This window comes from Ornithodoros turicata, chromosome 1 (genome assembly GCF_037126465.1).
Source record: "Ornithodoros turicata isolate Travis chromosome 1, ASM3712646v1, whole genome shotgun sequence".
NCBI classification, from domain to species: domain Eukaryota; kingdom Metazoa; phylum Arthropoda; class Arachnida; order Ixodida; family Argasidae; genus Ornithodoros; species Ornithodoros turicata.
In genome coordinates this window covers 44557611-44845968 of record NC_088201.1, presented here as the reverse complement: position 1 = coordinate 44845968, position 288358 = coordinate 44557611, and the positions used below count along the sequence as shown (strand labels likewise).

The 288358-nt window shown below is 44.6% G+C and overlaps 11 protein-coding genes across 26 annotated transcripts; 6 read left to right on the top strand and 5 right to left on the bottom strand.

Annotated features, from left to right (window-relative positions):
• The first annotated feature begins 57912 nt into the window (after positions 1 to 57912).
• On the top strand, positions 57913 to 73676 carry LOC135378132 (protein NDRG3-like). Of its 3 annotated transcripts, none has more exons than XM_064611032.1 (14): positions 57913 to 58047; positions 61270 to 61369; positions 62774 to 62873; positions 65313 to 65433; positions 65497 to 65559; positions 65640 to 65700; positions 66220 to 66384; positions 66731 to 66834; positions 66930 to 66995; positions 67081 to 67180; positions 67258 to 67342; positions 68566 to 68613; positions 70332 to 70376; positions 72519 to 73676. In XM_064611032.1, the coding sequence occupies exons 2-14, from the start codon at positions 61274 to 61276 to the stop codon at positions 72638 to 72640; spliced, it is 1176 nt and encodes a 391-aa protein (XP_064467102.1). In that variant the 5' UTR covers positions 57913 to 58047; positions 61270 to 61273; the 3' UTR covers positions 72641 to 73676. The 3 variants fall into 3 exon arrangements, with proteins under 3 accessions (XP_064467102.1, XP_064467101.1, XP_064467100.1); XM_064611031.1 differs by lacking the exon at positions 57913 to 58047 and adding an exon at positions 58464 to 58600 and having other exon boundaries at positions 72522 to 73676; XM_064611030.1 differs by lacking the exon at positions 57913 to 58047 and adding an exon at positions 58465 to 58600.
• A 2790-nt stretch (positions 73677 to 76466) lies between these two features.
• LOC135378131 (ileal sodium/bile acid cotransporter-like) lies at positions 76467 to 82139 on the bottom strand. Its single transcript, XM_064611029.1, has 3 exons — positions 81472 to 82139; positions 78773 to 78944; positions 76467 to 78313 (listed from the first exon to the last, which is right to left on the bottom strand). Exons 1-3 carry the CDS (start codon positions 82006 to 82008, stop codon positions 77724 to 77726), a joined length of 1299 nt encoding a protein of 432 aa, XP_064467099.1. The 5' UTR covers positions 82009 to 82139; the 3' UTR covers positions 76467 to 77723.
• Positions 82140 to 87500: 5361 nt separating this feature from the next.
• LOC135378129 (probable phosphorylase b kinase regulatory subunit beta) lies at positions 87501 to 130333 on the bottom strand. Of its 8 annotated transcripts, none has more exons than XM_064611021.1 (32): positions 130143 to 130333; positions 128428 to 128485; positions 126457 to 126587; positions 126217 to 126352; positions 126029 to 126131; positions 123339 to 123446; positions 120987 to 121046; positions 120779 to 120915; positions 120474 to 120633; positions 119669 to 119869; positions 118584 to 118641; positions 118211 to 118291; positions 117942 to 117977; positions 116846 to 117001; positions 115934 to 116031; positions 109426 to 109437; positions 107094 to 107240; positions 106442 to 106525; positions 106230 to 106334; positions 103767 to 103849; positions 100881 to 100971; positions 97483 to 97656; positions 96109 to 96235; positions 95973 to 96030; positions 95282 to 95372; positions 94827 to 95026; positions 93797 to 93851; positions 93595 to 93674; positions 93386 to 93518; positions 90776 to 90883; positions 90627 to 90701; positions 87501 to 87727 (listed from the first exon to the last, which is right to left on the bottom strand). In XM_064611021.1, exons 2-32 carry the CDS (start codon positions 128445 to 128447, stop codon positions 87539 to 87541), a joined length of 3297 nt encoding a protein of 1098 aa, XP_064467091.1. In that variant the 5' UTR covers positions 128448 to 128485; positions 130143 to 130333; the 3' UTR covers positions 87501 to 87538. The 8 variants fall into 8 exon arrangements, with proteins under 8 accessions (XP_064467091.1, XP_064467092.1, XP_064467093.1 ...); XM_064611022.1 differs by having other exon boundaries at positions 130263 to 130312; XM_064611023.1 differs by lacking the exon at positions 109426 to 109437.
• A 1208-nt stretch (positions 130334 to 131541) lies between these two features.
• On the top strand, positions 131542 to 145692 carry LOC135378125 (differentially expressed in FDCP 8-like). Of its 2 annotated transcripts, none has more exons than XM_064611013.1 (11): positions 131542 to 131953; positions 132022 to 132080; positions 132152 to 132301; positions 134224 to 134365; positions 135659 to 135723; positions 137033 to 137132; positions 137569 to 137690; positions 138301 to 138414; positions 138471 to 138692; positions 143617 to 143726; positions 144270 to 145692. In XM_064611013.1, the coding sequence occupies exons 1-11, from the start codon at positions 131722 to 131724 to the stop codon at positions 144343 to 144345; spliced, it is 1392 nt and encodes a 463-aa protein (XP_064467083.1). In that variant the 5' UTR covers positions 131542 to 131721; the 3' UTR covers positions 144346 to 145692. The 2 variants fall into 2 exon arrangements, with proteins under 2 accessions (XP_064467083.1, XP_064467082.1); XM_064611012.1 differs by having other exon boundaries at positions 137506 to 137690.
• On the bottom strand, positions 144148 to 152285 carry LOC135378127 (flap endonuclease 1-like). Its single transcript, XM_064611019.1, has 12 exons — positions 152179 to 152285; positions 151997 to 152090; positions 151814 to 151916; positions 151643 to 151745; positions 150777 to 150840; positions 150573 to 150682; positions 148428 to 148564; positions 148270 to 148336; positions 147975 to 148193; positions 147246 to 147310; positions 147051 to 147168; positions 144148 to 144589 (listed from the first exon to the last, which is right to left on the bottom strand). The coding sequence occupies exons 2-12, from the start codon at positions 152076 to 152078 to the stop codon at positions 144515 to 144517; spliced, it is 1143 nt and encodes a 380-aa protein (XP_064467089.1). The 5' UTR covers positions 152079 to 152090; positions 152179 to 152285; the 3' UTR covers positions 144148 to 144514.
• Positions 152286 to 152299: 14 nt separating this feature from the next.
• LOC135378126 (dihydroorotate dehydrogenase (quinone), mitochondrial-like) lies at positions 152300 to 157335 on the top strand. 4 transcript variants are annotated; one of them, XM_064611017.1, is made up of 8 exons: positions 152300 to 152419; positions 152602 to 152826; positions 153235 to 153434; positions 153610 to 153859; positions 153944 to 154057; positions 154349 to 154502; positions 154568 to 154727; positions 157122 to 157335. In XM_064611017.1, exons 1-8 carry the CDS (start codon positions 152399 to 152401, stop codon positions 157174 to 157176), a joined length of 1179 nt encoding a protein of 392 aa, XP_064467087.1. In that variant the 5' UTR covers positions 152300 to 152398; the 3' UTR covers positions 157177 to 157335. The 4 variants fall into 4 exon arrangements, with proteins under 4 accessions (XP_064467087.1, XP_064467088.1, XP_064467086.1 ...); XM_064611018.1 differs by having other exon boundaries at positions 152300 to 152524; XM_064611016.1 differs by having other exon boundaries at positions 152300 to 152826; positions 154586 to 154727.
• A 665-nt stretch (positions 157336 to 158000) lies between these two features.
• On the bottom strand, positions 158001 to 164691 carry LOC135378128 (selenoprotein K-like). The gene is made up of 6 exons (XM_064611020.1): positions 164524 to 164691; positions 164360 to 164447; positions 164264 to 164282; positions 164139 to 164197; positions 162443 to 162510; positions 158001 to 158230 (listed from the first exon to the last, which is right to left on the bottom strand). The coding sequence occupies exons 1-6, from the start codon at positions 164540 to 164542 to the stop codon at positions 158202 to 158204; spliced, it is 282 nt and encodes a 93-aa protein (XP_064467090.1). The 5' UTR covers positions 164543 to 164691; the 3' UTR covers positions 158001 to 158201.
• Positions 164692 to 164806: 115 nt separating this feature from the next.
• On the top strand, positions 164807 to 169257 carry LOC135388922 (large ribosomal subunit protein eL14-like). Its single transcript, XM_064618834.1, has 4 exons — positions 164807 to 164818; positions 165453 to 165563; positions 167510 to 167704; positions 169027 to 169257. Exons 1-4 carry the CDS (start codon positions 164807 to 164809, stop codon positions 169213 to 169215), a joined length of 507 nt encoding a protein of 168 aa, XP_064474904.1. The 3' UTR covers positions 169216 to 169257.
• A 30176-nt stretch (positions 169258 to 199433) lies between these two features.
• Positions 199434 to 265657, top strand: LOC135378122 (CD109 antigen-like). 3 transcript variants are annotated; one of them, XM_064611008.1, is made up of 35 exons: positions 199434 to 199656; positions 212508 to 212563; positions 225970 to 226041; positions 226406 to 226575; positions 228650 to 228675; positions 228766 to 228916; positions 232672 to 232745; positions 236155 to 236206; positions 236461 to 236534; positions 236617 to 236656; positions 236748 to 236832; positions 236923 to 237034; positions 237512 to 237733; positions 238835 to 239182; positions 239281 to 239472; positions 239566 to 239715; positions 240424 to 240546; positions 240822 to 240876; positions 249769 to 249928; positions 250603 to 250720; positions 252798 to 252911; positions 253111 to 253215; positions 253294 to 253422; positions 253539 to 253683; positions 253804 to 253980; positions 254381 to 254619; positions 256544 to 256606; positions 256718 to 256892; positions 256984 to 257195; positions 257937 to 258089; positions 258169 to 258231; positions 258316 to 258428; positions 260213 to 260378; positions 263855 to 263957; positions 264192 to 265657. In XM_064611008.1, exons 2-35 carry the CDS (start codon positions 212544 to 212546, stop codon positions 264395 to 264397), a joined length of 4407 nt encoding a protein of 1468 aa, XP_064467078.1. In that variant the 5' UTR covers positions 199434 to 199656; positions 212508 to 212543; the 3' UTR covers positions 264398 to 265657. The 3 variants fall into 3 exon arrangements, with proteins under 3 accessions (XP_064467078.1, XP_064467079.1, XP_064467080.1); XM_064611009.1 differs by lacking the exon at positions 249769 to 249928 and adding an exon at positions 241028 to 241175; XM_064611010.1 differs by lacking the exon at positions 212508 to 212563 and having other exon boundaries at positions 199436 to 199656.
• LOC135378124 (cyclin-D1-binding protein 1 homolog) lies at positions 264972 to 273523 on the bottom strand. The gene is made up of 10 exons (XM_064611011.1): positions 273412 to 273523; positions 273054 to 273116; positions 272802 to 272963; positions 271842 to 271929; positions 271121 to 271188; positions 270924 to 271000; positions 270547 to 270664; positions 269903 to 270102; positions 269720 to 269766; positions 264972 to 268440 (listed from the first exon to the last, which is right to left on the bottom strand). Exons 1-10 carry the CDS (start codon positions 273500 to 273502, stop codon positions 268338 to 268340), a joined length of 1017 nt encoding a protein of 338 aa, XP_064467081.1. The 5' UTR covers positions 273503 to 273523; the 3' UTR covers positions 264972 to 268337.
• A 175-nt stretch (positions 273524 to 273698) lies between these two features.
• On the top strand, positions 273699 to 287905 carry LOC135378121 (neuroguidin-like). Its single transcript, XM_064611007.1, has 13 exons — positions 273699 to 273797; positions 278865 to 279008; positions 279136 to 279273; positions 279335 to 279419; positions 279501 to 279553; positions 279641 to 279740; positions 281438 to 281556; positions 283810 to 283865; positions 283999 to 284047; positions 284116 to 284205; positions 285391 to 285423; positions 286880 to 286907; positions 287836 to 287905. Exons 1-13 carry the CDS (start codon positions 273750 to 273752, stop codon positions 287859 to 287861), a joined length of 969 nt encoding a protein of 322 aa, XP_064467077.1. The 5' UTR covers positions 273699 to 273749; the 3' UTR covers positions 287862 to 287905.
• Positions 287906 to 288358: the final 453 nt, after the last annotated feature.

Here is a 288358-nt window from a genome sequence, read left to right as displayed (position 1 = left end):
TGGGTCCCGAAACGTCATGTGTTTTTGGACTGTTTCTAAATTGTTTTATTTGTTGTGCTGCCGGCGTGTCTCTTATTTTCGGAATAAAGAATATTCGCAATGCATAAAACAATCCAGGCCCGGCCCGGCCAGGCCCGAAGTCGAACAGGTATGGGTGGCCCGCACCCGGCCCCCGGGCCGGGTTGGGCCGGCGGGCCTCGAGCTGCCCTGGACCGTGTCAATATCTGAGTAATGTAGCCTTCACCATAAACACACACGAAGTTACCAGTGGCACAACGCCGGCCCCCATCTACCTGTTGCCATATCTAATCTACTAACATTACAGCAGAGTCAGTAGAGGACCTCAACGACGGACGTCAGCGACAACCTGCCGATATTTTTGACTTGCCGTACACGAAGTAGAAGGCAGAAAGTGCTGGATAAACATCAGGACATCAATCCCACTACTTTGCTAATAATCAGAGAAAAAGAAAATCAAAATACGGACTCGACCAGTAAGACACGGAAGCCGCACACAATCATTTTTTCTCCATTATAGCACAATTGTATGATAAATGCTTTCCATTCATTTAAGTCCATTCAAGTCCAAACCAACAACTACTACTACATGAATGACGATGAGATGAGGTGTTTCACCGCAACAACTGCGGTACCATACCAAGAAATGCGCATAAACCATGGATTACGCATGATATGATAAGGCAAGTGAGAAAACGCGATAGATTGTTTCGAAGATTCTTTTTTTTTTTTAAATCAATCAATCAATCATTCCTGGGAAACAGAGACCCCAAGTAAATCAGATACTTACTCAAGAAGGCAAAGCAGAACTACTACGTGAACGCCTCTTTTCTTTTTTCCTTTTTTTTTCAGCCGGAAGCGATGCATCCGCCCTATGGCGCAACATAAATAAGCTTCGCAGTGTTGGTAAATGATGGGATTCTGTTCAACAAATAGTAGTGGAGGGCACTACCTACCGTGGAAATAACATTGCGCAGCTGTTCAACAATTACCTAGTAAACCTATTTCCTTCCAGTTCACTCAGTAACAGTGACATTAACAGTACGTGTAAATACGTAACACCAACAGATGAGTCAGAAGTGTATGATAGCTTTCTGAACATGAAAAACGGCAAGGCGTTAGATGTTTATGGCATGCAAATAGCTCCCATTAAAACAGTACTTGACATAATGTACCTTACCTGGTGCACATTTTTAATCTGTGCATGAGCATGGGACATTTTCCTAAAGGTCTCCAAAATTACCAAGGTTGTGATGGTACGCAAAAGTGGAGATACTAACTGTCTCTCAACCTACCGTCCAATTTCAATCCTACTAATTTTTTCAAAGGACCTTGAGCGCATTACATATAATCGTCTTTCAGCATACTTTGAGAAAACAGTCTCATGTCAGAGCCACAATTCGGTTTCCGTAAAAACAGCTCAACTGAGCTTGCCGTTTCGTTAGCAGTCTTTCTTGATTTGAGTAAAGCTTTCGACTCGTTATCACATCAGGTCCTGCTTCATAACCTATTTCTCTGTGGCATCTGGGGTTCTGCAGTTGCTTTGCTTACATCATACTTCTCCAGCCGTTATCAGAAAGCTGTTATCGAGTGTTATTCGTCTTCCCTGCGCACGATGTGAAATGCGGCGTTCCACAGGGAGTCTGGTTGGTCCCTTGCTTTTTTTGCATAAATGAGATCACACAGATAACAAATCGATTTTATTATCTACGCCGGTGATACAAGCCTGTTTCTTGCTGGCTGGCTCAGGTCCTGACACAATAGTTACGAAAGCAAACGAAACACTGCAAACAAACAAACCACCTACACATCAATGCAAGCAAAACAAAAGCAGTGTTTTTACGGGGAAAACCAAACAAGTGAAGGTCACAGAGAACCTTAATGTTTCAATTGTTAGCACGGTTGAGTGTGTGAAAACTTTAGATGTTATCTTTACTTCCACTCTCACGTGGACATGACATATAAATAATAATAATAATTGGGGGTTTACGTCGCGAGACAACTGAGATCATGAGCGACGCCACATTGGTCGGTCTGTGGATTGCTTTTGCCCACCTGAGGGTTCTTTAACGCGCGATGAAAGTTCACCAGACGGCACCCCGTATTTAACGTCCCTCACGGTAGACGGCGTGTTGACATATAAATGAACAAGAGAGGTACAAGAGAGGCACAAGGTAATCCAGAAGATGTGGGTTCGATCCCTACAGCTGGCTAACCTTTTCAGTGACTTTCATCCTTCATCATATAAATAAAGTTCATTATAAGGAACAACGCGCCTTTCGTTTTCAGTACAGACACCGGGCATATATGACAAAGCTCGTTGGTATCTTAATACACTATATGCACCAGCTTACTCTCATTCCAGTTATTTTCATCTCGCATGGGGCACCTCAGTAAACTCAAACCTAGATATGATGTTCATAGTACAAAAGAAATTCATTCGCATTTTTAATGCCTTTCCTTATAACAGAACAACAGCAGGATCTTTTTTAATGACGTAATGCATATCTATGATTTATACAGGTATTAGCTGCTCTGCTTATACCAAACATCATCCCGAAACTCACTGACAAATGTTTTAGGAACGTTTGATCTAAAAATTCTGGTATATCATTATGAATGTCGAACTCAGCGACCGTGGCAGTTACCTCGCTGTAGAACCTCATATGGAACACTAAGTGGGATTTACCAATTACCATGTTCTCTTAATAACTTAAATTGTGATCCGTTATCTATCTAGCGCAAGTATTCTTCTTTTTTTTTTTTCTTTTTGGTTGGTTTGGTTTGGTGTAATGAAAATAAAATGGAGAACGTGGCTTGAAGAGAGCCGGCTAATCCAGTTCAATGAAATATCCAGTAAAGTAAATAAAATTATAGCTCAGAAGTAAACAATGAAAAGAAAATAGCAGTCAGTGTCACATACGTCACATGATTGTCACAGTGAAATGACAGTCACAGCACATCCACCAGCTTACTGTCTATAAAGAACTCCACGAAGGCCTTCAGGGCTTGGAATTGTTTTATCGGGGACCAAGGACCCAGGACCTTCACTGCATCAAAAGGGCGGCTGTCCAGTCGGGCTACTGCTGCCGCTGCTGCTGATGTCGTCGACAGAACTTTATGTATAATATGCACAGTGTCCTCGTTTGAGCTTAGTTGAGTTTCTTCTATTATTATGCTGCTATATATGCACCATGACTGTACTTGGTTTGGTTACTCTTGTGTCTGTATACTTGTAGATTTCTTTGAAATGGTCGTAAAACTGTAGTCTGAAGCGCTCACGGAAGCTGTTGATTGATTTTTGTTCCACTCCCGTTTCTTTCACATGATACATGCCTTGTCTGTATGGGAGCCGCGAGCTAACCCGGGGGTGACCAAGGTTGCATGTTCAAATCAAGTTCGGGTCACCAAAATGAAGGAGGGAACGAGGAGACAAACTTCATTTGCAAAGATCAGAAGAGAACTGATGCACGTTTATTCGTGCCAGCTCGTGGTTGGCGCCAGCCGTGCGGCGGTGGTACTAGGGCCGCCACAACCTTCATTGGCAAAGATCAGAAGAGAACTGATGCAGGTTTATTCGTGCCAGCTCGTGGTTGGCGCCAGCCGTGCGGCGGTGGTACTAGGGCCGCCACAACCTTCATTGGCAAAGATCAGAAGAGAACTGATGCAGGTTTATTCGTGCCAGCTCGTGGTTGGCGCCAGCCGTGCGGCGGTGGTACTAGAGCCGCCACAACCTTCATTGGCAAAGATCAGAAGAGAACTGATGCACGTTTATTCGTGCCAGCTCGTGGTTGGCGCCAGCCATGCGGCGGTGGTACTAGGGCCGCCACAACCTTCATTGGCAAAGATCAGAAGAGAACTGATGCAGGTTTATTCGTGCCAGCTCGTGGTTGGCGCCAGCCGTGCGGCGGTGGTACTAGGGCCGCCACAACCTTCATTGGCAAAGATCAGAAGAGAACTGATGCAGGTTTATTCGTGCCAGCTCGTGGTTGGCGCCAGCCGTGCGGCGGTGGTACTAGGGCCGCCACAACCTTTATTGGCAAAGATCAGAAGAGAACTGATGCAGGTTTATTCGTGCCAGCTCGTGGTTGGCGCCAGCCGTGCGGCGGTGGTACTAGGGCCGCCACAACCTTCATTGGCAAAGATCAGAACAGAACTGATGCAGGTTTATTCGTGCCAGCTCGTGGTTGGCGCCAGCCGTGCGGCGGTGGTACTAGGGCCGCCACAACCTTCATTGGCAAAGATCAGAAGAGAACTGATGCAGGTTTATTCGTGCCAGCTCGTGGTTGGCGCCAGCCGTGCGGCGGTGGTACTAGGGCCGCCACAACCTTCAATGGCAAAGATCAGAAGAGAACTGATGCAGGTTTATTCGTGCCAGCTCGTGGTTGGCACCAGCCGTGTGGCGGTGGCACTAGGGTGGCAAAGATCAGAAGAGAACTGATGCAGGTTTATTCATGCCAGCTCGTGGTTGGCGCCAGCCATGTGGCGATGGCACTAGGGTGGCAAAGATCAGAAGAGAACTGATGCAAGTTTATTCGTGCCAGCTCGTGGTTGGCGCCAGCCGTGTGGCGATGGCACTAGGGTGGCAAAGATCAGAAGAGAATTGATGCAGGTTTATTCGTGCCAGCTCGTGGTTGGCGCCAGCCGTGTGGCGATGGCACTAGGGTGGCAAAGATCAGAAGAGAACTGATGCAGGTTTATTCGTGCCAGCTCGTGGTTGGCGCCAGCCATGTGGCGATGGCACTAGGGTGACAAAGATCAGAAGCGAACTGATGCAGGTTTATTCGTGCCAGCTCGTGGTTGGCGCCAGCCGTGCGGCGGTGGTACTAGGGCCGCCACAACCTTCATTGGCAAAGATCAGAAGAGAACTGATGCAGGTTTATTCGTGCCAGCTCGTGGTTGGCGCCAGCCGTGCGGCGGTGGTACTAGGGCCGCCACAACCTTCATTGGCAAAGATCAGAAGAGAACTGATGCAGGTTTATTCGTGCCAGCTCGTGGTTGGCGCCAGCCGTGTGGCGGTGGCACTAGGGTGGCAAAGATCAGAAGAGAACTGATGCAGGTTTATTCATGCCAGCTCGTGGTTGGCGCCAGCCATGTGGCGATGGCACTAGGGTGGCAAAGATCAGAAGAGAACTGATGCAGGTTTATTCGTGCCAGCTCGTGGTTGGCGCCAGCCATGTGGCGATGGCACTAGGGTGGCAAAGATCAGAAGAGAACTGATGCAGGTTTATTCGTGCCAGCTCGTGGTTGGCGCCACCCGTGTGGCGATGGCACTAGGGTGGCAAAGATCAGAAGAGAACTGATGCAGGTTTATTCGTGCCAGCTCGTGGTTGGCGCCAGCCGTGTGGCGATGGCACTAGGGTCGCAAAGATCAGAAGAGAACTGATGCAGGTTTATTCGCACCAGCTCGTGGTTGGCGCCAGCCATGCGGCGGTGGCACTAGGGCCGCCACAATCTTCACTGGTAAAGATCAGAAGAGAAGTGATGCAGGTTTATTCGTGCCAGCTCGTGGTTGGCGCCAGCCGTGCAGCGGTGGCACTAGGGTGGCAAAGATCAGAAGAGAACTGATGCAGGTTTATTCGAGCCAGCTCGTGGTTGGCGCCAGTCGTGCGGCGATGACACTAGGGCCGCCACAAACTTCATTGGCAAAGATAAGAAGAGAACTGATGTAGGTTTATTCTTGCCAGCTCGTGGTTGGCGCCAGCCGTGTGGCGATGGCACTAGGGTGGCAAAAATCAGAAGAGAACTGATGCAGGTTTATTCGTGCCAGCTCGTGGTTGGCGCCAGCCGTGTGGCGATTGCACTAGGGTGGCAAAGATCAGAAGAGAACTGATGCAGGTTTATTCGTGCCAGCTCGTGGTTGGCGCCAGCCGTGTGGCGATGGCACTAGGGTGGCAAAGATCAGAAGAGAACTGATGCAGGTTTATTCGTGCCAGCTCGTGGTTGGCGCCAGCCGTGTGGCGATAGCACGAGGGTGGCAAAGATCAGAAGAGAACTGATGCAGGTTTATTCGTGCCAGCTCGTGGTTGGCGCCAGCCGTGTGGCGATGGCACTAGGGTGGCAAAGATCAGAAGATAACTGATGCAGGTTTACTCGTGCTAGCTCGTGGTTGGCGCCAGCCGTGTGGCGATGGCACTAGGGTGGCAAAGATCAGAAGAGAACTGATGCAGGTTTATTCGTGGCAGCTCGTGGTTGGCACCAGCCATGTGGCGATGGCACTAGCGTGGCAAAGATCAGAAGAGAACTGATGCAGGTTTATTCGTGCCAGCTCGTGGTTGGCGCCACCCGTGTGGAGATGGCACTAGGGCCGCCACAACCTTCATTGGCAAAGATCAGAAGAGAAGTGATGCAGGTTTATTCGTGCCAGCTCGTGATTGGCGCCAGCCGTGCGGTGGCGGCACTAGGGTGGCAAAGATCAGAAGAGAACTGATGTAGGTTTATTCTTGCCAGCTCGTGGTTGGCGCCAGCCGTGTGGCGATGGCACTAGGGTGGCAAAGATCAGAAGAGAACTGATGCAGGTTTATTCGTGCAAGCCCGTGGTTGGCGCCAGCCATGTGGCGGTGGCACTAGGGTGGCAAAGATCAGAAGAGAACTGATGCAGGTTTATCCGTGCCAGTTCGTGATTGGCGCCAGCCGTGTGGCGATGGCACTAGGGTGGCAAAGATCAGAAGAGAACTGATGCAGGTTTATTCGAGCCAGCTCGTGGTTGGCGCCAGTCCTGCGGCGATGGCACTAGGGCCGCCACAACCTTCATTGGCAAAGATCAGAAGAGAACTGATGCAGGTTTATTCGTGCCAGCTCGTGGTTGGCGCCAGCCGTGCGGCGGTGGTACTAGGGCCGCCACAACCTTCATTGGCAAAGATCAGAAGAGAACTGATGCAGGTTTATTCGTGCCAGCTCGTCGTTGGCGCCAGCCGTGCGGCGGTGGTACTAGGGCCGCCACAACCTTCATTGGCAAAGATCAGCAGAGAACTGATGCAGGTTTATTCGTGCCAGCTCGTGGTTGGCGCCAGCCGTGCGGCGATGGCACTACGGCCGCCACAACCTTCATTGACAAAGATCAGAAGAGAACCGATGCAGGTTTATTCGTGCCAGCTCGTGGTTGGCGCCAGTCGTGTGGCGGTGGCACTAGGGTGGCAAAGATCAGAAGAGAACTGATGCAGGTTTATTCATGCCAGCTCGTGGTTGGCGCCAGCCATGTGGCGATGGCACTAGGGTGGCAAAGATCAGAAGAGAACTGATGCAAGTTTATTCGTGCCAGCTCGCGGTTGGCGCCAGCCGTGTGGCGATGGCACTAGGGTGGCAAAGATCAGAAGAGGACTGATGCAGGTTTATTCGTGCCAGCTCGTGGTTGGCGCCAGCCGTGTGGCGATGGCACTAGGGTGGCAAAGATCAGAAGAGAACTGATGCAGGTTTATTCGTGCCAGCTCGTGGTTGGCACCAGCCGTGTGGCGATGGCACTAGGGTGGCAAAGATCAGAAGATAACTGATGCAGGTTTATTCGTGCCAGCTCGTGGTTGGCGCCAGCCGTGTGGCGATGGCACGAGGGTGGCAAAGATCAGAAGAGAACTGATGCAGGTTTATTCGTGCCAGCTCGTGGTTGGCGCCAGCCGTGTGGCGATGGCACTAGGGTGGCAAAGATCAGAAGATAACTGATGCAGGTTTACTCGTGCTAGCTCGTGGTTGGCGCCAGCCGTGTGGCGATGGCACTAGGGTGGCAAAGATCAGAAGAGAACTGATGCAGGTTTATTCGTGGCAGCTCGTGGTTGGCACCAGCCATGTGGCGATGGCACTAGCGTGGCAAAGATCAGAAGAGAGCTGATGCAGGTTTATTCGTGCCAGCTCGTGGTTGGCGCCACCCGTGTGGAGATGGCACTAGGGTGGCAAAGAACAGAAGAGAACTGCAGCAGGTTTATTCGTGCCAGCTCGTGGTTGTCGCCAGCCGTGTGGCGATTGCACTAGGGTGGCAAAGATCAGAAGAGAACTGATGCAGGTTTATTCATGCCAGCTCGTGGTTGGCGCCATCCGTGTGGCGATGGCACTAGGGTGGCAAAGATCAGAAGAGAACTGATGCAGGTTTATTCGTGCCAGCTCGTACTTGGCACCAGCCGTGTGGCGATGGCACTAGGGTGGCAAAGATCAGAAGAGAACCGATGCAGGTTTATTCGTGCCAGCTCGTGGTTGGCGCCAGCCGTGTGGCGATGGCACGAGGGTGGCAAAGATCAGAAGATAACTGATGCAGGTTTACTCGTGCTAGCTCGTGGTTGGCGCCAGCCGTGTGGCGATGGCACTAGGGTGGCAAAGATCAGAAGAGAACTGATGCAGGTTTATTCGTGGCAGCTCGTGGTTGGCACCAGCCATGTGGCGATGGCACTAGCGTGGCAAAGATCAGAAGAGAACTGATGCAGGTTTATTCGTGCCAGCTCGTGGTTGGCGCCACCCGTGTGGAGATGGCACTAGGGTGGCAAAGATCAGAAGAGAACTGCAGCAGGTTTATTCGTGCCAGCTCGTGGTTGTCGCCAGCCGTGCGGCGATGGCACTAGGGCCGCCACAACCTTCATTGGCAAAGATCAGAAGAGAAGTGATGCAGGTTTATTCGTGCCAGCTCGTGATTGGCGCCAGCCGTGCGGCGGCGGCACTAGGGTGGCAAAGATCAGAAGAGAACTAATGTAGGTTTATTCTTGCCAGCTCGTGGTTGGCGCCAGCCGTGTGGCGATGGCACTAGGGTGGCAAAGATCAGAAGAGAACTGATGCAGGTTTATTCGTGCCAGCTCATGATTGGCGCCAGTCGTGTGGCGATGGCACTAGGGTGGCAAAGATCAGAAGAGAACTGATGCAGGTTTATTCGTGCAAGCCCGTGGTTGGCGCCAGCCATGTGGCGATGACACTAGGGTGGCAAAGATCAGAAGAGAACTGATGCAGGTTTATCCGTGCCAGCTCGTGATTGGCGCCAGCCGTGTGGCGATGGCACTAGGGTGGCACAGATCAGAAGAGAACTGATGCAGGTTTATTCGTGCCACCTCGTGGTTGGCGCCAGCCGTGTAGCGATGGCACTAGGGTGGCAAAGATCAGAAGAGAACTGATGCAGGTTTACTCGTGCTAGCTCGTGGTTGGCGCCAGCCGTGTGGTGATGGCACTAGGGTGGCAAAGATCAGAAGAGAACTGATGCAGGTTTATTCGTGGCAGCTCGTGGTTGGCACCAGCCATGTGGCGATGGCACTAGCGTGGCAAAGATCAGAAGAGAACTCATGCAGGTTTATTCGTGCCAGCTCGTGGTTGGCGCCACCCATGTGGCGACGGCACTAGCGTGGCAAAGATCAGAAGAGACCTGCAGCAGGTTTGTTCGTGCCAGCTCGTGGTTGGCGCCAGCCGTGCGGCGATGGCACTAGGGCCGCCACAACCTTCACTGGCAAAGATCAGAAGAGAAGTGATGCAGGTTTATTCGTGCCAGCTCGTGGCTGGCGCCAGCCGTGCGGCGGCGGCACTAGGGTGGCTAAGATCAGAGGAGAACTGATGTAGGTTTATTCTTGCCAGCTCGTGGTTGGCGCCAGCCGTGTGGCGATGGCACTAGGGTGGCAAAGATCAGAAGAGAACTGATGCAGGTTTATTCGAGCCAGCTCGTGGTTGGCGCCAGTCCTGCGGCGATGGCACTAGGGCCGCCACAACCTTCATTGGCAAAGATCAGAAGAGAACTGATGCAGGTTTATTCGTGACAGCTCGTGGTTGGCGCCAGCCGTGTGGCGATGGCACTAGGGTGGCAAAGATAGAAGAGAACTGATGCAGGTTTATTCGTGCCAGCTCGTGGTTGGCACCAGCCGTGTGGCGATGGCACTAGGGTGGCAAAGATCAGAAGAGAACTGATGCAGGTTTATTCGTGCCAGCTCGTGGTTGGCGCCCGCCGTGTGGCGATGGCACTAGGGTGGCAAAGATCAGAAGAGAACTGATGCAGGTTTATTCGTGCCAGCTCGTGGTTGGCGCCAGCCGTGTAGCGATGGCACTAGGGTGGCAAAGATCAGAAGATAACTGATGTAGGTTTACTCGTGCTAGCTCGTGGTTGGCGCCAGCCGTGTGGCGATGGCACTAGGGTGGCAAAGATCAGAAGAACTGATGCAGGTTTATTCGTGGCAGCTCGTGGTTGGCACCAGCCATGTGGCGATGGCACTAGCGTGGCAAAGATCAGAAGAGAACTCATGCAGGTTTATTCGTGCCAGCTCGTGGTTGGCGCCACCCGTCTGGCGATGGCACTAGCGTGGCAAAGATCAGAAGAGACCTGCAGCAGGTTTGTTCGTGCCAGATCGTGGTTGGCGCCAGCCGTGCGGCGATGGCACTAGGGCCGCCACAACCTTCACTGGCAAAGATCAGAAGAGAAGTGATGCAGGTTTATTCGTGCCAGCTCGTGGTTGGCGCCAGCCGTGTGGCGATGGCACTAGGGTGGCAAAGATCAGAAGAGAACTGATGCAGGTTTATTCGTGCTAGCTCGTGGTTGGCGCCAGCCGTGTGGCGATGGCTCTAGGGTGGCAAAGATCAGAAGAGAACTGGTGCAGGTTTATTCGTGCCAGCTCGTGGTCGGCGCCGACCATGTGGCGATGGCACTAGGGTGGCAAAGATCAGAAGAGAACTGATGCAGGTTTATTCGAGCCAGCTCGTGGTTGGCGCCAGTCCTGCGGCGATGGCACTAGGGCCGCCACAACCTTCATTGGCAAAGATCAGAAGAGAACTGATGCAGGTTTATTCCTGCCAGCTCGTGGTTGGCGCCAGCCGTGTGGCGATGGCACTAGGGTGGCAAAGATCAGAAGAGAACTGATGCAGGTTTACTCGTGCTAGCTCGTGGTTGGCGCCAGCCGTGTGGCGATGGCACTAGGGTGGCAAAGATCAGAAGAGAACTGATGCAGGTTTATTCGTGGCAGCTCGTGGTTGGCACCAGCCATGTGGCGATGGCACTAGCGTGGCAAAGATCAGAAGAGAACTCATGCAGGTTTATTCGTGCCAGCTCGTGGTTGGCGCCACCCGTGTGGCGATGGCACTAGCGTGGCAAAGATCAGAAGAGACCTGCAGCAGGTTTGTTCGTGCCAGATCGTGGTTGGCGCCAGCCGTGCGGCGATGGCACTAGGGCCGCCACAACCTTCACTGGCAAAGATCAGAAGAGAAGTGATGCAGGTTTATTCGTGCCAGCTCGTGGCTGGCGCCAGCCGTGCGGCGGCGGCACTAGGGTGGCAAAGATCAGAGGAGAAGTGATGTAGGTTTATTCTTGCCAGGTCGTGGTTGGCGCCAGCCGTGTGGCGATGGCACTAGGGTGGCAAAGATAAGAAGAGAACTGATGCAGGTTTATTCGTGCCAGCTCGTGGTTGGCGCCAGCCGTGTGGCAATGGCACTAGGGTGGCAAAGATCAGAAGAGAACTGATGCTGGTTTATTCGTGCCAGCTCGTGGTTGGCGCCAGCCGTGTGGCGATGGCACTAGGGTGGCAAAGATCAGAAGAGAACTGATGCAGGTTTGTTCGAGCCAGCTCGTGGTTGGCGCCAGTCCTGCGGCGATGGCACTAGGGCCGCCACAACCTTCATTGGCAAAGACCAGAAGAGAACTGATGCAGGTTTATTCGTGCCAGCTCGTGGTTGGCGCCAGCCGTGCGGCGGTGGCACTAGGGCCCCCACAACCTTCATTGGCAAAGATCAGAAGAAAACTGATGCAGGTTTATTCGTGCTAGCTCGTGGTTGGCGCCAGCCGTGTGGCGATGGCTCTAGGGTGGCAAAGATCAGAAGAGAAGTGATGCAGGTTTATTCGTGCCAGCTCGTGGTTGACGCCAGCCGTGCGGCGATGGCACTAGGGCCGCCACAACCTTCATTGGCAGAGATCAGAAGAGAACTGGTGCAGGTTTATTCGTGCCAGCTCGTGGTCGGCGCCGACCATGTGGCGATGGCACTAGAGTGGCAAAGATCAGAAGAGAACTGATGCAGGTTTATTCGTGCCAGCTCGTGGGTGGCGCCAGCCGTGTGGCGATGGCACTAGGGTGGCAAAGATCAGAAGAGAACTGCTACAAGTTTATTCGTCCCAGCTCGTGGTTGGCGCCGACCGTGCGACGATGGCACTAGGGCCGCCACAACCTTCATTGGCAAAGATCACAAGAGAAGTGATGCAGGTTTATTCGTGCCAACTCGTGGTTGGCGCCAGCCGTGCGACGGTGGCACTAGGGTGGCAAAGATCAGAAGAGAACTGATGTAGGTTTATTCTTGACAGCTCGTGGTTGGCGCCAGCCGTGTGGCGATGGCACTAGGGTGGCAAAGATCAGAAGAGAGCTGATGTAGGTTTATTCTTGCCAGCTCGTGGTTGGCGCCAGCCGTGTGGCGATGGCACTAGGGTGGCAAAGATCAGAAGAGAACTGATGCAGGTTTATTCGTGCCAGCTCGTGGTTGGCGCCAGCCGTGCGGCGGTGGTACTAGGGCCGCCACAACCTTCATTGCCAAAGATCAGAAGAGAACTGATGCAGGTTTATTCGTGCCAGCTCGTGGTTGGCGCCAGCCGTGCGGCGGTGGTACTAGGGCCGCCACAACCTTCATTGGCAAAGATCAGAAGAGAAGTGATGCAGGTTTATTCGTGCCAGCTCATGGTTGGCGCCAGCCGTGCGGCGGTGGCACTAGGGTGGCAAAGATCAGAAGAGAACTGATGCAGGTTTATTCGAGCCAGCTCGTGGTTGGCGCCAGTCGTGCGGCGATGGCACTAGGGCCGCCACAACCTTCATTGGCAAAGATCAGAAGAGAACTGATGCAGGTTTATTCGTGCCAGCTCGTGGTTCGCGCCAGCCGTGTGGCGGTGGCACTAGGGTGGCAAAGATCAGAAGAGAACTGATGTAGATTTATTCTCGCCAGCTCGTGGTTGGCGCCAGCCGTGTGGCGATGGCACTAGGGTGGCAAAGATCACAAGAGAACTGATGCAGGTTTATTCGTGCCAGCTCGTGGTTGGCGGCAGCCATGTGGCGATGGCACAAGGGTGGCAAAGATCAGAAGAGAACTGATGCAGGTTTATTCGTGCCAGCTCGTGGTTGGCGCCAGCCGTGTGGCGATGGCACTAGGGTGGCAAAGATCAGAAGAGAACTGATGCAGGTTTATTCGTGCAAGCTCGTGGTTGGCGCCAGCCGTGTGGCGATGGCACTAGGGTGGCAAAGATCAGAAGAGAACTGATGCAGGTTTATTCGTGCCAGCTCGTGGTTGGCGCCAGCCGTGCGGCGGTGGCACTAGGGCCGCCACAACCTTCATTGGCAAAGATCAGAAGAGAAGTGATGCAGGTTTATTCGTGCCAGCTCATGGTTGGCGCCAGCCGTGCGGCGGTGGCACTAGGGTGGCAAAGATCAGAAGAGAACTGATGCAGGTTTATTCGAGCCAGCTCGTGGTTGGCGCCAGTCGTGCGGCGATGGCACTAGGGCCGCCACAACCTTCATTGGCAAAGATCAGAAGAGAACTGATGCAGGTTTATTCGTGCCAGCTCGTGGTTCGCGCCAGCCGTGTGGCGGTGGCACTAGGGTGGCAAAGATCAGAAGAGAACTGATGTAGATTTATTCTTGCCAGCTCGTGGTTGGCGCCAGCCGTGTGGCGATGGCACTAGGGTGGCAAAGATCACAAGAGAACTGATGCAGGTTTATTCGTGCCAGCTCGTGGTTGGCGGCAGCCATGTGGCGATGGCACTAGGGTGGCAAAGATCAGAAGAGAACTGATGCAGGTTTATTCGTGCCAGCTCGTGGTTGGCGCCAGCCGTGTGGCGATGGCACTAGGGTGGGAAAGATCAGAAGAGAACTGATGCAGGTTTATTCGTGCCAGCTCGTGGTTGGCGCCAGCCGTGTGGCGGTGGCACTAGGGTGGCAAAGATCAGAAGAGAACTGATGTAGGTTTATTCTTGCCAGCTCGTGGTTGGCGCAGCCGTGTGGCGATGGCACTAGGGTGGCAAAGATCAGAAGAGAACTGATGCAGGTTTATTCGTGCCAGCTCGTGGTTGGCGCCAGCCGTGTGGCGATGGCACTAGGGTGGCAAAGATCAGAAGAGAACTGATGCAGGTTTATTCGTGCCAGCTCGTGGTTGGCGCCAGCCGTGCGGCGATGGCACTAGGGCCGCCACAAGCTTCATTGGCAAAGATCAGAAGAGAACTGGTGCAGGTTTATTCGTGCCAGCTCGCGGTTGGCGCCACCCGTGTGGCGGTGGCACTAGGGTGACAAAGATCAGAAGATAACTGATGCAGGTTTATTCGTGCCAGCTCGTGGTTGGCGCCACCCGTGTGGCGGTGGCACTAGGGTGACAAAGATCAGAAGAGAACTGATGCAGGTTTATTCGTGCTAGCTCGTGGTTGGCGCCAGCCGTGTGGCGATGGCATCAGGGTGGCAAAGATCAGAAGAGAACTGATGCAGGTTTATTCGTGCCAGCTCGTGGTTGGCGCCAGCCGTGTGGCGATGGCACTAGGGTGGCAAAGATCAGAAGAGAACTGATGCAGGTTTATTCGTGCCAGCTCGTGGTTGGCGCCAGCCGTGTGGCGATGGCACTAGGGTGGCAAAGATCAGAAGAGAACTGATGCAGGTTTATTCGTGCCAGCTCGTGGTTGGCGCCAGCCGTGTGGCGATGGCACTAGGGTGGCAAAAATCAGAAGATAACTGATGCAGGTTTACTCGTGCTAGCTCGTGGTTGGCGCCAGCCGTGTGGCGATGGCACTAGGGTGGCAAAGATCAGAAGAGAAGTGATGCAGGTTTATTCGTGCCAGCTCGTGGTTGGCGCCAGCCGTGCGGCGGTGGCACTAGGGTGGCAAAGATCAGAAGAGAACTGATGCAGGTTTATTCGAGCCAGCTCGTGGTTGGCGCCAGTCGTGCGCCGATGGCAATAGGGCCGCCACAACCTTCATTGGCAAAGATCAGAAGAGAACTGATGCAGGTTTATTCGTGCCAGCTCGTGGTACGCGCCAGCCGTGTGGCGGTGGCACTAGGGTGGCAAAGATCAGAAGAGAACTGATGTAGGTTTATTCTTGCCAGCTCGTGGTTGGCGCCAGCCGTGTGGCGATGGCACTAGGATGGCAAAGATCACAAGAGAACTGATGCAGGTTTATTCGTGCCAGCTCGTGGTTGGCGGCAGCCGTGTGGCGATGGCACAAGGGTGGCAAAGATCAGAAGAGAACTGATGCAGGTTTATTCGTGCCAGCTCGTGGTTGGCGCCAGCCGTGTGGCGATGGCACTAGGGTGGCAAAGATAGAGAACTGATGCAGGTTTATTCGTGCCAGCTCGTGGTTGGCGCCAGCCGTGTGGCGATGGCACTAGGGTGGCAAAGATCAGAAGAGAACTGATGCAGGTTTATTCCTGCCAGCTCGTGGTTGGCGCCAGCCGTGTGGCGATGACACTAGGGTGGGAAAGATCAGAAGAGAACTGATGCAGGTTTATTCGTGCCAGCTCGTGGTTGGCGCCAGACGTGTGGCGGTGGCACTAGGGTGGCAAAGATCAGAAGAGAACTGATGTAGGTTTACTCGTTCTAGCTCGTGGTTGGCGCCAGCCGTGTGGCGATGGCACTAGGGTGGCAAAGATCAGAAGAGAACTGATGCAGGTTTATTCGTGGCAGCTCGTGGTTGGCACCAGCCATGTGGCGATGGCACTAGCGTGGCAAAGATCAGAAGAGAACTCATGCAGGTTTATTCGTGCCAGCTCGTGGTTGGCGCCACCCGCGTGGCGATGGCACTAGCGTGGCAAAGATCAGAAGAGAACTGCAGCAGGTTTCTTCGTGCCAGCTCGTGGTTGGCGCGAGCCGTGCGGCGATGGCACTAGGGCCGCCACAACCTTCACTGGCAAAGATCAGAAGAGAACTGATGCAGGTTTATTCGTGCCAGCTCGTGGTTGGCGCCAGCCGTGTGGCGATGGCACTAGGGTGGCAAAGACAGAAGAGAACTGATGCAGGTTTATTTGTGCAAGCCCGTGTTTGGCGACAGCCGTGTGGCGATGGCACTAGGGTGGCAAAGATCAGAAGAGAACTGATGCAGGTTTATTCGTGCCAGCTCGTGGTTGGCGCCAGCCGTGTGGCGACGGCACTAGGGCCGCCACAACCTTCATTGGCAAAGATCAGAAGAGAACTGATGCAGGTTTATTCGTGCCAGCTCGTGGTTGGCGCCAGCCGTGTGGCGATGGCACTAGGGTGGCAAAGATCAGAAGAGAACTGATGCAGGTTTATTCGAGCCAGCTCGTGGTTGGCGCCAGGCGGGCGGCGATGGCACTAGGGCCGCCACAACCTTCATTGGCAAAGATCAGAAGAGAACTGACGCAGGTTTATTCGTACCAGCTCGCGGTTTGCGCCAGCCGTGCGGCGGTGGCACTAGGGCCGCCACAATCTTCATTGGCAAAGATCAGAAGAGAAGTGATGCAGGTTTATTCGTGCCAGCTCGTGGTTGGCGCCAGCCGTGCGGCGGTGGCACTAGGGTGGCAAAGATCAGAAGAGAACTGATGTAGGTTTATTCTTGCCAGCTCGTGGTTGGCGCCAGCCGTGTGGCGATGGCACTAGGATGGCAAAGATCACAAGAGAACTGATGCAGGTTTATTCGTGCCAGCTCGTGGTTGGCGGCAGCCGTGTGGCGATGGCTCTAGGGTGGCAAAGATCAGAAGAGAAGTGATGCAGGTTTATTCGTACCAGCTCGTGGTTGACGCCAGCCGTGCGGCGATGACACTAGGGCCGCCACAACCTTCATTGGCAGAGATCAGAAGAGAACTGGTGCAGGTTTATTCGTGCCAGCTCGTGGTCGGCGCCGACCATGTGGCGATGGCACTAGGGTGGCAAAGATCAGAAGAGAACTGATGCAGGTTTATTCGTGCCAGCTCGTGGTTGGCGCCAGCCGTGTGGCGATGGCACTAGGGTGGCAAAGATCAGAAGAGAACTGCTACAAGTTTATTCGTCCCAGCTCGTGGTTGGCGCCGACCGTGCGACGATGGCACTAGGGCCGCCACAACCTTCATTGGCAAAGATCACAAGAGAAGTGATGCAGGTTTATTCGTGCCAACTCGTGGTTGGCGCCAGCCGTGCGACGGTGGCACTAGGGTGGCAAAGATCAGAAGAGAACTGATGTAGGTTTATTCTTGACAGCTCGTGGTTGGCGCTAGCCGTGTGGTGATGGCACTAGGGTGGCAAAGATCAGAAGAGAGCTGATGTAGGTTTATTCTTGCCAGCCGTGTGGCGATGGCACTAGGGTGGCAAAGATCAGAAGAGAACTGATGCAGGTTTATTCGTGCCAGCTCGTGGTTGGCGCCAGCCGTGCGGCGGTGGTACTAGGGCCGCCACAACCTTCATTGGCAAAGATCAGAAGAGAACTGATGCAGGTTTATTCGTGCCAGCTCGTGGTTGGCGCCAGCCGTGCGGCGGTGGTACTAGGGCCGCCACAACCTTCATTGGCAAAGATCAGAAGAGAAGTGATGCAGGTTTATTCGTGCCAGCTCATGGTTGGCGCCAGCCGTGCGGCGGTGGCACTAGGGTGGCAAAGATCAGAAGAGAACTGATGCAGGTTTATTCGAGCCAGCTCGTGGTTGGCGCCAGTCGTGCGGCTATGGCACTAGGGCCGCCACAACCTTCATTGGCAAAGATGAGAAGAGAACTGATGCAGGTTTATTCGTGCCAGCTCGTGGTTCGCGCCAGCCGTGTGGCGGTGGCACTAGGGTGGCAAAGATCAGAAGAGAACTGATGTAGATTTATTCTTGCCAGCTCGTGGTTGGCGCCAGCCGTGTGGCGATGGCACTAGGGTGGCAAAGATCACAAGAGAACTGATGCAGGTTTATTCGTGCCAGCTCGTGGTTGGCGGCAGCCATGTGGCGATGGCACAAGGGTGGCAAAGATCAGAAGAGAACTGATGCAGGTTTATTCGTGGCAGCTCGTGGTTGGCGCCAGCCGTGTGGCGATGGCACTAGGGTGGCAAAGATCAGAAGAGAACTGATGCAGGTTTATTCGTGCCAGCTCGTGGTTGGCGCCAGCCGTGTGTCGATGGCACTAGGGTGGCAAAGATCAGAAGAGAACTGATGCAGGTTTATTCGTGCCAGCTCGTGGTTGGCGCCAGCCGTGCGGCGGTGGTACTAGGGCCGCCACAACCTTCATTGGCAAAGATCAGAAGAGAACTGATGCAGGTTTATTCGTGCCAGCTCGTGGTTGGCGCCAGCCGTGCGGCGGTGGTACTAGGGCCGCCACAACCTTCATTGGCAAAGATCAGAAGAGAAGTGATGCAGGTTTATTCGTGCCAGCTCATGGTTGGCGCCAGCCGTGCGGCGGTGGCACTAGGGTGGCAAAGATCAGAAGAGATCTGATGCAGGTTTATTCGAGCCAGCTCGTGGTTGGCGCCAGTCGTGCGGCGATGGCACTAGGGCCGCCACAACCTTCATTGGCAAAGATCAGAAGAGAACTGATGCAGGTTTATTCGTGCCAGCTCGTGGTTCGCGCCAGCCGTGTGGCGGTGGCACTAGGGTGGCAAAGATCAGAAGAGAACTGATGTAGATTTATTCTTGCCAGCTCGTGGTTGGCGCCAGCCGTGTGGCGATGGCACTAGGGTGGCAAAGATCACAAGAGAACTGATGCAGGTTTATTCGTGCCAGCTCGTGGTTGGCGGGAGCCATGTGGCGATGGCACAAGGGTGGCAAAGATCAGAAGAGAACTGATGCAGGTTTATTCGTGCCAGCTCGTGGTTGGCGCCAGCCGTGTGGCGATGGCACTAGGGTGGCAAAGATCAGAAGAGAACTGATGCAGGTTTATTCGTGCCAGCTCGTGGTTGGCGCCAGCCGTGTGGCGATGGCACTAGGGTGGGAAAGATCAGAAGAGAACTGATGCAGGTTTATTCGTGCCAGCTCGTGGTTGGCGCCAGCCGTGTGGCGATGGCACTAGGGTGGCAAAGATCAGAAGAGAACTGATGCAGGTTTATTCTTGCCAGCTCGTGGTTGGCGCGAGCCGTGCGGCGATGGCACTAGGGCCGCCACAACCTTCACTGGCAAAGATCAGAAGAGAACTGATGCAGGTTTATTCGTGCCAGCTCGTGGTTGGCGCCAGCCGTGTGGCGATGGCACTAGGGTGGCAAAGACAGAAGAGAACTGATGCAGGTTTATTTGTGCAAGCCCGTGTTTGGCGACAGCCGTGTGGCGATGGCACTAGGGTGGCAAAGATCAGAAGAGAACTGATGCAGGTTTATTCGTGCCAGCTCGTGGTTGGCGCCAGCCGTGTGGCGACGGCACTAGGGCCGCCACAACCTTCATTGGCAAAGATCAGAAGAGAACTGATGCAGGTTTATTCGTGCCAGCTCGTGGTTGGCGCCAGCCGTGTGGCGATGGCACTAGGGTGGCAAAGATCAGAAGAGAACTGATGCAGGTTTATTCGAGCCAGCTCGTGGTTGGCGCCAGGCGGGCGGCGATGGCACTAGGGCCGCCACAACCTTCATTGGCAAAGATCAGAAGAGAACTGACGCAGGTTTATTCGTACCAGCTCGCGGTTTGCGCCAGCCGTGCGGCGGTGGCACTAGGGCCGCCACAATCTTCATTGGCAAAGATCAGAAGAGAAGTGATGCAGGTTTATTCGTGCCAGCTCGTGGTTGGCGCCAGCCGTGCGGCGGTGGCACTAGGGTGGCAAAGATCAGAAGAGAACTGATGTAGGTTTATTCTTGCCAGCTCGTGGTTGGCGCCAGCCGTGTGGCGATGGCACTAGGATGGCAAAGATCACAAGAGAACTGATGCAGGTTTATTCGTGCCAGCTCGTGGTTGGCGGCAGCCGTGTGGCGATGGCTCTAGGGTGGCAAAGATCAGAAGAGAAGTGATGCAGGTTTATTCGTACCAGCTCGTGGTTGACGCCAGCCGTGCGGCGATGACACTAGGGCCGCCACAACCTTCATTGGCAGAGATCAGAAGAGAACTGGTGCAGGTTTATTCGTGCCAGCTCGTGGTCGGCGCCGACCATGTGGCGATGGCACTAGGGTGGCAAAGATCAGAAGAGAACTGATGCAGGTTTATTCGTGCCAGCTCGTGGTTGGCGCCAGCCGTGTGGCGATGGCACTAGGGTGGCAAAGATCAGAAGAGAACTGCTACAAGTTTATTCGTCCCAGCTCGTGGTTGGCGCCGACCGTGCGACGATGGCACTAGGGCCGCCACAACCTTCATTGGCAAAGATCACAAGAGAAGTGATGCAGGTTTATTCGTGCCAGCTCGTGGTTCGCGCCAGCCGTGTGGTGATGGCACTAGGGTGGCAAAGATCAGAAGAGAGCTGATGTAGGTTTATTCTTGCCAGCCGTGTGGCGATGGCACTAGGGTGGCAAAGATCAGAAGAGAACTGATGCAGGTTTATTCGTGCCAGCTCGTGGTTGGCGCCAGCCGTGCGGCGGTGGTACTAGGGCCGCCACAACCTTCATTGGCAAAGATCAGAAGAGAACTGATGCAGGTTTATTCGTGCCAGCTCGTGGTTGGCGCCAGCCGTGCGGCGGTGGTACTAGGGCCGCCACAACCTTCATTGGCAAAGATCAGAAGAGAAGTGATGCAGGTTTATTCGTGCCAGCTCATGGTTGGCGCCAGCCGTGCGGCGGTGGCACTAGGGTGGCAAAGATCAGAAGAGAACTGATGCAGGTTTATTCGAGCCAGCTCGTGGTTGGCGCCAGTCGTGCGGCTATGGCACTAGGGCCGCCACAACCTTCATTGGCAAAGATGAGAAGAGAACTGATGCAGGTTTATTCGTGCCAGCTCGTGGTTCGCGCCAGCCGTGTGGCGGTGGCACTAGGGTGGCAAAGATCAGAAGAGAACTGATGTAGATTTATTCTTGCCAGCTCGTGGTTGGCGCCAGCCGTGTGGCGATGGCACTAGGGTGGCAAAGATCACAAGAGAACTGATGCAGGTTTATTCGTGGCAGCTCGTGGTTGGCACCAGCCATGTGGCGATGGCACTAGCGTGGCAAAGATCAGAAGAGAACTCATGCAGGTTTATTCGTGCCAGCTCGTGGTTGGCGCCACCCGTGTGGCGATGGCACTAGCGTGGCAAAGATCAGAAGAGAACTGCAGCAGGTTTCTTCGTGCCAGCTCGTGGTTGGCGCGAGCCGTGCGGCGATGGCACTAGGGCCGCCACAACCTTCACTGGCAAAGATCAGAAGAGAACTGATGCAGGTTTATTCGTGCCAGCTCGTGGTTGGCGCCAGCCGTGTGGCGATGGCACTAGGGTGGCAAAGACAGAAGAGAACTGATGCAGGTTTATTTGTGCAAGCCCGTGTTTGGCGACAGCCGTGTGGCGATGGCACTAGGGTGGCAAAGATCAGAAGAGAACTGACGCAGGTTTATTCGTACCAGCTCGCGGTTTGCGCCAGCCGTGCGGCGGTGGCACTAGGGCCGCCACAATCTTCATTGGCAAAGATCAGAAGAGAAGTGATGCAGGTTTATTCGTGCCAGCTCGTGGTTGGCGCCAGCCGTGCGGCGGTGGCACTAGGGTGGCAAAGATCAGAAGAGAACTGATGCAGGTTTATTCGAGCCAGCTCGTGGTTGGCGCCAGTCGTGCGGCGATGGCACTAGGGCCGCCACAACCTTCATTGGCAAAGATCAGAAGAGAGCTGATGCAGGTTTATTCGTGCCAGCTCGTGGTTCGCGCCAGCCGTGTGGCGGTGGCACTAGGGTGGCAAAGATCAGAAGAGAACTGATGTAGGTTTATTCTTGCCAGGTCGTGGTTGGCGCCAGCCGTGTGGCGATGGCACTAGGGTGGCAAAGATCACAAGAGAACTGATGCAGGTTTATTCGTGCCAGCTCGTGGTTGGCGGCAGCCGTGTGGCGATGGCACAAGGGTGGCAAAGATCAGAAGAGAACTGATGCAGGTTTATTCGTGCCAGCTCGTGGTTGGCGCCAGCCGTGTGGCGGTGGCACTAGGGTGGCAAAGATCAGAAGAGAACTGATGTGGGTTTATTCTTGCCAGCTCGTGGTTGGCGCCAGCCGTGTGGCGATGGCACTAGGGTGGCAAAGATCAGAAGAGAACTGATGCAGGTTTATTCGTGCCAGCTCGTGGTTGGCGCCAGCCGTGCGGCGATGGCACTAGGGCCGCCACAAGCTTCATTGGCAAAGATTAGAAGAGAACTGGTGCAGGTTTATTCGTGCCAGCTCGTGGTTGGCGCCAGCCGTGCGGCGATGGCACTAGGGCCGCCACAACCTTCATTGGCAAAGATCAGAAGAGAACTGATGCAGATTTATTCGTGCCAGCACGTGGTAGGCGCCAGCCGTGTGGCGGTGGCACTAGGGTGGCAAAGATCAGAAGAGAACTGATGCAGGTTTATTCGTGCCAGCTCGTGGTTGGCGCCAGCCGTGTGGCGATGGCACTAGAGTGGCAAAGATCAGAAGAGAACTGATGCAGGTTTATTCGAGCCAGCTCGTGGTTAGCGCCAGTCGTGCGGCGATGGCACTAGGGCCGCCACAACCTTCATTGGCAAAGATCAGAAGAGAACTGATGCAGGTTTATTCGTACCAGCTCGTGGTTGGCGCCAGCCGTGCGGCGGTGGCACTAGGGCCGCCACAACCTTCATTGGCAAATATCAGAAGAGAAGTGATGCAGGTTTATTCGTGCCAGCTCGTGGTTGGCGCCAGCCGTGCGGCGGTGGCACTAGGGTGGCAAAGATCAGAAGAGAACTGATGCAGGTTTATTCGAGCCAGCTCGTGGTTGGCGCCAGTCGTGCGGCGATGGCACTAGGGCCGCCACAACCTTCATTGGCAAAGATCAGAAGAGAACTGATGCAGGTTTATTCGTGCCAGCTCGTGGTTCGCGCCAGCCGTGTGGCGGTGGCACTAGGGTGGCAAAGATCAGAAGAGAACTGATGTAGGTTTATTCTTGCCAGGTCGTGGTTGGCGCCAGCCGTGTGGCGATGGCACTAGGGTGGCAAAGATCACAAGAGAACTGATGCAGGTTTATTCGTGCCAGCTCGTGGTTGGCGGCAGCCGTGTGGCGATGGCACAAGGGTGGCAAAGATCAGAAGAGAACTGATGCAGGTTTATTCGTGCCAGCTCGTGGTTGGCGCCAGCCGTGTGGCGATGGCACTAGTGTGGCAAAGATAAGAAGAGAACTGATGCAGGTTTATTCGTGCCAGCTCGTGGTTGGCGCCAGCCGTGTGGCGATGGCACTAGGGTGGCAAAGATAAGAAGAGAACTGATGCAGGTTAATTCGTGCCAGCTCGTGGTTGGCGCCAGCCGTGTGGCGATGGCACTAGAGTGGCAAAGATCAGAAGAGAACTGATGCAGGTTTATTCGTGCCAGCTCGTGGTTGGCGCCAGCCGTGTGGCGATGACACTAGGGTGGGAAAGATCAGAAGAGAACTGATGCAGGTTTATTCGTGCCAGCTCGTGGTTGGCGCCAGCCGTGTGGCGGTGGCACTAGGGTGGCAAAGATCAGAAGTGAACTGATGTGGGTTTATTCTTGCCAGCTCGTGGTTGGCGCCAGCCGTGTGGCGATGGCACTAGGGTGGCAAAGATCAGAAGAGAACTGATGCAGGTTTATTCGTGCCAGCTCGTGGTTGGCGCCAGCCGTGTGGCGATGACACTAGGGTGGGAAAGATCAGAAGAGAACTGATGCAGGTTTATTCGTGCCAGCTCGTGGTTGGCGCCAGCCGTGCGGCGATGGCACTAGGGCCGCCACAAGCTTCATTGGCAAAGATTAGAAGAGAACTGGTGCAGGTTTATTCGTGCCAGCTCGTGGTTGGCGCCAGCCGTGTGGCGATGGCACTAGGGCCGCCACAACCTTCATTGGCAAAGATCAGAAGAGAACTGATGCAGATTTATTCGTGCCAGCACGTGGTAGGCGCCAGCCGTGTGGCGGTGGCACTAGGGTGGCAAAGATCAGAAGAGAACTGATGCAGGTTTATTCGTGCCAGCTCGTGGTTGGCGCCAGCCGTGTGGCGATGGCACTAGAGTGGCAAAGATCAGAAGAGAACTGATGCAGGTTTATTCGAGCCAGCTCGTGGTTAGCGCCAGTCGTGCGGCGATGGCACTAGGGCCGCCACAACCTTCATTGGCAAAGATCAGAAGAGAACTGATGCAGGTTTATTCGTACCAGCTCGTGGTTGGCGCCAGCCGTGCGGCGGTGGCACTAGGGCCGCCACAACCTTCATTGGCAAATATCAGAAGAGAAGTGATGCAGGTTTATTCGTGCCAGCTCGTGGTTGGCGCCAGCCGTGCGGCGGTGGCACTAGGGTGGCAAAGATCAGAAGAGAACTGATGCAGGTTTATTCGAGCCAGCTCGTGGTTGGCGCCAGTCGTGCGGCGATGGCACTAGGGCCGCCACAACCTTCATTGGCAAAGATCAGAAGAGAACTGATGCAGGTTTATTCGTGCCAGCTCGTGGTTCGCCCCAGCCGTGTGGCGGTGGCACTAGGGTGGCAAAGACCAGAAGAGAACTGATGTAGGTTTATTCTTGCCAGGTCGTGGTTGGCGCCAGCCGTGTGGCGATGGCACTAGGGTGGCAAAGATCACAAGAGAACTGATGCAGGTTTATTCGTGCCAGCTCGTGGTTGGCGGCAGCCGTGTGGCGATGGCACAAGGGTGCCAAAGATCAGAAGAGAACTGATGCAGGTTTATTCGTGCCAGCTCGTGGTTGGCGCCAGCTGTGTGGCGATGGCACTAGTGTGGCAAAGATAAGAAGAGAACTGATGCAGGTTTATTCGTGCCAGCTCGTGGTTGGCGCCAGCCGTGTGGCGATGGCACTAGGGTGGCAAAGATAAGAAGAGAACTGATGCAGGTTAATTCGTGCCAGCTCGTGGTTGGCGCCAGCCGTGTGGCGATGGCACTAGGGTGGCAAAGATCAGAAGAGAACTGATGCAGGTTTATTCGTGCCAGCTCGTGGTTGGCGCCAGCCGTGTGGCGGTGGCACTAGGGTGGCAAAGATCAGAAGAGAACTGATGTAGGTTTATTCTTGCCAGCTCGTGGTTGGCGCCAGCCGTGTGGCGATGGCACTAGGGTGGCAAAGATCAGAAGAGAACTGATGGAGGTTTATTCGTGCCAGCTCGTGGTTGGCGGCAGCCGTGTGGCGATGGGACTAGGGTGGCAAAGATCAGAAGAGAACTGATGCAGGTTTATTCGTGCCAGCTCGTGGTTGGCGCCAGCCGTGCGGCGATGGCACTAGGGCCGCCACAAGCTTCATTGGCAAAGATCAGAAGAGAACTGGTGCAGGTTTATTCGTGCCAGCTCGTGGTTGGCGCCAGCCGTGCGGCGATGGCACTAGGGCCGCCACAACCTTCATTGGCAAAGATCAGAAGAGAACTGATGCAGATTTATTCGTGCCAGCACGTGGTTGGCGCCAGCCGTGTGGCGATGGCACTAGGGTGGCAAAGATAAGAAGAGAACTGATGCAGGTTTATTCGTGCCAGCTCGTGGTTGGCGCCAGCCGTGTGGCGGTGGCACTAGGGTGGCAAAGATCAGAAGAGAACTGATGCAGGTTTATTCGTGCCAGCTCGTGGTTGGCGCCAGCCGTGTGGCGATGGCACTAGAGTGGCAAAGATCAGAAGAGAACTGATGCAGGTTTATTCGAGCCAGCTCGTGGTTAGCGCCAGTCGTGCGGCGATGGCACTAGGGCCGCCACAACCTTCATTGGCAAAGATCAGAAGAGAACTGATGCAGGTTTATTCGTACCAGCTCGTGGTTGGCGCCAGCCGTGCGGCGGTGGCACTAAGGCCGCCACAACGTTCATTGGCAAAGATCAGAAGAGAAGTGATGCAGGTTTATTCGTACCAGCTCGTGGTTGGCGCCAGCCGTGCGGCGGTGGCACTAGGGTGGCAAAGATCAGAAGAGAACTGATGCAGGTTTATTCGAGCCAGCTCGTGGTTGGCGCCAGTCGTGCGGCGATGGCACTAGGGCCGCCACAACCTTCATTGGCAAAGATCAGAAGAGAACTGATGCAGGTTTATTCGTGCCAGCTCGTGGTTCGCGCCCGCCGTGTGGCGGTGGCACTAGGGTGGCAAAGATCAGAAGAGAACTGATGTAGGTTTATTCTTGCCAGCTCGTGGTTGGCGCCAGCTGTGTGACGATGGCACTAGGGTGGCAAAGATCACAAGAGAACTGATGCAGGTTTATTTGTGGCAGCTCGTGGTTGGCGCCAGCCGTGCGGCGGTTGTACTAGGGCCGCCACAACCTTCATTGGCAAAGATCAGAAGAGAACTGATGCAGGTTTATTCGTGCCAGCTCGTGGTTGGCGCCAGCAGTGTGGCGATGGCACTAGGGTGGCAAAGATCAGAAGAGAACTGATGCAGGTTTATTCGTGCTAGCTCGTGGTTGGCGCAGGCCGTGTGGCGATGGCTCTAGGGTGGCAAAGATCAGAAGAGAACTGATGCAGGTTTATTCGTGCCAGCTCGTGGTTGGCGCCAGCCGTGTGGCGATGGCACTAGGGTGACAAAGATCAGAAGAGAACTGATGCAGGTTTATTCGTGCCAGCTCGTGGTTGGCGCCGGCCATGTGGCGATGGCACTAGGGTGGCAAAGATCAGAAGAGAACTGATGCAGGTTTATTCGTGCCAGCTCGTGGTTGGCGCCAGCCGTGTGGCGATGGCACTAGGGTGGCAAAGATCAGAAGAGAACTGATGCCGATTTATTCGTGCCAGCTCGTGGTTGGCGCCAGCCGTGTGGCGATGGCACTAGGGTGGCAAAGATCAGAAGAGAACTGATACAGGTTTATTCGTGCCAGCTCGTGGTTGGCGCCAACCGTGCGACGATGGCACTAGGGCCGCCACAAGCTGCTTCTGCGCCCTTGGTTGATAACTCCTGCACAAAATTGGAAGAGCTGACTCACCAAATTGTTCTGTGTGCACACCCGTCGTAAACGTGGAACATTCCCTGGTACACTATAAAAAGTACGCATTCCAAAAATATACATTAGACGCTGCTCTCGGCTGTCCGGATGATGAAAACAAATTTCGGTAGTGTGTCGAGATCGAATTTGGGAACCCGCGGAAAGGAATACGGCTTTTGTATCACAAGCAAATCTTATATCGTGAGGGGGAAAGCCTCAGGACGAGAACCGCCGATATTTCGAACAGAGACTGTTCTTCTGGGCTCAGGAAGAACAGTCTCTGTTCGAAATATCGGCTACTCTCACCCTGAGGTTCTTCCCTTAACATTGCCCCACCAGTTCGCTGGATTTTCTACCTGTGTACGAATATCGTAAGGTGCGGAATAGACAAAGCCCGTTAATGCCGCATTATCAGTTTTTTTTTTCCTGCGAATTTTCCATTTGGTAACTTTACAAAGTTCATTTCTTCTTTTCCTTTTCTTTTCTTTTTTTTTTCGTTTGAGAGTGGGGTTGAATTTGTTACCTCACCGGTGATCTGATCAGTGTGTAATAGTTTCACGTCATAACGAAATTCACGTGCCCAAATGCCAATACGTGAGCGTTGTGAACAAGACGTCCTGAGACAAGTATGATGCGCACTGGAGTGACGACGTGGCACCTAGCCTGTTCGACTACAGAAAACAACAAACGTTTTCTTGAAGCGATTAGCAACGCGACCGACGTCAAACCGAATGAAACGACGTCAAAGCGCTTGGCAAAGGAGCGCTGTCGACGGCTACAGCACACACAGAAAAAGCGAGACGCGGTTGTTCTGCTGGGAGAGGTCGTGGAGTCGCACATGGAAACAATGGGTAGAGGTAGCTCTATACGAGTCGCTGACATGCTGCCGTTTCGTTTTGCACACACACATCTTCCATTCTGATGTGCCACAAACGTAGCAATGGACGAAGTGGGCTACGCTGCGTCATAAGAACGAAGAGCGCTGTAGAACATAGGGAGACGATAAACACAAGGCGCTCGCTATCAAATGTTTGTCGTCTCTGTCCTTCTTCGTGTTTTCTACCGCCATCTTCGTTCTTACGATGATGGCGAACCAACTAGCCCAACTCCATGCTTTTTACGATGCGTCTCCTACACTGCACAACTGACACATCCAAATGCGCAACTTTCGTGTTCACATTCAACACACGAGCTCCCACCAGGACCAGGATAAACGTAAATCCCCCCAACAGCGACGTAAAAAATTAAAAGAAGACAGAACTTACCTATACACATTCGACTCTTACGAAAAATTATCTTGACTCAAGCTTGGGGCGGCTGCCCCTCTCGTCCCCCGCCGGAGCGGTTCTGGTACCCTGGGGAAAACACCACATCGGAGCCTATATGAGCGCATCGGATGCCATTTTGTTGATAAAATGAACCTATAACCAAACCATCAAACCTTCCACGAGCACTTTTTTCAGGAAATGCACGACCGGGTGCAGCCGAAGGAACCCTGGCATCTTATTCCACTCCTGTTTATGCAAGGAGCCAGTAACTGGTCATTGTAGACGCTTTCACCAGAAGTCGAGCAATTTGACGCAATTTCATTTGCTAATTCTTGCTCGTCCTTTCTATCTAGACATAGTGCGTGCTATAGAGGGTTTGAGATATCAGTGCTCTGGGCAACGAAAACCACTGAACATGTGTTTAAGTTGTATAGTATCCCACGGAGACGCTAGTCTTCCTGCTTACAGGTACATTTGCAACCTTCCAAAATAACAAGTTTGAAACCACGAACAAAAATCGTGTCGCTCTTTTGACGTGTGGCTTCTGACGGGGAATGAGGGCAACTCTCACGGTGTAGCAAAGACAGCCCGGGAGATTTCGGAAGAGGGCGACGCATCAGAAAGAGGACAAGAGTTTATGTTTGAGACTCCCTTCGTGGATCACGGTCACTGAGCGTAAGGATGAAGAAGAGACCCACGAGACCTGCGAAAGCAAGAAACACAACACAGACGAAGAAGCAAGAGAGACCCGCACCACGGCGCCAATATCAAGTGAGCGACATTGAGACCCTTCTACCCTCTTTTGAGTCGTACGACGCGGCACCCAGGCACATCGACACTGGCACAGCGATGAGTGTCGTGGCACACCCGCTTCGTCACAGAGCCGCTCCCAAGCGCGCCATGCTCCTCCATTGCACCGGTAAAGAGGTCTGCGATTTCAAATGTTCCTGGTTACAGAATCAGAGTACGATGTCAGGAAGAACCCTATAGGCAAAGAATGTCATGTACAAACATCCGTTACGACGACAAGATGCAGAAGAAACGCTGTATCAAGATTCAGGTCAGTATGAGAAGACTCGGTACCACGGGTACGTTTCCGGACATCGATAAGGAAGTCGTTCATCGAGGGAGGTACGAACGACAGCTCCACTAGCTTTCGGGACTGAGAAGCCACTTGCCAACTTCGCGAGGTCGTGCAGAAGGCGACCAAACAAGCTGTACAGTCCCTGGTTGTGTCAGCTGCTCTTTGAGACTGGAAGTGCTGAAGGCACCAGCTCAGATGAATCTGACTTCCATTTACGGTGCCCTAGGAAGAAACTTCCCGTTGCGAGAGTGAATATATCAACGAAAAAAGCCTATATTCCTTCTGGAAACCGGCGCAGGGGGAACAAACTTGGCGTGAAGACCTCCGAACTCCCTTGGAAACAACGACGAGATGACTGGTCCCATATGGCATCTCCGATGGGAGAACGTTCGCTCTTTCGTTCAACACCCAAGGGAAAAGTGTTCTAGCGTTGGTTTTCGTCGTGAGAGGGCCATGGGTGTCGCTGCTAGAGCTATAGAACAGCTACAGAGCTAAAGTTCATCAACATTGTTCAAACGGCAGCCGAAGAAACCTTTGTGGATGCTAAAAAAGAATCTCCAAAGCTGTTGGGGTACTCGGACGATTAAAGGGAACTGGCAGCTGAAGCTAAAGATCACAAAAGTGTACTAAAACGTGTATCTCGACAACATCGCCATTTCCATTCCCTCCTTTTTTGTGTGAGAAAAGCATTGTAGTCCGAATTAGCGCGCCTACAACATTTCGACAGCGAACTCCATAGACTTCAAGGGTTGTCGTAGTCTAAAACATTCGCACCGACGGAGCAGTGAGAATGACGCAGACATGTTACAAGCATTGTCCGAATGCGACATGCGGTGTCATACTCAAGGTGGAAGACATTATTAGTATTTGAAATGGTGTTTCAGCGTGTTTCTTTTGTTTAGTGTTGACTTTTACAGGTGTGAAGAGGTGGATAGACGACAATGGGAAGAACGTTAGCATGCGTATCCGACTTTAGGGGGGCACTGTTCTGACGTCCTTCTGCTCTCGAACCCCATCGAAACCCTCGAACAGCACAACCAGCGGTAGCATTCGAATCCACTACCTCCCAGTCTCTAGCATGACCGTGGAGGTACCACCGACGAGATAATGTTGCATGCACTCGGCAGCTGGTACAGAGCATTTCTTAAAGTTGGATCTCAAAGAGGGGTACCGTCAGCTGGAGCTAGATCAGGAGTCACGAGTCATAACGGCTTCCTCCACTCACTGTGACCTGAGAAGACACATGAAAGAACTCTCAGTCAGAAGAATGGAAGTCAACGCTGCAGTCAATCTTCCGGTATGCTACAGACAAGTCCTAGCAGGTGATTGTTTGTTTGACCTCATTATCATCATTAGCGACGACATTCTTGTCTCAGGGCGCACGATCGACGGCAGACCGCACTTGCTACTGAAGCATCTCCAAGGTCAGTGAACACCCTGAATGAGAAGTGTGTGACAGACACAAAGACATGGAAGCTCTTTTGGCACGTGTTCTCAGTTAGTAGAGTCAGTATGACCCAGAAAAAGTTGAAGCAGCACCGGAAATAACGCCACCAAGAACCCAATAGAAGGCATGTGCTTACTAAGGATGGTGACTGCCATTCGTTCACTATGCCTATACCCCCAACTGGTTGATCCGATGAGTAGCCCGACACACACTGACGATGGATGCTCTTGGACCATGCAACACCAGAAAGACCTTGAGAGTAGAGCAAGAGGTGCCTCAGGCATGCCCTCTTGGCACTTACTGATAGCAGAGAGGCGTGCATCATGAGTCATGACTGACGCTGGCGTGACACAATAGATGGAGTGAGTGTTGGATCGGGAAACACAAAACAAAAAAAGTCCCAGTGTCTTAGCGTATCAGAGAAAAACAAGAAGCAGCTCGCTCTTCTAGCAGACTGGCGAGTATCGCAGTGCTGAGAGGTTACCGTCGTTCCATTCTTAGTCGTGGAACCCATGGCCCACGCCAATGGGCAAGTGACATTCCCTCCCCATCTATGATTGCGAGGCTTGATCATACGGTCGCTATCCAGATGCCACGAACTATATTTGCTGTATGTCTCGGGGCAAAGCAATGCTGGAGACGACTGAACGTTTCTATGTACATCTTGTTGGAGGTAACTTCACTGTGAAGGCAGACCACCTGCCGCTACTGTCCAGGCTCAGGAACCCAAGCGAACCTTTCAGCGAGATTAGAACGCCTGAGCCTTAGACTACAGCACTACTTTCTTGGCATTCCTACCAACGAAAAGGAAGATCCTGCATATTGTTTGTCCAAGCGTCCACCACCACAAGATGATGGCCCAACTCGGGAAACGGTTGGGATGGAAGAATACGTTTCCTTTGTTTCGAATATTGGCTATATACCCAACTGACGGTGCAACAAGTCGAGTAAGCGTGTAAAGATGACGTGCAGATGGCCTTGTTCTGGCACTGTCCTACGGTAAAGTGATAGAAAGTCTCGTGAGGTTAGGTTACTGCCAACAACATCGTGTTAAGAGGGACAAAAAAGGCCCAAACGGAGGTCATAAACCTGACGCATCGGCGGCACCAAGGCATGGTGAAGACATGTGATAAGGTAGAAGGTCTGGTTACCAGGAATGGACAATATCCTGGTCCCAGGAGTGAAAGACTGAGAAGCGTGCCAAAGAACCGTCGTGGAGAAGTAGTCCACACCACTATTGATGACACCGCACCCCGCAGGACTCTGTCAAACCTTCGCAGCGGACTTAGCAGGATCATCGTCTCTGGCTGCTAGTTCGGGTTGCCATCTTTTTCTTCAGAAATTACTGATCTTTTCCATACGCAACTATAATCCGCCTCTTGAACTGTGCGAACTCATAAGCAGGACCAACGTCATACAGAGAGATAAGAAAAGTTGTTTGTGACCTATTTTGCAGCACATGGCAGTCGTGTTTTCTACTCCTGCGATAAGACGACGTTTGTTCCTTCTGTGGTTTTATAGAGAAATCTGTCTTAGAAGGTAGCCACTGCGAAATACGACCAAATTCATTCTGCTTTCACCCTTTTGATTGCAGTTTCCTACACTCGCGTTGGAACTAGACCTGCTCGAAATGGCACCAGATAGCCGCATGGGGAATACTCCGTTAGTACATCTAAGAGTAGGTATACGAGTGCATCCATTGGTCACATGGTATACGAATACACATACAACTATTGGTCCAGTATCTTAGTGGCTAAGATGATCACCTTCGACGCCGAGACCTGGGACGTGACCAGGGTTCGAATCCCGACACCGGCAGTGCCATCGGGATGTTTTTCTTCCCTGGGTGTTAATACCTCAAACTCCCTAAGACAAATGTTGGTACAGTTCCACTGCGTCATTTATCGCACAATGCAGTCATCTTCTAAGCAATCAATTAATCTGCACGGCCTCCATTTAGTCGATGAATGGTGTAAGATCTCGTTGATGGAGCAAAGCTTTTCTGTATTCATTCATTTCGCGTAATCTTTACCTCCACTACTGAGTATCTCTAAACTTCCTCGCCTGTTCGCAGATTTAGATACCTCTTGTTAATCTACATATCTAGCTTAAAAGACCACAACTCTGTTATCTACAAAAAGGTCAATAGTTCACTTGTATTCCTTTGCCCCAGCACCAGTCTAGCACGTACAGACGTCAAGCTTCTAACCTACACTACCCTAATAGACCTCTACCCGAGAAACGTCATCATGACGGATGAAAGTCACTGAAAAGGTTAGCCAGCTGTAGGACTCGAACCCACATCTTCTGGATTACCGGATACCTTCTGGATTGCTGGCTAACCTTTTCAGTGACTTTCATCCTTCACCCTTAATTTCTTAGGCAATTTGAGGCTTTGTATGTGTTTGTCCTTCTATGTTGTTCCGGCCTCAGAACATCAGTTCTCTCATGGTCATCATGACGTTCGTAGACAGACTGAAACAAAATACAGAAGCCGACACTGAAGATTTTTGTTTAAGTTTAATTTGTACAAGCTTTCGCGTGGAGGTCCACGCTTCCTCAGGTACCTGAGGAAGCGTGGACCTCCACGCGAAAGCTTGTACAAATTAAACTTAAACAAAAATCTTCAGTGTCGGCTTCTGTATTTTGTTTATGTGATCTACAGGACTTGACTCCCCTCTTCGTATACGCATCAGACAGACTGAAACCGAAACAAACCGGAAGGGGAGGGCTGGGTTCCTAGAATGGGCACTTGTTCGCTGCCCCCTCTTGAAAGAAAATTAGGACCGAAGGTCGCGTCCCTTTCAGGGACCATCGTAATCCCCTCAAGACCGTGGCTTTCGGGCGCGACCTTGTTCGCCTCCTGGCTTCCAGCGTAGTTCGACTCTACCAAATTGATGGCGCTGTCGAACACTACGATGTCATTTAGTTACAAACAGGGAGAGGTCTATTTGAACTCGGTTAGCATATGCGTATCAGCATGGGACCCGTCCATATCAGACATTTAGACCAGTATGTTGCAACAACTATGCACGAGGCCGAAGATCCCTCCTCAGGCATTCGTCTAATACCTGGTCTACCCTACAGTGGCAACGCGACATGCCAACCAGGTCATCTTTGCGAAGTGTAGACCCAACGCTGTCATATCGGCTGCCTGCAAAGCTTCCTCGTCCCCTGAAGTCGCTCATCTACAGGCTACGTCTGAACGTGGCCTTAACTCCGTTCTATCGCTACCAGCTAGGCTGTGAGGCTCGTCGTATTTGCAACGAGTATGGTGTACTTGCCAACGTAGAGCACATACTCCTCCGCTGTCGGATATATACCAACGAGAGGCGTACAATGCAACCATAGCTTGCCACCATTGGCAGCCGCACCTTCAACTTGTCGTGCGTACTCGGCCCTTGGGACACCGCGGCCCACTCCAGACCGACCTTACTTCACGTAGTTGTTTTTTTTTTTGTTTTTTTTTTTGTTTTTTGGCGAATGGCCTAAGGACTCATTGCGACACCGACAGCGCCCTGGGACATTCCCACCATCATGATCAGGATCGCCATCTCCACTCCGATCATCACCGTCATCTCCAATCATCGTCATCACCCATATTAGACGCCCTAGCTATGGGGTAGCGTTCCACTCCTAGAGTGGAAAACCTCCCCACTACTTCATCGTCGGAATATAATTGTTGTTGTTGTTAGGCGTCTCTCGGGCTCGCCATATACCTCAGCGCACCGATCGCAGTCCGAAGGTGTGCTTGAAGGTGTACTTATCATTTTGAGCACTACCATTTCCTATTTTTAGTCGAATGAATTTGGTCCTTGCCCTCCATACAGTTGTTGGCGTCGGCCTGCCACATGGGACTGTGCAATGTATCACCGATTACCACCTCTTATGGAGGACACTACAACCGTGACAGCTGCTCCCGGAGTGCCACAAGGAAGTATACTCAGCCCAATTAGCGTGGTCTGAAGAGATACTGGGAAGAAGATCTTCTGTCTATGCTAACGCCATCTGTCTATGACAGTCCAGATCTGCAATTCAATGCACCTATATAGTATGCCGTCAACGCCGCCCAGGATTAAATCACCCAGGTAGATTTGAACAGTCCATGTGAGAAGACGTTAGTTCTCCCTTTTTACGAGGACGGATACACTCTTTGCAGCTGGAGATCTCCCTTTTACGCAATCTCGTCGCAGCTGGACAGCAGTTACAATATGTCTCATCCCGTCAATTTCTGTATCTGATTTACGGCTTTCGTGACGGCAGCAAGCTGCAGGTGTGAAAGCTGAGCAACTGACACATTGGGGGCTCGTACGCAGTCACTGGTGTATAGTCCACATGTGTTGCATGCAAGCTCCGCTTCATATAGGAGCAGACTCTTCAGTATCTATTGGCACGTAGACTTGGAGTGTGCCTGGGCTCCGCTAGAGATTTTGCTAGGTGTTTACAGAAGATGGGGAGTCTCCGCTATATACCCTCCCTTTCGGTAAGACGTGTCGGCACTATCTCTGTTTGTCGGCCCATCGTACGTACTGCAACGTACGACCAATTCAGTAACCGCAGAGTAGTGTGCCGAAGTTCGTGATCAAATGAGCAAGCGCTAACACTCCACCTTGGGCTTTCTGTAAATCCTCGCTACCAGTCCCCGGGCTAAAAAGAATATATGTCAGGGCAGTATGTGTGTCCAAAGAGCCCACCGGCTGCTATGCAGCCAAGAACAGCTCCTCAAGTGCCTTCGTCAGTAACGTGCTGTTTCCGATCACCGCATAAGACGTCCTCAACATGTGCCTAGTTAAACCCATACAATTGGCCGTGCGAAAGATCGAGGTCAGAACGATTTGGTCCTTGAACGAAGACTCTAAGTGTGCGCTACAGTGTTTGACTAACATGGGTTTGCGAGTATCCCTTGGCCCATTGTTTATTGACATAGAGGGGCTTCAGAAGTTGCGCAACAAAGGACACTGCTGTGTGTACTAGTGGGTGCCAGGCCATGTGGGCATTCCTGACAACGAGGAAGGAGACCACGACGTTTCGCCATCCCACTTCGTCATATTGTTCAAAGGGGATGCCAGCAGGATGATATACCAGTGGAAGCACGACATCGCTTCACATTTTTTGTTGCATGCTGTGAATCCGTTGCTCTCCCTGACGCATCGGTTGCTACCACCATTTGCGGCCACGTTTGACGGCACGCGGTCAATTGCCGCATATGGGCAGCGTCTTGGCTTTGCAACGTTGGCCCTCTCTCCAACATGCGTTCGGTGCGACTCACAACATATATTCTCATGGCGGCCCCAGGGCGGGAGCAGAGCCGGCTCTCTCGGCCCTGAGTTTTTTGTTTCAATACGGCGTTTCAGCACATCCTCATAGTTCGTCTTCGTCATCTACAAGAGCGTCAGGTTGACAGTTTTGTACAGCTCACGTCAACCTTAATAATAACACTGGAAAAAAATATGGTCTCGTTCCCGAGCGCGATTACAGCAACCCTTGGGGCGACGAGGAAATCTTAACTGAACAAATTTATTTATTTTTGTTAAAGAAAGACAAAAAATATGTTTTATGTAAAAAGAATGAGGGTTTATATACATCTGGAAACTTTGCGTTAGCTGTATGACCTCTAAGACTCATGAGCCTTGTACAGTGCTGGACAAAAGTTTACGGAACACGCTCCGGCGCATTCCTTCCTCAGAGTGACACGCTAGCAGCGAATGACACCGTATGGACTTGTAAACAGGTGACTGGTTTAGCTAGGCCCATGTCTTGAAGTGCGCACGGTCCCATTGGCTGCTAGTGTATCACTCTGAGGAAGGAATGCGCCGGAGCGTGTTCCGTAAACTTTTGTCCAGCACTGTACCAGAAAAAATCAATACAAAGAAGTTGAATCGGCAAGCATGTGTACGCGTTTACAAATGCTGCGGAGTGTATAGAGAATGAACAAGTCTGATCCCTTGTACTGTGAAGGTCGATGTGAATGAAACGAAGTGCGTTTTCATTGTTGCGTACCTACTTCTAAAGACGGTAGTTGTGGTGAAGTGAGCGCCCCAACTCTTTTATGACAACTAGTTTGAGTCACTTGAGAAGAGTCATGTACATGTTTACAAGTGCAACACAGTTTGTAATCATTATTGTGTGTTGTAAAAAACTACCCCCGTACTACCTGGCAATATAAATGGAAAAGCATATCAAAGGATACCACCTCGAGCCACATACACTCACTCAATCAATCTGGTTTTTCGCGCAGGGAACTGTCTTCACCCGTTCAAATTGTTTTCACATATAAATTTCCGAGACTGCGATAGGAATGCCCAAACAGCAAGCAAGCGAGGGGGTATCTTAGATCCATGACGTAAAAAAAAAGATCCTTCTCGGAGTTGACGTTTCCCCAATACAGATTGAGGGACATACCTCCAAGAAATTTTAGGGAACAGAATATTCCCCATATTTTGGAATTTATGCCCAAGGCACTATGCGCCATTTTGTTGTACTAAGACTGCATTCTAATTAGGGGTAATAAAAAGTAATAATATCATGGCGGGCAATGTATATCCTCGCACATCTCTCTTTTTCTTATTCGTGTATACGTGCATGCCCCCCCAGTGCGATTTCTTCACTATCTCACAGCAAAACTCAAGGAAAGACGCAAACCGAAAATTATCAATGCCTGCAAATAAATTGTTATTTCGTAGCGTACGAACACTAAACTACTATATGAAAAATAGTGCATGTAAAAGAGAGAGAGAAAAAACGCTTGAGGGAACGCAGTGAGGCGCTTCGCTCCAGCGACTTTTGACTGTTGAGCTGCGTGCGATACACCTGACGGAAGGTTTTCAAGTGGCTATGACGGCCATCGTGTATTTCCGATATGGACGCCCGCCAGCTCGAAAGTGGCTGCCACGCGGCGCCCCGGCTCTGTGCTGTATATGCTCATCTTACTCCCTCTTCACCCTCCAACATGCCATGATAACTGCAACTATTGTTGAGTATTATACGCAGCGACTAAAATCAATAATCGAAAAGGGGGCGAAATTTTTTCATCGCCCAGCTTTCTTTCGTTTCGCTTCATTTCAAGGTTCGTTTTCGTGGAAGAAGCTTGTGATAATGGTAGCAGAAAATAGACGTCGTAGCGTATTTATAACGTGCGTCAGGAGTGTGGAAGTAGCAAAACACGTCTGGTGGCGAGATTGGACGCTCCTACAATTTCAAAACTACTCTTCGGAATAATCATTATTAATACGGTACCGTGCCTCTCTGAGAACAATTTTGATTCGTCATGAACAGCTTTTTTTTTTCTTTTTTTCGGAAACCACTCTACTGCCGGCAGTAGAAGAAACCTGTTCCGTTTCCAGACTTGGTTCTCGAGTTCAGAAACTGTGTCAACGTTGTCATCTTCGTGGTTTTCTGTTGGGAGTCCTTACGATCGTTTCGGTCCCAACCCAAGCAGCGCAATGTACCGAAAGTCGACTGCAATGGGGATGGACGGGTAGGTGGAAGGCCTTGAACAGACCCGTGAAACTAAAGAACATTAATAAGACACATACCGTCCACCCCCCACTGCATTCGACTTTCAGTACATTGTGCCGCTTGGGAAGGTCCTTAGCCACCTTGCGACAAACGAAGCATGGAAAGAATTCGTCACACGACAAATTCGGCTACTCCCATAAACAAAATATGTCAGAAGAAGTAGAAATTAGGACTACAAGCCCTGGGACACATATTCATGCAATCTTGGTGTGCAAGAGAGCTTTCGATCTCGCGGGCCAGAACCGCTCCTTCCCTCGGCTGCCAGTGTGTGACGTCACGTCACCCGCCCAATAGTGAGGCGTGCGCCTTTTTTTTTTCTCGCTTGTTGTATTTGGCGCCGCCAGTCCCGCGTCCGAAGCAGAGCAGTCGACTGGTCGCCTTGCTCCCGCGCCGTAGCAGACGATTCTCGGCAGCCGGTAAAGCATGGTTCACACTAGTGCGTTCTGCTGCGTGCGGATGCGTGCGGGCGCTGGGTACCGTGGCAACAGATACGTGCGCGACCTCCCGCAGCAGAACGCAAGGAGTTCGCCCGAGCTCAACTTTTTCCGACGGACGCAGCAGCCCGCAAGCGGAGAACGAATCGCGAGGCCGCCTTCCGAGCGTGCGCAGTAGGTTTCTCTCTGCGAGACTGCCTTCAACATGGCGGCCACAGGGGCGGAATCCCGCTCGGCGCTCATTGGCTTACGGTTTGGTGACGCACGCATTCGGACGCAGGTATGTGAACAGCGGAACGGATTGCTTACAACGCACGCATATGCACGCACGCAGGCGCCCGCACGCAGCAAAACGCACTATAGTGTGAACCATGCTTAGAGTGTTAAGATGGTCTGACGTCACAACACGCTTGAACGAGATGGGAGAGACCACCGCTGCTGCGCGCACTCTTGTGCACCAATTTTCTCGGGAAATTGTTGAGGGAATTTAGGCAATACCAACTAGCCCAGACCAAAGCACTGTCAGCAGTGATTTTGAGTACTGTTCCTAACAGGCTGCGTTTTTCTGTCCTTGTTTTGTATCTTTTTCCGTCCCTTTTGCTTAGCGCGAAAATTCCTTCAACAAGTATGCAACACCAACTAGTATCTCCGACCTAAGATATGTTCTCAGGAAATGCGCGCATCCGAAAGGAAATATTGACAGTAACCCAATCATCGTCACAAATTAAAGTTGTTGTTCTTGTTATCAACAGCGACAGTTTCTGACGGTATAGTAGGTTCACAACATGCGGTAAAAAACACACATTCGAGATGTGTTTTTTTTTTTAAAGCAGCCATCGTACACCATTCTGCCACCAAGCCTGTCTCCCCGGGCTACGCGGCGATAGGATTATGAAAATAAAATCTATGCCAAAGAGAGCTCTGGTGCAAAAACTACATCGCTGAAGTCTTTGGAGCAGATCGCTGACCAGGTGCACTCTGTTCACTTAGCCGAGTCATTTAATAAATCTTCTTACCCCACCCCCACCCACCACCCCAGTCCTCCCTGTCCCCCACTCCTTTCTGCTGTCCTCTCTCCGTCTGTGCACCTCTCATAGCCACAGTTGCTTCGCGGCGCAAGCACGGGATTAAAAAACTCGAGCCCAGTACTCGTTCCCAGTTGCCAATGATGGCTTGCGAGAGTGCCGGAGTCCATCAGGGCTCTGGTTTCCAAATTTCAGCACCTTCGCAGGAAACGCAGCACGTGAGAAGTGGCCGGTGCGGAATGAAGAGCGCCGGGGAGTTTATTTTGGCAGCGAATATAGAAGCAAGGATACACGCTCACATGGAGCACGGTCTCGCTTTTCAGGGACGCGTATATCTTGTTGCATGCATGCATTTCGATTTGTTTGCATGGCCATCCACCAGATCTGTGTGCATGACACGATAAGCTGGCCAGGAGGGAAAAAAACCAAACGACCCCGTAAATATTCCTAATCATGACGAAAAGGATGCGTTATAATAATAAAGCAATTATTTTCGATAGAGAAATACACACTCTCCTTAAATGCCAACGCAGCAGATAACGCAACAAATACGAGCACCGGGCGCCCGTGGTACCGCTCATTGCAGTATTTTGCATCTTGCACGAAGTCTGCAGTACAATGAGTATCTCGATGCTTCACAACAACATCAGACTTCGCGATGCAGATTCACCCTGCAACGACGAGAGAACGACAATCTGAATGGTCTTTTACTGAACTTATCAGATGGACAACGTGTCATTTTTTAAAATTTTCTTTAAAATAAATTTAATTTATTGAATCGAACTCGGAAACTTGCGAAGTTAAAGTATCGCTTTCTTGCCAGAATCAGGAAGCGTATAGGGCAACCTCCATGGAGCGAATGTACAGCGAAAAAGCTGCGAACTTCGCTCAGCGTCAGACGCCCTGGGCGACGCGTCAAAAATGTGAGCGTCCGCCGCCGATCTGCCCATGCCAGATATTTTCGCCCAGCGTCCGCGATTCCGGAAGCGTCAACTGCAGATGAACCAATCAAAGTGCTCTTCCGCTACGAATCTACGCCAGATCGCCTGCATGTGGTCGTCTGCTCTCGTGAATCATCGTCATCGTCCTCTTCTTGCAATTGGATGCTGTCGTCTGCTCGCTGTTTCGCCAACTGCATCGTTAGAACGTGAGGCATTCTCTGCCAAGAAACATGTTTTCCTTTCGCAGTAGTGAATATGCCTTTCGGTACGTTACTGGGCGCATCTTTTCAGACAGTTGTTGGATTTAGTTGCAAAATTTGTGACATTAAATGCACTTTTTCGAGCAACTGATTTCACTAAGCTTTCACCTTATACCATGGCAACAGTGACATCACAGCATGACTTCCCGACGCCGTCCGCTGGTTTTTCGCTCCATGGAGCTGGTGCGAACAACTGGCGGCGGAACGCGCGTGGCAGTCTGCCGCGCGAACTTCGTTGCAAAAATTCGCTCCATGGAGGTTGCCCTTATAACGGATTTACCCGAATTCACCACAAAATGCGCCACCTAGTGCAATATGAAGTGTAATGCAAAAAAAAAAAAAAAATGAAGAAGAAGAAGCTGCGAAAATTGTTGTTTGGGAGTCCCGAGTGCTGGGCCGCGCTTGACGACACACAAATGAATGAAGTCACAAACACCTTGGAAATACTAGAGCAAATAAAGTTGCACATCCGCGAGACAATAGTCCTCTAAGCAATGCCTCACAAAGACGAATGAGCTGCCCGTAATCAAGAAGACTCAAGAAGCATCAACACATCGCACCAGGGACACAGACCATCATCCAATTCACAGCCCCAAAGCTTGCTTTATTTTTGTGGTATTCACACCTTACGATTTTTTCGTTATAAAGTTTGGCTGGCTTACATGCATGCTATTTTTGTCGTAATTGTCCTTATTTCATAAGCATCGCTGGCATTGGGGCATTTTTTTATTCAGCACCACACGAACCAAACTATATGCTGCTATACAGAAAGAAAGGAGGGCGACTTCTCGAAATTTGTGGATGACCGTATTCATTATTTTGCACTTTCATTTCCTTTTAAGCTTTTGAGGGTAAGTTAACCCGTGTCATATTTATTTTTCCCATATGAGCCAGTCATTCACAACTCCACGTCTTAGGGGGAACTTATGCAGCGACGGTTGAAGCGAACAGCATAGGAAGTAAAAAATGAGCAGTAAATTGCAGGCCATTGAACGGAGCGGGCAAAGCTCCACTCGAAATAACGCATGCCCTTCGACAAAGTTCGTTTCTCTCTCCTATTTAAAAAAAAAAATCTCTACAACGTTTTTCTGGGCAATAGATCGATTCCGTTCGAAATCCTTCTCGGCCATCACTGGGCTGCATTTCCCCGGTCACGTGACATACTAAAAAACCGTTTGCGACGCGACAAGTGACCCAGGAATTTCTTTCCTGAGAGCCCATCGTAGCAAAACGCTCCCGTGAAACGTGACCGCTCCCAGGCTCGTGACAACGTGATAAGATAAGCTGAAACCAGGTAAGAGATGCTTACGTGGACTCTGTATCGCGTGAAATAGCTCGCTGTCCACGATAAGACGACACGGACTTACCGGCACTAACGAGAGCCGTGAAGGTCCTACGCCCGCGATAAAGACGCTCTTTTATGGCGGTTTCCAGAAACAGCAACGGACAGCTCATCTTGAAGTAGTGCAGACACGTGAGCTCAAAGACAACCAAGGAGACCCCCGTCATGGAGGATGCATTTAGTCTGCAAATGAAAAAGAAAATGTGACAATTATTAACTCCCGATTTTACGTCTCGAGTCAACCATGTCGAGGTGCTGCGTTGTGAAGGGGCACCAGAAAAAAACGCTGCGATGGAGCACCGCCTGCCCATCAAAAGCGTTCAAAAACATGCGTCGACAATGCATTGGAGGTCGCACTCGGCAAACATTCCTTTGGAGAACGAATGTCAAACTGGTGCGACCCATCCATGCTATGGTCTAGTTGGCCCGTGTCACTTCTTTTCTTTGCACTGCAGTTGAAAGACGACTGCTCGGGAAAACATTTTCGAACCCCGAATAAGTCATTTTCAGCCTACGAACTTGACATTGAACTGGTTTTTGTTCGTTTTTTTTTCTCTCGGCGTCGGAAAAATTTGCTAAAGTTTCGAATCCCAATCAATGAGACAAAAAATGAGAATTCAATAAACGTATAATGCGTGAATGAAACCAAAATACCAACGAAACATATATGCCACATCGACATATGACATATGACATATGACAAGCTAGCCAATCGTCGTCGGGATCGTTAAATCTTAGCGTTCATCGTGCATGGAATGGTTGAGCTGCAGTGAGCGTTCATTAGAATTTCGTCCTTCGCAGCTGTTTTTCATGCGAAAACCGCTTCCTTTCTCCTAAACAAATAATAATATGTATTCATAATTTATATTACACTGTGATTGCTTCTCTAATGCTCGCTGCTCAATCCAAGTAGTACAAGAGTGAAAATTTTGTTTGTCTTTTTATTTTTCGAAGAAAACGTGAAAGAAACCTTGTATTTATTTCTCCTTTTTTTTTTTTTTTGCAGCAGCAGCAGCAGTTCAAAATTTCCAGAAATTTTGCATTTCTAACTACATGCCAGAATATCGATAGAAAGAGAGAGACGAAAACTACTGTTCTACGCGTCGTTGGCTGACGAGATAGAAACCCTTGGGGAAAAAAAAAAAACTTCCAGGGTCAAGCTCTGACGTCAGAGGAAGCAGCGGGAGCCTAGACCATTCCCATTGGTCCTCGAAAGCACGTGACCTCGCCCGCTGTTGCCTCACTTGCAGGGATGCCTGCCGTGACGTGCTGTGCCGTGGGACATAATAATAAAGTTGTTGTTGTTTTGGGATGCAGGTTCGCACGGATGAAAATATGAAACCGTCTTTTGCATTTGTCTGGCATAACGTGGGGTGATGTGTGACAAGACAACCTCTGAAACAGTGACAACCCTGTGTGCGCAGTTCAATACAAATAGACAATCTGTTGTTCTCTGACAAACACGAAAAATGTCTACCTACAGTTGATGGAAGTGCAAAACGGGACTGCGCAACTAAGCTCCTGGTTATTATACCGGCCGTTTCAACATCCTGAATTGCATGCCTGTCTGTGTTATTGCGAACCGGTATTATGAAAACCAGTATGAAGTCGATGTGTTGCGATGCGCACACTGAACAGGTAATTCTGTCCTGAAGGCGCTTATATCAGGTTACGCCTTGTCGGCGACGCCAGCCGTGACATCAAAAAATAACAAAATTAAAAAAACGTATGTCACGATATGTACGTCGTAATTAGCGTCTCAAATGTTAAAAAGGACGCTGCACGAATGCTCCGCGGTTTCGAATTGCTTTAGGACGGCTACTGTAAAACTGTCGTACTATCAAAGAAGTCCCGAACAAATGGGAATTTTCCTCTGGCCTGTGTGGAGGGACATGAAAAACGACGGGCCTTGCGCGTTACAAAGACACCGCACAGACCTCGAATAGGGAGAGGGAAGGGGATATATTTATACAAAGACGAACAAAAGGACAAAAAAAAGAGAGAGACGGAAAGGTCAGCCAAACGGAGTGTCGACTCGCTATTGCGCAAGTGAAACAAAATAAGTGAACAGGGAGTGCATATCGGATAGGGACTGTGTTCAAGGCTCTGTATCTTGTTAACTACGGCACACGGGAGAATAGTTATTCTTTTTTGTCAATTATCTGGCACGCAGTACAATGGATGCGTGATATGTACTGTTGGGGACACGGTTAGCTAAAATCGCCTGTCAGTACTTCGCGGTCCCATATTACCTCGCTTGCGCTTGAAACTGTTGCGCCAATATTGTATTTGAAGGGGGACCATGTGCTGCACCTGTTTATTACTCGAAAGAAATAGTCTTGCAGCATCTGGAGATTTGAGATGAGATAAACCACGGAGTGCTGATTTTAGACAACCGTGTCCCCTGCAGCACCTATATTGAACCACAAACATCAAAGTGTCGGAACCCCTTTTACCTGAGCTAGTGTGGGAGGGTTCATAACTGTGATAAGCACGTGCAGACATTCGAAAACAGCGTCGGACAACGACAGGGTCAGGGGACGACAAATTGAGGAAACGTAATGGGACTCTGTCTTCCATACCTCGGGGGCTTTTACTCAAATGCAGGTGTGATTTGTGATTGAAGCCTATTACAGTAAGAAAAACAACCACGAACAAAAGAAAAATTGGCATCAGATAGGTTTCTCAAGCCATTCTTCACTGGCATCCAATTCCTCTTTTGGCTATCAGTGAAGCATATGTGCAACCTGACTTCCGCCCAACCTCAACCCAACCCAGTCCAGCACATCAGCTACGAGCTCTTCAAGCCCTCATCACCTTTTTTGCAGCAACGGGGCTCCTGCGTGAACTCTGAACATTCATCATCATTCACCATCTTCTTCCCCTCAATCTCAAGCAATGGGACAGGGTGCCGCCTCAGCGGCGAAACATCCCACTACATCGTCATCACTTATTTGTTGTTGTTGTTGTTGTTGTTGTTGGCAATATCTTGCCCGCTGCCTAAATTCGGCTATCAAAATTTTACGCGCTGATCGATAATAAACGTCTTTCCGTTTCTTCTTCTTCTTCTTCTTTTTTTTTTTTTCTGTATTTAACCAAACGAATGTCCGCGGTCGAACGCCAATACCGAGGAGTGCAAAGGGTACGGGCAATGTAAAGGGTTGAAGTCTGCACCAAACGTTATACCATGAACTGATCATATGCATCATTAATACCATACCATTCGTCAGGTAATGAATTCAATTTCTTCTCTCTTTTTTTTTGCATTCAAACTCAAACTCAACCATACTTAACCAATAAAATATTTTATTTCATATCATCGCACTGTCGTTTACCGAGCCCTAAGTGTAACTATTATTCGGCCACCTAGCTACCAGCTCGTTTTCTACGCCGAGACTGGGAGGTGACGCAGGATCGAATCCCCGTACGGGCTGTAGCTGTCTGAGGTTTTCCCTTGGTTTTCCGACAGACCTTCGAGGCGTATGCCGACACAGTTCTCCTGAAGTCGGCCCAGGATGCATTCGAACCGCCCTCTCCCCCACTCCTTCCTGCTGTCCACTCCCCATCTGTCCACGTCTGTACGCCGCTCATAGCTACAGTTGCTTCGCGGCGCTAACACAGAATAAAAGAAGACTTTTTGAAAGCTACCGCAAATCTGTGTGTATGTGTGTGTGTGTGTGTGCATTTTCAGTGTGGATGGTGACGTGACGAGACAAAACATGCATAAAGATGTAGAATCCCCCTTGATATCACCATACCAACATGTAGACCGCCACATGCAGCATCCAACACCAATGAAGGAGTAGTCTCCTCTCCCCTGTCTCTTGTCATCAACCTTTAGCTCGAAATGGGAAAGAGTAGAATACAGCGGTCGTAGCAACATCCCTGTGTGGATAAACACGCATAAGGAGGAAGCATGGATTGGACATAAGAACAGCATATTGTCGGTGCATCCCTTTCTCAACGTCTGCTTGATGCCCCTCTCCCTCTGCTGCAATGGCAATTTTGCTTTTGCTGGTTTCATGCTGGGCATATCTGGAAAACCGCATTTTTCAAATTTACCACCGCATTCTGGCTCCGCCCTGAGGGTTCGAGGGATCCCTGAGGGCGGAGCAAGAACACGGCGGTTTGTGGATGCTCACTCAAGGGGATACTTTGTCATGTGCGAAAATATAGCTAACCTCAATATACGGCAGGCATCGAAACTTAATTATTAACCCGCACAACAAACCATATTGAAAAGGATCACCAAATGATGATTCAATGGCGTGAAGATAACGTCACCATTCAAGCTCCCCAAGTCGCAACCGTTCCTACTATTCAACTACTACAGTTGAACATGGTTAATAACGCACAGAAGCAAGGACGGACACGACACTCCGTGTGGCTACTTGCAACCACTACAGTTGTAATTATCTTGGATACATTGAAAGGCACCCCCGTTCGCAATGTAGCTTCTCGACTGAGGAAATCGTTTGACTTGGCAGTTACAAATTTATTAACGTCAACGTTCAACGCAGCTATACAGGGTGTTTCACCTAAAGTGATAAAATATTCTAACTGGCGACGTACTCGCCGGGGGATTGTGAGACTTTCGGCAATACCTTCTGGAAACTTTTGCCTCCATTTAGGAAAGGCTTTGGACAATTTTTAATTGGGGGAAATTTGTTTTTCAATCGAACTTTGAAAATTGCCAAGCGAACCTTACTTTTTTAAAGAAATATGGAGTCCTCCACGAATAACCGCGGACCCAACAAAAACTATGCACAGTATAGCAAGGGAAATAGTAAAAAAAAAGATAGTAAAAGTGCTGCTTTAGCCCCGCCTGCTTGATTGTCGCAAAAAAGCGCGCGCGGAAAAAGCGGCGAGAGGAGGAAGGGTTCCCGCCTCTTGTTTTACCTTTCTTTCCCCCAGTTTCACCTTGATGCTGCACAAGCAGCACAATGTACTGAAATAGGGGTGGTCGGGTAGATGGAAGGCCTTGAACAGACCCGTCAAACTAAAGAACATTGATAAGACACATACCGTCCACCCCCATTGCACTCGACTTTCAGTACATTGTGCTGCTTGGGTGGTGACGACCGTCTTATCACAAAGAAAGCAAAACAAATCAAGGCGTGGACACTTCCTCCTTGGGAAGTAATTAGTTATTCTTGGGAAGTAATTTAGTTACAAGTAATCACCTACTTAGCAATTAACCAATGAAACGAAATGAAATTTGGCGATTGCAAGAAAAGGACCTGACAAGGTGTAAACTTTACGTAGAATTATGGTGCCAACAGTATTTTGTGAGTACGGTGTACGAATGGGCATATTTTTGACGATTACGAGCACGCAGGACACGATCGTCCGCGGAGCGCGCCCGCTCTCGCAAAGCATCTCGGGAGCAGCTGAGGAGCGCGTGACGTCATGTATTACTTGAGCTCCAGTGGGCAGCTGCTATAGGTAAACAATGTTATACGCTAATTCCGAACAACGCATCAATATACCAGATTCTGAGTTCTCGTGGAAGTCTAAAGGCAACGTCTCCGATGATTCAGGGGTTCGTACCTCGTGTCCGCAGCGGGAATCAGACTGACCAGATGCCGAAACGCCAAGTGAAGGTGAAGATTTCTACCTTCCGTTTGCGTGAGAATACAGAATGCTAATGAGCACCTCCGGATTTGTTACGAAGTCTTCGACAACAAAATGTGCCGCGCACTCAGGCCTAGACGGATTCGCAGCCAGGATAAGTTCGGAAACAACGACAGACTAGTAGAGCGTGTCGGATTTGATGAAACATGGGCTGGGCGAACACAAGAGGAGACAACAACAATGTCAACAGCAAGTCTCTCGCCCTTGGAGAGAATCAGGTCACCTTTCTTGGGAAGGATTTGGAGGACAACATCGGTGTGATTGTCTTGAACGCAGTTGGTTGAACGCAATTTGGTTGAACGCAGTTGAAGTTTGACGCCGTGCCTGTGCTGTCTGTCTGTGTGTCATTTGCCCCAGAAATATCCTGACCTCCCGTTGTCGAAGGGGAGTCGGCAACACGCTGTAGAGCAGACAGGAGACATTTCACCAGCATGCATAAATGTATTGTTGCGGAAATAAACCTCCGTTCGCAAAACAACAGCGAAATGAACGGCGGGTACTCCAACCGGAGGAACAATGTACGTCACTCCCGTGGTCTGCTACGGCGGCGCGGCGACGCTCACCAGGGGCTCAGAGCGCTCCGCAGCCGGATTTTATATCACGATTACGGCGGCATTTCACCGAATATGCGTAAATCTATGTCGAATTCTGCATGTTTTTGGTACGCACTGCAATATGAGGCAAACAGATTTGCAACATATTTTGGCTGCAGTTGTCCTCCCGTGAAAGTTGCTATCTGAGAAAGAGTTATTAATTGCTGTTATTGGTTAATTGCTAAGTAAGAGACTATTTGTAAGTAAGTTACTTTCCAAGTCAGCACTTTTTATTCTGCCGGCAGTTTCACGGTCCAAATTACGCGACAGTCGTTGAGATTACCTTTCATGACACAAGGCGGAAACGGCAGGTGATTAAAATGCTACCTAAATTTTGACCTCAGCCAAATGATTTCAGCGCTAATGGAACTGACACCAAAGTCACCGACGTCGCGACAACGTTCATTTCTGATTCATAAGTGAAATCATAAAATGACTTCACCGGAGCGTTTTGCGCCTCCCAGGTGGTTTGCGGCTGCGGCGTATTGTGCGCGCTTCCGGAAGTGCGTCTTTGGTTAGAAAATACTTCGCGCGTTTGTCACGCTTACTGGACGAACACAGCATCCCGTATACGAAATGCGCACACAGACCACGTGCACACGCTTTCCATACGCCGGCATCCACTGGCAGTCTGAGCAATGCAGCGCTGGGAAGGCGCAAATGTTTCGCATTACAAAACGACGACCCATTTAGACAGGAATGTAGAGATTCGAAAAAGATTAAGCGTTCCGCAATACGTTTGCCCTCTAAATCCTTACAAAACGCTTCGGAGGTCGGTAAACATACGGCTTACGGAAAGTGGTTTGAGAGCTAAGTACCGGTGGCGCGAAATAATTGTTTTATAGCGTACAGCTCCGTTACCGTCACCCACAACCAAAGCCTAGAAAATTGCGGTCGCGGTATACCTGGGACGGCACTTTCGTTATATCCCGACCATCGACGCCTACCTTATCTCTCGTAAATTAGTCTTCGTTTTGGGCCCATTTCACACATACGTTTTTGTCGTTCGTTTGCTTCAAAAATAGAACCTAAGGGCAATCGAGCCCCGTAGATTCCAGTGGGTCCGTTTTGGCCCCGTGAAAAACACGGACGAGAAAAACGTAAACTCTTCAAATGCCTCAGGACGGAATTTCGAACAGAGACTGTACTTCTACCAGTCTCTGTTCGAAATTCCGTCCTGAGGATTTTGCTTTAATCCATCCTCACCGGATAGCTTGATTTTCCACTTCTCGACCTCTAAACGGATATTTCTTTCGTACGATATTTCGTCTTTAGAATTCTCAGGTGGTCCCACTGCTATGACCGGGTGGGAAGCTGCCGAAGACAATATACAAACACCGCTTCCCCTGTGCTTCTTTCAAGCTGACAACGCACCGTATTTGACGCAGCGAGTACATTGTTTCGAGAGACATACACTTGAAGAGTGTCACTGGTCCTGTCGAACAATAAACACGCAAGGTATTGTTGCTCGTGCCCGACTCTCACACTGTTGCCTCTATCATGGCGTTGTGCCAGATGATGCATACGCTAACACCCTATCACTTCCCAATGCGACGCCAGACCAAATACGAATCGAGCCAAATTCCGTCCGGATGCTGCTCGACTCGACGAAAACCAAAACACAGGCGAAATGATATTCTGTTTTCGCGGTTGTTTATGATACGGCTGACAGCGTAAGTGCTGTTACCAAGAACCATCTCGACTGTTCATGTTCTGTTTACAGCGGGCATTTTGAAGTTGGTGTAACATCGAACTTCGGGATGCTGTCATCCTGAAGAAACGTTGTCGTGGAGAAAATGTGCGTTTATTTCGTCCTGCTTCGAGAGTGTACAGGGCAAAATTATCCCATCGTGAGGCACAGATTTGGAAGCGCAATAGTTGCGCACAATCTTGGGAGTACGAAAGTATAGTACGTACTCAGTATCCCGTTCTCCCGACGGAAACATCCAAATATTCCAGCGAGAGAACATCTTGATCAATCGCCATAGATATCGAGGATCTGGGTCAAGTTCAGGGGCGTGAGAAGGTGGGGGCAAGGGGCAGTCCCCCCCCCCCCAACACACACACACACGTCCCTGATCTCAGGCTGTGGGAGCCTCGCTCCCCTTTTCATGGGCGAAGATTAGGCAGGGTGTCTGGTATTTTAACTAGCAGGTTTTTACAGGATTGGCACGTTCACTTGTACGAAGTTTGCTTACCGTAGGTAAGGTTTTCTTTTTAGTAGCTAGGGAAATATGTTTCTTCGCGTAAACATATTCACTGGTATACCGTCACTGCCCTTCTGAGAAAAAAAATGAAAGAAAACATCTTTACCTACCGTATGTTATTCACATAAAGAAAGACCAGCCATTTCATAATCAACCAAATACCGTAAGTGGAAGGTCTTTAGCATTATCGGTGCCATTTTCCCCTTTGTGTGGCATGTGTCGCGCAGTCTTTCTCTACACAGAAAGTTATTAGTGTAACAACCCTCCAAACATCAGTTCCCTCCCCTCGTGTTGCAATGGACCTTCGACGCCCCTGGGATCGACATATACGAGCAGTGCGCTTCGTACAGTATGCGGGGTCAAGAACATGCACTATTCGCGTAGGGTGCAGGTATAGATAGCAACTCCCGCGGAGGTTGCTCTTTTCGCAACGACGGCTTATTTTCAGTCTGTGTGGCCTCACAACGGCATATTGTGCGCCAGTGACTGTGGCCTCCGTTGCAGCGGAGCAAACCCCGGCTTAAAAATAATAGCGCTCGTGATCAGTTACGGCCTCAGCGAATGCCTTTGAGCAACCACACAAAAGTCGCATGGTCTGTTCGACGGAGCACATGCTGGTCGTTCGCCTCGGACGGTGTTCTTTCTTTGTTTCTTTTTTTTTTTTTTTGCGATTTCATGCATAAGCAATAGTTGCTGATGCATGTCTCACAAAATATAATCTTGATGATCATTTCTATTATTTTTTGTTGTGTGTTTTAGTGTTGTCTACAGTAAACGCAGAAATTCAGTGATGGTGGCTTAATCGCTTGTACGTCTAGCGAGCTAACGATTGGCGGGAAATTCAAAAAGAGGGGCACATGACACATTGCGCGTGACGTATCTACGTCCTTCATGTATCGCGCGAAGAGCCAGAAGAGCGCCGTGCACGTGTTTCATGGTCTTTTCGACGAGTGCCCCGCCAGCCGTTAGCTAGTTACGCACTGCCCAACTGACCTGTACCTGCATTAGACCCACTGCGTATGTTGTTAAAGCCACGACAACGTTTAGTCACTCAACGTGCATTTTTTAATGGCGTATTAACACTACACAAGCGTTCTCCAGTACGGTGCCTCGTTGACTTTACATACTAGAGAGAGAAAGTACAATCGTGTTCAACCTAAAAATAGCATTGTAGGGATGTTTGCCTCGACTTTGAACATCTGGAAGGTTAAATATTGAAGGCAATGTGCCACATGATACATGTTCGTGTTCCTGTGTTTATAAGTACTCCAACGTCACCATATCAGCACTGGACAGCTGTTTCAGCCTTATTTGGGCCAAATGAGGCCGAAACAGCTGCTCAGAGCTGATATAGCGACGTCTGAGTACTTATAAAGACATACACTACGTGCAGGCAAAGAACTTGGGCTTCTCTCTTCTTTGTTTCTTTTTTTTTTTTTTCTGTGTTCGTGTTCATGTTACTCATACACTTTACGTGGGAGGACCTCGATATTCCCGGTTGCGAAATCCCCGAACTCGAAATTCACGTTCACGAAACAAGGAGAAGCAATGAGAATGCTCGATTGCTTCGCAAGATGTTATGCAGTGTTTAAAAACACGACATCGCTATTTCACCACCCAAATTCACGGGTCTTCGATGTCTGTCCAAGCCGTTCTAGCGAACGAAGGCCACATTTTAGCGGCCGTTAGGCTTAGCAGGATGGACAGGACGGAACAGCACGTTGGATAGTTTATGATTAGGTTACTCCAAGTTCGGTGTTTGCATTCCCATGCCCAAGTTAGTTTAAGTTCGCTGTTGGCAGTTTCCAGCGCGCGACTATGCATTGTATAGTCGGATAACATTTATTTACGGTAGTTTATTTTACAACGGGGATTTCGATCACTTTATTTCGAGGTACAGGCCTTTACGTGACCTAATTTTATAGGGAAACGCTTTGCTTTTAGAAAGTTCAGCATCCAGCCCACAAGGTGCATTCACTAGTTTGACATTATGATATGATTTAAATGAGTTCACATTCCGGCGCAGTCAAAATGGCTACCAGATTACGCGCATAACAAGATGGCCTTTGCCGACCGAAATGGCTCGAGTGGATCACCTTGTAATCTCCTTGTGTTCACACTTCCGACACATCCCGTTTTGGAAAGAACTTCCTTTCTTTGTTTTTCAATTGCTAATCGGCGTCCGAAACCCCTCGTTTGGTTCCGAACGAAGGGGGAAGCAATAATGTAGGAAACGCTGGGCTCTCTTGGGAGAACGCTCAAATAGTAGTAAAGGTGGAAATAGAATGCTCGTCCAAACACGTTCAGGAGGACTCTGAGCGCGCGTTCACTTGGAAGCATCCAAGGTTGTTGCGTCTCTCTCACGATAAGGGGAGATCCCTTTGTGGAGCAACTCCGCTTTATGGAGAGGTTGGGCTCCCGTCCAACGACAATCCTCTCAGACAACATATACAACTGTGTACCTAGTTATCTGGACAGAATAAATTTGCATCGTGCCAAATGTGAGGGTGCTTTAAAAGTAATTTGCACCGATGCTGAGACGAATGGTGGAAAATAACGACTCAGCAGGACTGCCTACAAGTTTTTCGCCTTCTGATGATGTCAGTGTAGTGTTTATTCACTGACGTCACCTCGCCGCCACACTGTAGGTCCCCTCGATGTGATGTTCCCGCATTCTTTCGCCGCCATATGCTTTTTGGATTACTATTAACGTCGAAAACATGGAAATTGCTTGGATATGCTACAAATCGCACGGCACAATAACTTTGAAACACCAAATATACGGTGAGTGCGATATGGGTGACGGCTTGGATGGGACCTGCAATATGGCGGCCGATGGCAGCACATCTGCCTGCTAGCGACAGTGGCGGTCTCCTACGGATGCTGTCATGTCAATAAACTCTATACTATTCTACGTAGTTTTATAAGCAGTGTGGACAGACCAATAGGGTTTATCAACATGACGTCATGACGTCAGTGAATAAACCCTACAGTACGTATGTACGTGCGACAATCTTTCGGGTAAATATATCTCGCGAGCCCAGTGCACGAGAGGGACGAATACAGAATACACACTGAGAATGGGTGACAGACCAATCGATATCGTAAAGGTACGCCTGCTCCGCACGCCTACCTTTCTTTTACGTGCGTTTTTGGAACCGAAAATCTTTTCGTGCCGCTAACGTGTATCTCATATTATCTCTTTCGTCTGCCTCGACAATTAACTCGATCCTATACAGCAACTGCTCCCGTGTTCGAACAGTCTTGCTGTACACAGTACGAAATTTCATCCGCCATTTTAATGAAAAATGCCGAAGGAAAAAAAAAAAAAAATGAAACGAATGTTATGGACCAAAACAACTTTCCTGTCTTCCGGAGGCTAAATATTAGCTCGCTTGCTTCCTAGCCATTTTTTCATTGGGACACCTCCCGACGCTGCCAGGTTGGACATATATGTGGCTCTGCCTCAGCTATATCGTAACCGACAAGAGTAAAGCTTCTCTGGTACCCGTTCTTTGATGATTTCTCGGTTTCATGGATATGTTTCCACGGAAGTTAGTGGTGTGACCTTTGAGGGGACCTTTGGTTATGGTCTCGGATAACTGCTGCGGATCCTATAAGTCATCATGCCATCCCCCCTCAGGAATCAAATTGCGTAAGTTCTCTGCTAATTAGCAACTTTAATAAGTGGCGTCATCATTTGATTCCAACGAGGCAAAAAGGTCGCGTGCTCACAGAGCCTAGATTACTTTCTAGATTGAATGTTGACCGGAACACAATGGAGATGCACTGACTAATTAGTTTAAACTCGCTAATCATGACTGCCTGCACAGGGATGTGATGAATGAGGTTTTAAGATCGCATACTGAAATGGATTCCTCGATATATGCATAATTAATACGCTACGACGTAGTTAATCAGTGGACTTAACGTAATTAATAGTCGCTAAAATTAAACGCATGTACTATTGTCACTATCGTTTCCATAGTTTATCTCGTTTTTGACGCTCACAGAAATGCGTTAAAATTTTTGCGCTTTCCAGAACTAATTGTCCGTTTTGGAAACTAGATTATTAACGGAGGAACAAATCGAAATAGCCAGTAAGTGGCGCAGGAATGAAGAAAACAAGAGCAAAAAATCGAAGTTGATTAAAGTTTTTCGCTAAATTTGCAGCCGTATCACGAAAAATTCGCGTATCGAACTTAGCGTACTACGCTCGACAACGAAGAATGAAGGAGTTTCTGTGCATTTTGCAAAAAAAAAGAAAAAGAACAATCTGCTGTTTGGGGGAGCTTTTGCGGTCATTGAAAAGCGTGCTCTGCAAATGATCCACGCTTTTCAAATGCAACTTTTGCCGCACATTCCGCGCAATGCGCCAAACAGGCCGAAATACATGCAACGGACGTAACATAAAAACGTTGCAAGAACTCCGGCCTGGAATGAGGCTCTTTATGTAACGGAAACACAACCGTTCTTTGCCGTGTTACGTACACTCGGCGGTGTCACCTTGAATGGTAGGGAGTCTACACTACGCGGAGGCCTTGAGACCGCCGCTTTGTGTCACTGTCGTGAAAAACGTCGCCGAAGTGACGCCACTATCGTGTACCTCGTCACCTTGTACAACTTCGCGGGCACTCTCTGAGGGCTGAGGGCTCTCCAACGCAGCATAATGCGGGAGGTTGACCGTATTTTTAGATCGCTTGGGGGACACACGTCGCCCAACGAGAAACGTGACTGATATGGACGCAAATGAAGCGTGGCTTCATCGTGGATTCCGACGCTATGTAGTGAGCGATATGTCCGGAAAATTTCCGCACACACGAGAAAGATTATGTTGGATCCTACTTGCCCCTGCGCACTGTTTCCGACCGTAGCGAGCACGTTTTCTCTCACCGCGCCTCTCACAAGTTTCAACCTTCTCCTCCTCGATGTATGTCCGGGAGCATTCGACCCTAGAATCAGTCGGTTGAGGCACGTTTCAATGTCGTCCGTTGATGCAAGATGTAAGGGATCGCTAAAATACTGTCTTCACTTTCTTCCACCTCTGCGAGCTTGACCCTGGGGTGTACCTCGAAACAAAGTGATCGAAATCCCCTTTGCAAAATAAACTACGGTAAATAAATGTTATCTGACTATAAAATGCACAGTCGCGCGCGGGAAACTGCCAACAGCGAACACTTGGACTAACCTGGACATGGAAATCACCGAAATCATGGAACACCGAACTTGGACTAACCTAATAATAAACTAACCAGTGTGTTGTTCCGTCGTGTCCGCCCTGCTATGCCTAACGGCCACTAAAATTTGGCTTTCGTTCGCGAAAAAGACCTGACAGACATCGAAAGCACGTGAATTTGAGCGGTTAAATAGTGATGTCGTATTTGCAAACACTGCACGTCATCGTACGAAGCAATCGAGCATTTTCCTTGATTCTGAATTGTTTTTGAATGCGCGGCCCATAAAACGGTCGTCGGGGCAGTATCGCTTGCGGTGCTGTTCCCGGGAAGATATTTCCTAAAATATTTGGACAACGTCAATTCAGGGATCAGGATTTCGTAACCGGGAATACGGAGGTCCTCCTTCCCCCTGTGGTCACAGAGCGTTGTTCCGGTAATGCCTCACTGAAATCGCGTACTACAAATATGCTGCATAAACCGACGTTTTTCTTTTTTCTTTTTTTTTCGCAACGTTTATCTTGTCCTTTACGTTGACCTACTAGGGTCGTGACTGCTATTTCTGTCCGCTTCATGGAGCTCCAATCGATGGTGGAACAAAGGTTACCTTTGTGAAATCGCTGCTTACCTATTCGGCACTGACGTCATCCAACCAACGCGAAAGCAGTTCGGGCGGCCGCAGAATGTTTTCCATCAACCCGATCTCATAAGCGAGCTAAACTTGATGAGTAAACTTTCCACTCAATGTCAGTCCATTCAGACTTCAGAGTATCGTAACATGCGCCGTTACGACCTCGGAATTTCCGTCAGTGCATATATTACGAACATCCGCGTGTTCGTGTAAAGGACATTTTTAAAGAAAAACCGTGCCAAAGAAAAGCACAGATGTATATCCGTTCAAGTGGAGCATACGTCCCATTCTGGCAAATTCTCCCGTTATCTGTTTTTTTTTTTTTTTTTTTTCCTCGCAGAAAGCACACTGCGAAGGTCCTGCGCATACTCAACGTACAGAAAATTTAATCGTCGCTACAATATCCTGTTGGGATATAAGTTTCATTAAAGATTATAATCTGAGCCACTACGTGATGTAACACTATGTAGCAGAGTACGCCCAAATCTTTGAACTTCGAAGTCAAGACGGTTATGACGATGACTTGCCGCAAGAACTGACCATAATCTCTTTTCCGGAGATCTAAGGAAGTCTAAGGACTTTTCTTTCCGACGACTCACTTTACGTGTAAATCTATCTAGATAGTCCCAATTATTATTATTTTCTTTCCGTGTTCGGAACCGTCGTCAAGTGCTGTGGAGGGAACTTTCCGACTGCCCCAACAAATGCGTAGCCTAATGAATGTAACATTCCCGCATTCTGATGTTGTGATGTTGCCACTTTCTAACGCGTCGTCCTAAAAGAGAAATATAAGAAGCACGTCTGAGATTAAAGATGGGCCCTAGATGAAATCAACTGGAACCATTTATGGTATGTTTATAACCCTTAATGTTATTAAAAGCAAGTACTATCATTTATTGCCGCTATGAGAAATGTAGACCTCTACACTTTCGTGTTTCTCTTCCTTTGTTCAGATATCAAAATGTTAAAATAAACCCAATTTGCTCAGAAATTTGTGTGTATAATTATCTTGATTTCGAAAGTTGGGTCAATGTGTATGCGCTTCTCTACTATAGTCAAGCCCCCCCCCCCCCCCCCCCTTGTATATCGAAACAACTTCTTAAACGTGCACAAACGTTAAGATTATGGTAAAAGTGAAAACGTTAACCGTGAGGCACGGGTAGTGCAGTTACCATGCAGACACATCGTGCATGCAATATAAATATTCATCAAATTGAAATCATCTTCCACTTGTCGTTCTTCTTGCAAATAGTGCGTATTGTGTTTTATGCCATTCAATATGTTCATTAGCGTTGTACTTCTGTTAGAGCGCACGCCGAAACCTGCACCGTGTGCTTTCGCTTGGTTCGATTCGGAGTCATGCACGGCCAATCTGATCGATGAGAAACCGGCGGCAATGCACAGGACACGCAGGTTCCGCGCAGAAAGAGGGAAGACATTTATATTTTCTCTATGCGTCTTTCCTCGCAATACGTGTTGTCGATGTACAGGGTAGAGGCGTAGAGAGGCGCAACGGCGAAGCACGTGGTGCGGATGTTTGTTGTGCCACGTGACCTATACTGACGAATCCGGAGTAAGGAGCAACCCCGCCTTTCAGGCGTCCCCCTCGAGAGGAACACCGAACAACGGCTACCGCGGCAGAACAGTAGGCAAGGTTCCTTGCTTGCGGATAAATTCCGTCGAGAGAAGCCGAGGAGAATCCACTTGAGCGACATACCGTACCCCTGAGGTAAGCTCAGAGCACATGTTCCGCTTTCTTTTGCACCACATGCGCTTTTCGTCCCTTTCGTACCAGTGTGTACTTCAGGCCTAATTCACCTGTCTCCCTGGGGCTGACGCTTTGAAAACCGGATTTGCAGGAAGTTACGCTGATTGCGAAGTTGCTCTGTATTTCTTTTACAAACTTACTCACCCACATAGGTTTATGCGCGCAAATAGGGAGCGGCTGCTGGCACGTGAACGTGATAATTTGTCGCTCGTGCGGACGAAGCTAGTTTCGTGACTGTATTATGTTAGAGGAGATCGCTTCTTCGCCTTACTGAAGGCGTTTCTAGCATTCTGAACGAAAAAAAAAAAAAAAACGAAGAGAAAGGTACGCTCGTGAGCTCTACGAAAAGACATTGCGTTGTGCGTGTTGAGAGGTGTTCTGGATCGCTTGTGTTCTGCTCAACCATGGATGCGCCATTGTTGAAACTGGCGAAAAGAGAGGTCCCTTACTCCAAGATGGTTCCGGTCCAGAAGGATAGCGACCGGAGCGAATTCGTTGAAACCAAGGACGAGAGGTAGGTGAGCCCTCAAAGCAGAAAGTCCGCCTCCGGCTGCTGTATCGCGACATAGCAGCATGGAATTGCCAAGCGGTGCGCTCTTGACGATAACGAGATCATACCCACGAAATTTAAATTACTCTGTGGAGGTTAGTGTAGAACGCGCTGACACTACGAGGTGCAAAAGTGGACGTGCGTAGCGGAGTAGCGATAATGCGACGCCACTTTTTGCTCGACGTCAACATCATCGAATGCGGGGCACTTGAATGCGAAATGAGGGCGATTGCGCAGTTCAGGCGTTGTGTGTGTACGATTCTTAGTTGACTTTGTTTGTGTTTCTGGCGGGTTTTAACGACGACCTACTCGAAAGGTAGATCGTGGTTTTAACTCTGCATGACCTTGGTTTTGTTTCAATTTTTGGAAGAACCGTTTTACATTTCCATAAGGAGTGGCTATTGTGGCTGTCTGTGTTCAAGAGCATTTTCGCTAAACTACACTTTTCCAGATAATACTAACCAATGAATGCAAGCCATTTCTTGAAAGATTTCTTTGGAGGTGGCCTTGAATACGGACTAGTTGGTGTCGTCATATTTCCTGCCTTGCACAATAAATATTGCGTGTTTTTATTTTTGTCTTCCGCCAAGGAGACTGCTCTTTATCTGATTTTAATGCTCGGGAATAGTGCACGGCTTGTCGTCCTGCTATATAGTGACTCATTTTGTGTTGTCCAGCGATTGGTGACCCCTTTCGTGTTGCAACGTTAGAATCTGCATATATTTCCTACATAGACAAGACGAGCTAGTTAATTCATTTGTTTTCACAGTGCGGTATGGCAGGCCTGTGTTGTGCTGTGGCATAGCCAGTGTATCTGCAGCTTTGCTCCGTGTGAATATACGGGCACATCTCCTAGTCTGTTGCCTACAGTCGTCTGATCACCATGGACATTGTTCGGAAGGTTGATGTCATTGGCGTTTATACGATTTTTATTTGCTAGGTGCCTTCTACTTTGACGGGCAATTTCTTTTCCATTATCTTGTCCACATAAAGTTCACAGAGTTCGCAGGTTCTTCCATTCTTTCTTCAGCAGTACACTGCTATCTTTGTGTTTTTAGTTTGTCTTGCTATGGAATTTGTTCCTCACTGCTTACTTCATATTGCTGGAGAAAGACTTTTGACCATCTGCATTAATAGGAAGCTGCCCAGTGCGCTTCTGTTTAATGTCAGATAGCTACAAACTCGGCGACAGCAGTGCCACATGTTATCATCTCGATCATCATGTTGTTTGGCTGCGATTTGTTAGGTTTGTGGATAATTTTTGTACCTAACTTTCACGTCTCTGCCCAGTAACATACTAATATGGTGTGCCCTTACTTATCAAAAGTTGAGCACATTTTTTTGTTGAGCACATACTGTAAATTACTCTACAGGTTGTTTTCATAGGCATTAGCAGAATTTGTGCAACATCAGTGCACATGAGCACAAAAGTTTAGGTCGTGGTTGTTCTCGTATGATTTGTGCACTAATTTGGCTAGTTTTGTTAATTGAATTATTAATTAGCCATGTAAAGGTAGCTTTCTTTTCTCGTGAAATTGAGTAGTACAAAGTCAGGTTACTACTAACATTTCACGAGTCTCCTGTATGCAAAAATCCATTGCTTGCCAAATGACATCAACCTCCAAGGCCTCCTGTGTAACATTTATTGCTTCTACAGCACTTAGCCATTAACAAGCTCTGTACATTGTATTGTGGACTATACAAGTGAAACAGTTGGTAAATAAAAGGCATCTTCCAGCGCTATGCTGCCCTCTGCTTTTTCTGGGTTATGCTGTTCAGGCAGGGGAAACTAGATAAGGATACTAAGAGCTGGGAAAATGAGCTAGTTGCTTTGCAGCTTGTGAGTTCAGGTGGGGACACTGATAAAGCGGAAACATGCACCATCCTCATGGTACTGTCCAATCTGACAATATATAGTTCTGTTCTGCATGTGACGTAGTATAATGGTTCAATGGGGAAGCCAAATAGCACAAAAGAAGTATAAAGTGTAGGCTTCCTGGATCCTCTTCCTTTCTTCATCCTTTATGTTGTAAGGAGGGTGGCTGCATAGGGCTGTGTACAGGGCTGTGTCTGGCCTCCCATTTCTCTTATCATGGTACACTGGTGGCACGTGATTCGGCATGGCATCAATTGTACCAATCAGCCCTGCACAATTTTATGCTTGCCTCATAGATGTGGGGTGGATGGAATGGGGAAGTAACTGAGGCCAGTAAAACAGACACACAACACTTGAGCCTGTCCAACACGGTGCCCACTTAAAAATTCCCAAATATGCAATTGTAAGGCTTGGGTGTTGTGTTCATTCCTGTGTTTCGTTGGCCTGGGCTACTTCCTCAATCTGTGTATGGAGGGTGAGTACGTGTCCTTCTGGTGTCAGAGCCAGCATGGTAAAATCGTTGGTCAGAAACCGGAACATATGAGTTTAGCACCCTCTGCTGGTGCCTTTTCACAAACTTCCTATCTTTGAATGCATTGAAACTAAAGAGTATGTGCCAAAAAAAATCCCATCCCTACAAAGCACGCCATAAATATGGTATGCCAGGAGCTGCACTATGCTGCGAATAAGCTGCTGTTGGCAGTGCATTAGTGTTTTTTGGTTTCACGGTTTTCACTTTTACCCTATCTCTCTCCAGTGGTATGCCGACTGACACCATGGACGACATTGAGCTTAGGAACGTGGAACTCCAGTACCCTCTGATGAGGTCATTGGCAAGAAGTGATTCTTACACTCAGGTACAAACGTTGTATTTCCCACAGTGCTGGATGATTGTAGGAGCTATAAGCCTGTGTTGTTTTGCTTTCTCTCTTCATTGACCTGTACCAACTAGCCCGTCTTGATACGCTTAGTAAGATTTTCACTGTTGTGCTCACTGAGGTGTGCCTGTTCAGGAAATGCCTATGTGCAGTCTGTGCTTGTAACGTTATAATAGCATTAAAAATCAGTACTAGCATTGGTTGTTAAAATACAGTACTATAACGTATACCCCTAAGAGCCAGAAAATGTGTGTTCCTGTCTTGGAAGCTCTGGTTTCAACTGATTTGGATGCCTCAGGCATCTCAAATGTGACATAAAACTCCCACAGGAACTGTATAGAAATAATTGGCGAACATCTAGTTTGTTGTTTCATGAGGCTTCCTGCTGTGGGACTCCAAACCCTCTCATTGATTTCTTAGTGTTACATTGTGCTGCGTAATCTATGGCCAGAACGTATTTTGCGGCTGCTGCTAACTGTATTCTTAAATAACTGTTCCCGTCCTAGACTGCACATTTCCAGTGCTGGTGCTGTTTACATAACATATGTGGAAGGGCAGTGGCAGTATGAATGTACAGTATGTATCTCGATTTGCCATCAGCCTCCATTCAATAAGTGTGCAAGGTGATTTCAAAATGCCTTGTCAGAGAACCTCAGGAAGTGATCTTTTTGATGTTTTCATTGCAAAAAAACAGTTGGCACATGTACAACGAAGCCGCAGGTGTTTGATCGTAAAGGTATAGCAGCAAATAGCATAGAACGCAGTTACCCGATCCCTGCGTCGCAGGCTTTCTAGTTTCGCATAGATTGATTCTGGAGGTAAACCTGCAAATAGCATAGGGCATAGTTTTCTGGATTTGTGTGTGGCAGACTTTGTGGCAACATTGAATAACATGGCTCAGAGGGTAGAGATTGCAGTGATACGTGATATGGTATGTATTCCTCTACTAAATTTTAGTGCCTTCCAGTCTACCACAGTGAGTGCTACACATGCGTGCTACAAGAATGAGGTTTTGCTAGTGGCTCTCAATTATGCTCTCGTGTGGGTGTGCCCTAGTGCAGCTTGCGATGCTTGTACACTTCTGATTTATTGAGCAGATGTTAATTTGTGTATCAGAAAAATAAGAATGATCTTTTTTGCTACTGTCCTTTTCTCTTGTGCGTATCAGTCCATACTTGACAGGGGCCCACATGAGTGCAAAAAAAGTCTTTTGGATCTTGCTAGTTGCTCTTTAGACACCCTTCACTTTCTCGTTCTTATTTCTCCTTTTGAAGACGAGAACCCATGCTAAGGCTAGGGAGCATTGCCAAATTAGCTTACTTCATGAGTGTGCAGCATCATAGAAAGTGGCATCCAGACGGCAATGTGAACCATGTGTTGCAGGAGGATCGCATAGACACAGACTTCGGAAGTATGGTAGTTGCTGTGCAAGGTGACAAGAACAAGCCTGCCATGTTCACTTACCATGACATCGGCCTGAATCGTGAGTCTGGCTCCTACTCTATATTTCTATTTGCTGTATAATCCTTCTATTCTTCTCTGAAGTTCATTTAGCATTGCATTGCAACATCAATCTTTGATTAAATTTCTTGCATGGAGAGGGGGGAGTGGGGGGGGGGGGGGGGGTCTGTAAATGAACTCATAGTTAGAAATACTGACTAGTATCAAAGCTCAAAAGAAATGAGCAGCATGATAGGCAGCATGCTGCATATTTCAGTATTGGCTCAGAGCCAGTGAAATATACTAAAAACATTGCTGGTAGAAATAACATGGAGCAAATGTGGTAAAGTTAAATAGGTGACAGAAAGGAAATAAACTGTGACCCATTCACAAATTTCATCAACTGATATGCCTTGCATGCCAGTCCAAGTGTTTCTACACTTTGTCGTGCTAAGGGTGTTCAAGGCCAGAGACTTTGCACACAGCTATTGCACAAAGGTGTTCTGCCCAAGGCCGCCTCACTCTGAAGAGGATTGATAAGCCTCTACTAGTTTGGGAGACGCACTGTCTAGAAGTGAAAACAATGAAGAGAGCCTGATACCAAGGCACACATGTGAAGAGCTAAGCCTATGTAGTGAACAAGAATAGCTCTCTTAGGTAATGCAGAAGAAAAGTAAACTGCTGCTGTGCAAGAGGACAGCTGTGTGAGCTATTGAAAGTATTTGTAAGCACTAGCAGTGCAAAATTTGTGTATGAAAGGGTTTGAGGTCACAGTGGATTACTTAATATGCGATCATAAGACTGCCAAATTTTCAAATTTTTGCGATCTCAACATGTGTAACATCAAGTATGTTAGTTTTTTTTTTAGTTCACCTGCGAAGAGCATGAAACAGAAGAGATAAAAAGGAAATAAAAGGTTTTGTTTCGTATTTATATACAGGGTGTTCCAACTAACATGTAAAAAATACTGCTCTATGCAAATGAAACCAAGTGACTGTTGCTAGCTGCCGTGCATCCTAGTTGCCAGTATTTTTCATAGTGCCTACTTGATTAGATAAGACTAATTAGATATCTTTTGAAACTGTAGGCCCATAAAATATCACATAATAAGTAGAGCCCGGATTTATAGGCACGAAAAACCTTGTTTTAGGCGCCTCTAAAGGGCACTATAACTTGTCGATTTTTTTCATCTCCAGTACTGAAAGTGCAAGAACAAAGTGAATAAATCAGTTCCATCTGCAAGAACAATACCGTAAATGGGAGTTGTGACTGTTTGTCTAATCTTTTTGCTGCATGAAATGGAAAACTTGTCCATCCTACTACGGTCAAAAGGCTTCCAGCCATTGCCTCCATTCCATGGCACTTCAGAAGGACTTGTTACGGCCAGCATACGGACGATATACGAGATGGGCTTCGAGCATCGAAAGCTTTAGTCGCAAATTTCTTCATTCAAATTTTTTAAGCCCCACCTTCTAGATTTCGTTTTAGGCATTACCACATGGCTCGCAACCACTAGCAAATATGGGTGATCAAGTCTCCTCACACTGGACGGAATGTTATTTTCGCTCGTGTGCCTTGCTGGCACTGAATGCAGGAGAGGGGGGCAACATTCCCAAAGGTTGCCAAACTGCAGGGATTGTACCTATATACCTTTGCACGTCACATCCCCTCCCCAGCATTTTACCGTGCATCAAGTTAGTTGTAAAAAAGGGGGAACATGGAAACTAAAAAGCTCTTAGATGTAAGCACTCAACAGCGCTGAGAGTTCTAGATTTCGACAAAACCGTTAGGAAACGTGCCTATGTTTTATAATAGCGACCCAAGGAACAAAAACGCAATTCTGGAAGAGAGAAAAAGAACGAGTAAGCGATTTTCAATTCCCAGCTTACATTCCAGTACCTTTGAGATAATCGCTTCTTTGAAGCGATATCGATGGTTCCAAAATGTTGTGCAAGGTGACCGATGTCAATTTCGCCTGCAAAACTGACTGTTGCCACTTCTTAAACGCCATTATAGGCATTTTTCGATGTTTAATCGGAGTTTTAGGCATCTACAACAAAATATGCAGCAAGGTCGAAATAGGCATTTATATGCACTATCAAATCCCCATGGGAGGTTCCCCAACACCCAATTCGTGCTCCTGTATTGAAAGGCACTATTAGGATCACACGAAAAAAATAGGCATTTGCCTAGGAATCCGGGCTCTAATAATAAGATATGAGATATATCAAATGAAAAAAATAGTGTAAGAGTTGCCCTTCACGTGTTAGTCAGGAATAGAAATCTCAGAATCCTAGAAATCATCTCCCCCCCCCCCCATCCATTAACAACAGTATGGTATACCGCAATGTCAGAAAATAAGTAGAAACTACTGGAAGAAACTGGGAAAACACACTAAATCTCTGACAGTTATTTTGATCGTATTCTCCAATTTCAGAGTTCAGTACATGGTGACATCAAACAACATTCCTCCTCTTTGCAGATGTGTCGAACTTCCAGGCTTTTTTCAACTACACAGATGTGCGTGACATGATGAAGAACTTCTGCATCTACCACATCAATGCCCCGGGTCAAGAGGAAGGGGCTGCTCCTCTGCCTGATGGGTATTGAAATCTATTTATGCAATGGGAGATTCTGAAAATAAATTTCCTTAATTTCCATTGCAGCTATGCCTACCCCTCAATGGAAACATTGGCTGACATGCTGCTTCTGGTTATGAAATTCTACAAGTGAGTGTAGTGTATTTCTTTTTTTATTCCAATGGTCTTCTGCAGATGCTTATGGACACTGTATATTTCTCTCTTCCTAGAATTAAGCACTTCATTGGCTTTGGTGTTGGTGCTGGTGCGTACATCTTGGCCAAGTTTGCTGTAAGTGTATAAAGATTTGCTTCAGTGTGTGTAAAAATGAATCTGCCTCTGGGACATTTCCAGTTGAGCAACATTTGGAAGCATTTAAAATGCTTGAACACACATTTTAGTGACAAGCATTTTTTAGTTTGTTTTCCCAGTGGTGTTATGGCATGACAACTATTTCTCTACCTTTGTATGCCTTGTCACAGTACCATGTGTTAATACTGTGTGCTTCCAACTGTTTTATCTTTTACTCATCTCCTGTCTTGGTCCCACTGGGGATTGACAGTATGGTAAATAAATGACCTTTTGTTGCGTGTTTCCTGTCACTGTGATGGCTGTGTGTGACATCATTGTTCTCGCACGGTGAGACATTGATTTCTGGGTAATAATTGGTTTCAACATGAAAATGTGGGCTGCAATTTCTAACATTGTTGCGCTACGTCAGATTGCTTCCGACTAGCTATCATCATGAGGCTAGTTTACACTGTCTGCGCAAGAGGGATCATCTACAGTAATTTGTCTTGTTGTTTGCAGTTGGACAGGCCAGAATTGGTCGATGGCCTGTTCCTGATCAACTGTACCGCAACTAAGTCAAGCTGGGTGGAATGGGGATACCAGAAGCTGAATGCAATGCACCTACGCAGCTCGGGAATGACTGCTTCTACCATTGACTACCTTATGTGGCACCACTTTGGCAAGGTGAGGGAGTTTAGTCTGTTTGGCCGGTGTTTTAGTTCTCGTATGTAATGAAACACTTGATATGGTAAACTTCTTCACAATTCAGAATAATCACTATTCACACATATCTTACGAATGGGAATGGCCAAAACCCTGATGACACAGCTTGATGAGTACATGTGTTCAAGGGTTTATATCTTACCAAGAAAACACACACAGAAAAATAATTCTTTTCTCCTCAATAGCCTAGTGTGCAGTACCATGTGTCGATGATGTAATGAACCACATCTATCAAAAGTGTCACAACCCCTTCAACTATTACTGTTTGTGATGAACTCATTCATACTATTACGCATGTTTTCTGTAGGACGCTGAGGAACGCAACCATGACTTGGTTATGGTATTCCGACAGTACTTCAACAAAACCATCAACGCCCACAACTTGGGGTTTTTCATTGACAGCTTCATCAGGTAAGTTATTTCTGCAATCTTCAGTAGTTTGGTTATCATTGTCTCACTTTAAAATGTGTTGTGTTCCTTATTTGTGCGTGCTCCATGTCTTTTAGGCGATCAGATCTGAATGTCACCCGAGAGACTGATCCTATCAAGAAGAAGATGGTGAAGAACTTTAAGTATGTGGAATATGTGCTATTTCAGCAGCACAAGTCCATGCCACTCTGAATGCATCCATTATACTTGTGATTATGGTGCCTTCAGGTGCAGTGTGATGTTGGTAGCAGGAGCCCTCTCTCCACACTTGGAAGATACTGTCAACATGAACAGTCGCCTCGATCCTGCCACTTGCTCCTGGATGAAGGTACTGTTTGTTTGAAGCTTCATACTTGAACTTGTCTCACTGTTTTTCTTGTTTTTTTTTTACATATGCATTCTTAGGTGTCTGACTGTGGTATGGTTCTCGAAGAGCAGCCAGGGAAGGTCAGCGAATCTTTCAGGCTTTACCTACAAGGACTTGGATATGGTGAGCCCTTTGTCAGTGTATTAAGAGAGAACACAGATACGTGTTTGTCCTCACCATATTTTGTTCTCCATCGCATTGATCACTGTTTCAAGTATGCATAAGCAACTTGCCCGAAATCCCACTGTTGCACCTAGTCTCCCTGCCATCTAACCACAGTGTCAACTGAAGCTAGATCGCTGCACAGCACAGCCACTAGAGGGTTATACAACTATGAATGTTCTTAGCAGTAACAAAGGCATGCAGAATTTTCAGGTCGCTTGTGGCACTAAAATGCATAAGTGCTTCGAAGCTTTGCTAACTGTACTGAAAAGTTGTGTTTTCCTCATTCAGAGCAACTAGGCACCACATTTTTGGTGTGTAAAAGTGACTGACTTAAATGACTTTTTCCGCACAATCTATATGTGCCACAAGTACGACAGAGTTCTATCTAGCCACACGCTGAGTATCAGGTTCAGTCAGTTTTCCTAGCCTCTACGATTTTCATGACATCAGACTACTCGAATTGCCATGCCCTGAATATACATTGAGCTGTTATATGCATTAGACAATAGCTTACAGTGGAATTGAACTTGTCTGTCTAAGGTACTGTCCTGCACCCATGTATCATGTTTCGGCCTCCGAGAGAGTAGTTAATCTGAATTAGAAAATAGTGGGTACATCAGTCTTCTTGTGAGCATGGTCACATGGTATTGAATTCAGTGTATTTCTAAAGTGCATGTTGTCACTTCACCACTTATAGAGTGGATATAATCAACTTTGAAGCAAGTCTGACCTCTCTGAACCTTTCCTTCTGACATACTGCTGTACCTGTTTTTGTAGCAACACTCCGGAGAGTACAGCATTTTCCCATGACTAATACTGCACTCATAACGAAACAAAAATGTAGAATGGCAGTATTAGATGCATAAAGATAATAACTCCATTTGGTCCAGTTCTTTTTGAATAAACCATCAAAATGAGGCCTCGACGTTGACTTTTAATGGCCTATACCTGCATCTCAATACCACCTCTATCATCCATTCATCGTCTCAAAATAAAGTTGTTGTTTCAGTACCATCTATGAGATGGCACTGGAGTCAGACACAATGCTGCAGACAATATTGAAACCTTGTAGAGGGTGCAAGAGACATCAGTTTCATTTTTAATTTTTGGTTTGGGAAGACTATTAGCATTTGTGTAAAACAGAGTATGCTGTAAACATTAACTTTGTTTCTCTCGCACAGCCTTGAACTCATCCCAGCGTAGAACATCCGCTGCGTCTTTGAATGAAGGTGAGTTTTTCTTTCCTAGTCATGTTGCTGTTCGTCATGTAACAGTGTAACGCTGTATACGCCATGTTGTAAACTCCATGAATGAACACCATGAATGTAAAATCTAACTTAGAATGAGGTGATGCTTCAACACCCAGTTAGCCTTTGTTAATTTTTACAAAATTAACTAAATCTTTGTGAGGTTGACATGTTAGTTGGAGCAGAAACATCATGGTTTAGGATACATAAAAGAAGTTGTCAACCCACGATTGTTCGGGGCTGTACGCATCTGCAGTGCTAACCTGAAACAGCATCACAAGTGGCACATCTGACTTAGAATGAACCACAACTGATACAAGAGACATAAAAAATGAAGCATGTGCAGCTGTAGGCAAGTCTTAGCATTTGGAAATGGCAGCGATGAACAGCTTTGGTAGTAAGTATAGCTGTTTCGTAAGCTAATTTTATTTACTTCATTGGTTTCAAAGGTGAGGTGTTAATATTTTCCCCAGCATATCACACTTCCTGTCGTTCTCCACAGCCACATGTTGCAGAAATTCATACGAAACGAAGCAGGTGGCAACGTGTGGTTGTTTTGAATTACAACTTTAGGTGCATGAACATGTCACCATAGGAAACCTTCAAATTCGTAGGTAACTTGAATTAACGGGAAAACAGCTGTGCAGTTTTCATTTAGTGAATTTATTGTGCATCATATTTGTCTTTTGTGCTTTCATCATGAGGAATGTATGAATAAACATGTAAACTTGGCAGAAAATTGTGGAGTATAGAGAGCAGTACTTCAGTTGACTACCTCATCTTGGCACTCTGTTCAGTGCTGTTCATTTTTTTCTTTATTGAAATGGCTCGTATAAACTGTCGTGTTGTCTCTTGCTCCCCTTCCCCATCACACATTAATTTTGTCATCTTCCCATATTGCATGCACTAAGAGCTACAGTTAGACGTGTCTTTTTGTTAGCACTGCTGTGCACTCAAAGCATGATCATTTTATGATCGATGCCCACATTCTTCACATTGAATTTACACCCTGCTGTTTTACATTTTAGTTCCTATTCTTTTCGTTTCTACTTTTCATGGTGTTTCTTTATTTACTTCGAAAGATAAATGAAACCTCACTTCACTGATAACGTGCTGGGTGTACAATGTTGGCAAAACAAAAGTAAACAAGTGGGCATAATTCATGCAAACTACAAAGGTAGTGTTTCAAAAAGCTCAGTTAACTGCAGCAGTATTACAGTCAAGCCAATTTATAATCATAAGGTGAGCTCAAAATACATGAGTATATCCTGAGACATGGGCAGTACATGGATGCCTGCAAAGAGTCTGCAGTTGGGGATTCAGGTCACAAGATCCTTGCGGGTTGGGAGGATGATGCACTTCTGCGGGTTAGGCAATGTGTGAGCCCCACATTAAGTGCAGATAAAGCTTTTGCAAAGTGGTCTCTGAGAGAGAAATTAGCTTTGGACGTTTAGACTCAAAGAAACAGTGTGGAACTTTCAGTGAGCATCACATTGGGAACAATAAGGACCCATAGACCTCAAGAGCATCATCCTAATGCGACAGAGAATAACTGATCAGAAGGGGTTCCCAACAAGTTTAGCCTCTTCAGCTTGTGAAAGTGAGGTTTCACCAGGATCACAATGCAGACGTCTTCTGCACTTGAATCTTACTGATTTGGTTTATTTTGGTTCTTTTCTTTTGCACCCTCCCTCACCCAGCCTTGGAGATGCGTCGTCGATCCTCGCTTACTGCTCAACATGCAGGTTAGAAATTGTTTTGACCTTGTTTTCTTCAGCGCTTCATGCTAAGTAATGTCGAGGTCTGCTGAGGAAGAATGCTGTTGCCAGAAGTGCACTTTTGAACGTGCACGCGTGAGGACACCATGCTTCTGCTGCGCCTCTCTTTACGCACATAGTGCTCCAGGGATTGCCAAATGCAGTGTCCTTGCCTCAGAAACACTTGGCCATCCAGCTATGGCTTGGTGAATTTGTCATTGTGGGTTTGTTTTAGTGAGCATGGTGCTCGCGGGCTTCTGTGTCACCTGTAGTTCAATGCATAGGGGGAGTGTATGTAGGAAATGCGTCCCATAATGCGTAATTGCAAAGGTCCATTAAGACGAGACAATATGCTTCTGTTACTGTTGCTTACCTGAAGAGCAGTAATTTGACTTTGTGCATGCTTCAGTTTGTTGAAAAGTGGTGCCTCCTAATCTGGGAAATGTTTAGTACATTTGGGTGTGCGCATTTTACTGAAAGCTGTGGCCGATGCAATGGGTAAAAAAAGTGTGAAAGACATTGCATTGTTAAAATGCAAATTGGTCCTGTATGTTAGTATGCACAACATTACATTTCTTACCATATGGCAAGCAGTATTTTGATGCTAGTGAAATGAATTTGAATGTATACCTGTTAAGTATGTAACTCTCATTCCTGGTACAAAAATTACTGTGCATACTGTGCAATTTAGTGCATAATGAATTAAATTGGATGTCTGTTATTAGTTCTCTGCACAGTTACACATTGTCTAAGAACGAACAGCACATCAGGGGTGGCACTTTTAGTCAGTGGTAGGGTATAATACAGAGCAACTTTGTGATACCGGTGATGCTCACTATTGCATCGTTCACAAAGATCACAAATGGTGCAACATGCCCAAGTTGCGCTTACATGCAGTGTCTGTTTTACACACGTCCATCTAATACGAAGCCATCCCTAAAGTACTAAGTCACAACTGCAATGCGTAGTGAGCCATCGTGAAAAAGAGGTGCTATTTTCTGACCTGTCCAGGATTCTTGTGAAGGGAAGTTTATACAACAGGCTAATTGTGCTCTTTAGCTCTACTGAGCAAATAATTCTAGCTTCAGAATGTTCCTTTTCAGCTTACCATGCTAAACACCCAGTGTTGCAAAGTTTAAAGCTATATTGTGTTCAGTTTTGTGCAGCAACTCTTCCAGCGCTTCTCAGTCTTTTGTGGCGCTTTATTGCCTTTTGTTTGGTGGTCCTGCAAGCAGGGCTTAATGCATACAACTGTAGCTGACAGCTTGTAGTCAGTAGTCTAGTGGAGTTTTCAATGTGCATGATCTCAGCAGTTTGCTTTGAAAACTAGCCCATTGGTAAACTGCTCTGTCCAAAAGTACAGAAAAAAAAGTGATTTGAGTAAGGATGTAGCTTACATTTAGTTATTCATTTCGTACTCATCAGCATTTAGAATATTTTGCTTTATGCGTTCCTCACGAAGCTACCTTCTTCGTTTTTCTTAAGTGAATACGAGTCGTGCGAGATAGTGTCTTATACACTGTCTCTGTGTATGTGTGTACAACGAGGCATCCTCACTTGTGTGTTTCCGTTCGTATTTCAGCAAGAAAGTGTAAGTTTGTAATAGTGCTAATAGTGTGGAGGTAGGTTTAGCTTGTGTCTGTGTATTCACGAAAGTAGTTAATTGTGACATACCACTCCAGTGTATGTCTTGCACATCAAGCTAGTTTTGATATAATAGTAGCATCGATTGTACCATGTCTTTGTACAAGTCACATGTAGTGCATTTTCTTTTGTGTGGACTTTCTGTGCTCATTCTTTTGCATCACCACACTGGCTAACGCTGTTGTTTCCTTTCCGTTTCTGGTTTTGTACACTAGCGTTACACACTTCTCTTATTCTGGCCAATGCTGTTTTCCTGCCTGCTCTTTTGTTGCTGCCGTTGCATCATGTGTGTTGCACACAATCACATGACCAAAGTAGTGAAAGGGCGCGGTTACAAACCTAGTAGACCTCTGTGTGAAAACTGGTCCTTGTTTCTAAACCCTGTGCAGTTCCACCCCAGTTTCTGAATTGTTTTGCACACTGATTGTTTGATTGATTTTTCTTTTCCCCTTCTTTTTCTTTCTTCCCTCTCCTCCTCTTCCATAGTAGCTATTCAAAAGCTGAACGTAGTGCGTCAGTCTTCGCTTGAAGAGGAAACCAACACGGCCAGCAAACAGGAGGTTCACATTGTTGAAAACCCCATTAACCAGCATCAGGTGAACTGTTAAATATGCTTGTCTTGTGGACATGCAGTTCCCTCTGTTCTTTTCTGTCCAGTGAGAAAATTGCCTAGGAAAAGAAATGCGAAACACGCGGTACAAGTCTATTGCATGATTCTCACTTGCACACCGAACATGTTGTGTACACGCACACACAGGCACATGGGAACATGGAGCATGGAGATGCACATTGGCAGTTTGATGTTTTTATCTCAAATTTGACAAGTCAAGAGATGCTTCTCTTTTAATACAGGTACATTATTACATTATGCTTATTTGACTAAAGAAGAGACTTGGATAAGATTGAAAACTTGCAGTAATGTACAGATTGTTGCTAATTACGCAGCATGACTGGTAGCAACAAAGCGCATGCCGTTAAGTTGTCTGTGTGTGCATGTAAGTGTGCATTTCAGTTCTGCTTGAAGGTCTTTAAATGTATTTCTCTACAAGTTAATTATTGTATACTGCTAAAGTACAATGCAAGATGCCATGCTAGGTTTCTAGGCTTAGCCTTGCTGCCGCACATTGAATGTTCCTGCAGCAACGGACGGAGGACCAACACACTTGATGCGAGCTTTGTTCCTTCTTTGTGTATAGTTTCTTCACAAGTGTATATCATGCTAGTACAATTATGTAAGGTTAATATAAAGAGCAAGTGTCTTCATTATTTTTTAAGCCTGGTGGTGTAGTCTCTAACAACTTTGTTAGAGGCATGCTTTGTATTTTCGCACAACGAAGACAGTTTTTGCTGGCCTTTTCTCGAAGGTGTGTGAAGGGTAGACATTTAGGGGAATATGTTTTTAAGCTGGTTGTAGATGGTGGTTGATGATGTATTATGTGTACACAACTTCGACACACAGGTTATGTGTATAAATATTTTTACTTGAGCGCTGTGTACATTTATGTTATTCTTGTAAGAGAGTTCTCAGAGGAAGAAACTGTTGTATTTTTATTAGTTTTGCCTATGCCTGTGCAAATTTGAAGTGCATTGTTTTTAGATCTATGCAGGTACTTGCACATGGTACAAATAAAAATGCAATCACTAGGATGTCTCATTTCATTCAAGTATGCTTTGGAAGGATCACAGTTATAGTCCGATAGATGCCCTTATCTTTCAGAGACGTCTGATTTATATGTGAAACTGCCCTACATGCCAGTGTCCAACCTAATGTGAACACACATTTTGTAGTGGCCAAACAAGCTTAGAGCTATTCTGTTGGTATGAGTGTTGTTGCTCATATAGGCTTGCTGCTTGGTTTTTGTTCCCATGTAGCGTAGAGCAATTCTTATTTCTACCACATTAAAATCTTATACACTATAAATTATATATATAGTCATGTCTCGCTATCCGGACTACGTTACCGGGAACGAACCGGGACATCAAGTACGGGGACCAATCTTCCACGACCTAGGTTATTCTGATTCACTTATCCGGAAACGTGTCAACGTCCTCTGTCCCTGGCATGTGCTTTGTTCGCATTGTTCCCAAAAAGGGTCCCATCTCACCGGGGCATTCTGTACTGTTTGACTCCCCTTTCTTCAGAGGTCACTCCCTTTTGGTGTGTGCAGGCACACTGTAGAGATGGTTGACGATAAGCGGAAGAGGTGCCCTGTATCCACCGGGCGCAATAAATCCACATGTGAACGTCAATGTCCAGGCCGTCCGAAGGCATCTCCTGTCTTTTGGCCTGTTCCAAATACACTTGCCAAAAAGATAAAAATATATGTGTGGGATCAACTTTCAGAGACATTACCCTTCTTTGAACAGCAGGGTGATGCAGCGGGTGCAGAGGCTGTGACCAAAATTCTGTCACACGCGTGCTTAAATGTTTTCAAGCAGCTCACTTCGCATGAATGTTTGCAGATCCGATCTTCTCCTTGTTTCCTTTTCTGGAACTATAAAGAGTTCTCACAAATTTGGGGGGTTTCCCCGGAAATTTGCTTGGTTCGGTTATCCGGAAATTTGTTATCCGGACGAAAAGTGATGACTCCAGAGGTGTTCGGATAATCGAGACATGACTGTATATAAAAGAGCAATCAGAAATTGATACTTTCTGATACAAGGAATTAAAATCTGCCATGCAGCATATACAAAGATCCCTGTTTCTCACTTAGGGCAAACCATGCAGGTTAATGTTCAAAAGGAAGTATTATGGTACTTAAACTTTATGCTGACAATAGCTTGTACAAATTATAATTAATAAATCAAGCTCTAAGCTACTGTTTCATTGGCGCGTCAAGATCACAACAGTGTGCTACAAGGAAGCCTTGGCTCACATGGCTATCTAGGTGATAACAGAACAGCTCCTCTCTTTGGAACTCTCACTTTCCTCATGTTGCTGATTCCCAAAATATCCAATAATTTTCCTGAATGAAGAGTCAGTACATTAAATGTCCTCCTTGGAGGGGGGAAAGGAGGTTTGGTTACCATTTCAACGTGCACGAAGTAATTGGTAGAATTCGGCATATAACTGAAGCAAAAGCCTTAGTTGGGAGCTGATATTTCGAACACTAAAATGTTATGCTACTGGGCACAGTCGTCATAATATTTGAACGGTCTGGGAATATAACCTGATAAAGAAGCATGGATTACTGAGAGTTGAGCTTGTGTTTGTGGGAAGATCCAACCACAGACCCTGGTGATGTAAGGTGCACAACATTTGACCCTGGTTCTTGTTGGGTAGGAATAGTGGGTTACTGTGTAATGTATCGTATATCAAAGCAGGTTTGAGAGAATTAAGGGATATAATTAGTATATGCACTTTGTTATTACTATTTATGGAAGACATTTAACTAGTGAGGGTTTGCAATCCAAGATATGGTGAAGTACTGTATGTGTGATTAATATCGCGTCCTGAATGATTCACTAACCGTTTGGGGACATTTTCATGGTATGATACATTTGTTGCGCATCTTCTGTGCTGTTTTAACAAAATGCTGGAAAAGTAAGGCTTCGCCAGGATATCCCCTTTGCTTCTGAACTCGACATTCCTGTTCATGCTTAGATTTGCCAATTGCGAGCAAGCGGTGAACGATGACATGGTGTTGGAATGATGATGTGGCAAACTGTGCTTGGACTTTGTGAAACCCATTTGTTGCAGATTCCAATGCCCATACTTAATAATTGCCCATGCTATCATAATTACCAATATCTTGCAGGAATTTTAATTACGTGGAAAACTGTATCGCAGAATTTGTTTGTGGCAGTAAGGCTCTCGTAAAGATTATTACTTTTACTGTTGTGAACATGCAGTAGCAGTTACAAGAAAAACTACTTGCAAAGTGCTTCTACAGCTCCTTGTGATTTATTAATGCCAAATTAGTGTATGGTATTAGTTACCTATGAAAAATGATTCCCTGTTGCATTGGTAATTGTGTGGGCCTGAACCTATAGTTTCTAGTATCAAGATGTAATGTAACCAAACATACTGGGAATGTAAGGAATGATTATAGAGAATAATCTTAAATCAGACCAAGCTGAGGGGCCTTATCCTATTCCCTGCTGAACATTTATTTCAAGCAATCCACGACTGCATATATCTAAATTTTCTATCTGCCACAACAACTGAAAAGAATTTAAGGGAATTATTTTGAGCATTAGTTCTAGCAGTGCACATTATTTCAGGCGTTACTGTCTAGGTGGGTGATGCCTGTGTGCTCCATTTGGTGCAACTAGCGTGACTGATAAAAGTGATATGGAAGTGCATTACAGGTTTATATTCGTTATCTAAAGGGCACAGATATGCATTCCCAATACGCTCGTCTAATACTTATATTGAAGTAGCAGTGAAGTTGCGTGGCGTACAATCCTAAAAATTAGGCAAGACAACATCCATGTGTTCGTAAAATAGTATATTACAACAAATATAGTACAATTATATGTGAAAAGATCAACACATTTATTGTGCACGATGAGCAAATGTCTTTCAATCAACAAGTCCACATAGGTCAAACAGGTCAATCTCTAAGACTGACGTGAACGATACAATTCATTGGTTGTTTTGGATGTTGCAATTAGACGGATAAAATGCGTCACAAGTAAGCTACACAGTCGTACGATAAATACATGTAGGAATTCCCTGGGTATAAAAATCACAGTTGTTTCAAGGGATATATTTCCGGCAATCTACTTCTGTAAGTACAGAAAGGCACTATCCCCTGTGTGCCTCCACTGAGTCACGGAGCCCAGGACAATACAAAGGAGATATTCCAAAGCTTTGGGTAATCATCGTGTCAATGCTGAACACCTGATATAGTGCATAATTGCAGGTTCCAAAATTGAAGAAAAAAACTTGGAAATTAGATTAATAATGCATAATATTGTAGCTAAATAGTGCAATCAAATCTAGGAAATATAACTTTCGAAGCAGTTTTCCTAGCCCTAGCAAGCCACGGATACTGCCAATATAGGCCCCATGCTCCCATGTCTTGAGCCGCTGTCCTGAGTGTCAGCCACCAGACAATGTATGGTGTTTATCAAAACCTGATTAAATAATCACTTCACCTCTCTGCCAGAATATAAGGGGGCAAGGAATACAAGCGTGGATTCAACATCGCATTTCCACTCTTGCATTTTTGGTACGACCCATTAAAGGAGCGTGGGAGGGCTCAACAAAATAGTGAAGCCCTCGCCTTTTTATTTCGTTCTTTTTGTGGTTGTATCTGGTACCGGCCCGTCGCAGACGATTCTTGGCAGCCAATAAAAGTGCTCAGATGATCTGATGTGACAATGTGTCAGAAGGACCTGGAAGAGTTAGCCGATGCTGCACGCATTCTTGTGAAATTATTTTAGTAATATATTGCGCGATAGTTACGGAAGGTAGTATGCTTGTATCACTCGGTAAAAAGTACGTGTTGGAGGTGCCTTCCATGCTCCTCTTCATCGTATACTATTGTGGCTATGTATCACGACAGTTGTGTGACTTATATACTTGTGAAATATGCAAGCTGCCTTGAGTTTCTGCAAATACTACATTGGCACCCTTGTGTTGGACAGTTTCAGAAACTGCTATTGCAGCTATTATTCTGCGTTAATCATCATTAGACCGGCAGCAGACAGCATGTGTGCAAGTTACAAGGTGCAGTAGAAAGATTATGAATTCTCATCCTTAAGTTCCATCTCTTGTGGTAAGTCATGGAATGGTCTCTTTCGAATTTTCTTGTAAACAGTGAGTACAAAAAAGGAAGTAAGCAGCACTATCCCCGTAATCGACACGAGCATTATAACAGGAACAATAGCAATGTCTCCATTTGGTTGGGGAAGGGATAGCGTCAAGATGACAAGAGCTAAAGGAGTATTTTGGATGGCAGTCTCCAGAGAAACTGCAATTATTTGACTTTTATTGAGTCTGGCTATCCACGCTATACCAGCTCCAAACAAGAATCCTAGTATGGCTACACCTGAGGCTGCTAAGAGTTCAGCACCGCGCAATAAAGACAGCAGGTGCCAGTAACTGTATGTGCCGACTACGAATGCTACCAAAAGAATGCTCACGGAGAAAGGTCTGACGATTCTCTGTGATGTTTTAGCCCAATTGGGTCTCCTGTATTGGATGAGCAAGCCAATAGCAAGTGGCAGGGTGAGTGCAACCAGAGCAACGATGATGTTCGTATAGGGCACAGCAGGCACAGCACTGCCAGTCACTGCCTTCCCCAGTGTGTACATCCATAGGGGCATCATCCCTGAAAATGGTTTGGCATGGTAGTATATGAGGAATGCTGCCAGCACAGAGGACAAGCATATACACTGCATGGAACACTGTGAACTGAGTGTTATATAGCCCTGCGAATGTGTCATCCGACACACACAGTATGCAAGCCAAATGGGGGAACTTGGCCGTAATTTGAGGAAGTTGGAAGCGGTACAGAAAGCCACCCCTGTGAAGCTATGATGACACAGCTTTGAGAAGGCCTAATGTTTTATGGCTACAAAAGATGAAACCAAGGTCTATGCTCTAGGATCGACAACACAAGGAACCATATTGAGACTCGTTGTGGTAACATAATTCAGCAATTGGCATCCATTTTTTTGTCTATCTCCTCTCTAAATCAGCCTTCTCTTTCCGACATCTGCCCCAAAAGTGGTCTGTCAAATAAACATCTGGCAGGGTTTCTACAGAACTTCAACATGTGGAGGCTTACCAAGTGCTCCTAGTGTGCTGAGGAAAGTCATGGTAACACTGAGATGCAGGTCTCCCTGAAAGAGGAGCGTGTAGAAGTTGCTGTAGATACCTCCAGGACAACAACCGATGGTGAAAAGGCCCAGCCGCGACACCACGTCACTCAATAGGAGCATGCCCATCCCGTACGAAACCTACAACAGCAAAAAGACAGCTTGCTCTGCATTAATGGACTTCTCAACCCCCACTAGAGAATGCTGCCACTCTCCGTATAGTTGCTACACAGGGTCAAAGTGCAAATGCTAAAAGGAATAATGAAAATGCCAGTAGGGCACGGGCACAGGTGAGCTGGTACATGATGTCAGAGAAGCTAAAAACCAGAGGCAAGAAGAACTAAAGACGAAAGAACACCATAACTGATTCATACTAGATGAACAATCGCAGTGCAAACTTTACAGTATGAGCAGTTTGCCACATTAAAGAACGAACAGTTACTATTTGAACCGCAAATCGCAAACCGGATTTGATAACCAGTCATTTTTCTTTTCCCTTTGAGAAAATGTGGGAAACAATTTTTACGATTTCTGGTTCAAGTGGAAAACATGCAAAGTGAGAAGCAGTGTAATGTTCCTCTAGTGCACATCAAGAGGCTGTTTTAGAGGCTCATACCAAATGGGCCATTGCCACTCGCCACATGCATGAAACACGATTCTTAGAATGTCCCTCCAAACATTCATCTTGAGTGTCAGCTGTGTACACATATCGGAGGGGGCCTGATCCCCCAGGGAAAGTTCGGAAGGGGGGCTCAGGCCTCCAAGCCCCCACGCAGTCAGCACCTACGATTTTTTTTTTTAATTCCGTGTTAGCACTGCGAAGCAACTGTGGCTATGAGCGGTGTACAGATGTGGACAGATGGAAAGAGGACAGCAGGAAGGAGTGGGGGACAGGGAGTTTAGTATGCGTTCTGGGCCGACTTCAGGGGAAATTGTGCCAACATTCGTCTGGAAAGTTTGCCGGAAAAACCCAGACAGCACAGCCGTTGCAGGGATTCGAACCCGCGTCACCTCCCAATCTCGGCGTGGAAAGCGGAATCCACTATATATATATACAGTCAACCCTCGATTTATGAACACCCTCGGTTCCCCGAAAAATCGTTAATAAATCGAGGGATTCATAAATCGAAAATTCTGTTAACTGAGTACTATCGAGCAAATGGAACAGTATTTCCCCGAGTTGGGATTGTGTTTATAATGCCATATATTGTGTAATTTTGCTTTTGACCATGCCTTCTGCTGTATCAATCTCAGATAGAACAGACGTTAGCACATTCACACTCCGTTTATTATGCAATACTAAATTGTTTAATTTTGCTTTGGACCATGCCTCCGCTGTGTCAATCTTGGAAAGAAGAGATGTCACCACATTCGCACTGGACTGGTCTCGGATTTCCTCCGGGATTTTTAACCCCCGTTTATTAATCTCTGGGTGACAGCGACCACCTTATTCATCAACTGAGGTCAGGAACACTTGGTCGCACCTTCTGCGACCCCGGAAAACCCGTTTGGTGTTCGGATTTCGAGGGGTTAAGAACCGAGGGTGCAATACCTGGAAAACGTTTTGTCCGTTCAGGCGTCATTCATAAGACCACGGAATAATCCCTTTGAAGGTTTCTGTTGACCTCGGAACGATCCGTTCATAAATTGAGGGCAAAAACGCTGGGCAACTCCTAGTTGGTTCCCAGAAATTCCGTTCATTATTCGAATATCGAGGTTCATAAAACGAGGGAAAAATGAATGGAAAAAGTTTGGTTCCCCATGCTCGTGTTCATAAAACGAGGGAATTCATAAATCGAAGGTTCATAAATCGAGGGTTGACTGTATATCCTATCCACTATATCACGGGAGCTGGTCAGCGCCTATAAAATGGGCACTTTAACGCTACTGCTTACAAATTTGCGCCTCTTACCCATTCTTTAGGAACGAACACCATAGGTCAGTGGCATATTTGAACGTACTGTTGGTCTTGTGGTGTGTTGGAACGTCTGTTGCTGTTGGTGTACTGTTGGTCCTATATTTGAGGACCATTGCAGGTGTGGGGGTTGTACAAGAAACGTCCTAGGTTGCAGTAAAATTCGGGTGGGTTTTGTGCTGGAAACACTACAATCGGCAGGCTGTTTCGATCGTGTACCGTTTTGGGGTAGAAGAGCATATAGGTGGCGTGCATATGACGTCACACCATAGCTTTACCCGTGCTTTTTCCCTCTTTCTGGTGAACCAGCGCACGTCAATGCACCCCACCTAAAAAGATATCAGTTCTGTGGTGGAATTCCTCAAGGGCAAAATTATGCTTATGCTCGAAGGTCAATATGCACAGTACCTGCCCAATACGATATGAGATGAAATAAAACTGAATATAGCTAGACTAATTTTGTATGAATGTTATATTTCTAGCAAATGCAGCCGCGCCCTAAAATTTGATGCCCCTGGACTCACTTATGGGGACTGCGGCCACTGGAGCAATACCAAGCATTTGCGCAGGATTTTCATCCCAGCGGATGTTAGAATTCCACGGCAAGCGAGAAGGGACGATACCTGTGTCTGTTGGCTTTGGTAGGGAAGGGCTGGAAGACCTCTGGGGGTGGCATGTGTGTGTGTGTGTGTTGGGAGGGGAGGGGCGAGAGAGAGAGAGATCTGGGAAGACCCCTGACAATACATTGCTTACCAGAGGCATAAATAGGAACTGACATAGCATGCCAATAGCCGGTGCTACGGGTTTCTTCACCTGTGCCACCACAACTGCCATATCCAGCTGGCAGCCAACATTGATATTATTTAACGCCACAAGAATACCGATAAGTATTCCGAGCCCGATGGTAAATGTGTCCTGACCGCGGACAACGCGTACTTCGTGATTGCCGCTGTGGCATACGACACTTCCAGGATTACCCGCAGTTGCATTGCCACATTCTCCCACTGCCTCCCACATCAAAGTAGCGAAGCCAATTCGCAATGCTGTCAGGCTCACCGACCCATAGAAACCAAAGTCTTCTGTTTGTGAGGTGAAATGCTCATTCACTCGAACGACATTTGGATCACTCGAAGTGAAATGAAAGACTGCTAAGCGGCCTGTCTCGTTGACGTAGAATGACACGTTGCTAGTCGTCCGCAACATGAGTGCCGTTTCCGGCTCGTAAAAGTACAACAACGCGCATTTCGCCGAAAGCGCCTGCAAAACGACACCCGCGAGAGCAAGCAGCATACCAACGGCCAACGCCTCCCTATGTCAGGAGATACGAAGTTCGGTGCGATGCCACAAGTGGAGATCGTGGAGATGATGATATCAATGACATCGTGATGCGGAGGAGCAGGCGTCCTGCGCACGCGCGGGCTTCAAAGGTGAGAGGTGAGAGCAAACGCTGGTGCAATGCTTTTTTTTTTTTTTCTTGGGGGGGAGGGGGGATGATGATGGATGCAAGAGCCTCAAGAGCAAGATTTATGGGTGGGGGCGGGATTACGGGTTACGGGGATAGTCCCTGGTTGCACGCCGTCCATGTTTGTCGCCCGCCTCGGTAACTATTCTCTCCCAACGTTCGTGCCACGTGCTGTCGTCTGCTACGGCAGTGTACCCCCCCCCCCCCCCTTTTCCGCTGCTTGTGATTCTCGCCGTACTGGGGCGAAAAGCCCCTGAAACTGAATCCCACATAGGAGCTGCCGATGCCCGGACCAAACCTTGACCGAAGGATTGGATTAGAAAATCTATGCAAAACTGGTTAAAAAGAGAAATAAACAAAATTAATAAAAGTCCAAGAGGTCTTTACTAGAGTCACTAAATAGCTATTTAGTGACTCTAGTCTTTACCAAACCTGCGTATGCAGAATGCAATCTACCGTACTGTTGTGCATGCGATTCGCGTGTGGCGACTTCTTTGTCTGTGTGGTTCGGATAGCGAAGTACGCGTGCGTTCGGTAAGCTGCAACTGAACATCGTGGCAGAGCCGTAGCGAGCAGTGATTTCCCCAGAAATTCGCTGCTGAGGGGGTGCTGAGCTTTCAGGGGGGGGGGGGGGGGGGGGGTATGCTTGGTGAATGTTCCACTTACGAAATTTTTCTTAGAAACGGAAAGAATCGTGGCACAATGGTGACATATCTGCGGAGCTTTCCTGTTTTATGTTACGTTACAACAATAGAATACAGATTCATTGTGAGCAGCATTTCAACATTAAAATGCATAATCGCACGACCGACAAAGAAAAAAGACTTTCACCTTGGCTCACGAAACTCAATGAATACCTAGCAACCAACGGTGAAGGCCTCAGACGAAAAAAGCAGAATACCTCGCTTGATTGAGTTGGGCTGCTTGTGATCCACATTGAGTTTGCATGCCCGAACACATTTTTCTCGTATGCGCGTACTATATGAATGGAACAGTGATTTTCAGATGAATTTGGACAAATGCATGGTAGGATCATCTGCATCACTGTGGTCATACAGCCCAAGTTTGATAGTACAGGATGTAATTCGCTGCGCCGGACTCGCTACTAGAATGTGTTGGTGGCCGAGTTGGGTGGTGTCACCTGAGAAATTTCAGGGGGGGGGGGGGTGTTCCAAAAATGCAGGGAGGGTGTACACCCCCCTGAGGGGGGTGTAGGGAAATCCCTGGTAGGGAGGCAAGTTTGCGCCCAGGGCAGGCTAAATCTAAATCCCCCCCCCCTCCCACTGCCGCCAGGAGCCCTATAAACAAAGAAATGAAACGCTTGTTTTCGCTGTCGAGATAGTACATTCAAATTTTCTTCGTTCCCGCTTTATCTTGTCCAACCAAACTGCCAGGGCCTGCCGTTCAGCGCCCTCTCAGGCGAGGGCGCCCGCACCTCTGGCAGTACCTACCAAACTGCCAGGGCCTGCCGTTCGGCGCCCTGTCAGGCGAGGGCGCCCGGGGCGGCTGCACCTCTGGCAGTGCCTACTGCCTTGTCACAACTGCGCTTCAATGTACATGATCATGCAGAGGCAAGGGCGGATCCAGAATTTTTCTGAGAGGGGCGTCCAGCCTTGTAGGTATCTAAGACGATCTAGGTCAATTAAACGCTATGTGTAGAAAGAAATTGAGGTGGGGGTCAGGACATCCTAACCGTCCCTCTAGATCCGCCCATGTGCAGAGGATGGACTTGCGATGGTTAGAAGTAAGCAATTGGCACTGGGCAGATGCTCCGGACTCAGCCTCTTTATTTAGTCGCTGCCACTTTGCTCCGGATTTATTTATTCAGTTTAAAAGCAACACAGTCTTCTCGATGTGAGTATCTAAAGAAACCCGAAGGGCACGCTTCGCTGCAATCACACTCGATTAAAACAGAGCACCGATGTTATGGTTACTCGCTAAGAGAGCCGTGGAAATACATGTGTATTGATTGGTTGTTTTTCCTGCGTGCACTGCACAGATGCAGTGAAAGCACGCTTCACAGGAGACCGCCACGGACGGACGGACACACGCTTTGTCTGACCTCACTCCCCATTTGTACAATGTATCAAAAAAAAAAAAAAAAAGAAAGAAAAACCGCCTTCTGTGCTGTTTCAATGCCTGTAGTTTCCTTGGTGCGTGTAAATCGTTACCATCTCCCTGTCTTCTAGCTCAGTAGGAGACTGATGTATGCTGTCCTAAAACGTGCCCGTTGGTGGGGAATGACCCTTTTGAAAGCAATAAATCGCGTTTTTCTGAGGGTTTAACTGATCAGCTCTTGGATAACACCAGGTTGCAAAAAATGTAACGACATATGCATCAAAAGTTTCTTTGGTTCGGATCTAAATTTTGACGAACTGGTGCACTAAGAAAAATCGCCCTATATGAACTCTTTCAAAACGAAGCTACCACCTTCGGCCAACATTACCCAAGGGAAATACTGCATATTACAGAAGGTAGGCTGTATGCCAATTATAATACAATGCAATTAAACGACCAAGTGACATTTAGCATTGCTCGAAACCAGGCTTCGCTCATCAAGCAGTCTATCGGGAGTCACCATTCATAATATTTTCGCTACACGCTGTCTTGTCACATGGGCATTTAAATTTACAAAAACGCCCTGAAAAAGCAACACGAGGAGCAGTCACGAGCAGAGAGCCGTTCCAAGGGGGAGGGAGAGGCTATAGCAGGATAACACCGGCAAAGAGAAAGAAGTTGGGGAGTTCTTCGTCCTCATCCACACGGATGGTGGTGGTGGTGAAAGGGCTCGCCGTTGTCGACCTCACATAGGTGGGGGTAGGAGAATGTGCGTCCTGGGCCGACTTCTAACGGAACTGTGCCGACATATGTCTGAAAGCGTCTGTGGAAAAACCCGGGATTCGAACACGGGTACCTCCCAGTCTCGATGGGACATGACCAGCACGCTAACCACTGAGCTACGCGAACCACACGGAACCATCTTCTTACATTCGCGCAACCGGCGCGAATCCTAAGCGCCCGCTTCGGTGATGCTGTGCCGGTGGGAAGCGGAAGAATCGTACACCGACATTTATGCCTCGAATGTTTCGGCGGTCGACGACACAACACATTATAAGGCATTGCGAGAAAAAGCTTCACCAAGTCGCATCACGGCCTACAACATGTTTTCATGTCAACAAACATGGCGGCGGAATTTCCCTACACCCCCCCAGGGGGGGGGGGGGTGTACACCCTTCCCGCATTTTTGCAACACCCCCCCTGAAATTTATCAGGTGACCCCACCACCAACCACCAGCTCGGCCACCAACACGTTCTGGTAGTGAGTCCGGCGCAGCGAATTACATCCTGTACTGTCAAACTTGGGCTGTAGGACCACAGTCATGCAGATGATCGTACCATGCATTTGTCCAAAATCATTTGAAAGTGACTGTTCAATGCATATATTCCGCGCATGTACGAGCAAAAATGCGTGCGGGCACGCAAACTCAATGTGGATCATCAAGAACCATTTGCGCCCAACTGAATCAAGCGAGTATTCTGTTTTTTTCGTCACCGTTGGTTGCTAGGTATTCATTGAGCTTCGTGAGACAAGGTGCTAGTCTTTTTTGTTTGTCACTCGTGTGATTATGCATCTTAATGTTGAAATGCCGTTCATAATGAATCTGTATTCCAATGTACTGTGTTCTAACGTAATAACATGTGCAAATAAAACGGGAAAGCTATGCAGATATGTCACCATTGTGCCACCATTCTTTCCATGTCTAAGAAAAATTCCGTAAGTGGAACCTCACCAAGCATACCCCCCCCCCCCCCCCCCTTCAAAGCTCGGCACCCCCCCAGCGATGAATTTCTGGGGAAATCACTGACCATAAGTGGCTGGGCATGCGCATACGCGAACCCAGAAATGGTCCATTGTCACCCCCCCCCCCTTTTCCGCGAAAAAAAAAAAAAGGAAAAGAAAAGGGTTCAGTGTTGCTCCTAAAGCGGCACATGTATTCTCATCGTAGCACACTATAATTGTGCGATCAACTACTGTAATTCACACGGATAATTTTTTTTTTCGTTTCGGAGAATCGGAGTTCGTTGCTTCTGGCTGCTACGTTCTTTCTTTTGGCACGCCAAGCGCGCGACTGCAACGCACGAGACACCCGGGACGGTAACTTTCGGTCAACTGCCTCCTCACCAGTCTTCACCTCGGAAGAGAATTTTGTCTGAAGTAGAAAGGCGGGGAGTAGGAGGCTGGGGAGACGCTAGTTGCGGACAGAGCGACGTCAGGCTGAAGAAGGGTTTCTAGAGGACGCACATTTCTATGCTAGATGGCTAGATGTTGTGCACATCAATGACCTCGCGTGCGCTACATTTCAGCTAGGGTCATCGTTCTGCACAAGAGAACGCTATTTGTTGCGCAGTATGCCACAGTCAAAAACGATAATTTATGGAGGGGGCTTTGCACTACTCCTTTAAAATGAAACTGATATACAACAAAAAACACAGACCACCATAAAAAGCCAGAGTGTACTAAGTATAGTAGTATATGCTATACTGTATATCGACTGTGGTATGCAGAGTAGCTACATATATAAAAGTTTACCCAACATGGCTTCCATCTTGATTGTTTTCCCATAGGGATTTGGAGGTTTTTGGTTGTAACTTTGGATTACGATGTTGAATCGGCTTGAAATTTACCACAATGAAACACGAGTTCTACGCAGAAAGAGGAATTTTCCACCTGAATTGAGTAATGGACCTTTTTCACATACGCATCCTATCGTAGCGGTTCTCCAGCGAACCAGGCTCGAAGCGCGTCAAAACAAATCCACGTGTGTAGCACAAAGGACCAAAACTGGTGCGGAGTGGGGCCGACGAGCATGCGCCGTTCGTGCGGTCTCCCCACTGGTCCCCACTTCTGTCTTCCCCATACTGCGCCATCTAATGAAGACGGGGATAACCCTCTCCGGCGCCTCGAGGTCATGCGCATAAGCCGTTGCGAAACAGGTCCATTGGTGGAGTATGGCGTGGTAAACAGTATGGTAAACTTTTATATGTAGCTACCCTGTACTACTAGAAGGAGCTAACACATCCACTGGAAGTGCAAAACATCTCAAAAGGAGAGGCACACCAGGACCCAAATGAACAGAAAATTTAACTGTTGGCCCCCCCCAGGTCAGCTGGTATGTACATCACAAACATCTGTGTTATTTTATATTTTTACTGTGTACCTGTTTGATCTGTTAAATATACGAAGTACAAGCATTGACCATCATTACACTGTATTTTAAATAAAAAATGCCTGCAGAACAGACACATAATTAACATCAACTAAAAATTGTTCCTAAGACCTTTAATGTCCAATGGGGATTAGGAGATGTTGCACTCATCGATATCAACATTTTCAGTGCCCGATACCAGCAGTCGTGTCATGATTGCTCGAGAGAGGTAACATGAAGTTACAGAAGAAGGAGCACTAAAAAATGCTGTCATGTCCTTTGAATCAGACTTTGGAAGTTCTCGTTCTGCCTTGAAAACTTGTATGGCATCTTGTATTACCTGGAAGGGAGAATTGTTAAAAGAGGTCAAGAGGTTCTTGTCAATTACTGCTAAGATTGAATTGTGGCAGGAAGCTGATGTTATATCAATATCTCCTCATTTGTTCTCCAATTTACAAACACTCAGGGCAGTTTGTTACCACCAAACAAACAACAATTTGTCCATAACACAGTGCCACTCAATACAGAGTCCACTGTTTAAAAGTTTGTACAATTGCTACCTCCTTCATTAACATAAAACCTGTCATAACCAGTAAAACAGAATTCTCTTAATGTGAATCGCTCTTCAAAATGACACCAATTTACCTAATGCAAGGTACTACGCTGGTCACTTCTAACCAATCTCCCTCGCTCTGATAAGTGCTCAACTGACGGGCAACGCGGAAAGCAGGACTGGACTCGTCGAGGGGTGGTGAAGTGTTTGCTTCTATTGCTTGTTGTCTACACATGTACAAACAGAGCCTCACACAGACAAAAAGAAAAGTGCTTATCTGGAACTTTCCTGAATGATAGCATCCTGCCTCCCCTATATCAGTGCTTATCTTAGAAAAGAGTAGTGGCACTTACTAGGGGACTGGACACCCTAATGCTCTCGTTCTTGAAATACATTGCACGATGAAGGAAATCCGTTGCTAAAGCTCATAGAGGCTAGACAAAATAGTATTCATACAGGCTAGCCAAAGAAATAATAAAATAAAAGCTCAATGGCGCTCTTAAGCATTGTGTGTGACTGTCAAACTTAGGATGCCTGTAGAAACAAGCCCCTGTGTGGTTTAACTTCAACGGCTGAAAAAATAAAAAATAAAAATAAAAATAAAAATTGGCTAGGAAGCAAGCGAGCTGGTGATGATGATGCATAATGTAAAACCCCGAGACTAGGGAACACGAAGGGACAGACACAACACAAAGTCTCAAACACAGCTGAAAGTTTTACTTCACATACAAGAAATATATACACAACCAGAGGGAAGAGAAACAACCAGTTGAGGACAAAATAAAAGGTCAGTTCGGGAGAACGAGCGGTCTGCTCAAGGCCAGACCCAGGATTACGGATGGGTTGCTGACACAGTTCCCACAAGAGGTTATGCAAATGGTCTCTTTCAAAAGCCTTCTGTGAGGGTCCATTTCAGAAGCCTTTACAATTGTTTCATCCCATAGAGGGAAGCAATCTGAGCATTCTTCCAAATGCTTAACAATTTCGGAGTTTGGAGCTTTATTTTTTACTTTTAATGAATGCTCTCTCAAGCAATCATTTAAGCAACGTTTTGTCTGGCCAATATAACAGAAACCACAAGCTAGGGGGATCTGATAAACAACGTTTGAAGAAGAGGGGACGAATTTGTTCCGGTGATTCTTGCAGGTAACTTCAGGTTTGGCGAAAGGCGTGAGGCGGTCAAGACGGAAGTTGTTCTTGAAAACAAGGGTGACTTGAAATTTCTTTGCAACGGCCAACAAGTTGTGAGACACTTTGTGGAAGTAAGGTAACACCACACGTTTGGAGACAGAGGGCTTAGTTTCAGGCGAACCAGGAAGCAAGATGTTTAACAAAACATTTAAAGCACCAAGTAACATGTGATGGGGGTAACCAGCATCACTCAAACGGAGAAGCTGACTCTCTGCAGAGGGAAGGATATGATGACAACTTCGTGTTGTGTCTGTCCCTTCGTGTTCCCTAGTCTCGGGGTTTTACATTATGCAAAAATTGCCAGTCAAAACGAAAAAAAGAGGAACCATTTGGTTAGTTTGCATGTCGCTGTGTAATGTTAGTTGATAGCATGCTCCTTTTCCAGGTCCACTCAACAACCCCTCGCAGTCACAAAGCCAAATCAAAGTTCTCGAGTGACCTGAAGCAACAAATTATTTAATCATCTTGACAGAGTACAGTACAGCAGAGTACAGTAAGTTCAGTATCATTCATGAAAGTCCCAGATTAGCAGTTTTCATGTGTCTGTGCGTGTGTGTCTGCAGGGTGTTCCACGAGAGGATGTCACTCAATTCCTAAAAATAGGTTTTACTTCAAAAAATGATAAAACTACTTGGAATACACTCATGCAGACTCTTGCCACAGAGTGAGGCCATTTGCATTTGTGTCACACATTAATTAAGCTAATTTGCGTAATTAAACTAAATTTTTAAAACAAATTAATTAATTAATTAATTAAAATCGAAAAAATCCAGCATTTTTCTTCCTGAATTCGGAAGCCTATGGCTATAACATACTATTCCAATCTAGCTCTAGCTTAGCTCAGCTTAGCTCTATAATGGACCCCCTCAACATGCCAGATGGTACGTGATACATAACAACATCATATCCCAGGCAGAAAAAAAAAATCATGTGGTCACCGCAGAGAAAGAGATGCTGAGATGCAGAGAAAGAGATGAGAGAAGAGAGAACTGATGTGGCGTGTCACCCCCCCTTCCGTAGGATCACCCGGTGTGGACCGCACCCCCGAGTGACGCCATTGGCAGAAGCACTTAACATTTTTCTGTTATAAGCATGAGTGAAAATAACACTTACCAAACATTATTATATTACATAAACGAGTATTATTTACCATACTATTTTCTTTCATTTTGATGTCATTTAGTGGTTAACTATAGGGCAGAATGATATATTGGCAATGCCACGTTGACTGTAGAAATGGCTATAAACGTATACCTTGAGTGTAACCTCTCCACCCACCGAGGAGCTCAGACGCGGCATGACACCGTGACACCATGAGTATGAGGTGTAAAGAAGTTTACAGCATAGTGGGATCATGTGATCGGTGCATCATGTTATGTACAAAGGGTATTTACGGGTACATAAATTTACGGGTACGTTGGTCACTACTATGTGTGTGATGCCATTTCCTATTGCAACTGAGTCTCAGGTACACCATAAAAGACAAAAGACTTACAGAATCCAGGTCCACCTTATCAAGAAATGAGAATTCTGGATTCCGCCTTAGTATGACATCGATGACCATAAGGAGCTAAATGAGAAAATTAACAAGTTGTAATAGGCAAAACCATATAAATACAGTAGCAAAAGAGATGTGGAGCATACTTCAACCATGACATGTCTGTATTCTGGAAGGACAATGTGACTGAGCAGCTTTTCCACTTGTAATGCAAAGTTGAGGTCATAGATTGTCAGGTCACTCAGAGTAGGTTGCTGCAGTTAAAAGCAGAAATGCCTTTAGTGCACTTGGGAAAACTACATGGAACTACATACATGAAACTAAAAATAGAATATAAATATACGACATAAATAAAAATAAAATATTTTTACACATATGTACCAATTCCTGAAGTGATGATACACCATTGCCCAAAGTGCAACATATAAGAATTAACATGAAAACAAAATGCCTGTATGTATCAATTACTTACTCTAAAGTAAACTTTGTCAAAGAAGCTTTGTCCCAAAGAAGTGTATCTCCATTCTGTCATTATAGTTTTACAATAGGATTAGTGAAGTCAGTGAAGGTTACTCCGGCTGAAAATCCGGCATCTCTTTGCGTTTGACAAGAAGTGACTTTTGCCCTATGTGAAGTGTGTAGAAAATAGCTGCATTCTACATAAATTTTGCCACTGACTGACTTTATGTGAACGCTGTCATGTTCTGGCCACCTCTACTAGTCTAGCTCCCTCAGTCATGTATTTGGGACCTTGTGGTCAGCTGACAGCTCCGCATCGATTCTTACCTAGTTCATGGGCAAGAAATGTAGAGGCCTCTGATATAGTGGAAGAACAGCGGAATCAGAGGATAGCAAAAGAGGGGAGGCATACCACACAGTGCTACAAAAATACACAAAAAATAACTGAGAAAAGAATCAAATATCACCTTTATAAACACAACCGAAAGTGAGGTCATTATTCACAAATTTTTGTTGCCCTTCTGTGTTGAAGTTTTGTGTCATTAATGTAGACAAAAATACTTGTGGGAATTTTGTAAATTCCCTTCAAATGGACTCACAAGCAGAGAGTCGAACCGAACCCCAACCTGAACTGAAAACTGTTATTAACCATTATTTTTAGCCCAACCGGAACTGAACCGAATTGAAACTTGTGGCACCATCTTGTAGCTGAACCAGAACTAAACAGTTAAAAAAATTTTGGTAACTGGTTTAAAAAACGGTTCACACCTACCCAGATTACCGACTGTGGGAGAAATTTAAAATGCTACGTAGAGTGTGACTGATGAATGCCAACGACTTTCATATGCCACACGTTGAAATTTGCCACAGAAGAACCACGATTTAATTCTTACTCTGTGGGCAAAAAATTGCATAATTATGTAGCCTTATTTCATCAAATACACAAAGAGCACACAATCACGTAGACTGTTGTATTCAGAGCCTTCCGGAGCTGAACTGGAACTGAACCCTTATGGTCGAACCCAAACAGAACTGATAACATTTTCGGTTTGACTCTCTGCTCACAAGATGCACTACACATGGTATGTATATGATACCCTATTCATGGTCATTATTAGGGCGCAGGGCTTAATGCATAAAAACCTTCCAAAATATGCATGCAAATATGCGGCACAAATGTCTAAATATGCACAAAATATGCAGAAATATAATGCCGGGAATGTTGCTTCAGAAGCTTTTGCATTGCTTGGAAATGTATAAACACGTAATTTGTCTAAAAACCATTCTACAATTGAAAACTCACATTCCTTATTGGACGTTGGGATAGCATGTTCACGCATGCACACTCAGGTATTCCTCATTGGCCATCGCAGTATGCTACCATATCCATGCTCAGGTTTTCCAAAGTGCACATACACATTTTTGCGTGTGATGATTAAGAACTTTCTAGTATGCCAGTTAAGAAAGGCATGTACTATGAAAATGTGTGTCCTATGTTGCTGGATGCGCATATGCTATGTGTAGAAAGCCCTTCTTTGTGCTGTTCATTGCATTCGAGAACTGCAATACTTTGAGTACCCCATTTTGATCAAGCACAACTGCAAGCATCTCCAAGAGAGAGTTTCCAGACTCCAGCTTTTTATGCAAGTAGGAGGAAATGAGCACGACTGTGCGCTAAGTCATTTTTTACGCCAATGTCATTAAAAAGGTGTAACTGAAACACGGGTGTCGGGCATATGACCTCCGTTTCAAAATGATAGAGCAGTGGCAAAAAACAAAAACAAACGTTAGAAAAATGATTCAAATGATGCCGAAATATGACATAATATGCAACCAAATGGTGCCGAAATATGACAGTCATATTATGTGATGCTCAGGAAGAAATATGCCAAAATATGTAATTATATGATGCACAACACATTGTGGATTTATGTCCTTGTTATTGGTAATGTGTGGAGAAATGTTAAGATCTGTTGGGACGCATAAAAATAATATGCATTGTATGCATCTAAAAATATGCATTTTGCATGAACTCCCATTCCGTGTTTATTATGTATTTACAATTTTGAGTAATCTTCTTTGGTACACTGACTGACACACAAAAAAGTCATATTTTCCAGAGCTTAAACATGGCATTATAGAGAGGAATACAGAGGAAAGAGAACATATCGGGAAGCACTAAAGTTTTAACCACCTTTTAAAGTTTACCATGTCCCTTCTCAGCATGACTCACGAGCTCAGGTACATCATGCACTATTATAAGGCAGACATTACATAAATAAATGTCAGAGACAGACCTGTGGCAAATGATGTCCCATGACAACAATGCCACCAGGCATGCGTGTCATGACGTCCCACACCCGGTCAAAGAAATCTTTTGGCACCCGACACAATGCTCCTTCAATCTGCCTACGGCGGTACTGGGACATGCTACAATAAACCAAAAGTAACATTAACATTCTGACACTGAAATAGCAATCTTAATAGCTAATGAACACATATTTACACAATGTGAGGGTCATCTCGCAGCGTAAATACACTATGAACCACCTTTCGAAGTTCATTTGGTGAGAGGCTTTCAAGAGGCTGCACAAGGAAACAAAAGGAAAACATGAAAAGGTACCATAGCATAGTGAACCAGACATACATGCAGGTTCATATTTTTCTGTAAACAAGCAAACAACTTTAAGGTTATAAGAGAACCTTACTGGTGGGTTGTTATCTGTGAACTTCAAGTACAAGTTCATTGCATGAATAATTGACCTGTAAAATATGAAATGTTATGAAGATATAAAACCTACATTTGTGTTGCTCTTTGTACTAGTGTCTAACTTAGGACTGCATCAGGCTTCACAAAAATTTCCCAGCTGAATAATTCGTAAACGGCTAAAACTATTGAAGAACCTTTTTTTTTTTTTAGCATCCTTACGCACATTGGCCATGGCCATTAATTAAATGAAGGTCAGAACTTTTAAATTTTACTTCGGATGCTTTCGGCACCTGTGCCGTGGCTATCGGGACCTTTAGCAAAAAATATTTAAAAAACAAAACAAAACATGTCAACACTTAGTGATTTTATCCAGTAATTAATTGGTTTCGGTTTGCATATTTCTAGTGTGGAGCTGTGCAGCAATGCACTCTTTTGTCCATCTCTCCAGCACCCAACTGCATGTTCATTTGCCTGGTTCACACACGAGGGTGACAAGCAATGATACAGTGCATGGTACTAACTCGTAGATCATACTGATGACGGAAGGGGCAATGAAGGGAAGGGGCAATGGGGAGAAGAGAAAAAGGTAAAGAGAAGCAAACCCCTAGAAGTGGGGCACATTTGTTGTACTCGATACTCAAGACTTTCTTCTCTTCAATGTACATAATCCCTCAGGAATCCAAGAAGTCTACAAGATATTGTAAGCTCTGCATATTGCTGCAACTGTTGTTACTATCATGTTACTTATTTTTTTTTTTGCAGGTGATTTCAAAGTATATTACTACCAGCATTAGCTTCTGGTACTATAACTTCTCAGTATCTATTCGCTCATTAATCTTTCCACTGCCTCAGTGATTCCCACTAACTATGATGAAGTTGCAATTAATTGCACTTAACTGATGTAGACCCCTTCACAAAGATGTAGCAATATTCTCATTAACTACCACCATTTGACATCATAGTCACATATAGCTTCCATGTGAGGGAGTCTATGAGGCCTGTCAAACATAAATCCAAAGCTCCCTTACCCGGTGCGTATCTTTAGGATACCGTTAAACAGCTTGGGAGTGGTGGAGATCAAGCGTCCAATGTAGACAATCACCTCCTGAAGCAGCACCGCGTCGTAAACATGGTCTTTGCACTGGTTATATATAATACTTTTTATCTCCTTTGGTGTCAGTGGCTTATCTAGGACCGCTTCTTCTTTGCCAAACACACCCACTGTGATCTAGAAAATATTCTTGTGGCATTAGTACAGTCTGACATTACAGTTTAGTTTACAAAGGCACACTTCTGTCTATCATAACCTTGTTGCAATAAAAACCAAATGCATATTTGGGAATTCCATTATGGTTCGTGGCATTTGAAAAATTACAGAACCATTCATCAAATATCAACCATTCAAACAATAAAGCAGCATAAAAAGAAGCAAGTCAGTGGATGAGCAAACGCTTATTACAGTTATTACTGTACTTGTTATTACCTGTTTGCCATTGACCAAGATTGCTGTAATATATGGGCTCAGGCTGTCCACCACTTTTCCCAAAATACTTGAGCAGTAACGAACAACAGACCTACACAAATGCAAGAACAAAACAAGAGTACACATACTAGTCTCATATGCAACTATTACTGATCCCCTCAAAAACTCTATGCAATTATTGCTTCGAAATAATAGCTTCTAACAAGTTAGGTTACTAGCGTTGCATAAAAGTGGGATTGTAATGGGTAATGTAATAGAGAAATGATGTGGTGCAGTTGCCAACACTCAAGCAAGGTTACAGCCCCTGGCAGCACAGGTGCACAGCACCTGCCCAAGTTAAAAATTCTGATCGAGTCAAATTGGACACTCAATGGGATTCAATGGGACTCAATAGGCTTTCTGTGTGTTCCCAACTGGACCCAATTGTAACCAAAAGGTTCTGTGTTGTCCAATTGGCCATCCAACACCACTGTGCTTCTTTTCACAAATGGGAGAAGTTTACGTTCCAAACAAACAAGCAGAGAAAACAGGTGCCTAGGCGTTCTTAAATGTGCATAAACCACGTAACTAGCAATCCATATGCAGCACGCTACTGAAGTGTTGGCATCAATTAATGTGAATTGTTAATGTATCAATTATTTATCTGATTAAAGAGGTATCTCAAAGAAGGCAAAGCCAAAGTAGCACCTACCAGTGACGCAGTGCTCCGGCCTGTCTTGTCAATTTTTCTAACCTATCTTTCAGCATGACTAGAGGAGAGTACAGAGTAATATTAGATCTCACATTTCTCCTGCAAACATGATGCTTCTAGCTTCTATATGACTTGCCTCCTTCTATCAACATGTTTGGGTTCACCCTTGACCACAATATACCAAGGAGTTGACTTTGACCATGCAAGGTGTCTACATGCTTCAGTGTCTCGATGATCTCATTGTTTGACTTTGCCTGAAAGGGCTGTACATACACACCAAGGAAAATGAAACATATATAATATACATGGACAACATGGACACATCTTAAGGAGCATGATATTGTATGTAGAAAAAGAAACGTACTGAAGTACGACACTGTAAACACGAAAGAAAAAAAGAAAAATTCAAAATTTCAAGCATAGTGTATTTTACGTAGAGATATGTAATCATCAGGATGTAGTATGCAGGATGCTTCACCAGAACAATGAACTTTGATAGATACACTGAATAATAAAAAAAGATGAGAATCTTGTCAATAACATTCAGCAGTCCTGCGTAACACTTTGGTGCAGTGTCCACCTTCAGTACGACAAACTGATCAAATTTAGCACGTAAGGGAGCATTGCCAGGCTATCTGAATGTGATGCCAAGGTGGGTGCATGTGGGGGAGGAGGAAGCAGATGATGACTGGCAGCAATGGTGGTTTCGGGGGTGTGGTGCGAAATGCATTCAGCAGCAGTTTTGAATGAGATTGGAAATCTATCAATACACATTCACACCAATGATGTCGCCACATGCCACCACACATGATTTAGCAGACTGGCAACCGAGGGAAGCAGCTTCATCGGCCCGCAAGGTTTAACATCTCTCTTGCACGATGGGATTGCATGCTGCACTCATGCTTTTTATGGAGCATTTTTGTTAGTGTGAAAGGAAGCTAGGCGACAGGTTCACTGCTCTGCTTCAGATGCGGGATGAGCAGTGCCAAATACAACCATAAAAAGAAACTAAGAAAAACGAAAACGCGCGCTTCACTACTGGGTGACTGACATGATGTCGCAGACTGGAAGCCAAGGGAACTGGCTTCTCTGACCTACGACATTGAAAGCTCCCTTGTGCACCAGGATTGCGTGCTGCACTTGTACATTTTGTGCAAATGTGTATCCCAGGGCATGTATTTCTAATGTCTACTCCACCCAGACTCTTTTTCTTCCCCTCTTTTCAGAGCCCTTCCATGGCTCCATGGAACATTTTAGCACTATGTTTCTACCATGTTAAAAATAAGTAGTAATGAAACATACTTGGGCTAGCAATTTGAAACTCCAATTAAGAAAATCATAGGCAGATTTACGTTCAATTCAGATTTAAGTCCTAGTGGAAAGAGGCAGAAACACTCCTGAATGGAATGTAAGTATATTAATAATGATATTAATTTTTTTACAGTTCAGTCCATTTATTAAAATTCAATATGAAGTTAACTTAAACACCCAACATGTAACAGGTACTCACAGAGTAGTCATAGGATGGTTCACTGTATGCAATAGCTTTAGGCACTTCTGTCAGGCTCTGGTAACCTGTTGTTGGGTGTTCCAGCTGCTGGAGAGCTTCAAACCTAGGCAAGGCCTCATGAGGAAGCAAGTGGAGGAAATCCAGGTGCTCAATGCATGATGAAGAGATCAGATTCTGTTTCATTAAGAGAACACAATCACCTTACAAAAAATTCTTTTCTACGGCAGGAATGCAAATGCTCTAGAGTTTGAGTACTAGATGAGCCTGAATACCAAGTCACTCCAATCAAGCAGCTTACCAGATACATTGTTCTCATTCAATTGGCTTACTAGATTTATGCATTCTTGTTCTATATGGTATTGGTGGCAGCATGGCATACTGCAAATTTTGCAGCCCCAATTTTTTACAAACTGGGCAGGCAATTATCAATGGCCACTAAATTTCACGAATTCTGGATGCCACTATATTTGGCTTGATTGGTTTGCTTCATGAGGCCCATGACTGCACGCACTGCATTGTGCGTGCTTGTGCTGCAAAGTAGTTCAACTGCTTAATAGTAACCTGTGCGACCAGCTGTTTGAAGCTGTTTAAAAATAAGTTTGCAATTGTACATATTTTTTTAAGTGTCAATGCTTGATTGAAGATTTTTGTGCACCCTTAAGATTAGCGAATTTTTCAATTTTCAAAACTGATGAAAATTAGGGCTTTGCAAACATTAATGGTTTACAGTATTGCTCTGCAACAGTAACTGTCATAGGTAGAGCAAGGCAATTTAATGTGTGCTACTTATTGTTAGGCATACATCATCTGCATTTTTAGAGGTATGAAACAACGAGGCAGGTTTGTTCAGAAGACGAATGAGATAGAGAAGGGATCAGTGAGTTCACATTACTGAATCTTCTCCAGTGGGGTAGAGCAAAATGTGCACTACCTAGAGACTACTCATGGTTACACTCATATTGACAAAGCAGGTTGTTGCACTGCTTGCAGATGTCGATGGTTCTGTTGCATGTGGCCTTACAGACCATGTCATACAATGGCATCTTGTGATGTGATCTTACATCGGCACATGCTCTGCAAAAACCAGTTGCAAATTGTTTCGTTTCAACTGCGGAATCACTCCAATACCAGAGATTCCTGACAGTTTTGACACATATGTGTCTCCCATCTTACCCCCCCCCCCCCCCCTTTTTTTGTGCACATACTATGGTAATTTGTGCCCATCCAATTAGAACTGAAGAACACAAGAGACCTTTGAAATATAAGTATATATGTATGTATATATACACACGCACTGTTGTGCCGCACTGTTGTGCCCTGTTATACGCACTGTTGTGCCGACCCAAGATCGTGTCACTTCCCTACGCCAGGCTGACGAGCTCCAAGTAGAGCGAAACAGCTGTCCTTGGCTGGGAGTGCACGATCAAATTGTAAACATATGCTCAGCGTGCAGCTACAGAGCTTCGGCTATTTTTTTACTTTTTATATGTACTTGCTGGCTTGCACTGCGGCCTCCACAGGTGGCGTCGTCACCGTGGAACATTGACGTCTCGCCGAGACGCACTGTTGTGCCGACCCAAGATCGTGTCACTTCCCTACGCCAGGCTGACGAGCTCCAAGTAGAGCGAAACAGCTGTCCTTGGCTGGGAGTGCACGATCAAATTGTAAACATATGCTCAGCGTGCAGCTACAGAGCTTCGGCTATTTTTTTACTTTTTATATGTACTTGCTGGCTTGCACTGCGGCCTCCACAGGTGGCGTCGTCACCGTGGAACATTGACGTCTCGCCGAGACGCACTGTTGTGCCGACCCAAGATCGTGTCACTTCCCTACGCCAGGCTGACGAGCTCCAAGTAGAGCGAAACAGCTGTCCTTGGCTGGGAGTGCACGATCAAATTGTAAACATATGCTCAGCGTGCAGCTACAGAGCTTCGGCTATTTTTTTACTTTTTATATGTACTTGCTGGCTTGCACTGCGGCCTCCACAGGTGGCGTCGTCACCGTGGAACATTGACGTCTCGCCGAGACGCACTGTTGTGCCGACCCAAGATCGTGTCACTTCCCTACGCCAGGCTGACGAGCTCCAAGTAGAGCGAAACAGCTGTCCTTGGCTGGGAGTGCACGATCAAATTGTAAATGTATGTATATATATATATATATATAAGTATATAGGTAATATATATTGATTTCAAATTCCCATATAGGCATACGCATGAATGTCATGCACTTGAAATAGCATTGCCACTGAGGTGCGAGTCCTCTACGTCATAAGTAGCCACTATCGGATGGGGCTGCGACACACTACCGTTGCTTCTGTCAACCACAATTGCGAAGACGCATCGTCTCAGGCTCTCCAACATTGCATTTTGCATGACCGCAGCCATTTCGCCCATGATGGCAGTGGTCTTCGTCCGTCCACAGCGGTGGCGCATCACTTGGTCACATTTTGGGAATTTTCCCGAACAACAGTCATACGTGGTCTCTTACGTTCCACGGCTGGTTGTACTCAACTAGAAAACTTGTGAAAAGGCACTTGGCACGTAAGACGAACACGTGCAAGTATTTCTTTTGTTTGGAGAGCCCCACCAGAGGAGACAAACCTACCGTACGAGAATGGACTGACGACATATAGGTAGCACGTTTTCACAAGAAACACGGACACAATGAAACGCGCGACCTGCCACGACCTCCAGCCATGGATGGTCATGCCGCGAAACACGTGTTACGGGCTGCCTAATTCTTCAGGAATACGTTTGCGCAGCTTTTAAAAGAAAATGAGAGAAGAAAAGACCAAGGCCCCAATTTTCCGGGAGATTGGAGGGCATGACCATACAATCGGGAGACTGAATGAAATTTGGCAGTCTCCCGGATAATCCGGGAGAGTTGGCAGGTATGCATGTGTTTAGAAATAATGCGCTCTAAAAACTCAATGTTAAGGGCACCGTATGATAATTCAATACCAAGGACAGATCTTCGTTGTACGAAGAGACAGACCATTGAGAAAAACAGAATTATTGTTCTATATGTCGTAGTTGCACAAACCACGGAACAAACTTTAGCACCCTGTTCTGACGTCAGAGAAGAAAGTGTTTTGGCCATTTCTATTGCTTCTCATAAGCATGTGACCTCCGCTGCGGCCATGTCACTACACTAAAAGCTTCCGGAGGAAATGAAATGAGTTCCGGTATTGCCAGCACCAATTTTCTATTACCCTTTCGTCTGCCAAACTTGAACTGTTGCATCACATTGCTGCAAATAACCGTATTTTACATTTGCCTGCATTTACTTGGGACGAAGTGTCACAATGCCTTTAAGTATAATTTTAATGGTATACAGCAATGGGATTCTTACTGGGTCATGAAACATCACTGCGTAAATAAGAACTGCTATTGCATTACCTGAAGCCTGCCCATTCTCACTTTCAGTCCGTCACAGTGCCCCTTTTTCAGCATGGCTAGAAGATCTAGCAATTCCTTGAAATGAGCGTCCCTGTAAAATAATTTGATCAAGCTGTACCAATAAAAAACAGGCTTCCTTAGGTGTCGCAGCTGACACTTTTAGCATGTCTTAGCATAGCAACATTAGCATAGGAAGTGAAGCAGTGTCAGGTTTTCACATGCTAGGAAATGTGTCACAATATTATAAATATCACATTCGCGTGACATAATAACATATTACGCCTAGAAGGGTGCACAAGCTGTGCATGTCATCACCTGTGTCACTGTACGCATGTCTTGCTTGCAGAGAACACTGCATACAGAGTGTCTTTCTAGCTTATTTCAATTCAATCCAATTCAATATTTTATTTTCCTTTCGGTTGGAAGGGGAAGCAAAAAGCCGAGGAGGCTTGACTAAGGTTCCCCTCTCAATGTACACCGTACAGCAGCAGTACAAAATGACAAAGTAACAAAATACAAAGTAACGAACTGAAATGCATAATGAGGTAAAGTGATTAGTCCATGTTTAGAATGAAGCTAGTGAGGTTCTTTTTGGTCATTAATAAAGTATCTGGTGTAATTCTAACATATTGATTAAAGATGAAAGCGGTAAAGTTTGCCATTACAGTGCAAACCACTTATAACGTAACCTCTTATAGTGCGGCACCGCATATAACATGCTTTTTGTGACCCCCAGGTTGCGCCCCATAGAACAGTGGTACCCAAAGTGTGGTCCGTGTACCCCGAGAGTCCCCGAGTGTGCTTGTGGGTGTCCACGATGATTGAAGACAGCCCGAAGACTGTCTTGGCGACGCACGAATCTGAACCGAAATATCGAATACACTATCAAATCGAAATATACTACCTTCTCATTTCCTGCATAAAGGTGCCTTGTTTGTTTGTTGTTTTTCCTTTTCTTTGTTCACATCCCTTATTTATGTCAACATGAATCGTACTTAACGGGTGTCCTTGAATGGATTCTCAGTGGTTTTGGGGGTCCGACACAACAAGAAGTTTGAGAAACGCTGCCATAAAACGTAATGCATATGCATACCAGTTATGGTGCGGTCAGTGTAAGAAGTGAGGAATCCACAGAGCAGCTTGGGTGGAAAGCGCGTCTGCACATGGCACACAGTGCCACGACCTGCGCAGGTACGGGCGGACAGAGCAAAGAAAGGACTGGAAGTGGTTCGCACCAGAGAACAGTAACGACAGCATTTTCGTTTCTGGAACATTTTTGTTTCCGTTATTCAATTTCGGTACTGACCACTCAATTTCATTTCCGTTACATTTCTGTTACTGTTTCCGGTAATGAGATGCTTGGTGGGGAGCTATGAACGTATATCACGTTCAACCCTGTAGGCACTGGGCTAACGCAGTTTTAATTTTTAAAGCTCTGAATGAGATCACACTCTGTTACTCTTTCTACTACTTTCCTTGTATGTATACACTTGCCCAAAACGCAAAAGCATGACAGTCCGAGCACTGCCCGAGCACATTATCAAGGCAGGTGTGCATTTCCATCGCCCTTTCTGAAACCATGTCTTGTATTGTCCATTCATCAACATGGTATGTATTTGAAGGCCGGCATTATCGCAGCGCACCTACAATTGGAACCCAGAGTCAGAGAAGATCGAGAATGGTCTGCTGTTCCTTCTGACCAGCCGTAGGCAGGCGTTCTTCAAAGTATTAGCATCCATGGGAATTGTAATTAACTGCTTGTTGAATGTCAGTTTTGCTTGTTTCGGGCAACTACCAGGTGCTAATGCTGAGTCACTCTGAAAGTGCCGCTTGCTTTCGCAACTTCCTCCTATTCTTTCAGCTGCTGATTAATATTGGTATGCGTACATTTTATACGCTTTCTAAGGTTCCCAGCATGCTGGCCCTGTCAACAAGACAAATTATACGATATTCGTGATATTGTGAGACTATGCTTAATTGGCACTATCAGTTGTGCCATGTCATGTGTGTGACCCCCGCTTACCTTCAGTTTCGCTTGGCAGTCCCCAACATTGCACTCACTTACGTTATCAGTGATTTGGTATGTAAAGTCCTTGAGCACATTGGACTCTTCCTTCCTTCCTCGTCCCGCACTCATCTTTCCTTGCGCCAACCAGCATTCTCTGGGGTTTCCCACTACAGCCTTTAGCTTGGAGTGTTCCGTGGTTTTATGGTTGTGTCCACCCTGTGTTGTGATTTTGAGGTTTGCGTGCCTGAGGACGACTTGGATGGCGATGGGGGCACGATGCCAATGGAAGTGTGTCCTCCAAGGAAGTGATGGACTGTATAAACAACTTAAGGGACTACTGTGCTCAGAATCGCCTGAACGATGGCGTTCAAGTGCCTCGCTCGCCACTGTTGAGGATGCAATCGTACAGGAATCCGTCAAAAGGTTGCAGCTGACCAAAATCACAGTGTTCTTTCAGGCGCCTTAACAAGGAAAATAAATGGCCTTCTTGGGGATCAATCTCCACATTATTTTGTCCGGTGTTCAGTATGGCGTACTTGAAAGGTAGGCTTTCAATCTCACATCTATATTGGGCTACACAAATGATGCTTTGCTTATAGTGCGGCACCGCTTATAGTGCAGATTTTTGGTGATCCGACAGCATGCGTTACAAGCGGTCTACATGTAGTAGCAACTACAATCTAAATCTGGCAGTTGGATCAGTCGAAATGTTCCTTACAGCAATTAAAAAAGAGCACACTTTTTGACTTCTGATGCCATTCCTTTTGTGCAATAATTAATAGTATGAATTCTGTTACTTTTGACAGCCTTCACAACATCGAAGAAACAAATACAGTGGTGCTTGAAAAAAAAAAAAGAATTACAAATAACACACATACCTCATATTGTCTTCTCGAATGAGAATGGCCATTGTAGGGCGTCCAGACATTCTCCAGTACTTGCCGACAAACATTAGCTCATTCTGAAAAAAAGAAAAAGAAATGAAAAAGGAAGAAGGGATCGTCTCGTACAGCCAGGGCAATTCCGAAACTTAGCCAAAACTATCTTCACAAGTACTGTACACATACAACCGTCAAAGTTTCATTCAGAATAATCAAGTCGTTTTCAAGGAATTTGTCGAAACGTGCCGTAATAGCAGACAACGAAACCTGCGCTTCAGTCGCGTGCAACGTCACGCATGACGTCAACCTGTGGGTGCATCGCCGTTGTCATGGCAATTGGAACCTGCAGAAGGACCTTGGGTTGAGTCATCCCCTTTGCTCTTGAAATGGGGACACCCAGACATATATCCCCGCGAGTGGAGAATGTAGTCCGTGCATTCACTGTGCTGTCTCCGATAATGTGGCGCATAATCGGATACGTGGAAGCTAACTCACGTGTTTTCATTCCGTGAGTATTTAATGCAGTTTTTAAATAAACATGCACTCCTTCTCCATGTATGTCGTCGGCGACACCTAATTTCGAAACATGATCAGTGTGCAACGGGGAGTGTAATGGAAGCGCGCGTAATATATTTTTGGTCGGAGCTGTAATGCGACCGCGCGTGCTGCTGGCCGGTGGCTTCAGATTTGTGATTGTGGGTAGGGTTGTCCTGCGACTTTTAACTTGTCTCTGAGCATTAACATAGTTGTTCTAAACCACCATGTGGGCCACTTCTTAGAATGTGCGTTTTTCGCCTGAGAACTGAAAGAAAATGTACAAGAGTTGCCGCGGTTACCAGTCACTTCTGAAAGTCGTATGCTCACGCCGGTGCACTAGCGTGCGCAAAAGCAGACGATTTCTGTATCCTAGCACGGACTTTCCCGCAGGGCGACGTAGCCGTTCTCAATGTTGCCAACACAGATTGCGGCATGCTCTGCAATCTTTATCAATTTAATTTGGTTATTTAATCACCATGACGTACTTTGTTGGGTAAATTTGCAGTATTCCATTTTCAACAAAGGGCAATCGAATCCCTAGTAGCACAAAACGTCGCAGAAACGTCTTTATTTGGTCAAATTAGGATAGAAGACGTTCAGGACGTCAACGCGACGTGTAGAAGCCGTAATTTATAGTATGTTTATAAGACGCGCCGATTTAACGTTTATAATACGTCTTCGGCATCTCTGTTGAAGAGATATCCTAAAGGAAGACCTCCCGTAAACGTCTTCCGTTCACGTTTGCAAGAAGTACCGAGTTTCCGTTTATAATACGTCTTCGACATCTCTGTTGAAGAGATATCCTAAAGGAAGACCTCCCGTAAACTTCTTCCGTTCACGTTTGCAAGAAGTACCGAGTTTCCGTTTATAATACGTCTTCGACATCTCTGTTGAAGAGGTATCCTTAAGGAAGACATCCTGTAAATATATTCCGTTCACGTTTGCAAGACGTACCAACTTTCCATTTATAATACATCTTCGCCAACTGTGTTCAAGACGTATCTTACGCGAGAACGATTTGTGTGCACTGAATAAGTTTACTTTCGGTGGACCTACTGACTGTCTCAAACCAAAAGCAGTAGGTAACACAGGCGTTGAGTTGACGGTGAGTTAATACTCCCAGAAATTTCCCACTTCAGTGTTGTTTATGTGTGTAATTGAAATAAACTTAGACACCTCACCCTCCATTTTGACTCAGAGGCGAGCACGGCTATCGAGTTTACGGGAGTTTCTAAGACGAGCAATGTATAGTATCTGTTTTCCCTTTGCAAGGGAATAGACCACCTCTACGCTCTGGTTCCCCTACGTGTAACGCTGTGGAGGGAGCCTGCTGTTCTTACGGTGGGAGGACCTCTGCTAACGCGGTCCACCTTGGTGAACCGCATCTTCGATTTTGGCCAAAACGCCATGTGGCAGTGTTGCTTGCAGTTCTGCTTGGAGAAACAGAAAATGGAACGTGTGGTGACGGTGACTGAGGTTGAAAAATGAAAAAAGAGGCAGATCTCCGGAAAACTGTATGCGGTGGATATCCACAGGGCTGAATTTTCTCACATTCAAATTAGTGTTTTAAACATTTTTTGAACGTCTTCAAGACGGCCACAAACACGTCTTCAAGACTCGGGAAAGTGTCAACTTATCCTGGGATAGAAGACGTTATGTAGATCAGATTGAAGACGTCTCCTAGATGAAAATATGGTTGTGGCTAGACCTTTCCTGGACGTTTACAAAACGTTTTGTGCTACTAGGGATGGTACACTTTATGAGAGTGGCAGGGGGTATGAGACCATCACTGTAACAATATCTTAAAAAGATGCACGCTGTATGAGACGACTGTGCTGTGCATAGTGCATCCATCAAGAATGAATGGAAGTTGCTAGTGTTAAGCAAACAATGTAGGGTTAGAAATGGTATTCAAGTTCCTACCTTGATATCATCAATGAGGAGTGCCATATCATGGGACAAGTAGAAGTCACTCACTTCAAATAAGAGTGGATAGCACATAACAGTTTGTCCACAAATTCTGTACAACTGTAACACCGTAAAAAGGCCCAGTATGTATGACACACTCCACATTCCAGTTCTATGACATTAAGGACACCTGAGTTACCAGCATACGGAAACAGATGTACGTATACCTTGCTTGTTCCTAAAGCGCCAATAGGGCGCTGGGGTCTACCTCGCAGACCAAGTTTTCGGTTTACACCTAGGAACTCGTACACCTAGGATTATAGCACCACACATTCACCAGTCAGTAAAGACAAAATACACGGTGAATATAATGGCTTCAAAACTGCCACAAAATAACTCTACTGTTGTATTTGCACGAGTAGCCCAGAGAGCTGGCAAGAACCTCACAATTAAAACAGATTATAAATCTAGTACTTTGTAGATGACAAATTAACAGAAGTTGCACTGCACCATAACCAATCCATAACTCTTACAACTAGCAACACAGAAATTTTAATCATCATGTATGCAGATGATTTGCAAACTATGCCGAATACCCGAAGGGAGAAAAGAAAACAAAGCAATCACAAGCTTTAATATTCAACAGAGCTCGCCTTGACTAATTTTCGTTGTTTCATTCAACATCCGTACAGAACAATTCAAGCTTTCGTGCCAGACCTCAATAAAAAATTTGCAATATATGGTATGTGTAATTTGTTGAAAACATAAGGAGTAGGATTTTTGTCCTGCACACAAACAACTTTGCACTTAGTATTATGCAAAATAACTTGTAAGGTACTTCTACATCGCATCATCAAACAAATATCTGAAATATCTTACCTTCATGAGCTGCTTCGGAGACCAAATTTGTACGGGCTCAACTTCGTGTGGTGTCTGAGTCTGGATTCCGTAGGTAGCCAGCATAGCTTGCAGTCGCATACTCTCAGCGATCAAGACCACTTGGACAACAAGATCAGTTGCAGCACACTGCAGAGAACATGGCCGAAAGAGCCACGCTAATAAAGGCATGCTCCAAGAACATTCAGAACATACGTGTAAACCAGATAGGCAAACCAGCCGAGGCGAGCTCCACCTAGTGACAAACCCAACACACAGAGCCTCCAAGTGCCTATGGGTGATGTAAACCATTTGACCACAACTAGGCTAAGTGGTTCAGCTAGGTCAGGGCCGGAAGCAATTCAATATAAAATTAATGCTCAAGGTAGGTTTGGTAGATGTGATTCTTGAAATAGCTAGAAGCTGCTCATGAATTAATCGCCCATGGTCAAGCGCATAGATGTAACTGGTTGTAAATGAAGTAGCTCATTAAAACAAAACTTGTGAATATACTAAGAAGTCCCTACCTACAGCACAACATACAATGCTGCTTAGTAGTTACACATGCACTCACGTTTAAGGTTGCAGTACTGCATTGTTTCAAGTGCATACGTGTGGCATAACAAAAAGAAAAAGAAGAAAATGCAGCAGTATGAGCTGACACTGTCATACTCCTATACTTCATCATGGAACTAAGTTCGAGCTTAGTACCTCAGCTATATCATTAGAAGTATCATTTCAGAATAAAATCGAAGCATGCTTCCAATCCCCACGAATCTAGTTCACTCTAATGAAGACATGCAAGTTGTAGATAAAAGACAACACATCGGGCAAGGTTGCACAGGTACCCTCAGAGTCTCGAAATTCCCCTTGTCCCATGCACTAAGTAAAATCACTGTGAGCACTCAATACAGCTGCCTACTTAGAAGGCCATCAGTTAGAACAAACAAGACAAGTTTTGAAATCGAGAGTGAATGCCTCATTGTCAAAATTAAGTTAATCAAGGAAGGATTTGGTTCCACGAAGGTGTCCCTGAAATGTCGACAATTCCTGATATTATGGCAAAGCTTCAGATTTCCAGCATACTGACCAGATGAGCTGCATAGTACAACCGCACAGCACATGTGTCGCAAAATTAAGGTCCCCTGAAATGTTCTTCAAACATCCCGCCATATGGATTTGCGAATGATTAAGACCACAAAATTAAGCACCTATGCAGTACCTTACGCAAATTTTGTAAAATGTCACATTTGTTTTATGAATTTAAAAACCAAGGTCTCCACTAGAGCCATTACATTAGTTATACATTGGTTAGAATATGCTTCTTCGATACCCCAACGGATGATGCGTGTTGTATGTGCTAGGCAAAAGGACATGCCATTTTTGTGAGATTAACCAACTGCACTTTACGGAGTACTCACAGTCCCAGTCCTGTACGATCAAGGTCACTCAGACAAGGCTGATGATAAATTTGCATTTTTTTGGAGAACAAACCATTGCAGCGTGCTCCCTAAAAATGGCACATCTGCCTATACCAGATATTTGTTGTAAAAATTGCTAGCTAGGGCAAACGGGCAAGCAGTGTATGCGGTAACAGTAGGTATACATACAGAGTGTAGGTAATTACAACACCATATTACCAAGCTTCCTTTCATCTAATCCTGCGATTACAAGTACTACACTGTTAATAGAGACGCACACTATGCTACATCATGTTTTGCTATGACACATCAGAGATCCAGTAGAAGTGACTTCATGTCATACCACGCAAAACCTTCTGTAAGATTTAACTAATCGAGATTATCTGGATCATAACAAGGCAAAACCAACATGTGAACCAGTTACGTTGATAGTACAATGCAGTCATGTTGGGTTACAAGAAGGAAGGTTACAAGACCACCAATAAATGCTAACAGCATCCCACTGACACGGTTGAAACAAACTTTGACTATGTGAAATTCCTATCTGGAGAAGAAACTAGAAGGACATGTATACTACGAAAATGAGTTAAAACTTGGGCTGGTTGGAGATTCATAGTTAAAAAAGTCCCTGCACTGAGGGGTTTGTCCTTTTTAACTATGTATACTACATTCAGTTATATGACCTTTCTCTGTCCCTCCAAACCCACAAAATGGCAAGCTACATCGCCTCCAAAAATCATAAGCAGGCCAAGCTGTATTATAAAATAGACACAAACACCACCATTAATTCTGTAACATAGGGAACTACATACATCGAATGTTAACCCATGCTCCTTACAAGCAGAAATCTACACCGGTGCAAACTAATGTATACAAAGAAGCATATGTGCACATGCATGGAGATCAGTACTCACAACTGCTTTGCCCTGAGAAGAGACGTCCAGGATCAGGTTTAATTTTACAGTGGCAAAGGTAAAGGGTGCGAGGGGAAAAAAATGGAAGTGGACAGGCATTCATGAGATGAAAGCTCCAGTGGCAAAAAGCAAAGGTCACTGATATATTTGGTCAATGGCATTAGCACAAACCCTGAGCTACAAACAGCAACATTCAGTAACATTTTAGTTTTGCGCATAATAGACTGCGGACTAACGACAACAAAGCAGAAGTCATCTCAATGCGCTGAAATTTCTAATGTGTGTCATTTCCCCATATGAACTGGAATGATATTCATGTGGCCTTGCTTCAGAGGGCGCTATATTGGTATAATTGCCTCAATTATAAACAGATCCCCCAAAACCAGTTATTATGGGTAGGAGGGTAAACGTTGTACCTTGTAAGGGATAATGTGTGAGTGTCACTACTTGTCAGATAACAACCTTCACAGATGACGTTTTCTTCTTTCCAAAGAATGATATTACATAGGGCTGTGCGAAACAGTTATGTATGTGAAGCAAATATGAAATACAGTCATGTCTCGCTTATCCGGAGTTCAGATATCCGGATACCTCGTTATCCGGGCTACATTACCGGGAACGAACCTGCTACCATTGGATTTTGTCTCGGTTATCCGGAATTCATTATCCGTATCCAGACAGCAAGTACGAGGAACAATCTTCCAGGACCCATGTTACGGTACTCTGATTCGCTTATCCGGAAAAGTGTCAACGTCCTCTGTCCCTGGTATGTGCTGTGTTCGAATTGTTCCGGAAAAGGGTCACATCTCACGGGGCCATTCTGTAGTGTTTGACCTTCTTTTCTTCTGAGGTCACTCCTTTTTGGTGTGTGCGGGCACACGGAGATAGTAGACGATAAGCGAAAGAGGTGCACTGCACCCACGGAGCGCAAGAAATCCACACGCCAATGTGAACCTCAAAGTCCAGGCCGTCTGAAAGCATCGCCTGTCTTTTTGCCTCTGCCAAGGGCATTTGCAAGAAGACAAAAACATATGCGCTGGACCAACTTTCTCAGTCATCGCCCTTTATTGAACAGCGGGGTGACGCAGCTGGTGCTGTGGCTGTGATGAAAATACTGTCACACGCGTGCCTGCTAATTTCAAGAAGCTCACTACGCACGAATTTTTCAAGTAGTGATCTTTTCCTTGTTTTCTTTTCTGGAGCTATAAAGAGCTGTCCCAAATTTTTCGGGTTTCCCCGGAAGTATGCTTGGTCCGGTTATCCGGAAATTCGTTATCCGGACGAAAAGGGACGACTCCCGAGGTGTCCGGATAATCGAGACATGACTGCAAATAGTTATATACCCACAGCAAATACGAAGCGAATACTTACGTAACCTAATAAAGCACGTATACAGGTCGTTTTTTTATCCTTTACAGAATTTTTATAGTAAAGCTATGAGAGCACAGGTGGGTTATGCGGCCAGGCGGACATTCTGTGGGAAAGAGCATGTATCTACTGGACGACTAATTACCTAAAATTAATTAATTAGATGTTTTCGGGGAAATGCAAGATAATAGTACTGGAGCCGGCAATCATTTAAATCCATCCCCTTTTTTAAATATCCTGAAACGAGTACATACTTTGAGATATAAACCTCCAAATTTTGCTATGCAAACGAGGCGAAACACTTCTCGAGCGCAAAAGGAGAAAAAGGGCGCTCACGTAGGAGAGCCACGTGTTTTGTAATGACTGAGCTGATTGGAACAAACACTGATCTGTTGGCCAGATAGACCGCTTTACGGCCCAGATAAGCCGAAGCGATGTCATTTTTGCACTCGAGGAATGCATACTTCTGGTTTTGCCTCATTTGCATACGTACCAAAGTTTTGGCGATTTATGTATCAAAGTATGTGCTCCTTTCAGGTATTTTAAGAAAGGGGGTGCAATCAAATAATGATTGCCACTAATTCTGCTGTCTCGCAAAAGCATCTAACTAAAAAGGTAATGAATTTTAGGTAATTCAGTAATTTAATTTGTCGTCCAGTAGTTACATGGTCTTTCCCACAGGAAGTCTGCCTGGCCCCGTAACCCGTCCGCAAAGATGGCATCAGTGCTGCTCTCACAGTTAAAAAAAACTGTAAGGGACAAAAAAAAAAAAAAAAAACACTCTGTATATTTAGGGTTCTTCATTTTCAGGTTTTATGAGTTTCCAAATCCGGGAGGGAAAAATCGGGTGCTATTTACACACGAGAATTCGGGGAGAAATGTCGCAGGGAATTTTCGGGTGAAACAAAAGGCATATGAAACAAGCCACTGCTGTGACACTGGGACGAGAAACAAGAATCTTTATATTTCTGCTCGGAATTGGGGCAGTGAATGACCACGATCTTCAAACACTTGCCCGAGCTCCACAAAAGCTGGTCTGACTCCTGGAGGGGGGGATCATAAAAGGAGGACAAATAGGTTGTCACAAATAGCTCTCTTTGCTGATATTATGATTCACTTTTCCAACGGTTTACCAAGAACGACAAGTTGAAGGCCCGCTAGGATTTCGGGTTGATATCGGGTTTTACCCGAATTTTTGAAAAGTTGTTTGGGGGAGAACTATCATGAAAAATCGGGTTTAACCCGAAAACGAAGAACCCTATACATATTCAACATATTCAGATATACATCACAGCACGTAATATATCTGTATGAATCTTCGTATGAAGCAGCACTCCCTTTGTATTATACCCTCTTTTTTGCATCTTTTGTGCAGCAACAGACTTACAAGTGCAGCTTCAAAACTATTCGAATATACAGGGTGTTTTTATTTTTAATCCTTTACAGATTTCTAATAAAAAAATCTACAAGAGCAGCATCGATGCCGTTTTTGCTGTTGAGTTATATGGCCAGGCGGACATCCTCTCGAAGAGAGTATGTGACTACGAATTGACTAATTACGTAGAATTCATTAATTAACTCTTTAATTAGGGGATCTCAGGCAAACGCGAGATAGCAGAATGGGAGACAACCCTTGTTGAAAGCCACTCTATCTTACAAAAAGCCTGAAACGAGCATGTGTCATTAAATATCCATAAACAAATTTCGCTATGTAAATGGGCTGAAACCAAAGTCGTGCGCCTCAGAAGCACATGACCTTTGCCTACAGAGGCTTATCTCGGCTGCAAAGTGGTTGATCTGGCCAAAAGATCAGCACCTACTCCAATCACCTTCCTCGCTACAAAGCATGTGGCCCTCTGTCATGGAGCGAGCGCCGTCCATCCCTGCATTCCTGATTGGCGCGGTTTCGGTTCCGGTCCATTTGCATAGCAAAATTATGTGATGGATATTTCAATGCACATGCTCATTTCAGGACTTTTTAAAAATGAAGTGGCTTTCAACGACGACTGTCTCTTATTCTGTTATCTCGCTTTTGCGTGAAGTCCCCAACTTAAAGAGTTAATTCACGAATTTTGGGTAATTAGTCATCTTCTACATACTCTCTCCTAGAGGAAGTCTGCCTGGCCAGATAATTCAACTGTAAAAACGAGATCTATGCTGCTCTCATAGCCTTTTCATAAACAATATGTACAGAACAAAAAAAAAAACACCCTGTATATATGGTTCGAAATATAAATTGCTTCGATTTAAAATTCAAATTAATTTATATTGAATGCACAATCATTCCCTATGAAAAATTTGAATATTCGCACAGCCTTAATATTCCCACGCTGTTGTCAAGATTGGGATACCGTGGGTGAAAAACACAACAACAAGGTGCCTTTTGGAAAGACTGTGTACTGCACTTTTGAAAACCAGATGATGTAGCATGTAAGTGAACAAGAGGCCAATATTGTTTATAATATTGGGAAAAGGAAAGAGACTTCCCCCAGAATTAAAGTGGAAGTTAGAATTTCTGCCATCAGTCTGTCACTTACAGTAGCCACGCCACATGAAAACTGTTTCAGTTCATATCAGAGCACATGGTACAATGCACCCTCTCTGCCGAAGTCCACTATTACAGACGTGTTATGTGCCAACGTTGTCCCTAAGTGGCCACCATTTTGGTCAGCTGATAAAAGTGTTCTAGTGTGGGGTGCTCAAATATTTGAATTGAAAACTAAATGACTGTATATTGTACGGATAGTACGGTATCGCTTGCAAATGTAACCAATTACATTGCCAAATTTATGAAAATATGCAGCAGTTCGAGCCAAATTTATGAAAATATGCTGCAGTACTGGATAACATTCATATCAGGTTATGCTGCACACTGATATAGTTTTCATACCTTTCGTGCAACAACCTAATTTTCCCAACTGGACTCAAAAATTTGTCAGGAAACATTGGCTTTTAAAGGGAAAGTCTGCTTCACAACATAACAGAAATGCAGACAATAATGAGTTGGATTTTTCTGGCACAAAAAAGCATCTATGGATAAACATACAGGTGACTGGCAGAAGAATCTGACTCTACACAACTCTTCTGCGAGTCTTTCTGCTTGAAATCCACATATTTCAATGTATTTTGTCACGTGAGCCAGCAATGGGCCCGCATCCACGAGGATCAGCTCATTTGGCATTGCTTTGACATGTGCCAGAACAGTCACCTGTGAGTACAGCTCCGGTCAACCTTAATAACAACACTGGAAAAAATTCTGTCTCATTTCCCAGCACGATAACAGTCACCCCAGGGGCACTGGGGGAATGTTAAGAGAACAAAATCCTTGCGTTAAGCTAACAGAATAATTTTGTTCAATTAAGATTTGCTCGTGTACCCCAAGGGTTGCTGTAATCGCACTCGGGAACGAGACCACATTTTTTCCAGCGTTATTGTTAAGGTTGACCGGAGCTGTACCACCTCCCACACCTGCTCCTCATCTATTCTCCACGGCAGGAAGGGAATAATACCGTGGCAGGAGCGACCAAAGCAAGTAATTGTTCAGATGAAAAGGCGCAAAGCGAAAACCGTCATGACGTCACAATGTCATCACATAGACAGCATGCATGCATATGTCTCTCGGTATGAGAATTTCAAACTGTGTGTGTATTCCAATGATTTATATGCCAATGATAATAAATTATGTCACTCAAGTCAGCGACATGTAAAGCAGGGATTCAGTAAATTAGGGAATGCAGTACCTGCGAAAACAAAAATCAATGCATTGATGTTTGGAGAGTGAATTATCCCTTTTGCTGAGAGAGCGAGATGGCCACTACTAGACTGTTTGCGAGTGGATCATTCTGGAGAGGGGTACGATATCATCCAGTATTGTGAAAAACGTCATGATAACCGAAATTTCTTCAGAGCGTGACAGAAAAAAAAAAAAAAAAAAGAAATACGACTTATGCGCTATATGGAATTATTGTAATTCGAGCAATGAATAGAAAATGCCTGTTGATTCTGGGGACAATGATTCGGGTGTTCAATACAAAACAATAGTTGAGTGTGCCTTGAGTGTAGAGTTCCAATTTTTTCCTCACGTAATTAATGCACTCCCTTTATGCTGCTGTACTTCTTGGTATACAAATTTTATTAATTATGCAAGTCAAAACTATACAATGGTTTCTAAAGATGTCAAGTTTTTATGAAGTGATACACATACCGGAATTTCACGCGTATAAGCCGCACCGCAGATAAGCCACAGGACCCGTTGTTAGGAACGTTTTGAAAATTTTCGTGCAGATAAGCCGCGGACAATATGAGGCGACTGATTTGTGTGACAAAGAAGACCATAGACAAGGCCATAAACCCTGTGCTCCATACTCCGGGGTCAGCATGGTGTACAACAAAGGAGGTCAGTTCTAGTGTTCTACCGAGATCAGATTGTGCCCTTGTTGTGTGTTTTACATGGATCGACGGGTCAGTGGCCTTCCAGAAGACATGAATCACTGTCACCACTTTCGTTAAAGCTGCTTGGGGGAAGGCACCAGGAAGGTCAGTCTACTCGAAGTTGGACGCACCCCCGTTACGCATTGTTCAATGTGCAATGGCAGGGCGGTGCTGTTCCAGAGATACTGTCGGCCCTTTCGTTACAACTGGGGTATGGAGAAAATACCAGGGCAAAATAGTCATCAGATAAGCCGCACCGGTGGATAAGCCGCAGAGCGCCCTTGAGAAAAAAAAATCGTGCACAAGCCACGGCAAATACATGTGAAATTACGGTACACTCTGACCGGCCCCGGTGGATCAGTCAGTAATGTGTTCGCATACTGATCCCAAGGTTGTGGGTTAGATCCCTACCGAGAACGCCAGCAACTTGGTGGCAGGGTACAAGTTGCTTAGACACACCGCCATCGGTGGAGGACGTTAAATACGGTGTGTTGTGTACAGCTGCAAGATTTTGGCACACACTAAAGAACCCCCAGGTGGACAAAATTAATCCACAGACTGACCACTGTGATGTTGCTCCTGATCATAGTTGTCTCACAACATAATAACACGAATTATCAACGAATTATCACAAACACTCTGACAGTGAGCGAATGTTTGTATAGATATTTCCTCTCACAAAAACAACATATCAAGCTGTAATGCTTACCTGAAATGCTGAATATCTATCAGTCCTTCGTGGACGGTTATAGGAAGGCAGGTAACGACGTATTGGGTCAAGCTCAGATATATGCAGCAACCCTTGCACTAAAAAAAATAAAGAATGAACCGTCATTTTTTTAAACAGCTGTTCAAAAGAAGCTGTGCTCAGAAACACTGAAGATTTAGTTAAATATTATCGGTTTGGCTCTGGATTTTCATTTCCAAGACATAGAAAAGTCATTAATATACTACAAATAACCGCAATGCTATGCATTAGTACCAAGTACCTGTCTTTGTTATGCTGGTTGAAGTCAGCGATAACGTGTAACGTGGATACTTTTGTTTGTTTTCCATTATAGTAGATGTAAAAATGCTCCAGTCACATAAAGCCACACTTCTAGACTGACTAGAATGAACTGGACATTTTCGAATGCAACACGTTCTAAATTTGCATATGTTATGTTCACAGCTAGGTCAGGGGCTAACCATACAGACCTAAAGCCAACACCATCCAGAGCAAATTCAAAGTTTGGCAGTCAGCCTTTACTTGCGCAGTAAGCAAGGCGCAGTAAGCAGTTTACAGTGCACTTTATACATATTGCAACTTATGCACATTATATTTCCAACTAAATGTGGCCAAAATATTTGCAATTTACATAGAAAAAAGAATAAATTATTGTATGAATGAAAATTTTGTAGCATGATCTGAAATTGTTAGAGTACATCCCTTAAAATCCTTTTCTGTCACTTATTCTTCATGCAATACCTTAGCTATCGCTCCCTTTTAGTTGGGCTAAGGTTTCAAACCTTTTATGTTTTTGTTGTCACCTTTTGTTTTACATCGCATGCGAAGCACTGTATTAAAACAACCAAATATTATGAAGATAAGTTTTCACTGCAAGTAGAAAATGCAACATACGCAAAAGCTGTGAAATGATGTAAAAGGCTTGCCCCATCATAAATATGTTGTCAACATCTCCTTCTATGCTTGGAATACGTGGCTGTGATCCTAGATTCACTCGCTCAGCATCAAGACACTCCCTTGGTATGTAGTAGTACTTTGGTAGTATATAATCTGACAAAAAGATCAACAGACATGTAAATAAAGCAACACAAGGCCAGTGAGCAATTTATGCTAATTCGGTCACAATGTACTTGCTTGGATGAAATGTACCACCTATTCTAATCAATTTCTTAATCTGGAGAAACACAACACAAAAAATACTGCAATACCAAGATCTTCTCCTTCAGAGCAGAAACCAGCCACTTTTAAGCTGTTCATACTTAGGTATACATGGAACAATGCACACAGTAATGACCTGGCCTTGTCCTCTTTGAACATAAATTGTACGAAGGCATGTTCATTCTTTCACGGACCATTCTTTTACAGCTAGTCTCAGCATCGGACGGGAAGTATCATGCCTTCAAGAGTGATACTTGTACTATATTTTTAAAAATATGTCTCTAATATCCAAGAAATTCTGTTGTCATTTTGTCTGCTCATGGTTGTCTACACAAAAAAATTTGGCATCAATGCATTTGGTACATACAAACTTTCCAAGATAACAGACAACTACAAGCCTCACTAGACTACATGTTCACCGGAACACAGAAATAAACCTGCCACTCTCTAGTACAATGAAGCTTGGACAATTCTGCTATTATGCCAGTTTCCAAATGCCCAAATGACTGCACTGTGATGACAGCAAAATTTTGTAACACCCTGCTGTTGATGCATTATTTGCCGAGTGTCACTGTGCCGAGTAATGCAAGGTTCACCAGTTTGCAGAATGGAGGACTTCCAACGTGACTTTGTACGAAAAGTACTCCAGGGAAAGTAAATAGTGCGCCTTTGCTTTACAAAACCATTTTCAATAACCACGCCTACAATCTTCAACGAAAGTGATAATACGAACACTTGCTGCAATCGTTATAATTGGTTTCCATTGTACTAAAAGGAATGAGCGTTAAACACAAGGTAGAAAATATGCAGAAGTGTCCTTAAGCACGGTTACCTCCCGAATCCTTGTCTTTTGATGAGTCACTATGATCTGAAAATGCCACAGAAGTGTATGGAGAATACGTAGTGAGAATTCAGAAACAGACACGCCTAGAGCAGTATTACACAGGTGTTCCTATGTAAAGTAGTGACACCTTAACAAAACGACACGCTACTTCTCGTGTGTAATAATGTCAATTCAGTCAGTGAAAAAACAGAATGTCATGCGATATGGTTCAGCACAAAAGGAAATCAAAGCAAAGAAGAACAAAGTGAGCCACCTACCCCCATGTTTGTCTCTCTTCAGTCGATGTGAAAGGAGCTCCTTATATTTATTCACTTGCGCATCCAAGCCTTTGAAAATGCCTAGAAGAAGTGGCCACTGTAGCCTTTATGAAGGTGACTTAGTTGTTCATGCACATTTTACTTTCACTTCTTTACCAACTTTCCTTTCATTAGTCACTAGTATGATTTTTGTGACTGCCTCCAAGTGCATTCACTTGAGGATATCAATTCAACGTGAAAATGATCACCATTCAATTGGCACAAAACTGCAATTGCTATTGAATAGGATATGCCTATATTGCAACAGCTATTTATTTCAAAATGTCCAAGGAAAGAAAGGATTACAAAGTGAGATACAAGCAAGCTCACTTACCATCAAGGATCATTATAACAAAAAACATAGGCCACTCTGATTCAACATTTTCAAAAACCTAAAAATGGAGAGGTTGCTTGAGTACAGGACAGTCTTCTACCACTCACCCAGAAAGAAATACACAGGGTGCCCTTTCTTATAACTTAGATTTTTTTTAAAAGCTGCGGGAGCAGCACTGATGCCATTTTTGCTACGGGGGGGTTGCGTGGCCTGGTGGACCTCCTGTGGGTAAGAGCACGTAACTACTGGACGACGAATTACCTAAAATTCATTAATTAACTTTTTAATTAGATGTTCTCGCAAAAATGCGAGACAGCAGAATTGGAGGTGACCATTATTTAAATCCACCCTCTTTCTCAACAATCCTGAAACGAGCACGTACTTTGAGATATAAGTCACCAAACTTTGGTATGCAAATGAGGCGAAACCAGAACTACGCACTTCCCGAGCGCAGAAACGACATCACTTTGGCTTATCCGGGCTGGAAAGCGGTCTATCTGGCCAACAGATCAGCGTTTATTCCAATCAGCTCGATCACTCCAAACACGTGGCCCTCCCACGCTAATGCCCTTTCCCTCTTTTTGTGCTCGAGAAGTGTGTGGTTTTGGTTTATACCAAAGTTTGACGATTTATATCCCAAAGTACATGTTCGTCTCAGCATTGTTGAGAAAGAGGGTGGATTCAAATAATGGTCACCTCCAATTCTGCTGTGTCGCATTTTTGCGAAAATAGCTATATCAGCTATCAGCTAACAGCTATATGAATATTAGGTAATTAGTCGTCCAGTAGTTACACGCTCTTTCCCACAGAACATCCTCCTAGCTCCATAACCTGCCTGCAAAAATGGCATCAGTGCTGCTCTCACAGCTTTTTTTTTCCTTTTAATCTGTAGCAGATTTTAAAAAAAACTATATTGCTTTACTGCATGCTAAAAACTTTTAAAAGCAGTAGAATGTGAGGTTTGCATAGAAAAATAGGTCACTCTAAGATCATTACATTTATTAAGTATATTAGATATTCAGTGTTTACTATTATGTGTACATTATTTCCAGTAAACGTTTAATATCTATCATCCAGACACTAACCTTTGTTTCACCAGGATTGTAGTGTTTACGACTTCGATCTTCAAGCACAGTGCCATAACCATCCCTCATAAAGCGTTTGATTCCATAGGTGCTATGCTCAAGTTTACGTATTATTTTATCCTTAGTACGCTCATACAAATACTCATCATGTGTTGCAAAGCAGGGGAAGCTGACTGCAAGCAAGAGGCCTGTGTCAACATTCTGCAAAAAAATATAAGAACTGCTTTTATAAATACACTTGAACCTCAATATAACAAAACTCATGGGGATAAGATTTATTTTGTTGTACTGAATATTTTGCTGCACCACGAATATCATTCTATAGCGTTTTGTTAAGTTTGACTGCAGTGAGAAATTATTAAAAATGTGTGACATTCAAAAAAAGCTTCAAAAGCAGAATTTGAGAACTGTGAGAAACTGCGTCTCTCAACAATCTCCATTACAAACAACAGGCCCACCTCCAACGAAGTCTACTGAAAAGTTGTGCTACCAAGTTGTGCTTTGTATAGGAACCATTTTACAAATAGTCATGTTGGGAAGTTTTTTTTTTTTTTAGCACCCAACATAAATGCATTCAGAGCAGCTGGATATGCCAAGATTAGAGGCACAGCATACTCATGATAACTCAGGCTTCAGAAAAATCTTTTGTTTCATAGAAGGTAGTTGCAACAGCAGGCTGCAAGTCTCGTCACTTCTGTTTTAGATTTGAATACAGCAATAGCTCCAAGGCATAGTACACATTTACTTGCACCTCAACATGATATGTGACAGCACTTCGTACAATAGATAAGGTAACATTGCTGACCTTGGAGCTGGACTCCCTGGGAAGAAGCGTCTCAAAAATGCTGCGGTTACGATTATGAGCATCAACATCTACGTAGATAACAGACCAGGATGCTCCTTTGTCTCCAAAGAGGTTGCATCCATTGATGGCTTCCAAGGCAGACTTTGCCATGCCAATGGAGCTGCCATGAAACATTATTAGTAGATCAGTTGAATGTTTACCACCACCACCACCTTTTATGCAGGAATTAATGTGTTCAGTACTTCACAGATTTAAAAACGCAAGCAGTCACAATAAAGAGGAAAAGGAAATTGCTACACGCTTACCTAGCATGAATTTCAGGTGTTCCATTATTATACTTGCTTCCCCGTTCCCATATCCCGAAGTCTGGAGTTCGATACGCACGTTCAACATAGTACACAAGATTTTGGATGAAGTTCACCTCATCCATTGTATAAATGATCTGCATGGAAATGAATTCAACTGCATGAAAACAATTTCATTGTTTTATATCTAGCAGAGTAGCCTCCTGACCTGCAGTCCTGACGTGATCATTTGCACGAGATACAGTAGATAAAGTGAAACAACATCAATCTAGAAAGAAATATGGATCTTTGCATACATAATACACGTCTACAATGCAACAGAAAAAATTAGTTTTGAGATAAAACCACAATACATGTGTGTACTCTGTTTAACATAACAAATCTGTGCAGAGCCAGGACCATTCCTACTAGATAACTGTAGCGAGTGGCATAGCCAGAGGGGGTTTGGGGGGTTCAAACCCCTCCCAAAACCATACCTTTTATACTGCATTTGGGAGAGGGAAACGTGAGTGAATCCTCCTCTCCATTTAAAGTTCCCATAGAGCTCCTCCCGAAATATTTTTTCTGGCTATGCTACTGACTGTAGCTCTTTGCCACTTAAAATGCACCCCGATCTGGATGCAGATGCATGCAGTATCCTTCACTGCAAACAACAACCCCATGTGGCATGCAACTGTGGCATGACTATTTCCAGGGATTTCCTTTTCATCCGTGATGTTCTTTGGAAGGAAAGAAAGACACACTAATGGTCATGACTGGCTTCTAATTCCTTCAATTATCATTATTATTTTGTTTATTATTATTCCTTCTAATTCCTGCATCGTTCATAGAGCTGAGACACATTTGTGATTAAAGCTTACACAGTGCAAGTAGATTTTGAACACTTATGCCAGATAACAAATTTGTTGGATACCATGGACAAAAGTACAGTAGAGAAGGTGCAGTGCCACGGGATGGAAAGTAACTGTTCTGAGGCAGCGAAGCACACAAATAGAAATCATCTCAGGTTTGAAAATTTAGGGTTGATTGATAAACACAGCATGATTGCACCAAGCGAATGATCAAGTGGGAAAAGCTCTGGGTTATCCTTTCGGAGACTGCCCTCACTCACAGTATGATGATAGTGATGGTACCATAGGCGCCGACTGCGGGGGGGCTTGGGGGCCTGAGCCCCCCCGGAACTTTCCCGGGGGGGCCAGGCCCCCTCCGGGAAGTCTACCCGGCTAACACTCAAGATGAAAGTTTCGAGGTATATCCTAATAATCGCGTGTTTCATGCGAGTAATTATGAAAATCCTGTAAAAATTTGCTTCAGAACGTCCCAACACGGAATTCCAGACACCCTGCCCAACCTCTGTGCATGAAAGGGTAGGGGTGGGGGTGGGACGATGTGCCCCGGCTCAACCGGCAGATTGAAAACTCTCCGCCTATAGATGGTACGATGGAGACATACGAAGTATAACATAAGCATGACATTTGCCTGGAAGGGAAGTCCTCCCTTGCATGCAACCCATCCGCTGTCATGGGAGGATTGAAGCCGGAATGAAGTACAATTAGTGAGTGGGGGAGCACGTTGTTGTGCTACACGTTCATGTTACGAGTTTGTGAGCTCACTGTCAGCAGGAGCAGTAGATGAAGCACTGCACATAGCAGTGGGGTAGCTGCTTTACGGTGGAGTAGTACTCAGAAAGAAAAACGTAATATACTCAGCAAAATATCTGAACATGAATGGAGATCATGGTTGCCAGCCTCTCCCAAGCAGCATCCACAGCCGCTTCTACAAGTGCCTCAGCATGGTCGGATTTGTGCATTTATTCTGCGGGGAAAATTACCCAGGAGTGTCACGAAGCTTCGCTGCCTGTGACATTTGACACCATCCTTTCGTGATAGAGAAGTGATCTTCTGAACAGTTTCTATGAGCAGAGTACCTTTCACCAATGGTCTTATTGAAGTACTGTTCTGTACTGTACCACAAAGACATGCCTATAGATGGCACGGTTGTTGGCAAAAAGGACAAATGACAAAGAGTATCTGGTTGAAAGTCATTATGTAGATTAGGAAGTTCCTATGTTTCCATACTGCCACCTACTGGTGTCCTAACAGGAGAGCAGTAAACATGGAGGACGTTCCAACTCCCAGACCTTCTCTTTGGTCATGCTATCTGACACCACCACATATAAGACAGACACCCTGCACCTTGGAATTAACTTTTAGGAACACGTTTCAGAGACAAGAGCAAGAGCCAAAGAACAAAACTGAATGTTCGTCATTATGCATCATTGTCCGAAACCAAGCAATCCTTTTTTTTTTTTAATCTTCCTTTCTTTTTGCCCATACCTTCCTAAGTTCAGCTCATGACAATTTAAGTGGAGCTCCTGAACATGCGTTCACAATCCATTATGCCCATGGGTATCACTAGCTAACCTACACAGTATTTACTGGACAATGACTTCGTGCTCAACAGTAAGGACGTGGACATCTTCAGATGCAAAAATGGGGCTGGGGGTTTGGCCACACTGCTCTAGAAGTACATAATAAGTTTTATAACGGAGAAAACTTACCTGCAGGTGCCCGTACTCACTCTCTGGAACAACGGTCATCCCGGTCTTTAAGTTAAAAATTGAGTGAAGAGCATGCTGCGGACCCTGTTCCATCTTGAATTTCTCCATCTTATGGGAGAAAATGTTGATATCACAACACAAGGGGTGATGAAGATTACGGTGGAGACTGTTTATAGTCATACCGTACATATTTACCACCCTAGCACTTGTTATGTCACCTTGGTGATTTTCGTGAGCAAACGTGATTGCTAGAAACTTCCCCATATATATGCTTTACCTCTTTTCAACCACTACACATGGCCAGGGGCGGCAGAAGGGGAGGGTGGGGGTTACAGGCGTTACTATAGACCCCCTGAATTTGTGAAGGGGGTGCAAAATTCCCATGGAGGTGAGGTGCCAAAGCGTTATCTCAGGTGCCGCATGCGAATAAAATGCCATAAACCATTTTCCCGAATCGATCGAAATGCCAGCATAATCAAGGCTTTGTTGGTTGGTTGGTGTGTTGTATCCGTGTCTTGTTAGTTGTACCAGCCACTTCAGCAACGGCCGAGAGATCATTCTCGTTACTGTGGAGAGTGAAGACGTTCCTAAGATTGTCCATGGGGCAGAGACAGCTAAACCATCTGTGCATCTTGCACGCCTACCCAGAGTAACTGGACACGCTCGACGACAATGCTATAATAAAGGAATTCGTCTTGCGGAAGAGTTTTAGAGTGGGAGTCTCTGGGATGCCGTGATACAGACAGAGATCGGGCTTGCGTGGTGTGTTTTTCTTATTATTCTGTATACTGAAACATTCATATGCAAATAATGCAATATACATTCAATCCATACAAGATGAAAACAATAAAGCATATGACACTTTTTGTCATCCAGACTGCTTCGAATTTTTGGGACCCGGGCATGAATTGGTAGTGGCAGTGGGGGACGGAAGGGGGCGCCGGTTGGGATTTGGGATCCCGCCCCTGCCCATGGCCAAGGTATGCTGTCCATTCGTATCGACATCCTTGGGCTCACAAAGTTTGGAAACCCCTGTTCTATAGAATATCTGCAGATACTGCATTATTTAATTACTTATAACATTATGATGCAATAGGAACAACAATGAGGACTATGCCAACTCAGGTAATGTTTCTTCAACTTAGTTGTTTGACTGACCTGCGTTATCTCAGTGCTGTAATAATCTTATTGATAGCTTTATTTATACACATCCATGTTCTTCTTTTTTTTTTTTTCAATTCGTGGATAAATATAAAGTTACAGCAACAGAGAACATCATTTCCATCACTTCCTACAACAACTAAGCCTCTGTATGCAATAAGGGGATAAGCTGACTTATATCCTTTTCAATGTATTTGCTGTAATGACCTCTAAATACCAGAATGTACCTGCCAAAGAAAATTTAGGACAGCATTGGAAATTATTGACCCACTACATGGGGGTAACAAATGGGATATGCATGTGTGTCAATGGGAGAGATAGTCATATCAGGCCCCTTTTCTACACACTCATACAAACAGTGTAGCTTAAATTTTGTTACGATGCAGAAATGAACTTCGACTTCCAGTTGAGAGACATGTTATTCCTACCTCACATGACCGTGTCAGCAATGCTATTGTGCGTTGTAATCGGAAAAACGTGTGCACTATGCTAATAAGTCAAAAATGCTGGTCATCTAGGACATTATTTTCAAGAGCGTACACGTTTTGCAGCACAATAAGCCCGATCGTGGCTGCTCCATTACACACAGGTGACTTCATCTTACCTGGCATCACAATTGTTCAGCCATGAAAGTCTGACTCAAAAAAATTGTTTTTTTTTTCTGCACCAAAACCTGTGCATGCAGTGTTATATTGAAAAAAGGGGACGAGTCATGTTAGAATGGCGTAGATGCAGGCTAGCTGGTGGATAAACTCCATGATAGGCAATCCTGAGCGATGGGAAAGACACGTAAGCCTTCATGTTGTGTTGTTTACGTGTCTGCCTATCGCTCAGGCTTGCCTATCATGGACAAGTCATGTTCCTGAATTTTGCTCAATTTCTGCTAAGTCACACATCCTAAAACAATGCTAACAGGACATGCATGTAGGGTAGACACACACATGTATGGTACACATTTTGCAATTGCATTATTCGAAGAATACCAGCTGGAATTACCTCACCAAATATTCACTTGAAGTTTTCTCGATTTGGGATTTTTCGACTTATTGCATACTTGCATACAGAGGTTGAGTTGCTGCACTAACATGAATTCAGCTATGATTAACATTAGCCGATTGGCATAGTCAACAGCTTCCTGGGGTTGAGTTAGCAACCAAGGTTGTGTGTGCATGAGCACATAAAAACTAGAAAACAATTAGCTTCCTGACGTGCTTGCGCAACTTCACGAGGAGCAACTCCCACTATGTTCCTCAAAGCAGATGATGCCGACACGTTATTTTGAGCAATAAAACTGATTTTTTTTTAGTAGATGATGTCAAATTTGTCAACCCCTTGCATCTTCTTTAGTTTAGTGAACGTATGACACCTTTATTGGATGATATTGCTTAGCGGAAATACCCATCTGTTATGCAGTGACTGCGGTGATGACTATAAATGACCTCCCCTTGTTCCAATAATAACTATAGCAACTTAAACACATGACACTGCTTCCTCTGTGCTACAGAGGTCTTTTGAAAATTGTGACACACCTTGTCTTTAGCCTGGCGCATCCAACAGAACAAGATCCCCCGCATACATTTCACCACGCTCTGCCCAAGCTCATACGACTTGCCCCTGTCATCATCAATCCTCCTGCAAAAGCACCAGGCCATTTGAAAGGAGTGTGTGCAAGTCTCATAGAGAAGAAAGCCGACACGTCACAACGCAGGAAACATACTTGTATGACTGGTAAAGACTCCAAACAGCCACTGCACAGTAAATGCTGTCTCGCACATATCCATTGTCCTTGTCTCTTGATAAGCATGGAAAGAGGCCTGTGGTTGGGCTTTGGAAGTTAAGTAGCTGTCGTTTCACTGGAAATCAATACCAAAGATAACACAGAACTAAACTTGACATAATGGTAAGGGCATTAGTACAAGCAGTCTTTTTATTCACAAAAGAGCTCAAAATCCTGTACCTTGGCCATAAAACTTATCAAGGTGTTGCACAGTATCTGCATAGTTTGTGAGCTTGATAGAGTCCACATCCACAAATTCGGAACTGTTGTGCCGACTTCGTGAAAAAAGGGGTACGGCCATATCGTGTGGCCTGCAAAAACAATGAGACACAGCAATGAAAGCTGTAACGTATGAAGCTTGAATACCCATTTGAGAACATCCTGTGATGTACTGTGAGGCATTGGATTCTAAGCAATTGACCTTATGTGAGAACATCTTCAAATCGTCTTTCTCCCTTCTTATGCCTACATGGGTAAAGCAGATGAAAACCATAATAATTGGTTGACGCTTTAGCTCTTCTGCTATTATAAGGGAGATTAGGTTAAAATTTCTGTAACAGCTATAACCATGGCAACCAACTTTTGTCAGAAAAAGAGTTTATGGATTTTGAGGATAGTTTTGAAGTCTTCAAGTGGGCAGTGGGCAATAAGATGCAAGTCATTTATCAAAAGGCTGTTGGCTGCACTCCACCATGGAAAGGCCAAGCATCAGGGTTACAGTAACACTTCTGGCTGTGTGCAAGGTTATGAGGTATGTTGGAGAGGAGGGAATGATGTTTGGGAAAGGTGTGGTCAGCTCATGAGTGTTGGCTCAGTGCACCAAGGAGAGGGGGAAAGAGGGGGGAAAGATGATGGTGGTACAGGATTGGGAGGGTGTGCAGTCCCTCTTGCTCTGAGCTTGAAGTAGTCCTGCAGAACTACCTGCCACAGAAAACATGCAAGCATCCCTCAGTAGCCTTCATTAAGATGCTCCCTATACCATGGTAACCGCCAGCATGATTCACAAAGTTAGCCCATGCGTTCGCCCCGTGAGGTGTGTCACGTTTGTCAAGGTGACCGAAGTGTTAGGCTGAGCTTATTCACTAAGTGTTTTCTGCTCCACACAAGAACTATTGCTGTACCTAGGCAGAGCAGTCCTGAATGAATGACAATACTATTATTATCCAAAAGAACAACAACACTTTTAGACATAGCTGGCCAAAACTGCGCGAGGCCAACTCCCATGTTGGAAGCTGTTTTGATAACTTGTTACTGTTTCTCTTGAAAAAACTGAGTTCACTTGCTCCAAACTGACTTTAGTTTTGGTCTACATGAGCTACAGCAACTTTGCCATCTTTTGCTTTGGCAAGTGCACGCAGCTCGAATCTGTCATGCAACACACACACACACACACACACAAAAAAAGGTTAGAAAAAGTCAATAATTGTTGAAATTATTGGGTATCAATTAAAAGTATGAAAGCCATCTCCAAATATATTCAGGATAACTGCGATCATCACAAGGAATAATCAGACGAAAATAAGAGAAGTAGTGGATTTGATAACAAAATAAAATGAATGAAATTATACTCAGAACTCCTCAAATAAATTTTATGCCAAGTGATGAACTCAATACCACTGTGCAGTGAGCTTCTTTGTAACGAATATATGCAAGCATCCACATTAGTCTAACCCACCACCAAGTGCGTTAGTCAAATCACTACCAACAGTCATTAGAAACGTTCTGCACCAAGAGACAAAACTCACTATAGAATGCCAGCCACTTTGATTAGTAGAGTAGAGCTAACTAAAAGAAAACTTTACGACTACTCTAAACTAAAAAAATAATGATTTATCTGAATATATTTTTGTTGTCATTCATGTCAGTAACACCTAGCAGCAGCAGACAGAACAGAAGGACAGCACACATGAATTTGAACAATATTCAAACCCTCAGCAGAGGGTACAACAGAAAGAAATGGTTTGCTTAGAAAAAAGAGAAAGAAATAAGATATCCCTCTCTGTGTTTGTATAAATTTATTATCAATTAAAGCACAGATAACAGTTGTGCAACCCCACCTTTCAAACTATTTAATAAATGTAAATGGCCAGCATCCCACAGTGACCTGCACACCTCAGAAAAGAAGCACATAAAAGACATTGTTATCAATACCTTGGGCTGAAGAGGCTCATAGCTCATGCTATCGGAACCAAAAGTAGAACCAAGATTCCTGGTAATGAAAGTACTGACATTTAACATGCCCATGCATTAAATGAAGGTTAGAAGAGGTAGATGCTACAACAGTAGAGAACAGCAATAGAATGAAACCCCTGCAGCACACGTGCCAATTTCAGACAGATGAAAGTGGTTACATTTATAAGACTTTTCCAGAGTTTAGGTGTGAGCGGATGCATATTGCTGATATATTCAGTGGCAATAACATTTATTTAATTGCAAACAGAATATTTCCTCACATGTAAGTATAACCTGCCCCACTGCTCAGTTTTGTTTCCAAAAGACACTGTAAACTTCAAAACTTGCATACTTTTCTTTTGGAGAAAAAAGAAGACCTCTCGCATAATCTATACCAGTTGAGAGGAGAATAAATTACTAGACTGGCAGCAGTCATCCTGTGATGCTTTGCAGGAGAGCAAGCAACAGGAAGAGAGACATCTAGAGATTGCACGCATTTGCTATTGGTTTGACCTTCAAATAAAAACACCAGAAAGAAAAAAAAAAACATCAGAATACAGCACCCAATGTGCCAATGCTACCAATGAATCCAAAGGTACACCCAGGGGAGTTACGGCAAGGCATCATAGGCACTGTAACATTGGGGAGCGGGCTTTCTGAAGGTAAAATTTCAGCAAAAAGAACTGTATTCTATGTATGCCTAGGCCATTAAGTAGGAAGTTCAATTTATCTAAGAATAGTTTAATCATAAACAAAAATGTCCTGGTAAACAGTGTAATAATAACTTTTCTCCACTTGTCATGTCTGTCCTGCCTTTTCTTGAGCTTCAATGATGTACAGTCAGAAGCACTAAGCATACCCCATTGGCAGTTTTTTTTTTTTTTTTTTTAAGTGTGGTCATGGCAATCAATATTTTTGATAAAACAGGAACACACATTCCCCAATGTGGTTCTACTTAAAGCAGTGGTTACAAAACCTATCTGAACCATGCTCCCAAAAAATTTGCATCATGATGTTACATTTGGAGCTCTGTACCCTGCGCTAAAGATTATGTTCAGTATTTAGTAGTTCTAATATCTTTGTATGAATAGCTTCACAAAGCTGCTTCTCAGCAGTGCATTGTTGCTGACAGATGTTGTTGGAGATGTCCTTTCTAATCATATTTGGTCAAAAGGTTTAACTGTATGACAATTACTTCGAAATTAAATGTCACAAAGTTGTGTGGATTTTCACTGACTGTTTTGTGTCACTGTTGACAACTTGCAATCTTGTCGATGTAACCTGTTTGTACGGCCTGGCAGTTGTCATTTGCCTCAAATTTTAAAAACTATATGAACTTCGGGAGTTACCCAACATTAATTTGTTAGGAATAGGTTAGTAACTTAAATTTTCCCTTAAGTACATCAAGTACTCAACCTATTTTTGCACGAAATGAAGTGGACCGGTTTCATTCAAAGCTGTAAATGACATACGAATTTTGTGAAGCAAAAAACTGAGGAGCAGGGGTACCCACTACTTTGCTGAAACCTGAATACCGCAACTCCTGATCGCAATGTCACACAAGTAATCCTTGTTAATGAACTCACACTACATTTATTTTCGCTAAGATGCACATTTATTTCAGTTAACGGACTAGAAACGGGATATATGCAATCCGAACGATTTGGCATCGCTTGCAACATTCTGGTACTCACTCGCACGGTATACCCTACGGCGAAGTAGTAGCTTGTAATACGAAAGTACTACTGATATGTACTACTCAAGAGTTACGAGCTGCATTGAACGCACACATCGATACAGTTTACGTTACGCACATTGCCTATTGGCATCTCAGTTCAGAATTACCGACCTCCAACCTTCAAACACACATAAATAACAAGATGGATGGACGGGTACAAAAAAATAAAGTCCGGAGACAACAGATGGCGTTGAGGTTGGTTGAGGCTATTTAGGGAAAATGGCTAAATGATCGGTGGTGTAGAAATTTATTTAGGAAAGTATTATAATTTGTACACATGCAGCATGGAGGAAGGAAACACAAGGAGCGGCCCCTCCGACAGTTTTCTATCCGGACGAGCGTAGCCGGCCTCGCATTGCATTCTGGGATGCTCCTGTCTACCACGTGACCGCTCACGTGACCCTCCAGACAGCATGGCTCCAGCAAAGCAGACGACGCGAGCTGTAGTTGCGTTGCAGTTCAGATGGCAGTATTACATTGAACACGTGCTTGCACTTCATTTCTGTGTGTTCGAATGTTTACTGTTCTATTAGAAGACCAGTCACACTGTGCAGAACACAAAAGGAGTACGCTGGATCGGAAACATCACGTGTGGCAACGGTTACTTCCAACGTATGTACTTTTCTTGACTAAGTGGTAAAGAATGCCGTTCCATTAATCAGATATGGGCAACAAAAGAAGATATGAAATGAATCTGCGGCAGAGTTTGAGGTCCCAAATGAACAATTCAAGATGACTCGAAGACACACGGGCAACTAAAGCGAGTTACCGTTTACTTACGAACAAAACGCGTTCCCGTGACAGAGCTGATTTCAGTTCAACGAGAGCCGTAGCCGGGACAGGAACACATTACCATACGTCGTTTCTACGATGGTGCTCACATTTTCACAATAAATTACTTTCAAAAACCAAAATCATACGGAGAGCAGCGCGAGAAATAAAGCCTTGCAAAACCGAAACTTTGGAGAGGATCACGTGGTGGACAGGAAGCAATGGCGATTTTGACTTGAGCGACCGCTAGAGGGTGGCTACGCTAGTCTGGAGGGAAGAGCCGCTCCTTGTGTTTCCTTCCTCCATGACATGCAGTGAGGTGATTCCTCAAACCATCAAACCGACTATATTACTACACCCAGCCACGTGGCGCAAGCTACTACCCGTTACAAAGGGAACAATCCATAGAAAAATCCATCCATTCACGAGAGATAAAGAATAAAAAAACAGGGAAAACGAAGTCCCGGCTTAATGCATGGTATCATAAGAACCCACAAGAAGATGCAAAATTACATTTAAAAACGGAGAGAGAGTGCAATCAGAAAATTAAAAAAGTCGTAAATTTTCTCTCCCAGGCGGCGACATGTGCCCCTTAGTAAACATGGCGGTATGGGGTGGAAAACGAAGTGGGAAGTGGCGAAGCTATGCTAAAAGTTATTTTATAAATATATCATAGGACATACGACGTTCACTTGTGGTGTTATTTGCTGCGTAATTTCTTGTTATTTTGGATAGGAAAGTTAGGATCTGTTTTATCTCGTTATATGTATAATTTTTTTTTCTGTTTTAAAAGCCATAAGTATACGGAAGCAGTAGTTATCGTAGACGGTCGTCTTCGGAAATATCAAGATTATATCAAGATGAACGCAGCGGTTACAGACATTTTAAGCTCAGCTGCGGGACAGATTTCCAAGGTCTTGAGAGAATCTGGAACTGTGAATGGCAGTGATTCATTACAGCATTGTGAAGATCATCCTCAAAGCCCCAAATTATGCGGTCTGGATACTGAGGACTTACTTGAACTGGATATCCCCCAAATTCATTTAACGAAATATTCATTTCAGATATGAAGTTGATCGACGCAGAACTGGGTCTCTCGGAAGAACACTTTTCATGCTCTGAGGTGATAAATCTAGATCCTTGATAACATGGGGCATTGATGATTGAAAGTTGCTACCTCGTTGTATTCATCAGGAACATTTTGGATTTTGCACGATAGAAGAATTGGAGATTGCCATTGAGAACTGCAAAGAAATGATTCTCGAATCTGAAGAAAACTCTGCAAAAAGAAAAAAGCTAGTTGTAAAGTTAGTTCAGCTGAGGTTGAAACTGCAAGATATAAAGGTGAGTACTGGTTCTAATTAGTTTCACTGTACTGGGGAGAGTATGGTGTCACTTCTTGGTAAAGACAGAAACATAAGCAAGACACAAGACACACACAAATGACACAAATGGGAAATGATTATATATCAGAACCAGCAGAGGTGAGAATCACATTAAAGGGTCCATGAAGTGATTCCCAAAAAATCTTGAGTTCTCAGTGGAGAACACATTGCAAGGAGGCTTATTATCTGTAATATATCCTATTTTTGTCATATTGCGGGCACAGTTCATGCGCAAGAATAAGCATTGAGTGGTCGCCCGACACACCCCCTGCAAGCGGACTGACGTCACTTTCGTCTTATGTTGACTCCAAGGCTGCACCAAGCCAAGGTCGCCTGCTTTTGACGTCACAGCCAGTTTCTCCGTCGTGCTGGCAGTGGTGGCGTCGAAGCAGTCACGTTTTCTGCCAGTGGTTTTTAGTTAATATCTCTGTTATCCTAACCAATGTTGGGTTTATACTCCACATGGTGAATGGATTAGCAGCTAGGAATGCATTGCATATGCTTGCAGAGGTTCTTGGGATCTCTTCATGGTCTCTTTAAGTGCCTTCTGATCATTAAAAAAAAAAACACTTTCGTGTCTTGTGGCAAGAAGATGAAAGGTTCAATGTTCAAAGGTTCAAAATCAGTCTTCTACAAGATACTCAAAAAAGGAATTTAAGTAAAGTTACTGAGTACCAGGCAAAAGATAACTGAGTGGAGTACTAAATACCCAACCTTGAAGTATATTTCAGTAGTATACTAAATACTCGCAAATGTGACTCGTTTCATTCAAAATACTATCAAGTCGCAGTTTGTGACATTCACTGTCGAACAAATACGAACAAAGTGAAGACAAAAACGAATACTCTTGTTTTTCCGTGATGTCTTCTCAGTGCACGCTCTCCTCCTCGCTCTCCTCTGCAGATATGTCACCCGATAATGTAGCTCACGCAGATACCAGTGCTGTGCTTAGATGTGGAAGTAGAGCCACACAAAACAAACATGAATGAGCAAGCCAGCTGAAACTACATGTATTGTTTTAATCAACTGTTCCTTTCAATTATTAACATTTGTAGCCTTCCTCGCTCGCTATGACTCAATGAAACATCGATCAGGAAAGTGACAGCAAAAACCTGGGACGCGAGAAAGCACAGGACTGGTCGCACTTTCAACCATTTACTACATGAAACAATCGCAACAATGTCGCGCACGACTCTATGAAACACCAGAATATCTGGGATGAGGTTTGTGTACCTACATGTAAGTGGCGTAGCACCCAACCAAGACACTGCAAAGTTAATCTTTTTTTCAACCTTTCTGTCTACAAAAAAAGAAAGGGAACATCTTAGGGGTAACTTCAGAAATGAGTACCGTAATTTTCGATGTATAACACGCGTGTTATACACAAAAAAAGTTGAAAAAATAGGCCGTGCGTGTTATCTATGGGTGCATCCTATACATCGATACATTTCCGCATAGGACCGCCAGTGACCTTGTATAAAATGCGTTGTGATGACGGGCCAAAATCCCATTGAAATCAAAGGGTGCGTGTTATGCATGACGCGTGTTATACACCGAAAATTACAGTATGCGTTACTTCTAAGAAGAGACTGATCCAAGTCTGTTCTTGAGAAGAGCATTATAGATAAGTAATAGTACGAAGAATTCAAACTATACTTTGTGATACGATAGTGTCACAAAGGGAGCATGTCACAGTGGTGTCTCTTACTGCTTTCACTAAGGTTCACTTTTTATCGGGGAGTGCAGAACATCATGACCAGTTTTTACCACATTCCCCTTCGGTAATGAATGGATGGTTGTGGAATGCTGAAGTGTGTACAAGCATCAGCTTGTACACACTGTAGGAAATAAATCCCCATAAGCATCTCCCTCTGTTCACAGGATGCCGATGTGCCGTCTGCTGAAGTAAGAGCTGTGATGGGACACCACTTTGAAGCCCATAATTATGAGCGTGCGCAGCAGTACTGCGAAAAATGCTGTGGAAGCATTTGGGGTGTATTATATGGCTTCTACTGTTGTAAAGGTATGTGTGCAATGAGTGATACAGCTCCCATGAATACAAAGGCACAGGTTTGACATCTCAAGGTTGTGCTGTGTCTACTCCTCTAATTTTTTGTCTGAGTAATTATGTGTCTCATAGGCTTTGACCAGGTATTTGTTGATCCTGCAGAGGGTATTCATTTCGTAAAGACTTGACGTGAGGCAACGGGGAAATCATCGATGATACACGTACAGTAGTACAATGGGAGTACTCTTTTGAAAAGTCGTAAGGTTGACCCACATGGTACGTATTTCAATGTGTGAAACCCTCCACGTCATGCACTCCGTAAAGTCTGAAGCACGGGACCAGTTTTCCGTACGTAGAACGGTGTGTTACAAGGGCCCCGAATTTCACGCATCTTGTAGAAATCGCGAACATGCGGTCGCCACTAGAAATAAGCATGACCAAGATTCGTTGCCTTGACAACACTGGTATCTCTTTAATGCAAAGCCACATTTTTACGCGACCACATTGGTTCGCTCTGCACATACGGGCTCCGCATATTGCGGACACATCAGTCGCGCAGCTTTTTGCGTGCTATAGTATGTATGCGTCATGTGGGCCAACCTTTACTGGGTCTCTCTTATGGCTTTACAACTTTCGTTTCTTGTAGCACTTGGAATAAAAATGTGAAGGGGAGTGCACCATTTTGCTGGTGTTTTTATGTCCTCGCAAAATATTGGTATCAATAACAGAAAATACCGGCATTGGAATTCGCAACCAATAAAATTTACAGATTTGGAGTGTCATCGTCACTTCAGGCACACACGTTTGATGTTTCGTACCCGCGTGTTGGCACCATAAATGCCTGCTTTCACGAAACCGGCATATAGGCCACTATCTCGGGCTGGGAGTTCTATATAGGCCCGTATGAGCCAGCCAGTATGTGCGGGCTTCGTCACACTTCCGTGAAGGTCAGCTTTTAAAAGTGCTTTGTGGAGCAACAGCAAGCAACGTGTACTGCAATATAAACGTCCAGCAAAATATTCTCTAATTTAGCAAATGATTATGACAGTGAAATTACGCACTTATACATAGGGTCTGACTTTTTGTAGGTTAAACCCAATTTCTCCCTGATTGTATCAGCAGCAACTGATTTCACCCCGAATTACAGATTTGAAAATAGCACCCGGTTTTTTTCCTCGAATCCAGGAAAGGCACTTGACATAAAAAAAAAGAAGACCTTTCTTATACATTATCACGCTCAGCCTTGTACTTTGCACGTTCAGCTGGTTATTTAGTCGATCTATTTATACGGATATTTGTCCATTCTAGACTGTGGCTACAAGTGTCACTACAAGTGCCTCAACACAATCACAAGGACATGTGCCTACAGAAAAGTAAGCTTGAAAGAGCAGTTATATTGGGCAAGAAAGATCAGTAAACCTGTTGCCATTAACTGTGCACATCAACTATTGACTCACAAGTACAGTGAAACCTTGATGATACTGCGAGTTGCTATGACCTCTCCCACCGTGTAATATTTTCATGTGTACTGCCAAAGTCCACATGGAAACAATCCCATCTTCAAGAAGTTGGAGTGCAGATACGTGCCAAATACACAGCAGACAATCACGCAGCACTCACTACCAACATAAGAAGCTTTACTGGCAAAGCACACAGGGACGGGCGCTTGTAGGTTTTGAGGCCCTTATGCTTCGTTATAAATCTTCTGATGTTGGTAGTGAGTGCTGTGTGATCGTCTGCTGTGTCCCTGTCCTGTAACTGCACTCCAACTTTTCTGGATGTGTCTTACCAACAAGCCAAACCGTTCACGTTAATCTCATCTCATATTAAAATCGTTAAAAAATAGTAAAGACCCCAGTGTGAGGGTACAAAAAGGACAACACACAAAACAGCACAGTTTTTAACGCTTTTCAATTTCACCTTGTCTTTATGTTTTGCATTGCATCCTTACGTTATTACATGTACATGCTTATAAGCTAATTCATATTTCACATTTGTTGACAGCTAGCAAAGCTAGGGCTTATTCAGTGCATGAGCATAAAGCAAAAGTAACATTTTGTGATGTGCATCACATACCATACTGTGCATGTTCAAGCCCCCTAATAAAAGACAGACAGATCTCCTAATAAAAGACAATGTGTTGATTGTAAATGTGATGCTGTAATTTAGGTATAGTTTGACTCTGCTGGCGATTTTCTTGTGCTTTGTGATAGCACACATAAAATTACACGCCAATGTGCTGCATACTGTCACAACTGGACCTGTTTGAGAAACTATATTGCAAAATTATTCAGAAGCACTGAAGAGGTGCCTGGTGTTTTCTTGAGTCATTTCTGGGTATGGTGCAACCTTACGTGATATGACTCTACAACAGTAACATGTCTTCTTCTGGATCTATGCTCTCTCATAGCAATTTTATAAAAAAACATTAAAGAATAAAAAAAATACCCTGTATATAATGCAATATTAGGTAAGTAACAAAAGCTGAAGCTATTTAGTTGCACATAATGTACGAGTTAATAGCTCAGCTAGCTTCACCGTACGAGGACTGCACAGTTGTTTCAGCCTTATTGGTTCATCTTTAGCAGTGTGCAGGGCAAACAACATTTGAATGGGTGGCATCAGGGCATGTGAAACGTGATATGCTGTGTGCTTACAGACATGCATAATAATTGCCTGCAGGTACTTGAAAAACCAGAGTACATCCTTGATATTTGCCCTGAGCAAGGATTGTCTGCTCAGAATTACAGATGTGTGGAATGTCAAACAAGGATATTTCCTCGTAAGTTTACTTTCAGTTTTGTTCATATGTAAAATATTATGAAGGCCAGATGACCACAAAGAAGGCTGTACTTGCTGAGTGTATGAGGGTTTAGTGACCTGAGCATTGCATTGCATGTGATGATTCTCTGTGAACAGTTGATTATTTTGCATCATCCAATGCTTCTTCCTTGCTCAATTGCATCCACGTGTCATTTCCTCTGTTGTGTGTTTTGGTTTCTCAGTGTTGTCCTTTAATCTACTCTTGCTCTCTTCCTTACCTCCTGTCTATTGAAACCTTCATGCCCCTTTCCTTCCTGCCTTGCATCCTCTGGCAACGTGGGCAAAATACTAAACATCGCCTATGGGCCAATATACGACTGTATGGCCGCAAGGCTTTGTCGTTCTGGGCTGGACTGGCAGCGCTTTGACGTCCTACTCTCTTGGGTCCCTGATAGAACAAGGACAGCCTCGTCGATGTGAGTACACAGGGCGCTACTACTGCTCAAGTTGCCACTGGAACAGCAACAGCATCATCCCAGCACGAGTAGTGCATAACTGGGACTTCTCACCCAGAAAGGTAATCAAGAAACTAACATGGATGAACAGTTTCAATGTACTCTGGAGCACATGCTGGCCTGGTGGCACTTTGCGGGTTGCTAGAGCACTTTACACTATTGGTGATAAACATGAAAAACGAGTACAAGGGAAGAATCATCATCTTCATTATAGCGAGTGCCGAATGAAAACGATGAAAGAGGCATCATTATCTTCTGTTATTGTTTTCTTGACCTTGTTGAATTTTGTTGTGTGACTACATATTCTGCGTATTGTGCGCCTGTAGAAGGCTACATAAATGAGGAAAGTGTAATATTTGCTCCAAGGACGACACAAAACGACACGCAAAGTGCCTGAGTCCACGAGGTGTCATGTCATGTTTGTCAAATTTGTTTGAATGACTGAACGCTAATTCTTCTCTCAAAATTAGCTCTCTTTATTATGGGGGAGCATGACAAAAATATTTATTCCTTGAATGATCGTATACCATAGGCTTTGCAGATGTAAATTCGATTGCATACAGATGATGATATATTTTTATTGATCACCCAGCGTAGAGAATACATAAAAGTATGCAGTAAGTAAAAATAAGAAGTTAGATAACTAGCAGTTGCATTATTTGAATGCTCTAGGTTTGCCGTGCATCGCTACAGTTCTTAAGACTCATGGTGAAGAAACCAATCTTGGACCTAGAACAGCTAAATCCAATGCTATTTTCCTTTGTGGATGACTTAAAGCGTGTGAAGGTAGGTAATTAACTTTGTAGAATACCCGCTGTTACACCATCACTTCATTCCTTCAGAAACTACGCAGTGACATCCTGGTGATGAAGTTGTACTTGACATCATGCCATGCAGCTCAGGATAGCAAGCTGCTACTGCTATTGCACAAGCGACAGCATTTTGTTGAGAACTGTCACATGTATTCACTTCAAGACCTAGTGGATCTTCATGATGGCTCGCTCCTTACCTACATCACTCAAGTCCATCATGTGTTCTTCAAACATATCACCATTGAATGTCAGGTGAGAATACTTTGCGCATCTGATGGATTTATCTTTCAGACATTATATTAAAGGAGCTGTATAAGGACAAAATCTGATTGCTGATTGATACTGATACTGATCTGATACTGATGTGTTGGAGCACTAAATACACTGCAATCTTGTGGATTCGAATGTGAAGGGGACCGAAGATTTGTTAGAAAAGGGAGCCGCTCTGAATGAGGGCTTGATGCGTTGGCAGCGCATGATGGCTACGTCGGAGACCCGTCATAGCTCGCTAGGGCTTGTCGCACATTCTCGTTCTCGGTCTCATGATCGTGGAAATATAAGAGGCTGTTTCTTTTCAGAAAAGCATCAAAACAGCTCAGGGCAAAAATAAACTTATACAGGCTTGCAGTGATGGCCACTAACTACTTCTACAGTAGTTTAACTGTAACTACTAACTACTTTGCGACGGAGTAGTTTAACTAGTAGTTCAACTACTTTTTAGGGGAGTAGTTAGAACTACTTCTTTAACTACTGCAATGTATTTTAACTACATCTATAACTACTTAACGTTGTCCATCAACACCAATCCCTTGTAGTGTTCTTGGGCACCTAAATATGAGCCACAAGCAGTGATAATGATATTTAAAATATACATACCCTTGTGCCTACATTAGAGCACTGCACGGGCCTAATTTTCAGGCCCGTGCCCGGCCCAGGCCTGGCTGCTACGGCCCGCACCCGGCCCGGGCCCGACGTCTTGTATAGATTTCCAGCCTGGGCCCGAGCCCGAATCCGCCGGCCCAGGCCCAGCCCGTACCTGACTGTTTCCATGTTCAGGGCCGGTCCCAGCCCTCCTCTGCTCTGTGTGTTCTCGAGGCTCGGAGGCGTATTTAGATTTACTAAAGAGCACAAATGGTGCTGTGGTACTGTGATGAACATGTAAGGTTTGTCTGCGCAGTGTGGTGACATGTTGCACATGCCGCAGGGTAGGAATGCGGATAATCTGGACTACCTGGGGTTCTTTTGACGTGCGCTATGCTCTGGTCTCCTTTCAAATCCGCGTATTGAAAGAGCACAGTGCAGTGAGGAAAAGGACGCAGCTAATTGGTGGGGAGTGACGAGGTACGCTCTGTGTTTCACAGGTGTGTTTCTCTGCCGGCAACCCGCTGTGTGCTTGGTGCTTGCTTGCTTGGGAAGGCAGCGTGCAGTGGCGCGTGGGCGATATGTACTCGTATGTACCTTGCGGATCAAAAAAGGCTCATTTCTTCTCTACTGCGCATGCTCCTGTGTTATTCCCCCTTCTCGAACTCTCACGCGAACGAAATCTGTCAGAACACCTAACCTAACTGACCCTCGTACAGGACTCTCACGGGAATGAAATATGTCCCAACACCTAACCTAACTGTCCCTCGTGACGGACTTGCTCAGCACGCCCGCCACACCAAATGTCCCCAAATGTGTGTGAGTGCACGTGTGAAATCCAGGTCCATTACACGAAATAAGCATGATCACATATAAAAAAAGTGATAGTTCTCAGATGAGAATACCATGATACACCATATCGAATGAAAAAAAAAGTGGCATTAAAATTCAGCTGTCCAGTCTCGCCAAATATGTTGGCGTACATTCCCGACCATGGTCGGCGTTGTCAAGCCCGCACCCGGCCCGGGCCTGGTGGCTGAAACCCGAGCCCGGCCCGGCCCGCGGGCGGGGCTTTAGGGTAAGCCCGGGCCTGTGCAGTGCTCTAGCCTACGTCGCCTAATTCACATACTGTCGTAAAATCCACTGTCTGTCTCTTGTATATATTATGCGCTGACAAAAATGCTTGCTGTAGAAATATTTTCTATGGAGTGAAAGCTTCCGCTATAAAGGTACGTACAACATACGACGGTCCATGTACGAGATTTACACTCAGGCTCCTTAACTAGACAAGCATTAAAAGTGAAGGTTTCGTTTAGTACACATGCACGGCACAATTGCTCTAAACCTCCGTACTCATCAAACAAGTAGCTCAAAGTAAAAGTCGGAAGCACAATCGTGCCGTAAAGCTTGCAGCAAAACCGGAAGTAGTTTGTGCCTGCAGTAACCTAACTACTGTAGTTAACTACTCAAAATATTAGTTTAACTAGTAGTTGCCACTATATTTCTGCAAGTAGTTGATAACTACTTTTTAACTACAGTCAGGTAGTTTAACTACCGTATTTTCACGCGTATTAGCTGTGGCTTATGCGCGATTTGTTTTTCTCACGGGCGCCCTGCGGCTTATCCACCGGTGCGGCTTATCTGATGACTATTTTTTCCTGGTATTTTCCCCATACGCCGATTTTAACGAAAGGGCCGACAGTGTCTCTGGAACAGCACTGCCCTGCCGACGCACGAACAGTGCGTAACAGGGACGGGTCCACATTCCAGTAGATTGATCTTCCTGGTGCATTCCCCCAAGCAGCTTTAAGGAAAGTGGTGACAGTGATTCACGTCTTCTGGAAGATCACTGACCCATCAGCCCACGAAAAACACCCGACAAGGGCACAATCCGATCTTGGTAGAACTCCAGAACTCTGACCTCCTCTGTTGTACACTGTGCCGATCCCGGAGCATGGACTACAGGGTTTATGGCCTTCTCTATGGTCTCCTTTGTCGCACAAATCAGTCGTCTCGTATTGCCCGCGGCTTATCTGCCAGAAAATTTTCAAAACGTCCAAAAAAATGCGTCCTGCGGCTTATCTGCGGTGCGGCTTATACGCGTGAAATTACGGTACATGTAGTTAACTACTGGCCATCACTGCATGCTTGCATTAGTTTCTTCAGCTGCGACTCTATAAACCTCAATTGTGATGTTAAGTCTAACTCAATTGTGAACCCTGCGAACACAAATATGAAATATCACCAACCCAATTTGAGAAAACTAAATTGCTGCCTTTTTCTTGGCTGTGTAGTCAACAGAAAGGGTCTTGATCCCCTCAAAGAGCGAGGCCTGCTTGCTTTTAAAAGCGATAAAACCCCGGTGCAGGGGACACAAAGAGACAACACAGACAAAGCACTGTCTGTGTTGTCTCTTTGTGTCCCCTGCACCGGGGTTTTATCGCTTTTAGATGTACCACCAAACAGCCCGGTTTTTATCGCTTTTGCTTGCTTTGCCAATGATGAGCAAATGGCATCATTCGACACACAGTCAGTCACTCGTTCCTTACTCCTGTTTCCTCTGGCATAGTATCGCTTTTATGACAAGTGGACTTTTATAGATATAAGTAAACTTAGCATTTAATAAATAAAGGTGTCCCTGACACGCCAGCAGCGCGCCCGCTGGCACGCAGCCGGGACTTCCGAGACGATGCGGAGTCTGGCGCTGCCTTGCAATCTTGTCCGAATAAACCGGTGCACACGTTCATGTGTCCGGATTACCGGGCATTTTCCCTGATTGAAATACACATGACTTTGATGGGACCCGGGCGTCAGTTCGAATTATCTGGAAGTTCAAATTAAGAGATTTCAAATTATCGGGATTGCACTGTAACGCGTTCCTACAAGAAATGCGAATGCAGCATAGATGTGCTGCAGCACACGTCTGATACACATGTGCGCCAAGTGCCCCCTTCTATCTTGTACAGCCCATGTCATACAGCTAGAGTAGATATGCTACAATGTAACGGAAGATGTAAGTAAACAGGCACAGTAAAAGGTGCATATTCCTGAGCAGTTCCGAGTGGGGTGAGAGGGGCAGCCGACCCTGGACCTTGACCAGGGGATGCCAGGCCCCTGGAGCTGATAATGTTCATTCAAGTGAGAGCTGAGATAATTTTTGCCAGTTATTGCAAAATTTAGGTTCAGTCAAGCTGATGTTCTCCCATAAGCTCTGAAAGAAGCTTTCGCATGGCACACTTGAGTCATGCAAGCTGCCACCCCAGGCCAAAGTTGGCCTTTGGACGAATCTGGTGCAGCACATCTTGTGTTAGAACAGTGACAGCAACAGTGGCAACTTCTTGAGAATTCCTTGTGCAAGCACGGTGCCTTAGTGGCAGTGTTTTGTTATTACATATATCGCTCGTCACAACCTGTACAGGGAGTAACCATAATACTCTGTGTAGAGTATTACCTCTTCTACTTCTTGCGAGCGCCTTCGAAGTCACGTACTCTGCAACGCGCGCAACTAATCCCCGTCCGTTATGTGCTGTGGTTAAACACACTGTGCTCTCACTTTAACGCCCTTGGAGGCTATGGCTCTTGAAAGTGCCTCCTTCCTTCTTTTTGAGTGAAAAAATTGAATCTCGCTTCTCGATTTTTGCGCGTCTTACTGTCTGCTGGGAGCATTCCGATGACTATATGCAAGGAAGTGCTTTAATGGGAATCGTTACATCGAAGTCTTGTTTCATATTCCTCAGTGTGTGAGCTGACGGGAACCAACAATTTCATCATAATACCGGAGTTATTTTTATATCGAAGATCGTAATAAACGGGCTCGACTGTATTTGAGGGAAAATATTTCTCAATGAATATCATGTCAGTGGTGTCCTTCAGTAAGGGTGGCTTTGAATAGGGGTTCCTAGTCACTTCATTGTTCCATTAAGACATCTTTGCAGAAATTTCATCCGTTTGTCTCAGCCACAAACATCAGCAGTATCACTACCCCTTGTGCTTCATTAGTTAGATGAAGTCTTCATGCTTTTCACTTCTCCGCGGAACTATGTAGTCGTTGAAGCTTGAGGAGGAGTCTCTAAATGTCTTTCACAGAGTTCTTTTGTTGATGCGTATGTGATACCATCCATTTAATTACTTAAATAAGCATGGTGTGAAATCTACCGTGTAAATGCAAGATAAGTAGCAAGTTGGGATTTTGTATTAGCGACATACACGAGCGGCGGCCAGTCAACAAACCAGCTGATGTTTCAGCACATTCCTCATGCCGGAAGAATAAATCGGTTTCTGACATAGATTGATTGCGTGCTGTGTATCTTTCTAGGGGTGCCGTGGCAAAGGATTCCTCTGCACCCTGTGCAAAAGTGACCAAGTCCTCTTTCCCATGGAAGAAGATACAGTTGCCTGCCCAGGCTGTTCCACCATTTATCACAAGTTAGTACTGTTCATATTTGTGCAAGTGATCTCCAAACTCTGGCCTTCCTATGCTTCTCAAAGGCGAGCAGGTTTTTATGTTGCCACTTGCGCTTCCAAACTTTCATTGATCATGCTGTTTTGACATTTGAAGCAATTCATCGAAAGATAAAGCAGTTACATCTTTTGTTGGTATGCAAGTTCCTAGAATTTCTCACTTTGTCTCTCCTAATAACAGCACCTCCTCTAATATTCCATTCGCAAGCTATAGCCCGCACCACTTGACACTTGGTGTGGCTGTTTGCAATTTACATGTATGATGTACCTACAAATATATCCTCTACACATAGCTTGAATATTTGCTATGCAGCAGGGTTTCCTTCTCATGCCACAATATTTAACCTCATTTAGCAAGTAGAACCACTCTCTCACTGACGACCCATAGAGAACACTTGCCACTTTATTAGATACATCAAACACAATCTTAACGCAAGTCTCCTCACATCCACAGAGTATCTTCTTGGTAACCCATTGAAGCTATTTCTCTTTGTATCTTATCTACAGAACTTGCAGGGAGCAGAAGAAAGATCCTTGTCATCGCTGCCAACGACGGTCTCAGCAACTCCAGGCAAAACCTTGAGCATTCTCATCATTTTAGCATCCACTGTGATCTGACAGCATATTTGTGTATAGACAAAGTTTTTTGCATGCATTTTTAATGTAAGGTAAGAGCTATGCACGTATTATTATTGTTGTTGTCAAACGAGATGCATGCAACATGAAGTTTTATTAAATGCAGTCTACCCATATCATTTGCCCTTCTTGAATTTGCCACCTCCAGTTGCCCCCTTCTTCTTTTTTGAAGATTTGTCTTTTTCTTCATTCTAAACGTGTGAAAATAATACGTTTTACAAGAAGCACAAGAATTTTCAGGTGTCACTGTGGAAAGAGCTTGTTACATATTATGATAGGCACAATTGTTGCTCTTAGGTCTGCAGCAAATGGCTATGCAACTATAGCAGTTATGTACTGCCAGTGTACCATACATGTACAGTAAACACTAAATAACAGGAAGGACTAGCTTGAGGACTAGTCTGCCATGAACCTTAATTTCAACCTGTGCCACTTATATTTATAGAACACCATTAAAAAATTGGCACAGAACTTTGTTCATACTTGACAAATCCTCATGTGTAGGGCACACTTGTGTGTCTATGAATGTCTGCCACTGATCAAGGTTTGCACCAATGCTAATGCAAATAATGTTTGCATCAAAAACACTTGCCAGCGACCACTGTTGGAACGACGGCGCAACGTTGTGCAACAGACATTTAAAAAAAATTGTCTATTACACATACGTAACTCAAAATTCTTTAAAATGGCTGTCCGACTGAACACACGCTATGACTAGGGCCTGACTTTTTCGGGTTTTATTTTTGGCCAAATTCGGGGGGTAAATATCGGGTGATATTTTTCATTTGAAAATTCGGGTGTATTCGGGTGATTTTTTTTTTTTTTGTTTAATAAAAATTTGTCTTAACATGGAACTAATGTTTAGCAATGTTATCAAAGTTTATTTTAATGCACGCTTATAAGTGTGCCACGCGACCCGGATGTTTTCGGGTAGATTCGGGTTAAACCCGAATTTTACAGATTTCGTTCGGGGGGTAAATATCGGGCAGATACGGGTTTAACCCTAAAAAGTCAGGCCCTAGCTATGATTCTGTTATGGTAGATAGGAGAGATATGTTACATAACACAAGCATGGCCACTTGCGTGACACAAGTATCCTTAGTGTTGCCATTGCCACATGTCAGTGATTTGGTTACGGTGATACACTCATGGTGGATTGAACACACATTAAGCAGTGATATATCGGGGGAAACCCTATTTATAAGACGGCAGCTGGCCTATATCGGGTGTTCCCAGAGCCATACAGCTCTTGCACTTTGAAGCCAAGTGGGCTAATAAAGCGTTTGCAACCATTCGAGGAGTTGTGTTTCTGTTTCCACTGTAACAATATCTTTGTGATGTGAAAGTCACTGATATAAGCCATCGACCACTGCCTTTGCAAAGAACCACTACACAAAAGTACTGAGAGTGAAAGAGGGGTAGGGAGTGTCTTGAAGAGTGTGTTCTGGTTTATAGTAGAAAGGTCAGAACGAAAACGTCACTATCATATGGCCTGTGAGTGTGTTGGGGTGAGGAGATGGTAGTGTAACGATGGAACAGATATTCTACATCAAAAGCTTTCTGCCACACCAGCTTTATAATGCCATGTTAGTGCCACACGAGGCTACAATTAATGTACAGCTGCCATCAGATTCAACTGTAATGCACAAGTGCGTAGCCAGTGCTGAGGAGAATTGGCTCTGGCACATGCCACATTCTCACACATTATGGTATAGTCTTGTGGCAGCTATACAGACAGTTAAATAGGGATAATGCGACTGAAAAAAGTAGTGATAGAGGACGAAGAAGAAAAAAAAACAATGTTGGAGATACATATCTATGGAAAGAATACCCTAGTAAACAGAACTGCTATCATAGAAGTGAACTGCATCAGCACAATGTGTGAAAATGCCAAACGATACAGGACACTGTTTACCTGTGTGCATGTAGCCATGAGCGCCATCACGGTAGGGGAAGTGGCTTCCAGAAACGTAGGGTTTCTGAGCCAAGACAATGTAGTTGTGGGTGCAAAAATTCTGCCCGAATGCCGATCATTATGACCCGCCCACCCCTGGAAAAAACCCTGGCATCACCCATGCATGTATCATATAAATGTGATCAGGTATGAGTAAAAGGCTGGTGTTTAGTTTTGAGATTGTTTTTGTGGGCATTCCTTGTTTGGGCAGATTGCGCATTCCTTTTTCGTAACCAGAGACTTCACAAGCAGCTTAGCCTAGTTTTGTTTGGGAACTCGCTTTCTAGTTTAATAACTGAAAAATATGGGCACAAATACTGGTGTTCCACATATTTCCACTTTTGTATCGTAGGAGGCTAAGGTTGTCTCAAGGTGGATGCATGAACGTCGTTCTAGATGAACAGGAGAAGACATCTAGGTCAGCATGCAGCCATCAGATTCTTTACCATAGCCCATTGGCAAAATAGATTAACACATACCTCTTGCAAGGTTACACAAGTGCCCTTTGAAAGCAGGATAATGTAGCTGTATTGACAGACTCTCTTATGCTAGCAGCCAGGGCAAATTTTTCTTTTTGAATGGTGAGGGCCAATCAATGGTGTGGAGACTGTAGCAGCTCTATTTTTACATGCACGGTCTGAATTTGGTGGGACAACCTGTATAGTTTTTACTATGATAAGAGCAAAGGTATTCACTACCTTGCGTTTGGGTGAGGGTTCAGATGGCAGAACTTTAAAGAAATTGTCGAGGCGGCCTTGCATCGTGGTGGTCCTGCCTTTCAGCAACTTCTTGGCTCCATTCCTGATCCTCTCCTCACTGCAATGAGTTAAGACAATAAGAGAATGCAACTGCCAGAATTGTTCTCAGTCTTGAAAACATAATACACAACGTACTTGAATCCGTTTTCTTCACAGAGGAACTTTACAAGCCCATCTTCGTCTGGTTCTGTCCACTTCAGCTAAGGTAAATGAATTCACTGTTTTCAAATAACATAAAGAAGCTAACTGGTAGCTTTAATTAAACTTGATTAAGACACCATAAATATTATTCTCATTGTATTGAAACTGTTAGGTAGCTATATGTTTATTAGTGTTAAGTGAAGTATGTATAGCAACACTAAGGTCAGGCTACTGCATCAGTTTGCAATATTAAGGCAGAACTACATAATTTCCCCAGCAAAGGGTACGGCTACTGCATTAATTAGCAATATTAAGGCGGGATTACACATTTCAACCAGAGAGGGGCAGGGCTACTGCACTAATTTACGGTATTAAGGTGGGTTGTATGTCTCGGCCAGACAGGGATGGGGCTATGACATTCATTTGCGATAATAAGGCGGAGATACATATTTCAACCAGAAAGGAATGGGGCTACTGCTCTAATTTGCGATATTCAGGCGTAGATAGGTACATGTTTTGGCCAGAATGGGATCGTGCCACCCGTCTGAGGCTGCTTCCTCAGATCGTTTTTGTAAATTTGATTGCGCAGTATATTTTGCATGATGACTCCTGACAGCTTGACAAATGAAACAGGCTTTCAAGCCAGGTTAAAGGTTACCATGCTGCTCCTTTAAATGTGATTTAATTACAAAGCTTGTATATATGGTTCATGCTCATAACTACCTGGACGTCATCAGCAGGTGTGACTTCAGGCTCCAAGAAAAGCTGGCGAGCTTTTTTGAATGGCCAATCTTCAGGTACTGTGAACTTCTTTGTATCAATATTTTCTACAATTTTTTCGATGGTTTTGTGTTGCTTGATCAGTTCAACTGCACGCTTTGGGCCAATTCCTCTTATACTCTCACAGTAGTCACAGCCCAGCAGGATACAGAGGTCCACGAACTGCAATAGGTCGAGCAAAGCATATTGTGAAAGTTATCTCTTAGAAGATACACTCCTAAATGGTGAAAAACCTTACCTCTTCTCTACTCAATTCCAGCCCATTCAGGGTCTTTTGCAGATTGAATTCCTTGATTGGCATTTTTCTAGAATAGTTATAAGTTATAATGAACAATTGGAACCAAAACAATGTATTGTTCAAAAAGAATGCACAAAACGTAATGTAGAGGGACATACCGAGCTTCACTGTAGGTCATGTGGCGCAAAAGGATATCTGTTCCAAATGTGAGCCCGTCCATGTCCTCTGTGGCAGTGCCATATACTTTGCCACCCTTGACGAGTTCTGCGCACTGGGCTTCAGCTTCACAAGGTGCCTATAAAATAAAGCTTTTTAATTATGTTGCTTTTAATTAGACATTAACACGTAGCAAATTACATACAGCATACATATTCCACTACAAATGATAGTAATTGTGTAATATACTATACAGAGTGTTTCAACCTAACATGTTATAAATTCCTATTAAAAAAATCTACTTGTCCGAAAAAGATGGGGTCAACGGTACTCATCTTTGTGGAAGATTTGCCACAACTTAGGGCTACTGTTATCAGCTTTCTTCCGCAGGAAGTTGAATTTCCTGAACTTAACTCCAAATTTTCTCAAGTCAAATTTTTGCACCAGAAATATCCAGCCTGTATAGGAGATACCCCAAACCATTAAAAAACACATTCCCTATTCAGACTTGTACATGCGCCATGTGCCAGAAATAGACAGCCCATGTAGGAAATACCCCAACCCATTAAAAATACATCCCCTATTCAAACTTGTACATGTTACCGAAAAAAGGAACTGTTACAGGAATACTGTTACTCATTACCTTAGAGAAAAGGAACTAAATATGTTACTTATTACTGGAAAGTGAAAAGGAATGCGTTCTCATAGCGGAATGCTTTCTCATAGGAATGCGTTCTCATAGGAAAAGTAACAAGTTACTTTTCCGTAACTGGTGCAAGGCAGTAGTTTTCGAGCTGGAAATTAACACAGTCAAACAGTAGGCATACATGTAATCAACACAACTAGAAATAGTTGTATGTGCCTGTATGTATGTAAATAGTTGCCTGTATGTGCTTCTTTAAATTCAACGACAATGTGCTGGAGGTACTCAGGCATTTTGTTTTTGAAAGGCAAAAAACGCGCAAAAATACCAAGTTTGCAGCGCGTTTTGCCTCCTTCTTTCTTCTAACAAACACCACAGTAACACTATGGTGAGCTTCACCATCCTACTGACCAAGTCAGTGGCCCTCCTGACGCCAGAACTCGTATGCTTATATAAATCGAGCAGGTGCAAGAAAAGAAAAGAGAAAAACAAAAAACATTCTGGGGTTATCGACTTCAGTTAACGCATAAAGCCGGGCGCCATCCAGTTCGTGTTCTTGGCTTTTACAGAATGATCTCATAACCTCAAAGAAGGTCTTAGCAAAGTCAGGAAAAGCATGAGGTGGTTTTTCCAGAAGGCCCCATGTGGTCAGTGACACGAATGTCGGGAACCTGCTGACTCAACATCCAGGTCAGAAAACACCGTCCCTATGCTTCGCACGTGGTGTCACGTGCGAAGCATAGGGACGGTGGGCCCATTTCAGACGGTCCTCCATACTGAAGCAAAAGGAGAACGTCGGAAAAAGAAGAAAGGCAACGAATTGCCCATTTTTGTAACGAAATCTGTTACTAGGTACAAATTTTAGAAAAGTAACTAAGTCATTATTTCGCTCCTCAAAAAAGTAACTCGTTACCCAGTAACGAGTTACGTACAAGTCTGTCCTTATTGCACTGGTAACAGCCACAAAAGGGTGACCGGGTGATGAGTGTGGCCGGCAACATGCGAGTCACAAAACAACGATTTCCGCACCTGTTCTTGAACTGTACCGATGCAACAGGGAATGTGTTTTTTAATAGGTTGGGGTATCTCCTACATGGGCTGTCTCGAGAAAAGGGAGAGGGCACAGACTAACTGGTGCATGATGATTAAAAGAACGAAAAACTGAAAGACACGGGACAAGCAGACAAACACGAAGAAGAGACACTTCTTCGTGTTTGTCTACGTGTCCCGTGTCTCGGTTTTTCGTTCTTTTAATCATGGGCTGTCTACTTCTGGCAAAAAAACATTACCGTGACTGGGCAAAATTTCGAATTGAATTCAGAAAATTCTACTTCCGGTGAAAGAAATCTAATTAATGTAGCCCAAAATCATGGCAAAAGTTCCTGGAAGATCTTTGATCACATCGTTTCTGGATGTATAGATTTTTATAGGAATTTATAACACATTAGGTGATACACCACATATAATAATTTGGGGTACTCGCTGCAAGAAGTGAAGTGCTTACATTGATGTAGGGAACTCCCATGAGGCCCAACAATTTCTTGCAGTCTTCGTTATGCTGCCGAGTTACCTTCACGAGTCGTTTGCTGAACTTGTTTATGTCGTCTTGAATACCTAGTGTTAAGAAGTGAAGACGAGGTGAGCAGTCAAAACTTACACTTGAGGTAACACACCGTAACATGGATTACACAATACTAAATTTACATACCTTCTTCCTCAGCCTTCTTCAGTTCTTTTTCAGCAGCTTCTCTCCTCTCTTGTCGTTTTTCAAGCTATAATAATAGTGGTATAATAACAGCATGACCATAAAGACGAGTGACCATGTTTATCTTTGCAGACAGTGTTCACACAAATGACACTTTCTGTTACTCTTGCACTGCAGTACCTTTGGGATTAAGTGAGGGAGCACATGGTTCACCCATTTCCCTGTACACAGTGGCGTAGCCAGAGGGGGTGTTTCAGGGGGTTCAACCCCCCAAAATCGTAGCTTTGGTAGTGCATTTGGGAGAGGAAAACGAGGGTAAAATCCTCCTCCCCATGTAAAGCCCCATAGAACCCCTCCCAAAATCTTTTTCTGGCTACACCACTGCCTGTGAATTATGAATTCAGGACACAAATGACAAGATGCTGAATTTGTTCACCATCTCATCAATGACATGCAGACCAGTGGCGTCACTAGGGGGGTGAGAGGAGTGCTGTCCGCACAGGGCGCTGCACCAGTAGCAATGCTTCCTCTCTTTCCCTGTGGCGCGATGACACCAAAAACAACATGAGGAGCGTTGTGCGAGCACATGATTTTTTGCTTTTTCTGTGTCTGGTATGATATTGTTATTTATCGTGTATCGCCTGGTACGGAAAAGGATCCATTATTGGGGGAAGGTGATGCAAAGGACTCCCGCACCTGGTGATGCATACCCTAGTTATGCTACTGATTAATGATGCCACCACCTAATGATTGCCACTGGGGGGATGCTACGAGTGTGTGGGGGTGCTAGGAAATTCCCTGGACTGCAGATGAACTATAACTGCAAGATTTTGTTGTTCAGTCAAATATGTCTTACGACTCGTCTTTACCTCTGATGACTTCATATCTGGAGGTTTGCCATCAAACACGTACACGGGCTTTATGCCATTATCAATCATACGTATTGTCCTGTAGAAGAATCCAACCAGGTGGCTGTTGCAAAAAGGGAAAAGCAAAGCGCGTCATTATTGATCGTCGTACGAAGCACAAAGAAGAACTACCTAGTGGTCTCTCCATCGCTGTTTGTAAGCATGTTATTCTCTTGCCGAACAGCAATGAGAAACTGATACAGGCACATTGATGCATCAATAGCAATCTTCCTGCCTATTGACAAAAAATAGACATATGTTATGTGACAAAGTACATCGAGAGAGACGGTATCGCTAATAAAGGTACTGTCTTACCAAAATAGCTCTTGATGTCGCCTTCCTTTATTGCCGATGGAGCATGGTCAGCGATAACTTTCGACAGGCCTGTTATTCCCATTCTGGCAGCAACCTGCAAGAGGTTGAGTGAGAACACGGGGACCTTAACTACGTAAACCAATAAGAAAACTACTGTGTACCTTAGCCAGCAGAATACTTACCCACTCGTCTTTTGATCGACCGACAATACGACGATACCGCAGGCAAAGCGGCGATTGAGGATTTCTCCCGCGTTTATATTGATTTGGATTGTCTTGGCTTCTGTTGTGCTGGTTGTGGTTGTGCCTCCGTTTGTTGACGAAAGCTGCGTCGCGTGTTGAGCTACTTGCGTGATTTTTCCTGACAGAATCGTGTTGTCACATCTTCTGAAGAATCAAAAAGATGTCAAGAAGCCGCTACGTTGTAAAGTCGAGTTACACTTTGAACTTTTGTTTCTTGGATTCTGTATCTTAGCAACCTTTTGCTACTCAAATGTGCTGTTACAGTTTTTGCGATTAGTAATTAACTGTATGTCGCACACCTATCATAACTATTTAAGTGACACAAATCGGTCATGCCCATTATTTCTTGTATTCCTTTTTCAGCTTTCCTCTAAAAGAAAGTTAACATCTATGGCATGTGTCCTTGCTGGATCGGCAACTGTATTTCTCGGCATTGGATCATTTTCTGGAAATGAAGTCTTCTACAAGAATATTTTAATGCCAGGAATGCAGCTCATTACAACCCCAGAACAGGCTCATAGACTTGCCGTTAATATATTAAAGTGGAATTTAGTTCCAAGACAGAGAGGCACAGATCCTGATGTCCTGGTAAGAAGGAATTGTTAACATGTCATGGAGGAGAGAGCGTGCCCCTCCCTTCCACCGACTCCTTTGCAGGGGCGGATTCAGGACTGAAGTCTGAGTGGGGGCAAGCTGGACCCGCTTGCACAAACGTTGAGGAAATTCCTCAGTGGTGTCCTCAGTAGCTCCAGTAGTGCTTCTGGCAACACGCTGCAGTCCTCAATGCTGCAGTCCTCAACGCTGCTCGTTCAGGAGCAATGTGGAAAAAAGAAACGTATAACACAAGATATACCCGAATGGAAAGTCAGGCACGCACACTCTATACTGCCTTCTGGATCTGCCCCTGCTCATTTCGGAAAACACAATTCACTGCTTGATATATGGTTGCTTTTCTAATTATATAGTATCATTTGTTCTTTCTTTCTACTTGTAAAGAAAACCAATGTTTACGGCCTCAGCTTTAACAACCCCGTCGGAGTAGCAGCAGGGTTTGACAAAGATGGTGAATGTGTCCATGGACTGTTCCGCTGTGGCTTTGGCTTTGTCGAAGTTGGTTCTGTGACTCCACTACCACAACCTGGAAACCCCAAGCCCAGAGTTTTTCGGCTAAGAGAGGATCATGCCGTCATTAACAGGTTTACAGTACCAGTTGCATGTTGCCTGTGGTTTTGTGCTTTAGACATGCTACATTTGATGGCAGGTGCAGCATTTACTGTTATTTATTGTGATGGGGCCATGTTTTCTTTACTGAGCCGATCTCATTCTCACCAGCTCTGACTGAATAGTGTGCTATTTGGTTAAACACTCTAGGTATGGATTCAATAGCAGTGGTCATGAAGGAGTGCTTGCATCACTCTGTGCAACCAGGAGCAGATCAGGCCCTCTGGGCGTCAATTTGGGCAAGAACAAGGAAAGTGAAGATGCGGCTCAAGATTATGTGCAAGGCCTTAAAAAATTTGGTGAAGTTGCAGACTACGTTGTTGTAAATATTTCTAGCCCAAACACTCCAGGGTTGCGTGGCTTACAAAGGCAGAAGGATTTACGAGACCTCCTGCAAAAAGTAGGAATTGTTGCACATATTTCTGTGAAATGAGCTATGGATAAGCTGCAGAATAATTTGGTCCTTTATGTGTTTGAATGCTAGGTTTTAGAACAGCGAGACCAGCTGGCTAAGCGACTGCCAGTGCTCGTGAAAATTGCTCCAGATCTCACGGATGAAGAAAAAAACGATATTGCAGTTGTTGTTACGAGTGCAAAGGTAAAGGAGGTACTCGGGTAGCAACCTGCATAGATGCCTGCTCTATACTAATGTTACTGTTAATTACTGCATGTACTTTGCTAGTTCACTCTTTATTCACTACCTTTGCACAGTGCTTTAGAGTAAATGTTAGTGAATTCCATCATCTTTAAATTGTAGTCTTTAGCCATTGAAATCTGACATCGTACACATGCATCCTCATCTCTTCCTTCGCATGCAAGGTCTGAAGTGCACTGATAATAAAGCTTTTTTTAATGGATATGTAATTATCTTTTCTATTTCATTTAACAGTGCAAGGTTGATGGTCTCATTGTATCCAACACAACAGTTTCAAGACCAGAAAACCTCAAGAGCAAACACAAAAGTGAAACAGGAGGCCTGAGTGGGTTACCCCTGAAGTCCTTGTCAACCAGTATGATATCAGATATGTATAGACTTACCAAAGGTTAGCATTATAACAGTCCTCTCTGCAGAATGGTCACATTGTTGAATATTTATTAAATCATTCAGGACACGTGCCTATCATAGGTGTGGGAGGCATATCATGTGGCCAGGATGCTTATGAGAAAATCAGAGCTGGTGCATCCTTGGTACAGCTGTATACGGCCTTGGTCTATGAAGGTCCTCCGCTGATTAGAAAAGTGAAGATGGAACTAGCTGACCTGCTTGTGTAAGCTTGCATAGTCCTACTGTTATTGGCTTGGTCACAGTACTAACATTTGTTCAGGCATTTAAAGATATGTACACTGGTATGCCAGATAAAATTTAACAGCTGGGGGAGGGACATAAAAGCATTGTTTCCACAGGTGTGCATGTAATCTTTGATATACATGTATCTCGTGTAGCTCGCTTGCCCTGCCCCGCACGTCTCTCATCCCTGCCTGTGCGTAATCCTCGAAACGCACTGGGAGGCACAGTGTTCTAGTGCATCCTATGTAAAGAACACACATAGCTCTCTGCTTGCATAGGTGAAAAGCATAATGCACAGACCTCTTACACACATCCCCTTTTACTCTCTGACTACCACACTTAGCAGACAAATGTAGCGCTAACAAAATAAGTAGGGCCTTGTGTTTTTGGGTTTTATGCTGTTTGAAAATCTGGTGCTTAAAATCGGGTGTTATTTCAGGAGCCGTAAAATTGGGCGATATCGGGAGGCGAAGCAGATTTTCGAGTGGAAAATAAAACGAGAGCGCTTCTTGCATTTCAGACAAGCAGGAGATGCAGAATGGCTGTGCTGAATATGCAGTGCTGAAGGTTCTCCAGTGCCAGTATTGGCAGCTGAATTGGCACTTTGCCAAATTGGCTTTCTGGGTTTTTCAGGTTTTACCCCAAGTGACAGTGATGCAAATGTCAGGGTAAAATCTAGTTTTACAGGATTTAACCCTAAAACACAAGACCCTAAAAATAAGCTGTGCTTAGCAGTAATGGGTCATCTGCAGGTGAAACACAATTTAAGAATTTGAGAACTGCAAATGGTCTCAGAAAACGGCTACAGTACAGAATGCACGAGGTTAAAAAATGACGACAACACAACAGTCAACAAAGCATTAAAACACAAGCAAGCTGGTGTAACGATGTTGATGATATCATTTCTTTGAGCTTGAGGGGGTGGTAGGGACAGGAACACAAAACACAAGTAGACTAGTCCTCTCTACTTGTGTTTTGTGTTCCTGTCCCTACCACCATTTCAAGCTCAAGGTAATGATACCATCAACAAAACAGGTCACTATCACAGGTCCTATGCAATGAAAGATGTGGTTTTAAAGCACGGAGGCACCATATGTAGTACTAACAAATTAGATTAGAAAACGTCACTTAATTGCCAGCACGGACTAAACAAAGGCATATTTATTTATTTATTTATTTAAATATTTATTATTTTTTTATTTTATATTATAATACATAAAACATGTTATAAAATATGTGAAATACGTACAGTATATAATACACCAAAAGGAGGAAAAACAGCAAAAATTGTTAGTGGTTAGACAAGATGCATGCAAAAGTTGAAACATTATAAAACTTACTGAGTCAACTAGCAGTCACTAAGTCAACTAAATCACTAGGTCACTTAAACACAATACACTTTAATGCCCTCAAAGAGAAAAAAGATGTCTGTTGTATGTATTGTACGTGATTTGCATATGTAACACCAGATTTGACCTGTTTTCAGAATTTCGGATAGAACGTTTGAGAACTTCTAGTATGTCTTGGAACAAGAAAATTCGCATATAAATCAACCTTGCTCATGGACCAAACTATAAATGCTGTCTATGAACAATACGCACTTCCCCGAATGTTTGAAAGAACCTGAAAACTTACTGCCATATTCTCACTCAGGCCTGAGGAGTCCCTGGAAGCGCAGGGATCCTTCATGGTTGGGTGAGAATATGGTGGTTAGTTTTGGTTTCTCCAAGTGTAGGTGATGTCAACGAGTGCTTTGGCATCTGTCTCCTAGCAACGGCGCATGCACCCTCCCAGTCTCCGCACACATTGGGAGAATGCCAGCAGCTGTTGTGAGGAGGCGGAAATGAACCTTCCAGGAGCAATGTTGCCAGATGCATTGCAGATTATGCATCCTATGAAGTCATAGTTCTCAAAAGTGGAAATTAATTTTATCATTCTTCTGCATCACATGGAGAAACAATAGTTTGATGCGAGACTTGTGGATTGCAGTGGCATAGGTTCGACAAGGTTCTGAAGGCACTAGATTTAGTCTATAGTTGCGCTTTGTAGATTTGTGTCCGTACAAGTTGAAATTATATGGATGCTTGGGGACGTGGCTGTCTACATTCCGTTTTAATAGTCTGTGATGGAGGACATATGTGCAGCTTTTATGATTGCACCAAAGTGATTAGAGTCAAGTTCCCTGGGGTATTCTATATTGCAGTATGGCAGGCCTCTTGAGGCCCTTCGTGCTGTTGACACCTTGACAATTCTAAACACGCAAATAAGTGTCAGTAGTATTTTGATACTATTGCCTAAACAGCATTGAAATCTCTAATATGATGCAACAAAGTGTAATCATCACTCATTTGAGAAGGTTGAATATTGTTCACAGGAAGGATGGATTCAAAACGCTTAGTGATGCTGTAGGAGCTGACCACAGGAAGTAATGTTGAAATGTTACATATCAAGAGACAACAGAGGTTGGAGAGGTATCAGCACAAGGATTTCTACCAATGGTGATAACAGAGATTTTGCTGTCGAACTCACAATTCATGTTTCCCAGAAACTTCTAGCATGAGTAAAAAATTCCATAGTTTTGTTCTCCATTCTGCACTCCTGTTTTTTTCTTTGTGTTATCTTCTCTATCCCTGTGCAACTTTCTTGTGGTCTTACTCCCTCTTCACAGATTTGTATGGACTAATTTGCGATTTTTCTCTATCGTAATGTACTCTAGCCACTGCCTTTTTGATGCTTACATTGAGTTGGAATATCTTTTATTGTTTTAATTCGGTTTACTGATATTTTAGAAACTTTAGAAACAAAGCTGTTCATCATCTCACGCCAAATGAATCGAAAGCTCATGCATATGCATTCATGGTGCTTGGCTCTAGGTTTTTATCAGCTATGGCAAATGAAGGTAGATATTTATATAGTAAAATTCAGGGAGGCCAGGACTGTCCCATGTCCTGGATTTTCCAGTATAAATATGAATATTTTGCATGCATGGCAAAGGAAGTGCAACGAAAAATGAATAGCTTGCTTCAGAACACAAGGTTAGAGAAATATGAAGCATCCCTCTTGGATGAGACAGCAACATAGAAATTGCTTCACTTATTTTAAAATGTGTGCAGTACCTTCAGTGCAAATATTATGTACAGATTTCTAACTGTGGGTAATGAGCTGCTGAAGTAAGATGACTTTCTCAACAAGTTCTTCTACTAGACATCCATGCCCTGGTCATGAACGTAGAAAGAGAGATGTTTTCAAGGTGTAAAGAAAGCAATAGTGTTTTATTTAAAACGAATAGATAAGCAAGCAGTTGCACAGGCTGGAATCTGGTGGCTACATCGGCTTTTCTGCTCTCACAAGAGTTTGGCAGATAAGCGTCACATTGGCACACACACAATCTGTCAGCGCTTGACATAGCAGCTAAACGAGAGTGCCCTTCTCTTAAAAAGAAGGGCAACTAACCTCATCCGCCACCTGGAAAACAGGGTGTACCTGAAAGATATCAAAATGTGAGTCTTAATACTATGATTTCATAACTACAGGTAACAAAACCTTAAAGAAGAAACGATGTGATGTGGATCTCACTATAGTCATGTTCAACTTAAAAAGGAAAAGAAATCTAGTCCGTCAACCACATACACTGTTGCAGATAAGGAGATGCAACAGCGCGCCACCATGCGCCAAAGCGCGCCTTCTGCCGCAGCGTAGTGTAATGCGGCCAATCTTAACAGACAATACACAAGCAGAGTGAGTATAATGAATTAAATTATCTGGCGCAGACAGGAGCGTGACCTCTCTATGTCCAGCCACCCTATCTGCGGCACAGTAATATTTTGAGAGCTGACAGTCTAGATTTCTTTTCCTTCTTAAGTTGAACACAACTATAGCATGTGCAGTGCACTAACGGTTCATACCGGTTTTAACCGGTTCCGCTTCTGCTGGGCATATTCATCCCCAGAAAAAAAAATCAATGTTACAAAATGTAAACCCGTTTATTCCGCATACATGGTATTTAATATTAATAGACAGCTGTGAAATTGGTAGCTCCTGGTTCCTGTAGGTTACTGTCTGTTCAAATAGGCTTTTTCCTTTCTTGAAGCACATGCTACAAACGGACTTGTTTGTCGTGATGTCATACGTAAAGTACTTTCTTGCTGGGTTGGAGCGATCACGTCCCATCCAAATGTCTGTTGCTACTGTCTAGCTAGCAAGCACCACCGCACAAGTACGACGCAAATCAAGGAACACCTTCACTCACAAACGCGCTCGACGGCTCCGTTTTATTTTCTTCGTGTCCTGTCCACAAAAGAGTTGCCACTTCGCACGAGCTTGCCCTCGCGTATACGTAAATGTATTAAACTTAGCTGCTCTGAAACAAGGGACGCGTTGCGCGACATTACCGATAGAGAAGCCGTTATACAGCCCCCTTAGGTCGCTGTTTAGTTGAGGAGAGTTTGGGGGGTCAAATTAAAACGAACAGTACGGCACATTGCTAGAGAGTGACATGTACCTCTATGTCTGTGTGCGTGCGTGAACGATAAACCATTACAAAGGGATCCTAAGGGTCATAGTATACCGACATCCGTAACCCTCGTACAGTATCCATGACATGACTTCAGAGCACACGACGTCTGTTTCATTCGCCTCTCCGTAGTCCAAACCGGCTAAGTTTTTTCTTGGACCGAAAACCGTTAAATATATTTTTCAGTTTCCCCCCTGAGCGAAAAAAAAGTATACAGTTTCGATTCCGTTCCGGTTCGCACCAAAATAGCGGTTCTTTTCGGTTTTCGGTTCCGGTTTTCGGTTCGCTCCGACACCCTGTGCAGTGCTTGCTCTTGGAGATCAAGAGTGTTGTTATACAGGATAACTATACAGGAGTAGAGCTAGTCCTGGCACTTCTTCTAGAAACATTAAAAAACATTGCACTGCATTTACTATTACAATGCCTGTTGGGGAAAAATATTACTGTGAGATGTATGTATACCAGTGATGGGCAGTACTTGAAGTACCAAGTACTCAAGTAGTACTTTAAGTACATTTCTGTGTACTTGTACTTTACTTCAAGTACATTTTAAATCGTGTACTTTGTACTGTACTTAAAGTACTTTTTTCCGGGTACTTCCCATCAAGTACTCAAGTACCCAAATTTGGACTCCAGACAAAAAAATCACAAAAGAGTATCAAAGATGCACCCTACTAAAAGCGCTAAAATGACAACAAGAAAACGAAAACACACAGATAGCGCTATGTGTGTGTTTTCGCCTTCTTGCCGTCATTTTAGCGCTTTTGGTGGATTGCACTACCAAGAGTCCCGGTCTGACATTTTACCACAAAGGATTTTTGTGCTGTTAAAAAACATATTTGTTGAAGCAAATTTATTGTTGAGAGGATTAAAACGTTGAAAAAGTATCGACGCTTGTACGATTATGCAAAACGAATGGAATGCAAAGACACGCACACATTATGACACTGCAACCGGCAGCACAATGACTTAGTAAATTGTCATTTCATTTCTTCCAATGCAGGGTTCTATGCTTTTTTTATATTGTTTCCTTCATTGGCAATTAATAATCATTTTATATCACATTGTGTGATTGCATTACATGATGAACACTCTGAAAGACACATGTGCTTTCATTTTTACATTTTACGTTTTGTTTTAATGGGTCATATTACATTGCTGCAGATCACAGTCATATAGAAATGATGGTTTATATTGTGCCTCATATACGTTTTTATTTTCTTTATATTCTTTTTTTAAACATGCTGTAATTCCAAAAGCAGCATGGAATGCCGAGAAATATGTAATCTCTGTTGGCCTGTACTTTTTTCCCTTGAAATTTCCTAGCCTGCTATAGCAGAAGATTAGTACCGGAACACTACACTATAGGGGGGGGGGGATCTTGGATCAGTCAGGGTATAATACATAATCACAGCACAGCTGACTGATTACCTGTCTACATGTAACTGCAAATTATGTCATCTGATTAAGTTCATATTCAAGGGTTAGCACTTAACCAGGGACTTTATGGCTTTAGAGTATTGGTCAAGATTGCTCGCTAAAGTTTTGCCAAAAAAGCAAGACACAGATACTAAACAGTGAAATGCAAAGTAATAGAAATTAAATTTGCAATGTACTTGATGAGTACTTTAAGTACTTTGCTTAGTACTTTGTACTTTACTTGAAGTACATTTGGAATTGGGTACTTTGTACTGTACTTGAAGTACTAATGATGCCAGGTACTTGGTACTTTACTTTAAGTATAATTTTGAGGTACTTTGCCCATCACTGATGTATACCTATGTATATGTGTGTATGTATTGTTTCAGTAGGAAAATTCCCTATGACAATAACAGTTAAAAGGGCACGAAGGTGCAAAGTTTTTTCCTCGCTAAATGAAAGATGTGATTACCTTGACACCAACACATGCTTTTCATGCTTCATTCTTTTCATGCCCAAAAAGAACGGGGATTTATGAGCTAAAGAACCTGCAATTTACGTTTTCCCCCTGAAGTAGGCAGACAATTTGGACCGCACTCTCATATGTCTCCACAAAGGATTAGTCCAACTGTCACGGAAGATCGTTTGAGGAAACCAATCCGAGGCCTCTTCGCATCATCGGGCTTCTTGAGAAGTAGGAAGGAAAATGCAGATTGCAGTTTCTTTTGTTCACAAATGAAGAACGACGCAATGGACGACACCCGTTCATTTTGTGTTGGTGTCAAGGTTAACAGAATCTTCCATTCTGCCAGAAGAAATGACCCAATCAGATCGCGTGACGATAGAACTAAAATATCGAGCACACAGATTGAATAATGGAATGCTAAGGTTAAAAAAGCAATGTTCCACGATTGTTTTCCCCGTTTGAGAATCCCTTCTAGAGAATTGGTGAGGCTCACATCACACAGCTACTATACTCTATTCAACTTAAGAAGGAAAAGAAATCTAGTCCGTCAACTATGTACGCCATTGGATGTAGGGAGACGCAATAGTGCGCCATGAGAAATGCTGCAGCGCCACCACGTTGCGTAGTGTCATGTGGCCTGTCTAAACAGCCAATACAGAAGCAGGGTGAGTATGATGGATTACATTATCTGGCGGAGGAGCGACCGTGAAGTCTCTGTGTCCAGCCATACTATCTGCAGTGCAGCAATATTTTGAGAGCTGACAGACTAGATTTCCTTTCCCTCTCAAGTTCAACACGACTATACACTGCTACCTCCAATTGATTGGTGCTCACTGCATGATGCTAACCGGCATGTGCGGTCATCTCACACAAATGTGTGAGAATGCTTTCGTGATTTTGTCAACTGCATAGCAAAAATGTTCTGTAGGGCTGCCCGTAGTAGACAGCTCGATGAATTAAGTAGGGCTCCCAGCAGTACTGGTTAAATTAAGTCTACATATATCATTTTGAGAAAAAAAAGAGATGAAAATTGCTTTGAGCAAGGCCTAGACTACAGGATGACGGAAGCTTCCAACATACTAAGCATTCACATATCAAGCAAGGCTCCTCTGTATGCAATAGGTGAGACCTTGTAATGTTGAAAGTATTTCTAAAGCAACACAGACAAACAAGCGTGATGGCCTGTCCTTCACACAGCACTAAGAAAACATGGTGGATAAAGGAGCAATTCTAAACTGAAAGCAGGAAGAACCTGCAAAAAGCGATACATCAATTTCTCCAACTTTTACACACTTACCCATATCAACACCACCAGTTCCTCCTCCAAAACCACCCATTCTACGACGTGGTGGGTCTGGCGGTGGACTGCAAAGCAAGTGGAAGTGCGTCATTTTTTTGCATTCGTGCTTTCGAGTGCAGATGCACTTCGTAAACACACAATTCATTCAACACTCAATTGAGTCAACAGAAAAATTCATAAGAACATACGTCATCATCGTGGGCCATACCAGGAGCAAAGTCTGCTATGTCATCCAGAGTATTCATTACAGACTTCATGACGAAAATATGCAGTAAAGTTGTTGCCTTCTTTTATGTTTTCAAGACCCGTTGAGACCCTTAGCACGAAGGCGACTAGCTGACAGAGGCATATATAGGAAACAGGATAAGCACAGCTTTATTCTGTTAGCTACCCTTTAGACTACCCATTTCGAGGGCAAAGCGAGAGGATGATTCAACCTAAATAATGAACAAGGGAGAACCTTGAAGAACGAAGGCACACATACATGTGCCATTGGTTAATTCTCGTCAACTGCTGTGTGATGCTTTCCACTGAAAACTAGATCAAGAAGAATGCGAGGACAGATGACAGCAAACGAAGGTGATACTGGAGGTCCACCAGTGTGACCGGCATAGCAAAACATCTTGAAGCTAAGACCAGATAATAATTAAATAATAATAATAATAATAGGTGGTGGTAAAGGCGTGATACGCTTACTGAAGAAGTGAAGAAAGCTCATAGAAATTTTGATTAGACTTTCCTAGTAATAACTACATCTTGCAATGAGTTCTAGCTTTGTGGTGGGCTTCATAGGTACTGCATTACCAGTGAGTGGGCACTCCACTCTGGCACGCTACAGGCACATCTACCGAAATTCCAACAGTGCCCTGACAGGGCCACACAGAGAACCATGAAGTAAAAACGGGTGGTAAGCTTAAAAAAAATGATTGGGATGAGTACTGCGACTTTTCCCTTTGGAATGGGCGGTAGCTTGCACCACCTAGCTTAGAGTTAAACTGTAGCGGTTAGAAGTCTTCTTTAATACTACCTGTTTGTGAATTATAGCTGACCATATTATTCCTATGATGCTAATCATTTAGTTGGTCTTTCATGTGTTGTACTGCTTTAATGTTCACCTCGTGTTTGTCGTTTCAAAACCCCAGTGCCTCCCGCAGCGTCACATCCCCTTGCGCTGGCCGAGTACTCTTGCATTACAATATGACATGCTCCACAGTCTCTTCCTCTTGCCCACACATACCACATGTTTTGCCTGCGTTCTCCGAATACTTAGCTACATGGGTTTTCGTTTTCAACATCCCTGTAGTTGCCTCAAAGAGCAGCGCAGTCTCTCTTGTGTTGTCGAAAACAGCCCACGACCGTATTTCCTTTTTATGTTCCCTGTACACCACTAGTGAGGATTTCGCCTGCATCTTACATGCCCGGTGTCTAGTTTCCGGTTCTGTTACACTGGTCTTCATGCTCTTCTTCTTCTACTGTCTTCTGTCAACATGAGAGTGAAAAGTCGTGTATTTCCACCTCTCTTTTTGCTCTAACTTCAAGGATGTCTGTCTTGCACAGAATTTTACATCTGTGCACACTGTAGCTTTCGCTTCAGTTTTGCTGCGGAAGTAATTATAGTGTACGAGATCGTCCTTGTAGTGAGGTACTGCCCAATATGGCGACATGTCGGCTACTGCAAGTCATTGCGGCTTACCGTCTTCCTGAACTTCCTGGTGATGACCTGCTACTTCGAGATTTCTTATCAGGATTCATCTAAAGAAATTTCATATATTTCCGTGTGATGTGGATGCACATAATACTCAACTGACGTCAACTTACCATAAACAGGGTTTGGAAGCTGAAAGAGGTACACACTCAATGAAGATTGTCGTTTGTCATTCTAATTTTCTTCAAAATGCAACGTTCGCTACTCACAATAACGATGCCATTCTGAAAAATCCGTAGACCATATCCGTGAAAGTTGAAATGCTCCACAGTGGCCTTGATTCCAAGATCTCGCCTCCTAATAACAGATGGAAAATAGTGTCAAAACGACGTTCTACGGGTATGTAACAGTACACACTGAAAAATTAGCGTACTTGAATTGATGTATGGCATGTTGTCTGGTGTTCCTCCAGAAGCTACGACGAACAGAAATCGATGCAGAGGATATAAGCCTACATCACAGAATAATTCGAACAAATAATTTTAGAAGGTACCCGCTGGTCGTACCCGTGTCACAGCCACAGTGGTGGATAATTTGTGAGAACACTGCGTAATTGGCCGAACCGTACTTTCGTATCCTTGTAATATGTATGTTTCGTATAAATATATAAACAGCCTACGTAATGCCATTCTGGTATCACTCAATATTTTTTAGAGATGACTGTACGGGTAAACAGCATAACGTAAGAGAACATTCTTTATAGGCAGGATTTTAGTTTGATTTTGATGCCACTAGAGCGTATCAATTCACTCCCAAGATGCAACGCGTGTAGTGCTAGGCCTCTTTTTGTGTGAGCATACGAAGATGGTAAGTGACGTGGTGACACGCTCCATCAATATTTTAATAATTTTTCATCGTATTTTGGACTTTATTGCTATAATTAGTTACTATGAGTAACTAAATGACGATACTACCTAGCACAACTGAAAAACGCAGCCTAACGGGAGCAATTTTGGTTATGACTAAGCTGCAAAGTGAACCCTGATCGTTCCCCGGCACGTGTTAGGATTCTCGTTACAACTTTTCAACGATCCAGACTTATTCTAATGATATTATAACAAACTTTTAGTTTCTATAGGAGTTGATCATATAATTGTATGCTGAAAGAATCTGAATCGGATATTTTTATTTATTTTTTACCATTTACGTTCTCGCTCTATGCACTTCACACGTGATGAGCCTGTATGTCGATAGGAATTGCCGTCAGATTCGTACGTGATGACGGTTAAGACTCTGAATTTCACACCAAAACATTTGATTTGGCTTTTCTGGTGGTGGTTTCAAACCGATTACTTGTTTTAGCCACAGACGCCGTTAAGAACCTACGTTGAAATCGGCCGGGTGGCCTACATCACCAGCGGCCGCTACAGGGGGAAGCTGTGCAGCATCGTGGATGTCATCGACCAGAACCGAGTACGTGTACACGAAGAAATGCCTATTTGCCGAGCACTAGTTCTTTTGATGAACACTTAAACACAGTAGCATGTATGGAAGTAGTGTAGATGCATGATGTCCTCTGAAAGGGGGCCCCCATAACCTTCTTTGAAAGGACATCATTCATCTACTACAACAGTTCCGTTTGTTTCTGTGTGTACTGTCATATAAAAATGCCGTTCTACCTTTGTGTGTGTGTGTTTGTAGCAGGGTTGTTACACTGAGCTGGCTACATGTTCAACATAACATGTGCAGTTTGTGTGCGTGCAGAAAAACCTAAGTGACATTTACGCACTTAACTTGTTGGCTACTTACTGGATGAACTTCCTGCGGTAGTTCGGCATACATGGGCCAGCTAAATGTACTGAAAAGTGCTTAAATTAAACCCTGCATAGTAAACTAAATATAGCAGTGCAAACCGTGCATTGGAATTGGCAAAACTGATGTCGGCATGGTGGTCCCTGGAGAGTTCTGTGCAGGTACTGCAATGGGTGCTACTGGTGCAGAAACTGGAAGTAAGTCCCATATGCACAGGGGTGACACAAACCCGCCATTGTTGTAACTACCCTCAAGCGGGTGCTTTTCGCAAAACCGCCATCTTGTCGTGGTCACACGTCATACACAGCGTCATTTTGAGATCGTGACTTTGTTTGCATGTCGTTTTAGCGCTTGCTGACATGTTCCCGTTAGCATGAAGTCAAGAGATGAATGTATTCTGCCAGCGTTAACTATATGGTGCTTCTTCCGTAACATGATATCCCATTTCTGTGTTTAAATACACCACACTGGCTCAGTGTGTATTAACGCAAGGTCATCATCACATCTTTGGAAGTGGTCAATGGTGCGAGCCCTCATGTACAAAACTGCGCACAGACAGAGCAAACGGTTTGGTCGCTGGTCACGGACGTGGCCATCGTTAAGGTCACGTGTGCGGTGACGTTTGTGACCTATGACCATGACCGGTCCAGAATTCATTGTTTGCCCGACACACTTTTGTCTATGGAGCAGTACATTGGATGCCACCCCTGTGCCCATATGGATGCTCATTTCTGATGTGCACCAGTAATGACCCTGGGGGTGCCTGCACACAACTCTCTGGGGACTGCCACATTGACATGGGTATAGCCTATTCCAATACATAGGCATCCAAATTTGCATAATATATTTTGTTTCACTGAGTTCAGTTTTCGCGATTTTCTGTAGCTTTCGTTCGCATAAATGCGACAGCGTGCGCATCTAGATACTTAAGGTACCTGTACTTAGCACATGGGGCAGTATAAATTCTGTTCTGACAATACTTTCTTAGAAAGCATTTCTAATGAATCATCTCACTGAATGTGATGAACTGGGCTGAGAACAATTGTGACCAGACAGGAACGTGGATATAGTTTTATTCTGCTCAACTTGCGTGTACTTGGAACTTGTACGAGGCACACATTGTTGGGTGAAGTTTACAAACAAGTACTTCCACTTCAGTTAAAATAATAAAGGTAAATAGAAGTGCACTGTCTCTATTACCAAAAAGACCCCTTCCAATGCAAGTGCCATGTGATGTACGAAGCGTTGGAAGCCACCACCATTGTGTCTGCAAACATGATTCTATGAGAACCATTTTGCATGACCTTGCATGAAAAGAGTCCCTGTCATGAAATGTGGAATACTTTTGACTATCTTGATATTGAATGCTGGAGTTTACTGTAGTCCTTGTTGTTGTAGTTCATTTGTAGTCTTCCTGCATTTTAGCAGCTCCCAGCGTGTTGCTTGCATTGGCTACGCTGGCCAGTATATTGTTGCAAACCGAAAGGGGTCTACGGAATTGTTGGACATAATTGCGTTAGTATAAAAGAATGTGTACACTCTTTGGGTTTAGTGCTTTGTATGCGTGCACCTGTGTGGTTTTTGTATTGACTATGTATGCATTTCAGGCCCTGGTTGATGGCCCTTGCTCTGGGGTGCCTCGCCAGCCAGTTAGTTTCAAGCACCTACGTCTGACACGTCAGAAGATCAGGATCCCTCACAGTACCTCCACAAAAGTAGTGCGCAAGAACTGGGAGAAGGATGGAGTTGCCCAGAAGTGGCAGGAGTCCACATTTGCCAAAAAGCTTGCTGCACGGCAGCTGGTAAGTGCGACTAATGGGGACTGTGACTGTCCCGTAGGTCAACCTGCCATCCAAACTTCACAGCAAAGGGCTAATAGGGGTGAAGAAAAACCTCGTGGCAGGAATCTCTGCCAGTGATGCTCTCACCTAAGAATGGCGATGAAGGAGGATCTCAATCTGAATGCCTGTGGGAGCGATACGAAAGTTTGCTACATTTTGTAATTTATAAGACATGCCTGTCTTTCAACGGAGCAAACCAATCCCTTATGGAGCTGCTTCCATTTGGAATGAGCTGTTGTTTCTCAACTGTTTTGACGATCTGTGCTTCATTTCCGCTGTTTCATCTGTGCTTCATTGGATCACTGGAATTCGAGAAAGATCGTCCTTCAGAATGTTTAGCATTAGTGGTGAGGCGATTTGCTTCGCATTTCTTTAATTTCATACTTGTGAATGGTACAGTCAAACTCCTTTACAGCGAACACCTTTTTAACGAAAATACCACTACAGCAAATTTTTTTGCGGTCCCGCTGGAGCCCTATAGGTCCAATAATGGACATCCTTAACGAAAATACCTTTACTGCAAATTTTTTTTGCTGTCCCCTGAGTTTCGTTGTAAAGGAGTTTGACTGTATACCCTGGAGCATTAATGCAGGCTACATTTCCTGGGCTGTGGACCAGATGTCACTCGGGCATGTGGGAAGTGCTGCCGTCAAGGCATCACATTTTACCTAGATTCTTGGGATCCTTTTCAGTTGTAGGTGCTATTTGTATTCCAAAAAGCGGATCTTGCTACATGCTCTTACTACAGTGTTTTTTTTTTTCGGTGCCATGTTTGCTCCACAAACTGAAAGTTGTATGGTTGCTCTTTCCATTGTGGCGACACTTTTTCGAAGAATCCTTCCGTGGCACGAGACCAGGCCCCGATAGCTCCCCGTAGTTTGAGATAATTCACACAACACTGGGCACATGGCAAATGTGGTGGTGGAACTGCTTGCAGTAGTCGGCCACGCTGAGGTCAGGGATGTCTGTGAACTAGTTGTTATAATACATCATTATATAGGTAACATATTTGATGATGCTGGCAGTTACAAAGAAACTGGTTGTGTGTGAAAACTACTGTAGCCCCATGGAAGCCCGACTGACCCTGAGGAAGAAAATTGTTCCGAAGCTATTTGACCTTGTTGCTAAATCTTTTTCATTACTAAATGATGAACCTTATTGCTTTGATAGGAATTGCCGTCAGACTCGAATATGACGACACTCCCATTTTCTGATTTTGTTGCGCTGGGTATGCTGGTTTCATACTTTCGACTAGCGTTAACTACGTTTTCTACTTCCTGCAGAAAAAGAACATGAATGACTTTGATCGCTTCAAACTGAAGAGGACAAAGCAAATGATGAACCGCTTGGTGGCTGTTCGTTTCCTTAAGTTGAAGGCATTGGCCAAGAAGTCTGCAAAGAAGGAGAGAGAGGAGAAGTTGAAAAGTGGCAAGGGCGGGAAGAAACCTCGCAAGGCTCCAGCAAAGAAGTGAATTTATGTACATTGCAAGTTACATGAAGATGGTGTTCTTTGCTGTGTTCTCATGTCATTATATGCTTCATTGATTCTTACTGGCATTTGCCTGTCGTCTGGTACACAAGAAGTACTATCCATGCTGAATCTTACATTGAAATAAGGCAGTTGTCAAAACGGCCAGTGTCAGCCTATGCTTGGTTGCTTTCCGAGGGTCGAAGTTTTGGGGTTTACTGGCTTGTGAGAAAATTGGCAGTGTTGGGGTAACTCGGTACTGTAACTAAGCTTCTTTTTTCAGTAACTTTTAAATTAACTTGTTGCTTTTGAGCTCCAGTAACTTCTTCAGGAACTCAGTCATATTTTAGGTAACTTCATCAAAGTAACAGAGAAAGTTCCTTTTCTCAATTCTCGTCCACAAGCATCACGAGCTGCGTCCTCCCTCCCTAGTGACTTGAGACTATTGCAGCGTGCACGGCGCGTCTGACTCTCTTGTTACGCCATGAACGTTGCAAATTCTGTTTTGGCCGTACATTAGGAGGTTCAGGAGGATTTCCCTCGCCCTAACGCAGTACCCAAGGTAGGATACCAAAATTGTTGGGTGGCAAAAAGAGTTTACTGGGTGCAACACTGGATTTATCACTCAAATCTGCATAGATATCTGGGTAACCCCTGGTATACCTGCAGTGACCTCTACTCATAATTGAGACCTAGGTTGGTTTTTGTGCTATTCGTAGTGGACCACCACCCAATCTGTATTGTTTAAGGCAGTTGTGTAATGGGACATGCACAGCACTATGTCATCAAATTATGATTAGGAAGTCCACCAACTTTGCATTCAAAGCAGAAGCTTAGCATTGCATGGTCTAATTGGTGTTCCGGGCCACATGTTAAAATGGCATATGTTTGAAAAACTGGGTGTGTGCTCTAGCAGCACTGCCTACATTGAACAGGGAGGAAATATTGCTGCAGATGGCTATAGATTGTTGAGAAGCGACTGTATCTGGTGATATTTGGGTCTATGATATAACTCTTGCTAACTGTGGAGTCGCTGCTTCCAAAACGTGAATCGCTGCCGGGCTAACGTTAAAATTTCAGTAGACCGGTTCATTCTTGCTTAAAATTGATAAAAACAAAACCTTGTACTGGGATACAGGGACAATGAACATCACGCTCACTATTGTGATTTGACCTTTTATCCAAGCACAGGGATTGTCGGGGCATCATTATTGCCTCGTGTTTCATTTTCAGACCTATGTGATGAAGGTTTTTCCCGTGCCTAGTCCGACTGTCCGCGGTCCAGTCACGTTAGTCTGACATACATTGCTGTCATCAGCGAAACACGACATCACACACCGTGCACAGTAATCGTGCGTGATGACCTCTGGACCGCATCACCCACGGGACTACGATCTATAGCTATGCTTCATCTGTATGTAAACTACACATGTTGTAGTGGTCAGTGCCACCGCGGCCATCTTCATCGCTCTTTCGGTTTGATCACCAATAAATGCACCAGCCGCTTGGGCAGTGCCTGCCGTGGGTCATTCTAGAGGCGTTCCTTGAGCTGCCAGACTACGCTATAAGGTGGTGAGCCGGACGACGCTGCATGACATCCTAGTGAACCATGGGCGTACAGTGCGGTAACCCCCCTCCCTTTTTTTCCTTCAGATCCAAGGTTACTTGTGAAAATTGCGCGCCTTATTCATAGCTCGTTATGATTTATACTCAAATGATGATAATTAAAGATGAGTGCGGGTACCCGCGCAAGTTTGTTTTTCGCGGGTACATATTTCCGTGTCATTGCGGGTAAAGTGCGGGTAGACCCGGAGGCGCAAAGCCAGCCCCATACTTATGACGAAACCCGAGACTAAGGTTACTGATTGTTATGGATATCTGCCACCAGTTCGCTTGCTTTCTGTCTTTTTTAGCGTTAAAGCCAGCCCGTCGGCTTTTGGAGCACGACCCGATTCATTGCGAACATTTAGCCCAAAATACTTCCCAAGACGTTATTCACTTTCCCCCCATATTCAGACCTTCCGTGGTGTGTGAGATGATGACAGCTTTTTCATTTACTGGCACCGCGTTCTATGCTTACTCTTTGATTATGTTTGCCGCCAAGGGGCTAATTTTTGGCTACCTTTCGGCACCACGACTGGTACGCTTCGCGTCTGGCGCATTGGGAAAGTGCTCTAAGTGCGCTAACGGACAGTGTCCCCAGCATCAATAAATCAGTTGGTACTGGTCTGTGTCGATCATGTGGCATAACCGAAACTTGCTTACGCACTGGGCTGCGGGTACGCATCGGGATGTGCAGATGCGGGTTGCTCCAATGACATTGCTGCGGATGCGGACCGTGCTCCCGCGGGTGCGGTGCGGGTACGATTTTTTTTGCCCGCACTCATCTCTAGTAATAATATGAACCTATCTCCATACGCGCACAGTCCACAGGGTTGGGGGGGGGGGAATGCTAGGTTTTCTTTCTTTTTGTGTTGCAGAATAGCAAGCCGACATACTGTTTGGCTGACCTTTCCTCCTTTTTTTCCTTTGTTCTAATAAATATATCACCCCACCCCAATGTGGTAACATAGTGGTTTTGTGCACAATGTTTGTCATTCGTCCACGACACTTTGCAGTGAAAGTAATTATGGTATTTCAAGTTTTAAGCAACTACAGCTTAACGTCCTTCTTCTTAAACAACTTCTAAGATATGTAAAAATATGTGACATTCAATGCGCGTTGTGCATGAGAGCATCTCTGCACACAACACGTGCGCTACCATACTCAACCGCTCCTCATACGTTTTACACCTTTAATAGATGTAAACAGGGCCGGCGATAGGCGGGGGGGGGGGGGGGGGGGGCAAGTAAGGCGACCGCCTTAGGCCCCGCGCTTGCATAGGCCCCGCGATTTGCCTTTGCCTCAGGCCCCGCACACCCCTAGCACCGGCCCTGGATATAAAATATCACAGTAGACCATTCCCTGCCTTTGTTAGACATCACAAAGGTTGTGTTCGTTTATTGGACTCGAGCAACTCGAGAGCCGAGAGAGTCGACTCTTGCTGGGCGAAAACGCCCTGGTGCGGCTCTCGTGGCGTCATCGCCCTGACAGTGACTCCCGTTCCAAAATCGAGGAATCAACACTAGAGGTGCTCGAAAGTTGCCTCCCAGCGACTCTCTTCTCGATACGAGTCGCTGGAATCGATAACGTACGATGACTCTCATACGTCACGACTCCGACTCGCGCGAATTGAATAAACACAACACACAACGAACACAACCAAAGTTGTTCTGTCCAAATATCATGCGTTGTATGACAGTAATATAAACGCGTATAACGCAATGCTCAGCGTTCGCAGCCCTGCCAGCCCTGCACAAGTTTGCCCAGGAAGCGCTTCCTCATCTTTCCTCCTCGCCCGCGAAACCGACATCACCTACTGGTATCAAATCTGACCGGCAATCAAAGGGTGTGGGTTCGAATCCCACTCCATTTTCTTCAGCTGCCACCTACAACTGGGCGTTGTGGAACTTGCGTTGTATGTGTCCTTCTATGTTTAATTGCATCATCCACTACAACGTTAGCATAGATCGGATCGCGCCTACGCTTCATATGCGTTATGTATTTACGGTACATTGCAGTACGATGTTGATAGCACTCGGCGTCTTTAACGTAGATCCAAGACGACGACCTACACGGAACAAGTCTACGAGCAAATGGGATTCGTGCTCCAAAGATAGCGAATTGAATTGAACTGAATTGAAAACGACGTCGCCCATCCGATGACGCGCAACGTCACCTGCAAAGACCTCGTGATGATCACATCAATATCATCAGCAATCATTTCTCAGACCATAAAGCCATCATAGCTCCTGTGTAAATAGAGTGGTGCCGGTATATAGCACATCTTGTAGGCATTTTGGGCCCTTTGTCCTCCCTTCTTAGAGTGATGATCATACGCACTGCTGTGCAAGAAATAAAGAATCCAGTTTGAAACGTGTCGAAAACTGTGACCAGTGTCTTTAATAGCCCTACTGCAAACATATCACCAGCATTTTACGTACAAATTTGCAGACCGTCACGGAAAGTGTTGCGCCCAGTTTAGCAACAATGTCAAGCGTTTCGTCAGTGTCTGCAAAAGTCACTAACAGCTGCCGCTGAAAGTCGCAACATCATCCTTGATCGTCTGCACTTTTTTTTTTCAACACTTAAAACGTTTGTATGTAAATCTATTTTTATTTTATTTTTATGTTGTCCCCGTAGCTCTGCGAATAAAATGTCTCCTAAATGTTATAGCACGGAGAGTCGGTCTGGTCGACGCGTGCTGCATATCCGCTCTGCTCCACTCGAGATGGCGTACACAAAAACGTCTTTTCAGGTAGTGATACTGCTTCCTCATTCGGCAAAGAGCTGCTGAAAGCCTTTCTCTACTTACTTTCTCGCGGCATTGTAGTTTTCCTTTATCCTGCCCCGAAGTGTATGTGATTGCTTCTTCTTCTTTTTTTTTTTTTTTTTTTCACGCATCGATGCGGTTACACCAGTAGGATCTGCGAACTGACAAGAGAACTAAGTAGTTGAAAACTGCCATTTGGGCCTATTGGTGAATGGATGAAGTCATAATTAAAAGCGCTAAAACTGGACAAGGACGAAATACGAACGCCACATACAGAGCGCTCTGTGTGTGTCGTGTTGAGGATAGTGTGAGACAAGGGAGAGAAGTTTATCGAAGCAAGTAATAGAAAATATCCGTGTACAGAGAGCCCACTCATCATTCATGATGGTTCACATACAGTGTTCTGCATTGAAGGGTTAGGACTCCATGAAGATTTCACGTGTCACCCACACAGAGCTCTGCACAATCCGATCGCGCCGAGGTCTGCTACAGGATAAAAATAACGCGGAACCTACGCGATGACTTGTATGGGTGAATTCGGGGGTGGGAACAACCATAGCCCATAAAAATAAAGCCCACAAGGCTTAAGCACAACATGAACAGATGCCATATATCTTTGAATAATCCATATATTTCTTTGCGCACCATTCTTGTTTCAGAAACCCAGCCCAATTTAGACTTTCAAAGAAACGGGAATGCCATTCTTATGTTGTTAATACAGTTATATAGCTGTGCAACCTGGGGCCTGCCTTCTGTCGAAGTTCGTTGGTCGTACCCAACCTTCCGTTCGGCATTTACATCGGAGATAGTGGTAAAGTTTGGCATCGTCAAAAATTTCGTCTGGCCACCAAGGCGACCGATACCAATATACAACCCCAGCCAGCATCCCCAGCGCATTTGCTGGCTGACCGTTGACCAGGCCATCCGCCGCAGATCACACTGGACATTTTCGCTGGTATACGAGGTCCTTCAGTTCTGCATAATAGATGATTACGAGTCAAATCGTGAAGTTGTGATGGTTGGTATACAGGGTGTTCAAAATTAAGCTTTCACGAGCGCTACGCAAACACAGCGATGACAGGAAACCGGATGATAACTTTACGCTACTTGTATAAGAAACAGGTGCTGCTAATTATGTAGTACCTGTTTCTTACTCAAGGAACAGAAAAAGTAGCACCAGTTTTCTTTTGTTCGCCTATTTATAAAGTGCTAGTGAAAGCTTAATTTTGAACACCCTGTCATGACTGGGACAGGCTTGAAGAGTTATAAGAGAAAGCAGAAAGAGACGCGCAACTCTCACAACATAGCACGCCACCTATAGAAGAAGAGTGTAGTTGTCATTCGGGATGATGGTTGGCTAGGAGCGTGCTATATGCGGTTAAACTCGTCTTTAAGAGTGTGCGTCCGTTTCTTTTGTTTCGCTTGGACCATTCCATGGTTTGGGTCTCCCTCTCTCTTTTCTTTTTCTGCTAACAGATAGAATTAATGATAAGAATGGATAACATTTCGACACATAAAGTGTTGTATTTACAGAAATCACCACATGAAAGCTTGCGGAAAAATTCGGAGTATCACCGTACCTATTTGAGACATGTCAGGTTTTTGGATATACTACGCACACGCACGCACAAGTTAGTGCTGTATTTATTTCCGCGCGGTTTATGCTGCGTTTTCATATTTTCTAAGTTGTTGCATATCAATGTTCGTGGTAACGTAATGCTTTTTAAAGGAGCGACGTTGGCTTTCGACAACACAATCAGAACGGTGCAGGAAGTGTCTGCATATTGGCTCCTGATGTAGGCGACGGCTTCGTGTGAGCTTGCGTCGCAGAATACGTGTGAAAATTGACCGAGTACTTGCGCTGCAGTTTTAATGCTCCTTGGAATGCGTATTTCCCCTAGCGATGAAACGTTATAGTTTTCTTGTCACCCGTGCTGATTCATTTACAAACGGGGGGGGGGGGGGGGTATACGTTTAATGCTGACGAAATAAGGAACAAGAAGGGAAAGGTTAGCCATGCTGGAGGCTTGCTATTCCCAAAAGCAAAGACGAACAAACAAAAGGAAGATGAAGAAACAGAGACACAGAAAATTATGGCTTCAAACTGTATCCTGCAAAGATCTTGGAAGTAACCCAGCAAAATACGAACATGGTAACATCATCCTTCCTACACCGAATAATGATAAAGTGTCTGTGGTCAGTGCAACAGTATTCCTGTAATGTTCATAAAAATCATATAGGGACAGCAATCCAAAGCAATGACCCACAAGCAAAGGAACGGCAAACACGTGCGCATTCTAAATCCGTGCGTACCATTCAGTCCGAAGGTAACTTTTATATTCTAAAAAGAAAAAAAAAAGACGCGCGATACCAACAATATAGAGTCCTTGTTCAACATAGAATTAAGTAGGATGCAAGCGAGCTGCATGGTGATAATCTGGAGATGATCACATCCCTTACCGAATTGAGGGTATGTGATGTGGAGTCAGGCCCAAAGTGGGAAACTCAGTCTCAAGGAATGTCATCATCTCCAGAGAGAGTTCTTGCTGTGCTTGAAGAGACCAGTAAGGGTAGAAAGAGAAACAATACTGCGCGACTACAGAATGATCAACAAAAATAGACTGTACGGTGAAAGTGATATGTCGCAGCAACATAAACGTTGCGGCACCTACGTTTGTTTTGTCTAACGTCTAAGCTTGGCCAGATGGCGGGCGAGGCTAAAACATCCGGCAGGATATCATAACTGATTCAAGTCAAGTGATCTCAAACGGATTTCTGACGTCAATAAGATGGAGCGCAGTTGGCTCATATCTTTTGCAGTACAGGGCCAATTTACAGCTCTCTAGGTCAGCTCAGCTCACTCAGTCGTCCTCATGCGAACAACACTTGGAATGTTCCTTTTACAGTTACTTCTGTGCTAGCGTTATAATTCACTGAACGCTCTTCGCGCAAGCATTGCCCACCCTTGACGACCGTTTTTCTGTTTTCGTCAAGACCGAAAATATCCCCGTTGCGGTCACCAAGTCATCCTATTGTCATGCGACTTGGCACTTGTGCACTTACTCCTTCGATGGTGATGCACAGAAATGGAGCACGTGCTCCTTGAAACGAATGCGAAAGTGCTTTGGTTACACATTTCGAACGGAATGCGAAGACGCTACAGTCTTACACCGGGTGCAGGGAATTCAAGCGAAAAGAATGCGGCAAATGTTTCGGGACATGTGCTCGCGTGGATGCTCAGGCATACTTAGCAGCCATGGTATCCGGACAAGGAACGGTAAAGAAAGAGCAAATTCTCGTGTTGCTGTCTGGTTGGGTGACAACGTGGCAACTTCAAAGCAGAGACAGGGAAGCGACCCCTGTTCTAATCCTGGCACCGGCTGGGCTGTCTGCGGTTTTCAATTGGTTTCGCGCACGCGCTTTCAGACAGGAGGAGCCAGCGGCATCGCCTACCTGAAGCAAATTCCCCCGGTTTGCTAAGAAGACGGCATTAATCACAATCATTCACGTGACGCAGGTTACTCCGTTCATGCCTGCCTGCTGACATCTCCCCCCCCCCCCCCCGCCCCTCCCTTCTCGCCGGCCCTGGCTGTGGTCGCCTTTTCACACGAAGCAAATCGTCTTGATTGAGGAATGGTTGTAAAGTGAGGATTGGAACTGCTTGTCCGGCGTGTAGTGCTACGAGTACGTGGGAGTGCTGAACGAGTTGGAGCTAGAGCCCTGCGCGGATGAAACTTTTGGCATCCGCATCCGACCCGCATCAGCAGCATACACAACCGTTTATATCCGCATCCGATCCGCTGAAGGACTCACGACGACAAGCAGAGGTAAACCTTTCACCAAAAGCGATATCAAGAGACTTCTGGAAACTCGTGGAACGCTACCTCGCCGGTGCTCGCGTGGTTCCAGACGCCAGAATGCCTCCTCTCCCGTCTTGGTCGTCCATGGTCAAAGGTGAACCCGAGCATGCGCTCGCTGTTGGCGCGCAATACAAATAAATTACTGGTGGAAAAATTACAGTACGCAGTATATCCGCATCCGATCCGCATCCGACCTCGAGCCATCCGCATCCGATCCGCACACCGCAGAAAGTGCTAAATTTTCATCAGAATCCGCAAGTATCCTGCGGATACCGCAGATATCCGCTTCCATCCGCGAATGGTGCAGGGCTCTAGTTGGAGCCAGTGCATAACTCTGCTTTATGTAGTTCTAGGCTGTTAGAGGTCCATACAAGGATGTCGCCTTCGCGGATGCGTCGTTCCGAGTAAATAATATAGGCAGTAAGCCTTGATACAGGCTGTAAGCTTAAGAGAATTCACTGTAGTCTTCCACTCCGGGTAGCGGGACGTGCAAGTGAGAAGACGTGAGTATAAGGTCGTGTTCGTGCAACCGAAGCGAATCCGGTGCTCGCGTCCTTTATAGTTCAAAGAGAAGAGGGTTCGGCAGGTCAGTTGTGCTTTGACTTTTCCAACCTCGTAGGTACCACCCAGGGCCGGCGGGAGGGGTAGGACAGCCAGGGATGAAGCCCCGGGCCTCCTCAGGGGCCCGCCTGACCCAAGGCCTGACAGTTGCTTTTTCCAGGAGACGTGAGAAGGAGGACCCGCCGGGCAGGACTCATCCGGAGTCATCTCCGGGGACCGTAATTTCTCTCGATCACCACGCGTAAAAAAGTCTGCCAGGTTATCCTGACTCGGAGAGTGCTGCCAGCGAGTTTCTCTTGTTAACCGCTTGATCTCAGCTACACCGTTTCACACGAATGTCTCCGAACGGCCAGTGTGGCTAGATATCCACTGTAGTGCAGTAGCAGAGTCCGTCCAAAAGTAAGGCACCTAATGAGAGTATTCAGGTATCTGTCGAAAGTAGTCCCACACTCTGGCCGAAGCAGGCAAGCAACTCTGGCCATTAGCGGTGCTACACAGGACTTGCTCAGAAGAAGCTGCACGGTGGAACTGTCTTCAGACAACGGATATCAACTCCGTACGCTTGAGGACAGATGATATGAAGCTCTTTCGACGGGAAGTGCTGCCTCGATCCAACGTGGGATGCGCGCCGTCCAGATTACTCGAGCTTTCCCCTGACCTCATCACCAGGGCGGAACTCGTCCTGACAACGCAGCCCGTTGGGCCCGCTGTGGTGCTGGAGACACCAGGCTAAGACACGATGACGTTGGACCAGTCCTCAAGCCCTGCGTCTCTGGAGGATGCCCTCCTCGGATTACTGGATCCGGCCTCCCAGGCCGTGCCGTAGGTGGGGCGTTTTACCGCTGAATTTCCCTGGCTACTCTAGAACGGCCTTGGGTAGCCGAATGTCCTCAAGGTCACGGGGTCAGAGGGTTTCCGGGGGGGGGGGGGGGCAGGGTGAGAGTTAAGACAGGGACACTGGGACTCGGAGTGACTCTTGTGTGGCAGCGAAGAACGGCTTTGGCTACTTGAGCCCCCACGGTAGGGTAAAAGCCGATTGGAAGTCTTTCACCCACAGTTATCACGACCGCTCTTCAATTTCTTTTTGGGGGGAGGGGGCAGAAATCGATTTAACTGGCGGATAAATCAGACAGTCATCTGAGGCAGTCACACAGTAAGGATAATAGCCAAAGCCTGTGCTCTGTCATCCTTCTCCTCTTCCCTATGCTATTTTGACGGCTTCCATATCCATCATGAAGCATACCAACTGCCCTGCATGCATACACAGGGTGTTTCACAAAAAAATGAGCCAAAGTAAAAAAAAGAAAGAAAAAGTTAGTCGCACACCAAAAAGATGGGCTGCATAGTGTTACCAGTGGTGCGAGGTCACTCAAAGTATTTTTGTTTTGTGGTTAATTAAGTGAAATTAAGTAGTCATTTTTTTAATTATAAGTATTAGAGCCAAAATGTGAATGAGAAAGTTGTAGCGGGCGATACAACGATACGAAACCCGTTGATTGCAACTTTGTACCTCTAGCGGATCCATTTTTTGCCGGCTCCAAAGACTAACTTTCGGGCTTGAAAAAAAAACCAAGCAGGATCTGTCGCAGACGCACGAGGAGTCAATGACAATCCAAAATATCAATGAGAACTGTGACCCGTGCTGTGACCAGCCTTCGTTCGATAACAGGACGCTCGAGGGCGCAGTCATAAGGCGCTCCTCGCGCGTCTGACTGGAGCCTATTGTGTACCAATTATGCACGTGCATAATTATTACAAAATAGGCTCCGCCTCCCGTTTTCAACAAATCAGGGGCGAGAACGTTATCATTCACGTTGTCAACTCATTTTTAATAGAGTAGGGGTTCTTAGTATCGTGGAATATCTGGTGAGAATCTGCAAGTGAGATATCGCACGTATTTTTATCTCGATTGTCAAATTCTGAAAATTGTGGTCGAAAATTGGCCCCAACCAGTAATCGCTTGGGGCTAAATCTGGGCTGTAAGGGGTCGTGGGGCAAAACCTCCCAGCACATTTCGGCCAGGGTTGCTACCGTCAAATTTGCCGTGCGAGAAATTGTCACGGGCATTGTCACGAAGAAGAATAACGCTTCCAGACAACCTCTCAGGGTTTTTCTTGCGAGTTGCGTTTCGCACGGCACCCTTTATCAACGTGGAGTAGTACTGGGCAAAACGTGACCCCTTGCGCCAAGAAGTCCACATGAATGACACCCCGCATGTCATAGAAGACAATTCCCATGGAGTTCCCAGCACACGGCTGCATCTTGGTTTTCTTTGGCGGAAGCCTTGTCGCCATTCCATGTGCTTCTTTTTGTCTCTGGAGTGAAATGATGCATCCAGGTTTCATCACATGTGATGATTGATTGCAAAAATTCGTCGTCCTCGGATTGAAACCAGTTCAGCAGCTGCTCAGAAACTGCCATGCGCGCTCCCTTCGGGTCACCAGTATACAAACACGGAACTTGGACTAACCTAATAATAAACTAACCAACATGCTGTTCTGTCGTGTCCGCCCTGCTATGCCTAACGGCCACTAAAATGTGGATTGGCTAAAGCGTGTCAGGCCCGTATGCCGCAAAAATGCTGAATTTTGTTGTCGAACTCATCAATTCGCGGTGGAACTCATTTATTGCTTGAAAGGGCGCTTTTGACAAAACTACTGATAAAGCTTGGGGTTCGATTGGAGATCAGTCACTGGTTCCTTACTATCAATATAGCGTCATTTGATGGAACGGGTGACTTGATGTTAAAAGCATTGCATTCGAGGATTTCTCTATGTACAGGTGTCATGTAACGAGTCGTTTATGGTGCTTGCGACAGCCCTGATGATAATTAAAGTGCGTCGAAGTCGAAGGGCTGATTTTTGTCTTCGATATGTCATCGCCAGTCACTCCTTTATCTGCTCTCCGCATTCGTATAGCCCAAAGCACGAAAAAAATGTGCTGTAATTTGTGATGCATTAATAGAGGTCTTTGCGCCATTATGGGCGAATAAAACCAACATTTTTTTATGTTTAAACATCCGGCTCTAGTCGTCATAGTCTGCACAACCGTTTCCGTAGCACCTTGAACATCCCAAGGAATCACCCTATTCTTATTGCGGTGTTGCAGGCTCTGCATGTACCGACCAAGTATGGCAAAGACATTTTCTCTAGGACCCTTGAGGATCTCCGGCAACCGGAAAAACGGCCCCGGAGAAAAGGTCCCCTCAAAAGTCCGTCCCGTGGAGTTCTAACTCGAGTTCGCTCGTAACACGAATCAGTGACTATTAGAGCACGAATTTGTGTCATTTTTTTTTTACTGTGGACATGGCCTTGTACTTGAGCGCTTAAAACACGATTCTGGTCCAAACCTATGGGACGGATTAGAAAAGTTCTGCAGGAATGTAGCAAGCAGGTTGAAGAAGAAAAAAAAAACGAAAAGAAAAAAACTGTGTGGAACTTTCAGCTACCGAGCATGGAAAGAGGGGAATGTATCGTAGCGACGACTACCCCGGCACTCAGGAACTCGACTCCACGCACATTTTCATGACTGAGACTTACAAGCAGGGTGTCGAACCGAACCCGAACCAAAATTTCCATGACACTGTTGAACCCGAACCGGAGCAGAACCGGAAAAATAATAGCAGTAATCGGTTCTCAACGAAACGGTTCGGACAAAAAAGAAGTCAGAATAAGAGTTCAATGGCCTCTCAATCCCCGAACGATGACACGCTGCTCTCCATATCATGGATTTTGCAAATTTTCACTTATTTATAGCGCAATCAAACGAGGACGTATTGTATGTATGCTTTCAGCGTCTTTTTTAGCACTTTGAAGCGCAGTTGTCCTTGTGAGGGCCGCTAACAGCTAAGAGCTACCACCCAAAGAGCATCAGGAAGTGCAAAGGTGTGCTACACCCAAGAAGCCATTAGAAAGCAACAGCGGCTCCCCGCCAATATACTATCAGGCTGGTAACCGCACAGCACTGGACCGATCGCAGGGAACTGATATACCTACAGTGATAGTGCAACTGCTACTAATTGAGGGCTGCTGTTTGCAGCACTCAAGGCCATCATCTCTACCTGTCCTGAAATCACCGCCCTTGCCGAAATCCAATCGATCTTACAACTCGAAACTGCAATTGTTCCTCTATTCCTAGCTGACCGAAGTAGAAACTAACTGTAGTCTCATTTCATCGTCCTAAATGAAAGCGGCCAGGAGATAATTATTATGATGGGAAGAAGAAATAGTAGAGCACGTATTCTACAGTGGAACGCCAGAAGCCTCGTACACAAACAGGCCGACCTCAAGTTACTCTTACGGAAGGAGGACTTGTCTTGGCCATACAAGAAAGCCTCACTCAGCCGTCATTTAAGATTCCGCCATACGGGTCATACCTAGGGTTGCCACCAGGCCAGTATTATACCGGCACGGCCGGTTATTTGCTCGCTCTGCCGGTTGCCGGTAGGAGTGTGATACCGGCAGCCTTTTGCCGGCATTTGCGGCTCAAAACCTTTCATAGGGCGGGCTTTTCCGGGCTTTTCCCTTCAACATTCCACTACAGCTTGAATAAATCTGGACCACAGACCCAACTCTGCGCAGTCACCAGCTGTTTCCTTAGTTACTCATTATTATTATTATTACTGTTATTATTGTCATTATTACACACAGGAACACGTTTCCTCTTATTGTCTTGAGCTCTCTCTCTGGTTTTCTGTGTGTGCTCTTCCATCCCTCACCCACTTCCCTTTCCCGCGAGCATTTCCTCCTCTCCCTCAGCCGGTATTTTTCACTACGAAAGGTGGCAACCCTAGTCATACCACGCTAGCGGTCTTCAAGCTGATGGCCTCCTATGGGCGTCACTATTTGTGAAACGGACTATTGCTCAGGCTGAGATCGTTGGATACGTAGGACCACTGAGGAATACGTAGGGTGCCTGTCGAAGGCCGGCTCGGAAAATGTATCGGTCATCTCGGTGTACCACTGGGGTTGTACCCAACCAAGTGTTGAATCCCTTAAGAATCTTCGAGCTTCTTGTTCTGGTCCTTTGATAATCTGCGAAGACTTCAATGCCAGCCACACTCTGTGGGGCAGTCACCAGAATTGTAGAAGAGGTAACGCCATTGCCAATTACCTGTCTACAAGTGACCTAGTTGTCATCAACAATGGTAATCCGACGTATATGAGGCCGCCTCGATATGTGAATGCCACTGATATCATCCTTTCTACCCCGGATATCACCTGAAAGTGGGACACAGACATCGCCTGATTCGAACGCGCAACATTTCGTGATGATTATATGTTCTTTATTGGAGGGGAGCCTTAACTTGACGAGGACTGAATGAAAGTACTTTTTCTTTGTGTAAAAAATAGAGATGACTTGGTCTACGGGAAACATTCGGTAATAGCCTTATTGTATAGATGTACTGCGATGAGCGTGGTTTGTTGAGCCTTCAAGTTGTTCACTGTGTGATATGAGTAGCATCAGACACTAAGAACCGTAAAATTTTCAAATATACGTCATTCAACATGATATTTATACAATAACTCGTCTTGGGGTACAACTTGGGGGGAAAGATGTAATGCCAAGTCGGCTTAGTAAACGAAGTCCGCTCATACCTAGTTTTTGTTGCACCGGAAGCAGGCAGAAGGAGGGGTGATGTTTTTCTCTTTTTATCTATTAATTTTTCCTTTTTTTTTCTTTCTGTAATGCTCCTGCAAGGCGTCAAAACCTTCTACGGACCATAAACTACGACTCTAGATCCCATTCATGGCCGTGTATAGTGCTAAAAATATACAGTTTCCTTGTCTTCATCCTGAGAAAGGCTAACACAAGAGATTTTGTCTCCATCCCCCTGCTTATCTCTTTCCATTTTTATTTATTTATTTTATTTTATCATTATTATTATTTTTTGTTACCAGATACTACCGTGTTGTTCTCGTAAACGTAGTTTTTGGGCAATCCCAAAATTTCCTTCTGTCCTCCCAAGTAAAACTCCATTCCACATTTTAAATAGTTTGTTCAGTGAAATGTCCTGGAACTGATCTGACTCATATGCCGAGGCTATCTACAACGCGATGATAGTGTAGCGGTTGAGTTTGACATCTGAATCTTGTCAGCCAAATTCTATAGTTGGAAAGCGCTATCAGGCCACACCTCAGCAAGAGCAAATTCTATCGTGCTAATTTAATAACCCGGCTTGAATCCTGTTGGAATCGGCAAAGGAACATATCATTTCCTCCGTACAGTGTATTCGTCCAAACTACATTCAGGAGGCACCAATCACTGTACCTGCTCGTTTTGTTGTGATCTCTCACAACGAGTTTTCCCATCATCTCTTCCCAAAGTGTGTAAAAATTGCTATCTAGGATACGTTAGACCTTGTGCATGGCACTGCACCACATCAAAAAACAATTCCTCGCCGAAAACGATCGAAGCATACTATTTATAGCATGTGTATCCCTCGGCTCTCATACCGCCAGATATCATTTTAGACGATTAAAATACAGAATTTCTATACGTACTTCTTCTGAAGTCTTATCTGTCTGCGCTGAAATAGAATCACCTCGTCATTTTATCTCTCTTTAAGTTACAACAAACTGCTACAAGGAAAACAAGAAAATCACGCGTTTGGAAAGTTTCGCCCTCACGCAATAACTACGGAAAGCGTCATTAGCTTACAATATATCACTGGATTGAGTGACTGTGCAACGAAATGCAATAATATGTTTCTCGACCACGATTGAGAGCCCCGAGTGAGAGCAAAAGTAAAATTTTCCGTGTCAAAGAAAGACAACAACGAAAGCTGCAATATACGCAGCAAATCTGTAAATTTACATTAACTGAACTGAAATGTGCTGGCTCAAATCATGAATCGTTTCGAGAATTAATTATTTGTGCTATGAACACGACATTAACTTTAAAAAGTAGCTCATCAAATATTCCCTGAAAACACGCAGTGCTGCGGAAACGTCGTCTGCTCCACGAGGGTGTCTCCCCCTGAACGACGCGATCGCCCCAAGCGGGAGAAATTGTCCCTAAGTGACCTAGTCTATTGTATTCGAGCGGAGTTTCCTGACCAGAAAGAGTATTGAAGGACCGTGCCATGACTGAGCTACATGAGGCTGTCAAGGGCTTAAAACGACGCAGCGCCGTTGGACCAGACAGAATATCGAATTAGGCTCTCAAGAACCTCGACGAACAACTTGTCTCTCTCCTTCAGCTATTCAACAAGGTGCCGTGTTCGGGAAGCATACCCCCGATTGGAAACACGCCCAAGTCATCCCTGTATTAAAGAAGGGCAGACCGCCTGATCGACGGTCCTCGTATCGTCCCATCGCCCTCACTTCGTGTGTTGGCAAGCTACTGGAAAGAACTGTTCAAAAGCGGTCGTCATGGGCTTTAGACAAAGGTCACCATTTCCCTGAACATATTGCAGCCTTCAGGAAAGGCAGAGGTACATCGGACGAAATTGCTCAAGTGGCCACTGGACTTAGGCAGGCGAGAGAGTCCAATGCATTCGTCCTTGCCCTGTTCTTAGATGTGAAGAAAGCGTACGATTCTGTAAAGCATTCAGCCTGTTTATCAGCGCTAACTGAAGCCAGGATCACTGGGCATCTCTTGAGATTCATTGTAGACTTTTTGTCAGACAGAAAGCTCGATGTGTCAGTTAGCGGCCACATTAGTTCCACAAAATATTTCCAGCAAGGGGTCCCACAGGGCAATTTTTCGTCCCCCACGCTGTTTAACTTAATCATGGCTGGGATCCACAAGCGAATGCGTCCTACACTATATGCGCCACAACTGACCATATACGCCGATGATATCTGTCTCCGCATAGCAGGAACGAACAAGGAGAAGATTCGCGACTTAGCCGACGTAGCACTAAACGCCATCAACGAGGCCTTATTGGAGAGAGTGTTGGACCAATGTCTTGTCTGCATCCCCCCAAGGAAACACGTTGGTAGGGACTTCCCACGTCTAAGCATCAATAACATCCCCGTTCCAAGATGTAAAGCATGCAAATACCTTTCACTATTGACAGCGCCTTGCGCTGGACGAAGCAGGTGAACGAACCCATTGCTAAAGGGAAGAAATCGCTAAATTTGCTCAGACGAGTCAGTGGCAAAGCATGGGGCTGTAATGCACGATCCATGCTCACTTTGCACAGAGCTCTTTTTCTATCTCGGATTCTGTATGCGACGCCGTACGTTGACCTGTCGCCAACACAATGGCTGAATCTGGAGCGCCTCCATCGTGCCGGTATACGAACAGCGCTTGGTCTACCCAGCTTCTCCAGCATTACCTATACCTATCTGGAGTCAAAAGAAAAGCCCGTCAGCATCCATTCAAAACTCAGAGGACTTCAGTTCGTAGACAACGCAACACTTCTGGGCAAGAAGCAACTCCTCACCGGTCTTCAAGGCAACCTCACTACGTCCCTAGGCCGCCTGGCAAGGTCGCACGTCAATTGCCCCCTACCGTATACGACGAATGTATCCCACGACCTGCTACTCCATGGTGTGAGATAATGCCCAATATATGGTTGCACATTCCAGGGCTAAGAAAGAAAAGCGAATCCAGCTCACTGGAAGCCAAAGCAGCTGCTGAGATCGTAATTAGTGAAACTTTTCACGCACACACTCTGGTGTTCACAGACGGCTCCGTTGACGCCGAGTGTAGGAGCGCTACTTCCTCTTTTTATGTACGATCATTAAATGTGGCATGGCAAGGAAAATCAATTCGATTCCCAATAGGTTGGTTGGCTCTACGACGGCTGAGCTCCTGGCAATATTACATGCAGCAGCTGAGGTGCAGGTCAATAAAGGAATCACCAAGGCTGTCATCCTCACGGACTCGCGTAGCGCACTCCAAATGGTGATGAACCCCACATGCAATAGCATTCTCGCCAGGTGTATCAGATCATCATGTTCCAAAAAACAAGTCATTCGGTGGAGACATCTCCCTGCAATGGATTCCCACCCACAACAACAACAACAAATACGTTAATGATAATGAATGGGGAAATTCGCCACGTAAGGTGCGGCCCACTACCCCAAGGCACAATGGGGCAGGATGTGATGTGTCCTGATGATGAGGTGATGAACGATGCTAAATAGCCACCCACCCACGTCGGCATCAGTGGCAACGAAAGAGCGGAACAACTATAGCATCTGCTGCACACCACAGCACTAGCCTCAGTTTGCCAACCCCGGGAGACAGCGACAAAAAAATTGGTTATCATTGAGATAGTTCTTACACAGCACCCTGCGATCCGGGACATTCTGGAAGATCATCGACTTGATCTCCCGTTGAAAGGACTTTCCCGCAGTACACAAACCCTGCTCTTCAGGTTGCGAACAAGAAGCGCTTTCACTAAATCACAATTATTCATGATTGGCTCTCTGGACAACACAAATTGCATACATTGTCAGCAAATCGAAACTATCGAACACATCCTGCTTCATTGCTGTGCATATGCTGCGGTGCGGGAGAAATACCTTGGCCATTGCAAGAATTGTACGGTGGATGATGTCCTACACCCCAGAGGCTCTTTCACGGAAATTCGCAGCCTCGTCTGCCCTCTCCAGGATTCTGGCCTCGCTCGAAGACTATGAGTGCTGCTCGGACTTCTCACCAATTCTGGCAGCGACTGCTCTAGATCCTAACTTTCGGCCTTCATCATTCCTTCATCTGTTATCACATCTCCGTACCACCACCAGCAATGGGGTAGAGTATCGCCCCTGGCGATGAAACTCCCCATTCATCATCTGACAATAAAGTTGTTGTTGTTGTTGTTCTGTTATCACATCATCTCATCTCATCCTGGCTACAGTCGTGACAACGGCAAGCCGGTTTTCGTCACCACCACCATTTCCATATATGTTACTTGAAAAAAGTGTGCCAGAACCAGTTAAACGAAATTGGTTAAAAGTAACAATTCAAACGGTAATGGTTAAAAATGAAAGAACATTTTCCGAGTACAGCACCAAAAAGCTTCCCCCGGTTGTCTTTTGGCGAAATCAACGTTCCAACAAAATTGTCGAAGCACGCAATGTCGAATTCAATTCAATTGAATTCAATCAATGTCGAATTGTCGAAGCACGTTGCACGTGACATCATAAGGGCGTTTTAGACTTGGCGCTTGCGAGAGAGCAACGCCTTTATTTATTTACTTATTTATTTATTTATTATTTTTTGTTGTTGTTATGTTCTGTTCTATTATTATTACTACTATTTTGTAACTTATTTATCGTAACAGCACCCCCGGATTTCGGGTGTTAAATAAATGTTATCTGAGTATAAAATGCACAGTCTCGCGCGGGAAACTGCCAACAGCGAACTTAGACTAACTTGGACATAGAAACGCAAACACCGAACTTGGACTAACCTAGTAAGAAACTAACCAACATGCTGTTCCGTCGTGTCCGCCCTGCTAAGCCTAACGGCCGCTAAAATGTAACTTTCGTTCGCCAAAACGACTTGGACAGACATCGAAAACCCGTTAAATTTAGGGGGTTAAATAGTGATATCGTGTTTTTCAACCTTGATTTTCCTTGTTTCGAGAACGTGAATTTCGAGGTCGGGGATTTCGCAACCGGGAATATCGAGGTCCTCCCCCATGGGGTTTAGGGAGGGCATGTCTCGAGTGTGTGCTTGACTAGGAGAAAAATTAATTCTCGAGAGCTTAAATCCGAAAATTTTAAGGAAGATGAGTTCACATTTGCTTGGTGACTTATCTGTCATCACGACAGTCAACAACACAAAACTTGAATTGGCAACAGATCTGGGAAAATCATTATTAAACACGCGCGTGCTTCAATTCGTGAAATTACCGGCACTCGAAAAAGAAAACAGTTACACATTATTTATCAAAATTATACAATTCTCTATTCTACAAAATTCCGTTGGAAAGTATCGCGGGCATCCAATATAGTATTAGTAGCACCTCGCGCTAGAGCCCTGCACGGGCCCGGGCCCCCGACCCGGCGCGCGGTCTGGGCCGGACTTGTTATTGGCTGTGTGCTTCGGGCCGACAAAATACGCGAACACCGCGGAACGAGCCGGTCCCGGGCCGACAAAAGACGCCAGCACGGCGGGCCGGACCGACAAACATGTTTCCGAGAGTCAGGCTTGATCGGGTCACGCAGCTAATTCCACGCAATAGAGGACTATTAGTTCATATCATCACGTGCTTGCGTCATTCCTGTGCATAGTATTTGCAAAAACAAGCAAGGGACACTGCATTATGCGTATGATTCGACCCTCTGTAACATTCTCAAAGCCACTTTACATTGCTCCTGACTCCTCACGTATTTCACACACACGTTCGCAAAGCTTGGTGAGAGGGGTAAGGATTGGGAGGAGTTTGTCGACGGCATCCTCTACATCCACAAAAACTTGGTAACGCGCTTGCCCGCGTGCGTCCTGGATTTAATTTGGTCTGGTGCTGTTGTGGTGTCAAACCGACGATTCTTGTATGTTTGTGGCCGTGTCTTCTTTTCTTATGAATTTACTTATAAATTTGTGTGATAAGCGCTAGAAACGCGTTCATCACGTTCGGGAATACTAGGCCGAGATCTATACGCGCTGAGCCACCGGGCCGGGCCGGGCCCTATTCACTGGGCCATGGGGCCGATCCGGGCCGGGCCGCATAAAACATGAAGGTCCGGGCCCGGAAAAGTCGGCCCGTGCAGGGCTCTACCTCGCGCATAAAGCTTCTGAGGTACGTTTTTGTAAATGAAAATAACAATGAACTGCACCTTATGTTAGGTACAGCTAAAGTAAAGCCCGAGCGATGAAAATCAGCCACCTGAAAGGTACTGTGCCAAAAAAGGTGCAGACACCGAGATGTCCGCGCACCGGGATGTCCTGCACCAAGATGCCCTAGATGATGGCCGAGATGCCCTGCGTCCTTTAATAACATAGAAATGTTCTGCCTCGGATAAAACACAAGCGATTAAATCAGTGGTTTATCCAGAATCCCAACCACGGAGGGGTGTTGGAAAAAATGGGGGGGGGGGGGTCATTGTTATAGTTACTTAATTACATCTTAACATAGCATTACCGACATGTGTCTAAAGCTGAAATCGCAAGGGCACCCCCTGTAGTAGGTACACAGGTGAAAAGTTAAGGGGGGGGGTTAGGGGCGGTGAAGCGGGGGTCTGGATAAATCACTGCATTAAACCATGTTACGAAGCAATCGAGCATTCTCCTTGTTTCGAGAACGTGAAGTTCGAGATCGGGGATTTCGCAACAGGGAATATCGAGGTCCTCCCCTTTTCTCACTTACATTTTGAGGTGAGACCTTTGTACAACTATCCATCGGCACAAGCTATCTGCACGCACAAAAAATATATATATATATATATCGGCCACGGTCAAACGGCAAGATGGCTCATCACTCCTCCCCCCCCCCCCCAACCTGGAATGACGCTCATGTAATTCTTAGCTCTTTACAAAAAAAGAAGAAAAAAAAAGAAGAAACGTATTTGTGGCTATGGCACTTATCTTCAGAATTTCAAGCAAATTCTCCAGGTTACCCGATTAACACCCCATATCCCTCGCTATGCACGAAGAAGACACTAGAGTCACAAGACACAACGCAAACGGTCCCTCCACGCGGAGCTTTCCATTCCACCACACTGCTGACGTTAGCAGAATAGCGATAGCGGTGGTGAAAGTGGTGAAAACGGAAGGAGTCTATTCGGAGAAACGACAAATATCCAAAACCTTTTGAAGGTTGTATCGTGGCAGTGGGAAAAACTTGCTTCAAGGCTGTTCGTACAATACCCTCTTCGTAGGAAACGTATCCAACTGTTTGCGTGAGGTTCCGGAAGAAATGGCCCCACGTTGCAGGGTTCCGTGTACCCAAACATACAGGAGCGTGGTTGTGGACAGCCTATAAAACGGATCATTATATAATTATAATTGGGGGTTTACGTCGCGAGACAACTGAGGAAACGGATCATAGTCGATCAAGTGTTACCATTGGTTGTAATGCACGGACTACCCGACTGTTCCTTCTGTTCCCCATTTTTTTCTTTATCACATCACCATCACCATCATCACCCTCTGTGTCACTCTCCCCTCTCTCTCTTTTTTATTCAGTGTTGTACAGACAACGCGACAAGGTTATGAGGCGGCTATCCAACAACAACAAAAACAAATGAATTATGACTATGACATGGGGTGATTCACCGCTGGAGAACAGTACACTACCCCATTACACGCGAAACATTAGATGTGAGATATGAGAATGAAGTTAAAGGAGGTTCTCCAAGGTTCTGCTACCTTGTGCGTATTTCTGGCAGACACGCTGGGAAAATGGTACCCGCATACTTTTATAAAAGAAAGTATTACCAGAGGCGTATCTAGGGTGGGGCAGGTGGGGACACTTGCCCTGGGCGCCGTTTCAAGGGGGACGCCGATAGCGCTAACTAAGGTGGTAAAAATGGTGAGTGAGTGATCGTCATCGCAGAGAGATGGACGAAAGATTCACCTGTTTGCGTGATACTGACGTCATGTTCGGATTCCTTCTCGATATCGAGGGTTTATGTTATGGCACAAACACAGACAGTCTGAAGGAGAAGTGTAGCTGCTTCGGTAGTTTTTACGACTGTGATGTTGATGGGGAGCAATTCTATGAAGAAATTTTAGATTGCAGAATGTTGCTGTGAAGTCGTTCCAGCCTGAAGATAACGAGTCCTGAGGGCCTTCTTGAATTTATTGTGCGGCGGTGTGGAGACGAGAGCGTCTTCCGCCATCTTCGTATCGCGATCCAGATGATGCTAACGATAGCGGTTTCTATCGCCGGCTGTGAGAGGTCTTTCAGTAAATTAAAACTGATACTTTCATATTTGCGAGCAAAAGAAGGCTCTGCGATCTTGCTCTGCTGAGCATAGAGAGACATGACACTGAAAAAATTGATTTCGATGACATCAAAGACAGTCTGACAGCAGCAAAGGCTTGGAAAATAGTGTTGTAATTGCCCAATCTGACAATTGTTTTTCTTTTTATGTCGTTTTTGTGTGTATTCTGGGTTAATAAAAACATAAGCGACAAGCCAGCAGTGTTCCTTGTTTATCGCGAACAACATCATGGGGATAAACTGCGACTGGGGCGCCGTCCTCTCTAGATACGCCACTGAGTATTACAGAGTTGTAAGCAAAATGGCACGTTACCTTCTGTATTCGTACCAATAACCCATTTATGTTTGTGTGTGTGTTGTACCAATAAAATAAGACGCATATAAACTCTTGAAACCGAGTTCACTAGCATGAGGCTCCGACTCCACGCTCGCTATACGTTGGGTCCCCAAGTCGACCTGGACCAAGACACATGTTTTACAGTTGTCCTCTCATATTTTCGATATCGATGAACCCTACCATCAGCTGAAGCGGAGTTGTAAGGGCAATGAAATAATGAATGAAGGGCCATACAGTTTTTATATATTGTCCATAAACATTTACATAGAAAAGATGCAGGGCACAACGGTAAAACCCCTGTCTGACCAACAATAGAAAAGTAGTACTAGCATCCAGGTCAGGTGCAGCGAATGATATCGCTTTTATGTTCCACATTGAATGGTGTGGAGATTTCATTGTCCATTAACACATGAAAAAGAAAAAAAAAAAAAAAGCAAATGTCTCCCAGTTTCAACAAATCGGGAGGGCGAATGGTAACACTCGGTCGGCTGCGATATGTTTCCATGGTGTGTTTCACACGCTTGTGATATGTTTCATCGGCTATCCGCGACAACGTCCCTATATTTTTGGGCACGCAGGAACATTTTTTCCCACACCCATTTGCGTGACACTAACTCGAAATAAACTGATCGAAATCCCCGTTGCAAAATAAACTGAAAATAAATTTTATCTGACTATAAAATGCACAGATGCACGCGGGAAACTGCCAGCGGCGAGCTTAGACTAACCTGGACATACAAATGCAAACACCAAACTTGGACTAACCTAATAATAAACTAACCAACATGCTGTTCCGTCGTGTCCGCCCTGCTAAGCCTAATGGCCGCTAAAACGTGGACAGACATAGAAAATCCGCGAATCTGAGTGGTTAAATAGTGATGTCATATTTTTAAACATGGCATATCATCTTAGGAAGCAATCTAGCATTCTCTTTGATTGTAATGATGGTAATTGGCAGTAAAACTAATAGTTTTGTACGAGCAACTTTTGCGCAAAAGAATTGAGTACATGTACTGCGGTATAGGCAGCGCGATACCTTAGGTATGCGTTTTCTGTGCTCCAAAGAAATGATTCGATTTTGATTTGTTACATTGTTTCTCCCATTTGGTAGTAATAATTGGATGTATAATAATAATTCGCTAGTTAGTTAGTTGTCAGTCATTATATTTCAAAGCGTTGGTTGGCTTTTGATTATTATACAGGGTGTTTGCTCGAACGTGTCCAGAAATTTAATTTAAAGCGAGCGATAAAAGAGAAACGAGCGCTACTTTTCAGCTACTTGACTAAGAAACAGGTGCTACTAGTGAAGCAGTACTGTTTCTTACTCAAGTAGAGTACCACTTGCTTTTCTTTTATCGCTCGCTTTAAATATACTTTCTGGACACGTCAGAGCAAACACCCTGTATACTGTAAACGTAGAAATTTTCGTGAGGACTTAATTTTCGCGAATTTCGCGATCGAGGTTGTTTTGCGAAACTAAGGTTCCGCGAAATATTGGTACTGGGAATGAAAAAGTATGGGCACTGGAATTAGCGACGACATGAGCTCCACAAAGACAAATAGACTTACTTGACGACCTTTATTCTCACACTTTGTTCTTGTCAAACATTTCTATAATTGAAACACCACTTTGACATCAGTAGTTTATTCGCATAGTGTATCACTTGGCATCGCAGATACCTGCTTCCAGATAACCAGCACGTATGTCGTTGTTACGAGATTTGAGTTCACGGTAAGCCGGCATGTACCAGTGACTCTAGGCATAGAGGCCGACTGATTCTCGTCGTTTGCTGTCGGCAGTGTCATGATCCTACGATCTCCCCGATCACGCGATTTCCGCTTCCGTCCGCTTCCACACGAATTCGCGAAATTAAGGTCCCGCGAAATATTCCCGAAACGCGCTCTTACACAAATTCGCGAATTATTAAGACCGCGAAATTTACCACTTTTGCAGTAATCAAAAACGGGAAGAGACTGCAAAACACAGATGCTTTTGTTTTTCCTTAATTTTCCAAGTGGTAGCATGGATTATTTTATACAGTCATATAAAGAAGTGAAGTTTTGTGCATTACACTTCCGCTTTCTCTTTTTCGTTTAAAGACACATACGGAAATATCTGCTCTTTGTTGACTTCTATCTTTTTGTGCATTGTTCTCTTGTACATACACTCAGAGATTAGGACCAGAACAAGGTGCACTGGGTAGATGGACAAAGTCAGATGCACAAAGATGCGTTATACACTAGCCGCTAACTGATGAGTATACTTTCCCTAGTGCTTTGTACTTTACACTAAGCACCTTTGAGTATAGCAGTTTGTACGATGGCAGATATCTGGTAGCCTGATATGCCCCAAACGAAGGTCACACCTCACCTACGAGCGTTTTTTTTTTTTCTTTTTTTCCCCCTGGTCCGCCACTTGCGGAGAAACTGGCGCCGTCTGTTGGACGCGGAAGGAACTATAGGACTCTCTTCGTTCGAGAGTGTTCGGTTAGAACGCTCTTGAAATATCGCAGTGATTTCGCTTGTTCCATTTTGAATAGAATATTTATTTCACTTGTCTACGTTTGTTCCTTGCCGTCTGTCTGACTGTTTCTTTGTGTGTTTGTCGGTCTGATCGAGAAGAGTGAGAATATCTGTCCACGATCGAGGAGGACGGCATCCCGTTTCCGTTCTTGGAGTTCGGGTGGACAGTATTTTTTTAGCATGCTATCATCCCAGAAGTTCTCACCAAACGCATCCGCCGCCTGGGAGCCTTGGGGCATTATATCCCATACAAAAAGTATATAAATGGGTACTATGTCGTAGACAGTATCAGGGAGCTGAAGATCCGTCTAAGGAGGCTCCAGTCGTGAAGTGCAAAATGAATGTATATATTGTAACTTGTAGTGCATATAGTGAATGTAGTAAATGCATATAGTGCAACAAACATTTTCCCAGATGCTGTTCTCATAACTGAGTCATTTTTATTACTTTGTTCATCATACGGTCACTTCACAGATTGACCATTACATTGTGATAATACGATAATACATGCACAGTTGTTTAATACCTTCCCTGTGTCGTGTTCGGCCTCATTTATCAAGGGCATTTCGAAATTACTAAGGTAGCAGCATACATGAAATATCTGCTCGGCAATGTCCACCATGCTGATGGGAAACGCCCGATCAAGAATGTGAAATTCTTTCACACGTCGGATCACACGTTCAATATGCAGTCTTGCACTGGCAATTTCTCTTGTACTTTGAACGCTGCCCTTGGATATTTGGGCTTCTCCTCCCACTTTAAATGGTGGATTGTACACTTCAATTCCTTGGGGGAGACACGGAACATTGAAGCCCTTATCTACCATTATGGCATCACCAGCTTCGAGGCGATCTAACAATCCACTACTCTGCACTATGTCCACATCAGATAGGGACCCACCCCAAAGCCGGGAAACAAAGCTGATATAACCGTCTGGGGTGCAGCCAACAACTGCTTTATATGTGTTGTAATGTTTATAATGCGAAAAAGTTCGTCTCTGTGCATTTAGTGAGGATGGCTAGTGAGGATTCGGACTTCAGTGGCATCGAGTACTAACCTTGTGTTGGAAAGCTTGCGGAAACCTTTGGGCAAATTCGTTTGTGTTGGAAATGCTGTCATGTCATCCAATTCTTCCTGGCTTTTCGCAGCTCGAACCCACGCTTCGGTTTTTTGAGGATATAACATATCACACGGGAACCTTTTAAAAAAGGAAAAACGTAACTTCTTGCCCTGCACATAATAATTCGTACAGCCATAAGAGACGCAATTCACAGGCATGGCTTGCAGCAGCGGCGAAATGGCGTCTGTTTTCCAGCCAGTTCGAAACCCGGCGGGAAGCACGAGGGAGAGGGGGACGTGCGCACGCGCCGTGGTTTTTTTGCAAGTGGCGGACAGACTAACAGGATGAGTTGGTCACAATATTATTGCAACAGCAACTTTCCAGGCAAGAAAGAAATCTGCTGTTGGTTGGTTGTTCATTTTCAACTTTGGGAAAACTACATCATATTGGCTGGTATGACATTACTTGTGCTTTATTGATCCCGTTTACAATTGATAAGTTACGTGTCTGCTTTTTACAGGTGTACTGACTTGTAGGCCCTAATCCAGCTGTCGTCAGGCACCAGGTCAAATAAATTACAATCACAATTATCTATGTCGTACAATTTAGTGTCCCCCCCCCCATTCAGGTCCTTATATATATTCATTAAAGGCCGATAAAACTCTCAGAGCTTGCGTGGAGACCTTTAAATTTCATCAAAGGTAAGATGAGAGGCACAGATATAATGTTACTTTGTCAAGGCTGGGTCAACGTAATCACAAATCCAAATAATAGAAAAGGAGATAAACTGATGTTCTGAGGCTGGAACAACATAGAAGGGACAGATACAAACAAAGCCTCAAATTGCCTAAGAAATCAACGATGAAAGATGAAAGTCACTGAAAAGGTTAGCCAGCTGTAGGGATCGAACCCACATCTTCTGGATTGTACACCCGAGAAAAGGCTCGGGTGTACTACTTTGACAACAAGAAGTTAGCGTGTTGTCGAGTCGTAAACCACACTTTCTTTCATTGCTATGACACGCAATTTGCGTCATTTCGTCGCAACTTTCTTCCTCTAGAAGAACGCCCTTGATCAGGTTTCCTTTCTGAACATTTGCAGGAGTGAAATCACTTTCGACATCGTGAACTTTATGGATCGCATAAGACATCCGCAATATTTCTGGCGAACAAAGTACGGCAAACGCAGCGACATCACGCGTATCCGCATACTCCTTATGATTCGGAGAGTTGACAAAAGTCGTCGTGCGCGGCAATAGGCTGCAGAGGCTCTGATAGGCTGTGAAGTGGCGCGCCCTCTGGCCGAGGCCTTTACACTTGATTGTTTTTGCGCTCCTATATCTCTTCAATAACAAAAGATATTCTCTCGAAACTGTGTAGTCGATTAATGTGTCCCGGGGTCATCAACCCAGGTTACAAAATAAAATAAAAGAAAGCGACCATGCGTTTGTTCCAACTTCAACGCGTGATTTCTCTAGCTGTGTTTAGTCCTTATGGGAGAGATTACCAGCCTCACGAACGCCCAAGCAATGCCCAAGCAGGTGCAACCGACGCTCGCTCACATATTGCCACACTGGGCAGGCAAACCTTGCGTTTAACATCACGGCATCATTACTGTTATCATTATTATTATTTTTCGTCAGCTGTCCTTACAGATCTCTGCGCCTGTATTATATTCCAACGATATTTCTGTCAGACATCTAAATAAATCCTGTGTTGCAGACCTGCAGATGGCACAAGAGTCTTGTCCAGCTCCCAGCTTGTCCAGAGCTACGATTCCGTTTCCCCTGGTGTTCCGTAAAATACCCGCGACCGCTTCATTCATTTAATTTGAGTCACACAGCGAGCTTTCCGCCTACGGAGCCCGTGCAGCCGGACAAAAGTGAACGGCCAGATATTGGTAACGGCAGTGGTGACGGTAAAAGTCTATTCGTCTGTCGACAAACTGGTGCGTGAAGACAACTTTCTTTCTCATCGAAGTTACTAGTTCTATGATACTCCCTCAGATTTCTGCTAATTAAGTGTACTGGGGTAGCCAGTTTGACTTCGTCGAAACTCACATCCCCATTTTTTTCTTTATTCACATCACATCACATCACATCTGCTAATTTATCTTCGTCTTCGCCGAATTACAAAAGTTCGTCTTTTGAAGACATCATACGTGTCTCAGCTCGACGCAACTGTGATCTGTGAACGTTAACATTGCATCTGAAGCCGCGAAATGTGGATTGCGAGCACTGTACATTTACAGCAAGAGCACAGATTTTAAGAGGTGTCCAGGAAAGTTCATGCGTGTAACGAAATTGGGACACCTGAGCAGGACGAGTAAAATGTCCGCTCTTATAGAGGGATAAAGGGTTACGGAACGCGCTTCAGAATTACAATTCCTGTCAGGGCCGGTGTCGAGTCTACAAGATGATTTCTAGCTCCCGTTCCAATGCAAAATGTTTGGCACCTCAGAGTTCACCAGGTATAAAATTGCAAAAGGGCGCAAATTCGAGAACAACACACGGATCTGGACTGTACCGAGTCACCGCGAAGACGCCTAGAGGAGATGACGCCGACGATGCACTACATTGAATGACGGCATTGCAATGCTGAGTGCAAAGCCTAAATACGAGAGACGCGCGTGGAGATAGTGAGATCAACGACCGAGAAGATCAACTTGGCGGAAGTTACAGGCCGCTAATAATGCGTGAATCTTATCGAACTTTCAAAAATGAGCAACTTAGTAGAAATGTGTGTCCGCAAATATATAGCCCCAAACCTACGATCGATAGAAAAATGCTGAAAAACGCCAAGAAACAGACATACATTGACGGACGGGGACAGCACAGGTCGCCCGTCTAGAAGGATGCATTGCATTCTGGTACATGGATATGGCCATGTAATGACCGTGCGCGTGCCAAATTATCAGCGCGGATGCCGATATGATCCGATTATATTCAGGTCATTCTCCTAGTCTGCAAAATTTCGTGATCTACAAAACAAAACCAGACAACGAAAATTTTAGATAACCATCGAGCCCTGTTGACACGTGCTCAGAACAGGACATGAGTCAGCTCCTTTCCTTCAAAAGCCGAAAAAGAAGAAGAAGGAAAAAAAAAAAGATATTTCGTCATCAAGCTATGCTGAGAATGTCCCGCTGAGATTTATCAAAACAGGGGCCGACAACAAGGCTTGACATCGATGTTGTGGTTCTCTACAGTGATACACGTTCACCGGTGCGTAGCGTTCCACGGAATGATTCCGTTTCTCGCCTATGTTTGACAGCAAGCGGAATAACTGTAACGCAGTGACGTCAGTTCACTGAATGAATCAAAAAAAGTAGGGGGGAAACGAAAGAAAGAAAAGAAGCCTCTGAGTTATACCGAATCCTCTGTCAACCCCGTGTCTTTGCGGGAACATGGCAGGGAGACCACGAATTCCGGCAAAACACAAAAGCTGGGAAACACCGGAACCAAAATCCGGGTCACGCGGATGAGATGGTGACGTCACTGATGACGTCCTTCGATTCCGCTGGAAACCTCGTACTTACCTGAGTGTGCGGGAGCCAGCTCACCGAATGAGAGGCATCCTTCATTTGCAGAACCTGTATTTCCTCCTCGGTACTTCACCGAGGTGGGGGAAGGCGGATGAAAAGAAAGAAAATGTAGCCATTGAAGAGCAAGAATGTACGGTCGTCAGTGGGGCGAAACTCATTCCTTCTTTCGTTTTCACGGAGGTGTGTGACGTCAGAGCAACACGCTGGAGAGAAGGAGTGTCTGGTGCCAGCGTGCACTTCGGTAGTTCGTGGGTTGCCGCTTTGTTGGTTGCACGGATTTTTCGCCTGTGTCGTGCGATGTGTGCATAGTGCGCAACAGTTTGTGATCGTGCTGGAACAGGTATGTAGAATTTCGTGTGTCACTTGGACAGCCAGCGAGTAGCGACAAACTCCTATTGTCACTACTCGCTTTTGGATGTTTGCTTGAAAGTGTAATTTTGTTAGAAACCCACGATGTGTTTACTGCACCCGCCTAGAACGACAGTCTATTAGCGGATCTCGTTTGTAAGATTTCAAGGTTAGCGCTTTTTGTACGCTTTATTTGGTCTCGCTATCATTAACGCTGGGTTGAACCGGTGGTCCCTATGACACATGCTGCCAGTATGCCTGATGATGCGGCGTTGTCTTATCGCGATATCTGGGTAGCCGGTTCTTCTGTCACCACGGAGCAGTGGACAAGTACTTAACTCGCCAATTCGAAGGCGTGTATTGTGTCAAGGTTTACATTTTGCACTAGGGAAGCCGACGGTCATCAAGCTCTTTCAAGTCGCGGAAGTGGTTGCAAGCACGAGTGACGTTCTCATCTGAAATCTGGGTCTGCATATATTATTACTTCCTATGCTGGATATAAGGCGCACGAACTGACATGGCCAAACTGGCCTGAACGTTCAAGACTGCTTGTATACCTATAACTTTTTTGAGATGCGAGGCTCGTAGTTGGCATCCAGGGCCCAATCGGCCAGAGGTGATGATGATGATCCTGGAGGCTATCCCGTTTTGTACCGACTTCGTAGTGTGTATTACGCGTCCTAGCCACACTAAAAGACTCTTCACCGTCATCGTGATCCATCTTACCCGCTATTCTTCCACCATAGCCTCTTTTTGGTTTCGTCAATGTAATCGCCAGGAGCAATCCTTCCTAAAGTTGCCAAAAAATCATATTATGTGTACTTTGTGACGCGAGTTGAGTACGTTTTTTCCAACATTGACAGTTCGTTTTTGCTGTTTGCATGTGCTTCAACGCGTATACATTCAATGGCTCCTCGTCGATGACCAACCGGCCTTCGAATTGAGACGTTTTCTTGTTGGTGCACGTCTTTGCGACATCTTTCTTGATTATTACGCAATTACTTCGTCGGCCATCTTACTTGGTAAAGTAATTGGAGTAGATTTATACGTAAGGTAGTCAGCCTAGTGTGGCGACATGCTGCACGTGCCGCAGGGTAGGGCTGTGGATAATTTCGACCCCTGGGACTCTTTTGACGTGCGCTGGAATAATCAGACACACAGTGCTGGAAGCAATATTTACCTCCCCCACATTGCTACCACTATCTTACTTGGATTACTGTATAAGTGGTTAAGTTCGCGGTACCGCGATTTGCGACCCTGCTCCAAGCGTCATTAGAGCGCTAAACCATGAACTTTCGGGAAGAAGTTAACAAAAGGTATCCCAACTGGCCGTAACCCGTTCCATTTGTCTTCCTTTAGTGTCCTTCTGACTAAGACAGCTGCGATTAAGGGGTCCTTTCTCGGCTAGTATCTGTTACGATTGGCACACGATAGTGATTCTGTAACTTTTACAATGGCCGATCTGTGTGGCAGCGTATTTAAACCCATACACGCTGGCTCGATGATTGAGGCTTACAAGGAACTGGAATCACGGGACCCGGACATCCGCGCGAGATTCATGATTGGTGAACTACTCCACTTCCAGAGGAGAACACTTTATGAGGCAGTGCAGTGTAATAGTGCAATACACCGCGTACATAATTTACTCAGGGTCTTGGGCCTTATTTCTTACATATTTCGTTCTCGACTTTCTTTGTCATTGGTTCGAATATTTCACGGTACTTTAAATTCGCGAAGAAAAGTTGCGCTAGCGAATTTCGCGAAAATTACTACTTGTACAGTATGTCGTTTTCGCATTTGTTCTATAGAATCAACGATGAACTTGTCGCTAAACTACAAGTCCTGGCGCCTCCTTTTTTGCAATTTCAGTTTTGCTCAGATCGTGCGTTGTTGATGCCACAAAGGCCACGCGGTGTCATGTTCACTGCAGCGGACACTTTCTACTATATTCGTGTACTGTCTAGAGTTCAGGGTATAAAGTACGTACTCAGTTTTTCGGTTTTAGTTCGGCACTCAGACGCCTGTTGTCGTTACGAGGTCCACCCTATTCGAAGGGGATAGCCTCATCCTATATTTTCTACGTCCCACGTGGGCGATCAAGGACACTCACTTGTAGCTATGTGCCTCAGGGAATGGAGCCTGTGATATGGGCGTTACACAAGTATTCTGGCTAATATTCCTAATGAGCGAGGGAACACAAATGGTGGAAGTATGTTCTAGCACATGGTGATGGCTTCTGGCGTAGTAGGGATACTAAGCGCAACGACTCGCTTCTAGGCCTACTCACGTGTAATCTAAAACGTGTATGCAAACGTAAACAGACGTGGCCCCCTCATATGCTTGATGTTCGATGTGGTGTGCTTGTTCTGTATTGTGGTGCGTGACATTTTATAGTCCGTTATGCCAAGCTAGTCACAATTTTCTTCAGTTTGGGCGTAGTTTTGTAGTTTCGACTTGGACACAAAATGGACCGGATGCCCCTTCAAAAATGATGACGGCCTTTGAAAGCAGGTCCTAGAAGTCCGAAGCATTGGTGACCCCAATTCGAATATAACACAAGCGAAACAATATCGGTTTTCTTAAATGACTCGTTGGAATCTGTAAAGGACAGGCCGCAAACTCTGGTTTTGTCTGGAAGCATTGTGCTGCTCTCTCTACTTCTTGGTACTCACTCATTTGATCGTTACTTTGGGCAATAACTCGAGACAATTCCAGTTGGACATTGAAGTCCTGCAATTGCAAAAACCATGCGATTTCAGTTCCGAAGCGCTGAAAAGTATCTCCATAATGAACAAGCTTGAGTTTGGGCAAGGAAGGCCGAAGTCGTGTGTGTGGCACAGTGGGACACAAAGCCAGCAAAAACATTTACTTTACGGAAAACATGGAACATATACACAACGGTTTTGCGTAAAGTAAATGCTGTAGTTGGTGTTGAGTCCCTCTGTGTCGTCCGTTCTTCCTTGCCCAAACTTTGTCTTTTTTATTATGGAGTTCTCCACCAGCTCGCGTGCATTTATGCTATTTTATTTTACCACTTGCTGAAAAAGATGTCATTATAGCTTTTGTATCTTGATTGGTTGATTTAAAGAAAAATAAAGTGGCGTAACGGCATACTTTTTCCAGCAACGTGTATTCTCACAACATTATGCGCGTCGCACAACGTTGTACTGACGTGCATCGAAAGTGATCATTTTATGGTCACACATTACCTTGCAAGCTTGTGGAAACGCTCGGGCTGGTTTGGTTTTCGCGGCACGTTTTGTGACAACGGACAGCTAATTGTAGTCTATGCTATGAAAAGAGCTGCAAAATCACTTGGAAATTGTTGTTTGTCCCCAGGGAAATTGTTTTCGTGTAGTGAAACACCTCTTTATTTATTTATTGTACCCTGGAGGCAAAATATTAGAGGGTTCATGTAACACTGACAGTTGAAGTATGTAGCAGAAAACGAATGTTGTTGTTTTCATGCATACACGAAACAAAAAAAGAAAAAAGAGAGAGAGCACAGCGAGGTCCGTATTATACGACACTGCCGTATATTTGTGTATCACATTGCCCAACAAATTGAAACAATACAAAAGTTGCTAATTGTTGCAACTGGAAAGGGAAGGCAGCACAGTTTCTCGACGGTTGTTTCGTTGGTATTGGCTTCCTGCCTCCGTGCGATCTGCTTGCCCATGGCGGCATGTTGCATGATAGGTTGTGCGCCTTGGGCCAACTTCGTCGGGTGTTGTACCGACATTCGCCTTGGAACGTCCTTGGTTAAGCGTGTGGTCCAAGCGTGACGAAACATATAGGGATGCGAAATGAGCAATTCATTGCACAACGTGCCGTGATACAGAAAAATGTTTCTGTAAAGTATTTAGCAACGCATGTGCTTGATACTAGCTAGCAGATAAGAAAACTTCACTCGCCAACTATATTTCTGTTGCAAGGTAGAACCCGCTGCGGAAAAGGTGGCGTCAGCTCGCTCCACAAAATACAGCAACACAGTTCCTGAATGACAGAAGTGATACAACAAGGGCGATAGTCCTTGGTGCAGAAGAGGGTCAAGACGTGGTGGCTCTCCGGGAGCATGTGACTGGCAGCAAAGGCCAGGGCCGCCTCTTAGGATAAGATGAGGTCATTACGGCACTGGTTTGCACAAAATATCCCAGGCGTCTAGCTTGCGAATTGCAGATCACTAGGGGAAAAACAAATGGTAGTAGGCTTGCTCGCGGTAATGCAGAACAAATGATCACTTTTCCGGTTATTGAGGTTGAGAAACAGACAGGCAATTTATGTTTGACGCATGGGCCCTCTCTGTGTAGTTATATAAGTATTCACTTCTTAGTCTTATTGCTGGGGCAGGAAGTCGTTGAGAAAACAACCCACACGGACAGGTCGTCCAGTCGGAAGTGATCAATGACAAAAGTTGCCGCAGAGGTATAAGTTAGGTCCTTCCTTGGTTGGGGGCTGGAAATTGAGCGGCCTTTGAAGAGCCTTGCCCACGCTTAGGCTTTTTTCACCAGCTAGCCTGTATGTATGCCATTTTATCAATGGTTGCATAATTGGACGCCGGAATCGCGGATTGTACCAGCACCTTCTGATGGAAGACGGACCCCCAACTCAAGTGAACACAGTACACTTTTTACGTTTTTTTACATCATGATAGCCAGTCAGCAACCAACTACCTACTTTGAGCGTGACGTTTGTGGGTCACATGGCATACTGCCATCTCGTTGATTAGGGGATCCGGAGATTTCGGTGCACGGACGTTTCGGTGCAAAACGTTGCTGAGGGGTCCCGGGAATGGCTGTCACAATGTCGACATATCGTAATAAAACAAAGGGAAGAGGGCGGTGTTCAAGGAATTTGGTTTAGATAAAGAAGAACGTGCGTTATGTATTTTTTCTGCACTATTATAGATGTAAGACCTGATCTGCATGTGTTCGTGGTCTGTCGTGGCTTTTAAACTTTTTGGCATTTTCTTTTTTAATATTTTGCGCCCCATGTTCTGGTCGGTGCTGTACAGAAATTCATTTTTTTTAAATTCTTTTTTCAGGAGTTGATGAATTGGTTTTTAATTTTGTAGTGAGTATTATCTCGAAAGGGGCATCTTCAAGGTACGGATATTATGCAATTTGAATTTCATTTGTTGAGGACGTGCCGGTTACATCTTTGGTGGAAGCATTTGATTAAACGTTATTCCTCTTGTATTTCTACATAATTTTTCGTCGGTGATGGCCGCGTATTTTCAATGCCTAAACAAGCATATAATATCATACCGTGGTGCCCCTCCAAAAGCTGTTAGACTCGCTAGCCATAAACTGGTCGTCATTTCAACAGTAAAAACAGTGCTTTCGTGGGTAATGCACTATGCTTCATAGGTATGCCGAAGAGGCGGTTGTGGAAAGTATTGCAGATCATGTCGTAAATCTATAATAGTGCACAAAAAATACACAAAGCACGTTCTTCTTCATGTAAACCAAATTTCCTGACAACACTACTTTTGATGCCAAGCCGCCCTGTTCCTTTTGTTTTATTACGATATGTCGACATCGTGACAGCCATTCCCGGGACAATTTTTCCCGGAACCCACGTTGCAGTGATCCCCTGCCGGTGTAGCGCTTTGCACCGAAACGTCCGTGCACCGAAATGTCCTAGACCCGTTCATTAGTATCCTATCGACAGACAAAAACTTTACTCCATTCTCATTCCAGGAACCAGCCTCAGTGGTCTCGTTCCCACTGTCGCAATGAGGGCGGCTTCCACGAACGTGGTTCGTCCGTGCTCAGCTTACATTTTGGGCCATTCTGGTCTCAAATCCCTTTTCATGAACGTCTGGACACGCATGTACACAATAGTGATGCCGAACAAGGGAAAGTGAAATGGCACGCAGTATACAATTGACCTTCTAAGTGGAATTTCCTTTCGTATTATAACGCTTGCGAAATTTAGGAAACTAAATTTAACTGAATAGGTCCTCCAGGACCTATTCAGTTAGTTCCCATTCAGACGGTTTCAGACTGCATTCCTCACCACCTATTCAGACGGTTCGTCGGATTGCTACGGAACTGAGTACTAGCACGGTCCCTTTATCAAGGGACCGTGGTATTAGCATTGGGTCTGTGGAAACCACCTTGCACGAACGTTCGATAATGTTTCAGGTATCTTCACACTGTGTACCAAAAATGATGACCCCTGAAGTGAAGAGAAATTTATTTTAGCGTAACCATAATGGTAACGCTGCGCAGCCCATGAATTCTCTTTGAGGACGAAGTGGCACACCCCCGTAAAGACACTAGTCACACAACATCTTCTAGGTTGCTGAAACTAGGTTGCATCAATTTGCGAGGTCCGACACCTCCCACCTCGAGTTGGGTTGCTGCTCAGGATGGGCGGCATGTTACACTCTACCTCGAGTGGGCCAGTTGGTGCGCTCAGTTAACCTACGTTACTAACGCTAAGTTTTTCCTTTTTGCTAACAACAACAATTATATTTTGACGATGAATTCGGGAGGTTTTCCACTCTAGGAGTGGAACACTAAGATGTGATTGGTTTTCCTGGAAAACGTTTCCCGCTAAAATGTGGGGGTTCTTCACGTTTAAGCTGTGGAACGTTCGGTAAGGCCCTATCACGTCCTTTCCAATTGACGGAGGTGTCAGTGACCCGCCTTTCCGGTTTCTACACGCTCGGCGCCGGACCTGGCGAGGACGGCTGCATGATTTTCATGCCGTCAACACCGTCTAGGGTTTCCTGCATTTATCGGTACTAAACCAGCTTTAGTTTGGGATCTTCGTTGAGTGCGAAAAACACGGACGTGTTTCATATTTTGTTATTTGTGTAAGAGGTGAAGAGAGGTTGGCCATGCTCAGCAGGCCTGCTACTGTACGTGTTTCACACTTTTTTTACATGGCTAAGAAGAACGTTAAGTAACAGAACCTCCGCATTATAGGAACTCACAATAGTACGTTGGTCTTTGCGCCGTGCAGTGTTTATATATCTATGTAACGTCACAGATATCACAGCGGCTACTTGAGCCGCTCGGCCAGCACACACACTATTTTGCACGTCGCACTATTTTGCCGCGCAACACCCCAGCTCCAGTGGCCTAGTGGCTACGATGATCGCGTTCCACGCCGAGACTGGTAGGTGACCCGGGTGGGTTCCAATCCGGGCGCCGGCTATGCTGTCCGGGTGCTTCCCCCGGGTTTTCCTCGGATGCTTTAGGACAACTGTCGGCACAGTTCGCTGTGAAGTCGGCCCAGAGCTCATGATCCACCCCCTGCGATAGTCGTGGCGTGGCCGACTGCGGTAAGTAGTTCCATCATCACCACCGTGTACTGCGCACAAAATGGTCAGCGGGGAACATCACCCGACCTAGACGAGCGCGTGTGCCACTGACTGATTGCCGCCGAACACCAACCAGGGTTGCTCGTCCGGCAATCACGGTGATCTCATGAACATTTCCGTTGTCTGTGCCGCTGTATCATAAAGGTTTCCGCCTGATACTTCTAAGAACGGCTGGTTCACCTCATATGTTCGGGGGTCACAAAAGCCAGCACTTCAACTGAACCGTGGGCAGTAATCAATTTTCTTTTAATTTTATTTAATTTAATTTAATTTTCTTTCGTTTAGGTTATACAAGTATCGCAATGTGATATTTCTCTACTTCATCACGTGACCGGTGCGTTTTCATGAATCTAATGGACTGCGACCGTTAGCGGAAATGCTGGAACGCATATTACAACGCCCAGGTACAGCGCACCATGTACACGTGTATATATTCATGGTCAATCGGGACCATAAAGGATCATTTCGAATTCGTGGGTTTACGTCGCGAGGCAGCTCAGGACCATAAAAGGAATTTACGCAACGACACACGTGTAGGTAGCTCACATCCGCCATTCTGACCCTGGTGAACAGCAGCGTCCCACATATCTGCATTGTGTACTTTGTTGCAAACGTAGGTGGGCAGAGGCAAAGGCGATGATTCGCTTCCGTGAAGCTCCATTGCATGTCGTGCCGATGAGTCTGCGATGACGACTGCCTGTTTCTCTCTGGGACGACGCAGGGCGTCGGCGCTATGTTGACAACGAATCGTCTGCGCTGCCCCCGAAGAAGGGCGTATAGATAGCCTAAATTCCTTACCATTTACGTCGAAATGTATAATGGTGAGAATCTTCTTATTCGGGCTCGTAACGCGCGTGGTTACTCATTGGCCAATGAAGGAACAGATCACACCCTGGCTAATTGGACTTTATGTAAAGTCCTGGAGGTGACTACGGTCTGTGAAAGGCACATGAGGCGTAAGCGGGCAGAAGCCCCTGTTATTGTTGCTAATTATAAATAACCTACTAGAGCTTTTCGGCCGCAACGTTTCAATGTGAACGTTTGCGGACGATCGTATTTTATTTACCGCGGTTTCATCAGTTGACGATCAGGAATGGCTAAATCGATTACAACTCTGGTGCTCCAAATGGAGCGTGTTGCTGAACCCCGCAATATGTGCGTCATGACAAAAAGGGAACCTCTCCGTTATGTGTACAGCGTTTATATACGGATATATATATATATACGGGCGGATAGAACTTGTCTTGGTCCAAACACATTGATACCATTTGCACCATAGCACGAAAGAAGTTGTACTTATTAAGACGCTAACTATAACACTTTAAAGGATCTTAGGATAACTGCCTTTTAAACAATAATTCGCTCCACACTTGAACAGGACCCACCGACCCAAACCAACATACTCAAATTAGAAAAAAAAAAAAATATTCAAAGACTGGCTGCACGATTCATCTTTCACAGATGCGTTGCTCCCCCTGACAAATGTTATTGGAGGCCAACTTATATCGTCACTGGTCTATCGAACAAAATGCGCCACGATTAAGTTTATGCACTAACTTTACACTCGTAAGATCGGCCCGACCAATGCCCATGAAACATGCAGACTAGTAACACACGACGTATAATGATGCTTTCAAGATATATCCAATATTTGCCCGTACCAATAGATTTAAAAATTCGTTTTTTGTAAAAACTATCGAAATTGGAATCAGATTCCACAAGACTGCGCTCATATCACTCGAAAGCATGACTGCATATCTTGATAATCTGTAGTAGGCTTTTTACGTTTCATTTCTGTTTACACCCTGTGCTGGTCCGGATTGTCCTTACCCCTTTTTGGTAAGGGTATTCGACAATATTATTATTGTATAATGCACTCTCTGAAATACGAGGAGTTACCACTGGAAGAACCCAGGGTCATTCCATCTCAAGTGTCCCTGTCGCGTGGCTCGACCGATGCAGATCTCAGAGGGAAAAAAATATAATGTTGTCATTGATGTGGACGTGCATCCCATGTAATATATATATATATATAGTTGAAATAAATGGGAGACAGAAGACGAAAGTAGGGGAAGTAACAAAAAAGGGGTTTATTAAAACTTAAAAATTATAAAAGTTAGGGAGGATGTCTACGTTACGGCGGAAGCTCCGCCTTCTTCGGGACGAAAGAGCTAAGAGTTTTAAAGAGCTAAAGAGTTTTTTAGCTCTTTCGTCCCGAAGAAGGCGGAGCTTCCGCCGTAACGTAGACATCCTCCCTAACTTTTATAATTTTTAAGTTTTAATAAACCCCTTCTTTGTTACTTCCCCTACTTTCGTCTTCTGTCTCCCATTTATTTCAACTATAATTACGTAGCCGTCCGATCCAACTCCAACTTTTCAATATATATATATCTATTTTCCTGTAGCCGCATAGAACGGACACCAGACGTCTCCAAACTCCAGCGCGATACCGAAAAGTAGGGTGTGCTGAAGCAGGTGTGGACTTTCCATGCAGAAAAAATTCAAATGCGACTCTGTTTGATTGGTTAACACTATATCTGTCCGCAGCCGCCCTGAGCGGATTGAAACGTAACCCCTGAATGAAGTCTGTGCGAAATATGCAAATTCTGGCTTTTTTTTTTTTTTTTTCTTTTCGCAAGCCACTGCACGTAAAAAGTCCTCAAATGTATTTTTTAATCACATATTGGCTCGATGTTCATATTATGTATTTTCAAAAAAATGGGAAAGTTAGATGTTTACGAAAAAGCCAGGAGTTTGTTGAACCAAAAATTGCATTGGTGGACGAGTTAGGACGCCGTACCAGCCACGGGACTATCGTCGAGTATCCAATAAATTAACGCCCGTAGGGAATTTATAAATTTTCCCCTAGTGCGACAAGCCTGACCCGACGCACGGCGATGCTTCGCCGGTGTCACGCGGGCGGCTGTCCTGTTCCACATCAAGGGGTAAGGGGACACCAGACCAAACAAATATGGGCCGATAACGGTACACTTTGACGTGAAATGAAAGCTCCTGCGCCAGAGCAAGCAAGTCACAGACTGTGTTGAATGAAGGGCTGCCCTTCGACGGTGCCAAGAATGTAGTAAACGTATTTTCACTATTTTTTACTTTACTATTTTTTGCGAATCTTCGAATTGCCCGTTTTTTTTAACATATTCGCGAGTACTTGATTCCGTGATGGGCGAGGTCCTTCCTCTTGCAAAGTTCCTCCAGGTTATTTCTGTCAAGACCGCAATGTGAAACGGGAGCTAATTCTGTGGTTCGGGACAAATTCATGAACTGGAACGCCACGCGTGAAAAGCAATGGTGGTCACGGCTGTTCGCCTTCCGGTATCAAGGCTTTTGAAGAAGTCTTTAAACGCGAAGCTACGATACGATCTGGGTGCCTTGGGGTAGTGGGCCGCACCTCATGTGGCGAATTTCCCCATTCATCATCATTAATTTATCTGTTGTTGTTGTTGTCGGTGTCCCGGCTTTGAGCATGAGATTCAGCACAGATAGATGTGTGTGTTTTAGCAGCGTATTCCAAAATCACTGTCACTTTATTTGCGAGTACAATTTTTCGGGATTATATATAAAGGAAATTTATTACATTGATCTGATGGGGGGATATATTTATTAGAACAGATTGAAAGAAAAAGCAGGAAAAGTCAGCTAAACGGTATGTGATGTGATGTGATGTGATAAAGGAAAAAATGGGGATGTGAGTTTCGACGAACGGTATGATCTGGTGGTATGTACAATGAAAGCAGTGGATAACAATGCTATATACAATGAAACAGTGAAGAACAACAACTTACATACAATGAAAACCAGTGAAACTACGAGAAATGTACAATTCACAGTGAAGAAAAACTGTACAGTACTACTCAAATTGCGGACAGACGCTATTAACACACACAGAGGTCGTGATCGCATTGTATAAAACTCAGAAGGAAAGCTTAGACCAGCTTTCAATTGATGTTTAAACGCTGCATGGGGATCAGGCAAGACAATTCAGCGGTGCGTGAAAAATATTAAAGAATTTTAATATTTTAGAATATTAAAATTTCAAAGAGATTAGTTATATTTTAGCGTTATAATATTTTCGAATAGTAAAAACATTAAATAATTTTTCACGGTGAAAACGTTCGCGGCAAGACACGTCAATGAGAAACAACAACAACAACTACATGAATGACATGCTGAATGAGAATGCGATTACATCATCATCGGGAAATACGCGAAAATTAATACTTCGCGAAAAAATACGTTTACCGTATCCAGTATCATTAGTCTGAGAGCTTCGCCATAGTACTCTGCCCTGGCTTCTTGAGGCTAGCTGTGTTCGGTCACCTTCAATTTCTCCTCTTTTTTTCTTTACAAACAAACAAACAAACACGAATGACGATGGGATTATGTGATTCACCGCAACAATTGCGGTACGATGCTCAGTGCATGTGGGTTAACATATGAGTGGGATGACGATGAAAAAGATTAGGCATATACACTCGCGCACACACATGACACACGCAAATGAGATATCACACACGCGGGTGCGTCGTAACTGATGGGGATAGTAGTTCATCCTGTCGGCCACCGGGGATGTAGTGCTGTGATGATCACATCTCCGCATTCATGGCAAACGCTCTGAGGTCAGAGGAGTTCAAGCAGGGTGGTAGACGTCAAGAACAGATAGAATGAGTGCAGGCATTGACGGTGCTGCACAGGGTTAGAACAAGGACCCAAGATTGCTACAAGGCTGAGCGGCTTGTTGTTTATACGGGTAAGTTGGGACTGGAGCATTGCTCTCTCCGAACTGTATAGAGGGCAGTAGATGAGGACGTGTTGAATGCTTGTCACCATGCCGCAGTTGGAACACGAGCTGGTTGAAGCATACCCTAACATGTGTCTGAGCTGCGGGGTGAAGGCTACATGGAGGCGAAGTTGATGCAGAAGGGAGGAGAGACAGCAGGGAAAACGGCCTGGGAGGGAAAACGACAAAGTTGGATACGCATCCTACGGATCCTTCGGAACTGATGAAAATACTGAATTATTTTTCTTACAAACTATATTTGCGGGATGTTTACGTGTAGTGGCTTGGGAAAAGATGGTAGACTTGGTGCAGTTCTGGACAAAAGTTTACGGAACACGCTCCGGCGCATTCTTTCCTCAAAGTGACACGCTAGCAGCGAATGGTACCGTGCGGACTTGCAAGCAGATGACTGGGTTACGTAAGCACATGTCTGAAAGTTCGTACAGTCCCATTCTCTGCTACCGTGCCAGTTGGAGGAAGGAATGCGCTATAGGTACTTAGGTAGGTAGGAGTGACTTTTTCGGGTTAAATGCCTTTCTCATATTCGGGGGTAAAAATCGGGCGCTTTTTTGAAATCTGTAATTCGGGGAGAAATCGGGCGATAATTGTGCCTTCTGGTGTTATCGGGTGCTTTTGTTTCTCCTCTTGTCTATTAAGTCATTTCCTAATCTCTCTTTTTTTTTTCTTTTTTTGTGGGATCGTGACCTTCCAGCGGTAATCCCCGAAGGCATAGACAGTGTTGACACACATGGGTGCATTGCTGGGAACGTAAGTGACCCATTTTTACATGTGTTACACGTGGCGACCGTTGTTCGTCTTCAGTGGAAACATCACTTCAGAATTTCATAGTGACTGGAATTCGGGGAGAAATCGGGTTTAACCCGAATTGGTCGGAGGTCAGTTCGGGAGGGAATAACCGGGCGGAATCGGGTTTAACCTGAAAAAGTCACTCCAGGGCGTGTTCCGTAAACTTTTGTCCAGCACTGTACATTTCGCGAGTATTTCATTCTAGGAATACATTTTAATCCTTCGCTCGCTGGTGCGGATACAGACGGGTATAGTGTTAACCTTCCCAAACATAGTCCAGTTCCAATTTTTCACGAATATAAAGTCGTACCCGCTCCACAGCCACTCCAGGGCACCCTGCTTTTCAATTCGGCGCTAGAGCTCGTAGCCGCCTGATGGCCGTTTTATGCGGCTTCAGGAAAAAAATGTTACACATGATTACCGTGATGCATGTCACACTAATTACTTCTTTTTTTTTCTGGGAAATCGGCGTTGGTCGAGCCACGCGACTGGGACACTTGAGCTGGAATTACCCCCCCCCCCCCCCTCCCTACTGAATCTCGGTCGTGTGCGGGTAATAGGGTGGAGACAGCGGGAGCTGGGGGTGGGCGACATCTCGACCGTGTAGTTGTGCAGAGCGTCATACCAATGCAAACACTTTTGTGGGGGAGAAGTGATGTCTGTGTAAGATTGGTCATGTGTGAATAGTTATTTTAGAGCTAAAGCGAATACGAAGCGAATAGATACATAACCGGACAGGATGCACATGCAGGACACGTACGAATATAAACATGTGTACAGCATGTGCTGTTGTCGGCCTTACGTGTGACGCTTCGGAACTATTCCAATATATTCGGTTTGGAAGAAAGATCGATTAGATTCGAAATTCGAATATAGAATACCGTATTCGATTCATGCGGAAGTCGAATCGATACATACAGAATATTTCGTTTCGATATTCGAAAGATTAGAGTATTCGCACAGGCCTACGAAAGATACTCTACAGTCACTAATTCTATTCAGTCTACAGTTGTTACATGCTTCGCGTGTGGCCACTGTGTACAGGCAACCATTCATATGCACTATACTCTCGATATGTGAATGGCAAAACATTCTTGGAAATCGTTTGCAAATCGAGGGACTCGTACATTGAGGTGTTAAATGAATGGAACGGATGGAAAGCATAACAATAGAAGGAGAGCTTTATGGAAAGCGTTATGGAACCTTAATAAAAAAACACATTTTTGAAAATGCATGAACTACCTTGCTCTGGGTAAAACTTAATTCTTCTGCCTTTGTCCCTCTCGTCGACCAATATATCTTCAACGTAATGTGTTGTAGCCTAAGATGTGGTTCTATGCAAATAAATCATTGACACCTTACAGCAATATGTTCAGTACAGTGGCTATCAGTGTCGTTATCGTCTGTGTAAAAGTTTTATTTGGCAATGTCATTGTCTATAGCCCCGAAGATCCCAAGCCGTCGTATAGATTGATCGCGAAACATAGCTTCTGCCTTGACTGATACATATGTTGTTTATTACTGGCGAAACGCTTTCGTTTTCTCCTACGGATGTGTCCATTTTAAAGTCCCAAAGGAGAATTATTTACCTGTTCTTGTCCCAGAAACCCAGAACAGTTCCGGGCACATAGCTCATTTGCCCTCGGACACGTGGTGCTTTGCTAAACCTCTGGCTCACGTAGCTTAGGTGAAAAAAACAGTTGGGTACTCCAGGTTAACCCCCCCCCCCCCCCCCCCAAAAAAAGGAAAAAGTTCTGAGATCGGGAGTGCATGAAGTGAGGGACAGGCACATGGGTGATGTCCCCTCCCACGAGGTATCGTTCGCAAAAAAGAGGGATCCGTAATTCCAGGGTTCACAAGTTGGCGGTTAACTGTAAATACTCCAATTTCCATTGCAGTATGGCCAAGCTGGTGTCCAGTTGTTGTTACTGCATGGATAAGGGAGAGGAGAGCATGCCTAGAAAGCCACCGCATGCAGTGATTTCATGCCTTCCCACACGACTCTGTGTTGAACGAATCGCGTGCGCCTTTGCTAGATTATGTGCGTGGGAACTCAACTGACCTTGGAGACTGCTGGGCGGTGCGGCTAGCCGTGTATGCTAGCAAGCTCGAAGATCACTTCCCGTCTATTCTTTTGTGTTGCTACAGTGAGATATCAGCTTTACTTCCGAGTAATTCCATTTATAACAAACAAAGGCCGGGGATTGACATTTTTTAACCGACCAAATGTTGAAGGAGGTCTAAAATGGATATGTGCGGCGAACCAGTCCCGAACGACACAAAACCTTCGAACTGGGCACAGAAGGAGTTGAGGAACAGGTAAATGCAAAAAAAAGAAAAAAAAAAAAAAGAAAAGAGAAAAACAACAACAAAGAAAAGCCTTCGAATTTGCACGAAAATGTTGTCTTCGCAATTCCGTGAACTAGCGTTAGAGTTTAACGTGCAGAAGGCCTGCGTGATGCGTACCGCAGTGCGATGAGATGTCGCAGAACAAAAGAACCTAGCTTATATGTCAACCGCTACAATACTTACTGTCATCCGAATTATGCAACACCACGTCTCTCGGCTCCTGCAAAGACGTGCTGCGCTATTTCTCTAGGAAGCGCACGACAATTTTATGCCTCCAGGCTTGTGCTGCGACGTCAGCGGCGAAGGCAAATGATCACCGACGATGTTCACCATATTTGTGGGTACTGTGAGCGATCGATGCATGCTGTGAGCTATAATGCTTTATGATTTCAAAAAGTGGCTTAAATGACTCCCTGGAACAGCGGCTTTTCGGGACACCGTCATGTGCAACAGTTCTTCGTTGCGCCTGTTTGAAAGACAACCGGCGTACCGTCGCGGCCGTGTAGGGACTCTGCAGAGGGGATCCTTGGTTCGACATTCAGCGATATCGATGCGGCTTTGAAGACTATGCTTCGCGTTTCGACGATTCTTCCTGAGCGACCGTCTACGTTTGAAAGGTTTTATCTCAATGGATGCAACACAATTTTGACTGAAGCAGAATGGTGACTCTGGTGTAATGGTGTCAAAATGTCATGTGGACTCTTGGAATGCAGCCAACGTTGTGACTGACGGGCTACGAAAACTTACTCCCAGTTTGATCTCGAAACAAAGCGCCTGCCATCCCTTTGGGAAAACTCTCTTGCTGAGGGTCAAGAAGTGTCGTAAAGAAAATGGTGGCAGCCTTCTCAACCAGCAGGTCACGGCTACGCTGGAAAACCAAAGCTCGGTGACATCAGAATGGTGCACCACAATTTGCTTTCCAGCTGCCTTCGGGAAAATCCAGGGTAGGCGACCAAGAACTGGCTTGAGGGGAATCCTGTTGGCAGCACGACAGCAGTGCCACTGAGCCCCCTGTGCCAATTTGGCACTAAACTTTTGCTCCAAGGCATTCCGGAGAAGTTGGTTACCCATCTGCCCTATTTTGCACACCTCTCACCATGCGATTTCTTTCTGTTCTCGATTATGAAAGTAAAACTACACGGACAACGATTTCCAGTCTTTGAAAAATGCTGTTTATATACAAAGCCTAAAAAAGTCACTTAAATGCAGCGCATGTATACCCATGGAGCCAGCGCTTCCCGGACTAGTGTAGAGGGATGGGTCATTCTGGGCCATATCAGGGAGAATACCTTGAAAGGGTCGAAGCAAGATATCTTCTATCAGCGACCCCGCATACGTAACGTCTTACCCTTCATGTGCGTGTGTCTGTTCATCGGCCCTGGGGTAACTTACCAAAAATATACAGGGTGATCATTGACTGTGCTCCCCTTTGCCACGGCGTTTCATCGCCCTTTTGTTTTCTTGACGCCGCGTGAAGTCGTGCTTTTCTGTACGCAAGCAGTTTCAGTTTCAGTTTCATACACCTGTAAGGGCTCGATCAACACACAGGATCTTGTTTGGTTGCTGCGCTTCCGCCAGGAGAGCACCCAATAAAACGGCGGGACACTAATTTAGGCAGAAGAACGTGGCTAGGCGTGGTTTTCAGAGGGTCTCGCGAGGGTCTTCTAGCAGTAGGGAATGTTTCGATGGTCTTCACAATTTTTTTTTATATCTACGAGACATTACACGTGTGCTCAAAAATATTTTAAGGATTTGTAAAGCTAAAACACCGCAATCAATGATAAGAAGGCTGGTATAGACAGGTCAAAACGAAAAATGTGAAATTTTCTACTATGAATGCATGGATGAGTGTTTAAGAAGCAGAGAATCTGGTTCCCTTGAGGCCTGCTACTTGACGTGACATATTGCCTCTACACCGGATACAAGTGGTACGTAGGCAACATTCCTTGAAAATAATGAGAAAACAAAGACGCGCGACGCTGTCTTCGTTTTTTCCACATAATGAGGGAATACGCAAGCCCATTGCGTCAGCTCGCCTGCCTTTTATTCCTTTGTTCAACAAGTGTTGCATCCGGTATGGAAGTCCAGCTGCGCGGATGCTCAAGAGCGTGCAGTGCTAGAATGGTTTTGATCGTCAATAGTTCATCGTCCAGTGAATAGTCCCTCTTGGTTCACGATTTCTCCGAAACAGGCTGCCGCGGAAGGTAAAGCCCCGTTAAAGTCGCTGTACTACTCCACACGACTGAGAGAGGAGCAGCGAAGTGACTTTCGGAGTCTCTATGAAACACGACGTTGCTGCCAGAGCGCTGCACTTGTTCTTCGGGCGTGAGGGTGACATTGCATGACCCGGCTTCTACTGTGTCCTTGTCACCTTGCGACATTCGGGCTCACGACCTGTGACGCGGGCTGCGCGATGGAAGGAAAATACGCTTCGCGGGTGCGGGGCGACCAGACGTCTGCTGTGGGCGCCCGTACTTCCAATTTCATTCATCAATTTCACTGCGTCCAGAGTCCAGACGGTCGGACAGTCCCTGGATTTTGAACTGACGGCCGAAATCGAATGGATCCAATAAGTTTCACCGGGCTTCACGTAATTTTGTTAAACTCGTGTAATCTGAAATCGAAAAATGCAGCAACCCTGGTGCTAATGGGTAACCTCTCACCGCTTGTCCATGAACACCGAATACCCACCAGAACCTCGGACCTTTTTTGGAGGGGAGGGCAGTGAGTGTCTCGTGGTTCCGGTCATTTGGTGGTGTAGCGACTTGCACTAGGCCATGACTGAGCACGGCCCGCTGGTTTTGCTGGCGCGACGGGCAGACTTTTTCTTTTGTTGTAGCCCCCAGTGGCTGTCATTACAGTGGCACCGATCATTTGGTGTTTGCATGGACCCAACATTATCTCAAAAACTATGCTGCTCTTGCCCCGCTGAAAAGCGTGTATTCTACTTCGTCGTCGTCGCTATGTTCCAGACGTCCAAGCACGCCTTGCGTTGAAGTTCCGATTTTATTTCGTCCATAATTCCTTCGGGTTTGCCGAGTGAATTGACTTCACGTTCTGAAGATGAGTAACACAGTACACAAAATGTGGGAAAGTGGAAACAAAAGTGTGGGAAAAATCGCAGTTTCTCTTATGTGTGGCACCACCACAAATCCGATGTGGAAACTACAAGGTCGGAACTACGTATTCCTCTTGAAAGGCTAAAACTACTCCTAACCTTTTTTTGACGTTCCTGCATCAACGCAAACATTTGAAATGTCTAGCGTGTCTCGATTTTAGAATGACTGGGAATACCTGAAAGCCTTTGGCTAGATATTCTCGCGCCTATAGTGCCGTCACGTTGTTTGTCATTCTGAGCATCGGGAATCCCCGGTGAAGTTCGTAGACTCGGAGGGACAATTAGCAAACGTTTTGGCTTTCCCAAGGTGGTGGCGTCATTGTGGAGCAATCGTGGTAGCGACAAATTTCAGAAGCTTGTTATCCAGCCTGATACTTAAGGAAGATGCCGTGCAAAAAAAAAAAAAAAAAATCGCAGGACTGTTACGATTGTGTAACGCGACTTTCACGGACAGCACTGGCGGCATTGGGCCATCATTTTAACCGTCCGATTCTCATCGAAGCAGTGCATGGCAAGACAACGGGAGCGTTGTGAGATCATTCTTGAACCACAAGCGATCGCACACCGAACAACTGTACCCAAATGGGTTCTCCCTGAATTGCATTGTGAAGCCCTTCGTTGTTCCTTCGGCTTTCGCTTGCCTCTAATGCCTCTTTGCCTCTGCTTCGGCGGCGCGTACTGCAGGATCTTCGCATCTACGTTGTTGTGCCTCAGCTTCGGCGGCACGCCCGTTGGGATCCTAACGTCGCACTCTCTTGTTAGCGGCCTCGTCTGCACGAGGAGCTGGGTCTTCGCGAGCTTCGCGCTTCCGTTCGCGTTCTCGTGCCCGCCGCAAAGCTTGTGCGTCAGCAGGACCCGGTATCTCCATGGCGTCTGAAGCAGAACCACTAAGGATGTTTCTTTTTTTTTTTTTTTTTACTCTAGCGCCATACTAACATTGTCCTCGTCCCCTTGAGATCCACACTTTCAGTGTCTCTAAATCAGCTACACTCTTTCCCTCTCACTATGCCAAAATTGCTTCGAAGTTTACCATGACCAATTCCAGCCCACCAACGCTCTGCCCTGAAAGCACTTTGAAAGTTTTTAGACAGCGTAGGACTTCGGTTCTCACTGTGAAGCGACCCTATATATCTTTACTGCCAGCAATGGGGTACAGTATCGCCCATGTCCTCATTAAAATAAAGTTGTCGTCCTCGTCGTCGTCACTAATACAGTGTTGGCTTTTTCCTTCTGCGGATGACGCTGACGCCACACAATCTCGGAAAACGAGGGCTGTGCCGCTGTGAATGAGAAAAGTTCGTTTAGCCGAGAGAGCTTAGGTAGCCAGGAAAGAAATCTGCAACTGCTTCCTTGGACTACAAGAGAACGTCCTGCAAGTTGCGATGCAAATGGATGGACGTCGGCTTCAGAAGGGGGTGTTTCATTACCGTTAGAAATGTTTGTACGAAGAAAGTAAAAATAAAGGCAGTGCTTGGTTGCGGCGAAAGTTACGCGTCACAGCCAGGGGTAAAAAAAAAAAGTCACGTAAAATACTTAGAGGAAGGGGGAGAGGCTTCATGAGGTCAGCTGGCTGGACAGCATCCATTGTTTCACGCTGCCAGGGTGGCTGGTCAGTGGACTTCATTTTGCCCACTTGAGGCTTCTCCAAAGGCGGATGCAGGATTTTTCTGAGAGGGGGGGGGGGGGTCCTGCCTTGGATAGCATGCGCTACACTGTCAAGGTCAATGGAAACTCTATGTCACGACAGAAATTGAGGGGGGAGGTCGGGACATCCGGACCCCCCCCCCCCCCTCTGGATCCGCCCCTGGGCTCCTCTAATGTACGCTGTAATCTCAACACAGCATTCCGTGTTCAACCTCCCACGCTGAAGACTGCGCCAGGTCGTATCGCGCCACTGAATTGCAAGCGTCCTTGGCCGGGATTCGGGAACGTTATGACTAGTGGGAAGAGGAGGAATGGCGTTTAAAAAAAAGCTAGTGAGCTGTGTGCTAACCAACGAGCTATGGCGTCTTTTTTTTTTTTCCTTTAATAAACGTGGGACAACAATGATGCAAAGATTTCGTCAGATTAGGTTCCCAACACATCCTACATATGTACACCATAGACAGTTACAGCACTGAATGGCATCAAATATTGGTGACCATGCTTCATTTTAGCTCTGCCCTCCCAGGCATTACAAAGTATTCTGAAAATAGCGCCTTTGTGGCTCAGGATTTTGCACTGTATGACTAGATGTGGGCAGTGAGGTATCTGGGCAAAGGGGGTCAGACGCGCAGGAATGCTGCCTTTGAAAGCATTGTACAAGCAGCGCAATTTCATTCATGCGTCATTGCAGCAGACGCAGAAGCCAATTTGTGTGATGGTAACAACGCTAAAGTGGAGCTTCCTATGACACGAAAAACTGCTCTGCGCTGGTCGTGCTGTAAATGATGAGGGAAATTTAATCGACATCGTAACTTCGAGGGGATTTGCCAATCAAATCCTGAAACCAGTTGAATACGAACCTGCTCAATTGGCAGTGAACATTAATTTCCCCCCTTTCCCCTCCCCAGTTACGCACTTCGGACTAGAGTCTACTTCGGACCTGCTTTGGAAGATTATTTTGGGGAAGCACGGATGAAGTTCTCCTCGTTGGCGGATTACGTCCTATTTCACTCAAATTATCGGATTAAAGAAGTGGTACGAGTGGGTGGCGTTAAGGGCGAAACACATGTACGACAAAATGCACGACGAGTCGCACAGTTTCGTGTCACGAGTTGTCGCGTGCTGCATCAGCAGACACATGGGCTGCGACATCCTTACGACATGTCGCTCTGAACCGCCGTGTTGCTAGAACAGCGCGGCCAGAGATACACTCGCTTACACTTTATTTAACATAACCAAATGTGCTCACAGTAAATGAGAACAATTCATTCCTTATTTCACGTGTCTTTCAAGGCGCAACACGACGAAGTCAGCCACTGTTTGCATTCAGAACACACACTGTCCGCCATTTTTTTCTCGGATCCATGGCATCTACCAGAGAGGCAGCATCATTGGCTGCTTGGTTCATGACGTCACTACATCCGCACGACAACCCACCGACGGGAGCGGAGATATCTGAGCAGTTTTGTGGCGCTGCGACTTGTCGCAGAGCGCTGCTGCGACGACCTATTTCTCCAGAATCAGTCCCAGGATGCTTTGCGCTGCGGCGCGTCGCACGACGGGTCGCACATTTCGTCGTACATGTGTCTCAGCCTTTAGGCGAAGTGTGGCTGTCGCGCAATCGAATTAGGCGAAACGGGACTGCCAGCAAGTGAACGTTACTAAGCTGTCCCCCACCGTTGACGACCGACGTCTGCAAGAAATAAATTTGCTCATGAGTGGACGCTTTACGTAGTCTCAAACAAGGACCCTTTACATTTCCAAATTTAGGTGTGTGACGTCGCATAACATAATTATTGTCGATTAAAATGTTTATGTTGATTTATGAATGGATGGATGTGCAAGGTAAAACGGGAGATTAATTCCAGATTAGACAGATTGGAACCTGCTGCAACTACATATTGCATTTTGTGTTAATGTAGTGTTGAAAAATATTTCCTTCTAGTACTCAAAGGGCGTCGCAAGGTCCTTTCAAAATGTGGGAGAAGTCTTGCAGCCGTTTTTAATCATTCTATAGAGTTTATAGTAGTCTTTCAAGTTTACGGGGGGTCGCTTCCCTCTTGTTGTTCGTCACTTTTCAACGTACAACTCATTTCAATACACACACACACACACACACGCGCACGCACACATGATGATGAGATGGGGCTGATGCCGGCCAGCAGGCTGGCCGCTGCCCCAGTGCCAATTGTAGAGATTGAAAGATGATGGTGGATGGCAGTTCAGATGATCAAAGCAAAGGGCAAAGCGAATTAGAAAGAATAGAAAGTAAGGGTACGGTATGTTTTGAGCTCTTTGTGGCCCTTTATATATATGCTGCCAATGTTGAGGATGGTGCCCAGTAGGCGTCTCCTGATTTGAGGCTTCTGCTTCTACCGAATCATACCGGATCGCGCTACATTTTCCACTTTTCATGGGACGCCTTTTTTTTCGACAATCCGCCAATCGTTTTTATTTGTACGGAAATTCCAAGCACTGGAGTACAAGAGACAATAAAGCTTTTTGCTGATAATTTTTGTTTATATCAACTAATTTAAAACGTTATTACCGGGAGCATTTGTTTTTCTTTTCAGTAGTTTTGGCCATTAGGAATTTCCCAACCGACTACAACCAGTTCTCGATCTTTGGCGAAGCATCTTTTTTTAATCAGCCTGCAGACCATAGTGCATCTGTACACGATAATACCACAGAAGCGAGAGAAACATTTCTCATCAACCGGCCTTTCTCTCAACAATAGTTCTCCATCGCAGCACCACCTGCTGTCAGGTATTTTCATGCGTCGTAATGAAGATATGCGAAGTCTGTTCCGCAAATTTGTAAAAGGACGCACTAACCCCTCCTCGTAAGTGCTTGAATCACCAGTGCTTCTTGTCGCTTCATGTGACAAAATAAGCAAATTAATTTTCATGACGTTACCCAGAAGCAGTTCTTAATGTAACAAGGAAGCTTAAATGATAAAAAGTAACATATCTTCGTTACTTGGCGGATTTTCGGTTCGAGTCTTTCATATTCTGAGAGAATCATCGACGAAAAAGTTGGCCAGGTTCTCGACCATCTGTGCCTCCTGACGTTGTCTTTCTCTGGGGAAATGGTAACCATGGTCCCTAATCACTGGTCCCACCATGGTCACTTGGCCCACATGGTCCCAAATGGTCCCACCATGGTCACTCCCATTTTGGATTTTTCCTTACGTTTTCTTATTTACTTTTTCATTGTGTTTTTATTTGGCGGCAACTTTCCAAGTGTTGTTAACAACGTATCAACAACAATAAAGATACGTTAACAAATTAGCGAGAATAATTAAATAAGCCTCGAGTGCTGGTTTATTACCAAGACAGCCACATTTGTCTGCAGGGCGTTAAACGCAATGAGCGTAACAGCAGGCCGATATCACTTACACACGGTAAATTGTAACATGCTGTTGTGGTCTTCGTTAAAATCGTCTTGCAACCATTATACGTTCCCCTGCATTCCGTGCGGAATTTTATAATGTATGAACGTATGTATTACAGTTCGGTTACGCTATTGTGAATATTGTTCGTGCGTGCTGAAATAATTTCTCCCATAACCTGACCCTTCCACGTGCCCCCCACGAGGATCTTCGACGCAAGGAAATGGGTAGTACGTGCGTATCGTATGTGTTTATAGTGTGCACACAAAATAGCGAAGGTAACGCGTGATCGAAAGGTCTTGACGCCCTTTGCCCTGCATGACACGGGCGATATTTATGGTTGAGAGGGTTTCGAGGATCTAATTAGGCGCCCGATTGAAGGTCGCCATAATGCCATGGACTGCAAAGGACTATTGTCCCACTGTTCTGCCTGTTGACTTCATTGAAAGGTGACGACTAAAAATAGGTGACTAGAAGGAGGTCAGTTGAGAGAAACTGATTACTGGCCGCTTAAATGAGACGCCTGATGTTAAGACCCACACGTGACTTCAGAAAATCACGTGGTAGCGGCATAAGTACGGTAAGGTGGTGATAAAAATGAGACAGGGTGAGACACTTTCTCTTCAGGATCACATGTTCGGAACGTGGTGTCCGATTCGTTTTATTTTTCACGCACGTTCTGTCTACTTCCGCATCATCCTGGAGCTGAAAATCGTCGTGATTTCTTGAAAAAAATACCAGAGAGAGAGAGAGAGAGAGAGAGAGAGAGAAAAAAAAGCTTGAGGTGAAAAAAGGTGAGCTTTGGACTCGCCAAAAGAGCGCAGAATTCTGCTGAGCGTTGTCTTTCGAGGTGTGCAGCTTGAATTTTGAAGGCTTCTCTATCAGCGTAGGTTTGGATTTCGTTTGTGATTGAAGAAGAAAAATGGGGGATCTCTGTCTTCTTGTTTTGACAATAAGGTTGTTTTATTACAACCACGTGGACGGAGTAAAATGCTACAAAAGTGGCATTCTAGCATGAGTATATTCATGGTTCGTGTAGCTGATGAGCCTTCCCGGAGTATTTTCGTTGGAGGTATGCAGCAGTAAAGGAGACGTGGCCGGATACGCAAAATGACACGAAGAAAACCCTTGAGAACATCGAGCAACGGCGTCATTCTGCCCACCATACGAGGGCGCGCGGACAATTATTGCTCATGGAGCAACTGCTCACCAATGATACGCTGAAGCCGGACAATTGCTCGCCTCATTATAAGGTACCCTAGAGCCCACCCTGAGATTTTCATTTCCTCGTGAGGACCCCCTTGCAGTTTGTGCCCCTATGAAACTGCCGCTGCCATGGAATCCAGTCATTTTAGCGACCTTTTGACATATTCGTAACCGTCCAAAAATAGCTTCGGTTTTCCCCTGGTAGAGGTAACGGCTTTCATAATCAATGTTGTCTGAATCTCGGATGCTTTCAGTTACTTTCGCCTTTTATAGGTATGATCACGGCTCGCTTTTTCTCCTTCGCTTTTTTTTCGAGGTGTTGAACCCAAAATTTTCAGAGGCCATCCACGGGCACAAACCAGATAGTCTCCTGGAGACATGAACTTAAAAATGTCCTTTCTCTGATTCACCCACATGGAATACTACAGTAGTATAGTAGTACTATGGGACAACTGTGGATAATGTTCCTCAGAAAGTTTGTATGCTGAATTATTTATTTATTTTTTGTTTTTTGCTTTTCAGCAAACAAACTTGCTGTAACATGTACATTTTTGTAACATAACATTATCGTCATGTAGATTTTTTTCTTGCAAATGCGATGATCGTGGATCTTCGGATATAGTCAATATCCGCGCGGATCTTATATGCCTGGTACCGTGCGGTACCAGGCGGGTACCCCCCGGGTAAAACCCCGTACCGTGCGGGTGCGGATGCTGTCAATCTTATCCGCGCTCACCTCTAACATGCGTCCTGTGCCTACACTTACCCTACAGTGTGTGAGGGATGCCCAGACAGCACTGCCGGTGCTGGGATTCGAACCCGGTCACCACTTCCTAGATAACAGAAAAGGCCTCAGCACTCTTTCGATAACGTCACGCACCTGGCCGACTGTCATACATTTTCAGTGAGGGAGCTTTTCTCTTCTTCGCTGTTTCGATGACGTCACATCTATTTATCGCCAACAAGGATAGTAGGGCCACGTGCGTGGCGTCAATTGGAAGAGTGCTGAGGCCTTTCGCTGTCAGGGTGGTGTTGACCCGGGTCACCTCGGTATGGAAGGTGATCATCTGAGCTACGGGCCTGTTGCTCTGGGCCAGGTGGCGCGAGTGAGCAGCAACATCAGCGCCCCAAATCATGCAACACTCCCCAGTTTAGCAGACGACGCGGCACTTTCAAGTACACGGTTTCGAGTTGTTCGCGCTTTTCAAGAAGCACCGCTTTTTCTGTTGATTTCCTACAGGTTTTGTAGCTTCCTTGGCACCATACCGTTTGACACACCATGCAAAACCCGCTGATGGAACTCCTTACTGTTGTGATCCGCGGCCGTTTGGGCCCGAAATGGCGCTGTGCAAACTTCACTGCAACAGCCCTACTGGGCCACCAGCAGCTTTTCCTTTCTTTCTTTCTTTCTTTCTTTTTTTTTTTTTCGCTGTACAAAACTGAACGGGCACATGGTAGCTATGAGGCCAACACGTGTTTGGCAAAAAGACTATGACGATTGGTGTCGTTTTTCTGGGATTTAGGATTACTGTACAATGTGCGTTTTAATTGGTTTGCGGAAGATGTAGATTCTTTCTAATGAGTCAGCAGTAAGTTATTCGGAGAACCAGACGGGATAATACGTGACACTGTGCCTTAATAAAGCCATTGTTCTTGCAGATCTGCAGATGTCATGATGCATATGGGCTTCTTAGTGCTTCTGGTACTGATGCCAACGACATTCGCACAGAGGTAAGCATTGTTCGGTCACCGCACTTCGTTCTAAGTATAGTCACAAAAGGGGTGTGAATATTAACTGCCCCCACCAGTGGCATAGACAGAAAAATGTTTCGGCAGGGGTTCTATGCTGCGGGCGGATTTCGTCCTCGATTCCCCCCCCCCCTCTCCTAAATGCGCTACCAAAGGTGCAATTTTTTTTTTTTTGGGGGGGGGGGCGGTGTTGACCCCATCCCGGCTACGCCACTGGCTCCAACTTATTTGGTTGATACGGGTTTTTCTTTTGTGATTTGTACATGCGGAATGTGGTGCCTAAGAGCACTTATCTTTCAACTTGAAGAGCGCCGACATTAATTAATTCAACATGTTTTCTTCTCAGTGGCGTATACACAGTGGTGGCTCCAAAGCAGTTGCGGCCCAACCTTCAGTACCATGTCAGCGCGTCGCTAAGCCAAGCCAGTTCCCCCGTCGACGTTCGGGTGTCCGTCACGGGAACCTCCGATAGCGGAAACTACAATGCTATCAGCAAGCAGGCAGTGCTACACAACCGTAAGCAAATCGAGCGACGTTTCTCTTTTTCTTTTTTTATAACGCAATTAAACATGTGTCACTGTGTTTGAAATGAGCACGTGAAAGAACGTGCTGCTTTTAGGCGCTAAACTAGAGGGACTTTTTTTTTATTATTCTTATTGCTATTATTATTTGTGATTGATCGAGCAGACTTACCGGCAGCCTCGTCTCCCTCGAAGTAGTGTCCCGGTGACTGTATATTTGTAATATATCTCGTTTGTTTGGTTGCGTTGGCTGGAATCTCTTCGATATCGTAGGACCAGTGACCTTAGACATTTCTTTCCTCCTCCCCCCCTTTTTTTGTCTGTTGCTAGAACAGAAACTAGGTGCAGGTTGTGTTCATTTATTCTACTCGCGCGACGTATGCGTCGTTACTCGTGACGCATGAGAGTCATTGTACGCCATCGACTCCAGCGACCCGCATCGAGAGTCCTCGAGAGTCGACTCTCGAGCACCTCTGAACTCTCGAATTTTAGAACGGGAGTCCTTACCACTTGCATTTGTGTTGGCTGACCTGAGACAAAATTGCATATACCCAAGTGGGATTTTCAGGTGCGCGCAGGTGTTATTCTCACATCCACTATATCCTTTCTGATAATCAAACGTCGGTCAGCGCGAGTAATTTCTCGCAGACGTGTCACGTTTGATGGGTGTGAAAGCTGGACGGCCTTTCTGGGCGGGGGTCGCATGTCCTTTTTAATGCGTTAGCATTAGGAGTGGCAAAATGGAAAAAAGCTGTATATGTGTGTGTGTCCGTGTGTGAGATGGTGAAGCCTCACCGAAACACGGACATGCAAAGGGGATATAAGAGAGGAGGTTGATTTCACGCCGAATCAGACAGGGTGGTCCGGTCGACATCTCCAATTTTTTTCTTTCAAACATATATTAAAGCCTTGTCCCTAGGAGGCATATAGGCAGGAAAGTAATTGAGGCTAATCAAAGGTTAATTAAATGGACTTTCATATAGTAATTGAAAGTGTCAAACCGGAAATCAAGCATTGACTCGAGGTGACAACCTGGAAGTGGATACCCGGAAGTCAAGTATGGACCGGAAAAGGCGGTTAATGCTAACGCATTTCTCTCGCATTTACCGCTAAATCGCCAGTGAATTTTTTTTATCTTCTTTCTTTTGCCGTTTATTAATTATGCCGTAGTCTAAGATTAACGCGGCCCGCGACTCGATTGTTTGAGGCCCTTCATATGTGGAGTGCATCCAGACAAAGCGCGTGTTCGTCCGTGGCGGTATCACTTGTTGTCGGTCTCTATCCTCTCCTTTCTGCTTTCGGAACAGGGCAGAGACCTCTTCTCTTTTGCCAACAACCAACGCAAAAGAGAAGAGACATTCCGGTGGCGGTAACTTCCTCCAAACGCAAGCGTACTTCGTCATTGGAACTTCGTCATCGCAGAGAAAAGTTAAAATGAGCATGCAACGATTAAATCGATTTAAAGCGGCAATACGGACCCAGACCAAAATTAAAGAAACGTTAATGCTTTCTTACGACGCTCAAAGTTACAGTCGTAATATTTCAAGTCGTTTTTTTTTTTTAATTGCGTGTTAGCGCCGCGAAGCATGAGTCGAATTATTTTAGCTTTCGCTTTCGCTTCCATGGCGTCACTGTCTACTTCTGATTTCTGCTCTGCTAAGCATTCGAGCCATGGATTCGAGACAAACTTTGCTGATTCCGTTTTACCACATCTTAAAGCAGTCATCAGTTATCTTTATCTCGATCGAACACCCTCGATCGAACACCGAGAGCAGATGCTCTCTTCACCGTGAAACTGAAACCGGATGTGGATCATGCTGTTCGTTTTTATTGTGTCTCTCACAAACTACGACGCTCTTTCGGAAGATTTTTTTTTTTTTTTTTGCATTTGACATCTATACGGAACTTACAGGAGAATACACCTCTAATATGAAAATCAGTCGACAGTTCCAGCTGGCTTTGTCTTTCGCGACGGGATCGCGTAGAGAGTGCAGTAGAATACATTCTACGTTGGCAAATTTGGTGAGGATGATCAACAGACACCCGCATTATTTTCTTTTATGTTACAGGTGACACACAAGTAATGAGCTTCGAGGTGAGTTGCTTTCTCACAGAACGTGATTCCGGCGCACTGCCAATACCGAGTGCTGACGGCTGGCTAACGATGGTGCTGTCAAAATTCTAGATCGGTGATTGGGGTCCAGGGAAATACAAGCTCCTCGTAACAGGCTCCGGCGGTCTGTCGTTCAACAACGAGACAGAGCTCACTTACGAGCACAAAAGTTATTCTGTTTTTGTACAGACAGATAAAGCAGTTTACAAGCCTGGCCAGAAAGGTGAGTTACGTGTCATTTGAAATTCCTCCCGCAAGTGGTCCACTATATAGTGTAGACTTTCTTCGCGCACACACGCACATACTGAATTAAACACTCTTTAATACTTGCGTTTTACGTTCCATTTCAACGTTCAGGACCAAAAGAAAAAGAAACGCGGACACCTCGCCATACCGCGTCCCGCCGATGCAAGCCGGATCTCCCACCTTCTTTTGTTCAATGTCCCACGTTCAACAGCCCTTTAAACCCAAACAACTTCGCTGGCGCTCTAGCGTATCCGATGCCATCTAGGCGCTTCAACATACAACTGGATCGCTCTCGCGTACGGGAAGAAACTAAAAACGACTACAATAGTGTCTTTTTTGTTCTGCTGCTGCCCAGAGTTCATTCCTTATCAATGGAACGTTTCATTTCGCTTTTTGACACACTCACACGTGTGTGTATGGATATAGACACCCGTGTGCCACCTAACACGTTGAAAAGTCCGATTAAAGGGGCACTAGAGTATAATATTTTTTCTTCGCGGTAGGAAAGATGCCGCTACTTTGACAGCGATACAAAACGAACGGGATTCATCCATGCGCCGTTGGTGATCTTTGCGTGAACGGTACCGTAGTTTAAACTTTCCATCATCTCTCCTTCCCCAGAATGGCGGCAATGCAAAGTGGCCTGTGATTGGCCTCCTCAAACGATTTGCCCAATCATCGCGGCAGATCGTTTGAGGACACCAATGACAGTCGCTATGCCGCGCTTCTTGAGAAGGAGAAAAGAGGGAAAATGTAAATTACGGTTTCGTTCGCGTATAAATCACGAACGATTTGAATCCCGTTACTTTTGTATTGCTGTCGGCATATTTCATTCGACGAGAAGTTTTTGCACTTGAATGCACCTTTAAAGGACAAAACTAATGTGGTCTCTGGTGCATCATTGAACTATGCATTGATCACACCTTATAGCCTCCTATTATACAGAGTATCCCAACTAACATGCACCACGATTAAAAAAAAGAAAAACCTACGCGAATGAAACGAACTGAATGTTGTTAGCAGTATAGTGTATCGTAGGCGCCAGTAATTTTTCATTGTAATGTGAGTCGTGAGAGCGGCGAGACCACAACTTTGGAGGTCCGGCGTGATCTCCTGGGGTGTCGTAATCAGGACTTTGTGATTTGGTGTTGGTCCTTTTACAGCCTTTTGAGGGCGCTGCAGTTGCGGCGCGCGGCCGTGTTGTCACGTGACGTGTGTGTGTGTTTTGTATTTCGCGGGCTTACTTGAGCGAGAGTAGCTACTCCAGAGCCAAAAGCAGTCAAAAGAGTCTCCATTCCACCCAATAAAGGATCGAAGGCACTTACGAGGTGCGTAACTCGAGTCAGAAACTCGACCCCCATCCCAAAAACGAAGTCACGGAACGAAGACGACCGAAATGCAAGTGCAGTGACGTATAGTTCCGTAGGATTTCACGCGTCTTGGCGTTCAGTGACATGGTGGGCTCGTCTATGCAGTTTGGGAACTTTGGATGTGCGGTGCCGGTACGGTAGAACTTCCGTCTACTTCGATGGACACCACAATCGAAGAAGAGACGTTCCCTGCGCTCACTGAAGTGAAAACATATGTGAGCATATGATCGGAAGCAGAGCGTAGAATCGAAACGTTTTCGGTTTGTTTCGAGTTCGGCCATAAAGGTTCGGTTCCGGTTCAGCTCCTTAGTTCACATTTACCGGTTCGATTAACCGGTTCAGAGGCTGTAAACCGGTTCAGAACCGGTTCGAGGTTCTAATATGCTACAAAATTATAGGTAGCCACTAAAAATGATACAAGATCTCTTAGTTACGTTATTTATGCGTTAATTTCTGTTTTTCGACCAACAGGATATGATTTAAATTGCGAAAAAATAAAATCAAATAAAACTATATACCTAGATTATAACAGTAACACGTCATCTGGAAGTGGAATGTCCGTGTCACTACTGACTAGAGCATGAAATATGTGTTGGTAGCTTATACTTCAGATGTTAGGATGACATCTGAACAAGGCATCAGGACAAAGGATGTCAGAGCCACACCTAGTTTCTGGAATTTTTTCATGTCTCATCTTCATAGGACAAATGAACTAGTCACTATTGCTAAAATGAATCTTGCAACACCTCATGTAAGTCTCAAAACTTGCTTTCTTGGGCGTCGCTAGGTTGATTCAACACCAAGATGGCGGTAGTAATTACGGTTCAGTTCCAGCTAAAACTAATGGTTAATTCCGGTTTTCGGTTCCGGTTCGGTTCGACACAGATCGGAAGTCACTTTGATGACGTGCATTTGGAGTGTTAAGCAGATTACCGGTTGTGGCACTCACTCTCGAACGTGAGGAACGGCTGAAAGCGACAAGGGGCGGAAAAAGAAAAGCCACATACAAACATATACCTCATTGGAAACTCCTTGGTACAATGTTTCATGAGGCGCTCGACAGGTTTCCAGTTGACACAGCGGACATAAGCCAACATTTTAAAAGTTAACAAAGTACCGTAATTTCACGCGTATAAGCTGTACCGCAGATAAGCCACAGGAGGCGTTTTCAGGAACGTTGTGAAAATTTTCTGGCAGATAAGCTGCGGACAATACGAGACCACTGATTTGTGCGACAAAGGAGACCATAGGGAAGGCCATAAACCTTGTGGTCCATACTCCGGGGACGGCACAAAGGAGGCCAGCTCTAGTGTTCTACCAAGATCAGATTGTGCTCTTGCTGGGCGTTTTTCATGGATTGATAGGTCAGTGGCCTTCCAAAAGACGTGAATCACTGTCACCACGTTAAAGCTGCTTGGGGGAAGGCACCAGGAAGAACAATCTGCTCGAATGTGGACCCGTCCCTCTTACGCACTGTTCGTGCATCGGCAGGTCAGTGCTGTTCCACAGACACTGTCGTCCCTTTCGTTAAAAGCGGCCTATGGGGAAAATGCCAGGAAAAAATAGTCATCAGATAAGCCGCAGAGCGCCTGTGAGAAAAAAAATCGCGCATAAGCCGCGGCTAATACGCGTGAAATTACGGTAGTCTCGTCTAATTAATTCATCATTAATTATTAATTAATTATCGATCTATCATTAATTATTAATCAGGCACAATGCTGGTGTCTATGATACACGACTGCTTTCAGCATTCGGTGGGTTTGATTTGAGTGTTGACCGCACATTTATAGCCAAGTAGTTTTCTATTAAGATTTGACATTGCAATACATATAATGCCCTGGTTATAGAGTGACTTTTGTGAGTAACTATATCCTACCATGTGGGGAAGAAATGTGCATGCATATAGCAGCTTTTGTCTCTGGTTACCAGATGGCAAATTGCAATGTCATGGTTTTGTGAAAAGTGTATAAATTCAGCTCACTAATTATCTAGGATATGGTGCTTCCATTTCTAACTAAGCAATGCAAAAACCCTACCAAACGAAAATTGATGCATAGATCCATAACTTAAAAACCCGAGACTAGGGGACAAAAAAACGATAAACATTGTGCTTTGTGACAAACTGTGTTTGTCGTTTTTTTGTCCCCTAGTCTCGGGTTTTTTAAGTTATGGATCTATACCACCAGCTCGCTTGCTACCTCTCTATCCTCTCGATATTGATGCATAGGGTTATCAGCATCATGAAGCACTTTGCAGCAGAAACAGTCAAACTTGAAGGAGAAATTTAGTTTCCACGGTGCCCTCAATATGAACCAATGCTGCAGCAATATAAAACAGGATCATTGTTTGCACTCTCTTGCAGTTCTCTTTCGTGTTATTGTGGTAGACCCGTACCTCCTTCCCACTGTGACTGGGGCTATTGATGTGCATATTGCTGTAAGTATGCGTTGCAGGAACATTTTATTTTCAGTGTTGGGACGTTACAAATTGTACAATGACACAAAGGTCATAGTTTCTCACATATTTCTTTGTATGCACCAGCCTGGGTGGGTGAGGGAAGAAAAGGAGGCCAAAGGAGGCCAAATAAAAGCAGTTCTCTTACATTCTTCAATTGAAGCCAACTTTTTGGCCGGGATGTAACGAGCTTGGTTACACACATTCGATATAGCGAGGTTTGTAATGACAGTTTTGCGAGGAAGCTGTGGTGTGCTTCAGGCACTCGTGGTAACAATGACCCACTTCTAGCATACATAATACAGTTTAGATGACTTTGTCCTAGTGCTTGCATGCAGACCTGTGAAATGATTAAGTATGAGCAATTAAATTAGTGTAATTGGCTACTGTTAGAGTAATTAGTTGGTGTGTCTAAATACTTTTAGAAATTAGTGTCTGTAGCTCTAATTTAATCACATTTTGCTTGTGACTCGTACACAAATGGCAGATACATTCCGTGAGTGAGTTGTAAACTTCTATCTGGAGTCAGACTCTTTTCAATGGCTGAAGCTTTTTACTGCATTCAATTTTTCTTTGGTTTCTTTTTCTCTTTTTTTTTTGTAGCTGTGCTGTTTTTTTTACATATTTTAGCATTAATTTAGAAAAATAGTACAATGTAAAATTTTTGGTGGTCTCTAGGCATCACTTTAAATGAGTATGACATGTGTGGTTCATGAAATCATGCACACCAGAATACTGTGGACAAAAGAATTATTTTTCTACTTGTTGGTTCTCACGATACAAACTTCAGCGTCCAACCCTGACTGCGAAGAGCGAGGGAATCAGTCATTCCAATTGGTTCTCGTAAGCACATGACCTCTCCTGCAGCCGTCTTGTTGGCTGCCGTGACATCACAGGGAGATTAATTTTAGTATTCGCGGTGCCAATTTGCTACGCGTCTATTACCACCTTTTCTGTAAAACTTGAACTGTAGGCTCACATTCATGCGAAAAGAACACCTTTTGCATTTATCTTGCCTAACTTGGGATGAAGTGTCGGAACCCCTTAAAGTGCCACTACGGGCTAAACAAATGATGTTTATTTTATTTCGTATTACAAATCAACCTCTCTCAGAGAGACTGTGCAAACACGTTGGTAGGTTGGGCACTCCATTGTGTCATACTTCTCATAACTAGAAATTATGATATTTCCACCTCACATATTGGGAGACTACAGCGTGAGAAACTGGGACAGTAATGGCGTAAATTCGGTAGGATTCTGAGTGGAACTTTAAGGTAGAGTAACATGTCTTCTGCCACAAAACTACGAATTTAGCACCAGTGTTGGATGTGCTTTCTGTTCTGAGTTCTGTTCAGATACTCTGTTTTCTACATATAATTTTCTTTGTTCAAATGAACATTTGTCATCTAGTCTATTATGTCGATTATTAACTTTTGGTATGTGCAAAACGTTATTTCTAATTATTGCATATAGGAGGCTTTCTAATGTGTGGCCACTTTAAATGCCCACAGCCTGAAGTAACTCAGTTACTTCTGTGACTGAATAACATTTAAGTTTCAGCAATTCTTCCAGAAACTGAATTAGTTGCAGAGCCATATAACTGCAACATTTTTTATGTAACATCCACAGCTCTGCCCACGAAGCTCGTATGTGCCTCTACCATTCCTCCTTTCTTGTATTGTGACCATTGTGGCCTGTCTGCATGAGTGCGTCAGCTCTTGGCCGCTCAGCTTAGTTTGCAGTCCAAAACTAGAGGAAACCAAAGTACTTTTCTACAAGAGCAAAAAGGCTATTAAAATAAAATATCTCATCATACTACTCAGAAATGCCAATAGAATCTCAAGAAATGGGCAGCTCAGCTGTGCATGGTTTGAAACTGTTGAAGCCAATGTGTGTAAATGGGATAGTTGGTATAACTTTATCTTGGACAAGAGCTGCCAAAACAGCAGCGTCTGTATTCGGCTTGTCTTAGCGTTTTAGCAGCTCTTATCTGAGATGAGACGAGATGAGACGTTGAAGCTGCGCTGATACATGTGCATAGATGGCGGGCATTATATCAGTTTTGTGTGTCTGTGGCTCTTGCCCACCAGCAATTTGATTCCCTGTGGAATTAATCCTCTAGAGCCAAAGCAGTGATTTGCACCTGAGAGGCATGCGTAGCTCTTGCATTACATGGTGCAAGCGCTGTAGTGGGTGTAGGTTTAATGCACACGGTCCATCTCAAATTTATTCCCCCTTATTTGAAGCCCAATCAATGTGGGCATGGCCATCACAAACGATGAAAGAAAGAAGCTAGAGCGAGGCGTAGCATATTTCAGTGGGCAACATGGATGAATATGAGTACGAAAGATGTACTACATCTCCTCATTTCTTTTCATAAGGGTCATTTCTTTCTGTTTGATACACTTCCTCTTTTAATATAAAAAATGTATGACAGCAGCACAGATGCCATTTTTGCAGCGGAGTTTTATAACCTAGCTAAAAGAAAAAAGGGGGTGTAGACTGCTTTCAATTCTTCAAACCTAATATGTACACAGGAACCTCTATGTAAAGTTGACGACAGAACACTCCATTATAAAGGAGGTGTGTGTAATGATGTGTCTAAGTGCTCACATATTTGAAGTGTCATGCAATCAATTTTAGAATTTAGTCGGTCAAGATTTGGTCTAAAAATCGTACAATTTAGATAAAATAAAAATTGACGCCTATTAGCTCTGTACTACTGTAGCATTCTCCAGTTTACAGGAAGTCTAAAAGAAGGATAGGAGACATTTGAGCCATGTTCTGTGATGCCTTCACCCAGCAGCATCGTTTAAACATACGTTTAAACATAAAGTAGTCCACAATGTGCTCCTTGGGTTATCGCGTGTCTTTTAACAACAAACTTCCCCCAGCTTCTCTGTGTGAGAATGCACCCACCCCCTTCAATCAAATAGCAGAATCTCATTGAATGTAAAAGCTCATGTGTTGAAAGCAAGTATAATTTGAGCTGTATCATCGTCAGCATGCTGGTTGCTCAGGAAACCACAAAGAGTCCTGCCTGCAGTTTGGACAAATGAACAGCCCGTGATACTGGCACTTAATCGCTTGATGCAGTCTAAAGTGGCAGAGTATTTTGTGAGGAGCCCTCACACGTAATACTTCTGATGCATTAACATTGTTCTGAAGGTTCAGGCTGTTTGTTCTTAGTCATTTTCAAGTAATACTAGACACAGGAGCATTTAACCATGCAGGATCACATATGCTGGTTGTAAAGAAGTTCCCAATGTAACAAAGTTTCACAGATGTGTTGATTTCAGTATACACAGATTTAACTGCATATGCAATTGTGTGAGTTGCATACTATTATTAAGATTTCAATTGTGATCTCAACTATGCTTCTCACTTCCAGGATGCCAAAGGAAACCGAATACAAAAGTGGGATCGAGTGTTCACACAGAGGGGTAAGGCTTTGGTTTTGAATGAGTGATTTCTGGATAGCTGGCCATGGTAAAAGTGGCTGTACATATCTCCAAACATGCATGTGCACATGTGAGTTTCAGTTTTAAGTATTGCACATCTTCTGCTCCATGTGCTGTAGAAATCTTAGTTTGTAAACCATGATGGCTGTGGGCTGCCATTTCTGCAGGCATGGATACACATTTGCATACAACACTACTTAAAAAAAGTGCTTATGAACGTGATGTTTCTCTCTTAGGGTTATTCTCGTCTGAGCTGCAGTTGTCCGATCAGCCTGTTCTTGGGGATTGGTCCGTGAATGTCCTTGTCTTAGTAAGCATGACCACTGCGACTGCTGATTGCTACTAAGTGTGCTCAAAGAGGAGGGCATAATGCATGTTTTCCTCCATTGCAGGGACAAGTGTTCAAAAAGTCATTCACGGTTGCTGAATATGGTATTTATCAATTATTTTTTGGTGTACAAAGCTATGTATTTGTACCAGCTCCTGTGATACTATCATGCTTTTTTGTTTCATGTCCATGTAGTACTGCCCACTTTTGAAGTAAAAGTAACTCTGCCAAAGTATGCTACGTACAACAGATCTGAAGTAGTTGCCACAGTGTCTGCCATGTAAGCAAGATATGAAGATATCTTTTCTGTGCTTCTTGCAATTAGCACCACTCGAAATACAGTGTAACAGTAACCATATGTCTGTTACAGGTACACATATGGGAAACCTGTGAAGGGACAAGTGACTCTTACAGTCACTCCTCGAACTCGCTATCACCAGTTAAGACCGAGGCCCTACGAACAGTACCAGACAAAGACAAGCGTAAGCCTATGTTTATGGTTATTTTGTTGTACTGCTGTAACTACTGTACTCCGCTTAGCCAAATATGTATAATCTCTTGTATTTTGAGCATGCAAACCCTCAGAGGCCTCTGTTGCACTCTACAGGTCAGCTGCAAAAGCTGATGCAGCAGCTGACCACAAGCTGATTCTGTTTGTTGCACAACACGCAAAGGAAAAAAAAAACAAAACATAGGAGGACATTTCACTGCTCCTATAAGGCACCAGTGATGCCCGGTTCTTATTATACTTAACTTGAAGTACAATTTTGAAGTACTTTGCCCATCACTCGAGAACACAAGCTTTATTGAGCACTGGAGCACATATATTGACCTTTGCAAGCCCCAACTTGCATCATTTTTACAGCACATCAGCCCTGTATAATATCTATTTCCACCCTTTTGTAATATATCAACCTCTTTGTTGCAATGAGCTCTTCAGTTGTGGTTTCCTTCTGCAGATTGATGGCAGCGTTGACATTCCAGTGACAATTGTCAGGGATCTTAGGCTGAAGACTGACTATTTTTTGCGTGAGATCGAGTTTTTTGCTTTGGTCACTGAAGAGCTGACAGGGCGCAAGTACAACTCAACAAGCTACATCACTGTCTATGACAAAGACGTCAAGGTAGAACTCATCAAAACGGCTGAAAGATTCAAACCTGGTCTCAAGTTCACATGCTTTGTGAGTAACATCATTCCTCTTCTTTGCCAGTGCAGAGAATTCTGGTTTTGGTGGTATGATATTAGTATACAGTCAAAGAGATCCACAAGTGCAGGTTCTGTTGGTTCTCACAATCTGGCTATTACCAGCACATGATGCTATGTATGGTGACTTTGCATGCAGGTGTGCACCAGCATTGAGATATGGATATGGATATTGAGAGTGCTTGTCTAATGAATGAATGAATGTTTAGTAGTGCAGTATCTTCATTTGTGCTGGTTGTCTTCCAGGCATTTTAATGCGCTGCATGCCTATAGCATGCAGTGCTCAGGAGTTCGGATCATCCATGACGAAGACACTTGAAACATTTCTCAGACTGATTGCAATATGCACCATTGTTTAGTTAGTTTAAATATATGAGGTCACAATTAAGGTACCATCTGTAATTAGCCAAGTGAATTTTCATTCAATATCACATCCTTAGTGAACTTTAACATAATGATAGGTGACACATTTACTTCAGTTCTACTGTGTTACTGCTTTCTATGCAAAAACTGGCGTAACAGTGATTAATAATAGATTTTTATATGGTAAGATATATTGTTAGGCATGAAGTTGAAGCAGTTGCATACAGAATTTGGACAGTGTCAAGTGCTGCCTTGACTAGAACTAAGCTCTGGGTATTCCTTTGGAACTGTGACTCAGTCTACAGAATCATCTAAAGGGGTGTTACCCTTTTTCCGCATTCTGAGAAAAGTGCTTCAGAGCCCAGTGTCATCTGTGCTTTCATGGATTTTCCCCGCACCCTCCCCCAACAAATGTTACAACACCTCCCGAAATACCTGCAGGAATGGACAAATAAGCCTGAAAGGCCAGCAGACATTGGTGTCGCTCGGTCCCACTCCATATTGTATCATGTAGCTTAATTTAGTAGTTTAGTTTAGCAGTACCCTTTTGTAAGCTGGTTAAATATATGCACATAACTGTATGCTTTCTGATGTGCAACTTATTAGTTCAAATTTTTCATGCGTATTATTACAGAGCTTTACAGCGCAATGACATGTCATATGCACAAGGTGGTGCATGTATGCTATTCACATGAACCTTGACATTCATTTTCAGCTGAAAGTGGCCCACCAAGATGACACTCCTCTTACTGGAGAGAATCAGCTAACATTGCGGTATGGCTATAACTACAACGAAGACATGTGGCTGTCTGAACAGCATTGGGTGCCTAGCAACAGCATCATCCGTCTCGAGTTCTTCCCACCCAACGTCAATTCGACTGTCGCACTTAGCATGCAGGCTGAGCTCTTTGGTCAAACTCATTACCTGGACACCATCTTCCCAGCAAAATCTCCAAGTCACAGTTTCCTTCAGGCCTCAATAACCACAGAGGACCCAAAAGTTGGAGATCTCGTTGAGTTCAGTGTGAATGCAACAGATCCACTTGACCACATTGTGTATGAGGTAGGCTTCTGTTTTGACCAAGTTTAGAAGTGTAGGGGCAGGAAACCAGCTGTAAACAGGTACTAGAAAGAAGTTGTGTTTTTTTTTTTGTTTCACAGGTGATGGGACGTGGTGACATAGTCTTCGCGCAGACATTGACAGTCCCTGGTTTGAAGTCTTATCGCTTCAGCTTTTCGGCAACATTTCGCATGGCTCCCAAAGCACGTGTTTTAGTGTATTATGTGAGGAAAGATGGAGAAGTTGTTGCAGATGCTGTAAACTTTGATGTCGGGGGCATTCTTCGTACACCTGTAAGTTACACCTGTTCAATGACTTGGGTTAAGTGTGCTCTGCCCTTGCAGTGACCTTCCTCACCAAGTGCCTGAATGTTCATCCATTTTTAGGTCCACGTTCAAACGAGTGTCTCTGAAACAAAACCAGGTGCTCCAGTGGATATTTTAGTAGCAACAAAACCGAATGCTTTTGTTGGTTTGCTGGGAGTTGACCAGAGTGTACTGCTTCTCAAAACTGGGAACGACCTCAGCCAGCAGCAGGTATTTTCCATTCAAATGTTATGCAGCTGAGCCAGATTCGCAAAATGCTCTGTTTGCGTGGCTAATGTTTAACTGTAAAATTTCAGGCGTGTCCCTTCAGAGACTTGCAGATATTTCTGCATTTAGTGTTGCTTTTACATTTTTGCTGGTGACACAGCTGTACATTTATGCCATATCCTTAATGGTGTACAGTTGTTGCCTGCAAGTTCGACATTTTAGTGACCTTCAACTGAGTGGTAGTGAGGGATTACCTAGAAAAATTGCTGAGGCTAGGACTCTGTATTCTTATCTTGAAAAGCATTAGAAGTCAAGCAAGAAGTCAATTAGAAGCTGTATCGCAAATTTTGTTACATAGTGTTTCGTTATATCATCGTATTCTTAGCATAGTGCTTCCATTTACTAGGGTAGGTACTTTTAAATACTCATTCATTGTGGCAACAAATGATTAGAATAGGCTCCCAGAAGACATGCAATGATTTCAAGTAAAACAAAATTTGGTCGCAGTCATATTTCCTATCTCCATGGGTTCAGTTGTGTGTGATTTGATCATGCGATGTGCCTTCAGAATCGAGTTGTCACAACCTTTTTAATGTAGGGCATTTCTGTGCCTACTAAGAGGTTTGACTTTGCAACAAAATGTTTACTGTGTCCCGCCTATAAGTAGAGTAGCTTGTCTTGATTTGTCAAGCATGTTGTCAATCTGTGTAGGTTATTGACGAACTGGAGTCATTTGACAGCGGAAAACGAGCAAAGATGTGGCCGCCATGGTACAGACGTAGGAGGAGGTCTCTTTGGTGGCCAGGGTCCTCAACTGCCAATGATTTATTCAAGGTTCGTCTACATCCTGACTACAATGCATCATCAAGTTGTTCACTGAAATCTTTGAGGAAACCATTTGAAAGTATCTGTTACCTTGCATAGTAAGGAAACCAGAAGCGGTCGCACAGACACACATAATGAGCATGTACAGTAATGCATTTGTTAATATGTCGATCAGGCAGCCAGCTAGCCATAAAGTTTGCTTCCTTAGCGTACATGATCTGTTGGTTGATAGGCAAACAAAATGTCTGAAAACCCGTATCTGACATCTTGATGCATTCGTTTAGGATGCAGGAATGGTGGTGCTCACCAATGGCCTGGTATATGACTATGATGACCAGAGTAAGTCACCCTCTTTTTTGCCTTACATTTTCACAATTAAATACACTACAAAATTATTTCTCATGACGAAGTTTTAAACTACCTTTGACAAAATAGACATACCATTGAGCTCACACTTATTAAGTTGTTGTTCCATCTCCTCCGGCTGCAGTCTACTATCGCTCTGGTAGTAATGGCATCTCACAGGAGAACATAGAGTTTGACAGCTCGGATAGCAGTAGCTTTGACAAGAAGCGAGGCAAGAGCAGACTACGCAAGTTTTTTCCAGAGACCTGGCTGTGGAATGACACCATGACTGGGTATGATGCTGGCTTGGGCATGACTAACCAACATTGACAAAACAAAGTGAAGCCTGTTTTGAGCAGCTGCTGGCTAGAACGTGCTGTGAAATGTAACTTTGACACAGGTAGATGTTTTACAAAATTCCCAAGAGAATGATATTCGCTAGATTGTACTTCATTGAGTTGTAGTCGCTTCAAATTTTAAAGAGGAAGAGAGTTGGATTTTAGACTTATCTGTTGACTGTGGCAAAATATTTGCCAGGAGCACACCGTACCTCCTCCTTTAAAGAGCCATCCATCTTAGGAAGTCAATGCACTGTAAGTCTTTTTGTACACAGTCCTTAGGCTTGAGATAAAACATGGTTCCACTTGTTCGAAACTAGCTTTGAAGGAGCACTGAGGTAACCCCCATGTTTGTTTGTTTGTTTTTTCGCTGTGGCATGTTCTGACGAATACAATGAGCTCCTGCAAAAGAATGGCAGGCACAGGTGACATGCAAGCGCGAGAGAGAGGCCTCAGTTCCCACACGCCTTTTAAAAATCCTTCACTCTTGGAAAGAGCGTATCTGAGAATGAGGGAACGGTGTGGTGTAGTCTATTCCCCTGACATGTGACTCATGACGTATACCGGCATGGCTCAAGCGGGTATAAGCAGCGCGTGAGCTTTTCAACGTCACGCGAGCATCATGTCGGCTGTCCATGGCTGCTTTCTCAGACTGTTTTCGTAAATTTGATTGCGCAGTGACAATACACCGCACAGTGAAAATATTTTGCACGGTGTCTCCTGATGGACAGCTTGACAGATGAGACAGGGTTTCGAGCCACGTTAAATGTCACCTCATTGCTCCTTTAATAGACTTCCAGACAGCTTCCAAATGAGGGATTTGAGAAGTTGTGCTGTGGGTGCACAGACAGGCTCTTACTTGTTGAGTTGCATACAAGATTACAAGGAAAGGACAAAATAGAGGACAAAGTGCTGGAATCCTGGAAAAAAATGTTAGAGAAGCAGCCATTGCCCAAGTTGAAGTTATTTACATAATCCATACGAAATAGCTATCACTTTTCTATTTGCATGCATTAAAGCAAAGCGTTGAGAGCTATTTTATGCTTATGCTATGCAAGGTTAACTATGTCCTTTATTGCTCGTCCAAACACACCATAGCTGAAGCTTACTATCATTTCAAATGTTGCTCTGTCAGCGCAACTAAGAGAAAGCTCTGAGCTGCTGCGAGCTCCAAGAAAGCTGGAGCAAATGCTGAAGTAATTTTTCTTTCTTTCTTCCTATTCATTCTAATAGTAATTTTGTCACACTGTTGAAGTCAATAAGCTCTAGCCATTGCTGATCTCAAAACAGGTTTTGCTGCTGTGCTCTTTTATTTAGCTGCTAGTAGAATCTGCAGCTACGTTAACCACTTGGCCTTTTTAGTTTTAGACATGCACAGTTACCCATGCAGATCATAGACAATGCTTGGTGCCTGCACGCTCCCTGTAGTAGAGCCACTGTTGTAAATGGCTTATCCTGTGGTGACCAAATAACCAACACTGAATTCTTACAATTTCTGCAGAGAGTTTAACTGGGCTAACTGTAGGAAAAATAAGTAGAGTGGTGCAGAAGGGTTGCCATTTGTATGGGTTGGAGTTTACTACATAGTGTAACGATGCTAAACTATTGACAATTAATTGAGCTGCTATGTACAGGTTTGTCAGTGAATATCATAACAAAATCAGTATTTAGATTTCTTTTAATATTTCAGCCACAGGATTGATAATAATTTGTTTAGTAGCAGAATCTTGTATAAAATGTTGCAGTCTGAGTGTGCAGTATAAAGAGAGAGAGAGAGAGAGAAAAAAGTACTTTTAACTGAATAAGGCACTTTATTGCTAGCATTAAACATTCAGTGTTTTAGGACACTCTGCCAAATATGATGACTAAACTTAGAACAGTGCTAACTTCTTGTAGCAATGTTCTATCAATTTGCAGTGAAAATCAGAGTGCAACTTTTGTTGTGCTATGCGTTATTTTTTCACCTTATGTGTTTCTTCATTTGCCAAAACAGCAAATTGATGTGCTGATGAGTAGCATGGTATACTCTGACATAGTGCTTCACCTGCAGCTTACTACTGTGCTGAAATAGAACACTTTCACATCTGTACCTTCTGGCTCCACTATCTTTTTGTAACAAAACAGTCTTTCTTCTTATGCTTCGACTAACACAATAATGACCCACCATCCACAGCAGGTCTTTCTAATTCAGAAGAAAATGTAGAGTTATTTTTCTAATGCCGATGAAAACAAAAAAGTTTTTACTCAAATTACTGAACAGACATTATCTAAGATATTGTTTTATGTCTTACATTCATGGAACCTCACACAAATCACATAGAAATCACAGTGCCCCATCGATGTTGGACACTAGGCTTCCTGAATCTTATGCCTCATGGAGGCAGGGCCAGGCGCAGAAGAATCTGCCCTGCCTCGGTATTTATCTGCCCTGCAACTATGGCGAGGAAAAATATGTACCAAAATTAAGAATGTGTGCAGAACCTTTTGTGATCCTGTATACCTTTACAACAACACTATGCCAGCGTCTCAAGGTGTTCCAAACCCTGAACAAGAAACTCCAATCTTTCGAGCTCATTTCTTGATTATCTTGTGAATCATAAGATAGTGAGCAAATAGCAACTTTTAAGTGTATGGTACAGTGAACTAGATTAATACAAAGTCTTAGTCTACATAGTCGTACATTGTTTTGCTGAGACATGCGCACAATATCTTGGACATTCCTGAGGTAAAGCAAGTGAAGCATGAAAAAAAAAAAGCTCAGTCGTGCTGCACAAAGTACTAAAAGGACAAAACTACAACGAATGAAGCACTTTTTGTAAGTTTTAATGAGTGATGAGCTTTTCTACAAAAGCTGCACTTCATCAACCGATGAAGTGCACACTTTCTTGGAATGCTCGTCACTCATTAAAATTGTTTTGTGATGCTTAATTTGCTGCAGTCTTGTCGTTTAAACGTTTTTTGAGGGATCTAAAAATATGCAAAAATACATTTGTAGTATACTGGGTGTACGTAGGCACTTAAGTTGGCATGTGTATAAATTCTTTGAACACTGGGAAATACGTGTGCAACTGGAGAACTATATGTTGCAGTTGAAATGTTATGTATAAAAATGTACATAAAAAGAAAAGGTCAATATAATACAAGCTGAAATAACTCAGTACGGCAGTAAGGGACCTCTGGACTGGTCTGCAATAGTATTTACTGCCTTTTTCAGGATTATAATTTGCAAGACAAATTATGCAAATCTTAGATATCAACTAAGGAGTGATACTATACATTTAGACTTTCAGAGAGGAGGGGGGACTGATTTAGGCCATTAAGTGGAGACTCCCCACAGAAATTAGCACGTATTTTTATTATCGTGGGATGCCACTGCAATATCAAATAGTCGATTCATCTTGGTTCTGCGATTCCCTCGCATTTCTATGTAACAATACAACTATCCAGGACATAATGAAGTAGAATAGTGTATCGCACCTATCACTGCAAACTGCAAAATAAAGAGTTCAGGAAAATCATCAAATCAGCCAAAATGAAATTAATGCATGTGGACATCGCTTTTCCTGCAGCTTTGTGTTGACTTTGGTGATGAAGGGATGTGTACGAATGTGAGTGTCTCGTAGAGACATGTAGATCAGTGGTGATACGCAACTATAGTCCGCTCTACATAGAAAAAAAGGTTACACCAGTTGACTGCGCTTGCTATGCTGCAGCAGTTAGAGCAGAAATCAAACGTTCTATTCGCCATTTCATAGTTACGTGACAGCATTCAGTGTGCAGTCCTTTCTCTCCTGTAGTTTTGTTATGCTTTGATAGGTCATATGTTTACCTTTCATTACCCCAACTCACATTCAGGTAATCACAAGGGAATGTGTATGCTAATTACTAGAGAATAACACATGTATCCTGAAAACTGAGGCATTCTGGCTTGCCAACATGGAGCCTTTTCCCAATGCAACTATTGGCATGGTTGAGTGAAGACATAGGGGAAAGCAGGAACATTACGAGCATGCTTGAGAATAACCATATTAATATTTTTAAGGTTCACTTTAAGATGTGCCTATTGCTCCTCGGGGAACGTCAATGAGTAAACATGCTCGTAAAAATGGGAAATCTGTGGCAGCTTAGATATCCCATTCTCCCATTGGGGAAACTAAACAATTGATGCCCATCATCTTTAAATGCCTGCTTGGTTCCTGATCTTGATGAAAAATTCTGGAGAATGTTCCAGGTGACTGGCAGAAGGTCGAGATAGGTACTCGTGACATGCTGTATGTAACAAAACAAATGTTGACACCACAATCCAACAAGCCCCCCCTTTACTGTATTTTGGACAACTCAGTACTAGAAAGATGTACGTACATACATTTATACATTGTGCATTAAAATTTGGTGAGAGTTAGGCTGCACGGTCATGTGACTTGCTAAACTTTGTTTGTTGATGCTTCTTTGGGTAGCCCACCATAGGCAACAAGGCACGCCACAGAATCAAACCACTTGGTCAACAGGAGTGCCCCACCATAGTAGCGGTGTTGTAGAACCCCCATACGTTCCGTACATTAACTTGTCAGTTTCATAAATACTGACAGCCTTTCCTCAGTTGTGAGCACAACGTGTCTACACAGTCATACCTCTTTACAACAAAACACGATATAACGAAATTTGCGATAGAGCGAAATAATTTGGATTCCCTGGCAGAGGGCCATAGAGATCAGTGTATTTTAACTCCCGCTACAACAAAATACTTTTTAGCTGTCGCCTCGATACAGTGAAAGAACGAGATCAGGTTTATGACCCCAAAGCCAACTTCAGGGTCATGAAAACAAAGGGTGCAAGCAGCGTCTTGTTACTGCGGTGAAGGATGGCACGCGCGATTAGGGTCAGGAGGAATCTAGTGCCTACAAAAGAAAGTCTGAGTCATTGGAAGGTTCAGGATTTTCCTTCTCATGTTTCTCCTTTTCGTGCTGTCGTGCGTGCATGGGAAATGCTTAGTTTGCGTGGCGGCGGACGTGACGAAATCAGCCTAGATGATTTTCTTGACGGGGACAGATATGTCGTAGTAACGGAGAGCCTTACGGAAGATGTACAGGGTAGAGGAACAAAATGGGGTATGTAGTTGGTAATCGTTCATAATTTGCTAATATGCAGCATAGAAGACACGGACTAAGTCGTTTTGGAACATAAACGAGACTTAGACCTGCGTACTACCGTAGCCGTACTACCGTAGCCGTACTACCGTAGCCGTACTACCGTAGCCGTACTACCGTAGCCGTACTACCGTAGCCGTACTACCGTAGCCGTACTACCGTAGCCGTACTACCGTAGCCGTACTTAGAAGGTTCGTGGGATCGCAACAACATATGTAGAAAGCTGCGGAGGCTTTGGCGGCGTACAAAACAACGTGTGACACACCGCGTCTTCTAGGCATTACACAGACGCGAATAACCGGCTATTTCACTCAAGAATGAAATGCCGTAGGTGCCCTTTGGCGCTGTATTTGTAGTTGTTGTCATTTTTCACGAAAACTTTTCTGCATCATAGCGGGAGTTACTGACGCTCGTGCCTGGTCCACACTGTTGTATTTTCATGCGTTACGGATGCGGCGCAGCAGGGTTATGGCGATTAAGTACAAAAAAAAACCAAAAAGCGTACGCACCGCAAGAGTTGGGCTCGACCGAACTCAGTGCGGTACGGATTACCTCTGGCTACGCAGCTGACCAATGAGCAAAGGCGAATTGGAGAGTGGAGATAGATACCGGTAGATAGACGTAGAAAGAGTGGAGGCATATGCCTTTTGACCAGTCATATGATTCGTCAAGCATAGGGTCTTTCCGTGTCTTTCCGTATCAAGAGCGTATGTGTCTGAACAGCGTGTTGTACGACAACCGCATCCACACTTGATCTGAACTGTGCACGCAACGGAGAGAAGTGGCAGTGTGAACCAGGCGTTGTGCACAGCGCGCACCCTCGCGAAGATTGCGATTCTTGACCTTCAGTTCAACACAACAAAATTTTTTGTACAACGAAAGAAATTACGTGAGTGAGTTTCGTTATATCAAAGTTTGGCTGTAGCCACCGAAATGCAACACTCTGCAAACATTTCTCTGAAACAGCAAAATACATGCAGGGGTCCTCACTTGTTAGGTTGACTCCTGTTTAAACCGTATCAGCGATTGAGCCCCAATTCCCTCGTGGACACAAGAAAGCTTGCACAAAAAATCCCCCGGAGTAGAAGCATACAGGTCAGCAGCAGGCTTGAAACTTGGGAAATTATTTTCATTGTTGCATGTTGACCTAGCAATAGTGGGATATATATGTAAGTTGATTTACAATTGATTTCCCAGAAATGGGCATTTTGTTATGGTACTGCATAGGTGGAGAGTTTTTGGTCTGCTAGAGGGGGCGGGGCACTACGCTTTCCCTCCCCCTCCCAGTGCAAACGCTTCAGGTTGCCGGGTACTCGCCCCCTTTCATGCACGAAGATCAGGCAGGGTGTCTGGAATTCAGTGTTATGTGTAGACATGGGACGAATTCAGAATTTTATGAATCAGAATCCGAATCCGAATCCGAATCCAAGGAAGGTTTCTGCGAATCCACGAATCTTACGAATCTCGAATCTTTCGAATCCTTTCTTTAAAAACAGTTTAACAAACTAAGAAAAAAAACTTATACTGAAAAGTGTTTTGAAGCAGAATATGATACATTTGTTTAATGAAAAAAAAAAAAAAACTTAATAGTTTAGTTTCGGGAGAAAATATACCCATATAGTTCATTTATTTAACATATTGTTCATCGACTACAAGAAATACATAAATTCTCGACAGTACCGTATTTTCACGCGTATTACCGCACCGCAGATAAGCCGCAGGACTCGTTTTTAGGTACATTTTGAAAATGTTTTTGCTGATAAGCTGCGGGTAATACGACGCGACTGCTTTGTGTGCTAAGCCAGTGATGCACAAACAAAATTAACAGAGACGCTCAACGCTCGTCGACGCCGTACTCCCTGCCAGCTGCCCTATTCCCGTACTGGTCCGTGACGTCGACGACTTTTAGTTTGAAGCCGCTGTCGTAGGTGTGCCTCCGTGTTGGAGCCATGCCTCACCTCTAACTGCCGTGCCCGTGTCCACGAATGCTGCTGCTCTGGTCAAATGAGACCTGACGCTTAGCCAACCACGTTTTATCCCGATGTCAGGTGTATTGAACCCTTCCTGTGGGTCTGCCGACAAAGGAGACCGTAGGGAAGGCCATGAACCCTGTGGTCCACATTCCGGTGTCGGCATAATGTATAACAAAGGAGGTCAGTTCTAGTGTTCTACTAAGATCGGATTGTGCCCTTGTTGCGTGTTTTTTGTGGATTGACGAGTTAGTGGTGTTCCAGGAGACATTAGTCACTGTCACCCCTTTTGTTAAAGCTGCGTGGGGGAATGTATTCGGAAGGTCAGTCCACTCGAATGTGGACCCGCCCCTGTTCGGTATTGTTCGTGCACTGGCAGGGCGGTCCTGCTCCGAAAAACATGAGGCACTGTCGGCCTTTTGGTTTAATCTGGGGTATGGGGAAAATACCAGGGAAAAATAGCCATCAGATAAGCCGCACCCGCGGATAAGCCGCAGAGCGTCCGCGGAAAAAAAAAATCTCACATAAGCCGCGGCTAATACGCGTGAAAATACAGTAAATTATTTCCATAAAGCTAAAGCAACAATCAAAAGCCAAACCATGTTACTTTTAAACTTGTAATGTAACAGTTCCTGCCTGAACTCTTTCAGTCCAGAGCAATGTAAACAAAGAAACAAGACAACACCCGTCGGTCAATGAGGCTTTTGGGCGGACTCCGGAGGCGCCAATTTGGAAAAGAAAGGGACAAACGTGGTTTGTGGATTTGAAAGATTCGATTCGTCGTTTTGGGCACTAGGATTGGGATTCCTGATTCTCAAATCCCTGCCTAGGATTCGTGGATTCGGTTCGCACGTCCCTAGTTACGAGGCAAATTTTTACGGGGTTTGTGTGTTCACTCCATGAAGCGTGCTACTTTAGGATATCCCTCGAAACGTTCATCTAGAAAACAGCTAGGTCGACTCCTTGGAGGGTCTAACCCGACTGTAGGCATTCAGGTCAAAGAAAGTTTGAGAGCTCGGAGCTTTAACTTAGAGCCATGTCTAATACTGTGTCTCACTGAAATCCACCCAATCTTTTTCTGTGGCATTCCTCGAATTCTAGAAGTTCTTTTTATGGCACCTAAGATTTGTATGTATATCGCTGGAGTAGTTCTCTTGTGGTGTCATCACCGCCATTGCCAACCGTGGAAGCACGTTATGATTGCTGGGCAGATTTTGATAAAATTTCTCATGTTGCAACATTTCACGAATTTTCTTGCATATAACAATAATTAGAACTTGCAATTGGACCACTAAACATACCTACCAGTCTAGAGCTAGTCAGTTTAACCAATGTTCATGGCAAATGTCTAAACAATATACATTTTTTATTTCACTTTGGCATTGTTTTAAGTATTATCTTTCCCTTCCCGTCTCTCATGGCTGCGAGCAGCACAGGGACGGGATAAATCAATTCGCCTCGACCCTGATGTGGCAAACACCCCCGTCCTTCCACCTGGCGGACTGCCTGAAGCTCCACCTTCAGTTCCTGGTCGTATTAGGCTGCGCAAACAATACCCTGAAACTTGGCTTTGGAGCAATACCACTGCCAGGTACCATATATCTCTTGTTGCAAGGAGCCTTACACATAACAATGCAACTCAGCAGCACATTGGATATCTGCACATTTGTTTCCATCCACACTTTTCCGGAATACCTCACTTAAACCTCATTTCATTTCATGTACCCTTTGCTTGCAAATGCTTCTCAGTTTATTGTCACCACGATACAGAGTACATAAATAACTTGCAAAATATAAAGACTACTACTGGTCATCTGTCAACGAAGCAAGTGATACTTAAGGGCAGGTAAATTGTCTAGTTATCACTTGAAAAATTGGGAAATGAGGATGAATAATTAAGCTTGAAATAAGCTGTTCAACTAAAAAGTATGAAAATTGGACATCCAAAAGAATGGACAAGAGTTTTTGCAGCTGTGTTCTGAGGATTCCATGCATTAAGCAACATTCTATAACCAAAGGATTTGCAGAGCATCTTTCAGATTTGCTTACAAATGCAGTACCATAGGTACATCTTTCCTTTTTCTTTACTGTGCAGTTTCCTCCTTGCACTAACATAAAAAAAGGCATACAGAGTGCTTTTTGCTTTTCATTTTCTCACAAGCTTTTGCGGCAGGCCTCCTAACATGGGTCATTTGGCAGTACACAAAAAAGTCTGGCAACCATACTTATGGAGTGTGAGCTGATCTATGTATTCCCTTTCAACAGCGATGATGGTCGCGCCCGTGTTTCAGCTGTTGTGCCAGATACCATCACATCATGGATTGTCAGTGCATTTGCAGTTGACTCACTCACTGGACTTGGAATATCCCCCTCTCAGGCAAAGGTGAGACACGTGCAATATCTGGATACTGTGGTCATTTCACAACAAAGTGAAGAACTACAGTGGAGGTGCTGTGATTGACGAATGTACAAAAGAGAGAGTCAGTTACAGTCAACCGTCGATTTATGAACACCCTTCGTTTCTCGAAAAATCTTTCATAAATCGAGGTGCGCCTGGAAGAGAAATGGGCTGAAACACGACAGGAAATGCCCTAGATTACGTTTATTTTTGAAAATACTCCGTAATTGTGCTCTGCACCATACATTCTGCTGTATTTTTGATGCTCAAAAGAGACTGTAAAAGTCGTTTACGATTATTATTTGACTTGACACTTGACTCGTCCGCCTGATCGTCGAAGTACCGTATCGCACTGTGGATGTGATTCCACGCTGAGCGAGCTGACACATGTTCGGAACAGTCCTACTAGTTATCTTCACTATCACTGTGATTACCCTCGGCACCATCATTTGACAACTGCACTAAAGCACCATCATGAAGCGGCTTGCATACGTGTTCACTGTCAGCACATGCAATGCACTCTTCTGTTCTCACTCTCTAATTCTTGTGGCTGTTGGACACTGCACGGGTGCTTGACCTTCATTCTTTGTTCATCTTTATTGACGCGGTCCCAGTGCTTTCTCATGCGTCAACCTCTGGACAGCTCTGCCGTCAGTGTTCATAAATCGAGGTCAGAACACGTGTTTTTGCGGTTCGTTCCCTGAAAATCCGTTCACAGTTCGGGTATCGAGGGTTCATAAACCGAGGGAGAACTACATAGAAAACGTTTGGTTTCTTGTAACGCTGTTCATAAACCGAGGGAATTCGTAAATAGAGGGTTCATAAAACAAGGGCTGACTGTATAGGAATTCTTCAGATACTAGCACTTGCAGTTCCTGGGTTTAATTGGTCTTGACATGAACCATTGTCAAGATGATATTTTGGGTTTTATTGGTGCACTTATGTTGTTTGTTGTTTGTAGTTCATAGTCACAAAAGGCAATCCAATATTGTTAGGACCAAAACAAAAAAGAAAAAATGTAGCTGTGTAACATTTGCTTGATCTCACAGATGTTAGTTAATTTCAGAACCCCAAATAGCCCTGATCCGGACACAAGCACGTGCAACGCAAATGCACAATGCAAACAACAAGTCCGGACATTAGTTCAGCGAAAAATGTTTTGTTCTATCCCATTGTCGTCTGTATACATTGGGCAAACATGCTGTTGTGTTAGAGGGGCACTAAAGTACAAAAAGTTATTCTCGCGGAATTTAAGATACATTCACCTTGACTGGAATACAAAAGGAACGGGATTCATTCCTTGCATCGCTCATGATTCCTTGCATCGCTCGTAGTTTCCTTAGTGCTTCAGTCATGAACGGTGCAGTGGATGAAACCTTTTCCTTTTGCTCTCAAGGTAAATGCATCTTTCATTCTTCGAGGAGAAATTTTCGAACTTTACTGACAGAATTAGGGAACACAAGAACAATATCATGGACAAATGCACAAATTTGTTTTTTTTTCATACCTCTCTGGGTACAACTCCTGCCAGTCTATATGGTCAAGGATGCCCATAGTGTGTATCAGCAGCCCACAATAAGAAATGGGTTTCCTTAGGTGTGTCTATTGAGACCATGGACTGATGTAGCAGCAACCTGTCAGTCTCGCTCTCAGGGTTTTATCTGTGCAGCTGTGCCTGCATGACTCAGACCCAAATGAATGTTCATTTGATGGCTTGGAGCCTTCATGTCGTGTTGGTCCTTTTCGTGTCCCTCAAGCTGAAGGTTCCTGCTCTAGAATGCTTTCTGGCATTCTTTTTTTTAATATATAAACTGATAGTGTTACATCATTAATGCGTTGTTTTATTAAATAATTTTTCCTGTTTTTGACCCTGGATGCATGGAATGGAGGCATACTTGTTAATGTGTTCCTATTGCAGTTGGAAGTGTTTGCCTTTAAATATACATTTACAGGCTAAGTGTGGGTGGTGGCACATATGAAGTATGCAGTAGTGAGCAACCTGTACATTGCAGTCTATGTAGAATTAGTACTCATCAATTTTTTTCTTTTTTGGTTTGGTTAGGTAACAGTGTTTCGTCCCTTCTTCGTGACGGCCAGCTTGCCCTATTCTATCTTCAGAGGAGAGTCTGTGGCAATTCAGTGTGTTGTGTTCAACTATAATGACAAACCTGTTGAGGTATGATTATTGAAGAAAAATCTTCACTGTACAGTAACTCTTGCATGCTACTACAGCATTTAGCATTGAGTGTTGCTAGAAACTGCTGATCCAGAATAAAGTTATATAAGCATTGAGTAATTTGTTCAATAATCAGTTTGGCCAGCAAGTGGTCTCAGTTCACTAATTTGAGCAAAAATTGATGCGCCATGTTTTACAGGCAGAAGTGACTTTAGAAAACCGCAAAGGCGAGTTTGTCTTCACATCCCTCGCTAATGATGTCGATGGGGCAGATAATAAGCAACGACGGACAAAGCGAGTTAGGGTAAAAAATATTTATCCACCATGATTCTTCAGACAGTTTATGCTATAGAAACTAACCATAGTGATTGCTCCCAACAAGGTTCCTGCACAAGATGGTGCCCCTGTATCATTCCTCATCACACCTTTGAAATTAGGGTACATTGATATCAGAGTGTCTGCAACATCTAGCTTGGCAGGTGATGCCATCTTGAAAAAGCTTCTTGTCAAGGTATGCCAGATTAGCAAGCGTTTGGAACCTGAGTTACAGGTTGATGCAGAAGTAGAAAGCAATTTGATTTTGTTAATCCTGCATATTTACTATTACTATTTGTCTACTTTTTGTAGCCTGAAGGCTCAAAGCAGTACTTCAACAAAGCCCTGCTCATCGACAGAAGGAATCCGTCTGCTCCACCTACAAAGTCTAACATTAGCATTCCAATTCCAAAGAATGCAGTGAAAGGATCAGAAAAGATAACTGTCTCAGCTATCGGTGAGAAAGGAAGGGAGGAGAAACAACTTTACATAACATGAAGCTGCACTTTGAACGTGTACTCCCTTTGCAGAGCTGCTGTTGCTTTATTAGACTGAAGAAGTATGTGTACTTTTACAGGTGATCTGTTAGGTCCCAGCGTCAATAATTTGGACCGGCTATTGATCATGCCTCATGGTTGCGGTGAACAGAATATGATAGGCTTTGTGCCAAACATCGTTGTTTTGGAGTACCTGGACAGGGCTAACAGACTGACGCCGGCCGTCAGAGGGATGGCACTCAGGAATCTCGAGAAAGGTGAACTAACAGATTCTTTTCAGCTGCACTACAGTTGTGTTCATAACAGCATTCTGGGTGCTGGAGGAGATCTTTATAATATACTGTTATTACATTTAACTTCGAGAATAACTTGTATCAAACTTTAGTATGACCTGAAAAACGTACGTATAAAACGTTTCAAACACTAGGCTGTCTTCTCGTGGTTAAACGTTTAGAGAAAAAGATTCACCCGCAATACTGTTCTTAGGTTGAACATGACTATGTATAGATGTTCAAAGTAGTTTGTTATATTCAGTCTACATCTACAATGAGCACTCATACTGCTATAATAAACTCTTCATGGTTGAAGCAGTAGTGGACCATGCATGTATCCTGTGCTACAACAAAAATGATTGAATAAGAGTAAATGTCATTCCAGGATATCAAAGGCAGATGACGTACAAAAGGGATGACAACTCCTTCAGCGCTTTTGGGAATACAGATAAGAGTGGAAGCACATGGCTCACTGCATTCGTGTTGCGCTCACTTCACCAGGCAGAGCCTCATATTACCATTGACGAGGATGTGCTCACAAATGCTACCAAGTGGCTGGTGGCGCAAATGAATGACGATGGCTCTTTTAACGAACCTGGCGAGATAATCTACAAGCCGATGCAGGTAAGACAACATCTATTAGGGTTCGCACAGGGTCAGGTATTTACTCAGAAAATGGTTCAACTCAGTAACTCTTGGGAACCAGTGAAACATGCGCCAGTTGCATGAGAAATCCCCTAATTTATTTAGAAGCCCACAATGGTGACACGCGATGTCACAGTTGATGGCTACCCAATTAATGCAACTCAATTGACATCTGAAGCAAGGAAGATTTGCGATTATACGTAGAATCTCGATGATACGATCACGGATGATACGAATTTCGGGATGATACGAATTCTTTCCCGGTCCCGGACGGAACGCCTATTCTTCCCATGTATTAGAGTTCGAATGATACGAACGCGTTATCTTGCCTTTACGGATGATACGAATGAACCGAGGATGCGACAGAGGTCGTTCCCCCGTGACGCGAGAGCGCGCGAGTCATGCTGCTGCGTCTTTCGAAAAGGGAGGACGATCCTCACCACGAACTCCCTTACACCATGTAGCGCAATGCAAGCAATGACTTTCCTTTTGGTGGTGGTGGTGGAGATAAGATCAAAGGGATTGAACGCCCGGAACCTTATCACCTTATCTCTGTTTTGACCTTTTTACCCCCTTCGCAACAATAAACCCCGAAGCTGTGTGTCAACGCTGTGGCGGAAAACAGCGACCAGAACACGTGGAAGGAACATATTCGGACAACTTGTGGCAACATTACGCGTCACCATTCCGCAAGTCGGCTTCACCTAACGCCTGCGTGCTTTAGGAGAAGCTCGCTTTAGACCACTGTCGCGCGACTCGCGGGTGGAAAGCACGTGCTACGTCTTTTGAATCATCTCGTATATTTGGGCAGCATTGGCCAAAAACAGAGAAACAAAAGCGTTACGACCGACCTCTTTGACTGACAGTAACGGAAAATGAACAGTCACTGTCTATTTTCAATTTTGGTTTAATTCGTTTGATACGAATTTTTTCCGCGACCCCGTGCGATTCGTAACATCGAGATTCGTAACATCGAGATTCGTAACATCGAGATTCGTAACATCGAGATTCTACTGTATTATGCCTGAACATGAAAGAACTGATGTTCTGAGGCTGGAACAACATTGAAGATGTGGGTTGATGGGTGGGATGTGGGTGTGACTACAGAAGATGTGGGTTCGAGTCCTACAGCTAGCTAACCTTTTCAGTGACTTTCATCTTTCATCGTATATTATGCCTTTTTTTTTTACTGCTACTCCTAGATAAAAAATCTTACTGCCTGCATGTTGTGCGAAGTTCCAGTCAGATGATGACATTGCAACTGAGTTCGGAAGGGTTATGCTCCTTGCATCATGACATCCTAGACTTAGACGCTCGGAGTAGCTACTGCTGTAGACCCAGTGAAAGGGGACTTAGTTTTGTGTTCTATTTCCATAACGCTCCTCTGTTGTTGACATGAACAGTATCTAAAATGTTGAACTGGGCCTGTTTGTAATATGTACTTCTATTGAATGATAGCAGTTGAAGAGAAAGGCACCAGCATGGTGGTTTCTCTTCAACTGGACATCATTCAATTGAAGTATGCAACTGGGCGTTGTGAGGCTTGTGTTGTTTGTCCTTCTATGGTTAATTGCGTCACCCACTACAACGTTAACTGTTGGTAATACATTGCAACTAAAAGTGCTAAAACCACAAGACGGACGAGACAGCACATTTGACGCACTAACAACAAAAGTTTATTCACACACTTAAAACCATAAAAAAAACTCCCTTTCCTTATCCAAAATTTTTGCATGATTTTTAATCAACAGTTGTAATGAACAGTATATTTTGAGAACAAGGTACCTTGTTTTATGATATGTGAAAACTGGTGTGAGCATATTTTCAATAACATAGTGCATTACCATAACTAGACATATCTATGGAACGGTGTGCTATAATGCTACTCGCATGAATTCCTCAGAGTGGAGCTGGAAGTGGAGCTGCTCTAACAGCGTACGTCCTGATCGCCCTACTGGAAAACGAGGTCAGTCAGCCTCACGTACAGTGATACATGATACGACGACACATGGCAATCCTTGTCAACAAGGCTAGGAAACATGGCATGTAAACTCACCATTCGGTCACTGGCTTCCAGGCAAAACTTAATTATCCCAATGTTGTGGACCAAGCAGAAGAATACCTGTTGAAGGAGCTGAGAACTAGCAGTGATCCCTATGTTGTGTCCCTGATCACCTACGCACTGCACCTGTCTGGAAACAGGGCTAAAGACCATGCATTCAGTCAGCTGGTTGGTCTGGCAACACGGGAAGGCAAGTTGTGGCACAGCAATTGCAGGGACTGAATATAATTTACACTGGTTTTGTTAGTATAGTAATCCGAAATGATAACTTTCACTTGCAGAGAATGCTCTGTACTGGAAGGACCCTGTTGAGGCTATCAACCGTACAGACAAGCAGTCTGACCATTTCTTCAAGCCTCACTACAAGGATGTAGAGATGACTGCATATGCTTTGCTTACCTATGTGTTGCGAAGAGATATTTCCAACGGGGTGAACATCATGCGCTGGCTTATTTCACAACAGAATGCCAATGGAGGATATACTTCTACACAGGTTGGTGCACCGCAAAAAATTAGCCAGTCTGTCCACTAGAAGTCATAAGGTACAAACCCTGCTAAAATGTCAGAAACCCCATACCGAAACTCACCATGGCAGCACAATTGTCATCTAGGCTTTGTCAAATTTTTGAATCGTCTGTTGCCTTATGAAGGCTGCACACAGGTCCCTTATAGCAGCAGGAAAGCTTGGGCATCACACATTTTCGTTTTGTATGTCCATTTCGAATGACTTACGGAGCGGTTATAAGGGTTGATTTAGCAAATGTTTATTCATGACTGTTCATGGTAATCCCGTATACAGCGAACTACCAGATGCACATTCTTCATGAGAACCTGCTGCACCTCTATTGAATTTGATGTTTTGTATGTTGCGTACAGCAAGCACTGTACTAGACGTAGCATGCTTGTAGTAGATATTCAGATTAAGTACGATTTCCTGAGACAAGTGTGTGATACCTGTTAAACGCAGACTGATGTCATCCTGTTGATATCAAACGTAACAATGCACAAAACATACCAGTTATCCACGTGTTTTCCTTCTTGTTGTGTCAGATATACAAATGGTGCGAGTTGCACAAGTTTTTAGCTTTGGTGGGTCTGGTTCAAGATTAAAAAAAGGTTTGAATAGAGTACAGATGCAGACATCATCAACTGCACCGTTTTGAAGAAAGGGTGCTGAATTGATTGCTACCCAATTCCTGTGTTATCCAACTGAGCTCACGGTTTCTGTGTGCAGGACACTGTGATTGGCATTCAAGCCCTGGGCCAGTTGGCTGCTGAAGTGGTATCTCAAACCATCTCTATTGATGCAACAGTGAAATATGAAGATGGTAGGAGTCGCACACTCAAGATAAACAGTGGAAATGCATTGATACTGCAGACTATTGAAGTGAGTATTTCTGTACATAATACATAACATCTTTTAATGCTTGTCTTCAATTCAGCTACTAATGCTTATGTTTTTGCAGCTACCTCCAGAAGTAAGCTCTGTTGAAATTGAAGCCACTGGATTTGGCGTAGGAATTATACAGGTCTGTACAGCATATAGCACACATCATGCCATTAAGAAGAAAATGCAGGGGATGGTAACATATTTCCTGTATTGTCTCTTCTAGGTTTCGTGGTCATTCAATTTGGCAGTCTCATCTGAGGCTCCCTCATTCTTTCTCAACCCTCTTGTGGACAAGACTTCAACAGAGAGCTATCTTCAGCTTAGTATCTGCACTCAGTACGTCCACATTTTTGTTTACTAGTATACTGAGTACCATAAAGTACTCGGAGCTTGCATTGTGCAACTTGAAATGGAAAGAAGCGCATTCACAACAAATTCTAGGTCCTGTAAAATGCATTACATCTCTAATGTATGTTTCTGTACAACAAACAGCACAGGGTTAGTCTAGCAATGATTACAGATTTCGATCGCATCGTAAAAATAGAAGGCTGGTTTTATGCTGCCCGAACCTTTGCAGACTGATAGCCACATCTGTCTGAAGTTCTATTGGAATTTTTTGTGGGCTAGCGTTACGGTCCTGTAGAAAAAAATAATTAGAAAGCAAGCAAAATCTTACACCATGTATTTTCTATGGCTTATCTCACTCAAAAGCCACCATGTTTTCCCGTGTGTGCTTCATTTTCATACCTCCACATACAGGCAGAACCACCTGTGGGAGGTGATGCGAACGTAAAGCAGCCATGAGAAACAGTGGCGGGGTTTGAATGAGATAGGCCATTGAAAATGCATGGGGTGAGATTTTGCTTGAGTTTATTGCTTATTTGTTTTCTACAGCATCATAACGCTGACAGATAAACAATTAAAACAATAAAACTTCACACAGACATGGCTATCTGTCTGCATAGGTTGTGGCTAGAGTCACTAAATAAGCTTCGCTTCAGAGTATCGACACTGAGGTCCAAGGGAGAGCAGAAGCGCCATCTGGTTACCGCACCACACCGATACCGTCCCAAGTTGAGGATCAAAAACGGCTAACATAATGCTCACTGTAGGATGGAGAAGCGTGTATGATTGTTGTGCGATAATCCATGTATTGTCAACCACAGCGTCCCGAGGATGTCAAGGTGAGCTCAAGGTCATCAACTGCTGCTTGCAAACGAAAGGAACGTTTCACCAGCGCACGATAGATGGCATCGTGTGCTAAAATCCGCAGTGCGTGGGTAGCGTGGCGCGGAAACAACATGGCGCATGCTCGCTCTTGGAGCTCAGTGTCGATACCCTGAAGCGTAGCTTATTTAGTGACTCTAGTTGGGGCGGGATTATGATGCAATCGAAATCTGTAATGATTACTAGACTAACCCTGTAGTTGTGGTGACATCCCAGATAGGATGTATTTCATTCATTCTCAACAATGTACGTAGTGATGAGGTTGGTCTAATTTCTAGAAGCAGTTTGTCACATGGGGTGGCATGCTACTTTTGCATGAAATGTTTGTGATGTCTTATTTCCTTGTTTATGAATTATGCAAATTTTCCTTAATCTCTTGTGATGTTCACTATAAATAGAGCCTGGTGTTTTCAGGAAATGTTTTTTTCTGAATTCGAGGAGTAAAAATGGGGTAAATAAACATGTGCTGTAAATTAATTCAAATTCGGATGGAAAAACTTCCAGTATGCTAAATTCGGGGTGAAATCTGGCTCAGTTACTCAAACTAACTGGTTCAGTACAAATGGTGATGTAACTGCGTTTGCTGCGAAACAAGTTAGTGTGCATTCCTACAGACATCTCAGTGAGGGCAATTTGCCGGGTAAAAATCTGGTTTCACCTTAAAGGGGCAATCTTCAATTCGGGGAAGAACTGGGTTAAACCCTAAAACTTCAGGCTCTAACTATAAACAGTCTGTACTGTATTCAGACCTTGTTAATATGAGTGAGGTACGCTATAGGGAATGCTTAGCTAATATCATTAGGGCATTCATCATCATCTTGCTTGCATTAACTAATGTAGTATGAGGTGCATCAAAATTCAGTTGAAGGAACAACCAGTGTTTCTTTCTACAGCTATCGTGGTGAAGGCAATGCTAGCAACATGGCCGTCATGGAAGTTGCGTTGCCATCGGGATACCTTTTTGATTTTGACACCTTGAGTAGTATCCACCGCACCAAAGAAGTACGCCGTGTAGACAGCGAAGATGGAGATACTAATGTTGTGATCTACTTCGACAGGGTAAGTCTCATCTACATGTCCAGGCTCTCTTAAAAATGGTCATCAAGTTATAAATTCAATGTAATGTATTCTTTTGTAATCTAACTATTGTAACCCTAATCTAATACCACTCTGTGACCACCTTTGTTGTTCAAGTGACACACATACATGTATTTCCTAGCTTAGACCAAGTTTCCATGTGTCAAGCTGTACTACTGCTCAAACATGATACAGGAATGAAGCAAAAGTTACCCTGAGTGTGTCCCAGAGACACACACATGAAATGTGTCATTCACTCACCTCGTGAGAAGTAATCATGTACTTTTCAACCAAATTTGACCAAGGTCACCATTCGACTATTCGACCATATATGGTCACCAAAAGTTCAGTTGATGTTTTATTATCGATACATATTCTGTTGCACCCTAGGGGTAGACCAGGTGAGTGGTGTATCTATTGTATTAGACACCACAACTGATCCAGGTCAGCAAGATTTCCATGACTGCGTCAGGCACGTGCATGGTGCCTGTGACCTGCGAAGTATTGCACATGCATGCTCCCAAGGACAGTATACACACATTGCAAACAATGCTTTTTTTCGTGCTTGAAAGAAAACATGTAAGGATTCACATTAACACAACAGGTGAATCCAATTTTCTATTGCTTCTGTCACTGCTGCAAAGGCATAGAAACAAAAATTATAATTTTTATTCAACACCGGTAACCCTTGGGTAGGAGAATGATGTATGCTTCTCATGCATCATGTAATCCGAGAGTAGCTATGCCCGACCAAAAATTTTCACCCAGTCAGAGTGACCCCCAACCGGTTTTTAACATGGCCGCTGCAGCAGGAGTTATAGGAGACGACAAGTGCTTGGATAATACTAGTAACGCTTATAAATGCTTGTTTTTATGGATTTAACACTTTGGCAACTTTATTTACGTGATGATGAGTGATGTAACAATGATCTGCATGGTATAGCGCTTTTGCTAAACCCACCGATGACTAAGCAGGGTAATTTTTCGTCTAGGAATTGCATTGTTATCGCAAAGGACTTCGTATTCGTTCGTATGTAGCCTCAGTGGGCTGATCTCGGAGATCACTGAGACACATGAGCCTGTGTTTTCCGCGAATTTAAGTTCCCACAAACTGTTTATCAACTAAGCCCTGCACCAAAATGCGAAAATATGTTCCTCGCAAAATCAACTTTTACAGTATATAAAACAGAGTTCGAGGTAACTCGTTACAAGTAACTCGTTACTGTAACTAAGTTCCTTTTTTTGGTAACTTGTAACGTAACTCGGTACTTTTGCGCCGTGGTAACTTTCACAGGAACTCGTTCCTTTTTTTGGTAACTTTTCTAAAGTAACTTAAGTTAAGTTCCAAGTTACTTTTAACTCGCTTTTCACTCACGTCCACACATTTTCTTGCTTTCTCTCTGGTTCCTTCATGGCATATTTTGCCATAAAACGTGATATTCAATGAGTGACAGTATTTTATTCAGGAAGTAAGAACTGCTACCATTGAAATAACGCTAAACCATTGTGCGCCCACAGGGGGTAAGATGCAAAGCTTTCGAATAGACCTCTACGAGAGACGTCATCATGACATATTGGTAGACAGACTGAAACCGAAACAAAGCGGAAGGACGGCTGGGTTCCACGAACGGGCACTTGTTCGCTGTCTCCTATTGAAAGAAAAGTAGGACCGAGGGTCTCGTTCATTCAAGGGATCATGCCGTAATCCCCTCAAGACTGTGGCTTTCGGGCGCGACCTTGTTCACCTCTAGCTTCGAGCGTAGTTCAGTTCTACCAAATTTTGGCGCTGTCAAACACTATGACGTCATTTATTTACAAACAGGAGAGGTCTATTGTTGGGCATAAAGGAAAACGATCTAAGCGTGTTGCACTCCTGTGCAGGCAACTCAAGGTCTAACTCAACTGCTCGCGCGCTGCACCTGCGTAATGCTATTTTGTGTCCGAAGTAACTGCGAAGTAACTCGTTCTTTTTGTGAAGTAACTCAGTAACTGCGAGTTAGATTTCATGCTGAAGAACTTCGTTATTAACTTAGTTACATTTAGCACGCGGTAACTTAACTTGTAACGAGTTCTTTTTGACGGGTAACTTCTCAATCTATGATATAAAATAGGAGCATTCCGACCTACAATGAACAGTATGTACAGAGCATTAACACTCACCAAAAACTGCGCTACGGCAAAATTTTGGGGCTCAGAAGCACGTCGATTGCAAGCATTCTGACATGATCACAGAGTGGCAGCAGACGACTCCTTTGACAGGAGTCGCGGGACGGTGACGTCACTTTTGTTAACCTTGATTTTTGCCCTGCGAGGCTTACTCAGAGTTACCTGGGTTGAATAAAAAAATGCACTCCATGTGACCAGCTAGATGATTTTGATGTCTTAATAAACAACGGAAGACAAAGCAGGCATCAGAATTTTAAGTTCAGTGAGTTGCCATCCTTTGCCATTGTATTTCGTAGAACCGTGCCAAGTACGGCATTTTATCTATCAACACGGTGCCCTCCGCCTTTAGAAATAACCCAACCCGAAATGACCACAGTCTCCAAATACACAGCCAAAACTGAATTTGTAGCATTCACCTTACAACAACAACGGGAGTGGGGTCTGACATGGAGGCGCTGTGCATATGCAACAGACGTGCACCTGGCTATAGTCTCATTAGAGAGGGGTGACACAGCTCACATTATTTGTGGTTAAAAAAAATGAAAAAGTACCCGAAGGTACCAAATGAGGAACTCTTTCTGCAAGAAGTTATTGTAACTCAAAAGTAACGAATTAAGTGAAAAGTTGCCAATGTAAGTAATTTGGTAACGGCAACTTGTAATGAGTTACGCCCAACAAAATGTAGCAGAATTTTTCAGCAGATGCAAGATAACCTATCTATAAAATTGCTGCTACAAAGTTCTGTGTACGAAAAGACAGTTCTGCAAATGAGAATCCATCAATCACCTCTTTGTACGTATGCACAGTTGAAATTTTGGAACTTTTCACATCAAGTCCTACAAAAAATTTTTTTATTGAATTTATTTTGGATTGTATTTAGGTCTGCATTCACACCTTGAGCAACATAGTGGATACGTGTTATGGAAAGAGGATTTGTTTAGAGTTAGCCTTGTCATTCAGCATTTCAGTTAAGAGCTCTTACTGCACAGTATGTCCACATATTACAAACTATTGATGTAAGTAATGTACCTCTCCCCAAATTTTGGTGCAGCCTAGCTGCTCTTCAGCGAACTGCTCATTTTGTCTGCCAAGACATACTCGTGTGTGTAGGACTTAACCACAAAACCAGCCTTGGGGCTACATTGACAAGTTCTCACTGATGGTTGTGTCGGGCTAGGATTCCCTTGTGCACTTGCACATGAGCAATTCAGAAATTGCTCCATTTAGTAACACACAGCTGAGGTTTGTACATTGTAGTGTTTATATGAATGTTTTTTTTTTTTGTGCCTCAGATTGGAAAAGAAGAGCTGTGCGTTACAGTGCCTGCCCACCGTGAACACAAAGTTGCAAACCAAAGACCTGTTCCTGTCAAGATTTCTGATTACTACAACCCAAGTAAGATCACTCTTTCACTGCACATTGCAAGGGATAAACTTTGGAGCAACGAAGTTCTGAGATGCCCATACTCTGGTGCTGTAGATAACCAAAGAATATGAATTTATTTCACCTGTTTCCCCTTTTGTGGTTGTTGTCCTCTTTCTTTTCACAATTACAGGAGCCTACAAGAGTCATCAGGTATAAATATTATCTCCTATGATTTGCTAACGAAGCTCCAATTGTAACTCACAGGTCGTACAGCGAGGATGTTAGTCCACCCTCCCAAAACCAATCTCTGCAGCATCTGTGATGGAAACGAATGTGGTGACCAATGCAATACAGTCGACACTGATGGGCAAGCCGAACGAGAGAGCGAACCTGATGCTGGCACAGTATATCATGCATCCACGTCTGTTGTGATTGTTTTTACGGTGCTTGCACTTATTTTACAGCATTAGCTACTCCATTGACAAATTCTCGCAAAAGATGCAGGTTCTAGTGTTCACTGTGCCAGTTATGTCCAATGAGCCTAGTGAACTGAAAATAGAAATAGCCATCTACCTGATAATTTTGTGCTAGATGCACAGAGAGATTACAAAGTGCTAATGCCTGCAGATTTTATTACTTCCGTGTTATTGCATATAGAGGTAAAGTTCTCGACGGTACATCTCTTACAGTGCAATACCCTAGTATCAGCCATGATGCCTCCCTTTCGTCTGGGAGGTAAAATGATTTTAGAAACAGTCCATTATTTTGTGTCATGTCATAGGTATTTTCAAATTCATTGGTTTCTCCATGCTCATATTGATGAGATGTGGTGTTCGTTCAGTGTTGCTTCCTTGGCAATCTGCGTATCAAGGTTTACAGGATTTGGAAGCCTGCTCTTGATACACTTACACCATTGTTTTTAAAATACATATGCTCACAAATACTTTTACCTCTATATTCAATATGACATTGGTCCCGTATCATGTAACGCAGCAGTTCGCATTGTGTGAGGACATGTAAATGCAAAAATGAAAACAAGGCAGCAGCTCTTAACATTTTATGTATATAATCCATAGTTGAAAGGATAGAGCCTTTTTGTACATAGATCAGACAACCTCTTCAATGTGTGTTACAGCAATTGTACATAACTCGTTCTTATAGTGTGCATCTTTTGTGGTTAAAAAAATAAAATAAAAAAATCATCTGCATTTTAGACATTCCAATTTCATATGTTGCACTTGGGCTAATTGAAGCTGAAGTGAATTTGAATAAGCTCTAGCTACAAAAACACATGCCTATTCCTGCTCGACATTTCTGTTATATTCAGTAAATTTTAGGCACACAGACATGTAGCATACAAGAAGCATTTATAACCTTTGTAAATCTATATGTGAGGCATGTTCTTCTTTACAGCCTGTTATATATATTTTTAGCCTTGCAAGTCTGTGCAATGTGCACACAAATCAGGAATTGCCATAGGGTATACTTTATTTCTGTATTGCTTCTTGGCTTTGACTTCAGTGTATTTTCATGTGAACTCACTTATGGCATGACATTTCTGCATGACATTTCTGCATGTTTGTTGTCACATCATGACTGTTTAATTTTGCACTATTTATTCAGAGATAACAAAGTAAAGTGAGTGGTACTTGAGTGTATGGACTTCTAAAAGTGAATATCACCTGACTGCTGGCAGAATTAAATCATAATAAAGGTTGTCTGTTTTTTAAGTTATGTCTTCAGATGTGCATGTACCAACGCTCCATTATGAGTCTGCCACATTTTGAACAGAATGAATTTGGTCGTAGCTGATCCCCGCACTTGCTACAGCGTCAATTTCTGATGTCTCCGACACTTATTCTTGCTTACATCTGCATGGCTCCGTGCACTGGTAAGAAACTTTAAAAAGTCGTCTGCAAGAAGGCGCACAAATTGCAACTTGCAAAACTTCAATTTTTACGATGTTATGCCAGATACAGCCTGAAAATTTTTGGTTCCTATCTGAAACAAATGTTATTTATGTGAAATAGTGTAAATCTCCCACACTCGATACCTTGGCCATGCTTGGCCAGTTCCGACATCAAAATATGATCCAATCCTTCAATAATTTACTGCTAAAGGATGTCAGTGGTAATCTTTTTCCTTCACAATTTTGAAAAAAAAAAAAAGTTACTTCATACTTCCCTACAAGCACTTTGATCCACTTCAACATCATTGCCTCCGATCAAGCCTTGCATATAGCATATATTACAATGTAATTCATCTTAGGAGAGCCCCTGCAATATCATTTTCCCATTAGTTATCAATGCAGTGAGCATCCATCAAGTACCATGTATCACAACACAAAAACAGTCTCATCCAACAGCCCTGTCACACAATTCTGTGCACCTGATGCACTCTTCTTTTCAAATTAGATGAATGCATTGCAGCTTTGGTGTTGGTAGTGCAGTCGTTCTTGTGCTAGTCCTGCAGTAGATATGAGCACTTCTGGTTTGCTGAGGATGCACTGAGGAACTGATTGCAGCATCCCACTGACACATTTCCGTTTGCATGGCAGTGAACTTGGGAATGCCTCTGTTTTGAAGAGCCCTTTGAACAATACAAGCGAGGCCCTTCCTCATTTACCACCAAGACAATCTAAGAGCAGCTCCACTATAGACAGTAAAGCTGTGACATGCTCGCTGAATGTTGTGTTTTACTGCACCAGTTTGTACACAGCTTCTTATGTTTGAAGTAAAATAAAAGTGATACCAGGTATCCATTGCTTTCTAGAATGATAAATGCATCAGACCTACCAAGAGTCTTTGAACCGTGAGTCTGGGCAGTATTGCAGGATTCATGGCACAGATATTCCACACATGTGTTTGCTCATGGCATTAGAGCTATAAAACAAACCGCACTATAGGACACTTGAAAGAGGAACTTTGATTGAATGCCTGTAATGGGGGTGATCATCCTGGAGGAGAACATGCTTGAAGATAATTAGTGGTTCAGGGGATTAGCATTGTGCTGTTTTTGCTGCATGTCGGCAGTGGCAGGATGTAGACTACTGTAAACGTTATTTTTATTCGCGATGTATCAAATTTCGCGACCGCTAAAAAATCGCGAAAAATTGCTCTCGTGAGCGCAGCTTGACGTTTATCCCGCGAGAGGAAACAGCCCTGCAAACGCGAAATTAAACAGATAAAATGGTTAAAAAGCAAGTGAGCTGGTGGCTAAGATCCATGACGAAAACCCGAGACTGGGAAAAAGAAAACTTGTGTTGTGTCGTCTGTTTTCGTCTTTTTCCCAGTCTCGGGGGTTTTTGTCATGAAGCGAAATTAAATACGCGCGAATAACTTCGCGGGTGACTGAATGCGCGATTCGTGAAAATTAATACATCGCGGATGAAAATATGTTTACAGTATTCACTTGGGGTATATCTGTGTCGTTGATTGAACGCTCATTGAAAATGTTCATGAGACAATATGCTACGACAGTTTGTCTTTACGCAGGGGAGGGGGTAAAGTTTGGAGAAACCATGTGATGGAGCATATGTCCGCTCACAAGGCCAGCAGTATGGGGATACTCCTAAATGGACCTCTACCTGAGAAACTGCATCATGACGTTGGTAGACAGACCGAAACTGAAACATCGGAAGGGGAGGGCTGGGTTCCACAAATGGGCACTTGTTGGCTGCCTCCTATTGAAAGAAAACTAGGACAGAAGATCACGTCCCTTTCAGGGACCATCGTAATCCCCTCAAGACCGTGGCTTTCGGACGTGACCTTGTTCGCCCCCTACCTTCCACCGCAGTTCAACTCTACCAAATTGGTGGCGCTGTCGAACACTCTGACGTAATTTGTTTACAAACAGGGAGAGGTCTATTGGCATGGTTCTCCACATGGGTACACAGAAGTTAGCTGTTCCCCTCACTTGAGAGAGGGGCCAATGAGGTTGTTCAGATTTGCCTAATCCCTCCACCAGCAATAGGAGAGAGGGAAAATTGGAGAGCTGCCCAGACAGTTGACCCACTTGCTCTAGGTATTGTCAGTTATCCATTGTGTTGTAAGCAAAAAAAAAAAAAAGCCACTATTTCAAACATATGTTTGTAGAATCAGCGTGGACGTTACATTAACAAGTAACGAGCATCAGAGGGTATTGCTACCAAAAGTTACTACCAACAAGAACAAAGGCAGTGCTGTTGACATTATTTCCAACGCAGCTATGCATATTACATCTGATTAATATAAGAATATGCTAATTGAAACTTGTAGGATGAGCATATGTTGAATTTATTGTGGTGCTCTAACCATGCCCAAAAGTGGGCCTAGTATAATTTCCCTACGGGTACAGTTTGCCCACACCATTGGAAAACTAGGTCCCATTTCTTTGTGTGCTGACACGTGCTTGCTGAAGCCTTACATTTCATCAACTTCTTGCAGTGCATTCCATTAGATTGGCATAGTTGTGCGCAACAACACTTTCAAGGAACCCAACCCATTCTTCCGATGAGTCGTAGAAATGGCTGTTCCTGCAAAATAAAAGAAAAACGGGTGCATTTGAACTGTCTCCAAGTTTAATTCAATTTATAAGCTGTTCTACCACATAGGGGTACGTAACCTGCGAGATATTTTTGTTGTAATATGAACTGCTCATCCCCCTAGGCCACCTCAAAGTTAAAAGAAGGCATGCATGCGCTCTGTGCAATTGAAAAAGGAATTTAAAAAAAATTAGTTTCCCTGCACTACCTTATATTCCTACAACAGTATGTAGACGAGTAGCATTGTAACAGCTGATACTTTACCCTAAAAGTCACGAATTCTGAATTAAGGTTACCTTCCCAAACGGATGTCCAAACATAGCCCAATGCCTCCAAGTGTGCCACTATCAAGAGCTTCTCCCCTTAGCATTGAGAAAGAGGTTTTTGGCAAGCTTTTTTTTTAACATGCAGGGAGCCAAACGCTCATGCTATTTAAAGCTGGTGTCCGCGAGGAATCCGGAATTATGAAGTTAACGTGATATCCACTTTCTAGCGACTGTTCAGCAACAGATTGAGAGTCGGAAGACCGCATTTTATGATTGCATTTTGAGACTGACGGCCTGCCTTCATAACAGACTCCAGTGACGTCTGTCCGCACACTGTTGCCCGAATTCAGCCGGGAGTGTGCAGCCGGCAGAAAAATCCAGTTAAATTTATTTGCTAATGTTTCCGACTGTTTCAAAATGAGATAATCAGTAAGTAACAAATCGGTTTCGGTGTGTTGGTCTCGCACTTATAACTATGGTTGAGATATTCAGGTTACATGTATTTCAGGCACCCACTGTTCCGACCACACCTTCAGTTGAACTGCATTTTTTTTTCCAGACACCACCTTTAAGATGACTGAATTCAGTGACGAAACAAACTAATTTTGTCTAGCTAATGAATAAACAAACTAATGAAGTATTTTTCCCACGAAGTACTCAATCATGCAACTGGTAATTCAAACACAAAATTTGGAAAACATCAAATAATTTGTGTCTGAAAGGGGCACTTTTGAAGAAGAAAGCATATTTTTAACAGTTTGTACTGTCCAGCAGCTAAAAACTAGCAATAAAAAAATATGCACGCACACTATGCACCAGGGAGTGTTGGGACTTGAGTTTGTATCCCTAAGTTGTATCCACAGTAAACATCCATCGGTTAATTATGTTAGTTGTTTGTGTCAGTTTAATTGGAATCTGCTAAAGGTGTATGTCGATATGTGCACAAAAGTGACCACTTGGGATTCTATCGTAATGTTTGCTCGGAAGATGGCAGGGGGACATACCTCGTGGCATCTAGTATGGATAAAATGTGCCTTTTGAGCTCTTCAGCCTAAAATTGGGAGGAATTGAAGAGGGTACATTAATAGCTGTTGAATACTGTACCAACACTGCAGGTGTCTCGTCTGTGAGCAGCAATAGTGAATCATCTGCACGTCTGAAACTAACAGGATGCTGCACACACTTACATTGTTCCTCACTGCAACAGTGAACACTGGTGGGTAGAGAGACATGACAAATTCATCCACATAGGCACTGGACATACGCACTAGGTCAGCCACCTTGTCTAGTTCATCATTATCTTCGAGTGTGTCGCACTTCCCTCTACTTCCTACTGCTGCTACCACCTTGCGCATTGTATTCCGTGCTGTCTTTACTAGTCCCAAGCCTGGAAGGAAGCATTCTGTAGGCAAAAGGTGCATCGACAAACTATCCACAACTGTCTCCAACACCTCATTTTAACACACAATGTACGCTGTCCTATATGCTACAGTTTTTCGTGCACTAAGGATTTCAACACTTTTGCCCACCGTTCTTCATCCTGCATCACATATGCTAGCTGCATTTATCTGCTTGTCAGTGCATATGTTGCCATGCATTTCTGCTTCCACTTCAACATGAACCACATTGTCAGTGACAACAGTTTGCCACCTTATTCTGATGACAGTAAAATTGTAGGAAGTAGCAGTCAAGTAGCAGCAAACTGTCCACATACGTACACAGAAAAATTTTGCAAACAGTTTTCCTTCTTCTATTGCCACTTAAGGTTAAAAAGTACACTTGGTCCAACTTTCTAGCAAAAGAAAGTAAACTGAATCTCATTTCAACAAACCTGGAGAAAGCAACTGTCTATCTTGCATGGACCATGTGGACCTACGGGGTTGGGTAAAGCCATTACGCACAGGAATTCTTTCTCCACTTTCAGCTTCTGTGTCGTCTGTCCGTATTGCCTGCAGTGACATGTGCATGGGCAAGCAGGTTTGCAATACACACCCCTCATCTCAACTTTACAGGTGTGCACATCACAGGGTCGTCACATTAACAATCACACTGATAAACTAGAAACAGAAACGGGATGAAACAGGCTGGAGTGCAAAAACTGTACTTTCATATTTGTGCACTACCACCAATGTATTTTAATTCCGTAACTGCTTAGTTGAAGCTCAGTAAATTACTTTACTTTATGTGTTTAAGTAAAATATTAGTTACTGTTTCAAGCTCTTCTGTTGCATCCTGGATGATACCATACTGGCCGCTCAAAATGGAAGAGACTGCTTCTTTATTATCTGAAACATAACAAATGCAAATACTATAGTTTCCTGCACTTCAGTCCTGGCCAAGGAAGAACTTCCCTCACATGTTACCAATGTCATAAAACTGACTGAGTAATTTGACGACCAAGATACCTTTTGGAATGTGTTCAATGACACTGCATTTTTCCCACACTGTTCCCACAGCCTGAAGGTGTGATGTGCTGTAAAGGAATGTGGCAATTCAGGGACTTTTGTTCTGAGCTGCACTATAGAAAAGTTGTTTGACAGTAACCTAGAACAATTTGACATCCCTCGAGTTAATGGAAGCACTTGAGATCACACACACCTCGAAGGTATGGGCAGTATTTTTCGATTTCCTTTTGCCTCGCTTATTCAAAGATTGCGAGATTTTGTATAGCTGCAATAGCTGTTTGAGGTGCTAGGGCATTTCAATGTATTTTACAAATTGATGAAAGGCACTATTATACCTGTTTGAAAACTGCCACAAATTCCACCAATTCAACCTGCTTATGTTCTTCAACACATCACACACAGCCCCACATAATGTGAAGAAAATGTTTTCCACAAAGAGCGCTGTTGCGCAAAAAAGCTATCTTTGAAATGCTAATTCACAGCACAGCTCCTTCACTACCACATTATCCTGCAATGCTGCTAGGATGCTGTCAGTCCTGTTTGTTTCATTAAAACTTGAAACTTGCAATACACAAGGACATGTGGCAGCACTCAAAGGAAAGCAGGAACCAATAATTAAGTTCAGTGGTAGCTGTGCAAATGGAACAACAATGAGTACAGAACCTTTTTTCATGTTTGATTTTACAGAGCCATTCCAGTTTTGTATTTGGATGCTACTTACCTCATTACAATAAAGACTTGAAGCAGGTTCTGTACAGCTTTTAGAATTCCCCATGCACTATCAGCAACTTCGCTACAAAGCGTGTTTCCTATAAAGTAATGGAAGTAGCATGTGATCTGTCTGTGGATTCCAACATGTGTACACCAGGGCAAGTGCTAGCATATGACTACCACTTGACTGCATGCACCTAGTAGGGAGTATCAGGTGTTCGGATAGGGGCCCCACAACGCTAATGTGAATATGTTGGGCTACTGGGGGTGCAAAACTCTGCAAGGGCGTGATAGTGCAGTAACAAACTTTGGCACATGCTCGTGGAGATTGGTCCAAATCCCATGTTTTTTTCTTTTTGTCCATTATACAGTATGTTAAATTGTGAATGTGTGTATGTGAAATAGAGTTGGGTTAAATTAGGCTAGGCTAGCCTCGTTTAGCTTAGCTTAGCCTCGGTTGGATTTGGTTAGCGCGTTTGGATAACACAAATAGGTATTCCCTGGACATACCTACAGTATAGTGTTGTCTGGTAATGCACCGTAAGATTAGCCTAGGTGAGGGTAAGTTAATCTGAGACATCCCCATCACTCGTTGGAATATGCTAGAAAAGGGTCAGGGGCTGCAGTTATATGAAAAATCTAGCTACACAGAGACAGTATGGCTCCTGTTGCCAAACATTTGCATGATAAAATGGTTCCCAGCAGGATACATGGTCGACAAAAGCGAAATGGTGCTGACAAGCTGGTGCACGACTGCGAAATAAACCAGAGACGAGAATTTGCAAATAAAACGAGAATTTGTCTGCACTCCTTGTTTCAGGTTGATTTCCCAGGATCCATGGAACTGAATGTCAAATTCTGGTGGTGGATTACAGAATCTAATGCCCAACTCCATCCAGGGTTTCGAGGACTTTATCCAATTCCCAAACGAAAAATCAATTGGCGGGTCTTGATGCGAAACAGCACTTGCCCTGAGACCTAGGCAATTCCGTGGATGCCGAAAGAAAGGTCAAGCATGCTTTTTCCAAACCAGCTATGAGTGCTGCTTGCTCTTCGGCTGTTGGTGCTGGGGGTTGGGCAAGTGCCATACACAGCTTGGAAGATTCGTGAGAAACAACTTTGGCAACTGCATCTGCCATGAAAAGAAGTTTTATACTACAATTATAATTCGAAGCAGCACTAAATTGCAATATGAAAATAAACATAGAGCTGAAGTACATACTGAACTTTAACCAGAATTCTTCCCTGTTGAAATTATCAGTATTCCTAAACGTAGTTTCTCTCCCTGAAAGTACAAGCATATTGAAAAGCGAGTTACTACTGCAGCACACGTAGCAGGACGCAAGTATTTATTAGCAAAAATAAGTACGACCTAGAGCATAACGGACAGGGCGCTTGCCAAATGTTTGACGTATGTACACCACACGCTATCAATCCACATTCCCACATATGGAAACGAAAAACTAAAACCGTTCAAACGTCTGGAGAAACGTAAGTTCTGAGTTTTAGCAGCACAGTTAAATAAACAAGTCAAAATGCTAACGAATGCAAACAATGGTATGTAACTCTTCAATATATACCCTTCAGCTGGTCACAAAGAACTTCTAAGGTGTCATACAATCGCTTTAAATGATCGGCGGCCAGAGAACTTTGGTGGCTGCTGGCCGCCATTATTAAGCACCTTCAAACCAATCAGTCACAACGCGATTTGCGTATCACCTATAACCAATAAAACTCTGTATTGTGTCAAACAAAGCGTTAGTTAGGGAATATAATTGATTCAAATAATGATAATGTAAAGCAATGTATTATTATTATTTTTATATGCTATAGAATAAGGATACGAAACTAATAAGGATAACAACAAGCCGTCAACACGAACACGTGCCTGGTTGTTGCTTCAAAGCACACCTCGAACATGGAATGTAATGTGCTAGAATGTTCACCTCCCCTGGCAGGGAACAAGGTATGCATTGATAAAACTGGGAAGATAACGGAAAACATTCATATCAGGAGACAAACCTTGACCTTGAGAGACTGAAAAAAACGATATGACAGAGGCTTGGTGTCGTGTCGTCCGTTTTCCGTCCCGCAAGCTCAGGGTTCGTCTCCTAATATGAAGTTATGTATTGCTTTGATTTGCTGCAGTTGAACTGATAGCAAACTGTTGACCGGTAATAACCTGGGGAACTCTGTTGGAAACGTCTGTGCAAATGGTGTCTAATAGCATGCATCCATAACTAGCGATGCATAATACATACTAGAGCACTGCACGGGCCTAATTTTCAGGCCCGGGCACGACGTCTTCTATAGATTTCCAGCCCGACCCGGACCCGACTCCGCCGGCCCGGGCCCAGCCCGTACCCGACTGTTTCCATGCGCAGGCCCGGTCCCAGCCCGCCTCTGCTCTGTATGTTCTCGAAGCCCGGAGGCGTATTTAGATTTACTAAAGAGCACAGCCCAGCGAGGAAAAGGACGCAGCTAATTGGTGGAGAGTGAGGAGGTACACTCGAACGGAGCGACTGTGTTTCTCTGCCGGCAAGCCTCTCTGTGCTTGGTGCTTGCTTCCTTGGGAAGGCAGCGGCACGTGGGCGACATGTTTGTACCTTGCGGTTCAAGAGAGACTCGCGCAGACTCTATTGCGCATGCACCAGTGTTAGTTCCCCTTTCTCGAACTCTCACGCGAATGAAATATGTCAGAACACCTAACCTAACTGACCCTCGTGCCGGACTCACACGCATACGAAATATGTCAGAACACAGAACTGACCCTCGTGCCAGACTCCCAACGCGCCCGCCACACCAATCGTCCCCAAATGTGTACACGTGTGAAATGCACGTGTGAAATCCAGACCCATTACACGAAATAAGCATGATCACATATAAAAAAGTGATAGTTCTCAGATGAGAATACCATGATATCCCATAACCAATGGAAAAATAAGTGACATGAAACTTAAGCTGTCCAGTCCCGTGAAATATGTTCGCGCGCATGCCCGACCATGGCAGGCATTGTCAAGCCCGTACCCGGCTCGGGCCCGGTGGCTGAAACCAGAGCCCGGCCCACAGTGGCGTATCTAGAGCTACCTGCGCCCATGGCAACATGGTTAACATGATGTCCTTGGGGATGCGTTTTCGTGTGGTCCACACTAGGTTTCACACAACAACCTCTCTAATGGCAGGTTCTTTAGGTCATTTATGAATGTGCCAGGTTGAGTGCCCGACCTGGCACATTCACACCCGACCACATGATGGCGCCCCTGTTCACCTGGCGCCCATGGCACCTGTCCACACCCGCCACACCCTCATATACGCCACTGCCGGCCCAGGCCCGCATAAAAAACGCAAAGCCCGGCCCGCGGGCCGGGCTCGGGCTCTCAGGTAAGCCCGGGCCCGTGCAGTGCTCTAATACATACACGGTGCATCCATGCTAGAAATTGTCCCATTAACGAATCCTCGAAAAGCTAATTGCATTCAATCGGATATCATTCAGACAAATGCCATTGAAAAATCAACTGAAACTCCAATTCCCAATAGATGATTTTGGAACAAATATTATATTCGACACAATTGGTACGTTAATAGGTCTCCATGGAAACTCGTTGTAAAAGTCAATGGGGTTCAATTCGAAACACACTGAATAACACTCATACAAACTCGCTGGAGGTCAGTCTTGTTTCCCATTGAGCCAATGTGCTGCAACAAGGAATTTCCCATTGAAGTCACCCCAACATTCTCCTTGTCAATACACTTTTACAAAGGTTTAGCAACATTCAATACCGTTCCTTTTAATGAAAGTTGTTTTGAAGAATGAAATAAGTTTTGGCTGCAAACAATGAAATACGCTCAGTGCGGTTTCAGTGCGGTAAAAATTTAGTTTTACACATAGCGATAGTAGACGTGAAAATATAACAGATCGCATATATAAAAGCTGGAAGGTATTTCAAATGACTTGGAGAGGTGTGATTATTCATGGAGCTGAGAATCGCCTGCAAGAAACTGTACGAAACAGTAAATAGCAGCAACAAATACTTGATTCAGCACTTATGTGTCTTTGAAGGCATACCGTTCATCACCAACACACACTACCACAATTCTCAAAGAGTAAACCCATGGGGGCTAGTTCTCGCAACGTCCGAAACAACGAACGGCGCCGAAGAGAAAAAATTGCTTGAAGCACTGAGCTCTTCGGCGATCATGTTCTTCTGTGTTTCGTACACCTGCCGACGCACGATTTACCGTCTAGTTTGCCTTTCTTGTGTAAAAGTTAACGCCATATCCAACTTCGGCAAGACTGCGTTCTTGCGAGGCAGTGATCACCACGTCGTGACAAAGACTCTTGCCTGCCGCCTCGTACGAGCTCAACCTGCATGTAATACCATTTCAAAAACATTTTAAACAACATTTCAAATAACATTTCAAAACACATTACATACCGTTGGTAACAGTATCACTGCATCACTCCGCTTCATCTTGCTATCTTTCCATCAGCACTCACAATGCCTGCTGGGGTAAAAGCGTACAAAGAACGGGAATACCTTACACGTCGACTACATACCTTGAAAAGGCAAAAATCATAAAGACAAAGCGCGAATTGCTGCAGATGCGCGACCGTCATCCTCACACTTCGACATTTCCTAACAGACTCATTATTACTCTGGCGGAAAAGCTTCCACTTCCGTGCGGTCCAATCTTGCATGGATTGCAAAAACAATAACTTCGAGTGGGAGGTGCAACCAGAGAGTCGAACCGAAACGTTTATCGGTTGGGTTCAGGTTTAGGTTCGATGATGAAGGTTCAGTTCCGGTTCAGCTCTGGAAGGCAACTATAATGGTTTGAACCGGTTTTTTTCAAACGGTTCGGTTCACGAACCGGTTCAGGGACCACGGGTGGGAATGAAGCACAACAGGCAGGTTAAAGCACACTTCCTCTTGTGTGGTACAGTGCATGAAGTGGACAGGAAGGCATCAACGGTGGTTCAAGATTTTGAAAGATCTTGCGCGATATGAAAGACAAGATTAGTAGTGGTTTCAACAGGAGCATAACCATGAATTACCGGTTTGGGTTGACTACCCCAGCGTGTAGCTCATGTCGTGTTGGTTAACTAACCCGGGTTGGGTTTTTCGCAGAATCTCCGCAGGAATATAACAGTCAACCAAGGCTGCTACCTTAGCTTAAGTCATTTAAGTCATTGAAATTATTGATTACCAGTCATTAGTGGCGAATGCTTGGTATGTTCTTTTTGTTCTGGCCAGCACGAGGGTGGCTGGCTCTTTACTTTGCAAGGGGCTTATGTAAGCTCACCCACGCTAGGTGTCAGCGATCAGTTCTGCAGTTCGGGTGGACACCCTGTATAGCTGAGGCTCTATGTCACTTCATGAATGCTACCTATTGATCCATAGTCCTTATATACTCATGTGCATTTCTTAGACATTAGTAGCCATAACAGTTTTAAGTTACTATTTCTGTTGCTGTTATTTCGCGACTCCAGAAAATCCAGAGCATTCCTGCAGGGCACAACTTTTTCGGCAAGCAACAGGAAGGCTACGTACCTAATACATCAAAGAAGAAAACAAAAAAGATGAAAAAAGTAGTGTTTATGTTCATGCACAACATGCAAAGTTCCGCCCTTAGTTCCATATGAACCGTTATTTGAACCGGTTGCCGGTATTTTTTTAACGGTTCAGTTCGGGTTCAGCTCCAAGATTGTGTCGACTGTTTCGGTCTGGGTTCAGGTTCGGTTCGACTCTCTGGGTGCAACACTAAGTTACCACGATGCCTCTACTTTTGATAAAATATTCGCAAACATTTGAAATCACACAAACTATTTTGGAACGCGGATGGGGAAACATGCCCTATGGCGCCGAAAAGGTATGAAATCTCATTACTTAAGTTGGGAATGATCATGTCTCATTCGTTCGCATTAGGTCAATTCATTGAATTGGCTTCTCATTCCTTGTATTGATGCAGTCTGTGCCACAGATGCTGGATCTCATCAAATGAATTCGAAATCAACGTTTCTCATTGATATCCATTAGACCAGTTGCTTGAATTGGTTCTTTATTCTCTGGGCACAGTCTTTGCCATACACATTGAACGAATTGGCCGTTTGACATTGAATTGATTTCACATTGAATCTCATTGGAACTGCGGGGAGAATTCATTGAGATCATGCCTTTTCTCTCCAGCAGTGATGTTCAGAATGTGACTAGGGGTGTTTGAAGTTAGGGGCAAGGGGGGCTTCTGCCCCCCTTTCCTTTCATGCAGTTGCATGTTCACAGGCATGATTTTTTTAAAACTAACAGGTAACATTTTAAGTGAGTAATTCGTTACTTGGGATGAACATATTTACTAATAGCATCGCTACCCTTGTGACATGAAACACATTCCAAACCTAAATACGGTTATATCAGATTCAGATAAAGACTGGCCATCACCTCCTTTTTAACTGAATGCAATAAGGGGGAGCTGTTTTTTACAGCAGCACAGTTCAAGTAATTCTGCACTGTGTGTATTATGTGTCACTTGACTGTGTTTTCTTTGTTTATATTTACTCTTTTTCCTTTTCTGCACACAGAACGGCCTTAATGTACTAATCCATTAAACTCCCCCCTGTGGCTAGGGACTTATGACATCCCTGAGTGCGGTTCGTCATAAATACCATTAATGTCTATCAGTAATGTTCAAGTATTCAATATTAATCATTAGTATGCCATAACTACACCTGGCACGCCTCTGTTTCCTGCAGAACGGTTGTAGGCATTCACGTATCATGACATAGCTGTATAATTAAATCCGTCTTTCTGTATACAGCATATGACTATACAGGTTAATACTCCCGACTGTGTACTGACATCAATATTTATAGTTTAAATGAAATGCATTTCTGTACACAATGAGTGTGCTGATACAGTGAGATATGTTTGCATACAACGGCAGCACTGAAAAGAGAGGACAAAAGAAAACCCCCCAAAACAAACGCTTTTCACATACTGATTCCTAAAACTTGTCATACTACATCCTTGACTCCTAGGATGAAGCATCTGATGTGCATTTGAAAAACCTGGCAACATATATTGCACTATTGAAGGACTCAAAGGAGAAGGCTGATGCTGCATCAGTATCTATTAAAAAGATAACAGGACGTCTTGGAAGTGGGGAACACCATACTGCCAAGGTTAGTTTTGGGTGGTCATGTGCATGTCTTAATGCAAGACCACGATGCCATGTTATTTCTCATGCTTCTTTGGGACAGTTAATGTTAAAATGATAATCTTTTTTTTTATGTGTTGGTTGGCTCTCAGGGTCTCAGTTTCTTGGAAATGAAGAACCACCTGCTGTTAAGTTATTTGCTCGATTTAACGAACATTATTTGGAGGAAGGTCAGTGGACATCGTATTGCTGGCGAAGCGTCCATCAAGCGACTTGTGGAAATCAGAACCGTATGATCTCGTTGTGTGTGTTCAAACTGGGGATTAGTAAAACGTTTTCATGTGGTTACAGGTGCTTGAACGAATACGGCCCATTGACCAAAAGCTGAAATATCATATTGACAAGCTGGTGCGAACTGCAACAGTTGGTGCAATAAGTGAGTGCGAATGTATTTCCTAAGAAAGTTACACTGATCTGAGTTAATCTGTACTGAACTCACTCACTAACTTTGTTATAGATGCCGATGATCCTCTGCTGTTCAGGCCAAACCCAGACGCTCTACAGGACAACGTAAGTTAATGAAATACATTTTAAAGCATAGTGCTTGTGCTTGACTTTGTGTACCGGCTTCTTTCAGTTACTGTTATTGAATTTTAGGTCACAGATGATGATGTTGATGAAGATGATGACACCACAAGCAAAGGCACTAAAAAGACAAAAGCATACGTTCCGCCAAAGTTAGCCCCCGTCCATTATGGTATGGTTGGAATGCACTGCTGCAGGACATCTTACTCAAGATTTGTTTATGGGGGAAAAGGTTTCTCGGATCTTGCAATGTTTTTTGAACAGACAGATTGGAAGCATCGTGATACATCCCTGGATGATAAGTTTTGGGGTAGCATGCTTTCTTTGATGAGGTGTTCAAACCTCCTCCACATAACATACAGATAATGCAGTACAATACTAGGCAGGAACAGAACAGGCATTGCATCTATACTTATATGGTTCAGTTTCTGTAAGCATTGTTTTTCACAGTTATTGTTACAAACCCACTTAAAAGTGTATTGTTGATTTTGTCCTTTTGCGTCTCTCATCTTTGTGTCATTTCCTCCTCATACACGAGGAAGTGTTACCTACAAATGTCTTGACACCCATTACTTTTCACAATTCGAATAGAGCTTTGTCAAACTTTGGCCATACTAGAACAGACCCAACACAATTCTTCAAAGGTGGCTTTGAAATCAATTTCTAAAGGCACTGACAAATGATCTGATGTAAAGTTCTTATTGATAAAGTTTAATGAAATTATCATGTTGCTCACCTTGTGCCTCTTACTGGTTGTCCCATAGTTCCCGCATTGCACATTATTCGACGTTTTGCAGGTATTTCGAATTGTTGCACATTGTTCTTATGGTAATAGGAGAATGAAGTGTTCCCATTTGTTCCCATTGTAGGAATACTCTGTGGCTTGCCATTTTTGCGTGCACAGTTCGTATTGTATGTCCATTGCATTTGGAGAAATATCGTGCAGTGTAGGCCACTTAGTCATCCTGCATATTGGAAAATACCATATAAGATCAGATGGGGATCTCATGGGAATAGCATCATACTTGAAGCCTGAGCCTGGGCAAGACAAACAACCACACACACGAGACTCAATGAAACTCAACTTTTGAGTCTTGTGTGTGTGGTTGTTTGTTTCGCCCAGGTTCACGCTTAAAGTATGATGGAGTTCATCCACCAGCTAGCTTGTGTATATGCCGTCCTATCCTGGGAATAGTCACACTGCACTGAGCACACTGTATTTTTGTGCTGCATGCAGCAACACTATGCTGCACATAGTGCTGTTGTAGCTAATTGTGAGAGCAAAGACTTCAAAATTTTCCTCCAAATGTGTTTCGCTTACGTTTTGAGGTAGTTTGTGGTAGTAAGCTAGGTATGGTAGTCTGCTTTACATCGTGATTCATACCAGCTATTACTGGTTATCAAATTGGTGGTTTTAGTCACCTCTGATGTCCCAGTATTCGTCATGACACGTCCCTGATATATTTATGAGCTATTCTACAACTACTCAGAATGTTTTTTACATTTGCGTGACTGCACAACAATTGAGCAGAATGGGCATCCTGATGACACACTTTCGAGATATTATAGCATCAATGCTGCTCTGTGTTGTTCAAAGCAGACTTCACTGACATGTTATTGTTGATAAAAAATGTTCACGCATAGTAGATATGGCTTACATTTGACAATCGTTTGTGTCTTTGATTTAACAAATTTATTCTGTCTTTATGCAATGATGTTACATATATTGTAGCCAATTTGTGGGCATATCCAATTTTCCACAACTCACAGTAGGAGGTCTATAGGTGGTCTCCACTGTACTAAATAGGAAAATGTTGATTAGTGTAACCTGCATTCTACTGGAATGTATTTCATTGTATGACTGTGCAGATGGAGACATACAGACAGAACAGGAGCTAATGCTTGAGCGAGCTAAAAGGCGTGCACTGAACACAAGCATTATTGAAGAACTGCGTAAAGAATATTACGATGGACCAGAGGAGGTGAAGGTATGTACCTGCCTTCACCTTGTTTTGCTCCCTTCCTGCATGTCCAGTAAACTGTCCTGGCAAGTATAATTCTAGATCAAAGAAACCAGCTGAAAGGACTGAAGATAAATTGACGCTTTTGTTTTTAGATTTTTTTTTTTTTTCAGATTGGGGGAAAGAATTGCGTTTTATGTTAAAAAATGTAAAACAGGGTAAAATCTAGTGGTATATCATGTGAAAGAGCAGATTTTTGGGTGAAGAGAGAAAAGCTCTGGTGAGTTACAGCGCTGAGTGTGAAGTGTTTAGTGCTCTCCAGTGCCCGTATGGGCAGCTCAGTTTTCACCTTGGGGCATTCACTTTTCGAGATTGCTTGGTTTTATCCAAAGTGACTACGATGCAAGTCGGGTGGTGGTGTAAAAACTGGTGTTACCAGGTTTAACCCTAAAACACAAGTCTCATTGGACTTGGATTGGATTCAACTTTCATTATTGGAAAGTTCCTTACTTTAATATTTAAAACACCTATGTGATTGGTAGAGGGAACAAAAATAATTATGGGTCGTTGTTTGTCGGACTTGGTACTAATAACTCAACAGCTGATATACGAGGTGCGATCAAAAAGTTCCAAGACTAGTTCCATAGCACGATGAGAAATGGCACCACGAAGACAAGCACACATCAGTTGATGTCAATAACCTTAGTTTGTTCTTGTGCCGAGTGGCGTCAATTTTTGAATATTGGTTGCTGTGCTACACGCGTGTTTATGACCACGTGCACGCGAGTCGTTGCGATTTCAGTATGGACTGCAAACTGGAGCAGGGAGCAAACGTCAAACTCAATCTGCAAAAGAGACATTTGAGGTTATCCAGCAGGCTGATGGCAATGAGGCAGTGAGTCGTGCAAGATGTTTTGAGTGGCAGTCGTATTTTAAGAGAATCAGAACATCATTGGAAGACGAGGAGAGGCCAGGGAAGCCATCCACAAGCACAACCCTCAAAAATGTCGATGTGATAAGGGAACTTGCGCATGAGTACTGTAGAAGTACCGTAGAAGAACCATTCAGGACATTGCTGACATCGTCGATGCATCATATGGCACAGTGTAGGGAATCCTCACATCCGTTTTAGGCACGCGCTGCATTGTGGCAGAATTTGTGCCGAGGATCCTGACCTCCGAACAGAAGGAGCATCGTGTTGAACTCTGTCAGGACATTCGTGAGCAGGTTTCGGACGACCCAACATTCATGTCAAGGGTAATCACTGGGGACGTGATCTGGATATACGGTTATGATCCGCAGACCAAACCACAGTCTTCGCAGTGGAAGAGTCCAGCATCTCCAAAACCAAAGAAGGCGAGGCAAGTCAGAAGCGCAACCAGGTGCATGCTGATCGTTTTTGTTCGATGTGCGCGGAGTTGTGCACCGTGAATTTGTCCCTGGGGGCCGGACCGTTAATGCACAGTTTTGACTACTCACTGGCGTTTTAGAGAGGACATTCGGCGCAAAAGGCCTGAGCTGTGGTGCGGGGGCAATTGGATGCTCCATAACGACAATGCACCAGCTCACAGAGCATCAGAAACTCTGCAGTTTTTGGGCCGCAGCAGAATAATCACCATTCTTCACCCGCCCTACTCGCCGGATTTGGCCCCTTTCTTCCTTTACCCAACGATGAAGCTTAGGCTGAAGGGTCGCTGTTTCGAAACCGTGAAAAAGGTCCAGCGTGAATCGCAGAAGGTGCTGGACATGCTCCGAGAAGAGGACTTCCAAGGAGCCTTCAGAAAGTGGGAAAAGTGCTGGGAGCAGTGTATCAGGGCACAAGGAGACCTCTCTAAGGGCGATAATAGCCAAACTTAAACAAAAGTAGATAAAAGCCTTCGTATGCACCTAGTCTCTGAACTTTTTGATACCACCTCGTATTAATATGTCAAAGCGATTATGGCATGCAAATGTGAGGAGGGAACACCCTCTTGTGTTTGCGACAGCATGATGGGAGAGAACAAGCACGTGTGGACTTGGGGAAACATGAGGGAAATCTAAGAACAGGACTGACATTATTGTACATAACTGCTCTGGGTATCCTGTTACAGGAAGTGCCTTCAAATAAGCGGGTTGCCACCTGCAATTGTGTTGAGTTACAAGACAAAATTTAAGAGCTCAAGTGTGGACTGTAGGAAACTGTTGAATTAAGCAGCACTTTGATTTATTAAGCGAGGCAGTGTTTTTGGCAATTAACTTTAGCTAGTCAGCATCTAACAAACATACATACTCTATTGATAGGATTCCTACAACTCTCATAAGGCAAAAGCAAGAAAGCTGATAGAAGAGAGAACAGAGTAAGTTGGTCTTTTTAACTGGCAGTGGGCCTTCACTTCTTCACTTGATAGGTGTCTGCAGGATGAAAATAGGTGAAAATATGATTGCATCTTGTGTGACACAAGTTCTCTTTCTGACGCAATGCATTTTCAGGTATGAGGAGGACAATATGCTACGATTGACACTTAGCAAGAAAGAAATGGTGAGTGGTGTTCTGACATCAACATGTTTTAATGGGGCTCTAGTACATTCTGTGATCTTATGCTTTAGCACAAGACCAAGCAGCTGGAGACTATGTCTGGACTGAGCGGTCTTGCACGGTTTGGAGACATTTCCTCATTGAATGTGGATGATCTTGAGGTCAGTGAATGTTCTCTCATGTGACTTGAATGCAAAGAGTGTGTGGTGGAAAAGGTTGTGTGAGAGGTGACTTGGAAGGTTTTGGGTGTGGGAATGTGACAGCTCGCCAGATATGCATGTGACACTGTTTACACTTTGTACCACAATATTTTTTTATATTGTTCTCTTGATGTTTAGATTTTATTTTGGAATCTGTATGCAGTTGTTGTTCTGTTATTCTGATTTTAAAAAATTGGATGTGTGGTGTTTTGCGTTAAATAATTGACATCGTCAAATGCCACATAGAAATTCTCCATGGAAATATTTCCATATTCAGTACTTTGCAGCATATCCTAAGGGACTGGCTTTTCTTACCATGCTATCATTCCACATTTCAAAACACCATAGCGGTAACTCTCTTCACAATTTGGTGTTGTGTTTTTTTTTTTTTTTTTGATTGGGTGTTAGCGCCGCGAAGCAACTGTGGCTATGAGCGACGTACAGATGTGGACAGACGGAGAGAGGATAGCAGGAAGGAGTGGGGGACAGGGGGGTTAGTATGCGTCCTGGGCCGACTTCAGGGGGAACTGTGCCGACATTCGTCTGGAAAGTCTTCGGAAAACCCAGGGAAAACCTCAGACAGCACAGCCGGCGGTAGGATTCGAACCCACCACCTCCCAGTCTTCAGCACGACCTTGGTTACCACCAACGAGCGGACGCCTTAGCCCACTCGGCCATGCCGCTGGTTTGGTGTTGTGTTCACAACGGTTTTACAACCTGGTAAAATATCAGTGCCTCTGAGCGAAGTTTGCATAAATGAGGTCTTATTGTTTACTGTGTGGAGATCACCTAGAGCATGTTGTCTGCAGCAAAGTGAACCATATTCTCTGGAGTACAGCAAGGCTTCTCCTTGTAGAATTGATGGAGAAGAACTTCGAGTGGTGAGATACACCAGGTGCTGTGGTAGACATGAAATACATGTGAAAAGTACAGTATTGCCCCCATTTTTTTTGCATTGTGTCATTGTATATGTTTCAGTATGTTGCAAACAGCGATGGGTAGAAAGAAATGTCAGTCACTATCTGCTTGTGAAGTAGTTCAGTGCTGTAGATATGAGTGGCACTTCGTAATTGAGAGAAAAAAAGTGCATCTGTTACCATGTGAAACACTGCCCAAGTTTTATTTGCCTATTTTCTGTATTTCCAGGAGCTGGGGCCGAAGAAGAAAAAGGCTAAACGGGTATGTATGCAGTTAACTTCAGTTATAGTTCTGCTGTTCAGCTGTATATGCTATATATGTATGCTGTACCTATGCTGTATATGCTATCAGCTTTCATATGCTAGCAAATGTAGGAGCAATATTGTTTTGAGGTACAGATATAACCGTACCAGTAGTACTTTGTTGATTTTGCACCAAGTTGTTACACACACTTTCTCAGTCCAACAGAACAAACATTGACCATATCCATCAGGGTGTGTGGCATTTGGTATGCCCAGAGGATAGTATTATGCCTTTACCTGCTAAGGAGGAGTTTGCAAGCATTAATGTCCTTGAGAAAGTGCAATTATTCAGGAGAGAGCCCTGTCAAGCTTGTAAATGCTGCTTCTCCTGTAACTGCTGGTACTTCTCAGCTGATGCAGACCTGTCCCTGCAGTTGGTACAGTGTGTGCCAAGACATTTGCTGTGCTCTACTGTTTTCTCATGATTACAACTGCTGAATCTTATGCAAAGAGAGTACCTCTTGAGTGACAGTTGAACTGGTATAAAATAGCCTAAATGTGTGGCAATAAGCTTTTGAGGTGGTACAGGCCATCAAGGGCATTTGTGCACAAATACACACTCTGTCAAACATCACATTCTCAGCACCACTTTCATGTGTGATTACTAGAGGTGTGCGAATATTGAAACTTTCAAATAAGAATCGAATATGAATACCTGCAAAATTGCCCTTCGAATACTGAATCGAATTTCGAATATCACGTCATAGGATATAGGCCTCTAAGAGTAACAATTAAGCCCCGGTAAACTAACATCGTCACACTTGTGCGCTGCTGATCCTTAGAACAATGCCTTCGCCTTTGCTAACATAGTTTTGTGGTAGGCAAATCAAGGAGCTGTTTTGGACTAGCAGGAGCAGATCACTAATGAGACACTGCAGGTGGTGATATGTACACACAAAATGAAGTACCGTATTTACTCGCATATAAGACGCACATATTTTGCCCAAAACATCGCACCACTGAGGAAGTGCGTTCAATACGTTGGAGAAAATTGGAATCAACACTTAAGGTAAACTTAATACCCGTTTTATTCCAAGATATCTGCAGCGATCTTCTCGGTATCAAACCACGCAATTCTCCCACATCAAATGGTCTTCCGTTGGATCAAGCGTGGACGAAATCCTCCTTGATGTCTGCCGCATTTGTCGTTCATCACTCTGTCGCGAGGTGCTCCACCTCGTTGACTGCGCAAGACGATCCGGCCGTGCTACTAAAGTCGGGGTGCATTTAATGTGGAACAAAGAAGTACCAGCATTTCGGTGCTCAAGTTGGGGTGTGTCCAATACGCAAGTAAATAGGGTATATCTAACTACAAAACATGGCTGGCAATAAGTACTGGGCCAGCAGGTGCAGCAAGCTACGATATACGCGTAAATGAAAAAAAAATTCAGTTTCCTCTTTTCATTCTTGTTCAGGTGTACAAGAAGAAGTGGGGCAAGAAAGGTATGTTACCTAAGTTTTATATTCTGGTACTGTTGGTAAATGTGTGAATTTGTGCTGAAGAAAATGATTGTGTATTCAACAGATATTGCACAAATTCCACATTCTCCCTTAGCAATACATCTCCTACCTTGTTCTGCTCATGGTTATGTCGCATTAGTAGCTGAAAACACAGTGTGAACTTTTGGACAGTTACTTTCGCATTATATTGTCATCTCTTTGCTTCTGCTTCTCACGCTCATACAGTAGCGTGAGTTTTGTAGACATGCCTGCTCCATAAGATTTATGGAAATTGAGCTCTCTCCACCAGTCTAGTGAAAGGATGAACAACCAGGTGGTAATTAGAAACTGTTTTTTTTTTTTGTTGAATGTTAGTTCAATGAATGCAGTGAAGGGCATTGAAATTGGCAAGAATGAGCGGAGCTTGTATGACGAAGATTGGTGCAAAGCTGAACGCAGTGCGGAAACACCTGGCTTCTGTCAGTTTTTAGGAAAGTGATCACTTCAACGTATTTATAGATCAATTTCTGAAAGGACATAGAATATATCGATTAATATAAGTGAGGACTTTAAAGGTTCAGCACCATAATAAATGATATTGGCTTAACCTACAAATCTTCACAAATAGACATAGACATTAAGAAGGTTTACAGCTTTATTTATTGAGGTATATTTGTATAATATTGAGGTGGATGCACACGTTGCTTTCATTTTAGGCAACATGGATGTCAAGGGTGTCCTATTGGCTTTATCTAAAAACAGGCTTGAAGGGGCTGCTGTTGTGCAGGAGAAATCTGAATGTTCAGTTGAGCCATGCATTCAGTTACTGCTTGCATTTCCTGGGCATTTATTGTATTGCGTGCCATTTTGTGGAGTGCTACATAAATCCGTTGATGGGAAAACAATATAATGGCTCCTCTTTCATTTTCAGGCTTTAAAAAGAAATGGAAACACTGATGTACCAATAAATCTACATGACTACACTGTCCAAAATGTAATACTTTTGCAGGTACTGTCTCCTCTCGTATGCATCACATCACATCACAGCACTGGACATAAACAGTTTTAACTTTCTTTTGAGCAGTATTTTAGAAATTTAATATTCTAACTCTGAATACAATATTCAACTCCTAACCTCATTGGCGTACATCTTTTTTTTTTTGGCACAGTGTCAACATATGATGGTCACCATATGAGGTGTGTATGCCGGGTTTCGGTACAGATGCGGCAAAGCTCCTACGTCAGTTTCATAGACAATGGGTGTGTTAAGTGGGTGCCCCGGAGTGCGAGTGTATCATACTCCACTCGCTTAACGAGACATATGCGCCATCGGCGCATCCCGGAGTGTCAGACGCCGAGTTTTTTGGGTTCCCATCACAAGTGGGTGCACTGAAGCAGACGACAAGCGCTTGGGGTATGAAACTTTTGGCGTGACGTATTTCCTGTTGAGCGTG

Excerpts from the sequence above, each read along its gene's own strand:
- LOC135378132 (XM_064611030.1), top strand. The coding sequence starts at position 58,491 with ATGGATGCGCCATTGTTGAAACTGGCGAAAAGAGAGGTCCCTTACTCC. Across the intron at positions 61,370-62,773 it reads GAAGTGATTCTTACACTCAG|GAGGATCGCATAGACACAGA; the intron begins GTACAAACGTTG and ends CATGTGTTGCAG. Across the intron at positions 65,701-66,219 it reads ACATCTTGGCCAAGTTTGCT|TTGGACAGGCCAGAATTGGT; the intron begins GTAAGTGTATAA and ends TGTTGTTTGCAG.
- LOC135378129 (XM_064611021.1), bottom strand. The coding sequence starts at position 128,447 with ATGAGCCTCTTCAGCCCAAG. Across the intron at positions 95,027-95,281 it reads TCTTGGTCAATGGCAAACAG|ATCACAGTGGGTGTGTTTGG; the intron begins GTAATAACAAGT and ends AATATTTTCTAG. Across the intron at positions 90,884-93,385 it reads TGGGACATCATTTGCCACAG|CAACCTACTCTGAGTGACCT; the intron begins GTCTGTCTCTGA and ends TTTTAACTGCAG.
- LOC135388922 (XM_064618834.1), top strand. Across the intron at positions 165,564-167,509 it reads ATGTCATCGACCAGAACCGA|GCCCTGGTTGATGGCCCTTG; the intron begins GTACGTGTACAC and ends TATGCATTTCAG. Across the intron at positions 167,705-169,026 it reads AGCTTGCTGCACGGCAGCTG|AAAAAGAACATGAATGACTT; the intron begins GTAAGTGCGACT and ends TACTTCCTGCAG.
- LOC135378131 (XM_064611029.1), bottom strand. The coding sequence starts at position 82,008 with ATGCTGCTTGCTCTCGCGGGTGTCGTTTTGCAGGCGCTTTCGGCGAAA. Across the intron at positions 78,945-81,471 it reads AGTTCCTATTTATGCCTCTG|GTTTCGTACGGGATGGGCAT; the intron begins GTAAGCAATGTA and ends TTGCTGTTGTAG. Across the intron at positions 78,314-78,772 it reads CAGCACACTAGGAGCACTTG|GGATGATGCCCCTATGGATG; the intron begins GTAAGCCTCCAC and ends AACCATTTTCAG.
- LOC135378125 (XM_064611012.1), top strand. The coding sequence starts at position 131,722 with ATGTATAATTTTTTTTTCTGTTTTAAAAGCCATAAGTATACGGAAGCA. Across the intron at positions 134,366-135,658 it reads TGGCTTCTACTGTTGTAAAG|ACTGTGGCTACAAGTGTCAC; the intron begins GTATGTGTGCAA and ends TGTCCATTCTAG. Across the intron at positions 137,133-137,505 it reads TCAAACAAGGATATTTCCTC|GCTTTGTCGTTCTGGGCTGG; the intron begins GTAAGTTTACTT and ends TATGGCCGCAAG.
- LOC135378121 (XM_064611007.1), top strand. The coding sequence starts at position 273,750 with ATGGAATGTAATGTGCTAGAATGTTCACCTCCCCTGGCAGGGAACAAG. Across the intron at positions 281,557-283,809 it reads ATGGACCAGAGGAGGTGAAG|GATTCCTACAACTCTCATAA; the intron begins GTATGTACCTGC and ends CTCTATTGATAG. Across the intron at positions 285,424-286,879 it reads AGAAGAAAAAGGCTAAACGG|GTGTACAAGAAGAAGTGGGG; the intron begins GTATGTATGCAG and ends ATTCTTGTTCAG.
- LOC135378124 (XM_064611011.1), bottom strand. The coding sequence starts at position 273,502 with ATGGCGGCCAGCAGCCACCAAAGTTCTCTGGCCGCCGATCATTTAAAG. Across the intron at positions 273,117-273,411 it reads TCTTTGTGACCAGCTGAAGG|GGAGAGAAACTACGTTTAGG; the intron begins GTATATATTGAA and ends TTGTACTTTCAG. Across the intron at positions 271,189-271,841 it reads CAAGTCTTTATTGTAATGAG|CACATCACACCTTCAGGCTG; the intron begins GTAAGTAGCATC and ends ATTCCTTTACAG.
- LOC135378127 (XM_064611019.1), bottom strand. The coding sequence starts at position 152,078 with ATGGGAATAACAGGCCTGTCGAAAGTTATCGCTGACCATGCTCCATCG. Across the intron at positions 148,565-150,572 it reads TGGGAGTTCCCTACATCAAT|GCACCTTGTGAAGCTGAAGC; the intron begins GTAAGCACTTCA and ends TTTATTTTATAG. Across the intron at positions 148,337-148,427 it reads ATGACCTACAGTGAAGCTCG|AAAAATGCCAATCAAGGAAT; the intron begins GTATGTCCCTCT and ends TAACTATTCTAG.
- LOC135378128 (XM_064611020.1), bottom strand. Across the intron at positions 162,511-164,138 it reads CCAGGAAGTTCAGGAAGACG|TCCACCGCCAGACCCACCAC; the intron begins GTAAGCCGCAAT and ends CTTGCTTTGCAG. Across the intron at positions 158,231-162,442 it reads AACTGGTGGTGTTGATATGG|GTACACCCTGTTTTCCAGGT; the intron begins GTAAGTGTGTAA and ends GATATCTTTCAG.
- LOC135378122 (XM_064611008.1), top strand. The coding sequence starts at position 212,544 with ATGGGTGCATTGCTGGGAAC. Across the intron at positions 240,877-249,768 it reads ATATGACTATGATGACCAGA|CACAGGGACGGGATAAATCA; the intron begins GTAAGTCACCCT and ends GGCTGCGAGCAG. Across the intron at positions 263,958-264,191 it reads TTCTGATTACTACAACCCAA|GTCGTACAGCGAGGATGTTA; the intron begins GTAAGATCACTC and ends TGTAACTCACAG.
- LOC135378126 (XM_064611015.1), top strand. The coding sequence starts at position 152,527 with ATGTCGCACACCTATCATAACTATTTAAGTGACACAAATCGGTCATGC. Across the intron at positions 152,827-153,234 it reads GCACAGATCCTGATGTCCTG|AAAACCAATGTTTACGGCCT; the intron begins GTAAGAAGGAAT and ends CTACTTGTAAAG. Across the intron at positions 153,860-153,943 it reads TACGAGACCTCCTGCAAAAA|GTTTTAGAACAGCGAGACCA; the intron begins GTAGGAATTGTT and ends TTTGAATGCTAG.